The sequence below is a fragment of the Durio zibethinus genome, chromosome 11, assembly GCF_047325235.1.
Source record: "Durio zibethinus cultivar Kanyao isolate XHJ-2024 chromosome 11, ASM4732523v1, whole genome shotgun sequence".
Classification (NCBI taxonomy): domain Eukaryota; kingdom Viridiplantae; phylum Streptophyta; class Magnoliopsida; order Malvales; family Malvaceae; genus Durio; species Durio zibethinus.
Genome location: NC_143172.1, coordinates 6,330,945 through 6,574,737, shown reverse-complemented (window position 1 = coordinate 6,574,737; position 243,793 = coordinate 6,330,945). Strand labels below are relative to the sequence as shown.

At 31.6% G+C, this 243,793-nt stretch overlaps 20 protein-coding genes, 4 long non-coding RNA genes, 1 other non-coding gene and 1 pseudogene across 44 annotated transcripts; 11 read left to right on the top strand and 15 right to left on the bottom strand.

Annotated features, from left to right (window-relative positions):
* The first annotated feature begins 20,525 nt into the window (after nucleotides 1-20,525).
* LOC111289252 (mitogen-activated protein kinase kinase kinase YODA-like) lies at nucleotides 20,526-28,158 on the top strand. Of its 2 annotated transcripts, XM_022880127.2 has the most exons (12): nucleotides 20,526-20,826; nucleotides 21,697-22,463; nucleotides 22,621-23,361; nucleotides 23,660-23,747; nucleotides 23,879-23,941; nucleotides 24,254-24,414; nucleotides 24,536-24,611; nucleotides 24,797-24,856; nucleotides 25,015-25,122; nucleotides 25,262-25,501; nucleotides 26,674-26,759; nucleotides 26,887-28,158. In XM_022880127.2, exons 2-12 carry the CDS (start codon nucleotides 21,907-21,909, stop codon nucleotides 27,395-27,397), a joined length of 2,691 nt encoding a protein of 896 aa, XP_022735862.1. In that variant the 5' UTR covers nucleotides 20,526-20,826; nucleotides 21,697-21,906; the 3' UTR covers nucleotides 27,398-28,158. The 2 variants fall into 2 exon arrangements, with proteins under 2 accessions (XP_022735862.1, XP_089623993.1); XM_089767867.1 differs by lacking the exon at nucleotides 23,879-23,941.
* A 124-nt stretch (nucleotides 28,159-28,282) lies between these two features.
* LOC111289253 (short-chain dehydrogenase TIC 32, chloroplastic-like) lies at nucleotides 28,283-41,505 on the bottom strand. The gene is made up of 8 exons (XM_022880130.2): nucleotides 41,400-41,505; nucleotides 40,906-41,137; nucleotides 35,260-35,339; nucleotides 34,844-34,996; nucleotides 34,661-34,740; nucleotides 29,275-29,359; nucleotides 28,765-28,811; nucleotides 28,283-28,638 (listed from the first exon to the last, which is right to left on the bottom strand). Exons 1-8 carry the CDS (start codon nucleotides 41,503-41,505, stop codon nucleotides 28,459-28,461), a joined length of 963 nt encoding a protein of 320 aa, XP_022735865.2. The 3' UTR covers nucleotides 28,283-28,458.
* Nucleotides 41,506-41,918: 413 nt separating this feature from the next.
* LOC111289541 (cell division cycle 20.2, cofactor of APC complex-like) lies at nucleotides 41,919-44,846 on the bottom strand. Its single transcript, XM_022880663.2, has 4 exons — nucleotides 44,315-44,846; nucleotides 43,607-43,882; nucleotides 43,241-43,510; nucleotides 41,919-43,143 (listed from the first exon to the last, which is right to left on the bottom strand). The coding sequence occupies exons 1-4, from the start codon at nucleotides 44,411-44,413 to the stop codon at nucleotides 42,418-42,420; spliced, it is 1,371 nt and encodes a 456-aa protein (XP_022736398.1). The 5' UTR covers nucleotides 44,414-44,846; the 3' UTR covers nucleotides 41,919-42,417.
* Nucleotides 44,847-45,065: 219 nt separating this feature from the next.
* LOC111289542 (SKP1-like protein 21) lies at nucleotides 45,066-50,274 on the top strand (annotated as a pseudogene). Its single transcript, XR_016346277.1, has 10 exons — nucleotides 45,066-45,205; nucleotides 45,701-46,019; nucleotides 46,283-46,815; nucleotides 47,471-47,549; nucleotides 47,891-47,991; nucleotides 48,239-48,419; nucleotides 48,667-48,794; nucleotides 49,519-49,624; nucleotides 49,706-49,778; nucleotides 49,984-50,274. The product of XR_016346277.1 is annotated as an SKP1-like protein 21 (transcript).
* Nucleotides 50,275-50,394: 120 nt separating this feature from the next.
* LOC111290118 (uncharacterized) lies at nucleotides 50,395-51,531 on the bottom strand. Its single transcript, XM_089767872.1, has one exon. The coding sequence runs from the start codon at nucleotides 51,281-51,283 to the stop codon at nucleotides 50,543-50,545; it is 741 nt and encodes a 246-aa protein (XP_089623998.1). The 5' UTR covers nucleotides 51,284-51,531; the 3' UTR covers nucleotides 50,395-50,542.
* Nucleotides 51,532-54,058: 2,527 nt separating this feature from the next.
* On the bottom strand, nucleotides 54,059-60,579 carry LOC111291365 (uncharacterized). Of its 6 annotated transcripts, none has more exons than XM_089767871.1 (12): nucleotides 60,440-60,579; nucleotides 59,671-60,152; nucleotides 58,048-58,277; nucleotides 57,815-57,951; nucleotides 57,567-57,611; nucleotides 57,415-57,468; nucleotides 57,081-57,185; nucleotides 56,784-56,987; nucleotides 56,488-56,573; nucleotides 55,606-55,697; nucleotides 54,670-55,512; nucleotides 54,059-54,568 (listed from the first exon to the last, which is right to left on the bottom strand). In XM_089767871.1, exons 3-12 carry the CDS (start codon nucleotides 58,226-58,228, stop codon nucleotides 54,345-54,347), a joined length of 1,971 nt encoding a protein of 656 aa, XP_089623997.1. In that variant the 5' UTR covers nucleotides 58,229-58,277; nucleotides 59,671-60,152; nucleotides 60,440-60,579; the 3' UTR covers nucleotides 54,059-54,344. The 6 variants fall into 6 exon arrangements, with proteins under 6 accessions (XP_089623997.1, XP_022738779.2, XP_089623995.1 ...); XM_022883044.2 differs by having other exon boundaries at nucleotides 58,048-58,191; XM_089767869.1 differs by having other exon boundaries at nucleotides 54,670-55,697.
* Nucleotides 60,298-66,681, bottom strand: LOC111291364 (U-box domain-containing protein 32). The gene is made up of 10 exons (XM_022883042.2): nucleotides 66,186-66,681; nucleotides 65,396-65,517; nucleotides 65,049-65,170; nucleotides 64,685-64,789; nucleotides 64,201-64,325; nucleotides 63,949-64,076; nucleotides 63,427-63,576; nucleotides 62,675-63,202; nucleotides 61,321-62,082; nucleotides 60,298-60,922 (listed from the first exon to the last, which is right to left on the bottom strand). Exons 1-10 carry the CDS (start codon nucleotides 66,367-66,369, stop codon nucleotides 60,743-60,745), a joined length of 2,406 nt encoding a protein of 801 aa, XP_022738777.1. The 5' UTR covers nucleotides 66,370-66,681; the 3' UTR covers nucleotides 60,298-60,742.
* Nucleotides 66,682-70,201: 3,520 nt separating this feature from the next.
* Nucleotides 70,202-73,214, top strand: LOC111289955 (uncharacterized protein At3g49055). Its single transcript, XM_022881318.2, has 5 exons — nucleotides 70,202-71,288; nucleotides 71,670-71,746; nucleotides 72,003-72,114; nucleotides 72,246-72,362; nucleotides 72,776-73,214. Exons 1-5 carry the CDS (start codon nucleotides 70,302-70,304, stop codon nucleotides 73,127-73,129), a joined length of 1,647 nt encoding a protein of 548 aa, XP_022737053.2. The 5' UTR covers nucleotides 70,202-70,301; the 3' UTR covers nucleotides 73,130-73,214.
* Nucleotides 73,215-73,337: 123 nt separating this feature from the next.
* On the bottom strand, nucleotides 73,338-78,309 carry LOC111289957 (kinesin-like protein KIN-10C). Of its 2 annotated transcripts, XM_022881323.2 has the most exons (17): nucleotides 77,935-78,309; nucleotides 77,666-77,831; nucleotides 77,338-77,535; nucleotides 76,820-77,003; nucleotides 76,513-76,718; nucleotides 76,168-76,412; nucleotides 75,996-76,050; nucleotides 75,796-75,849; nucleotides 75,581-75,628; nucleotides 75,052-75,141; nucleotides 74,895-74,979; nucleotides 74,514-74,806; nucleotides 74,384-74,430; nucleotides 73,920-73,941; nucleotides 73,764-73,832; nucleotides 73,572-73,610; nucleotides 73,338-73,474 (listed from the first exon to the last, which is right to left on the bottom strand). In XM_022881323.2, the coding sequence occupies exons 1-17, from the start codon at nucleotides 78,102-78,104 to the stop codon at nucleotides 73,430-73,432; spliced, it is 2,016 nt and encodes a 671-aa protein (XP_022737058.1). In that variant the 5' UTR covers nucleotides 78,105-78,309; the 3' UTR covers nucleotides 73,338-73,429. The 2 variants fall into 2 exon arrangements, with proteins under 2 accessions (XP_022737058.1, XP_089623991.1); XM_089767865.1 differs by lacking the exon at nucleotides 75,796-75,849 and having other exon boundaries at nucleotides 77,935-78,205.
* A 731-nt stretch (nucleotides 78,310-79,040) lies between these two features.
* Nucleotides 79,041-82,872, bottom strand: LOC111289956 (Oxoglutarate/iron-dependent oxygenase). 3 transcript variants are annotated; one of them, XM_022881320.2, is made up of 7 exons: nucleotides 82,651-82,872; nucleotides 82,021-82,125; nucleotides 81,678-81,735; nucleotides 81,497-81,598; nucleotides 80,686-80,743; nucleotides 79,619-79,791; nucleotides 79,041-79,531 (listed from the first exon to the last, which is right to left on the bottom strand). In XM_022881320.2, exons 1-7 carry the CDS (start codon nucleotides 82,719-82,721, stop codon nucleotides 79,178-79,180), a joined length of 921 nt encoding a protein of 306 aa, XP_022737055.2. In that variant the 5' UTR covers nucleotides 82,722-82,872; the 3' UTR covers nucleotides 79,041-79,177. The 3 variants fall into 3 exon arrangements, with proteins under 3 accessions (XP_022737055.2, XP_022737054.2, XP_022737056.2); XM_022881319.2 differs by lacking the exon at nucleotides 80,686-80,743 and adding an exon at nucleotides 79,892-79,949; XM_022881321.2 differs by lacking the exon at nucleotides 80,686-80,743 and adding an exon at nucleotides 79,892-79,949 and having other exon boundaries at nucleotides 82,016-82,125; nucleotides 82,651-82,792.
* Nucleotides 82,873-85,298: 2,426 nt separating this feature from the next.
* On the bottom strand, nucleotides 85,299-90,035 carry LOC111290799 (alpha/beta-Hydrolases superfamily protein). 2 transcript variants are annotated; one of them, XM_089767864.1, is made up of 7 exons: nucleotides 89,829-90,035; nucleotides 89,539-89,628; nucleotides 88,252-88,969; nucleotides 86,968-87,026; nucleotides 86,567-86,695; nucleotides 86,071-86,206; nucleotides 85,299-85,841 (listed from the first exon to the last, which is right to left on the bottom strand). In XM_089767864.1, the coding sequence occupies exons 3-7, from the start codon at nucleotides 88,954-88,956 to the stop codon at nucleotides 85,509-85,511; spliced, it is 1,362 nt and encodes a 453-aa protein (XP_089623990.1). In that variant the 5' UTR covers nucleotides 88,957-88,969; nucleotides 89,539-89,628; nucleotides 89,829-90,035; the 3' UTR covers nucleotides 85,299-85,508. The 2 variants fall into 2 exon arrangements, with proteins under 2 accessions (XP_089623990.1, XP_089623989.1); XM_089767863.1 differs by having other exon boundaries at nucleotides 88,252-89,041; nucleotides 89,829-90,007.
* A 1,652-nt stretch (nucleotides 90,036-91,687) lies between these two features.
* Nucleotides 91,688-93,490, top strand: LOC111289323 (large ribosomal subunit protein eL36y-like). The gene is made up of 4 exons (XM_022880281.2): nucleotides 91,688-91,824; nucleotides 92,572-92,675; nucleotides 92,948-93,147; nucleotides 93,259-93,490. The coding sequence occupies exons 2-4, from the start codon at nucleotides 92,574-92,576 to the stop codon at nucleotides 93,290-93,292; spliced, it is 336 nt and encodes a 111-aa protein (XP_022736016.1). The 5' UTR covers nucleotides 91,688-91,824; nucleotides 92,572-92,573; the 3' UTR covers nucleotides 93,293-93,490.
* A 246-nt stretch (nucleotides 93,491-93,736) lies between these two features.
* LOC111289322 (uncharacterized) lies at nucleotides 93,737-99,108 on the bottom strand. Of its 5 annotated transcripts, none has more exons than XM_089767862.1 (11): nucleotides 98,523-99,108; nucleotides 97,885-97,982; nucleotides 96,962-97,726; nucleotides 96,702-96,790; nucleotides 96,511-96,599; nucleotides 96,287-96,390; nucleotides 96,103-96,193; nucleotides 95,643-95,718; nucleotides 95,426-95,540; nucleotides 94,804-95,335; nucleotides 93,737-94,421 (listed from the first exon to the last, which is right to left on the bottom strand). In XM_089767862.1, the coding sequence occupies exons 2-11, from the start codon at nucleotides 97,964-97,966 to the stop codon at nucleotides 93,929-93,931; spliced, it is 2,436 nt and encodes an 811-aa protein (XP_089623988.1). In that variant the 5' UTR covers nucleotides 97,967-97,982; nucleotides 98,523-99,108; the 3' UTR covers nucleotides 93,737-93,928. The 5 variants fall into 5 exon arrangements, with proteins under 5 accessions (XP_089623988.1, XP_022736010.2, XP_022736011.2 ...); XM_022880275.2 differs by having other exon boundaries at nucleotides 97,885-97,971; XM_022880276.2 differs by having other exon boundaries at nucleotides 96,702-97,726.
* Nucleotides 99,109-100,013: 905 nt separating this feature from the next.
* LOC111289423 (cleavage and polyadenylation specificity factor subunit 2-like) lies at nucleotides 100,014-106,581 on the bottom strand. Its single transcript, XM_022880459.2, has 18 exons — nucleotides 106,389-106,581; nucleotides 106,113-106,281; nucleotides 105,747-105,843; nucleotides 105,377-105,503; nucleotides 105,168-105,289; nucleotides 104,918-105,012; nucleotides 104,667-104,818; nucleotides 104,405-104,462; nucleotides 104,209-104,316; nucleotides 103,612-103,864; nucleotides 102,769-102,947; nucleotides 102,547-102,639; nucleotides 101,850-101,948; nucleotides 101,181-101,312; nucleotides 101,050-101,094; nucleotides 100,788-100,955; nucleotides 100,596-100,670; nucleotides 100,014-100,471 (listed from the first exon to the last, which is right to left on the bottom strand). The coding sequence occupies exons 1-18, from the start codon at nucleotides 106,535-106,537 to the stop codon at nucleotides 100,370-100,372; spliced, it is 2,223 nt and encodes a 740-aa protein (XP_022736194.2). The 5' UTR covers nucleotides 106,538-106,581; the 3' UTR covers nucleotides 100,014-100,369.
* A 739-nt stretch (nucleotides 106,582-107,320) lies between these two features.
* Nucleotides 107,321-110,726, bottom strand: LOC111289424 (signal peptide peptidase-like 1). Its single transcript, XM_022880460.2, has 4 exons — nucleotides 110,592-110,726; nucleotides 108,763-109,702; nucleotides 107,842-108,042; nucleotides 107,321-107,617 (listed from the first exon to the last, which is right to left on the bottom strand). The coding sequence occupies exons 2-4, from the start codon at nucleotides 109,558-109,560 to the stop codon at nucleotides 107,501-107,503; spliced, it is 1,116 nt and encodes a 371-aa protein (XP_022736195.1). The 5' UTR covers nucleotides 109,561-109,702; nucleotides 110,592-110,726; the 3' UTR covers nucleotides 107,321-107,500.
* A 6,168-nt stretch (nucleotides 110,727-116,894) lies between these two features.
* LOC111289774 (tripeptidyl-peptidase 2-like) lies at nucleotides 116,895-132,563 on the top strand. The gene is made up of 34 exons (XM_022881088.2): nucleotides 116,895-117,276; nucleotides 117,384-117,462; nucleotides 117,570-117,643; nucleotides 118,114-118,223; nucleotides 118,341-118,421; nucleotides 119,365-119,451; nucleotides 119,532-119,674; nucleotides 119,969-120,119; nucleotides 120,215-120,337; nucleotides 120,679-120,762; nucleotides 120,843-121,030; nucleotides 121,153-121,327; nucleotides 121,449-121,570; nucleotides 121,648-121,727; nucleotides 123,195-123,253; nucleotides 123,564-123,718; nucleotides 123,945-124,123; nucleotides 124,251-124,363; nucleotides 124,431-124,601; nucleotides 124,975-125,103; nucleotides 125,248-125,348; nucleotides 125,446-125,563; nucleotides 125,828-125,907; nucleotides 126,261-126,333; nucleotides 126,630-126,715; nucleotides 126,823-126,874; nucleotides 126,953-127,075; nucleotides 127,238-127,309; nucleotides 128,475-128,567; nucleotides 129,227-129,322; nucleotides 129,918-130,016; nucleotides 130,329-130,418; nucleotides 131,424-131,636; nucleotides 132,205-132,563. Exons 1-34 carry the CDS (start codon nucleotides 117,084-117,086, stop codon nucleotides 132,358-132,360), a joined length of 3,948 nt encoding a protein of 1,315 aa, XP_022736823.2. The 5' UTR covers nucleotides 116,895-117,083; the 3' UTR covers nucleotides 132,361-132,563.
* A 1,895-nt stretch (nucleotides 132,564-134,458) lies between these two features.
* On the bottom strand, nucleotides 134,459-137,756 carry LOC111290443 (cytokinin hydroxylase-like). The gene is made up of 4 exons (XM_022881747.2): nucleotides 137,396-137,756; nucleotides 137,042-137,271; nucleotides 135,810-136,418; nucleotides 134,459-135,122 (listed from the first exon to the last, which is right to left on the bottom strand). The coding sequence occupies exons 1-4, from the start codon at nucleotides 137,685-137,687 to the stop codon at nucleotides 134,694-134,696; spliced, it is 1,560 nt and encodes a 519-aa protein (XP_022737482.2). The 5' UTR covers nucleotides 137,688-137,756; the 3' UTR covers nucleotides 134,459-134,693.
* A 23,188-nt stretch (nucleotides 137,757-160,944) lies between these two features.
* Nucleotides 160,945-164,280, top strand: LOC111291162 (uncharacterized). Its single transcript, XM_022882780.2, has 3 exons — nucleotides 160,945-161,283; nucleotides 162,968-163,022; nucleotides 163,444-164,280. The coding sequence occupies exons 1-3, from the start codon at nucleotides 161,128-161,130 to the stop codon at nucleotides 163,809-163,811; spliced, it is 579 nt and encodes a 192-aa protein (XP_022738515.1). The 5' UTR covers nucleotides 160,945-161,127; the 3' UTR covers nucleotides 163,812-164,280.
* Nucleotides 164,281-165,119: 839 nt separating this feature from the next.
* Nucleotides 165,120-170,865, bottom strand: LOC111291066 (RNA polymerase III subunit RPC82 family protein). 4 transcript variants are annotated; one of them, XM_022882619.2, is made up of 15 exons: nucleotides 170,707-170,865; nucleotides 170,434-170,581; nucleotides 170,081-170,199; nucleotides 169,748-169,835; nucleotides 169,427-169,578; nucleotides 168,789-168,941; nucleotides 168,606-168,713; nucleotides 167,735-167,846; nucleotides 167,060-167,203; nucleotides 166,937-166,974; nucleotides 166,753-166,845; nucleotides 166,548-166,631; nucleotides 165,980-166,051; nucleotides 165,751-165,900; nucleotides 165,120-165,489 (listed from the first exon to the last, which is right to left on the bottom strand). In XM_022882619.2, the coding sequence occupies exons 1-15, from the start codon at nucleotides 170,773-170,775 to the stop codon at nucleotides 165,376-165,378; spliced, it is 1,644 nt and encodes a 547-aa protein (XP_022738354.2). In that variant the 5' UTR covers nucleotides 170,776-170,865; the 3' UTR covers nucleotides 165,120-165,375. The 4 variants fall into 4 exon arrangements, 3 of the variants coding, with proteins under 3 accessions (XP_022738354.2, XP_022738355.2, XP_022738356.2); XR_016346276.1 differs by lacking the exon at nucleotides 165,120-165,489 and adding an exon at nucleotides 166,119-166,147 and having other exon boundaries at nucleotides 165,760-165,900; XM_022882620.2 differs by lacking the exon at nucleotides 165,980-166,051.
* A 46-nt stretch (nucleotides 170,866-170,911) lies between these two features.
* On the top strand, nucleotides 170,912-170,983 carry TRNAC-GCA (transfer RNA cysteine (anticodon GCA)). The gene has a single exon. It is a non-coding gene; the product is annotated as a tRNA-Cys (tRNA).
* An 880-nt stretch (nucleotides 170,984-171,863) lies between these two features.
* On the top strand, nucleotides 171,864-174,186 carry LOC149516021 (uncharacterized). The gene is made up of 2 exons (XR_016346680.1): nucleotides 171,864-172,657; nucleotides 173,703-174,186. It is a non-coding gene; the product is annotated as an uncharacterized LOC149516021 (long non-coding RNA).
* Nucleotides 171,957-173,687, bottom strand: LOC149516022 (uncharacterized). Its single transcript, XR_016346679.1, has 2 exons — nucleotides 172,898-173,687; nucleotides 171,957-172,696 (listed from the first exon to the last, which is right to left on the bottom strand). It is a non-coding gene; the product is annotated as an uncharacterized LOC149516022 (long non-coding RNA).
* Nucleotides 174,187-200,455: 26,269 nt separating the features above from the next.
* On the top strand, nucleotides 200,456-203,632 carry LOC149516020 (uncharacterized). 2 transcript variants are annotated; one of them, XR_016346274.1, is made up of 6 exons: nucleotides 200,456-200,602; nucleotides 201,506-201,592; nucleotides 201,798-201,845; nucleotides 201,958-202,033; nucleotides 202,974-203,253; nucleotides 203,337-203,632. It is a non-coding gene; the product is annotated as an uncharacterized LOC149516020 (long non-coding RNA). The 2 variants fall into 2 exon arrangements; XR_016346273.1 differs by having other exon boundaries at nucleotides 200,457-200,602; nucleotides 201,506-201,567.
* A 15,964-nt stretch (nucleotides 203,633-219,596) lies between these two features.
* LOC149516019 (uncharacterized) lies at nucleotides 219,597-221,308 on the top strand. Its single transcript, XR_016346275.1, has 3 exons — nucleotides 219,597-220,467; nucleotides 220,580-220,669; nucleotides 220,752-221,308. It is a non-coding gene; the product is annotated as an uncharacterized LOC149516019 (long non-coding RNA).
* A 15,710-nt stretch (nucleotides 221,309-237,018) lies between these two features.
* On the top strand, nucleotides 237,019-238,266 carry LOC111291045 (uncharacterized). The gene is made up of 3 exons (XM_022882590.2): nucleotides 237,019-237,200; nucleotides 237,292-237,618; nucleotides 237,769-238,266. Exons 1-3 carry the CDS (start codon nucleotides 237,122-237,124, stop codon nucleotides 237,912-237,914), a joined length of 552 nt encoding a protein of 183 aa, XP_022738325.1. The 5' UTR covers nucleotides 237,019-237,121; the 3' UTR covers nucleotides 237,915-238,266.
* Nucleotides 238,267-239,832: 1,566 nt separating this feature from the next.
* LOC111291457 (tubulin beta-8 chain) lies at nucleotides 239,833-242,167 on the bottom strand. The gene is made up of 3 exons (XM_022883229.2): nucleotides 241,623-242,167; nucleotides 240,824-241,093; nucleotides 239,833-240,723 (listed from the first exon to the last, which is right to left on the bottom strand). The coding sequence occupies exons 1-3, from the start codon at nucleotides 242,014-242,016 to the stop codon at nucleotides 240,050-240,052; spliced, it is 1,338 nt and encodes a 445-aa protein (XP_022738964.1). The 5' UTR covers nucleotides 242,017-242,167; the 3' UTR covers nucleotides 239,833-240,049.
* Nucleotides 242,168-243,793: the final 1,626 nt, after the last annotated feature.

The window sequence follows — 243,793 nt, the reverse complement described above, 5'->3', positions numbered from 1 at the left end:
GCCAACTTAGAATTTTTTTGCCAAAATTTTTAGTTTTCAACGAGTTTTTCTAGATTTCGGTAGAACATTCAATCAGAATTTAAGTTTTTCTAGAGAGAAGGGAGAGAAAAGAGGAGAAGAGAAAGAGAGGGAAGGAAGGTATCTGAAGAAAATTGAAAGCTTTCACCATTTATACCTTCAAAAAATAATGTTGTTTTGGCCTTACTGATCCTAAAGGATCCGCGCGTTTTGTCATTGGACGTCATTTTAGCCTTACTAATCCCAGAGGATCCGCACGTTTTGCCATTGGGCGACCCCACCCTAGCGCTAACTCACTTTTGACCCACATCTGACTCACGTACCAGTTGACCCCTGGAACCGAGCCAAGTCGAACCGTGTTTTTGAGCCGTTTTTCTTCCTGGAGTCGAGCCGAATCCAAGTCGAGCCAAGCCGTTCCAAGGTTTTTTTTTAATATTTATTTTTTTATTATTATTATTGTTATTATTATTTCTAAATTAGAATTATTTGGTATTTCTTAATTTTTTTTAAAATCTTAATTTTATTTTATTTTTTTAATGATTTTTCTAAAATAAATTTTTTTTTTTAAATATTTTTAAGGAAAAGTTAAAAGCATCAATTTTCCTTGAAAATAAAATTTTTTAAAAAATATTTTTGAATAAAAGTTGAATGCGTCAATATCCTTTGAACATAAAAATAAAAAATAAGTTTTTGAGAGAAAGTTGAAAGTATCAATTTCTCTTGAAAATAAAAAGGTTAAAATATATATTTTTAGGAAAAAGTTGAAAGTATCAATTTTTCTCGAAATTAAAATTTAAAAAAAAATATTTTAAGAAAAAGTTGAAAGTATCAATTTTCTTTAAAATAAAAAAATTTTCAAACGCTTTAAGGAAAAGTTGAAAATATCAATTTTTTTTGTACAAAAGCAATGAGCTTTTAAATGAAAAGAAAATGATTTATATCAAAAGCTGAATCATTATTCCTTTCTTTTTGTTTTATTTTATTTTTTTCTTTTTCTTTCTTTTCTTGAAAATTTTTTTAATGTTAAATAATCTGACGACGGAGTCTCTACAAGTGAAACAATAGTTTTCTTGCATACTCTTAAGGTGAGGGAATGTTTTTAATTTTCTGTCAAAAGTATTTGAGTAAATTAAGGATAATTTTCAATAATTAATTACTTGATAAAATTTTTAAGGCTTATCGAATAACATAAAATTAAGCTGGTATCATCTTTCGATGGATGTTGTGAGGGTGCTATAACATTTCTGACTGTAACCGAACTCTCGAACCCTATTCTAGTTAATAAATCCGAATCTATTCTTTTAGGAACCCTTATGTCTAGGTGTTCTTTGAAATGATAGATTCCTTATGTGGTTAATCATACATAAATAAAAAAGATTGATGGCGACTCCTTAAGTTAATGTCTAGCGATAGATCCCTAGATTTAAACGTTATGACAGTTTGACGACTCTATTGGGGACTCACCGAGAGTTAAACCAGCAAATAAATTTGTGTTATCTAAAAGCCTAATAAAATTAAACTTTTTGTATAGATTTTTTATTCATTCATATTTATTTACTTTGTTAATTCTGTCATTCATATGCATGTGTAAAACATGAGCTCTATACCAAGCTCCGTCCCTCTAGGAGGGAGTAAAGTACATATTACTTTCGTGAGGTTTTAATGCCTCTGCAATGGCTAAAGAAATACTCTCACTCAAATTAAACATTTTTCCTTTGTAGCTTGTAATGGGTGAAGATTGAGGTACCTTACTAGTCTATATGGACAATGATGTAAGGAGCAATTTGGAACCTTTAGACTTTAACCTCGAACCACATATAGTGAACCTTAGAAGTGCCTAACCTATAGATAGAGCCATCTCCTTCCCTTTAGAATTGACCAAAAGTATAGGATTCACTTTTCTTATTGTGTGTGACATTTTAATTTCTTTAGTTATTTATTTATTTATTTCCTTTTATTTGATGTACTAATCTTTTTTTTATTCATGTTTGCATGACCATACTCATGTCACAAAGTTGCATAAAGAACATTTGCCTGAAAGATGGTCTTCAACAATGAGTTTTTCATGGACTCCACAAAATGACTAGTTTGCTCTTCGTCTGTATTAGCTCATTGTTAGTCATCCAATGAAGTAAAGGTCCAGTTAAAAAAGATTCAACTAAAGATTGGGAATTGTTTACCAATCGACCATGCTTCTACCTTGTCCGAAGAGACATCTATCCTTCTCAAACAAAACAATCTAAATGATTTGGTTGATATATGAAAGAAGATGAATCTATCAAGATAGAAGGTGTTTTTCCAGAGACATGGGCATATAGCACACCTTCTTGTAGTACATGTCGACAATCAACTAATTAGAACTGCAGCGTAATTCTGGGATCCTGCATACAAGTGTTTCATCTTCAATGAAGTTGATATGACACAAACCATTGAAGAATACTCGACTTTATTGAGCTTGCACCTTAAGGCTCCTAATAAGATATATGTCAAAAAACATAAGTTAAAATTTTGTAAAAATTTAGCCCATCTCATGGGGATAGTCTCATGGGGATAGACAAAGAGGTTGTAGATTCTCATACAAAGAAAAAACAAGAACAGATTTACCTACTTTGAAAGTTCTTTCATAATTTTCTAGTGCAACATGTCGAAAAAGAATGTGGGTTAGAAGTATTTGCCTTAGCCATAAACGAAATGATGATATTTTCAAAGGTTTTAGGTTATATTAAAATAGCAGTGATTGACTTCTTTGAAAGTGTGATCAATGGTTATAACCCTTTAATAGTAATATTAGCAGGGACTATTAGATCTTTAAGTTACTATCATCGGAATGGAAGACGTTTTATAGGCTGCATACAGTTATTGTACTTATGGATGAAAAATTACTTTGAGTGGAGAAAAAGTTCTTTCTAGAAACTTTATATCCGTAATCGAGCTTCGATCAAAGAATTCTATGAAATTGGGTGGTCAAAACAAAAATCTAAAAAAGAGTGAGTAGCTTTCTTACAAAAATTGACAAATATCGAAGTAAGATGGTTGGTCTTATGGATGAATCATGAACCTATGCTATATCAGTATAGAGATAACATTGTGGTCCCACTTCTAAGTTTATAGGGAGTAACAAGTTATGCGCCACTTCTAGTGAGAGGTAATTTGGGGTAAAACAGTTCATTTTTATGACGCATAAGCTTCATCAATCAGATTTTTCTTACAGTAAGCCAAAAGCTTTTCAAAGGATGAATGAGGTGATTAAAGCATGGAAAAACCCCCGTAGAGTGAGTCCGAGACCATTCACTGATAAGGTCACTTAGGGGTAATTAGTTTGAAGAGCAAGACGAAGATAAAAAATGGTATTCACTTATGAAAGCTTTCAACCACCAACAAGAGAAAAGCTTGAAGAGACACCATCAGAATTGAAGCTTGCGACAAAAAAATTTGAGTCTGAAAAAGATAGGCTAAAGTAAGAGATTCAAAAGCTTCAAGAGAAAAAATATCAGTGAAAAGATAGAGCTAAAAAATAGAAAGCTAAAGTTTACAAGATCATTAAAGAATGTGATACAGCTATTGAAGACCTAACAGAGTTGCACCAAGAACATAAAAAGGTTATATGTGAGGGTAAAGCCAAAGAGATAACAATCATTAAGCTGACAGATGAAAATAAATGATTGAATCAAGAATATGCTGAATTAGAGGAAAAAAGTACCCAAGTACAGATAAAAAATAACATGTTAAATAACTATTTAAGCAAGTTGAGACAAAGGTTGAATAAACAAAAAAACTACATTACTGCATTGGTTAGAGAGCATAGCGAGTTATCATACCATGTTTGATATGGTAAAAAGGAAAACCTAGGAAGACAGAAGTACACTGAGCACTTAACGACCCAAATTTGTAAAGGGGTATGTAAGGCAAGAAAGATGGTAAAAGAGGAAGAGGCATTTAAACAAGTGGTGGCCTCAGTATGAGAACATAAGCAGCGTCTATTAAACTTCATCAAAGAAGCCAGAGCCCAATATGAGTAGATCAAACAATTTTATGGTTATAACTCTAGGATAATAAATTCTATGTAAATAAAAGTTTTTTGAAATAAATGAAATCTTTTTGTTGAACACTATCTTAAGGTAAATGTTCTCTTCATGCATGTATTTTCATTCATTGCATTCTCATTCAATACATTTAATAAAATAACCATAAGATAGTTATATAAACTTACTAATTCTAAGATATGGTATTTAAGATTCAAGGATAGCTCCATCCAGTAAGAACTCTACCAACCGATATAACACAAGAGCTAGAGCTAGACAAATAGAGCAAGAAAACTCTCACAAATTTGAAAAATTAGAAAAAACACAATAAAAAATTGAGAATGAGTTGAGTAGGATTTTGGATGCTCTTAACAAGTTAAATAAGGAAAAAAGAATAGAAAAGAACACAAGCCAACATAGCTCTCCATCATAAGAAGTGGTTGATCCTTTATATCCTTTCAATTTTAGTTTACAATAAGCTCAGTCCACGCAAAAAATGCTGCCACAGCAGTTCACATATCCTGTATACCCTGAGATGCTATAAGCTTCAAACCCTGGGTATTACCATAGCTATATAAATTTAGTATTTACTGAAAAGGTAGTAAAACTAATCCAAGTGCCTGATTTGGATGACTTAAAAGAAAAAGAGAAAAAAAAAGATAAAGGTGATGGAATCTCAAGAAGATTTAAATATTAGTATGCTAGAACAAAGGCTACGGGTTGTAGAAGGAATTGAGTTTTATGGTTTTGTCAATACTGCTGGGCTGTGTTTAATCCAAGATGTAGTCATTCTACTAAAGTTTAAAGTACCAAAATTGAAAAAATATGATGGTACGAAATGCCCAAAGACTCATATAACCATGTATTGTTGGAAGATGGTAGCCTATACTCATAATGAAAAATTATTAATGCATATTTTTCAAGATAACCTTACAGGCTCTGCTGCTAGGTGGTATGTCCAGCTGGACAAAACTCGCATCCGTTCTTGAAGCAATATGGCCCATGATTTCATTAGTCAATATCGACATACTATAAATTTAGCTTCTAATCGTTTGTCTTTACAGAACATGAAAAAAAAGGCAAATGAGTCTTTTAAGGAATACACCCAGAGATAGAGGGATATAGCTTATCAAGTGTAACCTTTTCTAACAAAAAAAAAACTACAGTACTGTTCATCAATACTCTAAAATCTTTTTATTATGAAAAGATGATAGGAAATGCAATCAAAAATTTCATCAACATGATGATTTCAGGAGAAATTATTGAGAGTGCCATCAAGAATGGCAAGTTAGAATGAGAGAAGGCATCCACGAAAAGAACCTCAAAGAAAAAGAAGACTGAAGCTCAAGCTGTGAGCTTTGATAAGTAATAATTTAAGGGTTATTAACCCTACCCACCACAAGGATACCCTGCATATTATCTTGCTGTAAATAACATTTTCCCATACTAATCAATCCCACAGTCATTTTACCCTCAAACATATCAATCTTCTTTTAGGTCTTAAAATACCACATACAGTCCTAACATTCAACCTACCTCTAAACCTCAAACCCATTTAGCTAGAGCCCAATTAGTGGATCACAGGAATAATGAACTACTTGCAAAATGCCTGTATTCGATCCAATTATCATGACCTATACAGAGTTATATCGTGAGCTTTACAACAGTTATTTGATTGCTCCTAGCAAATTAGAGCCACTTAAGCCACCTTACCCTAAGTGGTATGATCTCATAGCCCATTGTAATTATCATTACAGGATTACTGGTCATTTCACTAAGAATTGCACTGTCCTAAAACATAAAGTGCAATGGCTGATTAAGGATGAAATGATTAACTTTGATACAAAAGGGATAACTGCACCAAACGTTAGTGGTAATCCTTTGTCTGATCATAATGTGAATGCTCAGAATAAGAAACATGAACGTAATTTGAAGAGAAAAATGGTGAATATTAACACACCTCTCAGTCAACTATTTGATGCTTTATGAAGAGCTAACATGATACAACCAGTGAGTTCGTACAATTATTGTGAGGCATATATAACAGGCACTAGTTGTAAATATCATAGTGGGATAATTGATCACTCTGTTGAAACTTGTGAGCAGTTTTACCAAGAGGTACAAAAGCTCTTGGATTCATACTAGATGAAAATCTATAAAGAAAAAAAAACTCAAAAAGCGTTGAAGTATCCATGACTGACAAGCCTACAAAATTGTTTCCAAAATCAGTAATAATTCACTATGAAAATAAACCAAAGTCAGTCATAAACAAACTCATTCCCAGGCCGATAACTTTTAAAGTTTTGACTCCATTCCCATATAAAGATGATAAAGTTATACCTTAAAAATATGGCTACGATACAGTAGTTTAAGGGTAAGAAGAGAATACCTTTAAGAATGATGCCTCCAATATAACTGGTGTAAGAGGTATTATCTAAGGTGAAAGATGCTACACTTTAAAAATATTAGAAAAGGTTAGAAAAGAGAAAGCTAAAATAGGAGAAGAACAAAATGACCTTGAAATGGAACCTAAAAAAAATCATTCGAAGCCAGTGTAAAAAAAGAGGTTTTTGAATTTTTAAAGCTAGTAAAACAGAGTGAATTTTCAATTGTTGAATAGTTGAACAAAATGCCAGCACGTATCTTATTATTATCATTATTGTTAAACTCAAAACCACATCGAAATACTTTGTTAAAGGTGTTAAACTAGGCATATATGACATATAATATGTCTGTTGAGTATGTGAACCATTTAGCTAAAAACTTGGTCATGCCAAATTATATATCATTCAATAATGATGAGATTTCTTCAGAAGAAAGAAGAAGCGCCAAGGCTTTACATATCACGATTAAGTGTAAGAGCCATATCATGGCTAAAATCTTTATTAATAATGGCTCCACTATCAACGCTATGCTTATGTCAACTCTGGCAAGGCTATCTATCAATTACTCTTATATGAAGGATAGTCAAATGGTCGTACGAGCTTTTGATGAGACCATATAAAAAGTCTTAAGAGATATTAAGATGCCCTTACAAATTGGGTCATGCACTTTTAATATGAAGTTTCAAGTGATGGTTATCTCTTTGTCTTATAGCTGTCTATTAAAAAGGTTATGGATTCACATGACAAGGGTTATTCCTTCAACCTTGCACTAAAAAATTAAGCTCAATGTGGAAGGCCAATTAATGGTAGTGTTTGGAGAAGAAGACATATTGGTAACCCAGTCATTGAATGCCCTATATGTGGAAACTGCTGAGGAAGTAATGGAATGCTCTTATCAATCTTTTGAGTTAGTCAACTCTGTGGGTGAAAGATTTAAAAATTAACCATTTTCAAATATAGTAGTGTGCCAAGTCATCAATAAAGACTGGTATCTAGGAGTAAGGCTGGATAAAAACTTACAGGGAATAAGAGAGTCCTTAACAGTGATGGACAATAGTGAAAGGCTAGGCCTGGGCTATGAAACAGAAGAATGAGAGATCAAGAGAAGACCAATAGTAAAACAACAAGACCAATGATCATCTCACACTTATACGAGACTTTCAGGCCTGGAATATTCATTTACCCAAATGTAGAAGAAAGTATGGAAGAGGCTTTCACCCAGTTAACCATTCATGCTATTGAAAATGAAACAGGGCTTGAACAAAAAAAGTGGGTTGGCCTTTTTTCGCCAGATTATGAGCTTAACAATTGGAGTACCGTTGAAATACCTTTTATCCTTGAGACTAATTCAATGTAATTATACATCCCAATAGCTATTACCCAAGGTATTATGGTGATCTTTCTTATTTGGGCCATTTATCTTTTATTATTTTAATAGAGATTAAGAATGATGCATTTTCATTGATTTCTTCTTATGCCTTTATTATTGCTATTTTTCCAAACATATCTTACCAACAGATCCCATTTCATTCAATTTCAGGTCTTTAAATGAACAAAAAGATAATTATGATAACGATCAAGAGGTTAATTTTGAAAATTTAATTAGCACTGATAAACTTAATAATGAGGATGATTCTAAAGAGTATGTTATATCTCTAGACCTAATAAGATTGATTGAATAAGAAAATAAGTCAATTGAGCCTCATTAAGAGATAACTAACTTAGTGAATCTAAGAGATAAGGAGAATAAGAAAGAGGTTAAAACTAACACTTTACTTTCATCGACAGATAGGTAACGTTTGAAAAATCTACTTCAAGAATTCATAGATATGTTTGCTTGGTCTTACCAAGATATGTCAAGACTGAATACAGAGATAGTAGAGCATAGAATGCCCTTAAAACCAGAATGTAAGCCAATCCAGCAGAAACTGAGGTGAATAAAGCTTGAAATGCTACTAAAGATAAAAAAAAAAGGTGAAAAAGTAGTTTGATGCAAGTTTTTTACAAGTGGCTAAGTATCCAAAATGGGTAGCAATATAGTACCAATTCTTAATAAAGATTAAAATGTATGAATATGTGTAGACTATCATGATTTGAATAGGGCTAGCCCAAAGGATAATTTTTTTTTACCTTATATCGACACATTGGTAGATAACACGGTTAAGCATTCAATATTCTCTTTTATAGATGGGTTCTCAAGGTATAATTAGATAAAAATGGCTGCAGATGATATGAAAAAGACCATTTTTATGATCATATGAAAAACTTTTTGTTACAAAGTCATGCCTTTTAGGTTAAAGAACATTAGGGCAACATACCAAGAACTATGGTGACACTCTTTCATGACATGATGCATAAAAAGATTGATGTGTATGTGGATGATGTGATTGTAAAATCTCATCAAAATGAAGATCATATCATCAACCTTAAAAAGTTATTTAAGAGATTGAAAAAAATTTAACTCAAGTTGAACCCAGCTAAGTGCACTTTTGGGGTAAAGTCAAGGAAGTTGCTAGGCTTTATGGTCAGTAAAAGAGGGATTAAAGTCGATCCAAACAAAATACAGGCCATTCAAAATTTGTCACCTCTGAGTACACTAAAAAAGTTTAAAGTTTTTTGAGAAGATTAAACTATATTTCACGGTTCATATATCAGCTTACTTATAAATGTGATCTTATTTTTAAGCTTCTCCATAATAATAACCTTAGAGAATGGAAAGAGGAATGTCAAGTGACTTTTGATAAAATTAAGCAATACTTATCAAATCTCCTAGTGTTGGTGTCACCTGTTTTAAGAAAACCCTTAATTTTATACCTGACAGTGTGTAAAAATTCAATGAGATGTGTGCTAGGGTAGCAAGATGAATATGGTAAAAAAGAGAGAGTTATTTATTATCTGTGTAAAAAATTTACTGAATATGAATCTAAGTATTTTTTTTTAAAGAAATGTGTTGTGCATTAGCTTGGACTATCAAAAGACTCAGATAATACATGCTCTATCACACCACTTAGCTTATAGCAAAATTGGATCCAATTAAATACATCTTCGAGAAGCCTTTTTTTTTTTAGAGAATTATTAGGTGGTAAGTAATGTTCTCAAAATATGATATCATATATGTAAGCCAAAAGGCAATAAAAGATAATACTATAGCTGAGCTTCTTGCAGATCATGCTACTGAAGAATATGAACTAATGAGATTAGAGTTTCTCAATGAAGATCTGATGGTTATTTCCTAATTAGAGAAGGGGGAGCATGAAGGAAAATGTTGGAAGATATATTTTGATGGAGCTGTCAATGCCTTGGGACATGGAATAAGGGTAATCTGATTTCTCCATAAGAACAATATTACCCTATAGTAGTGAGGTTAAATTTCAATTGCATAAATAACATCACTGAAAATGAGGTATGTGTCATGAGTTTACAAACTATTATAGATAAAAAAGTTAAAGTATTAAAAGTATTTGAGGACTCAACTCTAGTTATATATCAATTGAAAGGAGAATGAGAGACGATGGATTCAAAACTTGTTTTATATTATAAGTATATTTTAGAGTTGATAAAGCAGTTTGAAGATGTTCAGTTTGATCATTTACCTCGAGAGAAGAATTTGATTACCGATGCCTTGATTACTCTGACTGTAATGATTCGAATTAGTGAAAATACTGACGTTCAACCTATTAGGTTAGATGTTAAGGATATGTCGACTCATTGCTTCAATGTAGAAGAAGAGAAAGATCGAAAGCTCTGATTTTATGATATATTACAGTACATTAAAAACTAGCAATACCCAGTCCAAGCAATGAAGAATGATAAAAGGGTCATCCGAAGATTAACTATGAGCTTTTTTTTGGATGAAAAATATTTGTATAAAATGAGCCATGATCAAGTATTGTTAAGATGCATAAGTAAAGCTGAGGCAAGAAAAATCATTAAAGAAGTGCATGACGGAATATGTGGGGCACATGCCAATGGACACATGATGGCAAGACAGATCATGAGAGCATGATACTATTGGTTGATAATAGAGAGTGATTGCATTGATTATGCTTATAAATGTCATAAATGCCAAATATAGGTTGATAAAATCTATGCTCCATTATCTGCTTTACAGGTTTTGGCACCACCTTGACCATTCTCGATATAGGGCATGGATGTCATTGGTCCTATTATCCCAAATGTTTTTAATGGGCATAGCTTCATTTTCGTGATGATAGATTACTTCACGAAATGGGTAGAGGCAGCATCATTTACAAATGTAACACGATCTGTGATTTGCAAGTTCATAAAAAGAAAGATTATTTACAGATATAAACTTTCAAAAAGAATTATTTCAGACAATGCCAAGAATCTGAATAGTAAGATGATGCAAGAAATATGTATCCAATATAAGAACAAGCATCATAACTTGGTGCCATACCGTCCAAAAATGAATAGAACAGTTGAAGCAGCTAACAAAAATATAAAAAAATTCTTGAAAAGATGATTAAAACTTATAAAGTTGGCATGAGAAGTTACCATTTACACTGGATGCATATCGAATGTCAGTGCATACCTCTACTAAGGCAACATCATTTTCTTTGGTTTATGAGATAGAAGTTGTATTGCCATTAGAAGTAGAGATTCCATCCTTGAGGGTTCTGAAAGAAGTTAAATTGGAAGAGGTCAAATGGATTCGAAAGTATTATGAATAGTTAAATCTCATTGAGGAAAAGAGATTGACAACGTTGTGCCATGGTTAGCTATATCAAAAAAGAATGATGAAGGCTCATGACATAAAAGTTTGACCTCATTGTTTTCGAAAAGGAGAGTTAGTTTTGAAAAGAATTCTCTCAAGTCAACATGATAATAGAGAAAAATGGACTCTAAATTGAGAAGGACCATATGTGGTGAAATAGGCTTTCTCGGGTGGAACATTAATACTAGCTGAGATGGATGGAAGTGATTTGCCCAATCTTATAAATTCTGATGTTGTGAAAAAGTACTATGCTTGAAAAAAATGAAAAAAATAAAAAAATGAAAAAAAATAAAGAAAGAAAAATGAAAAATGATGACTCAAGGCAAAATCCCCAAGAGGGTGGTTTAAGTCAAATGGGAGTTTATCTAGGTTGAAAACCTGAAAAGGCAGCTTAGATAAGAAGAATACAACATCAAATCTGAAAATTCATTGGCATGGAGGCTAACATATTCTGAGGAGCTCTAAGTTGTTAAGTGCAGTGAATGGTTGAGTTTTTTGAAAAAGACTTCAAGATGTGTTATCATGATTGTCCAATTATTCATTGGGCATTGTTTCCCCATACCTATCTCTGTAATTCTTTCTTGGCCAAAGTTTGTCAGCATTTTTTGCTAATAAAAGACATTCTACTTCATTTTTTATGTGTCGCTTCTATTGACTATTTTTTAACCATTCTTATTTTTTTCTCCTTAATACCTTGCAATGGAAGAAATGTGTGAATGCATTCTTACTTTTTGAGATTGAAATAATGATTGATAAATGAATGATAGCATGAAAGATTTCTACATTACATTGAAAAAGTCGAGAGTGATAAGGGCAAATTTAATATGTTCAGTTTTTGATAAGAACATTAAATTTGGAAAGAGATTTTTTGTAGAAAAATGTAGGAATTAAATGAAAGAGATGATTGAGAGTTACATTGACTTGGTCTTTGAAGAATAAAGTGTTCGAGGCCCAAGAAAAGAGCTTAAGAAACTTGAGTAACATAACTGAATGAGAATTAATTAGCCAGTATTTGCATAGCATGCATTAAATTTCACATGCATTGCATTTCGCATAGCATATACTGCAATTAAAAAAAGTATAGTGCATAAAGTCAAAAAACATAGGTATTCCAAGATCCCACATGAAAAAGACAGATGTGAAGACTTTTTGATATAAAAGTTTTAAATTTGAAAAAAAGCTTGTGAAGTAAGTTTTTAATTCTTGAAAAAGGATATCTCTCGGTATTAGGATCGATTTGTAAGACCTTTGGGCATAATCTCCTGAAATTCCTTCAAACATGATTTTTGACTCCTCTAGACATGATTGTTAATGAGCCTTAGTTATTTTTTCAAAGTTCTATTACCTCTATTTAGAGAAGCCATTTATTTTTCAAATGTTATATTGCCTCTATTTAGAGGAGCTATTTATTTTTTCAAAGTTCTATTGCCTTTATTTAAAGGAGCTATTTATTCTCCCAAAGTTCTGTTACCTCCTTTTAGAAGAACTTTGTTCATTTCTGTTTAGAGGAACTTTTTTTATTTTTTCAAAATCGTTGAGCCTCTGATTAAAAGAGCTTTGCTTATTTTTCAAAAGTCGTTGAGCCTCTGTTTAGAGGAGTTTTATTTATTTTTCAAAGTTATAAGCCTCTGTTTATAAGAGCTTTGTTTATGTTTCTCAAAGTCGTTGAGCCTATGCTTAGAAGAACTTTGATCAAAATTTTTACAAAAAAAAGTAAAAAAAAAAATATATCGAGTTGAGTCTTGAATGGGTGTCTACGTCTTTGCACAATTCCTGTTTCACAAAAAATTTACAAAGAGAGACAGCTGTAGACACCCAATGTAGTTCAGGTCTGGATCAATTGGGCCTGGTCCAAATGGGGTCAAACAAACACAAAGATTTGGGTTTATATATATTTTGTGATTTATTAATTTATTGATTTGTTTTTTTTCTAGATTTTTTTCTTTTCTTTTTCTTTTACGGATTAATTTTTGGCTAGGAGATAATAATTAAAATAAAAATGGATTGTGCCATGGATAAGGGCAGTAGGGAATCATAATTGGATTAAACCATGTATAGGATAAATTCAATGATTAGAAAACCTAATCAGAAAGGAAATCTGAATTGTTCAGGGATTCTGAGATTGAATCCCTATAAATACACATAGATCATAAACACAGACAAGACAGAAGAAATCAAAAGCAAAAAAAAGGGTTCTAGGTAATAGAAATAGTTTTAGATTTTTTTTTAGGAATTTTTTTTGAATTTTTTGGCAATTATTTTTCTGAAAAATTTTTGGAAAATCCAAAATTCGACCAAAATTTTGATGAATTTTTCGGCTAACTTTGAATTTTTCAGCCAAATTTTTTAGTTTTCGACGGGTTTTTCCAAATTTTGGTAGAACATTCAACCAAAATCTGAGTTTTTCTAGAGAGAATGAAAGAAAAGAGGGGAAGAAAGAGAGAGAGAGGGAAGGAAGGCGTCTGAAGAAAATTGAAAGCTTTCACCTTTTATACCTTTAGAAAACGATGTCGTTTTCACCTTACTAATCCTAAAAGATCCACGCGTTTTGTCATCGGGTGACCCGACCCGAGCGCCAACCCGTTTTTAACCCGCGTCTGACCCGAGTGCCAGTCGACCCCTGAAATCGAGCCAAGTTGAGCCGCGCATTCCCGAGCAATATTTTCGAGCCTTTTTTCTTCCTGGAGCTGAGCCAAGCAATTCTAAGGTTTTTTTTAATATTTATTTATTTATTATTATTATTTCTAAATTAGAAGAGCTTTGTTTATTTTTTAAAAGTCGTTGAGCCTCTATTTAGAGGAGCTTTATTTATTTTTTAAAGTTGTTAAGCCTCTGTTTATAGGAGCTTTGTTTATGTTTCTCAAAGTCGTTGAGCCTCTGCTTAGAGGAGCTTTGATCAAAATTTTAACAAAAAAAAAGTAAAAAAAAAAAAGTGTCGAGTTGAGTCTTGAATGGGTATTTACGTCTTTGTACAATTCCTATTTCACAAAAAATGTGTAAAGAGGGATAGCTGTAGACACCCAATTTGGTCTAGGCCCAGATCAATTGGGCCTGGTCCAAATGAGGTCGAACAAACCCAAAGATTTGGGTTTATATATATATTTTGTGATTTATTAATTTATTGATTTGTTTTTTTTCTAGATTTTTTTTCCTTTTTAGATTAATTTTCGGTTAGGAGATAATAATTAAAATGAAAATAGATTTGTGTCGTGAATAACGGCAGTAGGGAATCATAATTGGATTAAACCATGTATAGGATAATTCAACGATTAGAAAACCTAATCAGAAAGGGAATTTGAATTGCTCAGAGACTCTGAGATTGAATCCCTATAAATACATATAGATCATAAACACAGACGAGACAGAAGAAATCAAAAGCAAAAAAGGGGGTTTTTGGTAATAGAAATAGTTTTAGATTTTTTTAGGAATTTTTTTTGAATTTTTTGGCAATTATTTTTCTAGAAAATTTTTAGAAAATTCAGAATTTGACCAATTTTTTTATGAAAATTTTGGCCAACTTTAAATTTTTCAGCTAAATTTTTCAGTTTTCGACGAGTTTTTCTAGATTTCGATAGAACATTCAACCGAAATCTGAGTTTTTTTAGAGATAGGTGAGAGAAAAGAGGGGAAGAAAGAGAGTGGGAAGGAAGGCGTCTGAAGAAAATCGAAAGCTTTCACCTTTTATACCTTCAGAAAACGATCTCATTTTGGCCTTACTAATCCTAGAAAATCCACGCGTTTTGCCATCAAACGATCCGACCTGAGCGCCAACCCACTTTTAACTCGTGTCTGACCCGAGTGCCAGCTGACCTCTGGAATCGAGTCGAGCTGAGCCGCGCACTCCCGAGTCGTTTTTCTTCCTGAAGTCGAGCCGAACAGTTTCAAGGTTTTTTTTTAATATTTATTATTTATTATTATTATTATTGTTATTATTATTTCTAAATTAGAATTATTTGGTATTCCTTAATTTTTTAAAATTTTAATTTAATTTTTCTTTTTAATGATTTTTTTAAAAATAAAATTTTAAAAAAATATATTTTTGAAGAAAAGTTGAAAGTATCAATTTTTCTTACAAATAAAATTTTAAAAAATGTTTTTGAAGGAAAGTTGAATGTGTCAATTTCATTTGAACGCAAAAATAAAAAATAGGTTTTTGGGAGAAAGTTGAAAGTATCAATTTTCATTGGAAATAAAAAGGTTAAAAAATATATTTTTAGGAAAAAGTTGAAAGTATTAATTTTTCTTAAAAACAAAAATTTTAAAATAAAATTTTCAAAAAATATTTTGAGAGAAAGTTGAAAGTATCAATTTCCTTTGAGAATAAAAAGGTTTTAAAAAATATTTTTAGGAAAAAGTTGAAAGTATCAATATTTCTCGAAATTAAAATTTCAGAAAAAAATATTTTAAAGAAAAGTTGAAAGTATCAATTTTCTTTAAAATAGAAAAATTTTCAAACGCTTTAAGAAAAAGTTGAAAGTATTAATTTTGGTTATACAAAAGCAATGAGCTTTTAAATGAAAAGAAAAATATTTATATCAAAAGCTGAATCATTGTTCCTTTCTTTTTATTTTATTTTATTTTTTTCTTTTTCTTTTTTTTCTTGAATTTTTTTTAATGTTAAATAATCTGACGACGGAGTCTTTACAAGTGAAACAGTAGTTTTCTTGCATACTCTTGAGGTAAGAGAATGTTTTTAATTTTCTGTCAAAAGTATTGGAGTTAATTAAAGATAATTTTTAATAATTATTTGGTAAAATTTTTAAGGTTTATCGGATAACATGAAATTAAGTTGGTACCATCTTTTGATGGGTGTTGTGAGGATGCTATAACATTTCTCACTCGTAACCAAATTCTCGAATCATGTTCTGATTAATAGACCTGAATCTATTCTTTTAGAGACCTTTAAGTCTATGTATTTTTTGAAAGGATAAATTTTTTAGATGATCAATCATATTTAAATAAAAAAAATTGATAGTCATTTTTTAAGTCAATATCTAACGATGAATTTTTAGAATTAAATGTTATGACAGTGATTTAACAAAAGATAAAAGAAAAAATAGAGAAGTGAATGATCACTCTATCTTTTGTCATTCTCGAGCCTTATTCCCATGGTTGACTTTTTTTAGTTTTTATTGAATAGGTGTAAGGCATGCTGTCTTCCCGTGTTTATGCTTCAAATATGTTTCTCTCCCAAATTTATCCATCAATTTCTATTTAAGACATTGCTAAGTTGTATGAATGCAGACAATTGGGATAGTTATTATATACAGGTATAGATATATATATATTATTTAAATTACCCTTTTTCAACTGAACATCACGTTGACATCTATCCATTATTAACTGATTGACATTTTTTTTAAACATAGCAATAGGAATAAAGCGTTTGACTTCCTTTTAGCCTTTCGGGTTTTACCTAAAACTTCTAACCTCCTTTTTGCTTTGGTTTTTTGCCAGTAAATCTATACAACACATAGATGGGAGTCTCTAGCAATTAAACTGTGAATTAACACGTTTAAGCTTAATTGCTTGACATGTTGGTTGTTTTTTTAGTTTATTGAAAAAAATTACTTGGACATGGATAAGGCTCAAAGAAGCTTCTGGATTTTTGTCATTACAATTGGACAAAAAGTTAAAACTGAAACTTTCAACTCAAGCATCTCGAAAGCTTCTCTAGGCAAACGGCATTAAAAAAAAAAAGAGTAGGAACCATAAGAGAGGGCATCGTAAGGGGGAAAGAATCACCGTAGACGAAAGCTGCGATCGGCGATGAAAGAACGAACGAAAAGGCAGCGAGAAAAAGAGATTCATTCTCTTGGGTTAAGTCTAAAATTTGCCTTATCACTCTCATGACTGAACCAACAGCGACCTTCCGTTGCCCTTGGCTCCCCATGGCCAAGATCCACCACGCAGCTTTTCAAGTAAAGCCACCGATAGTCTTCTTCTATTCCTCTATTCCAATTTAAGTATCTTATCAAGTGTTCTTTCAGTTTATTATTCTTGATAATTAGATTTGTCAATTAAAGATCGAGGTTTTATGTTATAAATGTTTCATTCTTGTTAATGATCTATAAGTCTCAATATATTTTCCTTTTTTGTTCTTTACCTTACGTTGTTTGAATTAGAACCATGAAGTTATTTTTCTTGCAACGAACAAATTCACTACAAGTTAAGTTATCGATTATTTATTTTCCTTTTATCAATATAATGGATTGGTAGAATTTTGAATAAAGCATGATAAAATTATAAATTATCCTCTATTAGTAATTTAAATGTCCTATAAGATTGATGAGCATGATAAAATATTAATTTAATATGTTTCCATAATGTACAGAACATTCTTAGCAAAATTTTTTTTTCCTGTTTTATATAACATTATGTTATATTACACAAAAAAAAAAAAAAGAGTTCATAATATAAGTATTTGTTCTTTAACCTTTAATATTTTTTAATTCGATCTTGCAATTTAATAGTTTTAGTAATGGCAAAATTTGTTGTTGATTTTGCCTTAAGTAATGACAACGGCACAAGTGTGCTTTCATTTTTTTACAGGTGCAAGACAATGAGAAAGGAATCAATCCTTCATTTTTTTTTTTAAATTATTTCAGGTATACTTCTGATTTTTAGTCTCGTAGAAATTGGCTTAATGTAACAAAGCAAAAGAATAACTTTACATTATGCTTAATGTTTGCAGCTTCTTTCTTTTTATTTTTAAGTGGCAAATAGAAGTTACATTTTTTTCTTTTCTTTAGGCAGTGACATTTGAGAATCTCTATTGCTGTCTATTTCATATGAATCCAATTGTCTTGCTTGACTAATTTATGGATGTATCTTCTTTTTTTTTCTTTGGGTTTATGTGGTTGTTTGGTTGCATACAAAATTGAGAGAGCAAAAGTAGAAAGGAGAGGTAAGAAACACGTGGAAAGGCTCGGACACTTAATTTAGAAATAGCATATTATGTTTTATGATTTTAAAATTTGACAGAATTAATTATCGGCTTGTGAGTATGAAACATAGCTCACTCGTTGTATGCCATTGTTGATTGTTAATAACTATGTTGTAACTGTTTAGATAGATGTCACAAGCTCGAGTTAACAGTATGAAAGCTTGATATAAGTTTTGCCTTTCATATTTGCAAATATCTTTCATATAATTTTTTATTAACCACCTTCAAAATATAAAATATCAACATTTATGGTCCAATTGAATTGTCAATTAAGGAATGCAAATACTAGGTATTTGCTCAACAATAACCGATGAAAAGAAGTGCTTGATTTCTTTTAAAGAATACAAATGGGAATTGAAATGACAAGGTGTATTGTTTAACAATAGCTAATTGAAAATATGCCTTTGCTATTCTATAAATGTATGTATGCATGCATCTATATATACGTATATATGTACACATATACATATATGTATATTTATGTATAAAGTGTATCTATGTGTGGAGCTATAGTCACTGGTCTATTAAAAGGACTGATGTATGCCTTTGTCAATTGCCTTCGTGAGTACTATGAAAAGTTTTTTCAAGTATTTCCAGCAAATGTTTATGTTTTATTAATAATTTTAACTATATTATGCATATCTAATTTTTTGTTTCTTTGATATTTTCAATCATGCATTAACTTGATTTAATACTTTGAGCTGGCTATAGTTATGGTTATGTATTATGGGGTTGATAGATATTTTATATTCAAAAATTGTACGTAGATTTAAAAAAAGTTTTAATTACTTCAAAACTAGCTTTGAACCGTCATTGTTTGTCATATCTTAAGACTATATGTTGTATATAGTAATTTTTTTGCTTTTTTTTTTTTTTTTTGGCATAGAGTGAAGATTGTGTTTTGCAAGTATTTTTTATTCAACTTTCTTTGATATTTGGTTTTTTCCCCTTTGTTGATTGCTGCATTCATTGTTTATCTATCAAAGTTGGACAAATGCATTTTTGTTTAAATCGTCATGAAAATGTAAGATATACTTGAGATTTTAACTTTCTTATATAATTTTGTATGATATTCATTGTTTAAATTTTAAATTTATAATAAATTATAGTTATTTAAGAAATAAATATATTATATATATTTTAAATAACTCTCGCCGCGGGTACGAATCTAGAATATATTATATAAAGGTTGATTTATGAAAAAAATTTTGAGTTCATCACTATCAAAGTATATGATTTGTGATAGATACGAAAATGTCTTTCCGGAGGAATAATTGAAGGCTTGGAATTATATGCCAAACCCATGTATCGTCACTGTAGTTTCGTCGCGGAAACGTGGAGATAAACAAGTACTATTATATACTAAAGTAGAAAAAAAAAATGATTGACCTTGGGAATCAAAATTATTTCTATTTTTTTAAAGAATGAAACTCGTTTAATACGTATATTATTCTTTTATAGTAACGAGACGTAAATTTTCCGCCCACCATTCCATAATTATATAGTTTATTTTCTTACAAAAGTTAATACATTTGTTTAAAGTTTTAATGAATATCAGACTGATTTTCCACACATGTAAATTTATTTTCCTCCGACAAAAATGAAATCAAGCCGTCTGTCTTTTCAATTTAAATTTTAATGAAAAAAATTCCAACTTGACATTTTATCATTTCAAAAAATCCAATTACTTAAATTTGACTTATCAAATTTTATGACTTAAGAATTCAAATTTGATTAAATGATAGTTAAGCTTTTGCAAAAAGACAATAGATTGAGTTTCATATTATAATATTTGTGGATGTAATTTTTAGTTTTGGAGAAGGAAAAGCTGAATAGAAGAAGTTGAGGTAGGGAGCGGTTCAAATTTGTTAAAAAAATAATTGAAGGCAAACAAAATCAATCAAATATATAAAAACGAGAGAAGCAAAGAATAAAAAGAGATGAAGAGAGAGACACAAAGGGAGAATAACGTAAAGAATAATACATATATTATTTAATTATTTTTGTATTCTTATTAAATAATAATATAATTATTTATCTTGAAATTATGTATAAATACGGATAGAATAACAAGATATTGCTTATATGATTATTAAAATATAATAATATTCAAAATAATTAATTAAGTAACAGTAAAATACAGGTAAAGAATTTACAAATTAAATTAATTTACACATTTTATAATTCGACTAAAGAATGAAGAAGAGGAAAGCTTCTAATTTCTAATTTATTTTTTCAAAAAAACCAAAATAACTTTTACACAAAAGAAAAAAAATGTTAAAAGACGGAATCAGATCAAGAGGAATATAAAAAATGACTGTACGTGGAAATTTACTGCTTCTCCTGCTTTTTAATTATTTTATTTATAATTAATAAATTTTATTTTATTAATATTCTAAAATCAACGTTCAGACAAACCCAAGTCTCAACTCAGGCGTCCTCTCTCTATTTCCATCAATCTCTCTTTGGTCTCTACACGATCCATTAACAGACTCACAATTTCTTAAAAGCTAAAAGAAAAAAAAAGAATTAAAAATTTTGAAATATATCTATCTATCAATTTAGATTTCTAGGTTTTTTTTTTTTAAATTTTGTTTTGGTTTTTGCTTCTTAGCTGGCGATATAAATCAGTGTGTTGGATGATTTAAATCAAATTCTCGCTCGATTTTCGTCAATTTATCAGTGTGTTGGAGCTCAGATTCGTAGCTCCAAGCATGTGAAGTAAGTTCTTTTTTTTTCTGTTTAATTTTTAGCAATATTTTTTAGCTATTGTTTTTAGTTAATTTCGGTGTTTGTTGCAGTTTGTTTGTAGATCTGTTGGTAGGAACTTACGTTCTTTTAGCAGTTTTGAGATCGTAGCTTTTGTTTGGTTTCGGAGAAAATTGGGGAGGGAAAAGAAAAAGTTAAGCATTATTTCATGGTCTAAACAATAAAAAGTTTGAGATTAACAACCATGTGTTTTTGGGTTGTAATATGGATTTTGGGAGATGTTTGTTTCAGATAGGGATTGAATTTGAGTTTGTTTATGGTTATAGACAAAATATGTTATTTTTTTACATTGGTGAAGTCAAATGTTGTGTCCTGTTTCGGTGTTTTCAATGAAGTGAAACGGTGAGAACCTGGTTCTTTGGGGACCTAAAAGGGTTATCTGAGAAACACTAAAAGCCGAAGGCAGTAGAAACTGAGGTTTAAGAAGGCTGGTTTAAGCTTTATAACAACATCTGTTCTGAATTTTTAATGGCGTGCATACCATGGAGTGGATTCCTTTAATCAAGAAATTTGAGATACCGTGGTTTCTTTGCGGCATGCTTTTAATATGTTGTTTCAATCTATGTGATGAAATTTATTGGTTTATAAGATAGACAAACATGCATTAACTGAAACAGATGCATTCGTTTTCCTAGATAAAGAAAAAAAGAAATGTTATATTTTCCTGTCCAAGTACCTGAAGTAGTTAATTTGTGTGTGGTATAGAGTATGGACTATGACCTTGATATTGTGATATTGCTGGTTGTTGAGCACGTATGCAAAGTTTTTTGAGGAAAACTAAGTATATGGTCTGTCCTCTGCACTTCTTTTTCTTGTCTGCAGATTCTAGCATTTGCTGTTGGTTGTGAGGCATATAGGATTCCAGCACACAATCCAGACATTTCCAAAGCTTCTCTATTGTGAATCAAGTGTTGGATTAGAGAACCAAATCCTTTATTGGTGTCAAGCTCAATAGGTTCAGTATGGTATTTGGAAATGGTTTGCCTTAGAAAAACTTGCCAACTAGTACTTTAGATCTTAGAAATTTGAAAAATGCCTTCATGGTGGGGAAAGTCATCGTCCAAAGACGTGAAGAAGAAAACAAGCAAGGAAAGTTTAATTGATACCTTACACCGAAAATTTAAGATTCCATTAGAAGGTAAACCAAACTGTAGGTCAGGCGTATCACAAATACGTTGCAATGACACAATTTCAGAAAAGGGATCTCAATCTCGAGCAGAATCTAGGTCTCCTTCACCTTCTAAACCGGGTTTTAGGTGTCAAAGTTTTACCGAAAGGCCTCTTGCTCATCCACTGCCACTTCCTGATCTGCACCCTGCAATTGTGGGTCGTACAGATTCTGGAATTGGCATATCATCAAAAGCAAGGCCAGAAAAAGGCTCCAAGTCATCATTATTTCCGCCTCTCCCAAGACCTGGATGCATACATCATAGCCCAAATCCTAATGACTTCGATGGAGATTATGTTACTGCTTCGGTTTCCAGTGAGAGCTCTGCTGAAAATGATGATCCCACTGACTTGCATCATCGTAGTCCCCGAGCAACTGATTATGAAAATGGGACTAGAACTGCTGCAAGCAGCTCTTCCAGGTGAGCCTGCCTGTTTCTTGTTAACCTTGGTGCTAGAATGAGGATTTATTCTTGTATAAACATGGTATTGTAGTATTTTATGTTTTACTTCTGGCTTCTCTTTTTTGTTTGCTGAAAACTCATCCTTTGACAAATTTTACTTATTTTCTGTCTGAAGTTTGATGCTCAAGGATCAATCCTCTACAGTCAGCCAAAGTAACTCCAGAGAGGCAAAAAAACAGGCTAACATTTCATTTGGTAATAGTATCTCTCCAAAATCACCTAAAAGGAGACCTTTAAGCAATCATGTGCCAAATCTACAGATCCCACATCATGGTGCTTTCAGCAATGCTCCGGACAGCTACATTTCAAGTCCTTCTAGAAGCCCAATGAGAGCTTTTGGCACAGAGCAAGTAATGAACTCTCCTTTCTGCACAGGAAAGACTTATACTGATGTCACTTTGCTTGGATCTGGCCATTGCTCCAGTCCTGGGTCAGGTCACAATTCTGGGCATAATTCAATGGGTGGAGATATTTCAGGACAGCTATTTTGGCAACAAAGTAGGGGCAGCCCTGAGTATTCTCCAATACCTAGTCCCAGGATGACCAGTGCTGGTCCCAGTTCTAGAATTCATAGTGGTGCTGTCACTCCTATTCATCCTAGATCAGCAGGCACAGTTACTGAGTCACATACTAGCTGGCATGATGATGGAAAACAACAAAGTCACAGGTTGCCCCTTCCTCCCGTAACAATTTCCAATTCTTCTCCTTTCTCCCATTCAAACTCAGTAGCAACATCTCCCTCCATGCCACGAAGTCCAGGAAGAGCAGAGAATCCTGTAAACCCTGGGTCACGCTGGAAAAAAGGAAAGCTTCTGGGTAGAGGCACATTTGGACATGTTTATGTTGGTTTTAACAGGTATAATAATCCAAAGAAATAGTTGTTTAACTTCCCAAGTCTTTTACACTGAGAAATTGACATCTATTGCCAAATGGTTTATGCCTTATGCTAGTCCTTCTTTGAGCCAAGTAATTGGGACTGATGTTTCAGTGTTTATTCTGTTTTATCTATTACATGTGCTTCTTGCAGTATCTTACATGATTGATTAAACTAGTGGGCATCTGGGGATTTATGCTTGCTTGCTCTTTTCAAATATTTGTCGGTTAATGGGTTTGTTACTTTGTCTATATGTGATTTTATTTTCAATATTCATCAGTGAAAGTGGTGAGATGTGTGCAATGAAGGAGGTTACGTTATTTTCTGATGATGCCAAGTCAAAAGAAAGCACTAAGCAGTTGATGCAGGTAAGCTGTTTTTCCATCATATTAAGAAGTCTAATTTGTCCAGATGATGCCAAAAGAAAATAATGTGTTCCTTGTTATGCTTTAACTTGGCTATAGCTATGAAAGAAATTTGTATTTCATTGCTCTGACAGGAAATTGCTTTATTGAGCCGCTTGTGGCATCCAAACATTGTGCAATACTATGGGTCCGAAAAGGTGTGTCCTATGTCTGACAATCTGTTGGCCTTGACATCTTATCTATTATGGTTATTTAAAATTGTTATTAATATATTAGGAAGTTCCATTGACCAATGGATTCTGTCAAAAGAGTTATTCTTTTATATATCAAGAAATTGTGAATCATATAATGTTAAGAAACTTTTGGGAACTATATTTATGGCCACTTGACTTGCCTAACTACAAAAGACTATAACTTGATAACCAATTTCTCAGAAAAATAAAAGAAAAAGATAGGGGCAAATTAATATTATGCTTCACTTACAGAACTTTGGGATAATTCTTGAACAGGTAGATGACAGACTATACATATACCTTGAGTATGTATCTGGTGGGTCTATTTATAAACTCCTCCAGGAGTATGGGCAGCTTGGTGAACTAGCAATTCGCAGTTATACTCAACAGATTTTGTCTGGCCTTGCCTACCTACATTCTAAGTCTACTGTCCATAGGTGAGTTAGGTTATCTATTCCTTATCTGATATTTTAGAACTATAACGTCATGGCATCTGTCTGCTAATATTTGCATCAAGGAAAATAACGTTCATCTTACCATCCTATATTTCTTGTACAGAGATATTAAAGGAGCAAACATACTGGTAGACCCTAATGGTCGTGTTAAGTTGGCAGACTTTGGGATGGCAAAGCATGTAAGTCTAGGCATAATCATTTTGTTTTAAATGAACTTAATCAGATTAAATTGGAGCTAGCCCAAGCTTGTGAAGATTAAGTTATGACGTATTTAATCTGCAGTATTATTCAATGATTAGACTTCTTCTGTGATGTTATATCCTACTTATATAATGTACGCCTTGCAATAATGTACGCCTTGCAGATTGCAGGGCAGTCATGTCCACTTTCGCTTAAAGGAAGCCCTTACTGGCTGGCCCCTGAGGTTAGACTTATTTTTCTCTTTGGTTTAAAGGTTTATTTCAAGTTCTTGTTTATCCATCACAAAGGGGAAAATGACATAGTTCACCTGGTTTGAGCTTTCTTCAATTGAGAAATCTTCTTTTTAATACATCTCAATTTTTTGTTCTATTATTTTCCCAGGTTATAAGGAACTCAAGCGGTTGCAACCTTGCTGTGGATATATGGAGTCTTGGATGCACTGTTTTGGAAATGGCTACAACAAAACCTCCTTGGAGTCAATATGAAGGGGTCAGTTAAAAGAATAGAAAGATTTTAAATTTCAAAGCTGTTTAATTTGTCTTTGATGATATCTTTTTTCAGACAAGCTTCCGATTACAAATTTTCAATTAAATTTGTTTCTCCTTATTGTATGATATTTGCATGTCAGGTTGCGGCTATGTTCAAGATTGGAAATAGCAAGGAACTTCCACCTATTCCAGATTACCTCTCAGATGAAGGAAAAGATTTTGTGCGGCAGTGTTTGCAACGCAACCCACTACATCGTCCTACAGCAGTTCAGCTTTTAGATCACCCATTTGTAAAGTATGCTGCACCTTTGGAAAGGCCTATTCTGGATCTTGAGCCCTCAGGTCCAACCCCTGTTGTGACAAATGGGGTGAAAGCTCTGGTATTTTTCTTATTCATATTGCTTTATCTAATCCATAATGGTTGTGAGCCTGCCCTATATTGTTGCATTCATTACCTTCAGCAGTTCCTTAAGGGGATGAAATAAATTTCTATATAAATGTTAAATGGGTCACATCTTCCTTTTTGTAATTTCCATACTTAAATAATACTGCACTAGTGCAGGGGAGGTTAGCCAGTCACTTAATTCAACTTGAGTAATTTATTCTGAATGCATGATAACTTTTCAAGTTTTCGTTCTGAATGGTGGATGAGAACTAACGGTATGACATGGTTTTGACATTCTTAGTGCACTTTTTCTTATTTCTTGTTTTTTGTTGTGGTGGGTGGAGAGGGGTGCAGAGGGGGGCAAAACCCAAAGAAAGAAATAATTACAAGGACTAAATCAAGGTCTTGCCATGCCTAGGCTACCAGGGTGTGGCATGGACCATTAGTACCCCACCTGTGGCTGTAAGTAAACAACCCATGATGACATAGAAAAGTGTAAATATGCCTAATTTGGTTCCCCAATATCCCTGTATGTAATTTTGGCTCACAACAGAGAAAAGGTTGGATGACATAGAAAAGTGTAGATATGCCTAATTTGGTTCCCCAATATCCCCGTATGTAATTTTGGCTCACAATAGAGAAAAGGGTTGGATGACACGGCCAACTTATTTCCTAGCTTTATACAATCAGCATTTTGCATGTGGATTTGTTAAGGATAAAAGTGATAAAAATGGGATAATTATTTTGAAACTCTTATGATGGAAAAGTTGCGTAAAAGGGGCTCATAAGCAAAATATCTGAGTACCCTAAAATTCTGAATAAGTTGTTCTGATAAGGCTTTGAGAACGAAAATGATTGCAGTGATGATGCAAACATGCTTATTAACTCGATAGAAAATGTTTTTAATTAGTATTGGTGCAAGCAATGCTGCTCGATCTGCTCCAAGTCTTAGTTACGTTGTGTCTTGTAACTATAATACTCAACAATTGGCAGAGACCAGTTTACTGACTGAGTAGTTTCTCATTTGATCTTTGCCTTGTTGAAGATTTTTAAGTGTTTTGTTATGCCTGTTTGTCTTTTTGGCCTAAGTTTGTTATGCATGTTTAATTCATGAATGTTCACATGTTACCAATCTTTAACTGTTGCTCTGGCTTGCTGGCATATCAGGGCATTGGGCAAGCAAGAAACTACTCCTCCTTGGATTCAGAGCAACTTGCTGTTCATTCATCCAGAGTTTCAAAACTGCAGGCTAGGTCTCTCTTTCTTTCTCTCTTACATACACACACACAGAGACACACGCACGCACAAATACAGACAGTAAAAATGGTAATTATCATTACAGTATGTTTCTGAGTCTCATTTTAATTCCCTGTTATGCAGTGATATCAATATTCCAAGGAATGTATCTTGCCCTGTTTCACCCATAGGAAGCCCTCTTTTGCATTCAAGGTCACCGCAACATCTGAATGGAAGAATGTCTCCTTCTCCCATATCTAGCCCGCGGACTACTTCAGGCTCATCTACACCTTTGACAGGTGGCAGTGGGGCTATACCTTTTGGTTATCTGAAACAATCAGCGTACATGCAAGAGGGTTTTGGAAGCATTCCAAAGCCCTCAAATGGTCTTTATGTCAGTGGCTCCTCTTATCACGATACAAATCTTGACATTTTTCGAGGATTGCAACCAGGTTCTCATATCTTTTCTGAACTGGTGCCATCAGAAAATGATGTTTTAGGAATTGGAAGATCGGTTCATGGGGAATCTTATGATGGACAGTCTGTATTAGCTGATCGTGTTTCTCGACAGCTTCTGAAGGATCATGCAATGATGAGCCCATCCCTGGATCTAAGTCCCAGCTCTCCTTCACCCAATTGGAGTGATATTATCTAAATGCAATTCTGAAGACTCACTGAGCAGAATGTCTTTCGGGTCTGATGGGATCAATTTGTATTCATCACTTTTACTGTCTAAGGAAGCAAATCGTTCAATATGGAACCAGAACAGAAATTTGAGGAATAAGGTTGAAGTGCAGGGTGGTGAGGTGGCTGTTGACTGATTGGTCATTTGCAATGGATCAGGGTTTAGGCTCAATGAGTTGTGATTGATAAAGCTATGGACAAATCGATTCCAGTTAGATGTTCAATAGACCATTTATTCAGGTGAAACTATTAGTGGAAAATAAGAATATTTCTGTTATAAGTGGTTATATAATTTGGCGCGGAATGAATCTGTACAGAGTTGAGTGTGTAAATCAACTAATGCTTGACTGAATTGTGGTGGTGAAAAGTTTGTTGGCGGGCTTCTGATTATATGATGTATTAAATTACTTGAGTATGGCCAAAAGTCTTGGCTGCAAGAATTTTATATTCTTTAAGCTCATCATAAAGGGGGAAGAGCTAAGTTGGCCAATCATTAGCTTTCTTGCAGTTATTTGGTCAGGTTTGACACAGTTGTACCGATGTTGAATAGCTGAATGGGAATTCCAAGTTTTGTTATGAAGCAGTGACAGGATTGCTGAGCATATGCCTAGCTTTAGTCGTGATGGTATATGCCACAGCTCTATTGTAATTGTTATGTTCTGCTCTACCTGATTTATTGTATGTACATTACCATTTTAGTAAATTGAAGAAATCTAATTCCGTGGTCCTGCATCTTAGATCTTTTGTGGTTATCTGGCATCAACTTGTTTTTGAATGAAATGTTGGAGTAAATGTTAAAAGAGATTCACAAATAATGTGTTCGAAGGCTTTAAATATTTTTAAATATTTTTGCAGGCTTTATTCAGGTTGGATTTCTGGCAATGAATCCTTGTGGATTCTCTATGAATTATGTAGATTTGAGAAGGGATTGGGATGCAGCAAATCATTAGTAATTAGACTTTCCTTTGTGAAATCTGTCCGAAAGGACAAGCAGCTATTAAATTGTTACAACGTCTTGGAGGAGCATGATTTTCATTGAACTCTATGAAGATAAATATTGACCAAACTCGAGCTAAAATCGCACAGCATCCTTGCCAACTCACTATCACTAACTTGTACGCTTGTTTCAGCTACATTTCTATCGACAAAATAGAGGCCAGTCTTTCCCTCAACTTGGGGATGCAATGCAACATAGCATGTAGTTGCTGCCCCCTGAAACCACCTCAATTGAACTATTAAGCGAACATAATCAAGACTCACTCTAGCTTTGTACCAAACATATGGTAATAATTTTGTGTAGAAATTCAACATGGGAGTAAAATCTGTAACAGTTTATACCTGCTCTACATTTTTATTGACGTATTTACCAAAAACACCAACAATACCTGCATCAGAACCAGAAAAAAGAATAATAGTCTCTTTTTCTTTGGTAATTGAACAAAAAAATTCATTAATCAAAATGCAGAGTACATGCTGATAAAACTGAAAGCATCTCAACTACAAGAAATACTAGCTTTGTCACTAAACTTCGAGGACTGGTCTCACCAGCAATACCAAACATTGTAGCATAGAACATAGTTCTTGATAACAAGCTCTTTGAGTATGCTTATACTGGAGTTCACCTTTCCAGTTTTGAGAAAAAGAAAAAAGAGTTGTGTTCCCTTGACAATCATTACCCTTAGCACATAATGATACAAGAGATGAAAAAGAGAGACCGTGGATGTAGAAAAGCATAGATGTTGTCCTATTATGAAAGTATTCATATCAAGCACATGGATTTTACAGATTTTAGTCATCTATTTTTATTATGGAAAATTCTAGAAGATAAACACACAAGTAATTCAATACCACTAATGAGGCTGTGATGGCAAAAAATGTTGGTTGCAATCGCACCAGGGTGAAGTGAATTTCCAGTTATGGTCACTTGATCTTCCTGTTTAGCGAAAATACCATCAAAATCAGTTAAAGTTAGCATGACTATCATAAGTTTCTATAATCAGTTCCATTGTTTGACATTCTTCTGCCTACATTGGCTAGTCAAAAGTGTGAGAAAGTCCTAGGTAGCTAATGAAATAACACTAATTTCTGGACCTCATTCAACCACCCCTAACTATTATAAGAAATTCATGATAATTTTATTTATGAATTCTTAAAAAATTTTCTAGAGTACAATAATATATGATAGATTTAAAACATTACCCTTATTAAAATAGTGTATAATCTAGAGTGCAATAGATTTAAAACATTAAATCTGACAAATTTTATGATATCCTAAAAAAAATAACAAATCACCTAAAAATCCTCTAACAATAAATGAAAATTATGGTCAATGAGCCAAATCTCTTTTATTTAGGAAACAATTAAAATACTAAATGAATGACACATAATCAAATTTGGTTAGGAATTAGTTTTCTACCCTCCCCCTCAAGTTTGGTGGTAGATATTAATCATACGCAACTTGGACTTCAAATTCTCAAAATTACCATGATGAAAAGCCTTGGTAAGGATGTCAGCTATCTGATGTTCTGTTAGAGTGTAGACTAATTATGTTACATGTTTCGTTTGATCATAATGAACAATGTTCTTGGCAATGTTAATAACTATTTTATTATCACAAAATAGTTTCATTAAATTCCTAGTTGACTTTTTCAGTTCCTATAGCATTCTCTCAAGCCAAATTCCTTCACAAATTCTCGTGAAACATAGCCCTAAATTCAGCTTCAGTACTACTTCTAACTACCACTACTTGTTTTTTGCTCTTACAGGTAACCAAGTTAGCTCACACATATGTACAATACCCTATAGTTGACGATCTGTCAAAGAACTAACCCAATCTGCATATGAGAAATTTTTTTTTTCTTTATTTAGTGTTTTTCTAAAGTGCAACCCTTTGCCCAAATTTTTTTTTCAAGTATTGAAAGATTCGATATACTGCCTCCATGTGTCTCTTTGTAGGATTATAAATATGCTTACCATACTTACAGAGAAGACAATGTCAAGTCTAGTATGCGCCAAATAAATTAATTTTCCATAAATCTCTAGTATTTATTATGGTTTGTAAGAGGACTTCCATCTCTAGTTCCCATCTTGACATTTGGGTCCATCAAAGTATCCATTGGTTTACACCCAAGCATTCTTGTCTCTTTGAGAAGATCAAGTACATATTTTCATTGTGAAACAAAAATACCATTTTCTTGATTAAGCTATTTCCATGCCAAGAAAAAATCAAAGCTGTCCTAAGTCCTTTATTTCAAACTCTTTAGCTAGAAGAGTCTTCAATCCAACTATTGCTTCTTTATAATCTCTTATGAAGACAATACCGTCAACATAAATAATCATAATAGCAATCTTGCTATTTGGTAAATATTTGACATAGTGTGGTCAGATTGGCATTATAAGAACCCATTCTTTTTAACAGTCTTAGTCAAATGATCAAACCAGGTGCGAGGAGATTGTTTGAGGCCATATAAGGATTTCTGAAGCTTACACTCTTTACCAATGTTGTTTGGTTGTCAAACCTTGGAGGAATTTTCATGTAGACCCTTTTTCACTATATCACCATTCATAAATGCATTTTTGATATCGAGTTGGTGAAGAGGCCAATCTAGGTTTGTAGCAAATGATAGTAACACATGGACAAAATTTAGTTTTACTTTGGGAGCTCTCTTCATAATCAATCTCGTAAGATTGAGTGAACCCCTTAACCACAAGACGAGCTTTGAATTTGTTTACACTTCTGTCTGTATTGTGTTTGATGGTAAAAATTCACTTACATTCCAATGGGCTCTTTCTTCCAAGAAGATTAGTAATTTTTCATGTGCCATTCTTTTCTAATGCTTGCATTTTTTCCATTATTGCAGCCTTCCACTTTGATTGTTCAAGCATTTCTTGGATGGTATTTAGTATATGAACATCAGTTAATGAAGTACCAGTGCTCAGTAAGTAGGAAACAACCCTTCAAAAAAAATAAAGCTACTAATAGGGTGCTAAGTACATGATCTCACACCTTTTCTTATAGTAATGGATTGATGAAAATCACTAGAAAAATCAATAGAGATAGGTTCAATAATTGTGTTACCTGTATGAATTTCAAAAATTCATGGATTTGGTTCAAAATCTTGGTTCTGTGTACTTCACTATGTCCTTTTGAGATTTCAATCTCTTTGAGTATACAATCATTTCCTTAGCTTTTGTCTCTTGCACGATTTTAGGAGATTTTGGAGAGTTGGGATCACTAGTTGACTAGGAAAAAGAAGAAGAAGAATTATTTGAAATGGGAATTTGAGTTGGCAAACAAGTAGAGGAAGGATCGGATGATGGCTCAATCTCTCAAAGTTGATTTTTTTAGAACTTTCCCTCTGAATATCGACTTTAGGATAGAATGGTAAATTCTCAAAAAAGGCAACATTCATAGAAGTGTAAAACTTTCTGGTAGTTGGTGAATAACATTTGTAGCCTTTTTAGTTAGGTGAGTAGCCAATAAATATACATCTGAATAATATAGGGTCTAGTTTACTACGTTATTGTTGGTGTATATGAACAAAGGTAGTACATCCAAACATTTTAACTGATATGGAAAAAATGATTTGGACATGAAGGTAGGTTTTGAGAAGTGTTTGATAGGGAGTTTGAAATTTTAATACTCGAAAAGGCATCATATTGATAAAAAAAGCTGCTATCAGGATTTTTTTTTCCTAGAAATGTTTTGAGACATGAGAGGCTAGCATAATAGATCTTGCAACTTCCATCAAATATCCATTTTTCCTAATGAATAATTCCTTGATCTAACAAATAAGATCTAAGAACTAAGTGATAGTATTCTCTCTCATTATCTATTTTAAGCATCTAAATTTTTGCTTAAAATTGAGTTTGCACCATCTTATTGAAATTTTGAAATATTGAACTAACCTTTGACTTGTTTTTCATGAGGAACAGCCATGTAACTTTGGTGTGATCATCAATGAAGGTAACAAACCATCTAGAGCCTATTATATTATTAACCTTCGATGGTCCCTAAACATCACTATGGATCATAGAAAAAGAATAAATTGATTTGTATGGTTGACTTGGATATGAATTACGAGTGTGTTTCACATTGATAAGACTCAAAACTTTTATTGAATAAATCAGGGAAAAATTTTTTTAGGTACAAAAAATTTGGATATCCTAAACGATAGTGCCATAACGTGATTGTATTTTCTTTACTCTTATTAGAAGATGAACCGAACAAGCACTCTTCCATGATTATCTCATAGATTCTTCATCTTTAAGGAAAAAGAGTCTAGCACACATCCTAGCATCGCCAATCTTCTTCCTCGAATCCAAGCCTTGAAATTCACAAATGTTAGAAAGAAATTTACTAACACGATTAAGATCTCTCGTAATTTTACTAATAGATAGAAGGTTTAATCTAAATTAGAAACATAAAGAAAAAAGTCAATTATTATGCCTTTTGAAATAATGACTAAACCTATCCTGGCTACCGAAGAAAATAACCCATATACTATTTGAACTATAAGGTTTTCAGAACATGAGCTGTATTTATGGAACACCGATGTATCACTAGTCATGTGGTTTGATATGCCTGAATCAACAATCTAATATCTTGATTTTTCACTTTACATAAGTAAAGCATTGAGAGAGTTGCCTTTTTGTGCAATAAATATTGTGCTTATAATCGATCCAATATTCTGAAAAGATTGCTGAACAATTTTTTGAAGGAGTTTCAACTGCTCTTTATTGAATGAGCTTGATTTCGGGGATGTTGGAGTTGTCTTGATGGTGGTAAAATTTTCATAACTCTATCGATTTTGAGTATAACGCAGTTTGTAGTCAGTAAGTTTCCTATGGATTTGCCAAAAATTTTTTCATGTGTGTCATGCCTTCTGACAATGGTCATGCCAATGTCTATTATCTTTCTTCTTTTAATTTTCACCACCTTGGTAACATTTTGATCCTCGTGCAGTAAGGGCTAAATTTTTTGTCACTTATGGATTGCATGTTGTCCATAGCATCACTTTTCTTCTACTCTATTCTTAGCAGACCTCAGAGAAAACTTCTCGAATGTTGGGTAATGGCTTGATGCTAAGAATTCTCCCTCAAACATTATCAAGGCTATTATTGTTTAGACCAAGTAGAAACTTATAAACTCAGTCCTTCTTCACTATTTTCTTGTATTATTGGTTATCATTAGGGCACTTCCATGCTATTTTTTTTAAAGATATCTAATTATTGCCAATAACGAGTAAAAGAATTAAAATATTCTGTGATAGAGAAGTCTACTTACAACAAATCATATAGAGTGCTTTGATCTCAAATAATACAAACATATTGTCTATATTGAAGTATGTTTCTTTTACTACATCTCAAATCTCTTTGACAGTTTTGTAGTTTGTGAAATTCTCACTAATCTCATTAGTCATAAAATTGATCAACCACAACATTACCATGCTAATCTTAAACTTTCAGGTTTAGTACTTCAGGTTCGCTAGGTGAAGCAACCATTCCCATGAGATAATCCTTATTGCCTTTTCCACAAACAAACATCATAACTGATTTAGACCATTGGATAAAGTTTTATCCATTAAGTTTATGATCAGTGATAGGTAAAGTATGGGGCTTGGACACACTTGTACTATTGGCCATGGTGTGAATAGAAAAGAAATATATATATATATAGATATATAGGTTTCGATAGTTCAAAATGAATACTCTGATACCATGAAGAAATTCATGAGAATTTTATTTATGAATTCTTAAGAAACTTTTTAGAGTACAAGATTGTATATATAGCTAAAACATCAAGTCTGGCAAATCGTATAATATTTTAGAGATAATAACAAATCACCTAAAAATTCTCTAATAATAAATGAAAACTACCAAGTAGGAATTTGGTTAATAAAACAAATTTCTTTTATTTAAGAAATAATTAAAATACTAAATGAATGACACCTAATCAAATCTGGTTAGGAATCGATTTTTCAGATTAAATTCCATTGCATAAGCACAATCATAACATCATTTTGGTTTGCAAGATCATTGTTTAAATGTAAAGATATGAATTGAGATAATCCCTTCTATAGGCCAAAAATGAACAAATGCCCCAAAAAGTAAAGCCAAATCATTTTAGTTGAGAAAGAATATAAAGATTTCAAATTAATAATTCCAAAAAAATTTGTTAAATTATTAAAAGATAGTTACTGATGTAATAAGCGTCTTTCAAAAAATAAGGCACCTTTAAACATCTTGCAAGTTCATTAGCATGCAAGATATTGGCAAGTTTTAACTGACTATATGTAGATAAACTATTGTACTATAAATGTCAAGTTCACAAAAAAGTAATTATGACAAACAAAAAAGCTTTCATTATGTAATTTAGTTATGATTTAATTATTAAATGCACACAAATGGTATTAACCTGATTGATCATTGATTTTGTCAAATCGAATCCCTTCGAGATATGAGAATTTGTGACGGTGGGATGAGACATTTACAATTCTTCCTTTTATCTTACTTTCATGTGCTGATTTCTTCATGGTTTCCAACAATAGATTTGTTAGGAGAAAGTGTGCTGCAAAAAGAAATAGACTCTTGTAAAAAATATAATCTTGGCTGAATGCCTACACAAAAAGATAACAATTTATATGCTCTTTCCATTCTCATTATAAGGGAAAATATTTTTCTTAACTCCTTTTTTTTTTTCACTTCTTTCCTTCTCTCTTGTTTATAGTTCAAATCATCTTTGTATAGCTTTTGAAATTTCAACAATCAAGTTGACATCTAAACATATCTTGTCTCTTTTCCTAAAACCTTACATAATCAATGTCATATTACCTATGTGATTTGTCACGAATTGTAATTTTATGCCATCTTTTGAAAGCATGAATGGCATAGCCATGATTCTTGCATTGTTACTTAAAAAGTAACTTTTTATCATAATAACAAATCATTTATTTCAAAGATACAAAACATTAGCATTTTGTCGTATAGCTAAAATATAAACAAAAGCAAGCTTTGAAGCAATGCATGTACATAAGTATACATGAAAGATGGGAGAGATATGTTAGGCCTGAAGCAATAAATACAACAATGCAAAAGCAATATATTGTAATAAACCTACAGTAATAGACAACAATTAACAATCAATAATGCAAGAAAAATAAAAGCACACTAAGATTTATATGAAAAACCCTCCAATATAGAGAGAAAAAAATCATGGACCAATAAAAAAATCTTCACTATCAAATAATGGATATACAAAGTTTTTCTCTAGCTAAAACTAAAGGTAATCAACAACTAGAAAGAGACAATTAGAGAAATCTCACCAAATAGGTGATTCAACAAATATACCTTGGCTTTGTTCCTAAAGAGTTTCAAACCCAATCTTCACTATTCAGAATGTAAAACTTTAAATCATAAACCTACTGATAAAATTTTAGCTCTATCAAACCGCGAATCAACTTTTGTTCAACCAACTCTCCCTTCTTTCTTTCTTTCTTTCTATTTTTTTGGCCTTTTTTTTCTTTCTTTTCTTGATTTGTGACATCACATTAAAACAGCTCTATCTCTTTTTATTAAAGGCTTTATGTAAAAAGAAAGACCAAGGACTATGGCCTTTGATTGGTCTAAAATCAATTACATGGGGTTGAACCTTATTTTTCTAACAATTTTCCCCTTTAGCTCTATTAGGAGGAGATTCATCACTATAGCAATTTCATTTGGAACTTACATTGGCCAAAGAACTCATTTTGACCAAGTTATTGTAGAGCTCAAGCTTTTTTTTGAAAAGTATCTTAGTCAACATATTTGCTACATTCTCATTAGTATAAACTTTCTTCAATAGCATTTGCTATTCTTCAGTCATTGAACGTAACCAGTGATATCTAACATCAATGTGCTTTGTTCAAGCATGTTACATGACATTTTTACTCAAATCTAAAGTACTTTGGCTATCACAAAACACTATATACTCTTTCTAATTCAACCTCAATTTAAGAAAAAGATGTTTCATCCAAAAGATTTTTTACCTGCTTTGATTGCTACAATATATTCAGCCTCTGTAGTTGACAAAATAATACACTTTAGTAACTTAAACTGCCAAGACATAGCTCTTTTTGTAAAAGTGAATAACTACCATGAAATAGATTTCTTACCATTAAGATTACCTACCATATCAGCATTAATGAACCCTTCTAGAACTGGTTGTAAAATTTTATAACTCAAGCATATTTTTTAGATGCATCTCAAATATCTAAAAATCTATTTCACTACTTTTCAATGAATCTTTTTCAAATTAAAAAGAAATCTACTTACTACACCAACTGCATGAGCAATGTCATACGTATACAAAATCATAAGATACATTAAAGAATCGATTATAGAAGAATAAGGAATACTAGACATAACTAATTACTCTTTCTTAAACATCGAATAAGATTTTTTACTTAGATGAAAATGATTGGTAAGTGGACTGTTAACTGATTTTGTATGTTGCATGTTGAATCTACTAAGCACCTGTTTAACATATTTTTCCTGTAACAACCATAGCTTTTCAGCTCTCTTATCCCAAATAATGTCTATACTAAGAATTTACTTTGTTGGACCTAAATTCTTCATGTCAAAAGACTTAGACAATTATTTTTTCAACCTGCAAACTATACCAGTATCTTATCCCACAATCAACATATCATCAACATATAATAAGAGAATAATGAAGTTACCATCAAAAAATTTTTTGATATACACACAAAGATCCGTTACCGTACTTTTATAGCTATGGTTTACTATAAAAGAATCAAACTTTTTGTACCACTATCGCAGAGTTGGTTTCAAGCCATACAACCTCTTTTTCAGTTTACAAACTAAATGCTCTTTCCCTTTCACTTCAAAACCCTCAAGCTAATTTATAAAAATGTCCTCTTGCAAGTCACCATGCAAGAATGCAATTTTGATATCAAGTGCTCAAGCTTAAGATGCAAACTAGCTGCTAAACCTAGTACCACTTGAATGGAACTCATATTCACAATTGAAGAAGAAATCTTATCAAAATCGATGTTTGATTTTTGAGAAAAATTTTTCATCACCAATCGAATTTTGTACCTCACTAGCTTGTCACCATTTTTTTAAAACTTGAACATCCATTTATTTTTCAACGACCATTTCTCTTTTAAAAGTTTAACAAGATTATAAATATCATTTTTTTGTAATGACTCCATCTCTTCTTTCATTGCTTTTAACTAGTGCTCTTTATCTGGAATAACCTGCATATCTTGAAAACTCTCTGGCTCCCTTTCGTTGGTAACTAAAATAAAATCTGAACTTGAATACCTGGTGGATGGCATACGCTCTCTAGTAGATCTCTTAGGCTGAGACTCTACATTACCTGATGCCGAAGATAGCTCTTATTATTCAACACTCTCTAATGGAGAAGATTGCTCTCCCTACTTAAAACTGATTGTATCTGGCTCATCACTAACTATGGCTAGCTTATTCATATCTCCAAGTTTTATTTTTTGCTCATTTTTACCATCTGTGGCTCTTTCCTGTGGAACCATTGTCAGTATTGAAACATCACACTCAACAGTATCCTATATAGTCTTCTCATTTTTTTTAAGGTCTGGTATAGTTTCTTTTTCATGAAAGATTACATTTCTATTTCTAATTGTCTTTCTTTTCACTGGATCACATGCCCTATAACCAAATTTTTCATCATCATATCCTACAAATACACACTGTGTAGCTTTATTATCAAGCTTTGACCTCTGTTCTTTCGGCACATGCATGAATACTTTACATTTGAAAACTTTCAATTAAGAATATGAAGCATATTTTCTTGTCCACACTTTTTCTGGAATGTCAAAGCCCAAAGGAACTAATGGTGATCTGTTAAGCAAATAACAAGCTGTATTGATTGCTTCACCCTAAAATGGCTTTGGTAATTTTGTCATCCTCAACATACATTTGACTTTTTTCACAATGGTGCAGTTCATCTTTTCAGCTACGCCATTATGCTATGGTGTTTCACGTTCTGTCATCTCATATTTGATCTCATGCTTTGAACAGTACTCTTCAAAGTATTTAGATCTATTTTCTCCACCATTATCAGTCCAAATACACTTTAAGGGTAACCCTATTATCCTTTCCACTATGCCATTAAATTTTAAAAAATATTGCAATACCTAACCTTTGTTTTTCAACATATACACCAAAGTCTTACATGAAACATTATTAATAAAAGTAATAAAATACATGCTATCACATAATGACTCAACCTCAATGGGATCACATACGTCAGAATAAATTAATTCTAATCTATTTTTTTTTCTCTAAAAACTCTTAAAAAAAACTCTATGATGCTTATTAAACAAATAATAATCATATGAATCGAGAGACATACATTTGGTCAAAGGAATGAGAGATTGTCTTGTCAAAACTTGTAACCCCTTCTCACTTATGTGTGCCAGCTTTTTGTGCCACAAGTTTGTTGAAGCATCATCCTCAACAATATTTATTTGGTTGCCATTCGATTACTTCCATATCTTATACATTATACAATATAGTTTTTCCTTTGCAACTACCATAGATCTTTTAAGAAGTTTTTACTGCCCATTCTTTTGTCGACTCTCATATCTTTCTTTATCAAGGACATTAATAGTAAGAAAATTTATTCTCATATTCGAAATATGTTTAACATCCCTTAAAGTCAACATGCAACATATATTAGTTTGTACAACAATATCACCAATCTCAACAATCTACGACACATTTTTGTTTTCCATCTTGGTGTAACCAAAATCTTTTGCTTTGTAAGTTGTAAACAACTCTCTCTTAAGAACACAATGATATGCCACTCCTATGTCAACTATCCATTCAATGTTGGGATCACTAACATGATTACAATCACCATGTGTACAAATCAAAGTAACTGAATCACTATATGAATTCACTGCTACAATATTGCCATTATTTGAACTCTTACCTTTCTCATCTTTTCACTCTTGCTTCAAGATTTTACAATGTTATTTTATATGACCTGATTTACTACAATAGAAACACTTCACTTTATCTCTGGACTTGGATCTATGTTTAGACTTACTACGACCTTTTGAGTTTTGATCTCTGTCGATATTTTTACCCCTATTCTCTGTGACCAGAGCTTGATTTTTAAGGTCTATATTTTTTCACCTTGTTTCTTTATTAAGCATACTATCATTTACTATCTCCTATATCACATTGTAATCTATAATTGAATTAAGAATAATCACAACTAGAGTATTCTAGCTGTATGGCAATGAACCCAAAAGAAACAATGCATTCATTTCATCGTTCATCTTAAGCTCTATAGTAGTCATTCGATTAAATATGTCTTGAAAATCACTCAAGTACTCTATAATCGATCTCCCATCCCTATGTTGTAAAGTTGTAAGCTTTTTAACAAAGATAACTTTATTCATACCTATTTTTCTCTTATACAATGCTACCAATTTTTTTCAAATAGTGTGAGCATCTGCCTCCTACGCTACATGATGGAACACGCTGATATCAACCTATTTTCTAATTGTAGCCAGCGTCTTTTTGCCTAGTTTCTTCTAGTTTTCATCTTTCATATTTACTGGTTTAGTCAAATCACCTAATATCGACTTATACAAATCTTTACAATATAAATGATCTTCTATTATAGGTTTCAAATTAAATAATTTGATATGTCAATTTTATCATGGAACCTATATCACCCTCCATGATCTCAAATAGAATTTACTTTTGTCTTAAGTTGCTTCTGTATCAATGTCTCAAAAATAATCCTTACTCTTATACCACTTGTTGGGCGTAAACCAATAAACACAACAATGCAAAAGCAATATATAGCAATAAATCCACAGTAATAGACAACAATCAACAATCAACAATCAACAAAGCAGAAAAAATAAAGCACATCAAGATTTACATAAAAAACCCTTAAGTGTGGAGGAAAAAATCACGGACCACCAGAAAAATCTCTACTATCAAATAATAGATATACAAAGTTCTTCTCTAGCTAAAACTATAGCTAATCAACAACTTGAGAGAAATAATTGAAAAAATCTTACCAAATAGGTGACTCAATAAATAAACTTTGATTTTGTTTCTAAAAAGCTTCAAACTCGATCTTCACCGTTCAAAATATAAAACTCTGAATCATAAATCTGTTGATAAAATTTCAGTTCAATCGGATTACGGATCGACTTCGTTCAACCAACATCCTTTCTCCATTTTTTTTCTATTTTTTTGGCTTTTCTTTTTTCTTTTCTTGGTTTGCGATACCACCTTAAAATAATTTTCTTTTTTTTATTAAGTAGTTAGGGTTTTATGTAAAAAAAAAAAATTAAGACCCATACCTTTTGATTGGTCTAAAACTAATTACATGAGGCTGAAACTATAATTACATGAGGCTGAAACTATTTTATTAATAAGATAGAGAGTCAGTTATCCTGTTACACTTACATGAGGATGTTCAGGGGAAGACCGGAGGACTTGAAATCAGCAGCAAATTTACTCACTGATGCCATTGAACTCAGGTCTACTTCCATTGCAGCAATTTTTGCAGTGGGGTTTTGCTTAACTAATGTTTGTTGAACTTCCCTGCCAGCAGTCAAGTTCCTGACCCCCATAACTACATGGACACCTCGCAGCGCAAGTACACGTGCAGTGTCAGTGCCAATACCACTTGAAGCCCCTGAAAACAACAACTGCCATATGAAAAAGCTTTGCAATTTTGTCTTTCTTTCACGTCCTTTTTCAGCGCAAATTTGCAATATTATGTCTTTATGTTGGTAACTATTTGCAAATATAGCATTAATACAGAAAATTTCTATACTGGGCATATTAACCAATTGGTTCATCATTACCCGGAATGCATAAAAAAATGAAAGTATTAAACCCATTTCCTATCAACTTCTGTTGTTTCTTTGGGTGAGATTAAAATAAAACAGAAAGACCTGTGACGATGGCGGTTAGGCCAGTGCCAACAATTCCTTGAGTAACTTCCTCAGCCGTAGAAGAAGCTGAGAACCCAGACGCTGCTTTCCTTCTAAACAGCCACATTTGCAGAAGCAGTTTCAACACAAAAATGAACCCTGCCCCTAAACCCTCTATACACTAACACCTAAACCTAAAGAAGATATGAAAATGGAGACTCTGAAATTTCAAGTCACAATGTAGAACCAAATACATTTTTTTTTCCTTCTTTTATGCTGCAAGCCTGATTTACTCCCAAACTCCCAAGTCGTCATTGTTTTTTTCCATTAATTATTAAGCAAAATAATTTTTATTAATTTTATCCCAATTAATTTCTCTAATCTTTAACTGTCTGTCCCTTTCTCTTTTTCTCTCAAAATATTATTTTACTCAAAATTATGTTGCTTCTTTAATCCCTTTCTCTTTTTCTCTGAAATATTTTGTAATTTTTTCTCAAAGGAAAATAGAACAATGGTTTTACAAACTTATTTGATATTTTCTTTTCAATGGGAAGCTTTCTTCTATGTTATTCGTAAATCTAATCAATTCTTATTGCTGAATAAACAAAATAAAAATAAATAAATAAATAAAAACGCAAAAAATTTATGTGGTTCAGCTTTTTAAGCCTACATCCACGGACGAAGGTGAGGAAACAATTTCACTACGAAGTTGAAATACTATACACAAGTTAGGAGATTGAACACTCTCAAAAAGTTTATCTACAACAACCCGTGATTCTGGAATGGATCAGAAGCAAAGATTATAAAAAAGTATCCACCCACTGTCTCCCTCAACCTCACCTGTTCAAAGCAAAACATGAACCATACGGCAGATTTGCTAGGGCAAAACACTTGAGTAGAATCATTAGTATGAATAGTTGAACACTAAACTACCTTGTGATAATTTGAAGCTTGTTTTGAAGAAACTACAACTGGACCAACTGGCAGAGTTAAAGACTCAAGGGACATTGACTACCACCTCCTAAAGTCTTTTTCTTTATCACCGGATTCGGTTCAAGTGAGAAAATGGCTCTGGGTTCACTTTTGGAGAAGGTTTAGCAGCCACTTCTGGGACGCCAAAAACATTCCAGAATCTTAGAGTTTCATCCCCCGCAGCTGACGCCACTGTGCAACCATCTGGGCTTTGAGCCATGTAAAGTACTCTAGATGTATGACCAGTTAGCTCCGCCATCTTTACCATTGATGGATATTTCCAAAGAATTAATTGATTCTGAGTAAATCCATGAGAGCTCAGAAGCTCCCTCTCATTCTTGTTCCACAGCAAAGCGCAAACCTGAGAGCCAGTATCCACTGAATTCAAGCATGCACCAGTATGTGTGTTCCAAAATTTTATGGTTCGATCACCTCCACCTCCACCAGATGCCAGCAAATTGCTCTGGAAAGGGCACCAGGCAAGGGCTTTGACGGCCGAAGTATGATCCTCCAACCTGTGTAACCATTGTGTTGGTGAATTTGAAGATGCCATGGACCTGTCCCATATGTGAACAAGATTATCATTGCCTCCACTGGCTAGTTGTTGTCCAGAAGCTGACCATTTTAGCCCGCAAACCTCTTGCTGGTGTCCTCTGTAGGTTTCAACAACATGGGATCTAATTCTTACATCATTGATAACTATCAGACCATCCATTCCTCCTGTTGTAAGAATGTGATTGTTCCATGCCATTGAACCCACTCTTGATCTGTGACAATCTCTCAGAGTACGCAACTACAGCAATAAAGTTAAAGAATTGTGTCATAATAAATGACGGGACAATGAAAGAGAAGAATATGCTAATATTTTAGAGATGTCTGGAACAACAAACCTGTCGGTTGGAACCAGAATCCCATAACTGTACTTCAGAATTGTTCAAGCCAATGGCAATATGCCGGCCATCAGGAGCCCAATTCACACTTGTTACTGGGCCATTTTCATCATCAACAGTAACAAGTTCTGAGGTAGAACTATCTGAAGCATCCCACAAATACACAGTGTTTCCAAGTGCTATTGCCAGAACATTGCTGCTGCCCCAATCCAACAAATTCAGGTAAAAGTCGTCCACAAGGTCAGGAGCATCCAATGTTCTCTCAGAGCTCTGAAGAACCACATGATAATCACTACATATTAGTGTCTATGGAACCAAAATTTAAGGTCTGAACTAGTCAGATTGCGCATAGCATTCTCTGCTTACCTGGGGAATGTGTCTCCGGGACTTTGCGGATTTGGTAGGGTGAACAGAAGAAGTTGAATGATCAGAAGGGAAGAGTTCAACAGGTGTTGGTGGCTTGTTCTTGAAAGCCAAGATTCGGGTCCTATTCATGTTCAAGGTCTCAGCCAGCTGCTTCCTGTAGGCCTCCCTGGCAGGTGAGCACACTGTCGGGTTCTCTTTGATCTTCCTCCCTTCGGTCAGCATGTAATGTGCATAATCAAAGTCCATTGCGGAACGATTTGGTATGAACCTATCCAGCTGCCAGTACCAAGAAAGCATCAAACTAAATGTCATTACAATGTCTAATTTATCAACCCTAAATTAAAAGCCTTCATTTAATCAAAGCTGTTTTCTAAATTCAATTTAAGACCAAGATTTGATTACTATTTACTAGTATCCCTTCGTCAAATTGAAAAACCTTATAAATCAAGGACAAGAAAACCCAGAATTGCTTCAAAAAAAAAAAAAAAACAGTTTTGGAATAATTAAAATTAAATTAAGTGTTTAATAATAAGTCTAAATTCAATTTAAGACCAAGATTTGATTACTATTTACTAGTATCCCTTCGTCAAATTGAAAAACCTTATAAATCAAGGACAAGAAAACCCAGAATTGCTTCAAAAAAAAAAAAAACAGTTTTGGAATAATTAAAATTAAATTAAGTGTTTAATAATAAGTTGAAATACTTACATTTTCTTTAGAATTCCTTCTCTGGAGAAGCTGCTCTTGAAGTGGGCATCTAGATTGCCCCTTCAAATTTGAAAAAGAATTCAAAGATCCTGCATCCATAATGTCAAGTATCCAGAAAACGAAACAAATATAATAAAAGAAAATTAAAAATTAAAAAAAAATAAAAAGACCCTGAAAGAAATAGGTTAGTAAAATCCAAAAGATTATTTATAGATACGAACCCAGAACCTGCAAAATTCAAATTAAAATTAGAAAATCAAACGAAAAAGAAAACGTTAGAGACAGAAAGAATAAAGAAATGCGAGAGGAAAGAAGCCTGGTTGTAGATGGTCGAGCGAGACTTGATTGAAGATGATTGGTAGAATCAACGAGTTTATATAACGATGGCGATGAGGAGAGTTATTCGTATTTGGTCTTTGGAGTACTGTTTTAATCTTCATTACGGAATATCTGGGCTTTATGGAAAGCGGCAACGGCTACTTTTTTGGCAAAGAGCCGTTGTAAATCAGGTTGACGAAAATACCCTTAGGTTTCCTTTTATGTTGAACAAGTGTATCTAGTCATGAACCCTAACAAATCTATCAGGTTGTAAAAAACGAAATTATCAAAGGGACGAAATCCCCACGACTCACACTTAAATTTTTTTGTTTTTGAGCTCTATTTCTCAGAAAAAAAAAAAAAAAGAAGAAAAAATTGTGTCCAAACCATAACGACCGCCATGCGCGATCGATGGCACCAAATTCCTAACACCAAAAAACAAACAGAAGACAGGAGCACTAGAAATTTTATTTTATTTTATTTTTATTTTCTTACAAAAACCCTCACAACTGTTCTTCCTTTGTCTTTGTTTCCCCTTTTTCATTTCCATATCTCACTCTCTTCCCTTCAAAGGTACACTCTTTATCTCTCTCTTTCAACTTTTATTAATTTCTTGAGTTTTTAACTTAAATTAATTATCTGATTAATCAAGTAGCTAATTTTGATTAAAATTTTTTCCAAAGCTTAGCAATTCCATAGCTTTTAGTTTAATTTGAGAACTTGTTGATTGATTTTTTCCACTTTAGGTTCATTTGTGGTTAAGCCCTTGAAAGATTAGAAACTGTAATTCTGAAGGTTAATTTTGAAACTATGTCATGTTCTATAGAAAATTTGAAGATGCAGAGAAAACAAAGAATGTTCCTTTGCAGTATCAAGAATTGTTGACAGTTCTTGTCAGTCAAACAATGCAATGGAATCCAGTAATAGTTAATGCTAATGAAGAAAAACTCACTTTGTTTCTACTTGTAGCAGTCTCTAGGAGCCTAAACCAATCAATTGTTTAAGTTTTCAACTTTTATTTATCTCTTAGTTATTGTCTGACGTTGTGATTTATCTGTCAAAATTCAGGCAGTGTTGGGTGGTGCATTGTCCATATTTTTATGCTTTTCATCTAATAAGACAACTGTGGAAGCTTTACTCAGAAGAATGCTGCTGCCAGTGTTACTAGGATTTCATGGTCTTTTAGATTGGGAAGCATTGATGAAGAGTTTGTACCCACCTAACAAAGTTAACCTTTTGAATAAGACAAAGCTATCATATTCTTTATCTTCTCCTTATTCTTGAATCTGGAGGTGCAAACATCTGAACTTGCATACTTCTTTTAGTAACTTATTTGTGGAATCATCATCAGATGCCAGAAGGCGTTATGGCAGTCTTCAAACCAGAGGTTTGTTTTATGATTGTTTTGGGATCTTTTAACCAATTATGATATTTCCCCATGTTTTAAATGGATTAAAGAGATGCCAGTTAGCTTACATGTTACTACTAATAAGTAATAACAGTTTTATTCCCATCAAATGGCAATTAGGAAGCCACTGTTATCATATATGTATTTATGCAGTTTTATATATGCATTCATTATTTTGTTGCAATTACCGTCTATACCATCTCCATTCTCACTTGCTTTTCTTTGTGATTCTTCTATTTAAGATAAAGTCCTACATTTGGCTACAACTACTGATGGTTCAATCCAGCAAGTGGAAGAGGAGGTTGCTAAGTTTCGCCCCATGATATGTAGAAAAATTCTTCAAATAGGCATGGGTTCTTCCAAAAACTATGCTATATCACTTCTGCAGTGAGTCAATCTTGCTGTCCTTGGCTTAAATCTTGATTATTGTTGGTTTCATCTAGTAGGTTTGATATGTATTTTTATGTCTTCCATTGGTTTCTCTTGCCTTTCAGATAAAAGTTCTGTCGTTGGTTAACTGAAAAATGAGCAATCTGAGCATCTGTGGACTTTATTTGTTTTCTTTTCCTCTTTTTATGTGTAGGAGCACAAAACTTTTGATGAGAAGTTTGTTAGAATGGATACAAAAAGATTGTGTGAGTTGACATCTGCAGCCAACAGCCTGCAATTGAAGCCTTTAGTTGATCTAACAAGTCGTGCACTTGCTTGAATAATTGAAGGAAAAACTCCTGAGGAGATGCGGGAGACATTTCATTTTCCTAGTGACCTCACAAAGGTGTGTGTGGCTAGCAAGAAATTAAAAAAAAAAAAAAACTGTTCAATGCTTGGTCTGTATTTGTTGTTCATGATGTAGATTTGGTCATCCTCAGGATGAAAAGTTAGAACCCCTCAAAAATTTTACTGATGATCCACATATCCGGCTTGTAAATTGATTGTATGCCAGAAAGAGGAAAGAATTAAAAGAGAGAGAGAGAGATGCGGGAGACATTTCATTTTCCTAGTGACCTCACAAAGGTGTGTGTGGCTAGCAAGAAATTAAAAAAAAAAAAAAACTGTTCAATGCTTGGTCTGTATTTGTTGTTCATGATGTAGATTTGGTCATCCTCAGGATGAAAAGTTAGAACCCCTCAAAAATTTTACTGATGATCCACATATCCGGCTTGTAAATTGATTGTATGCCAGAAAGAGGAAAGAATTAAAAGAGAGAGAGAGAGAGAAACTCAAGGTGGATACTTTTGCTAGTTTTTATTAGTTCTAATGTACACGTAGCTGCTGTTTTTTGAGTTTGTTGATGTATGCAATTTCAGATTGCATAGGAAAAAGGTAGAAAAAGATATTCTACAACTCATTCTGCAACTCTTTACTGTTTAAAAACTTGAACCTGCACATACATATTTGCAAGAGCAAATGGATGTTTTTGTATTTTTCAGATTGTTGAAGTTGAGGATGAGCATGTGGATGAACACTCAATAGATGATCTCTTGTATTTTATAAATGGAGGAGATCAAGGTATGCTTTAAAACTGTTCTCCTGCATCCATTTTTTGCAGCTGGGATAGAATTCTATTTGCCATCTATCTAATTGATTTTCAGTTTTCTTACACTTAGAAGCCATAACTGTTAAATTTCGTAATGTTACTTGCCTTTACAATCACCTTGATATTACAGACTTATAGTCATGGACCAGTGAATGTTACTTTGCCCTCTTTGAGCTTCTTTCTGTTCGCAAAATAATATATCTTTGAACATATGGTAACGATGGATGCTCCTTTAATTCCAGCTTCCAAGTTGTCTGTGCATGTGCTGTTAATTTTTTGTTGTACAACATTAACGATCTATTCTACTTTGCAGACTCGAAGGGAGTTGGGATTACCAAGAATAAAAAGAAAAATAGTATAAGAAAAGAGCAACTAAAGGACTCGTCAGATAGTATTGATGTAAACCATAATAAGGTTGGCACTCTGCCTTCCTTCCCCTCTGTGTGGTCTCATGTGAACATCCATGTGTATGTGCATCTGAAACATGCATGTCTTCATGCATTCAAGGCCTGCACTTGCATTCATCTGTGGGCTATAATCATAATCTCAATAAACAAATACATTTACTCTCTTATGGTTTTATCCTCAAAGAGAGAAACATGATGGTTTTTCTTCACTGATTTCTACTCTCTTTCTCTTTAAAACAATATATATGAATTAGGAGTTGGATGCTGCTTCTGCTGCCTGCAATCAAGGCAAAATTGACAACATTTTGGTGCCTACTCCTAGTAAAATTCAAAGTTGCAAGATTCTGCATCTGTCAGCTTTTCACCTAAGGTGGAGTTTGATGATGTTTATATTGATGATGATATAGATCCTGCAATGAAGGATCTACTTGACAGGTTTGTTTAATATTTTTATTTCTTTAAGATATTATTGAACTGAGAGTAGGTGCAATCATCTGTTGCCAGAGTACATTTTTGTTTCTTAATTTTGTGGATGAAGAATGAGGTTTATTGTTGAGCTTTAGTGAATATTGTAGCTTGTTCAGACAGCATCAGCATCTCCAGTGTAGGTTTTAATAGCTCTATATTTGTATCTATTTATTAATTTATCTAGGTATTCATTTGTTTTTTTTATTCCTTCTAGGGAAGTGGAGGACTTTGCTAGGAGGTTGAGTTCTGACTGGCCAGAAAGGATGCAAGAAATTGTCATCAGGCCATGAAAGATGACTTCTACTAATGTCAATAAATGGCAATGGTCCGATGAGTTTACAAGTGAGCATTATTCTATTCTTAATTTGCATTTGTTTGGGCATTTGTCAAAGTCTAGGCTCAACATTCAATAAAATGGGAATTTCTAGTGGTTGGTATGGGGGGTAGGCATCAATATGTGAAATACTATCTTTAAATATTAGGTATGAGCAGAGGGATTCGAAGCTTGGAAGTGAATCCTTCTTTGGATGCCTTGTTCACTGATCATTTCTGCCAATCCCTATTTCTTTCTGTTCAAAAAGTGTTAAAATGCTAGGAAATTTTCACCATTAAAATGTATCATTCTTTACATGAACACCTTGGGGGTATGGAGTGGCTTAAAATTCCAAACTGCCTGTTTAATGCACAAGTTATACAATGTCAGTCTGTATAAATAGGTTTGGGCAGGAGATAATAAACAAAAGATAAGTTTCTTATTTTCCAGAATGCACAGCAGCTCGAGTGGTTTAACAATGATGCCAGTACTGATTTGCTGCAGTTAGATTCTTACCAGGTTTAGGACAGGAGATAATACACATAAATTTATTATTTTCCAGAATGGTCAGCAGCTTGAGTGGTTTAACAATGATGCTAGCACCAATTTGCTGCAGTAAGATTCTCTGCTTTGTGCTTGGTATGGTCTGCATGTGAATGTATTTATTTGTTTTACCATCTCCAATATGTCTTTGTTCTGAGAATGTATGTTGGATTTTCTTCTTCTTATTGTTTATTTCTCTTCTGAAAACAGAAAAGGCAGTCTCAAATTTTGAGAAACTTGGTCTTTTTGTTTCCCTTGTTTGTGGCTTTCAGCCATTGTTATTTGCATATCATGTTCCAGTGCAAAATAGTACAACGTTAGTACCACAACCGTCTTCTTTGAATTGTGGATAGTGTTTTGTTTATAGCTTGAAGTTCTTATGTATTGTTTCTAGCAGGCCCCTCATTTGAGATTAATGCTGCAGATTGCTTTGTGATGGAAACAGAGTTCTGGGATCCAACATCCAAAGTGTAGGATATGAAACTGTGTACTTCAGTTATTTAATAGAATTTGAGCTTATAGGCCTGTGACTTTTGAGAAGCAAATCACGCTTTTATGTGATGAAATATTGAAATTTTCTTGGAATCAGGGTCCATTCAATATATCTTTTCTTAGTGATTTTAATTTTAAGTCTTGCTTCAGTCATTGCTTACCTATTTATTTTCATCTTGGCAGTGATTTAGAAGTTTATTTACTGAGACTTCATATCTCTTCCCCCCCGTGGACTATGGAGTATGGACACCGAGTGGCCATAGAAACAGGGGAAACGAAAACCCCGATGCTGGATTTTGAACAGAAGTCAAAGGAGGGGTCACTGTATGATAAACTTGAAAAATACTTATTTATACCAAGCATAAATCAAGTTTTGTGGGTGTTGTATCTCTCTTTCTCCGCTTGAATACGAGTGTTAAAGTCAGAACCTTTATTATTATTATGATTATTATTATTATTATTATTATTTTTTCATTTTGGAAATCTTTGGATTGCCAAAATTAGTATCTGCCACTGATCTTGTAACCAAAGGCAATTCCATTCAAACCCATTCCACACTTTTAGCAAGAAACAGTAGGTAAAAAGACATAAAAGGAACAAAAATGTTAGAAACCTCAATCATCATGAGATAAAATTTACAAAAACCAGACCACATTAATCTAGCGGTAAGGGACGAAAGGAAAACCTTTCATCTTTATTCCCTTCTTTGGGAGCTAAACTAAGATTAAGAAGGGATATCAGTTCAATCTTTCACCTTAGATTCGTAATACATCTTAAAAGCTTTGGGTAGATAAACAGGCAACAAGAACCCAAAGAGATTGAAGCACCAAAACGCCATATTAGCCACAGCAAGGACTCTTCCAACGTACAGCCTCCTAGCAGATCCTGCATAATAGTGATCCACCTTTGAAAACTCAGACCTCAGCCAGTCCACGAGGGTAAAAATCCTCCGCGTATTGTAAAACACCGGAACATAAACACGAACCGGAATTGAAAACCTGCCAGAGAAGGCCACTCCTTCCATGAAAACTTGACTAGCCAGAAGAAAAACATGCGGTGCTGCTGCCTTTATGCCTTCTTTATCACCCTCAAAAATCCCTTCAAAGATATAAGCCACAGGGAAATAGAGGCCGATGATAGCACCGATGGTGACATACAAGCGAAGAATCTTGTTTCTTGGATCAAAAACCAAGGAATCTTTTGGAGGAATTTTCCGAGGGAAGGCAACTTTTAAAAGCAAGTACATGTAGATGACAGAAAAAAACACAAAAGCCAAGTCTTCAGGGCTCACCATGCCACTTGCAGCGGTGATGATCATAACAGCAAGACAATTGAGTTGTCGTAGCGTGAGAAAGCGTGTCTTGGATGGATTCGCTGGGTTTGGAACGGGTTTAAGAGGATTGGGGTGGGAGTTTTCATGGGCCTGCACTTCTTCATTTGGCAGGCTAATGTCATTGCAGGTTGTACCAACCCCTCCTGACATTTTCTCTTCGTTTTCTGAGTTTTGCGGGACTTGGTCGTATTCTCACTTTTGATGAATAACACAAAAGAACTTACTTCCTTTTTTCTAGGGAATACTGTAGCAAACGAAGGTAAAATAGATGTCAAAACACATGAAGGGAGTTGGGTAGAGGAGGGGAGATAAGATTGAGCTTGAGGTGAATGGTGTGGACAGGTGGCAATTGGAGAGGAGTTTAAGGTGGAGAGAAAAAATAAACGTGGCTTGGAAAGAGAGATGGAAGTAAAGAGGGGTTGCGTCCTTTGTGGAGTGTGTGGTATTGATCTTGGTTTGGCGGTCGATAATTTATACATTTCCTATTTCTGGAGTCTTATACATTGGTTAACTATCCAAGAGGGCTTTGAAATATTATTAAAAGAATCCTCAAGTCTTAAATATTGGACAACTCTCCATTTTTGTGAGTTTGATCGGCTTTGATATGTGAAAATTTTGGGGTTATTTTTTAGGTTAGATTTTTATTTGAGAGGGTATATTACTGTTTATGTAAGCTATACGGAGTATCTTTTCTTTTTATTTTTGTTTTTTTTTACTTTTTTTTTTTGTAAATCTATAATTTATAATTTATAATCTATATATCAAAAGTATTTTTAAAAAATTAGTTGCTTGACACCTGCTAATATTTTAAATTTATTATCTTACTCATTAATAAACACTAAAAATCAACAAGAAAATAAAAATAAAGAATTTAGATTTGAAAATTTTTAAAAAATATTTTGATTTAAAAAATAAAAAAAAATCAGACAAAAATATATGAAATCATAAAACAATAAGAAACTTCCGTCGGCCAATGACCGATGGGGGTGATGGTGGTGACATTGAATTTTTTTTTTTATATAAAAATTGAAATTTTTAGTTAAAAAAATAGAATAAGGTAAAAGAGAATGTGAAAAAATGAGTTCACAACACAGATAGTGATAAAATACGATGACTTTTTAAACCGTTGGTCAGATGCCACGTCTTTAATAAATTCTAGAGAAAAGAGCGATTAGAAGAGAAAATAAGAAAAAATGTAAAATTAAGCTAATTTAATATATATATATATATATATTTTACATTCAAAAGGTAAATAAGACAAAAAAGGTGGGTAACTTGTTACTTTACCTAGATTTATCATGAGTTTCTCTGCCCAATAAAATGATATTTTATAATTAAAATAATAAAAGTAATTCTATATTACATATTAAATAATAAAATGATATTCTTGATTAGATTTGAGTTTTGACGTACAAATTTAACCAATAAATAATTTGTCTTGAAATGTGGGTAGAAAAAAATAAAGGAAATAAATTCTTATCCAAGTAAGATTTTTTTTTATTTTTCCCGATTGATAAGTGCTCAATTTTTTTTTTTTTAAAAAAGAGAATTAGATCATTTAAAATATATAATTTTTAATTTTAATTTTATTTTATTATTATTTATTATGTTTCATTGGATCTTATATTTTAAATTAAAATTTTATTAGATTTACTAAATAAAAGTGGAAATTAACAAAAAAGAATAACAATAATAAAATTATTGCTGAAAACTTCTCAATAATAAAATTTTTTTAAAAATTTATTGGGACATTTTTTAAAAAGAAATTAAAATGAGAAAAAATAGGATTGGAAGAGTCCTAAAAATTGTTCTAACACATTAGTCAATTTTAAAATATTAATAAAGAAAAATATAGAAAAAATAAAAATATTAAATATTAAATAAGATGAAATATACAAAAAAAAATAAAAGGACAATGATGCAAATGACATGAAATCATTTTAAAAAAATGCAAATGACAATTTTTTTTAAAATAAAATTTCTTTAGTTAAAAGATATTTAAAAATTTTTATTAGAGCGAATTTAAAATATTTTATTTTTGTTAAAAAAATCAACAAATATCAATGTACAAAATAAAGAGATAATAAAAAATAAATACAAATTATAAAAATAGTGTATTTAAATTTCAAATACTAATTATGATTATTGTATTTTATTTAATATTATATTACTTTTAATTAATTGTTGCTATATAAAGAAATTAATTCCGTGCGAAGCAGGACTTCTACACTAGTTGATGATTAAATGTGGCACCTTTCGATTTTGATTCGGTGTTTCTGCTCGTACAATGTACCATGTTTAAGTTGTGACAGTAGTGGCAGGTGTCCGCAGGCTAGGGAGCAACCAAAGCACCAGGGATTGACACTGCAAATTTCAGTCGATTTTTTTTCTTTCTTTTTTTTCCATTTAACCTAACAGATTAAAGTTAAAAAAAATTGTGAAAAAATCAAAATCAAATCAAATTTATTTTTGAAAACTATTCGAAGAAAAAAGAACGAATACGTGATTTGAATAATTTAAAAGAATTATCCTCGTTTTATAACTATAATTTAAGACTCCAGCCCGTGGATTAATTAGGATTAAATGAAACATATTAATAAAAATTAATTCTTCTAAAAAGAATAACATTCTTAATAATTAGTAAAACAGAATTGGAGTCCATGAATCATTAGTCTAGATAACAGTCTTTATAATTTCAAAAGCACGATTGGGCCTTTGGCAGAACCAATACGTTCCACGTAAGATTAAAAAAAATGAAGCAAAAATAACAAATTTGCAAAGATCCAAACGTTAGAAAGCTCAATATATCACAAGTTGCTTCTCCTAAAGCTGCTTTTCGGTTACTTTTTGCAGGAAGACGGGGGAAAACTCATTGTAAAATGTGCAAAAGATAGAAGTAAAAGAGAACAAACAATGAACTTCCACTTCGACTCCAAAAGACCTTAAGAACCCCCAATTTATTAAAACAAAAAGTTAGACAATTAAGCCAAAAAAATTAGCAGAACAAAATAAAAAAATCTTAAGACTAGTCAAACTTCTATACCACCTTAAGAAAAAGGGACGGAATGATAAAAATATTTTCCGGCAAAACCTTTCTTCAATTTTCCCACAGAAGACCAGTGGTAAAACTGGAACCTATGCTAAGAATATAATGACGATCCTCTAACCTGTGCATATCTCAAGAATAAATCTTCCCATATCTCTCCTACACTTAGGTGGCAGATCTTTGTTTAGGAATGTACTTTATTTTTGCACTCTTTTCAGGCCTCGTCCTGAACTTGCCTTTGGCAGCCCCACCGGTAGAAGCCTCAAAAGCACCCACCTTAACCATCCATTTTTCTGATGAATCAGTTTCAACCTCTGAGCACCCTGGAGGCTCAAGATTTGGGAAGAGAATCAATGTCACATGTTCCCCTGCGATAGCCTCCATCCACCCTACAAAGCCGATCAGAGAGTTTATCAGAGACAAGTTAATTCGGTAAAAATGGATCCACAGCAATAGAGCTAATACATATATATCAAACATCCTAACTTACTCTGAGCAAGAAAGGCCTTGGCAGCATGGCCGTCAAACTGCAATCTTCCTGGTTGCACACTTTCGTCAAGTGTTGAAAGATTCATACTTACTACACCATCACTACCATCTGTTGCATATGACCTTAGACAGCTTTCATTGGAGGAGGTCCGGATTCCATCCTTTTCAGCAATCACTTCTAGTTCAAATTCTCCAACACCATTTTGGACTGGCAGTGAACTTTTGCTTTCATGTACATTCACCGGCCTCCAAAACTTAATGGTTGATCGGTGAACAGGATCAAGTTTGCTGAACTTCTCCTGAACATTTTTATTCTTTTGTATTTGACACTCTGCCAGGCACCTGTCGTGGGCTTCAGCTAGATTGTTTCCCTCATGCTGGCTAAAATTTCCAAGTGTGACAGATATAGAGCCAATTAGAACCTCATGGTTCTTATTTTGATCCAGTTCATTTGCAGCTTGTTTCCCTGCTCTAATTTTCAAACTCTCTGCGTCATTAACTGCTTTAGGTTTCCGGCTCCACATTTTATTACTATTACCCATTGCAGCAACCCTTTCCCTGTTTGTTCCATGTTTATTCATGCCTCCAAGCTTAAATCCATAAGAATTCTTACTGACACAGAAACCATTAAGCGCCCCTCGCTGTGATTTAGGTGGAGTCTGCCATTGAGCAACTACTCGCTGACGTCCACCAACTTGCTCCATTCGTCCTTCAACACTCTGACTAGTTCCTGGATCGCAATATCCATTGCTAAACCCCATCTGAATTTCATAATCTACATCCTCCTCAAGGTTGGAAAAATGAATGGGTTCTAAAGATGGAAGAACTTGATCTGTTGATATGACTGGATTTTGTCCATCAGAATCAAAAGCGGTTAAAAGGGAGGATGTTTCATCAAGAATGCTAACCTCCAATGATTCATCCATATCCTGCTTACCTTCTTCCATCTCCCAGTGTCTTTGTTCTTTTGCTTTCTGCTCCTTCTGCCTAAGCTTCTTCTGCCTCTTTCTCTCAAGAAGCTCAACTTGCCTACAGTGGAGTATCAGGAAATAAATCAGCTAGTAAAATTTTCTTTGGTTTTGCCTTCTATAAGATGTTGAAGAACTGTTTCTGAAGAACCAAATGCAAGTCATTAATCAATAAACTAAACTTATGAGTTAGGACCTATCTATTACCACTGCCAAAACCTATCACATGAGTAGGATGTACCTAGGAACTAAAATGAGTAGGATGTACCTAGGAACTAAAATGCCCAAGTAAGGCCAAACTTTATAAAACTAGAATTGCATGACAAATGCTAACATTTTCCCTTTCCAATGCATGTTTTCTAAAGGTGTCGATTGTTGACATAGAAAAATGGTTTATGCAATTTTAATTTTTCATCCAGCACTTTTCCACCTTCAGATTATAATGATTCATTTCTTTTCAAGAAATACAAAATTATTTTATACCAGTACCTTCTTCCCCTTTTTTTTTCCTTTTGTATGAGTTGGGAAGGAAAAGTTTTCTGCATACATCTTCTGGAAGAAAAAGTAATTACATCACAAGCTGGGGTTTACTCTAAAGCTCACGGAAAAGAAGAAATTAGTCACTATGCTTTTCTGATCATTTTCCTCCTACTCCCTAGACATTACTCAAAGACAATTCATAGAGAATTACTTTCCCTTATGCTAGTCTGATGAGTTTTCACATAATGAGAGGAACTTTTGGAGAAAAAGGGGAAGGATATGATTTGAAAATGGTCCAACCTATTTGCAAAAGTCAAATATGAAAATTTTAAGAATAACTTTGTTAGACATGGAGAATCAGAGTTATGCACCTCTTCTGGGCAGCTTCTTCCTCTTCCACTAGCAACTTCTGGCACCTCAAAGCTTCAGCATCCTTATCTGCAAGCCATGCTTTAACCTGAACATAAAACAAAGACTAATTTGATCATGGAATGATAAAGGGAAAAATATACAAAGTTGACAAATTGATGTGCACACCTATCCTGCTATCCTATTGCTTGTCCCAATGTTAGGGATTTAGTATAATACTTGCCCACCAAATTATGTATAAGTGTGTGCATGAAAAATTTAAGTAGATCAACCCTAAGAACGGAAAAGAAAAGGGTACCAATTTCTGTTCCATCAAGAAGCTGGTACAAGCAACCAAGTTTTTGGTTTCAAGAACAATCTTTCCTGCTTCCCCGTCAAAAATGTATTTTTGCATTGAGACAGCTGTGCCACAAAGGAAAGTCCTTTCACTTGCATCATCTAGGATACTAAATAATTCTTGTGAAGATATTGGAAACCTTGAAGGGCTGGCTTGGACAAGGTCCTGCAAAGAATTAGGATATATCACAAGACTAGGATAAGAATGTATTACCATCTATAACACAACATTCAATGAACAAGAAAATATGTTCCTTACCAGAAGACCAGAACCTGCCTTCAAGCAAACTTGTGGCAAAGCAGAAAACCCTGGTCTCTTTACAAGTGTTGTCAATGATTTTATAACTGAAGATCCCGGAACTTCCTAGAAGGTATAGTTAGCAAGGAATCAATTGTTGAGGAGGAGACAAGAACAAACAAAATCAATAATCCATGCAATATGTGCATTATATCCTAGTGAGAAATAACCATTTGCATACAAGATAATGCTACAAAAGTAACAAGCACAATATGTAAACCAGATCAGGATGTCATTTGAATATTACTAAATGATGTAACAAGGATTAAGAAGGCGAGTAACATTAAACAATTACCTCCAATGATACATCCTTGAATGATATGACTTCCTTCGCCTCATCCTCTGACAGCTGTAAATAATATAAATGAGAATAACAAGAAAAGAGAAAGAGGAGAACCTAAAATGAATAAGCAAGAGAGGAAAGGGGGAAGAGAGATAAATAAATACCTTGTCCCAAAATGCCGCTAATAGGTCCCTGTTTTTAGCAGAATCCTACAATACATAGAACAACAAAGTTTAGAGGAGTCCTAAGAGATGTACAAAAAAATCAAAAGTAGCCAAGGAAAGACAAATCTCAAATTCCAAGCGGTTAGGACCTTAAAGAAGATCAGAAGAAAAAGAAATTGCGGGAGAAATTCTAAAAAAAAAAAATCCAACATAACCAACTAATCATGTTTTGAAGACAGTGAGTAAACCTTATCAAGTTTTTTCAATCTGTGGTGCACACGTATATGCCTTCTATGGTTAATAGGTGAACAAAATTCTCGCGTACACTTATCACATTTTTGCATCTGCACCTTCAGAGGAGTCAATAAAGGCCAGCCAGGGATATCTGTCAGAGATATAAGCAAGAAAATCAAGATATAATGTAGCATTAAATAGTATTTTCCTGGACAACGGTTTGAACCATCAAATGATTTTTAAGTACCTTGTAGATCTAATGCATGGAGCAATTGAATCCATTGGACTGGGCTGTCGCCGGCCCTCGAGAAGGAAAGGAAAGGTTCTTTTCCAATAGCCTGTCTGATGAAAGTGTCCGAAGAATCATTTGGCTCTTCCGATTTCATTACATCTGCAGAATTGGCAACCTTGAGTTTTGCAACTGGCATTTATACACACAAACAGAGCACAACCACTAACTCAAAGATACCACTGCAACTAAAAGGGGGTAAAGAGAAGAAATTAAGATCCTTAAAACAGTTTACATTACATAACTTACTCGTTATTGAATCACACTACTAGACAATGATTCAGGAAAAAATTCTACTTCAATCAATCTATTTAATAGCCAGCAAACGACTTAGATTGAAGGATGGTTTAATAACCGGATAATAGTACCACTCATTATCCAAAAAGGGAGATTTTACTCAGCATCTAGGTCATTTTACTGAATCTGGAACAATGAATAATGTTTTAAATTGATGCTACCCTACAAACCACCAGTCTACCTGGGAAAAAAAGATCTAAATATCATCATATCATCATGTGGCTCTCTATTGGACATCAATAGGTGTTCACACATTGATGCAACCAAAGATCCTGAAGGATCAAAATAATAGAGTTATATGCATCTGCCTGCTTCAAAAATCTTCAAAATAACAATTCAAGATGCGTCATCGATCATTATCTCACTCCAAAAATACTCAATATACATGTAAGTGCAGCGTGCTGTCATGATAAACCTAGAGGCAAATGCAATAACTTTATGGCCATGCTTACTATTTCTGAAATGTAAACCAAATGCTAAGATCAAATATAGAAATATCCTAGCTAAATTAAATTCATACAGAGAGAGTATCTATTCAATAGAACATTGAGGACTGAGGACTTCTGATTGTAACATGCACATCCAAATCTAAACCAAGCACCGCTACTGTCCAATAAAAAAGCGGACAACTTATGCCACCAATGCCAGCAAGCAAAAATTTCTACAACTAAAATACCAGCCATTTAGAAAAATAATTCATTAATCAATCCAACTACTCTCGTCCTATAATTCATTAATGGATCCGACTACTCTCGTCCTATAGAATATATTTTGCAGCAAAATATATTGGTAAGTTAACCTAAAAATAACATTAAAATCCATATGCATGTAGCTAATATGTAAATTTTAATTACAAGAAAAGATTAACCAAATCAAGACTCAATAACAATGATAATCAGAGATCGTAGAAGAACAGAGTCTTCTCAACTCTGTCTACATAAACAAAAATTTAACTTTTCGAACCTTCATTTCTCCATTAGCAGAAAAAGTAAACGCATTTTTGTTAAAATTTCTTCTACTGAGCCAAGCTATAACCATTTAACTTAGTTTTGGACATTTTTTATTCTTCACAGAACGTAAAATTCAAATTTCGACTTTCTAGTTCCATTTTTATCACAGCTTCCTAAATTCCATATGAAAAATAATAAATAAATAAAACAAAACAAACAAACAAAAAAAGCATTAGGGCTTCGAGACACGTGATCTACGATCAAGGCATGTTATTGAATGTAAAAACAAAAATAATATATAAGAAAGAGAAGGTGAAGTGATCGATTAACGTACCAATGAATGAGTAAGAGAGAGAAAGAGAGAGATCGGTTTGAGGAGTGCAAGAATCTTAAGCGATTGCAAGGATTTAGAGTCAAGGTGCAAGGGCCGGGGAGTGTTTGGCGGGACGGAAAACCAACGAGAAAAAAGCAAGGAAGTGACCGGCCGAGAAAATATTGAGGAAGAAAAAAAGAGCTTCCAGGGAGCGAATTACAAGAGAAATATGTGTAAAGGTAGAAACCGTAGCCTTCTACAGAAGGAAAATATTAAAATAATATAAAAAGTCGGAAAATTGAAAGTAAAAGTGATGACGCAAATGATTTTGACGTGGGAGATTTTCGTCGCAACGCGATATTGAGGGACGCGAACTTTGAAACGAAGCAGTCCAATGGCAAAGGCCCAAAACCTTACTCTTATTCCCTCTTTACAAAGAAGGGCCCCAAATCTACAATCTTGGCTATTGGCCTCTTCAGTCCAATTGCAAAGGCCCAAATGCTCTGCATAGTAATAGCCGTCATTATAAGGTTTTGCATGGTAATATTAACATTAATAACCATCACTTCATATAATATCGAGCAAATATATCCCATTCTCAAATGCTCATATGTGATTCGAGATGATGCCAAATTAACAATAGTCAAGTGTTAATAACTCCGATTGTATTGTAAATAAAGCATTTCTTAAATTATTTCCTTTTATACAAATATAAAAATAAAAAATAAATAAAAAAGGCCTATGCATCATTTGGGCAACACTCTAGTGTTACTTCTATATGAAGTTTCACCTGTGACTTTCAAAATAGTCCAACGGCGTTGAAGGTTAATTGGAGCACTCAAGTCCATCCTGTACTTCCCTCAACTGAGTGTCAAAATTGTACAAGCATCCCAGTCCTGGAGAAAACTGAAACATTTCTATGAGGAATAGGTGAAGTGAAACTTTTGATGCAATGACACTGAAATCCCTTGAGCTGTACATGAGACTATGAGTATGCTATACTTTTATTGATTCTGGTGGTTGAATAGGTATGAAGGTGTGACGGATAAGGTCATCGTATGTACAGGAAATGAAAACAAGATTATATATATCACTATTGTTGTTGCCACTCTTGAATTGCCTGATAAAGAGCATAATTAGGGACCAGATTGCAGTGTTCAAGCTTAAGATTTGTCATTGGTGATCTGTCATGGCCACTTTCTAACCATCCTCTAATAGCATCTGCCTCATATGTGAAGCCATCTGCGGCTATGAGTGGATCTTTCATCACGTCCTGCAAATTTAAATACAACCACCATGATAATAAGAAGCACCTTAAAACCTTTTTTTTTAGCCAAAATAAAACTATATTCGCTAGAAAAAGAGAGTAAAGGATCTTTCACACGTACTAAACACAAAACTTGATTACATGACCATTAAAATCAATAAAAAGAAAAAAGCTATGTCAACATATTGATTCACATGCTTAAGTCACACAAGGGATTCATTGAATCAAACACCAATTCCTACTACTACTGTTCCTTTATAAGTTTTATTGCAAATTGCAGGCACAAGTTCTACTACAAAGTAACGAAGTTGATCCTGACAACTGAATCAAAAGCACAAAACCATGTTGCCACTCTAATTGGCAATGCGCAAACATGCATACCAAGAAATGTACTTGATTATTACCTGAAAAATTGGGCAGACAAAGTGAGAAGGGATCCGACGAAGCTCCTTAGCTCTCAACAAGCATGATGCTGAGTTGATACATGAGTCCTTCATTGGCCCAAGCACACCCCATATTTCTGACACAAGGTCTGGTCGATTCAATGGCTGCTTGTCACAACACCTTAATGCCAAGTGAGCCAGCAGTTGGGTTTCTACAAATGGCCAGTCCCCAGCTGACCAGTCCAACACAGCGTTAAAGTTTTCTGTCTCTATTGCGCATTTTACATCTTTCAAGATCTGCAAAGCTGGTCTCCCAGTCAAAAGTTGTAACAATATCATCCCAAATGAGTACAAGTCAGATTCTCGAGTGACTTTTCCGTTCTCAAGATACTCTGGATCCATATAAACAGATGCAATCTCAGGGTTAGACTTAATACATGACCAGACAGAATTAGCTGTACTTGCACCATGTGGGATCAAGCGATACATGCCGCTGTCAGTGAGCTTCGACACAAAATTGGCATCAAGAAGGACTTTAGAGGGTTTTAAGTTCCCATGAGGGATACAAGGCTTATTAGAGTGAAGGAAGATAAGGGCAGAGCATATCTCAGAAGCAATGCGAGTTCGAGTTTGCCATGGAAGTGGTGGAGTGTTATTTTTGCAGGCAAGGCGGTCTTCTAGACTGCCATTTCTGAGGTACTCAAAGACAAGTGACCTAGACTCTGGGCAAGTTCCAATTATTGTTATCAGATTTGGATGTCTCAACCGACTTAATATCTCTACCTGAAACCCAACAATCAGAAAATATCTTTAGTTTCAAAGGTAACAGAAATCTAATTTGTCTCAGAAAAAAACATTTTTGAACCATAGAACAGGCAGCTTAAGAACATAATAACATAAGCAGTGCCACATCAAGATGTCAGACTACTTTCAAGAAGAACCCTCAGATTTCTTGGTCAATAAAAAGATCTGGAATCTGATAAGATATACATACAACAATGGATTGCTCTTTCAGAGGTTTTGTTATTCTCACCCTTGATTTTAGTCTGATATGAATGATACAGTCAAAACACATTTTGATGTTAAAGCAGCAAGTCAGTGATCAGTAGTACCATATTTCTATACGATTTACCAAGGTTAACCATAACAAAAACACTTCCAAGCGGATGATATAAGTAAGTGAATGACGCCAAAGAGTATTTCCTCCAGGGAAGAAGCTTTAACATTCATGTTCCCCAATATGACAATCCTAGTTTTAAAATCTAAGCCTCTAGTTTATCATATGTATCTTATTTTGATTATTCTAGCTGGAGACTTGAAAAAGATAAAAACTTGCAAAGCTGTAGAGATGTGAAGATCTTTGGATAACGTTTACCTCCTTCTCAAAATCTAAGAGACTTTGAGAGCCATACGAGGGCAACATTTTTATAGCAACATGCACATGGCGAAGGAGACCCTTATATACACTTCCATATTTTCCTTCTCCAATCTTCCAGGATGGATCAAAGTTGCGAGTGGCATTATTAATCTCCATGAAAGAAAATTCAAGGATTTGTGTCCCTGGAAAGCTTGTATCTTCACCATTTACCAATTGCCTTAAATCTTTCAATAGTCTTATGGCATTTCCATGCTCTATCTGCATGTCATCCCGCTTTTTCTTAAAACTAATCAAAAGTTCCACGGCTGAGATTATCTTCCCCTCCAACTCCTCCACTGTGCATTGGGACTCGGCAATTTGGCTCTCAAGTACTGCCCTCTGGTCTTTAACCATCTGCAGTTCTTTCTTAAATTCATCACGCTGATCCTTCATCTTTTGTACTTCTTGCTTTTCTCTTTCAAGAAATTCCTCCATCTCTTTTCTTCGGCTCATCTCCTTCAGATATAAGCCTTCTAAAGCCTTTGCCTGAAAAGAAAACATGATGAACAGGAATTTGTGGGGGCTAAAAATAAAATAAAAGGTCAATGGATAAGATTAATGAATGTATCGTGGTGCAAACAGTACCATTTACTTCATTTTAATTAATTTACTCAGGCAAGGTGTTTCAGAAGCTTCATTCAGCTTGAAATCAGAATTAAGGATCTTTTAAACCTAGCAGTAAATAAGGAAAAACAAAAGTGATTTTTCACCTTGCATGTAGCCTCCAAGGCATCATTTTCCTCATTCCATCGCTTCACTGTCTCTGCAAATACTTTCTGCTTTAAGTTATGATCATCCATAGCGGATAGTTCTAGTTGTTGAGCAGTTTCATTAGTCGCTTGTCCTTGATATTCTTCGACCTGAAAATCAGCAAATCATAGTAAAATAATCTGGGTGTTTAGTGTGATAACAATAGCTTCCAGACCAAGAAGAAATGAAGCAGATATATAACAAAATTTTCCAACTGGCAACATTGTTCTTTTCTCTAACAGAGAACTAAATTAATTATTTGTACACAATATGGCTCGATGGAATCCAGGCTCTGGTTCATAAAAGTTTCATGAATTCAATAGTAAAAACCAAGGTCTCTTGGATTTTCTTTTCATTTGTTTTCTAAATGCAAATTCGAACAGGCATGACTTGAACAGCTTACAATCTTGTACCTTAGCAGAAGATAATAAAAATTTATTGGAAATGCTACCAATAAATTAAAACTAATCATCTTCTCTCACCTCATCCATCTGCAACTGGATTGATCCATAAGTGTCAACCATTCTATTGCTAGACAAGTTTGGATGTTCTGAATACCAGGAAATAGGCCTTAATTTTCCTCCCCGTATGTCTGTATCTTCCTCTACATCTGCATAGCTCTACAACAAAGTTATTCCTTGGGGAAAACAACTGCTTGGTACTTTATACATGAAAGTCAAAGCCAAAGATCTTTCTAATCAAATGAGATCATGATCTGGGGCCACTAAGCTTACCTAGAGATCTCATCCTAAGTACAGATTCTGACAGCAAGAGCTTCGATTGCTCTGTTCTTTGGGGTGAATTCAGTGGTGGCGTAGGAGTTGCAATCTCTCTATTAGATCCATCTTTTCTCTCTATTCTGTTTCACATCAACTCCAAGTAGTAAAAACCATTAAAGTTTTCAGTGCAGGACTATACAAACTCAGAGAACCTGAAAATGCTAATCCAGTAGGTATAAAGCACGCCTAACACCAATGGTCAACCTAATTTATTCTAAGACACATAGCTAAAAGCTAAATTCCCATGAAGTAGTTGATGCAGAGAGGTGAAATTGAGATAGTAAGAAGGGAAAATATATCTTGTTAATTAACGAGGCCAGAGTTAAAATTTGACATTGCTGATCCAGTGGACCACAGATGCAGTGAAGGAGGACCCCAAGTTTCTTCCAACATAAAAGAATGTCAACCAACTAATAATTCTTATGATGTCAAGCATTACCTAGTATAGATGAGGCAACCCTTGCAAGTAAACCAGATATGACAAGAAACTGGTGCTTTTTGGCATACAAAGATTGCTTTCTTGGACTTTAGTTCTACTAGTTTCCTGCAATCTCAAACACAAATGACTGAATTCAGAAATTGAGTACCAAACAAACAAAAGTGCAAGGAGATTTTAAACTGGAGGCTCATAACACCACCAAAACCAGATAGCTAGGTTATGTTAAGAAGATTTCATAATACCAATAAACATTCTTGATGATGATACTTAGGTAAAACAGAAGCGTCAATCAAATCTCCATAAGCCTAAAAGTTGCACCATAATGATATTGAATGACAATTGGATTATGATACAAGATTCATACTTTGAATAATATTTATCAGCTGCTGCCCCCATCACAAGCCATCTAATACTATGCAGTGCTATAATTTCTACAATCCCCTTTTCAACACTGTCCATCTCTATCCATACCGTATCTGCCTGTACCTGTACATCATTATGTCATTAGCTAACAATAACATCAAATTAATAGCATCGCCCTGTCCTCAGAAAGAGCGCCAGTAGGTAGAAAGGAAATTGTTTAAACAGCAAAACAATTAGATAAATTTTAACTTGCATCATTCTTCCTCAGAATAAAAGCAACTCAAGAGTAGCGTAATGTTAGTCATATCAGTGATTGAATAAAATTGGAAAATAATGAAAAAATAATACCCCTGCATGGTGAAGAATAAGAAGATATTCGTCTAAGCGTTCTTGCATTTTTTGTCTTTCAAGTTTCTGGAATGCCTCAACTGCCTTCTGTTTCAACTTATTACGCGCAAGCTTTCCATCCGCTGTTAAAATTACCAAATTAAAGATATAAGAATAATCTTAAAACTTGTATGATATGGTTAAAGCAATCAAGCTACATATATGCACAATAATCAATAGCCATTAAGATAAAATTATGAGCATCCACTAAAGCGCAATATAAATTAGAATTTCTGATCAATAATTCCAAAATCTTTCTACTTTCAACCAAATCCACTATACCCTTAAATCAAATACCAAATACAAACAGTTTACTCTTCCACTCTATTTGTCCATATTGATATTAATTTACAGGATTCAATATCAGAAAGCAACCATTCCTTTTTTCTTAGGTGGAGTACATTATAAAATCCAATCCTTGTTCATTTCTCTATCTCGATTGTTGAATTCTATACTATATCAACTCATGAATTTTTATTGAAGAAAAAGAAGTAAAAAAAATAATAATAATAATAATAATTATTCAATTTTCCAATAAGCTATAATAAAACAGGAACAAACAAACAATTACTCTCTTTTCTTTAACGTATTATTTCTTTGAAAAAAAAGGAACAAGCGTAACGGGAAAACAACAAAAACAACTTCCAAATTTCTTCTTTTCCTTCCTTCAACTTTCTCAGCAACCAAACAGATTTCAACAACCACTAACAAACTCCAAAAAATTAAAATTCAACAAGTTCAAAAAACTCACTCAAGGCAAGTACATGAGTAGGTTGGTGAACGTGAAGCACGCATATCCTTTTCCCGGGAAAATTGTGAACCGCCCAAAAAAGCGTCGTTTTGCTCTTCTCCACACTCTTCCCCACCGCAACGAATACAGTTACCTCACCATTGTATTCTAGCTCGCGTTCAATCTCTTCCACCAGACTCCCCATCAATCCTCAGATTCTTCTTCTTCTTCTTTTTTCTTCTAAGAACATATGGTTCTATGGAAATCAGGATTAGAACCACCTTTAAATTGCCAAATTGACTCGGTGAGTTAGTCAAGGACCGAGTTGAAAAAGTTGGCCTTTTCTTCTTTTCAGCGTCAGATTTAGGACTTAGGTCTAACCTACCTTTTGAAAAAACAAAGAAACAGAGAGTTGCTTGAAACTAACGATGAGTTTGAAACTGCATATTAAAAAGTCTAGAGAGCTTGAATGGAAGCAAAAACAGATGACAGCGACGCGCACAAAAGGCCAAATGACAAGTGTGAAATAGAGAAAGCGCATAATAAAATCGACAGCAAGTTGGCGTTATATTCCCTTATTTTTTTAATTTAATTTTATAATAATTCATGCTAATGGAATAATTATTAGATTACTTTTTTTTTTCTATTTAAATAGACTACCCGTAAAGTTCTTTGCACCTGGCTTTACTTTGAATCGTCATGATTTTAATACTTTCTAAAACTTTAGATTTGGCCTTTGCTCTTTTATGTTGCTTTCTAATTTGATAAAAAAAAATTACTGACAATAATATTGTTTGAGTTTTGCCTAAATAATTTTTTTTAAATCTTATTCGGTATGCATTTTGATTTTAATATAATTATTTTTAATAAAAAATTTTATAAATTTTGTTTAAATAATTTCTTTTAAATATTTTTCTTCTAATTTATTTTCAAAAATCTATTTCAAAAATTCAAAAATTTCCCCTCTTTATGTTGATAATAGAGATCCATTTTTTACTACAATTTTTAATAGAAATAAAATTTTTACTAGAAATGGATGCTTGATGTTCCAATTAAATTTATTCATGAACTAAATCTAGATGAATTTCAATTTCAATTTCAATTTCATTACATTTTTAGTTTTGAAAGTTCACTTTTTAATCACTCAATTATCCAAACAATTTTAGCTATTTACCATTTATATTTCATATTTTTTTTTCTTTTATCACCTAATTATAACATATATTAAATAGATACATCTTTTTTTTATAATTTTAGGTTAAATTTACGTATAGTTACATAAATTAGTTATGATCCAAGTACTTTATTCAGTATACTTACTCAGATTAGCATAAATTTATGTGTTTTTCAGTCCTTCTAGACGATGACTTGTAATTAATTACAGAAAATATCAGAAGACCGGATTCCATGCTATTTTCAACTACCCACCGTTCTTGCATTCATACATCAAATCATTTTTTTTTTTTCTAATGAATAATTGAAAAGCACATATCCTAATATTTTTTTGGTGCGGTGGAGGTGAAGGGCCCGCGCAATTAGCCAGCAACAACAGGGGTGACTCAGCCCATTACGTTAGCGAGTAAAATAGTTGAAAGCCCTGTCCAGTCGGTGGGGAAGGGTGGATACAGAGTCTTCTCTCCTGTTTGAAGCTCCATTTGGCAATCCAATCTGCTGCGGAATTCTTCTGTCTTGAAATATGATTAAGTGACCAGTGCCAATTCCTGCTAAGGATCTCTTTTATTGCACAAACAATGGTGGGGGGGGGGGGGGGGGGGTGCAGTGGATGGGTGAGAGAGACACCATTTTTGGCAGCCAAGATAGTATAATTCGTGGAATCGGATTCAATTTCAATAAAATCCATTCCTTGCTGACAGGCATAGCTGACTCCGAAACAAAGCGCCCACATTTCAGCGACATCAATGCTAGAGCGTCCAAGTTGGCAGCAAAATCTAACAATTCAGTTGCCACCCTAGTCTCGAAACAGCCCTCCCGGTGCTGAGATATTCCTTGACTGGTCCCAACTGCCATCAGTGTTTAATTTCTTCCAGTGTAGGGCAGGCTTATCCCAACTTACGAATATTTTCGATCTCAAGGTAATGGGTTCACTCTTCTCTCGTATGATTTGCCATTTATTCATGGTCTTCCCAATATATTCAAGCTTTTTTATTGAGCGGGACAATGCAACGAGAGAAAACATCATTCCTTCATTTCCATACTGACCACAGCGCATTTGCGAAAAGACTTGGCCAACACCAGTCACCAATTCTGATGGCTTTATAATTAGCTAGATTGAGTGGCATCCATTCCACCAGGTTGTTCGCCCAAAAGTTGATTTGTTGTTCAGGGATAAGGAAAAGAGTCCATACACTTGCTGTACATAGGCAGTCTCTTACAATTTGCGGTGTTGTTTCCTGAGAATTTCCACATGCCTTGCAGCTTGTGTCGTCAGTAAGTTTTCTAACTTTTCTATAGGCATTGGAAAGAATCCTGTCGTTTAGCACCAGCGATAAGAATGTCTGCACCTTCGGTTGGATCTTAAGTTTCCATACGAATGTGGCACTTGAAGCATGAACTGAGTCCTCGTCAGCAATACTCCTGTAGACAGATTTTGTTGTGAACATATATACCAGACGGGGTTAGACCCCATATTCTTCTGTCAGGCAAATTGATAATAGGCTTGATGGGAATGCTCACGATGGTGTTTAACAATTTCCTGAGGGAGTTAGTCTCTCAATTTATCCTCATTGCACACATTCTCAATTTGTTCCATGTCTGTATTCAAGGCAAGTGCTAGAGACCCAGCAAGTGGTTGATCATTTGTACACTATTTACCATTCCAAAAGCTTATATTTCTACCATTTCCAACTCTCCATTTAAGTCCATTTTCAAGGATAGATTTCCTTCTAGAATGCTACGCCAAGTATAAGAAATGTTGCCAGTCCTGGAGGAGAAGTGAAAATCTCTATCCCTAAGATATTTGTTAATTAAGACCTGTTGCCAAAATCCTTGTTCTTCCACGAATCTCCAACCCATCTTGGCTGGGAAAGCCAGATTCATATGTCTGGAGTTCTTCAATCCAAGTCCCCCTCGATCTCCGGGTTTGCAAACAGTATCCCAGTTCATTAAGTGAATTCTCCTTTTAGCCGTGGAGCTACCCCATAGAAAGTTTCTGTTAAGTTTGTCAATTTGGTCGCACACAGTCAATGGGATCTTAGTAGTTTGCATGGTATAGTTTGGAATGGGAGAAGATGCAGATTGGGTGAGGGTGGATCTTCCCGCAAGTGAGACTTGATTAATTTTCCCGCAAGTCTGGCCTGAACTTTTTCAACAAGTGCCAGAATGTCTTCTTAGTCCTGGGATATTTACACCGACCGCTCAGGTCCCAATTAAATGAACAGAAAAGTTCAAATTTCCAACAGACAACATCCTACCACATATCATGTGATGTAATGTATCAATGAAAATATAGTTTACATTCGCTTCAAATTTTAAAATGAAAAATATCATAAAAAAACTCAAAATTTATTTATATTTTATTTTTATCAATACATTTTAAAAAATGAGTATGAAAAAAAAATTCAATTCAATTATTTACAAAAATGTATTAATCAATAAATTAGATGCATTTTTATTTACGCCTTAACATTTCAAAATTAACTTGTTAAAACTTAAAAATTAATTAATTTTAGACTTATATGATAGTATAACCTAATCAAATTGAAGTTACGGTCTTTTTAGTTTGCCCTGAAATTCAATCTTATTAATTCCTTTTACTTTTTAATTAATTTTTCAACTTATGATATAAACTTTAACTTTTTATTCATTAGGTCAATTATATATATATATATGAACATAAAAGCATCAACAAAATTAAAAAGTCGACATTTTATTATTGACCACATGATTATTGGTTGCATTACACTAATTTGTTATCAGTTATTGCTTAGCATTATTAATTAATGTTAAATATAATATCATATTTACGTTTTAGTCCCCGTCTATATATTCCCCTAGCCCACCTGACTTTCTTCCGTAGTCCGTTTGACTGGTAGCTTTAAAAAAACTCCTTTCCCTCCCTTACTCCATCTCCTTTCTCTCTATAGCCAGAGTCCTAAATCATTCTATACTCTATGGACCATGGAAACCACAGAAGATCCCTCGTCGGAAATCCCATTCAACGGTCCAGATTCTTCCATCGTTCTACCAAACTCCGATCATCATCTCCTTGCCCAACTTGAATCTATCCGCCAATCCTACCATGCTCTCCAATCAAAATCTTCATCCATGGAGGAGAATCTGCGTCTCCTCCAGCCCCAAAGAGACGAAGTAATTGATCAAAGCACCAAGTTAATGGAAAAGGTCCACGACTTGTCCCTCGAGCGGGACTTTCTCCGCCACCAAATCGAGGAATTCGAAGTAACTTTAAAAGAAAACGAAGAAGGTTTCGCGAAAAAGATCGATGAGGAATCAAAGGCAAAATTAGAACTCGAGAAAGAGCTGGAGGTTTCCAGAGGGAGAATCAAAGAGTTAGAATCCGGAAGGAAGGTTAGAAATGAGGTAATTGAGAAAAGCTCGGATTCAATCCGGTCAGTGAAGGACATTTTGGTCAAATTTATCGAAACTTTGGATGATGAAGAGGAAGTGATCGAGAATGTTGGTAGCGAAAGCGAGATATTGGAATTAGAAGAGGAAGAATTGAGGATTTTGCCTACAGAAATTACCACGGTTTTGAAACTTGCGGGTGAAGCTAACTCAAAACTAAATGAGTTCAAGGAAGGAAGAAAGAAGGAGAAAAGAGAACTGGAGAACAGCGTGGTGAGTTTAACGGAGGAGAATCGCGATATCAATAGCCTGTTGAGGATTGCTTTGGTAGAGAAAGAGGCAGTGGAGAGGAATTTGAATAAGTTAAAAGGGAACAATGAGCAAAAGAGAGTGGCATTGTTGCAGATTGCTGAGAGGGGGTTGCAGAGAGTCGGTTTTGGGTTTATGATGGGAAGTGGAACTAATGAACAAGCGATGGAGAGTTCAGGAGCTATTACTACTATTACTACTACTGCTGCTGCTGCTAGTACGACGGGGAGTAAATCGGATAGCAGTGAGTGTGAAGAGGAGGATGTTAGCCTGGTATGTTCAGGTTCACTTCTTCTTTTGCTTGAATTTTGAACTAGATTATCTTTGTTTCTTGTTTGCATCCACATATTAGCTTCATATGGATGCTTCAATTTTGTCGTTCAATTGGGTATCAATTGTGCTCTACCTAAACTGCATGTTGTTTAAGATCCCTTAACTAGTTTTTTTAGCTTGAATGCTTAATTTACATGTTTGTTCAAACTTACACGGGTGATGATACACACTGTTCACTAAAGGCTTTAGTGATAGTTGGAAATCCTTGCTGGTACGCAGAGCTTCATAATGTTGTCGATCAGTTTATACATCTGTACTAAACGTTGATGAATGTGCAAAACACAACGTGTCTTGCTTACATCCTAACTTTGTCTTCTACAGGCCTCGATGATGGAGAGGATAATGAAGAATTTAAGACTTGAAATTTCTCAATTACGAAGATCTTTGGACGAATCTAGGTATTTCATTAGTGCATTTCTGCTACTGCAATTCCTACATAGTATGTTGCTATTTGATGGCCATGGAGACATCCTTTGATTGCACTTGTAGTATATAGCTTTAACAGAGAGTGTATGAAACAGGGATAAAAGATTGATCAATATTATAACTCCTGTGGAAGATGCAAAGATTATGAATCTATGCTCTCCTGTTCTTAACTGTGTCAAATTTTTCTGCCAAATGGTTTGTGGTTATTGATTGTTGTTGCTATGCCAGGTCAGACACTGAGAGACTGCAGAGTCTTACAGAGAAACAAGCTCAAAAAATTGAAGAAAACACACTGTACATTAAAGAATTGGAAGACAGGGAGAGGATTTTAGCTCAAAATGTTAGTATCTGTCTTTTTCTGAGAAATCGAATGAACAGCCTTTCTGCATCTCTTGAAAGTGTTCTGTTATTTTCACTTCTAACCTCGTTTTTGTTCTTCATCTTCTCGTTTTTATTTTTAAACTCTCTAAGGTTGAGGATCTCCTGATGGAAATAAAAGAAACTGAAGCAGAGGTTGCTAGATGGAGGGAAGCATGTGAGTTGGAAGTAGAAGCTGGAAAAAAAGAGGTTGAAGAACGTGACAAAGTGGTACGAGCTTTATTCTGTCAATAGGAACCATCCTTGAGCTACTCTTATACCCCATCAAGCTTGTGTGCACTATGAATGAATGATAATCTTTACTAATTGGTATCTTAAATATATTTGTACAATCACATCACATTTAATGGGAATCGATTGAGATAAAATTTCAGATTACTTGAAGTAGAATGTTCCATATAATGTTATATCTCCATAGTTGTCACGACATTGCATTTGTTTACTGAGCCTAGAGATCTTAGTTGGCTGTGGTATCTAAATACTTAGATCCAAAAATCTGACTTCTGTTGCACCATATCTCAAATTATGTAAATGTTAATGTAGTGCTTTTGATTCCATTAGCTGCAGGAACACATTTTAGTCCACGAGTAGTCTGAAATCCTGATGCATTTCCTTTCAATTAGGTTGTCATTTTGAAGCAAGAGTTGGAGAAAACAAAGGCAACTCTGGAAATATCCAATGGCAAGCTAAAGATGAAAGAAGAACTTGCGGCTGCTGCTATGGCTGCCCAGGCAGCTGCAGAGAGATCTCTGCAGCTGGCTGACAGCAGGGCTGCAGGACTTCGTGAGCGAATTGAGGAGATGACAAAACAATTAGAAGAAGCAGAAAGCAGAGAGAGGAATCGACGTAAGGTGAGGCACATATGTTGGCCATGGCATGCCTTGAAAATGACTATCGCTACCAACACAAATAATAGAGTCCAGGATGTCAAACGAATGCTACCAGAAATGCAGGCCTTGCTTCCTCATAACATGTGATGTAGAGTTGTAGATGTACCATATACGAACTCTTCTCTTGAAGTCAAATGATTTACTTGTGATTTTTTTTTTATATAATTTCATTGTGGTTTAAAAAAAATTGAAATTCCATCAGTCTGCACTCTGTTAAACATCTAACTCCAATGTTAAACAATTCTGTGTAGTACAGCATTTTCAAGAAAGAAATCTAGAAGAAGAATCTCTGAAAACAATACATTTGGCAACTTCATGTTGCCTGTAGCAAGCTAACATATTTTCTCCTCTGATACAGATTCTTCAACATCTATCCTCTTTGAGAAGCTAATTGAAGAGCCCTCCAATTTCTTTTCTCATCATTCCTTTGATCTGAAGAAATGAAACAACCAAATTATAAATTCAAAGCACTGAGCGATAAACATCTAAAGCCACCTCATAACTTATAATATTGTAAAAACAAAGATACCTGCTTTGCTGAGAGTCCAATTTCCTTCAAATCATCAAGCTGTAAAAACAACTTTAGCTATTAGTCTAAGATCTGCCAAAGATAGTAAATACGTTGCAAAGCAGCTACTTGGAATATAAAAGATAACCGAAAGCCAGTCGATAAACTACTTAATAATATGGAAATTCTCTCCATGCCATTGATGGTGCTTACATTCTTAAAAGGTTCTGGCGATTCTTCACGAAGTTCAAGAATGTAAGTAGCTCTCTTCTCTCCAATTCCCTGAATAAAGACATATTATTTAGTTCACCTGTTATGACTTATGACAATAGGAAATCATACTGAGATTGTTATTTACATGCTTCTCACCTTTAATCTTTTTAAGTCTTCTCTGTTAGTAGGAAAACGAGGAAAAAAAAGAACATTAGTCCATCAATAGTATATATGAAGTTGAAGATGAAAGCCATAATGACTACTGCAAGGTCAAGATTCTGATGAAGGAAAAGAAAAATAAAGTTTCACAGATGCAAGGGTAAGGGAAAAAGCTTTACATGTATCATCCAATTCTACAACTCATGCATTTGCCTAGTTATTTATCTTGTTAGAATTGCATTTCCCAATATGCTGCTTGGTTATTAAGTACATCTTTCATTTTTCTCTTGTGAAAGGAACGGATTTTTAAATTAGATATCAAACCATTAATGCATCAAAACATGTTATTGTAAGAGTTTCCTTCAAATGGAAGTTCAAAGAATTACTAGTAGCTTGAAAACATGCACTGATTGGAAACACAGTCAGATATAGAAAGAAATTTGTGTCAAACATCTACTTACTTGCTAGCTGTATTTAAGAATCTGATATACTCATCAACAAGAGAGTTCTGCAATATGGAAAAAATGATCAACAAACCAGTCAAGTAATTAAATACAGAGGGAGATTTTAGTATGGTAGATTAGAATCAACCTTCATTTTAGAACTACATGCACTGAATGCTTTCCAAGGGGTGCAATTGACATCTGCCGTTTGCAATTTATCATTAAATGGCATACTGGGTTCAGGAGTTTTTGGCTCTAAAATTTGAGTGGAGACTTGACCATCAAATGAAACATCGGTCTTTGGTGGTGTCTGTACGCATGACGGAGTTGAAGAATAAAGCAATTTCAAATTGTTTGACAATTCATGTAATCGTGCACTGATTGGTGGTGATTCATTCTCGTTGACTGGGAAAAAGTTGTTCTCCTTATCCTTGGTTTGATCTGTTATAAAAAAAATAGAACAGCTCATTTATATTACATGTAGTATCTTGTCTACTACATCGGTTTTTCAATTTGACATGCCGCATACCTGCTTCAACAAAATAAAGTACTTTTGCATTGCTATTGATAGTTGGAGTAGCTTCATCATGATTATCCTCATGAGTCACAACAACCTTAAAAAGTAAATAGCAACTTCAATAAATTGAGCTCCTCACGTATATAAACACAAAGAGCAGGTAAATCACCTTTTCTGGCATCTTGGTTTCTTCTGTACTAAAAGCCTTAACTGGCATGTCAATTTCTTCTGCACTAAAGGCTTGCAATGGGGAAGATTCCTTGAAAAGGGAAAAAATGAAACCATTAAACATGAAAAATTAAAAGAATTTAAGTGGCATTGCTATTGAAATACAGCAGATATTATTGGACTATTGTACAATCATTACTGACTTCTTCCATTCTAAAATAGATGATATTTCTTCGGAGCCATCAGTGATGATGTGCAAGAAACAAGATTGGACCCTAGTAACAGTTTTGAACATTAAAGTCTAACAAACTAAAAGAGAGAGGGAGCATATCTCCCACAATAATTGTACTACAATTAACCAATCAGATTTTAGAGTTATGTAAAGTCTACCAAAATATTATATGGAGTCCATTCTTATAAGTGGTGGACCCTCACATAATTCTTGATTGTGATTGAACAATTATAGAATTTTTGTGAAAAGAATTGTAGCTGAAATGCTCCCGAGAGAGAGGGTTTAAAAAAGAGTTTACCTCTACAAGCGGTATTATTGCTTCTGAAATACCTGAAACGTTCTTTTCCTGTAGAAAATGATGGCAACTTCCCAATTATAAAAATTTCAGAAACTGATTTATAGTCTAAGATACATGTTCATTATTTACCAGAAATAATAGTACAATATCATCCTGTGCAAGGGAAAAAAACAAGAATAGTACGATACCACAACAAGTTTAACAAAAAAAGTTACCTCTTCCTGTATGGTATTTTCAATGGTTGAGACAATTTCTAATGAGAAGCTTTTCTGCACTAACATGTAGGAGTCGTATTATAGGATGAAACCATAATTCTTTTCATCATACTCAATGTATTATTTTCTTTAACTTTATGCAAATAGTTAAAACATTTCATTTATTCATACAAACTCATGAGCAAATAAAAACTGGATACCTCCTGAGATGCCTTCTTAGATTTGGTTGACTGACAAGCTTCATCAAAAAGTTTCCTTCGAGTTTAAAAGGAAAAAAAAATTATGGAACATTTAAATTACCATACGGAAAGAGCAATAACAATGATGAAAATGTTATATAGCTTGGCATTAATAGAAGCCATCACCAAGTACCTTCCTTTGATTGCCGAAGCCTTAACATTGGCTTTGCTGTCAGGAAATTGCACTCGTGTGCCAATCTGTTTTGCCACGGGGGCAGAAACGCTCCCAGGTATACGGCTTTTGCATGAAGAAAGCATCATTGGTCTGACCATGCTTTTGGTTTTCTTAGTGGAATTGGGTATAATCCTGTTGGTGCCTTTACAAGAACGAGAAGCTAAATTTGCCATGCACAAGGAATCTTGGCAAAAAGATGAATTCTACACTCAAATAAGTTAAACATCAACGTCAACTGAAATCAAACTTTGAAAAAAAAAAATCAAAAAATTCTTATGGGAAATCTGAGACCAAAAACCTCACCAAGCAAGTGACCATCAAAATCTTGTTTGTCCCTCCCAAGGAGTCGCGTAACATTCGAGTTAGCATACTTTCACGATAGGGTACATGACTTTCATTGGCATTTAAAGCATAAACGACTTTCTGTAAGGCGTATATGGACTTATTAATTTTATTATTCTCCAGGAAATTAGCACCATCAGCGCTTCTCCTTCTGGAATCCTCATAGCCTGGTAAATGCAAAAACAGCTTGGGGTAAAAATGGATGTTTTTTCAGCCATAACAGAAAAATACCGAAACAAAACAATTGACCATAATTAAAAATTGAAACCTGCCAAGTCAACAAAGTTCATCTTCCCAAGAGGAAGAGCATCCAAATTGTTGCCACGAAATACGTGAATGATTAAGCCTTTGTGGCTTCTATAATGATTTTCCACTATCTTCTGAGGTTGTTTATGTGAATTCAGACCGGAAAGATACAGTTTCTGAAATTCTTGAATAGACTTCACAGGAATCTATAAAAAAAAAAAACGAATCAAATCAATCAAAGAAACAAAAGGCCAGCTAAACACACTAAAGAAGCTTGTATTTTTAAACGAAATAGATTTAGACTTAGGGACTTTGTGTATTAGTGTGATATAAAATACTGAAATTTGAATACAGTGTTTTACACTGAAAATTATGTGTCAATCAATACAAAAACATAAAATACATTATTTTAATTTTGTTAAACCTTTATATAATTATTATTAAAATTTTAAGCCATGTTACTTTCCTATTTTCATACCATGTTTGTATCTTGTCTACATGTCTTTTTAGATTGCCAGGTCTAGATAGATTATAACTTGCCTGAGAAAGGCCTTTAAGTTGAACTTTGCCACGAGCCTCCCATACCAAAACTTCATGCCTTTCTGGATCTAAAACATCATAAGCATGGTCTCTCGAAATCTCATAACATGATATGGTAATTAACTTGCCAGTTTCCTCTCCCACAGAAAGGATTTCAGTCATGGCTAGAAGAGCTAAACCTGGTTCCTCCTCCGAACCCTTCAAAAAATTAAAATTTCTCCTCTTAATAATTACATTACACCTTTATTTTCTCAGGAAAAAAAAAATTCTATGAACTATTCAAGAGTTAAACTTAAATCCTAAAGAGAGAGAGAAAGATTTAACTGACCTGTATTAGAAAAGTCTTCCCGCTGCCTCTTGCGCCATAAGCAATGACAGTGGCATTATGACCAATAAAAACATCTTCAATCAGTGGCTTTACTTCTCTTGAAAAAATCAAAGCATTTCCCTCGTTTCGATCATAGCAATAATCCAATTCATATGACTCTTTACGACTGCAAATAATTTTTTGATTAAAAACAAAAGGTAAATAAGCTTTCTTTTCTACATTTCTTGAAAACAAGAAAGATAAATTAAAATAAATTTGTTCTTTATTACCTTGCGGATTGGTCTCCAAAAGAGACGGCGACGGTTTCAGAGTCATCTCCCTTAGGTTTGTGAACCGAAATCCAATTTCTGGAAGCTGCGTTGGCGGACTCCGGTTCCAGATCTTTGAACCCTTTGATTTTTGCTATCACTCGAGCCTTTCGAACCTGATTCGGCCCCATAACTGAAGATTTTCTTCCTCGCTGAAATTCCTTTTGTCTTTCCGAATTCGAATTCAATAACTGCAATCTAGAGTCAAATTTGTTTATTGAATTATTGAAAATTGTAGGGTTAAAGGGATGAAGTAGCCGTTACGTTTGATTTGGTTTTCAAATTTGGTTTTTCTGGCGCTCTTCTTATTCTTGGCTTTCCACGTACGCTTTCGTTATTGTTTAAACGATGCGTTGTGTCCTACTTTAACGGAGTCAGGTATACGTTGTCGTTTAGCATCTGAAAATAGAAAAGACAAAAGGACTGTCTTTACCCTTTTCTCTCTTACCTTTTTTTTTCATTTTTCTTTTCCATATTTTTCCTTTCCGCAGCATTCTTAGCGTCCAAACAAGAGATTTTGAGATGGACGAGAAAGGAGAGATTAATGGGGTGAAGAAGGTACAGTCGCCATGCGACGTTGAGGCTTTGAAGAAGTGTTTGGAAGAAAACAAAGGGGACTACGTGAAATGTCAATCTCAGGTAGAAGCTTTCAAGTCCTCTTGTTCTTTGAAGAAACCAGAGACTTCTGCGGATTCTACAAATACCACCCGAAGGATTTGATTTCTGATCTCATCAGAGGGGAATCCCATGCTTTTGACTGTAACCCATTTCCATAATTGCTTTATAGACTTCTCTTTTCAGCTTTCCTGCTCTCGTCTTGAGCTGTAGTTTTGCTCTGTAAGTCAAAAAATTTTGGAACTGGCCAATAATCTAGTTTGATACCGTCAGCCAAACTGATAAAATTTGCAATAAGAATCATTCTATTTGATTACGAGTTCCGATGCTTGCTTATTTGCTCATTTTTTTTCAAATTATTGAAGTGCTAGTGCGCAAGTTTGATTATGAAGATGAACCCTAAAATGATTTGGAATTAGTTTGTAAATCTTTCTAGTCGAGAGGAATAATAGTTCCTTAAAATTGATCAACTCTCTATTTTGAAGCAATCGAAATGATCCGGAGACAGATTACAAGTAATTACTAAGAAAAACTACATATACTGGTAATTATTAGAACAATAGAATCAAATCATATGTGAGTTTCCTTTTCAGCAAGCATTACAACTCTTCCTACATGTACCGTAGTAATCAGGAGAACCAACCATGAAAACAGGATTCCTCTGGCATTCCCCAAGAGCAGCCCACCGAGGACAACTAGCATCTTCATCGATACATTCATCTCCATCAGATTGAAATGAGACCTTTTCTCCATCAACAGCCCTGAGGTAGAAGAATTTGGTGGCGCACCACATTTCTCCTTCCAGAACAGGGCATCTGGCGTGTAAACTTCTAGCGTCAGGAGATGCATTGAGGCGAGTAGTGAAAAACAGAAGGGCATTTCCCTTAACAGGTTTTAGGATATTGCTGGTCTTTGTACAATCTGACCACATCTTGCTCTTTGGCTGCAACAGTCAGAAATCCATTTATTAAACACAGATAAATTTGAGCTCTGAATGTTAGACAAAGGTTTAAGATAGTTTCTCTCTCACCTCTGCGTGGGGGAAAAGAATCTCACCACCCATAGTAACATTTGAAAGATACAAAACCACAGTTGCCATCAAAGATTCGCTTAAAGCCAGTGTGGATTTATTGCCAAAATAATCCAAGTTTTGTTCAGTCTCCTCAAGTCCATAGCGCCAAACATCTAGAGGCTTAGCATTCTCTGAAGCACAATGAACATCAAGTTACAGTGAAATGAAAAGGTCCTTTATGAGAAAGACTGTCATTTAGGGAATATGAGGAACAGAGATGGTCAAGGATACCTTTAGGAAGGAATGTCCAAGCTGAAATTCTTTCCTCAATCATTGCAAGAACTCTATCCTAGAATGTACAAGCATATTTCAAAGTTATTTAATCATTCAGGAATCATGCTGCAGAACATCAATGCACTTTATTTACTTTTATCTTTTTTAATGACATTTAGTCAACTTCATTGAGTCAGTGTATAAGGCTTTTCAACCAAGAATCAACCGAACATTTCCAACTATTTTAAAGCTAGTTTACAAAAGATTTTAAAGTTCACTAATATTGGAATTTAAACACAACAGCTGAACGGCATATAGGGCTATATGAGTGTGGAAAGCAATACAAGGAAGAAAGTTATATCACTCTACCTGACATTCTAGAGGCTTAGCATTCTCTTAAGCACAATGAACATCAAGTTACAGTGAAATGAAAAGGAGCTTTATAAGAAAGACTGTTGTTTAGGGAATATGAGGAACAGGATGGTCAAGGATACCTTTAGGAAGGAATATCCAAGCTGAAATTCTTTCCTCAATCATTGCAAGAACTCTATCCTAGAATGTACAAGTATATTTCAAAGTTATTTAATCATTCAGGAACCATGCTGCAGAACATCAATGCACTTTATTTACTTTTATCTTTTTTAGAGACATTTAGTCAGCTTCATTGAGTCAGTGTATAAGGCTTCAACCAACTAAATCAGCTTAGCATTCTCTTAAGCACAATGAACATCAAGTTACAGTGAAATGAAAAGGTCCTTTATGAGAATGACTGTTGTTTAGGGAATATGAGGAACAGGGATGGTCAAGGATACCTTTAGGAAGGAACGTCCAAGCTGAAATTCTTTCCTCAATCATTGCAAGAACTCTATCCTAGAATGTACAGGTATATTTCAAAGTTATTTAATCATTCAGGAATCATGCTGCAGAACATCAATGCACTTTATTTACTTTTATCTTGTTTAGTGACATTTAGTCAACTTCACTGAGTCAGTGTATAAGGCTTCAACCAACTAAATCAACCGATCATTTCCAACTATTTTAAAGCTAGTTTACAAAAGATTTTAAAGTTCACTAATATTGGAATTTAAACACAACAGCTGAATGGCATATGGGGCTACATGAGTGTGAAAAGCAATACAAGGAAGAAAGTTATATCACTCTACCTGACATTCTATATCCAAATCAAGATGAAATGGGATGTAATAGCACAGTCATAGTTGGAAACTAAAGATAATTGGTAGAGGTTTTATGTTGAGTTCTCTTTCTACCTTTTCTGGTAGCAATATATGTACTAGTAGAGGATGATTTTAATTGTGAGATATTTGCAATACACCAAAAAGTCAGTAGATTGAGATAGATTTCCAAGCGAAAGCAAGGAGGAGAATGAAATACCAAGATTGGCTACATAATGGCTTAAACATTATTGAAGAGATATTACTAGCAAACTGCTTTACCATAAGCCTAACCGTCAACTTCAGATGCAAGAAAACAAATGTCAAGCATGGAATGTGTTCCTTGAGTTATGCAACAATTTATCATCAAACCATTAATTCAATAGGTTGTCAATAAGTAACACAACAGAGTATGTAGAAATTGCTAGCTTAGAAAAAAAACAGAACTCACTTCAGTATTCAGCAACATTTCTGAGCTTGTAAGCTGCCTATTTGTCCCTACACTAAGTTGATCATCATTGATCCTCAGAATTCCATCTTTTGCTCCATGACCCTAAGTCCCAGAAAAAGTATTTTAAACCAGTCTAGGCATATTCAATAGTAATATTGGACACAGTGGGGCAGAAATATACCAAAGAAATCAGGTGGTCACACTCCTCATCTGATAGAAAGCCACTATAGTGAAAGACCCTATTGGAAGTAATACAATGTCAGACTTTTAAAAGACAATTTTAAACATGCCAATGAAAGTACAAATTTCAACAAGCATATTTGCATAAACTACAGGTGTTTTTCTTCCAAAAGAATTCATTGAGAATGTCATAATTAAAGTTCATGTAAAACTTAATGCAATGCCATTGAAGAAATAGCCTCTTTGACTCTTTGGATGGAAAAGATATCTTGTGAAAACAAACAACTATTTTGTCTCAATGGGATCGCATGAGCTGGCAAACAAGAAGTCCATCACTACCTGACCTTGGCCGCCATAAAAGTTGTATAACTCGTGATGGGTCAATTGTGTTGGATTGAACCGAATGCCCCAATTCCCGGTGAACCTCTTTGTCCCTCAAGTCCTTCCGGCTACTCATGCAAGACAATACCAAATGGAAAAGGTTATAAAAGAAGGTTATCATAAAGAAGACGGCCCTTCCATCGGCTGAAGTAACTAAACATATTCTTAGAAAATAGTTCAAGATCATGAAGAATACATCATCATCCAAATAATTCAGAATCTATAGAACGCATGCTTACAATAGGTATATATAAAATACTTAATCATGGCACACAAATTTGTCTTCTTTTTGTTTAACGATAATCATTCAACAAAATCGTACTATAAACTAAAATCGTCATATCCACAAAATTTATTAAAAAATTATCCACGATAAACTTCCAATATATAATCACGAATGCATGACAATAAAAGATTTTAACAAAAACCCGGATGAAGAACACCATGTAATTGATCAATCCAGTACAGGAAATTGATTGATTACCTCATTCATTCAAAATTAAGGCAAACATTTTTATATGGATAAATTTCCGCTACCCATTTTCAAAATAAACAAGTATAGATTGAAAAAAATGAGATCGGGTTTCCTTTACCTTTCAGCAGAGAAGTTGGAGAGAGAACAGGTAAAAAGCATAAGTAGAAAAATTGAAGAAAGGAAATCCATGAGTGGATGCAACAGCGATTGTTAGAGACCAACAGGAAACTGAAGTTTGCAGCTCAGTTCAAATCCAAATGGGATTTCCAGGAAAACAGAGAGCCGAACATCCCATGCGATTTTAGAGCTCTGTTTTTAGCTTCGTTTTTACCCGTCGATAATGAATTGAGCGGTCCTAAATAGTACCTTGTTTTGGGCAGTCAGTACTATCCACCCTACCCGAGAGCCCAAGAGAGGACAGGACAGATTTTATCTTTTTGAGTAGGACTATTTGCATCCTCAAATACTATCAATTCACTTCACAAAATTAATCAAATAAAAAATTATTTAAATATTCATTAATTATTTTTTTTTTTTATCTTTTACATCTGTTATCGTGTGTTATCGAAAATAAATTTTTATAAATTTTTTAATGTACAAAAAATACATTTTCAAAAATTTTTTAATTATATCATAAATTTATTTTCAGAAAACATTATAATTATTTAAAAATACATTTTTAGAAATAATTTTTTACTTCAATTTTTTTATTGCTATTTCAAAACAGATTTGTAATAAATTTTTAAAAATATACTATATTTAATTTCGATAATAAAAATCTCTAATCTTTTAACCATTATTCATTCAATAATATTTGAAATATTTATTAATTTTAACAATCATGCATTTGAAAAAAATAACTAATTTTGAAAGACGTTCATGTAAGTGATTATTGCATCATGTGTGATGAGACACTCACGCTCTATTTCACATAATGCAACAATTAATTTGAATTAACATTTTTTCATACTTAGCAATTTCTCTCAAATGCACATCTGTAAAAATTATAAATTGTTATAAATGTGATTGAACGAATAGTGCCTATAGACCAAAAGATTAGAGGTTTCTATTGACAAATTTATCGGTCTACTAATGATATAATAAGATTAATTTTTGTGCATTGAAAAATTATTTTGTTTTTATTGGTAGCAGAAGTTTATCGTATATTAAAAAACTATTTTCAAAATTTTTCAAAATATTTTGAAAATAAATATTCGAAAATCATTGAAAATTTTTAAAAATATATTTTTTAGAAATTCTCAAAGGTTTTTGAAATTGGATTTTCAAAAAGAGATTTCAAAAATGAATTTTTAATATATTGAAAAAATTTTCAGATATTTATTTTCGAAAACCTTCAATGCATTTCAAAAACTCATTTTTGAAAGAATCGAATTTTCATTTCAAATTGTATCCCTAGCTTAAAATCTTAAATTTTTGAAAACTAAACACAAAATTAAACAAACAAACAACTTACCTATGATTTTAAGCTATTTAACATTAAAATCAAGGTTAGGGCTTGATTGAGGTTAAATCCCTAAAGAGTTTAAGGTTTCGGTGAAAAATAAGTAGTGATGGCGAAGGGTCGAGTCAAAGCGAATTTTTGCTCGCTCCAAACCCGATTCAATTTTACAATCATAAAATTCATACCCGACTCGACTCGAATTTTTTTTATTTTTTAATATTTGAACCCAACCCGACCTAAAATTAATAAAATATTATTTTTTATAATATAAAATATTATTTTTTAAATATAAATATATAATTATATAAAAAATTAAAAATTAAAAAATAATTTTTAATATAATATCGGGTCGAATTTGCTTAAAACCCGAACCCAACCCAACATTGATTTTTTTTTTTTAGTAATACCCGACCCGAAATTCGATTTTAAAAAAAAATCGATCTTATAAAGTCGGGTCAAATCGAAACCTGTCGGGTTCAAATCAGACTGTCAACCCTAAGAATAAGAGAGAAAGGCGTAAAGTGTTTAATTTTTTAAGAAATTAATATTTTAGTTTGGGATGCAAAGAGAATAAAAGATGGGTGTTAATAGTAATGAGGTGTAAAGAGAGAAAATAAGGGTATAAAAAGTTCGTTTTTATCTTTTTTTTTAAGTAACAAATAAAGATTTTTTTTATTCGTAATTTACCCATACCTTAAAACCTTTTATTCTATTATTTATCTGATTGAACAAAACATATTGTGCATAAACTCTTTCAAATTCATAATTTTCAAGTATCGACTCTTATGAGATACCAATTAATTCAAAAAATAATCGACAAATAATAAATCAAGATACTTCAAATTCATAATCTCCAAGAATCGAGATACCAACTAATTCAAAAAATAATCAACAAATAATAAATCAAGATAATATCAGAGTTTGCCACTTTAACTTGATACTACTATTTTTTATTATAATTTTATAATTATCAAATCTATTAAATCACATTATAAGTATTTCATAGATTTCATATAAAATTTTAATAAATTTTACATAATTTAAAATTATAATTAATTAATTATACTATAATAATTATAGATGAAATGCTTTATCTTTGATATATATTTTTTATAACAATTGAGTAGATTCGACAAATTTAAATACGATATGAAGATATTATACGAATAAAAATATAAAAATAATTTAATTTAAAATTTTAACAAAAATTATAAATAAATTTAATAAAATCGAATAAATATATTTTATATTTTTGTATTGACACAAACTGCGACATGCAATTTTAGTGTAAAAAACGAAATAAATATATAAATTTTTAATATTTTATACAATGCGAATTCATAAATTGAATGTTCTGGAGATTGTAGTAGGTTATTTTCCAATTGACCTGTGTTAAGCTCTCAGGTGAAAATTGTTATAGGAAGGAAATGATGAGTACAAATGAATCAATGAATGCTGTTTATCACACACATAATGTTTGATCTTCTATCCATGTTATCCCTGAAATTATATCGTCAATCATCCCTATGGGATTTCTTGAGCACCATGTGCCCAGATTCATCTTTCTCAAAAAGACGTTCGATCAATTCTTTCCAGCTTTCTTTGTTCCTGGTTTTCCCCGATGATCCAACAGATGACTGAACACTAGATTTATGGGAGTTTTCCCCATCCTCCGACTCATCAAAAGTTCCATATTGGGAAGGTGAATAAGCATGAGGCACTGACAATGTAACAGCCCTTTGGAGTGCGGCTTTGTACTCTTCACTGTGTTCCCTAGCCAAAGTCTCCTGCCGCTCCATTCTCTGTTTTGCTGGGATCTCCATGATCCGATCTTTCTCCAGCATTAACTACAGCAAAATTGAGAGACAACGGTGTGGAGGTTTAATTTCAAAAAGTAGTTTGGAGTACAAATTGCATAGGAAACCAATCAGCAGTGAGAGTCTCACATGATGTGTATTAGGAAAACTCTTGCCTAAATATTCTTTAAACCATCTACAACACTATATATGGATTTATTTCATCAACTGGCTGCTGGCTTAAACCATTACCATGGAAATAAAGTAGCTTTAAACTTACATCTATAGCTCTCTGTGCTTCTCTCTCTATCCATATTATAGCATGGTCTGAGGTGGCATTACAAGAGAGAACAATGTGCTCAAACCTCCCATCCACCGGCACTGCTGTCCTCACAACTGGGGGAAATCTTCCTAATCTGCAAGAGTGATGTTTAACGGACAGTCCGTCAAGAGGTCGAAATTTGTTATGCATTGTGGTGAATCTTTTTATTATGAAGCCCTGCTGTGTTATTTATTTTTAATTTAAGAACACCTAAGATACCAGATAGAAACATTAGACTTGAGGCCTGTCCATATTTCTCTATGCTAGATTATGACCACTACACCAAATGCAACAGAATTTAGACACCTGCCCAACATACAAGCCTGTACTAAATTCCAACCTTGCGAGGCATTCTCAACAATGACAGCACTTCAGTTAAGTAATAAATAACCAAACTCGGTAAGCAATAAGCAAATATATAGGAGAGAGCTATGCTCGTTATGCCTCCTTATACCTGAAAGGCTTTCGCTCAACAATGTGATAGAGGCGACCAGGTGCATACAGCCTCCTTGGATCTTTAAGCATCTTCTCCTCTGGTATACAAGTGTCCCTCATGCATCTCAGGCATAGTAGGCATGGCAAACTGTTTAAATGGTGAAAGAAAAAATTTGTCAATAGATTAAAAATAACATCAAAACTAAGCATATTTTGACTTGCAGGAATACTGGATCTATAACTTTCTTTTTCCTTTTTTGTGTTTTTCATGTGCCAATATCTGTTGTTTATTGGCAGAAACCAGAGGACCAGGTGGTACGACTAGCTTTGGAAAGGATGTTAGAACAGACTCCAGAAGCCTACTGGCTGTAAACAGAACTATAATTGAAATGGTGATAAAGACATAGAGTCCAACTATACCAGAAAAGTGACTTGAAAATGTCTTCCAAAGGCGTGGCTGTTCGTGGCAAGAAGTCATCCTAATTCAGAACTAACCACAATTAAATACAAAAGAAAAATAACAATAATAATATAATAACTGATAGATTGAAGATTTAAATTAATAAAAATCAATAAAATGTTGCAAACTTTTGACAGAAATCAATTGCTATGATTCACAAATTTGACATATCACCAACTAGTATAATATCAACCAGGTGCTTTCAACGTTTGGTGCCCCTATCAGTGCAAATGTGATAAGATCTTCTACCATGTACAAAGAACATGCACTTTAAGTTTTGCACAGCTACATGTACTCATATGAAACACACATTGCTATAAAGCAAAACACAATTCCTTTCAGCATCTATGCCACTGTATGAGACATCATCACATCTCAAAATGCACATTAGAGTTTCAATATCCATTGGACTACTCCAAGTTCTATTTTTCCCTTTTTTTGGTTCCCTTTCATTACTGTCTCTCAAATCTTGCTCTCGAAGGTAAATGTCAAGCACCTAACCTCCAAGGACAAGAGGAGAGCAAGTTACAGCAGGTTCTACTTACAGCAAGATTTCACTATGATGATTGATCTTCGAGTCACCTCCTAAATATTCCACTTTCAAATGGAGCATTTAAATCTTCTATTACACCTTATGAGAGATTCTGCAGAAGATAATTCCTCAAATCCTACAATGCTTCTTATCTCCCATCAGCTAGTTCATGTTCAACAGAAATCACGCATCTTGAGGTACATTTATACTAATCATTCTTCTTCCCTTGAAATTAGAACTGAAGTTAATGACCACCTAAGTCCCTTTCCAAAAATTCCCTCATTATCAAAATTCATAAACAAGTCTTATATAAGCATGAACCTTCCCCACTCATCAAGCTTGTGAAGAATTACAATTGGACATAAACTTTCAAGCGAATGAGGAAGTGGAATATAAAGTAATAAATTGAGCCCATTGTGTTAAAGAACTAATCTCCAGACTACGGCAACCATTCATACCTTTTCTCTCTAATAACATTCTTTTATCTTACTCAGAACAAAGACATCACATGGCTCATATCCCCTCTTTTTTAGTTAAATAATATGTAGTACAACACAATTTAATACTACAAATACTGCAATAATTACAATTCAGTTGATGGACTTCTGCAGATGCCAGTAACAACATTGTGTTTATATTGGGCCAACTGATAGTATCATTCCTAACACATAATAACGCCAAACAAACAATAAATGAAAAAAAATCAACTTGCCTGAAGAACCACAGAATTGATGACATCTGCATATCTGACAGCTAAATTTAGCGACATGCACCTTGCAGGAGCAATAGCATAGCACCTAATCCTCCTCCTGTCAACATTTCCCAGTTTATCCTGATGCTGAACAACCACTAACGCCAACAATGCTGCTACACCTGACCCAAGAGAATGTCCCGCAAATGTCAAAGTATAATTTGGATATTTCTCCACTAATTCCTTCAAAACCTCACACTCTGCATCCAAAACCCATCCAGCAGCCTTCAAGAGTCCATTATGAACATAGCCACCATCAAATTTCATTTTCCCCAGCTTATTATCCAAAAGCACTTGGTAGTCACTCTCCTTTGCCAAATTAAGACCTCTAATGGCAAGGACTATATCAGCATGATCATGATCAAGATATAATATATATGAAGGAGCCCGTCCCTGAGTGTCTTCATAAGTTTTTCCAAGAATCAACCAATCGGGGTTGATCCCATAGCCTCCAGGGGGTTCCCAAAGGGGGTGCCGAAGATCTTCTTCATAAACAGCTAGAATATAGCGGCATAGTCGAGCGACCGGCTCAAATTCTTCAGCAGTCGCAAGGCCCCATGTTTCACTGTCATGGCCAGCAGTATGGAGGCATCTTTTCCATACCCAGCGTGCACATGCCAGACAGTAAACACATTCAAGGAGAGGGAGGCCACATATGATTGACATTGACGCCTACCCTCTATGTATGACAATATAGATCATAAAACATGGATTTTGAATGTAAATGGCTAGAAACAAGGGAAATGGTCTCCTGATGTAGGAAATACCAGAAAGGAACTTAGAATATGGAACTTGATTAATGATTTGAGAATTGGATAAGATACCGAAATTCACATCTACTCAAGCAGCAGTGAATGTAGATTTTGGAGTCAAACCATGCAATTTGAAGAGGAGGAGATATAATTTTTTGAGGTTTTATTATATATATTTCAACTACAAACAAAGTATTCCAATTCAGTAAATGGATTGACATACAATATGTCAATAGACTAAGTGCAAAAAAAAGATTAAAAGTAGAAGAATTTGAACCGAAAAGTAGAATATAATGAATAGGACTCAAGAAAATGATCTCAGCTTCCCCCTATGATGCACTATCAACTGAACATAACAAAAGATATAAGAGTGGATTCCAAAGCAGACAAAACAGGAGCAAGGACAATAAATTGGAATTGCTGTTAACAGCACAAATTGGAGGATCAGTGAGAAGTATGCTTCCACACCATGTGAAGGGTCAAAGACAGCACTCACCAGAGACAAAATATGATGGCTACAGTTGCAACTCCAGGTGGCTCTTAAATTGATAGCTGCAGCAGGAAACCGATCTGGGTCTTTCTACCACTTCAATGTCATAAATGCTACTGATCACAATTTTATCACTAAAATAATCAAAGAAAGATCATAGTACAGCTAGAAGAGAAAATAAGAAAGACCCAAGGCACCGGATTTCTGTCTGATCAAGAACAAAAACTTAAAGCAAAAAAGAAAAAAAAAAAAAGAATTCTTAATCTAGAACAAACGGGATTCCAATATTCTAGTACCGTGAACTTTGATTTTCCTCATATGGAAATCTTCATTGATAAGAAAATGATTAAAGACATGGTCCTTAATTGGTGAAGGGATGTTCTGAGTCTGGGTTAATGCTGAGTTGTTATTACAAGCATTTAAACTGACAGGGAAAGGAAATTAGAACACGACGAGGGCGAAAATTTAGAGGGCTACCGCCTACCGACAAGTCAAAGTCCAGTTTAGAAGTTTGGGTTTAGGAGGAAGAAAGGCATGTGCAATGCCACAGCAGTTAACGTGAAGGGAAGGCTCATCATTTGTCTGTTTTTAACTGGTAGATGGTTAATGTGTAAATAAGTTGAGAGTTGTAGTGGCATATTGTTTTTATCGGACAAATAAATCATTTTTATCATGAGAGCTTCTATATTCGCTGCTAAAAATACTTACTGGAAAAGAAGTAAATTTTTTAAATTTTTTAAAAAATTACATTTATTATTTTATCTTTAATTTAAGATTTTATGAGATTTTATTTTTTTAAAATTAAAACAGTAAAATCAACTTTTATTTTATTAATTTTAAATTTTATAATTTTTTACAATAATAGTTTTTTATTATAGTAATTAATAAAATTTTTTAATAAAACTATCTTTTTGTAATTTTTTATAAAATTTTTTAAACATTAATTACAGATTTCAAAATCTAATAAGTTATGTAATTTAACATATATATATATATATATATGTGAATCTGATAAATTATTTTATTTATCAGATTTTTATATTCAATAAAATTTATAATTTATCAAATACAAATATTTAAAAAAATTTTAAAAAATAAATAACTTTATTTAAAAATAATTTAAAAAAAATAAAAGAGTGGAGAACAAAAACCTAGTGCAGATAGAGCCCCTCTTCTATCGGTTGCCTAATCGTTCATTTGCTGAAACCGTTTACTTCTTAAGTTATAAGAAAGTTTAAAACATTTTCTTCGTATCGATTAAAAAATAATAATAATAAATTCCAAAACATAGATTTGCTAGTGATGATAACGGGTAAGTAGGATTAATTTTTGTTCGTGCTAAACTTAATTTTATAAAATAAATATTTAAATTTGATATGATTTGGTATTAAAATATTATATATTTATATTTGATTTGATTTGGATATGTATAGAATCATAATTAATTTTATTTTAAATTAATTTAATAATTTTAATTTAATATAATATTTATAAATATTATTTTTAATATAAATATATATTAATTATACATAAATTAATATTTTTATTCAATTAATATTTATAATTAAAATATTACATAATAATTTTATTAATATTACATATATAAATATAAAATTAAATAAATAATAAAATATATTTTATATATATATTGGATTGGATCATAATAGATTTATCTAAAATTGACTCCAATTTAATTTAAAAAAAATCCAATTCAACTAAAAACTTGATTTTAAAAAAATCGATGTTATAAAATTAAATTAAATCAAAATTCAAAATATTCGTGTATTATTGTGACCCTAATTTTTACTTTTGATTTCTTCTTTTTTATTTTTTTTATCAAAATTTGAAACAAACTTGATATGATAAGAAAAAAATGGTTGGAAGCCAAATAATGTAATTAGTTTTTTTATTAAGGCAATAGTTGAGATTTAATCTCATTACTATTTGTTTAAAATTTTTAAACAAATTTAAAGAGGAAAATAGCAAAAAAATCTTGTCTAAAAAAATCTCTGACCTTTTAGGTTGAAATCGGTTTTGGGTCTCTAAAGACTTCTCAATCTGGTTCTCTCCGAGAGAAATTGAGCGAAAAAGAAATTGGGCCCAAAAATGTGATTTTGGGTCGGATCATGGAAATAATCCATAAATTTTCTCGTCATTTTCTGTTCTTTTCTTTTGTTCTTGTAACCCAAAACCCAGCCATAAGAAGGAAGCCAACTGGCACTCATATATATATATATATGACGAACCCAAAACCCTAACTCCTTGACACCGCCGAGATCTCCGTCTCCACAGGTAAATCTACATTATTCTCTCTAAGCCCCTTTGTTTCTTCTTTACACTTCTGAATAATGGTCTCTATTTGATTGCTTGGGAAACGAAGTACAAGCTGAAAAGCCAAATCTTTTGTGTCAGATTGCTTTAGTTCTTAGAAAAAAAAAATGAAAGACTAAGCTCAAATATTGAGTAGCTTTAGCTGGTTTCATCGAGTGCACAGGATTTAAGTTGTGCTTATTAACTGCTGTGCTTTGATTGGTGGGTTTTTTAGATGAGGTGATATTGGCTGTTCAGATTTTATTTGTACTACAATCTTTGATTTAGCTATGTTATATATGTATATTTAATGTTTGGCTATGCATATATTTGTTTTTCTTTTTTTTTCTTAAATTCCATTTTGTAGGCTTATGCTTTAAGTTGTTAAGCCTATTTTTCATTTCACTTGCAGTAAAAATGTCAAGTTATATAACCATAGATCTTGGTCTTCACTTTGAGATATTTGGAGATTAATATGCACCCGTTTTTTTGTCCTTGATTAGCTGTTGATGCAAATATATATTGTGAATTTTGAGAGTTTTATGAGGAAAAGAACAATGAATTAATGGTTGAGTCCAAAGTTAAAATCATTTAGATATGTACTCCTTTTGGAAGCAGGACTTGAAATCAGAATGATTGGTACTTTTGATTTGAAAGATTACTGAATGCCGCTCGAATGTTGGGTATTTTTTTTTATTTATATATGTGATTTTGTTGTTACTTAAGCAGACATGGCTACCAAGCAGCCAAATACTGGCCTCTTTGTAGGACTGAACAAGGGTCACGTTGTAACCAAGAAGGAGCTGGCTCCACGTCCCTCTAATAGAAAAGGAGTAAGTGCATCCTATGCTGATTAAGTTTGATGTAGAATAATAGTAATTGATTATAAGTAAATAGTTTTTATTGAAAGAGAAAGGGAAAACTGCATGGGAAAAAAGTAGCACTACCTTTAAATTGCCATATTATATCTGTTCTTATCCTTTGTACTTATCTTTTGGAAGGGCTTGTTTCAGCCTGGTTTTTATAGTTAATTACATATTGTTTTATATTATACTTGGTGTTTTCTTAGTGCAAGTCACAGGCCTGATTTCTATATTTTATTCAGAAAACTAGCAAAAGAGTCCATTTTGTGAGGAACTTGATCAGGGAAGTTGCTGGTTTTGCCCCATATGAGAAGAGGATCACTGAGCTTCTGAAAGTTGGTAAGGACAAGCGAGCTCTCAAGGTAGCTAAAAGAAAGTTGGGAACTCACAAAAGGGCCAAGAAGAAGCGTGAGGAGATGTCTAGCGTTCTCCGCAAGATGAGGTAATATCTTATATCTAAGGACAAGCAATTAATTTTAGTCTTATGTTTTGAGGCGGTTTTTGCTATCTGAAAATGGTAATAAATCTTTTCCTTGGTGTAATATCCTTGCAGGGCCCACACTGGAGGTGGAGAAAAGAAGAAGTGAATCATATTTTCTTGATTTGCTCTCTGATGACAAAGCTCGACGCCCCCATTTAGTAGCTCTTAGTGAAGTTTGTTTAGCACATGTTTTTAATATTTTGTTTGAGACGGAGAACTATGCTCTGAAACTTGTTTTACTTGAATTAGAGATGAGAAAATTGGAAGAATTATCATCATTAAAATTTGTGTTTGTTGTTATGTATCATCGTTGCTGCATGTAAGGTTTTGCGTAATTTGTTGCATGGATCTTTTGGCCAAACAGCCGAGCTTGGTTTTCTTAGCCCTAGGCTGTTAGAGTTTATCATTGAGTCGTTGGCAATAGGCGTGCAGTTAAAACTTAAAAGAGGAAAGAATTTATTCTTCCGTCAACAACTCAATTAATGTTCTTCATTAACACATTTGCAAGTTAAATTTTGATAACATTCAATGAAACTGGAACCTTGGGCGGTTAAGGACAGAGAGCAGTAGCAACTTCATTATCTATTAGTGCAACTTTCTTTTACACCCATCATTGAATGGATAACATGGTACTTTCTAATGTAAAATGACCACAGATCAGGTGAATTTTAAATACTTTTCAACTGCAAAATTTGTTTATTCCGTGCCCAAGAAAGGGAAAAACGTAAATCACGGGGGAGGGTTATGTTCTGAACCTCTGAGTGAGTTTCTCTACTCCTTCTCGACAGTCTCCTGCCACCCGTTTTGCACCTTCTTTAAGGGATGAACTAAATCCTGTCGTGCTTTGCTGCAACTCTTGTACTGATCCCCTTGCCTTCGACACAGCCCCGTCTTTCAATTCTTCCGCCTTTGCACCTGCCTTGGAGGCCCACTCCTTCAACACCAAAATCAAATACAGGATCCTCTGGACAATCTCATTGATGAACTCTCCGGATCTCCCTTTTACTTCACTCGCTAATGCCTTGAGCTTGCGCACCAAAGTTTCACTCCTGCTTATAGTTTCTTCAACTTCAACTTGCTTCTCTACGTTTACCCACGTAACTCCTGCAACACTCTCTTCACGGAGGTCATTGTCAACAACCACCTTGATGCCATGCTTCTCCCAGCGATCTCTAGCCTCCTCCAGGGCTTTTGCCTCTGCTCTTGCTCTTTTTGCCTCATCCTCAGCCCAAGCCCTGAATTATTAGAAAGTTTTGTAACATAAATAAGGAATAATCAATTTTAAAAATCTAATGAGAACTGCACATTGTAAAACACATCTCTCAGAAAAAACTAAAGCGGTAGATGACAGACAAAATAAAGACAGAAAAACAAAAAGGCCATAATTAAATTTCCAAATGGATATTACACTAACCCAAAAGTATTCATGATTATTCTTCAATAAAAATAGATAAGGAATGCAGGGGAAATATTAATTGGACCACCATATAGGAGAAATATGTTATCCTGCAAATAAAGCATCTAATATATATATTTGAAGAAATTTCAGTTATTCCCCCCAGTTAGGTTGTTGCAGTATCGATTTTAAAAACTTAATAACAAAGTTCACTTCCTTACCTGGCCATAGATAAGGCTTTTCTCTCCACCTCCAGCTCATGTTGTAGCCTGACAATCTCCTGGCTTTCATCCTCTGTTTCTTTGCGTAGTTTGCAAATCCTTTCCTTCTCATATGATATCTCGACCTTGTTACTCATCAGGCTTTCCAACTGCTCCTCCACTTCACGCCTTAACCTTGAAAGGACTTCCATTTCTGAATCAATAGCAGCACGGTCCTTCATTAAGGCAATATTCTCTTCCTCTCTCTCAGCTCTTAACCTTTCCAGTTCCTGCTTTGCCTCTTGGGCCATTTTTTCCACTGCATCGATCTTTTCCCTTTTCATTGACAGCTCTTTCTCAAAACTAGCATTAACATCTTTCTCAACTTGAGCAACTAAAGCATTATGAGCAGATACTGCATTTTCTGCCATAGATTCTGCTTCGATTCGTGCAAGCTCCTCACTTACTAGGTCAGAAGCTTCACCAGTTGCAAGAGCAACAGCAGCTTGGGCTTTTGTCACAGGCTTATTTGGCTGGAACAGTCTCGTACAACCTTTAGGGATAATGAAAACAACAAAGGCACATCAATCATCAAAATCAAGATGAAATTTGGCGAAAGTAATTATAAATCAACATGACTTACCAAAAGCAAGTGCTATTATTCCTTGTTCTCCAGCAGACAAATCAGCCACAAGTGCAGGCCATGCATCTGGATTTATCTTATCAATGTCTATAAAACCAGAAATTTGGTAGAGTATCTATACATGACCACAAAGGTAAAATTAATACCGATATACTCACTACTACATGCAACGAAGAAGATTGAAATGGACAAATAAACAAACTCAAACATAAGCAACCTTTCTGTCAGCTTCTGGGAGTTGTCTTTTCTCTAGGGCCATTTTCCAACTTACAAGATCCTGGCGTGATAGAGGACTGGAGCATAAAAATGAGAAAAAAGAGGAAATGAGAAGCCAATCAGAAAGCCAGAAGTAAAGCAGCCTTGTATCCTAAAATAAAGCGAAACTAACTGTTAAAAAAATGCAATGCAATTTTCATTCACTATTTTAGGTTTTATTCAGGCTATGTCAGAGAGTTATACATCAGGCTTTTATGTACATGTTCTATGAGCATTTTACAGATAAATTAAAACGAAAATGTGACTTCGAGAAAATTGAGAATTATTTTTTCAATATAGAAAAAGAAGGCCCACCAGATGTTTAGGGCAATAAAATAATGGGAAGATTTGTATTGGAGATGACAATAACCCAGCTAAATAGGAAGACTATATGGCCAGTTCAATGTGTGAACAGTAATAACCTTTCAGGAGAAAAGTAAAATGGGCCAAGATCATCATTAAGCAGATCTTGATTTGAAAGCTTGCTTGAGATAAGTCCAGCCTCTGCTAAGCCTGAATCTCCAACTCCGTTAGCAAGAATGATTAGAACAAAAAGAAAGTTACTCTACAAAAATTATGGCCAAGAATATGAAATCCTATTCTCACCTTGAATGGATGAAAAATCAGGGTCTTCAGGTGTGATGTCATCAAATGCAAGTTCAGTAACATTCTCAATATACATTGCAGGATAAACTTTTGACACTGTATTCCTGCGGCAATAAAAAGGCATTGCAAGTATAAACTTTCCTATTTTATATTGCTAATTAGATACTAATTTCCTAATGCCCAAATACTGCCATACATAGGAGTAATAAGAAAGGCACCTATACCTCGAAAGAACACTGCTTGCAGACAATAACCACCGAGCATACTCACGACGTGTACATAGATCGCTAGGTTGAGCATCAGCCTCAATAACCTGGAAAAGATTCAGATATTTGAGCAATAGGTTGCAAGTCCTCATCTTATCTACAGGGGCTTATACTGTAATTGTTCCACCATATCAGCAAGAATGAAATACCTTCAAAACTTGAAGGGCTGCAAGTGCCTGCCCCTGAACCTGATCAACAACTGCAGGAACCAGAACCTTCCCTGGACGCACCTGTAGAGCTGCAGAAACTACAGATGGAGCAGGTATACCAGCAGGGTAGGAGGAACTCCTAGGAATTGGAGGTTCAAAAACTGGTTTGCTATCATTTATCTCTTTATAATCAATTTTGCTTTGCTTATTTGTTAATGGATGCACTGGTGCTGACACAAAGATTTTTTCAGAAGACTCACTTTCATTTAAGTTGTTCACTTCCAGAGATGAATTCTTTATTTCAACAGAGAACCGCAAACTTTTGCTACTCTCAAGGTTTTCCTCAGTTGGAGATGATTCTATGGTTTCCAGATTGTCTTTGGGTACAGACTGAGGTTCTAAAATTGGTTCTAACTCTGAACTAACCGAGAAGCTCACAATCACTGGCTCATTGGTTGAACTGGAACTAGAAGAGGAATCCACTGAGATATTGCAATTCTTTCCTCCTTCTGACCGAAGCTTTCCCTCGTTGATATCATTGTCTAGGTTTATTGGGTCAGACAAGTTAGTATCAATGGTTTCTCTGACATTAATCAATTTGTCTTCAATTTCTAAAGTTGCTTCAGGTGAACCAATATCAAGGTTGCAGTCTGATTCTCTAAGGCTTGGTGCAACAGAAGAGCCATCAACAACTTCAGATTCAGGCAATTTAGGTGATATTGGAGTTATGTCCGTGCCAACTGAAATTCCATCCAAAACTGAAACATTTTGCAAGTCTTCTTGAATTGGAGCAGTGTTAGTGGCACTATTGCCGTTGGATGTGTAACTTTCTACTAAGCAGGTCCCATTATCATTATCAAGTTTATTATCAGTAGAAGTGACATCAAATTCTGAAGGTGATGAAAGATCCTTAGTTATACCTTTCTCGCTTTCATTCTCCTCTACTTTATCACTTTCATTATCAGAGGCCAATGAAATTGAAACTTCCTCTTGAGCTGTTAATGGTTCCATCTGCTGTTTGGGCCCTAAAGTCAACAAATTACAATTTTCTATCACCAGCGTTCGTATCAATATCATTTAAATTAAGTCTAATAAACACAGAAAGCAAAAAAAGTACCAGCATATAAAGATATAGAAGACCATGATAAAATAGAACGTGATGCAATAAAAAAAGACCACTTACTGGAAGTGCTTCGATTACTTAGTGACATTGTTGCAAAGGAAAGCCCTGCTACCAGAACAAGTCCAGCTGATCCAGCTCCCATAATTCCTGAAAGCAAACTACTTACGGATTGTTATTAGTCCAAAATATGAAGACCAACTATTTTAATTTAAACCCCTTTAAGCATGATTAGAACACCCCCACCCCTACTCATAGCCCAAAAATTCTTGACAACCCTGAAAAAAGAAGAGATTACACAATTGTCAAATTCTACCCCTCATTATCATATGATGCATATCTGCTTCAATTCTAAGGAAAACCATTGATTGACGGATGCTAAATAATAACTTAGTGTAAGAACAACATAATTCAAAAACTTAATGAGTCAATTATGGTTGGATAAATTCTATCGGTCATAAGTAAACAAAGAAAACCACAAAAGGAAAAACAAGCGCAACACACCATACTTTGATATTTTAAACCCAGATTCAAATTATATTACATAATTTTCATCCCTTTTGCCTTTGAACCAACAAAGATGTAAGATGAAACTTTTTTTTTTCTCTTCCACTAACTCTTGAAAACAACATAGACGCACAATATTCGATCAAGAAAAGTATTAACAACATTTCTTTGCGCAAAGTATAACAAATTAATACCTCCAAACAATCCGTTCCTTTTCGAGTCAACGGAATCTTCAACATGATCCGAATCAGACCATCCGGAAAAAGTATCCGCCCCTGCTCCAGCTGTGGAGTCCGCCACAATCCGCGAAGCACCATTACGACGCCGTTCCACTCCCTTACTCCTGCTTCGTGAAACAGAGAGCAGGCGAAGACGACAACAATCGAGCTTCCTCGTCCGCGCCCCAACGAGAACCGCACGCGATTCCACGCAATTCCCGCAACGCAAAGCCAAGCGTAGCTGGGGAGAGCTCGGCGACAACGTGGCGGCCGTAGAAGCCATCACGAAAAAATAAAAACTCCGCCCTAACTGAAAATGCTGAACTGAATTGAAATGGAAGCGGGAGAGGAGGGAGAAGAAGATTGAAGGTGAAGGGTGATTTCTTCTAGGGTTTTTGTAAGTTTTATTTGTCTGTTTTTGGTATAAAAGAAGAGACAAGCGACAAACGGAGATGTGAGGATTTTTTTTTTTTTAATTATCTTCCTTTTATCTATCTATCTATCTATATGATTATGAAGCGACGATAATGAAGATGTAAGAATTGTTTAAAACATTTTCTACAGGGTAGGGGGCTTGCAAGGCAACTGCTTAAAAAACGAAGACCGACTACCGGAATTTCAAGTGCGGGAACCTACCGAAGTTTTACTAACCGGTCTTTACGCTAATAATTCCTTTTTTTTTTTCCTATTTTTTTTATTTATCTTCAAAAAAAAAACCTGTCTTAACAAATTGGGAATCAAGTCTGTAAGAGAGAAAGTTCAATTTTAAACAATTAAAAAAGTTAATATTAATTGTATTTTTTTCACAGAATTTGTTATAATTACATTTTACAATTCAAGAATCACTCAAAATTTATATTTTCCCTTTAATGTTAAATAATAAAAGAATTCTATGATAATTTACCCAAGTTGCTTTTCAGTTCATCAAATACCATGACCGATTTCATTCTTTTTTTTTATATCTATAGAACTTATAATCTTCGCATTTTCCATATTTATTCTAGTTATAACTGTTTGATGTCGCCAATTAAGTAACACCAGCTCTCTGGTAAAATGATAAAAAAAAAATTCAACGTTGAAAAATATAAAGGTAAAAAACCCATACTAAAAAATATAAAATAAATAATATAAGTCACTTCAACTCAATCAATTTGAAAATACAACTGAGGCTTTTTTTTATATAGAAAAGCTGAAAAAGAGGTAAAAATAAAATTTTCAGTAATTTAATAATTAAATTACAAAGTAACAAAATAATTATGAATTTTTATTATTAAATTAACAAAATTTTTATTTCATTTCTTTTCCTCCTTCCTTATAAACAAAACCTAAAAGATACTTTTGCAAGGAAATTTTCCTTTTAATAAATTTTCTTTTTCTCCTAAACCAACAAGTAGGGGGTGTGTCATAATTGAGGCTTAACCGCAAGTAATGTTGCTTTGCGGTAATATTTCTTTGAAACTAACAAAAAAAAAAAAAAATTGTTTGCATTGAAGTGATACGATTTGACTACAAGTCTTTGAACAACCCCTGCCTCTAGCACTGGTAGTGCAACTACCACTCCACTTCCGAAAAAAGTGAAATGAATTGCCACATACTAACCTAAAATCTTGCACTTTTCTTGGATAAAATAAATTGTACATTCAAGCATTAAATCTAAACAACAGAGAAACAAACTATAATTAATTTCTGATCCTCTCCTATTCCCAGATCACCAACTTTGCCTTCCGTACTCTATAAGCCCAAAAGAAACCGTGGTTCAATATCAGAACCAATGAAAGGCGAAGAACATGCGAAAACCATTCATTGCACATTTCATCTACTACCTAGAGTAAATAAAACTGGGAATATAGATAATCGCGTATCTTGTAATATTCCTCACACAAAGGGCCTTCAATAATAATTTGCTGAGTACCAGAACCCCCACCCTACAGAAACAACAAAGAAATTAATAAAACATGTAAAAAAACATATCATGAATGATAGAAATTTGCAAAGGATACTAGTCTCCTCAGCCTGCCGGACAGCAAGTTAAATTGCCAAATTGCTCACCTTGAGGCTAGCTAACCCAACCTTGCGTAATGTCACATATTCACCACATCGCAATGCCCCACCAGCAAATTCTACCTGTACAGAAACACCTTTGGGTAACAAAAGGGGGCAAAATTTTTCAAGAATCTGGGCTCTAGATAGGAAGTTCATTTATTTTTTGTGACACATTGAAACAAATATGAAAAGCAGTACCTTGACACCCTTACTGGCAAGAAACTGCTTGAAATCTGCCATTTTTAGATCACCTACGACAACGGATTTATGAGGTGGAGCAGGGGTCGAGATGGGTAGTAAAGAGAGCATGTCATTTTCTGTCTTCCCTACTTCAGCATCCACCCAAGCTATTTCGTAGTCTCCAAACTGAAGTTGCAGTTATGTTAGACAAAGAGATGGAGATTGAATATAACTCAATTATGGTCATCATCAACATCATAAGATAAATTCAATTAGTTACCTTTTTAAAGAGAACATTGCTCATCAGCTTCTCAGATAATTGTACCTATATTAGACACAAGGTCACAATATGACTTCTGACTTCTGAAATGATTGGCTCACCTTAAGCAAATACGTATTCTTGAATTATACCTTATAAGCACATAAATCAGATGTGACATCAATTGTTTCTTCAATTTGGGGGGCATAAACATGAGGACAAACGTGTTTCAAGCAGTGTTGCTTCAAATGCTCTGTCGCCTCAGCTGATCCATGCACCAAAACCTGCAAGTGACAAAATATTTTTTTTAATACAAGAAGTTAGTCACCCACATAAAATAGATATGACCAAAAAAAAAACCACTAGATAGAAAAATGAGATAGCATTTGAATTGCCAACAGCTGTGTGGCATGTTGTGTGGCATGTTGGTAGAGTGTTGGACTCTTAGTTCGGCAGCCTTAAGTACCAAAAAAAAGAGATAGCATTTGAATATGGGTTAAACAACAAAGAAATATATATAAGTTGATAAATTTAGGGAAAAGCAGTCTGCTATTATTCTACAGCTATCAATGCTTTTAATCTACTTTAATGCATGCTCCAACTCACAGGATTAATATCTAACCGTCCAGGGAAAAGATGGCACATCCACATACAATAGCATGGTAATGTCATAAATGCACAACAAGTAATAACATGCTGTGCAAGGAAAACGAATGGTTGCTCAAATAATATGAGCAACATTTATACTGACATCCCATAAAGATGATAAGCCAAATCTATAACTAAGAATTCTATGAAGTTGCCTTGAGAAATATTCTTACAAGCTTCAATGGAGTCACATGAGCAAGGATTGATTTGACAGACCGACCATCAGAACGCCCCTCATAATCCATGTAAATAAGTGAAGACTTTACTAGCACCTGATCATTATCATAGAACATTGTTCAGCAAATGACAAAATTCAGTATTTGCAGCTTGACTGGTTTGATGGTGTCAAGCCAATGAAATTATGAAATCACAATTTAGAATACCTTAAATGCTCAGACACTCTCACAACCAAATCCAAGTTCAGAAATAAAACAATGAACGAAGAAGAAACATTGATGTCATTACAACATATAAATTGAAACTAAAATGATGCCATGAAAGGACATGTATTCCTGAAAAAAATTGAGAATAATAAGGAAAAAAGGAAAAGATGTGGACATGGAAGAAAAATATAAAACTCAAACCCTAACATTATTGAAGTTTAAAGGCATCCTGAAAGGACCAGACGTGTTAAAATGAAAAGATGAATCCTCTGTATAATCCTAGACCCTAGTATATCCATTTTCCAGGCTTCAAACTACCTTATAATGAAAGTAAATGAAATTTATTCAAATGATAATATGGGTGCTTTCATGTACATTGTCAAACAAAACAAACAGAATCTCAGTAAGACCTAAGATGCCAGTAACTTCATGTTGAGAAGTCTAAGCAAACTGATTATACCATGACTTGAGAAAGAATTCAACTTACAGTCAACTCGTTAGATATGACTTTTGAAGGTGTTGTGTCAAGTATCAAACTAGCAGAGCCTTCATCAAGTTTTCCATCCATATCCCCACCAATCTGAGATAAATATAAAGTAATTCATTATTCAAACCACAACAGTACTATAAACCCAAATATCAATAGATTTTAGGATGATATACATCTAAAGTAATCAAGTTCAGATGGCACAAAGAAGCAGGCACTTACATGCATAGCTGCTTGGTCCATATCTTCATCCTTAATTACATAATCATCAGGATTTATGACCTCACCAAAATCATCCCAATCAGAAGTATTTTCATAGAAGGGAAACATTGGAGCAACACTAGTGGATGGGGGCACAAATCCATCAATCAGAAAATCACGGTATCCACTCCCATGTTGACCTAACCCAGGACAGTACAAGCAGATAAAAGATATCAGTTGAGGATACACGATAATTTAAAAGTTGTATCAAACTGTCAATAACGCATCATGAATATCCCACACAAACCTATTCCTCATCAGGGTGGGGAGAAACTTTTCAAGCAGACAAATTGATAAATAGAAATTATAACTATCATGATATGAAAAAGTACTGGAATTTTTTGCCTTTTTAAATAAACATAAATCACCAAGAATCAATGAAAATAAACAAAACCCCACCACTAGTTTTATCACAAAAAAGGAATGAACTCCTACGTCCAATGACAAGGGAATCATCACATAACCATTCAAAGAAATGCATTTATTAGTTGACACTACTGCAGGAATGCACATGAAGAATGGATACACAAAGGTATAATTCATCTAAATGCATTTTAGAAATTTAGGAGATCCTCTAATCTTTTAGAATCAACTAATATATGTCAAAATATCTCCTAGTAATGAAACCCCAAAAAAACCCACTCCCTCCTAATTTAAAGAGGAAATAACCATTCAAATGCAAATAATGAAAACATGTATCACAAAAGCATTAAGAATTGGTTGAATGCTCAAAACCTGAACATGTGTTTCAGTTCTCAAAAGAAAATTACATTGATAAGCTTTTAGGAAACAGAAGAAGAATACCATCCAGTGAAGGATGCTTATTATTAGCGTCAATGACCATTGGATCACTTGAATTGATATTAGGCACATGAGAAGCTTTAGATTCCTCCTCTTTGATGAGACTAGCTTTTAGAGCTTCTTCTTTTTTCAACCGGTTTTGTTCTTCTTCATAAGCAATCAACTCCTCCCCAACCAAAGGAACCCTCCTAGACATCATAACTTTAACAGCTTTTGGAGGTGGATCTGCCTGGAGCATACGAGATAATGTGCCAAACTACATATACAGGTCAAAGTATAAGCAACTATATATTATGAGGCAGAAGAGATACTGTAGTCATTTGATAAAACAAAATAGTAATTACATGCTAGGTACACAATTTTAACTAATTGTTACTGTATAAACCTGAAGCCCAAAAAAAAAAAAAAAAGAAATAGGCAACCATGAAACACAGTATAATTCCTGACCACAAGTTGAAAAGGACAAAGAGCTTAAAACCTTTGTCATCAAGCAAATAAACCTTTATTTTTCACATATCAGATGCTTGTCCACATCTAACTCTGCATGAATTGAATTAACAAAAATAATCAATCTAAAGCCTTATGTCCTAAAGAACTCACCTGGCCCCTTTCAGTAAATAGCACGAGATTCTTGACATCTGCAGCCCACTCAACAAAAATATCATGAGAAAAACCTGCTTCCAAGCTGGCCATGGATGCTAGTACAACCTAAATAGAAACATAAGCTAACAGTCAAATATATTAGGCTGAGAAAGATCATGGTGATCTGTTCCTTATCAATGGTGTAATCAACTACCTTAGGACCATCTGGCACTTTGTCAAGTTCACTCTTGCTGATTAAAAGTGTGACATGCCTGCAATGTTGGCATAAATACCTTGTACATAATTCTCCTCTAAATAAATATGGATATACATAATTTATAGCCCATTCATATCAGTTACATTTTACTAAGCACATATAAATGATACAAACTTAGGAATAAAGATAAGTAGTGCAAAACTGATAATAACAGAATTCTAACAAGTACCCATAACTTCAAAAGAAAGAGGCTACTTACTTCAGAAGAAATGCGTTGTCACGTGAAGTTTCAAAGGATTTAGCTATAGCATCACTCATCCACTCAAGGAAACTCTTGACATAATCAATTGTGCTTGACGAAACATATGTCAGAAAAAAGATGGGGAAGTTCAAAGACTTCAATGACCAGTGCTGTTTATACCATGATTTGAACTTTCTGATCAATAATATAGCTAACCAAAAGAATAATAAAAAAATCCACCTCTTTATTACTCAAGCATCCCAACTGACCTCTTCTAAAACCAAGAGAAGTTCCAACACACGACCAGCAGTATCAACAGGTAGTAACACATTTCCACCAGCTTCTAGAGTCTTTGAGATGATATCTGCAGAAATTATCTCAATTAAGTTTGGCATATGACCGTAAATGCAGGCAATCAGGCATTGCAGTGCATTAGAGTAGAAAGGATTATAGGATGGATGAAAGAAAGTTGACTTATATAATGACTTAATAATATTCAACACCAGAAATATAAATTACCAACAAAATCTCTGTCCCTTTCCCTTTGCTGTTTAGGAGGTTGATTGTTCAAAGCATTGTAGGCATCAGTTATCAGAACAGCAGGCCGAACAAAAGATTCTAGAACAGTTCCATTCAAATGCCTGATAAAACCCACTCATCTGAGTATATAGAGTTAATGCATAAAATAGAACAGCAATTTCAGATCAGATACAAGGTAGCACACATACTTTTCTTTGCGTCGGTTAAAGTCTACAGCATATATGACATCTTCCCCATCCTTTGTTATCTTCCAAACAGTACCACCCAAAAGATGTCCAGCAACATGAGGAGCAATCACAATACCCTCACCTTTTCCTATGAAGATTGTAATGGAAACAAAAACAATACAATAAGCAAGTAAAATCTTAACCAAAGGGAACTAAGGGGTTGTGCAATAACATCAATCCAAACATACAGTCTCCACCCACATATAGTACCAAGTCATGCAACACATAATTCCCTTGAGCTTTCACTGCTAAATTAACGTTGGCCTCATGATTACTATAGTTCCAAATTAGATAATGTAGAAATTGAAATCATTACTAGCAAAAAGCTTACCAGATAAATGATAATTCTGGGAGTAGGTTAGCCGAGTCACACTCTGGAAAGCAGAATCAATGTCATCCAGGGAGAACAAATCGAACTCTGATACTTGCTGCAGTAGAGATATAGCATAGCATGTCAACATCAAACTTTTAAGTACAAAACATAATCAATTAGTACTACAAACAGAGAAGTTTAACTTCAGGATTTAGGTGTAATGACCTAGTGGCAAACACAACAAATTCATGGACATGCCATCAATTTTACAAAGTGATAGCCCCTATTTCAACACTCTATAGCTAAATAAATGTGTATTGGAATCAAACTATAAGTCAATAAGCTTAGAAAATCAACGAATAAAGAATCGGAGAAAACTTTTACCTTACGAGAGAGATACTGATCGTACATAGTGAGAAGGCCTAATCTGTAAACCGGTTCCGTGGAATAAACGGGAGCCGAGAGTCCAAACTGTTTCATAGCGTAAGGGAGTGCGCCAAGGTGAAGCGTGTCTGGATGCGACAGTAACACCGCGTGTATCGTCGAAGCTACCCTGCAAAAACCAGCCACAGTAGGTTTTTTTTTCTCCAAAGACTATAAGTGATTAATTAATGGACATTTTGAAAGTGGAAGAAGAAGAAGAAGAAGAAGAAGAAGAACCTAGAGAGGGGTTGAAGAAGCGAGGGGTCAAAAAGGTCATTCCAGCCACAGTCGATTAAGAAGTTGAAGCCGTCGATTGAGACTAAGTAGGACAGAGGATTCTCGTTGTATACTCCACAGAGTGGGGTTACCTGAACCGACGTTCCCATTCTCCCTCCCTCGGTTTAGAGGTGAAAGCAAATGATTCAGACCCAACAAATTTCAGTTTCAGACAGGGTTTTACCGTTTCAGGGAGAACTGAAGCCTGAATAAGAAGAAGAAAGATCGCTTAAACGGTGTCGCTTGGTTTGTACTGACACGTGTCTGTTTCTCACCGAGATATGGACAAAAGAGGAAAACGAAAAAAAAAAATGTTCTAGGAGATACGGCGTCGTCCGCTTAAATAAAAAACATGGGAACTTTTTATTTTTTATTTTATTTTTGGAAAAGTACGAAAATTTAAAGGAAAAAAAAAAAGCAACGGCCTCGCTGAGTTTAATCAATTTATCAATTTAATAGGAGCAAAATACGAGAAAAGCCCCTTAATAGTATTTAAAATTGATCTGTAGAGGATGAAAGTGAAGGTGTAACTTAGTATCGCCATTTAAACAGATTGTTGGCCTTCATAAAGGAGTTGGTACACTTTACCATCAGTCAAGGCATCTTATGTTCATTCCATTTCTTCAACTGATGCATCAACCATCGGAACACGTCTGTGATGTTGAACTCTAAACCAAATACCATGGAGTTGCCCTCTACCAAGGGAGTGTACAAGAGCATTGGTCTGTTGCTTCTGGATTTAGCCTATGTTGGTTGATTGAGCATGGCAATCCAGCCAAATAGTACATAAATAACACTATGATACCTTTTCAAGCAAAAATGGAAGACCAGAAAGCATCTTTAGAGCAAATCATTAGTCTTGTGATATGCAACTTGTTAAAGACACACTTGGCTCACCAAGTTTGCTTTCTGCCTTCCATTAGGTAAATATATCATTCGCAAAGTTAATGCCATAATGTAAAACATCGTATTGCTCTACTTTTCAGTGACAGAAAACATCCAAAGGAATATACAACCAAAAGGCTCCACATGCCCTGATGTGGCCTAGCGTTGGTACCACATAAAGAAATGGCTCAGACTTCAATTTGTCTAGCCTTGTCATTGAGATTTGGCGTGCTTCCTTCCCATAATTCAGCTAGTTCCTTCCTTAACCAGGAGATGAAAATTACGGGTCCCAACGTTGAAGGTACCTACGAGTAAATATATAACTTAAAAAGGTTACGGAGGTGCACAGACATCTGATGAACCCAAAAAACTATAAAACTAGTTAACAGCTGAAAGTAAACCTAGTCAACTTTTGATCAAGTAAGCAAAGAGAATAGAGATGATCAGAATGACTACATCATATTTACAAAAATTCATGATAAATATAAAGAGAACCAATAAACTTCAATAAACTGTGATAACAAAATACCAGATAAAGAAGAGCAGGCTGAGGTGAGTGAGTCAAAATGCCAGCTGCAAGAGCAGTCACCAGTCCAATAGCATACCCAGGTAGGGCATACCATATATATTTGTGCCCCTTTGAGGAATGTAAATCTAAAAGATTTACTGTTTCCCTACTCTTTCGATGATCAAAACAGAGGACTAATGCTAGAAGCATGGCAGGAATAGCCTGCATGAACATAAAAAATTTATAAAGATAAGAAAAGAGATGACACTAGCCAGTGAAGTAATGTAGAACTGGTAAACAACACTACAATTTTATTCTCAATAAGTCACATGCATAAGTTGGAGTGCTTGTCTCTATAAATGCACGAATTGCAAATAGCATATGGTTGGTACACAAGTACAGAACACTGATATTCCCTGTGCCAGCTCATCTGCACACCGGAATTATTGGAGAGGACCTGTTTGTTTGTTCATTTAATAGCAATCATGCCACAAACAAGGGCAATAAGAATAAACTTTTCAAGCTTGCAACAGAAATGAAGATTTAAGGACCTGCACCTTGATAAATACTAATAAATATTGGTCCAGTAATAAAGCATGACAACATGCAAATATTCAAGAGCACTGGATCATATATAGCACGGGCATTTAAAAAGAGAAGAATGAACTTAACGCATTCAACTCTAAACATTAAATTCACCATGTAGGAAATCTTTCAAAAGAAAAGGAAAAAAGTAGTATTGCACCCAATAAAGTTGCCCATGTAATTACTGCTCAAGCAGCAATAGCAGGCACAGATCTGATTCATTTACATGCTCATTCATGAAAAACTGCACTCAAAATCATATGAGATGGAATGATTACTGCTAATTTCATCAAATAAGACACCTCCAAAAGTTGACAAAAACTACTTTTTTCATACTTAAGATAAGGGCTTTCATACCATGTCACCGAGACCGAGCATCATGAAATCTGCTGTACTTCCACCAGGGGATGCACCACCCAACAAATTCCTTGGAAAAACAATCTTTACAGGCAACTCTATCTTTTTTGTTATCAATTGTAAGCCAGGAAGACTCAAACTATTAGCTACCGTGTGAACAGGGTTTGATGCTTGTTGTGTTGCCACCGATACCATGACATTAGCCCCGAAAAATCTTTCAGAGAAGAAAACCCAGAATATGTCATACACAAACAAACATACAAGAAGCATTGCACATATTTTGATGTTTGGAAGGCGCACATGACTGACAAATGCAATACATATGGAGATACCCAACAAATTGTTCAAAATCCAATGCCCTGAAACAAGCCAAGCTGCAACTGTGAGGATGCACGCCAACAACAATAACCCTTGTATTCTGGTAAACGACTTTGAACAGCACCGAGACACAAATGGGTCAGCCAAACCAAATTGTGATTTCAAATGGGCAACATGAGGGGATAGACAGAAGAAAAGGGATGAAACAGAGGCAATAGCCGTGAATGCAGTCAGGAGTTGTGAGACAGAAGAAAAAAGGTAAAACATCAAAAGCAAACTGCAGGAGCTCATTATTGGGATCATTAGTGCTTGAGACCTATCTAAAGTTATAGATGCTCCTGACAAGTCATGGTTCCGCTCCATTTCTTTCCCATAATTCAGAGCACGAAATGCAGATCCAAATGTAACAGCCACTGCTGTAACTACGAGAGTAACAGGGGCAGGCTCAAGTAAAAATAAAAGCTTCCACAAAGATTCCATAACTAAGCACACAACTCTTTTGGATCAATTATCTGAAGTACGTCTTTTATGCAAATAAATAAAAAACAACACAAGATGAACCTAGAAACTAAAGTTGCAATATTTCTCTAATGAACACTTTAAGCAAAGAAATCCATGCAACCTGCAAAACAATGCCAAGCAAGAACTATTAAAACACATAGAAAAAACAGGAGAAGCATGAGTTGCTAGATCAAGGAAAAGTGATGCAGCCCTAGCCCCAAGATATAATAATTCATTGTCTCCTAAAAACTAACAAATGAAAGAAAAAATAAAAAAGTTTCGATTTCATTTTGAAGTCATACTTTCAAAATCAAAGTTCTCTAATGTGGCACTTTTAATTTAAATATATAAAAAGATATTGAACAAAGTGAGCTAGAAATTTGAAAAATGAGCTATCCATTTCTGCAGTCTGTGTAATCCTAGTATCTCATCTTCTATTTAATCCTTTTTGGCAACGTTTTTTCCTTGAATTTGCATAGAAAATCTCAAAAGCCAAACAGAAACACAAAGGAAAATATTCTGCCTAAAACAAACTAAAGTTCAAAAAGAAAAAAACTAAGTACCTATCTTAAAGATGTAAAGCTAAAAAAAGTTAATTTTAATTCAACAGTTTTCTAATTATACAAAGCCGCAAGTCCACTAGGTATAACCCAATTACTTAGCACAGTTGCATTCAACTAATAATCCATTCCCTTCCAGAAACAAAACAGAAAAAAAAAAATTAAACTTACATTTCATGCCTCTTTTTCGTCAATGTACATGAAATTACCTAAAATTTTTAATTTCATATAAATCAAAATCGCAGAAAACAAAGAGGAAGCAAAGATGAGATGCAAAATTTTCATTGCGTTCGCAACTCAAAGCACTCAAAGAATAATAACTCCAGAAAAGAGCTAAATCAAATCTACATAAAGGCGATCAGTGAAGATCAGAAGCAAAAAGAGAAGTGGAAGTAGATAAATTAGGATTACGAAAGAGGTAAATTATGGAGGCAGGGGAGGAGGACTAACCTTGGACTTATTGCAGTTTGAGAGACCTTTTTGCTCTGATGATGATGAATAAGGCCTCTTTTTTCTCGTGGGAGGCGAAGGAGACGAGATTTTTAAGTTAATTTACAGAAAGGCCCCAGGATTTGCATTTTTTTGTATTTTAGCTTTTTTAGATAAACAACATTTTAAAAAATCCCTGCTTTGACTTTTTCAGTTCAGCCGTGGTGCTCTCTGGGCTGGGCTGTAGGCCTGATGGATCAGGAAACATGCCCACAGTGTTTTCAACAGCCACGGGGCTGCTATTTGATTAATGTAACATTCTTTGTTGCTATTGAAATGCACTAGCAGATTCAATCGAAGATACGATGATTTGCATGTTCTTCTCATGCTAAAATTCTAATTATCATGCAAAAAATGAAAATGATGCTTACTATGATAACCTTATGTTTAACTGGTTGATGACCAACACAAATGTCAAAATAAATCTCACTTTGGTAAAGAATTACACATAAACTACAACCATGAATTACTATATAATTTCACTCATGAATAAAATTGAATGATCCATGCATTTAAAATATCCATTAACAAATTTTTTATTATGTTGTATATATAGAATATTTCAGCTTCTTTTCATAAGCATTTCCCAAATCAACATACTTTAATCACCCTACTTATTTCTTGAAGAAAGCAAATTTTGTACTATCCATTATAATGCTAAATAAAAGTTATTTACAGAAGGATAAAAAAAATTCATGACTAATAATTACTTGAAGGTTGGTGATTATTATCTTTTTGGCATGATTAGAACCAATACTTTCAAAACCGTTATTTATCTTAATTATGAATAATCTTTTTCATTATTATATTGTAAACTTTAACTTTAACTTCTATCTTATGGTCATGACTTGAGCAATATCTTCTTTATGATTAAGTTGTAAACTATAACTCTTATCATTTTAACAATTTTAAACAAGCCCGCGGCATAGCGTGAGCATCTCACCTAGTTGGATTTAAAAATGTTAAGAGTATTTTTATGAAAAATACAAAGACGATTCAAATTTTATTTTTGTTTGGATATATTTATTATTAAATATAAAAATCAAAATATTAAAAATATAAATACTTTATTTTGGTTTCAGGGTATGTCTAATTTCAAATATATATAATTCATACAGATCCACAGTAACTTTATCTATGATCTTCTTTCTTATTTGTAGTATGTAATTAATTTGAAGTTTTATTTTCTTGAAAAAATGATGCATTTTATTTAAGTCCACACAATAAAGATACACTTACAGTAACACTTGGATTATTCTTACAGAATTCTTTATAAGAATCTGTATTACTGGGAACAATATCACATAAGAAACTATTATATGCTGGCTAGAAAAAAAGAAAAATCTCACATCCTATCAGATCACTTATGTAATACCACCTATCAAGGTTGTGATATAATTGCCTTTATCTATGGAGTATCTACATATTTATGCTACATCTTTTATGATTTTTAAAATGGCTTAAATAATGCTTCTATGGTTGATTGAATAGTTGCAAAAGTTTATTTCATAATTGCTTGTGTGTTATCAAACTATAATAATTGATTTGAATATTTTACCTTGGGAAATTTGTGAAGATCTTGGAAAGTTTAGGGGCAAAATCCACCATTACGAAGAGGTGGGTTTTATGAAAAGAAGTTTTGATATGAAAAAATTAATGCCTTTCTTGAGTCTGTATAAGAAAGAGTCTTGTTGAAATTTGTCCTTTTTTGTTTTGTTTTATGCTTTGTTGCAATGTAACAATTAGGGGTATTTTAATGTCTAAAGAGCAACATGGACTTTTTTCCCTTTAGTATGCGTCAGTTTACAACTAAGGGTATTTTAATTATTTTGATCGAGCTAACATGTTAGGCCGATCTAAATTCACAAGATTACTCAGCTTAATTATCTCAACAGTCTACACACTAGTGGCCTAAGATACTAAATTGTCATGCCCTAAGTTGACAGTTAATAACTAGCTCAGTTTGGGCTTACGAGACTAGAGCTAACCAGAGACAGCCTAAGCCCAGAATCATTCATCTTATAAATATAAATAGCACCATCTAAGTACTTTAATCCACTTACATTTTTTTTAACCTTAAGTGCTATCTCCTTTCTATTCACCTTTTAAACCAATATTTGACTTAAGTATCGAAACACAAATGTTGGGACCATTCACATGTTGTTAACTGCTCTCTTCTTCTTTCTTGTATTTTTAGGGTTTTACCTTTTCAAGATAGTTTGCACAAATATTTGGTGGGCTAGGTAGAGGTACTTTTATATAGCCAAGCTAAAATGCCACTTATAAAGAGAGTTGCTAAGTAAAAAAAAAACCGCTAATGTTGGAACAAACACCTAGCTCAGCCAGTCTAATCCTAATAGACCTACAATAGCAAACCCAACCATGGAACAATTCCAAACACTCATCCAATAACTTTAATCCCTCAAAGAAATGATTCAAAATTTAGGCAAATGATTTATTAAATAGGCTGTTATAACAAAGCAACCAACCTAATATCGAGTTGGTAACTTAGTATTAAACATCTTTATTAAGTCCAACTTAGTAATGTTTGTGTTTTCGTTCTGTAAAGCCATTTTGCTCTACAATTTTAGAATAGGCAAGTTAATGTTGAATTCCAAGGTCCTTTAAAAGATTCCAAAAAAGATTTGTTTATAAACTCTTCACCTTCATCAGTTTGAAAGATCTTAATTTGTTTACTAAACTGTCATTCAACAAATCTTTGAAAATGAATAAAGCACATTAGAAAATCAAAATTTTTTTTCATTGGATAAAACCAAGTAAATCTAATAAAACCATTTATAAAGATAACATAGTAATGATATTTATCAACTTACTTAATACTTAATAGGAGCTGGTCTGCAAATCACAATGAACCTTCATAAATAAGTTATAACAATGATCATTAATTCTTTCAAAAAGAAGCCTGCATGGTTTTTCTAATTGACAACATTTACAAACTACTTCAGAATTAAACATGTTATTAAACTCAACAAAACCATTACGAGAAAAAAAATCAATTATTTGATAGTAAAGATTTCTAAGACATTGATGCCATCTTTTTTTATTTGTCCTTCTAAAATAATTTAAAAAAAAAGGCTGCATGTTTTTCGCCTATCCCATAAAGCATATAAATTTCATCGTCTTTCTTTAAGAGCTATCACTTGTTTGCTGCTTTTTTCCCTAATTTCAAAGCCATTATCATAGAAGACAAAATCCTAAATAAAATCATTAGTGAGTTAACTAAAAGAGAACAAATCTTTTTTAATTTTTGAAACCAACAAAACATTTGTCAAAGTAATAGTTTTAGCTCCATAAATAATTTTTGCATCATTAAAATGTGTAACATCCAAAGAGTGACAATTTCCAACCACGACTCCATCATTGCTAAAGAAAGTTGTAGACTTTGTAACTTATAAGGATCATTAGTCATATAAGCTGTAGCTCTAGTGTTAGCAAACCATTTATCTTCATTTCTTTCTGTAACTGCAAGTGATACCAAAGCTTCTGGTACATTATCAGCTTGATAAGAATGATTGAAACGGTTGAAGCACTTAAGGGTGTATGATTGTTCTTTCCACAAATTTAACAAATAACAAGCTTTTCTTTTGTGGTATTTGCAACTAATGTTTGAGCTTGATTTTAAAAGTTTGACTTTGTTTTTGGAAACTATTGACTGTTTTGCTTATTTCCTTCATAAAATTGAGCACCAATTCCACCTTTATTGCTATTAAAACCATATCCTTGAAAAAACCTCTTTCCTTTTGAGTTAAACCTATTAAATCCAATTCCTTATTTTTTTATTTTATCCACTATTATTCCTTTGTTTAAAGAAAATCATTTATGTAGATTCACATCCTTCAGATCCATGAAGTTGATTTTATGCTTCATGGCTTTAAAAAAGTGGGACAATATCTTAGTATAAAGTATTTGAGGTTTTAGCATTGTGGTGACAAAAGTTTCATATCTGGGTCTAAGACCATTAAGTAAACAATATACTTTTGTTTTGTTAGGCACATTTTTTTTTCAATTGCAACAAGATCATCACAATGACCTTTAAATCTCAAAATATACTAATTTAAAAATTCATTACCTTTGCGAATCATTGATAGTTGTTACATGAGATGAAACTCTCTTTCTTGAGAGTTTTGTGTAAAAGAGTTTTCTAATGTTTTCCACATATCAATGGAAGAATCAAGGCCAACAACAAGACCTAAAACTTTCTTAGACAAGGTGTTGGTAATCCAACCACATAGAAGATGATCAAACTTTTTCAAAAGATAAAAGCTGTATTTGAAGAAAATTATGAAGTATCTTTTGATCCAATGGAATCAATCCCTTCAGATGAAGTAAGATGAGATTTCGACATAAGATATTCACCATTTAAAAAGTTGATCATGTCTTGACTTTCTACAAGTGCAAGGATTTGTGTATGTCATAACAAATAATATTTTTGGTTGAGACATGAAGAGACAAAGTTTGCAACATTATGTTTGTAGGGTAAGGGTATGTTTTTATTAAAGCCATGAACACTTGAAAACTTTCTTTTACTTTCTTATCGATGGCTTTGATACCATAAAAAAACTTATAAACCAATGAATTAAAAGTTAAAACACTCTACTTAAGGTGAGAGAGTGAGAGTATGCTTGTTCTTTTTATAGTATAAATTTGTACAAGTATACCCCATAAGTAATGGGAATTTAATTGAAAAGGAAATATATCTCATAGATGATGAGATAAGAATGATCTAAGCTATAAAAGATTTATACAACACTATCCTGTAGATAATGGGATACATTAAAGGGAAAGATATCAACTCCTTGGCTGTTGGTTTTCTTGGGTTGTTTGACACTCATTGAGTCACGTAAATTACACTGAGTTGGATGCATGGCTTTTGCATGGAGACTGAGTTGACTGGGTTGCTTCATGGCTTTGGAAACTGTGAGTGAGTTGATATTGTGACTGAGTTGATTGGGTTGCTGCATGGCTTGCATGGGGACTGAGTTAACTCGTTGCATGGCACTCTGCTGATTTTCATGGACATTGGAATCGTTGCAAGCTTAATCCAGCTGCACGCAATGAATGTATTGCAAGGTTGGTCTTTGTTATCCTCGTGTTTGCTAGTTTATCTCTTCAAGATCATTTTTACGTGGTTAGTTCTTATCTACGCTAACAATTGCAGAGGAATATTGGGAGCTATGATTTCTTATAATCAAATATAAAATAAATCGGTATATACAATTAATTGATATTAAGATCGTAATATTTTTCAAGGTTTGAGGCATGATATGCTAATAGCTCTTAACTCTTTCTAGAAAAATTCAAGAAGAGGGGGATGTCTATAAATTCATGCTTTGCTCATTGCCAAAGTGAGTCACAGGACACATGGTTTGCTCTTGATTCTCCAAGAATACACAATAAGATAACTAAGAGGAGGAAACATGAAAATGTTATTACGGAGCGTTGCAGAGGCAGTTGGGGATTGGTACTTTGGCAGAACAGTAACCAAAGAGATTGATTGCCCATAACCTTGCGATACCAGTTGCCGCAACGGTATACCGTCACCTCAGGTAATGCCTCATATGCCTAAAGTGTGTTCTACAGGGTTACTATTTGATTAAAGTAACATTCTTTGTTGCTATTGAAAGGGCATTTGCAGGTTTAATTAAGATAAGATGAATCTTTGGTCATGACAAATTATTCTTGTTCGCTATCCTATGAAGCTAATCGCGATAGCTTTTTATCAAAAGAAAGGCTGCCGATGCCGAAAGGAAGTATAGATAGAATTTTTTTTTTTAATCTTTTCCTTTTTTGCATTATACTTTGTCTTAGAATATGATCCTTGAAACAGGACAAGAGAACATGTTCCTTGTATTATATCAGTATGACTTCTGACCTTATTTGGTCAGTTAAAAATTTTTTATGTTTCATAATTGGGAATATTAAGCTAATTATTTATTCTTTCCATTTAAAAGAAATCATGGAATTTAACGGTTATTTCCACATGCATTAAGAATTTGGAATTAGATAATTGGATGTTGTTTGGTTGCAATATAAGGAGAAAATTGATAATTCCACCCCACCCAAAGCTCGTTTAATCAAATCCACTGAAAAACGACCGTACTCACTGATAAACAGGTGGTGTGCTAAATCCATAACGGCTTTTTTCCCACAGTCAGAGTCACCAGAATTCCCAAAACACCCCTCTCTTAACCCCAGATCAAAGAAACGTTTTTAAAAAGAAAAAGCATGCAAAACCCGATATTTGATTTTTGAAGGGCTGGCTAAAAAAAGCTGGGCCAAACCCCATTACCGTTTCACACCCTGCCTACTCTACTGGTCATAGGACCCTAAAGAAAGCTAAAGGCAACGGTAACAATTTGAAGAAAAGAAGCAAAAAGGAGTGGAATCATTATCGAAGCGGAAGCGGAATTCGCGGTGGTAAAATATAGGCCGATGCTAGAGTCTAGCAACATCACTTGTGGTGGTGGTGGCGGCGGAGGTGAAGGGAATGTGCGTCTTCGCAATTTCAAATTGAACGAGTCCACTTTCTTAGCTTCGCTGATGCCGAAGAAGGAGATTGGCGCCGATCGCTTCATTGAAGCTCATCCTCATTACGACGGTCGCGGCGCCCTCATCGCAATCTTTGGTACTTTTTTTTTTTACTTTGTTATTTAAGAAAAAAAAAAAAACTCTGGAATCGAGTGGAAAGAAGGCGAGATTTTGATTCTTGTTTTTTTTTTTTTCTCCTTTCAGATTCTGGTGTTGACCCGGCTGCTGCTGGCTTGCAACTGACTTCAGATGGGAAGCCAAAGATCTTAGATGTTATTGACTGGTACTTACTCCTTAACCCGCTGCACTATCTGTTCGTTAAATTGGTTCTTTACTTCCTTTATTATTATTATTATTATTAGTTACTTGAGAATCTATTTATTTTTTTAGTACTGGAAGTGGAGATGTTGATACCTCAAAAGTGGTGCAAGCTGATGGAGATGGTCGAATTCGTGGAGCTTCAGGTTGTATTATTGTGAAATATTTGATTAACCTATATGATCATGGAAGTGTGCATGGAATTCTGAATTTGTTTTAAACAGCATAAAACATCTAGGGTTCTTTCTTGTTCCTTAAGGCTTCTTCAACTCTTCATTGGAATGGTAGCTAAAACTTTACCTGTATTAAATTATAGGTGATAGGTTATTCCTGTATCAACTAATTAGTTGAGTCTTCAAGTAGTTCTTCGATATTTTTCATTCTTTCTATAACTTTTGCATTGTTAAGAAAATGTGTGATCTTCAAAAGCATAGACCATAGTAGTTTACCCTCTAGCACTTATATGAAAGTATTTAGCTTCTTGATAATGTTCCGTGTTATTCTCTTTTTGTATATATACCATGTGGCATCATCAGCAGCATATCTATTTTAATTCTGAGTTGACTTCTATTTTTCTAATCCCATGTTCTCTATTTTGTTAAAAAATGAAATGTAGGGGCTTCATTGGTTGTCAATTCTTCATGGAAAAACCCTTCTGGTGAGTGGCATGTGGGCTATAAATTGGTTTACGAGCTCTTTACGGATACTTTGACTTCACGTCTAAAGGTAACAGTTGTTTTTCTGTTTATTTCATCAGAGTTTTTCAACTGTTGGTATTGACCCATGATAAATTTACGACCAACTATTTTTTTGACATTCTCTACTTCATTATTCACATTTCAGAAAGAAAGAAAGAAAAAATGGGATGAAAAAAACCAGGAGGAGATTGCGAAGGCTGTAATGCATCTTGATGAATTTGATCAGGTAGTTGAAAATTCTACTTTGTAACCTCTTCTTGGTTGCTGTCTGCTTCTTCTTTGCATAAGCATGGGCATGTCATTAATCTTTGCTCCTTATTTATGGTCCTGTGGGTGGAATGTGGATTTTGAAATTGTATTTTTCTCTTTTACGGTTATCTTTGATGGAATCTGTATTAGGATTCGTAATTTTGCTTATTCTTGGGTATAGTATCTAGCTGCTTGGGAGGTTTTTTTTCATTGTTCACCATCAGGTGATCCTTGTTGTTTTATTTGGGTTTGTCTGGAAATCTGAATTTCCTCTTTCTTAGCTACAGATAGTTTTGTAACTTTAAGGTTGCTTTAATAAATTTTCGCTTAGGAAAAAAAAAAGATTTTCATATTTCAAATCCATTTTTCTTTAAAGTTTTAATAAATATATTTTCAAATTGTCAAATTATATTTTATACATTTTTGCATCCGTTATGTGAAAGTGACACTAGTTTTTCAATTTTTTTTTTTAATTTTTCTGTTGGGCTGTGTAGCTAATGCCTAAGTGATATCTTATTCATTTGGCTAGATTAATCTTCTTTCTAATTTGCACATGCTATGAAGGGTGTTATTTGATTGAAATATATTGAGCACTTTGAGATGCATAGACTCTTTCTTTAGCTTACAACAGAAATATTACATGCTTTCTTTATATACTGTTATTGTTCTTTTTGGTTATAAGCGGCATTTATATCATCCTTCTTTATTGTACTCTTACTTATGCATATGCTTCAAAATACAATGATTTCTTCCGTGATAAAAGTATTCTCTAGGGACAAATGGAAAAGTCCAATGCATCTTATGGTTTCTGTATTGCTGATAGCATTTTACTGGTTGGTAGTCTCATATAATCATACTTGTGCGGTATACTATTTATTACCATTACTGTGTATAATATGTTATTATGTCCATCTATATAGAAACATACAAAGGTGGAGGATCCAAAATTGAAAAGGACTCGTGAAGATCTCCAGAATAGAATAGACATCTTAAGAAATCAGGCTGATGTAAGTGCCAAAGATTTTATTAAGTTTCTTTTTTACCAAAATTTATATTGCTCTGACCTTTTCATATGTTCATGTATTAGAGCTATGATGACGAAGGACCTGTTATAGATGCTGTTGTATGGCATGATGGAGAAGTATGGAGGGTTGCTCTTGACACACACAGTCTTGAGAATGATCGTAAATGTGGGAAACTTGCTGACTTTATGCCCCTAACCAATTACAGGTCTGCATCTTGTTCATTTATCTTATCTCCCTGTTGACTAATCTTTCTTTGCTAGACATTTATACAAAGGCAATGTAATGTTTTTTTAGTGATGGAAGAATGTTAAAATTAATGCAGTTCCATGTTAAACTTGGATTTGGGTGCTTGGCTTGTGGCTTTCTATTTGTATATTGTTTCATATTGTTAAGCACGTGTTTTAAAAAATTTTGTGTCCCACTTTGATTTTCTGTTCTAGATTTTCTAAAACAAACATAATACATTTGTTAGCTAACTCAGCTAAAGCCATCCTTGCAGGATTGAACGAAAATATGGTGTATTTAGCAAATTAGATGCTTGTACATTTGTTGTTAATGTGTATGAAGAGGGAAATATCTTAAGTATTGTTACAGATAGCTCTCCTCATGGAACTCATGTTGCTGGTATTGCTACGGCTTTGCACCCACAGGTGTTGCCATTTAAACTTAATTAATCGGTTTGCAGCATTTTTCTTTTCAGAGTTTGAATAAATATTGTCTTCTGACTTGCATGATGGTTGAAAAGGAGCCCTTGTTAAATGGTGTTGCACCTGGAGCACAGTTAATATCATGTAAAATTGGAGACTCACGCTTGGGTTCGATGGAGACAGGAACTGGCTTGATGCGGGCACTGATAGCTGCCGTGGAGGTGGGTCAATGTGCATTTTTTTTTATGATTATTAACTTCTGTGTTGTTGTCATCCATCCTTAGGCATTTATTATGTATTTGTCTAAATATCCTTGTTTATTTATAACCTTCTGGCTTATATCTAGACCTTGTTCAATGTAAATGCAGAACTCATATTCATATATCTTTTTTATGTATTTATGCATTTATTGTTAATGGTTAGCTATCATGGCATGTTGTCTTAGGTTCTGCAAGTGATATTGGGCTGTCTCTTTATGTGTCAGCTTGCCATATCACTGACTTAGATATGTTGCATTTTAATGATAATCATTTGGCTTTTTTACCCCCTTTTCCTTTGGCAGCATAAATGTGATTTGATCAACATGAGCTATGGAGAACCTACATTATTACCAGACTATGGACGATTTGTCGATCTTGTTAATGAAGTAACAACTCTGAACCTTTCCTATAGGCATAATTATAGCCATACCTTTCCTTATGGGTGTCATCTTTGGGTTTAATTTAGGTGGTGAATAAACATCGTTTGATATTCGTGAGTAGTGCCGGTAACAGTGGGCCGGCATTGAGCACTGTTGGTGCTCCAGGTGGTACCTCTTCAAGCATCATAGGAGTTGGTGCATATGTCTCTCCTGCAATGGCTGCAGGTGCTCATTCTGTAGTTGAACCTCCACCTGAAGGGCTTGAGTACACTTGGTAAGTTAACTTCAATTCTTCCGTGTTTGGCCTTGAAACATGAAGTCCCACACTCTTCCACCTGTAGATCCTTGTCCTTGTTTGCATCTAACCCATTGAAAAATCGGTTGCAATGGATGCAGGTCCAGTCGAGGACCAACAGCTGATGGAGATCTTGGAGTCTGTATAAGTGCTCCTGGAGGGGCTGTTTCCCCTGTTCCTACTTGGACTCTCCAAGGGCGCATGCTCATGAATGGAACATCAATGGCATCTCCATCTGCTTGTGGGGGAATTGCATTGCTTATTAGTGCCATGAAGGTCTTTCTATGAATTATTCGAGTTTTTTAGTTTTTGATTGTTTCCTTGCCCTCTCATTTTCCCTCATGTTAAGGTGCTATTCTGTGTGCATCTAAAGGCAGATTATTAATGTTGGCTGCAGGCTGAAGGAATTCCTGTGAGCCCATATAGTGTAAGGAAAGCTCTTGAGAATACATCTGCTTGTATAGGTGGTTTGCCAGAAGATAAGCTAACCACTGGACAAGGGCTTATGCAAGTTGACAAGTAATAAAATTTGCCCTTAGCCTTTACTTCTTTATATATTTATTTCAGAACTTCATGTCGACCCTTGCGTTTCGCAGAGCATATGAATATATACAGAAGTCTCGAGCTTTTCCATCTGTTTGGTATCAAATAAAGATTAATCAATCTGGAAAATCAAGTAAGTTTAGATTGGTATGCAGACAAATACAATCCAGTGTTCCATGTGTTTGGTACTATTATCCTTATCTGCCCATCAAATTTGTCCATTTATAAGAGTTTTTTGTTTGGGTTGGGTAAATTATAGAACCAACCCAACCCGACTAGTATGGGTCGGGTTGGGCTTGATAAAATTTCAATATGGGTCAGATTGGATTGCTTTTCACGAATCAACAATGAGTTGGGTCAGGTCATGGGTTTTATCATAGGTTAGCTGATCCGACCCACATTCAAAAATAACATATATGCTTTTTGTTTAAAAATAAACATTACCAATGATTAAATTTGGCCTTCTCCAAAGTTTTCTTTCTTTATTTATTTATACTAATAATTATTATATTATAATATGAATTAAACCCAAATGAAATAATATTCATAATAGATATACATTTATATATATATACTTTAGTGATTTTTTTTTGCGTAATTAAAATTTTAAGTTCCAGTAAAGTTATATTCTATTCGCAAATCAAAAAGAAAAAAAAATCCATTTTCAAAGTTCAATTGAATCATCAACCACACCACTTTCCATCACAATCAAGTTTCATCTTTTATTATTGGTTTCAATCAACGTCAAGTGAGAAGTTGATCTTTTTGTTTTGTTTGCCTTCTATAATAGTAAGTAGTTTTTTTATTCCTCTTTGGATCTGGAAATACAAGGAAACATCATTGTTTGTAGTCAAAATCTTTTCATTTTGGAACTCAATTGTATTCTCCTTGCTTGAATTGAATTTGAATTCAAATATAGAAATGATTTGGGTGTTGAAGAAAGTAAAGAAGCAAATTCTTTTTAGAGTTTCCAAACACCAATAATTTTTCTGGTGATTCCAGATTCATAACCCTTCTCTTTGATGCACTTGAGTTGTTGGTTTAGAGATTGAACGTTATATAGCTTTTGCAACTCTGTTATCTCTCTCAGACCGAAATGGTGCAATAGCATAATGAAGTTTGAGTCAATGTCAATATTAAAACACTCTTTAAAGTTGAAATTGAAATTGGTAAATGTATTTAAATGCTTACCTTTTGAACAAACATAATGAAGTTTGAGTATTAGTCAACATTAAAATATGTTTTTAAAATAAAGAAAAAAAAGTGACATGTGATCCAATCCGATCCTATAGTTGGGGTTGGGTTCAAATGGAGATCAGGTCCAGATCCAATCCAAGTTGCACCCCTACCTAGTGCCAAGAGCAACTGATGATATACTTTTTATATCTTTTATCTAACTTTTTGATTACTTGAATTGGTATTGGGAGTCAGCTTTTGCTGATTTTTATATAATATCCTGTTTGTTATGGGCATTTCATCTGTCAATACTTAAGCAGTTATTCACAAATGAGGCCACTTGGAAACTTGAATACTCTCAGTGGAGTTTGGATTAATTTTGATATGGAGCTTAACTTTAGGTCATGATGTATTTCACTTGCAGCTCCTACATCACGAGGTATCTACCTAAGAGAGGCTATTGCTTGCCAACAATCTACTGAGGTGCACCTATTGATAGACTTGATAAATTTTTAATTCATGACTTTTTTTCTCAAAACTCTTAAAAACAGTATTTTTTTTTTCCCTGTTCTTTGCATTTCATGTATTAGTAAATTATGCAATCACTTGCATGAAATTCTATCAAGATTTCATTTTCAAAAAGCAAAAAATTTAATTATTTTACTTTCTTATCTCGCTGTTCATTTCAGATTCAAAATAAAGAAATAGTTTTGAAGATTTTTCCCCCTTCTGCTTCATGTTTTCAGTTTATCCCTGAGTTTTACAGCTGCTAAAGTTATAGTTTGTTAAATAGTGGGCAGTGCAAGTTGAACCAAAGTTTCATGAAGATTCAAGTGAATTAGAAGAATTGGTTCCCTTTGAGGAGTGTATTGAGCTACATTCTAGTGATAATGCAGTTGTGAGAGCTCCTGAGTATCTTCTTCTCACTCACAATGGGCGCACCTTCAAGTTAGTAAACACTATTTCACTATCCATATGAAAGTGCTTAATCTAATCATTATGTGCAGTCTGGTTATCAATTCCTTTTATTTTCTTTCTTTTTTATTTACTTCTATTTGCTAAAATCTATTTATTTTGTCATCCTCTTTTCAAATATCTATATTTTCCAAACTAAGTTTGTAATCATGGAAGATTACTTGTTTGATAATGGTGAATTATTTTCTCTTCTTTTCAGTATAGTTGTTGATCCTACCAATCTTAGTGATGGTCTGCACTATTATGAAGTCTATGGAATTGATTGCAAAGCCTCATGGCGTGGTCCTCTTTTCAGAATCCCAATTACTATAACAAAGCCGAAGGCTGTAATTAATCGGCCTCCATTAATTTCATTTTCAAGGATATCATTCCTTCCAGGTTCTTTTGGCACAGGATTGATCCCAATTTATATTTTATACATTAAAGAATCCTTTCATGCTATGATTTTTCTGTGGGTTAATTCCCCTTTTTTTTTTCCTCTTTTGTAATTGTCCTGTTTAAATAGGCCACATAGAACGGAGGTATATAGAGGTACCACTTGGCGCTAGTTGGGTTGAGGCAACAATGCGGACATCTGGGTTTGATACGACTAGAAGATTTTTTGTTGACACTGTCCAGGTATAGTTGCACTGAGAATCCATACCAGATTGACCTAAGCCTTGCTTGACATGTTTGTAATATGCAGATTTGTCCATTGAGAAGGCCTATCAAGTGGGAGAGTGTTGTAACATTTTCTTCTCCCACTGCCGAAAGCTTCAACTTTCCTGTTGTAGGTGGTCAAACAATGGAACTAGCAATAGCTCAGTTTTGGTCAAGCGGCATGGGAAGCCATGAGACAACTATTGTAGATTTTGAGGTAAATTTCTGTCTAATAAAAATCTTGAAACTTTCTTCATTAGTGAATATTTGTTGCTCTAAAACGTTTTGTTAAAATGATACACGGATGATCTACTTTTCTTTTTCAATTTTCTTGATTTTCTGCTTTCTTTTGCTGATGGGCCTCCCCAACCTGGGGGTAAGGCTATGTCAAGGAGACTTCATCCTGAATAATTTTATTTTAATTTTGTCTTGTGAGAACCTTACTGAGTAAGTATTTATTATATTTACTGTTGCATATTCTGTGAGTTGTGTTATCTCAATGGAGCAAATGCTGGAATACTGTTTTAAGTGTTAATAAAATTGTCTCTTATTTAAGAACCTTACATGCGGATATTTTATAAAATATTCAGATCATCTTTCATGGAATTGGAGTAAACAGAAAAGAGGTAGTTTTTGATGGAAGTGAAGCACCCATCAGAATTGAGGCTGAAGCACCATTGGCATCAGAAAAACTTGCCCCAACTGCTGTTTTAAACAAGGTAAAGCAGGCTATCCTGTACGGTGTAATGTGTGTCCTTTATTCTTTCTCTTTCTCTTGTTTACTTGTTACTTCATATGTGCTTGCTTAGATTTAATAAAGCGCCTTTCTTTGAATTTCCTGATTCTTTGTGTTAAATATGCAGATAAGGGTTCCATATCGGCCTACTGAGGCAAAACTTTGTACTCTTCCAACCAGTCGTGACAAATTACCATCAGGGAAACAAATACTTGCATTGACATTAATGTGCGTTTGTCTTCCGTTTCTTAAAAAATGTCTTTATATGTGCAATCATTCATTTCAATGCGTATGTATGGTTTTTTTTTTCTTTTTGCTTCTACAGCTACAAGTTTAAATTGGAAGATGGAGCTGAAGTTAAACCTCATATTCCGTTGCTCAATAATCGCATATATGACACTAAATTCGAGTCTCAATTTTACATGATTTCTGACACAAACAAGGTATATTTTCTTTTTGCTATTGTCAATCACTTTGGAAGAATCCATTACCAAAAATCTGTGGTTCTGGTGAATTGGCTTTGAATGGAGACAATTACGCTTTATTTCATATGAAGTAGAATCCACATTTTACGTGTGTAGTGTTTTACGCATAGGTCAAAATTTATATCCTACAATACTTAAATGAATTTTTAATGAGCATCTACTTTCTTCTTGTGCTACAATTCTGCTAACCTGCCAAAATTCCTTGACTCTTATCAATTATAGCGTGTATATGCAATGGGTGATTGCTATCCAAATTCTTCAAAACTTACAAAGGGCGAATATACTTTGCAACTGTATTTAAGGTACATTACGATATGCTCTTCACTAAACATTCCATGTAATGCAGACTTAGTTTTGCTATCTAAATGAGGAATTTTGGATGCTGGTGGGATTCTTTCTCCCCTGTCCCAAACAAAAACTCCTCCATAGGCCCTGTCGTTTTATCTAATTAATGAAATTCCTGAAAAACATGACGTATCTTGTAACTGGAGAACTGTCCTTTTCTTAAATTCCTTAATTTTCTTGTTTTTGGAGGTTAAGATATATGTCTTGTAGTAGGATGGCTGCAAAACAGGAAAATTCATCCTATGAATCTTTCTAATGAGGTGTTTCAATCCTAGTTTGCTTTCACTTACAGTTATTTATCATGTTTCAGACATGACAATGTGCACTACTTAGAAAAAATGAAGCAATTAGTTCTATTTCTGGAAAGGAATTTGGAGGAAAAGGTAAACATTGTGCCTTTTGTTTTTTTTATTCATGTTATAAATGGCTCTTATATTTAAAGCACTTCATAATGCTGCTTATAAATTATGAGGTATGTATTGAAAATATGGTTTAGCTATTGCCTTTCTGGCCATGTCATTTTGATATTGGAGAAGGGCATCTAATAGATGTGTTGTCAAATTGCTTTTAAATTATTGACATCTTCTTTAGTTATTGACTTATTGTCATCTTCCATGGTTGTTTGAAAAAGGTTAATGGTGTACGCTCATTACTCTCCTTGTGGTTATTTTGAAACCAGGATGTTGTTCGATTGAACTTTTTCTCTGAACCAGATGGCCCTGTGATGGGAAATGGTACCTTTAAATCCTCTGTTTTGGTTCCAGGGTATGTTTAATTTCAAAGATATATAATTCATGCAGACTCACAGCAACTCTATCTATGTTGTTTTTCTTATTTGTAGTACGTAATTAACTCGAAGTATTATTTTCCAGGAAAAAGGAAGCATTTTATTTAAGTCCACCAAACAAAGATAAGCTTCCAAAGGTATTACAGTTATTGATGTCTCTTTTACTTTATTAATAGCATAGAAGATGTACAGCAACACTTGGATTGTTCCTGCAGAACTCCTCACATGGATCTGTATTGCTGGGAACAATATCATATGGGAAGCTATCAAATGCTGGGCAGGAAGAGGGAAAAAATCCTGTGTCTTATCAGATCACTTATGTGATACCACCCAACAAGGTTGTGATATAATTGCCTTTGTCTATGGAGTATCTACATATTTCTACTGCATTTTGTATGGTTTTTGGAATGGCCTAGATAATGCTTCTATGGTTAAGTGATGCATCTGTGAGCTTTAGTTTCATGTTTCTTCTGCCATGGCTAATGGCATTTCCTTGACAGACTGATGAGGACAAAGGCAAAGGTTATGCGTCAGCTTGCACTAAACCTATAGCTGAACGTTTAGAAGAAGAGGTACTTGAGCAACTGTATATGTTAAACTTGCTATCTATTGATTGAATAGTTGCAAAAGTCTATTTCATCATCGTTTTTGTGGTATCTAACTATAATAATTTCTTAGATATCCTTTTTAACTTAATGAATTTTTTCTGACATCCATCTATTCATGATTACTTATTGTATTTATTGCTTTGAATAGTTTATTTTATTTATTCTTTTTCAAGATTTTTACTATTGTATAGTATCCAATTAAGATAACAGAAGCAAGTTTCCTCAAGATTAATTAGCTTTTCCACAATTCAGTGAAAATTCTATAATGTAGGAGTTATTTAAGTCTGTTATCATGCTTGTATTTTTATGGTCGTAAAACTATTATATCTTGTGAAAATGCCCATTTAAGGTTTCAACCAAGCACCAGGTTTGTAAATTTTCAATTTTAATGGTATCTTACACATTCCAATTTGCAGGAGGTTTTCTAATGTAAGGGAAGTATATAAATGCTGTTCTTTTCTTAATACTAAAGAAAGGAGATTTGTTCATTTATTTGTTATGTGTGGATTTGGATAAGACAATAAAAATACTAGAGCCTGTTTCCTTAATAGCTAAAAATGTTAGACCTGACATGTATTCTGATGCTTTAGTGTGAAAATAGAAGGTGTCACACCATTCATTACAGTTACAAACTTACAATTGTGGGTGTAAGATGTATATTGCTTAAAAGGTTTTGGAATCTGACAGCTGATTTCTGTTTGAGTCCTTTCATTTCTTTGGAATCCTGTTACTTCGTACTGAAGTCTCTGTTGCCAGCGTGTTTGATACATTAGGCATCTTCATTGTTTCCATGGGGGCTGGTTTAGAAGGCAACTGTAAATTGCCTTGAGTTGGAACCTGTAAAACATATCATTGTACCATTGTACTTCTTTTTGACTGTGGTGATATGATTCTATATTACATTTATAACAAATTAAAATAGCTGTATGGCTGACTGTAATGACCACATATTTTCTTTCCTTTTCTTTTTCCTCCTGAATAATAAATAAATTTACATGTTCTATTGTTGTGACCTCTCTCATACCTCTGTCTTGCTTGGGATAAGTCCTTACTTTTTTTTTTCCTTTTAAAACATTTGTTTTCTCTGGTGTTAACATATGGAATAATGCTCGCTTAACTCTTCAATTAGGTTCGAGATGCAAAAATAAAGGTTTTGGGAAGTCTGAAGCAAGAAACTGATGGAGATCGCTCAGAATGGAAAAAGTTAGCTCAATCACTCAAGGTTAGAACTCTCTCTTAACGTTTAATTCAGGTATATTCTATCCAAAGAGTTGAAGAAAGATGCATCTCTTTATGAGGAATCATCCCCTCTCTGACCAAGCATTGCCTGAAGAGTTAGTTTTCTTACACTGTGTCAAAGGGTCACTGGTTTTGTTACACTTTTTCAAAGAGTCACGGGGTTAGTATCATAATCCAAGTCTAGCATATATCAGGTTGAATGTTCTGTTTTTTTCTTTTCAGAACAGTGGTATACTTGTAGCAATATAATAGATAGGAATAAGTTTTGTGAAAAATTTACCTACAAGTTACTCAAAAAAATTATTTGTAGCACCTAAGTTTATTAGGTCTTCAAGTACAAGCTGAATATTTTCTTATAACTGTCTAAAAGGCTGTCAAACATGGTGGGAAAGTTTTGGGCCGTCCAGTGTTGCGTTTAGTTTTGTTTAACTTGGCATATAATTCCTGAAACTAGATGAAAAGCCTTCTTCTTTTTTTTTTCCTTTTTTTATGACATCTAGATCTAAAGGTGGATATTGCCATGCCATTATTCTTACTTTAAGAACAGATGGTGTCTTTCTTTTAGTAATTTGAAACTGCTTGTCTTAGGCGGTTATTAGTCCTTGGAATCAATTTTAATATGGATTATGTGTTCTTTGGCAGGCTGAGTACCCTAAATACACTCCATTGCTTGTGAAGATCTTGGAAAGTTTGCTTTCCCGGGGCGATATTGGGGACAAAATCCACCATTATGAGGAGGTGAGTTTTATGAAAAGCAGATTTTGGTATGAAACATTGATGGAGGTTTGTTCCTCTTTGTTTTGTTTTATGCTTTGCTGCAATGTAACTCTTCCCCTTTGTTCGGTTGTTGCTAATTAACTAGCTTTAGAGACATAATATGGTGAAACACACAAGTTACTTCCAAGTGGATTTTAACACATTTCACAATAGACTCTTAAAAATGATGTATATGCATACTTTAAATAGGATTTTTCGTTTTTCTGTTAGAGTTATATTGAGTGGAAAGTTTGCCTTTTTAAAGTTGTTAGCCTCCATATTCTTTTATTCATTTATGTATTTTTAAGCATAGCAGCATTTAAGTTTCTTCTTAGCCCCAAGGAAGCCTAAATTTTTGAACTCACTCTTGGTTGTTCTCGAAGCCTTAGGCCTTTGCATGAGACTTCTTCTGACTTTATAAACTGTAGCTATTGAAGAAGGTTGAAGTTTATGTGTTTAGCAAAACATACTGGCTAGAATATCAGTGGTTGTCAGTTCAACTTTACAATACTCAAAACTGAAAGGGGAAGATCTGAAATATAATATTTTCCTTAACTAATTTAATTCAACTTTGCAGGTTATCATTGCAGCAAATGAGGTGGTTGATAGTATAGACAGAGAAGAACTGGCAAAATTCTTTTCACCTAAAAGTGATCCAGAGGATGAGGAGGCAGAGGTATTTATTTAAATTGTCAATTTGCCCTTCCTCCTTCCCTTAACCGTGCTGGCCAAGTCCTCTTTTGGAATTCAGCAAAGTATATTATCAGAATTAAAGTTGCTAAACATATTATTTTCTTAATTTTTATTTTTCAAGAGTTCTGATGGTCTCTACTTTCTACTCTCCAATGTGTTGTCCACACTGCTATCTCATCTCTTTGTGATACATTCTTTTTTTTTGTTGTCCCCTCTAGTGCATCACTGGATGTTTAGTATTTGTGGTTTACATACAAGATTGTGGCCTTTCCTTTTATATTTTTTATTTATTCAGAAAATTAAGAAGATGGAGACAATTTGTGATCAATTAGCAGAGGCACTGTACCAAAAAGGACTGGCACTGGCTGAGATTGAATCTGTAAAGGTAGTGACTGGTATATGTATCACCTGGTTATGTTTTAATTTAAATCAACTTATATTCTAACTGATAGTGGTTACAACCAAATAATTCTTTTATTTTTTTTAACAAAGAGGGAAGAAATTTAAACACATATATTCACAAACAAAAGTGAACTTTACAAGTTCAATGCAGAGACGAGGACTTGAAATAATAATGGCATGTAAATAAAATCCATGACCACTCTCGAAAGGCTAGACTTTTGATAGAGCTGAGGGACTAACATGTTTCTAACATATCTCCCTCCTATGTGGGACTCTACTCAGCAGCATAGATAATTCAAAGATTTGCGGCATTTGCCTCTTTTGAACAAAAAAAAAAAAAGTGTGTCCAGGCACGCATACCTAAAAGGCCAAACTTTTGAGAGAGTTGAAGGATTTAAATACCACATCTCTAACTAGTCTCTCTAACTACTGACATGCTTTTTCTGTTTATGTGGAAATTTATGTGCCTCATTACTACTTTTATAACTGTCTTGTAAAGGAATCTTGTTTCTGCCCCATCACTAGTTTCTACAATCCCAACTTAGGAATGCTTAGCTTGTTTTCTGCCTGAAACTCCAAGGCTTAGATTTATATAATGCATAAGACAAATAGCTTTCTTCACATCATGTGAACTAACGAAAACATTAATATACAAGCACAACAGTTTCTGATTGCCATTGTTGTCCCTTCTGCTTTCCGCTTTATTTTCCTTTTTAGGGGAGTGGGCCTGTTAATTTTAATCAAAGATTTCTACTGCCATAACTCCTGCACAAATCCTCCTGTATCATAGTCTACAACTTAATGGACTTAATGGGAATACTTCTCTTGTAGTTCTTTTTATAGCTTCTCCATTTGCTGAGATTGATTATTTTCTTTTATTGAAAAATGGGCTGATATCTGCAATTATATGATACTTGTACCAACAAAATCAGTTATGGTAGTTTATCATCTTCATTGGAATTAAAATTTGTTGCCATCACCATTATAGGGTGAGAAAGCTTCAAACTTGGCTGCTACTGAAAGCACAAAAGACTTGGACCAAACTGGTGGCCAATCTGCTGTCTCTTCTGATATCCAGTCAGATTTATTTGAGGAGAACTTTAAAGAACTGACGAAATGGGTAGATCTCAAGTCCTCTAAATATGGTACCCTCTCTGTACTGTGTGAGAGACGGTGTGGAAGACTTGGAACTGCTCTAAAGGTATTTCTCTCATGATAATCCAAGTAGCACTGTCTAGTTTTCTTTAAAAAAGACAGAAAAGACAGTAACATTGTCTAGTTATTGTTTTATTTGTTTATTAGGTTATTTTTTGTGTATTTACTGTTTATTTCAAATTTAGGGAGGGGGATTTGAACATGGATATTGAAATTGCCCCGCCTTTTCAATAAAAGCCACTAACCCACCAATAAGGGAAAGAAAAAATGGGAGGATGGGAAAGGACTAAGGAGTGTGAGAAACCTGAATTGTTGAAATTTTAAATGTAACTGATGCTTTATTTAACTTGTCAGCCTGCATAAAAAATTTATGAAACATATTTGAGTCAAGAAAGGTGTGGCATATGTTCTATCCCTGATGTTTTCTAGGCAAATGATAATTAGTGCCTTGGGCTGTTGATAAGGTTTTCACATTAATGCATTAGTTGACTGTAAATGTGGTAATTTCCCCTGTACTGGATGGGGAGAATTCTTCAAATGAAAGCCTAAACAAGTGCCCTCAGGGCACTCATGGCAGGACCCTTTTTTTTGAGTTAAATAATCTGCTGTCGCAGGTACTAAATGACATGATTCAGGATGGAGAGCCTCCAAAGAAGAAACTCTATGAATTGAAGCTCTCTTTGCTTGATGATATTGGATGGAGCCATTTATCAACATACGAAAGACAATGGATGCATGTTCGGTTCCCTCCAAGCTTGCCCCTGTTTTAAGGTTGCTCAATTTTATAGACCCGGTATCCGATAATGATTAACCAGGTTAGGTGCCAGTTCCAGTTGGATATAAAAGATTGAACATTGTTAGGATCTTCTTGTTGTTGTTTTTAATTATTGTTATTATTTATTTTTATTTGTGGGGATAAATCATAATAACAGTAGTTTATGTCATAATAAAGTGCAATTCGCTGCTTCTCAAATTCGTGTTTGTGGAAAACTGAGGTTATCTTGTGATCCATTGGATTGGACTGCCCCCTACACTGTATAAAATATAAATGTAGCTGCAACTTGATGTTGGCAAACACCATGATTAGCATGAGGGGTTCTTTTTCCTTGTTTTCTTTTCTCCTCTCCCCAGGGTGCTGTGGTTATTGGCAGACCGGAAAATTACGCGAAGAAATTAAGCAGAAAAAGTGGACTTGACTCCAGTTTTCATCTTAAACAGTTGTTCCTTCTAAGAGTAGGATTTGTAGGATGTCAGTGTCGCCGTGTAATTGTGGATGACGATTTGACATTTGAAGTAGACAAAGGAGAATTGAGGAGGTGGCCTATTGGTGATCAAGAAGGCGTAAGTCCCTTGTTATGGATACAGAGGAAACTCTTGAGCTTTGCTGCAGTTGATCAAGCAGGAAATATCCACTTCCAAGCCAGGCAAAATACGGGAATAAAAGAAGTTACAACTACTCCTACTACTTGAAATATATCCACTATAGATCCCATGTTTTAGCCATTTTCTTTCTACCCAAACTAATAATAGTAAGACCCACAGAATTCCCCAAATTAATAAAACCGTTTGGGCATTGGAAATAACTCCTAAATTCCAGTAAAAACTTAATATATTATGAATGCAAAGAGCTTTGATGTTAGTTCCTAATCAAATTGATAGAGAAAGCAGCACCATCCTGACGTGATCTAAAATCCTTTAAACTTAATTATGTTGCTTGAATAATTTAGTGTCTCATTGTCATGATTTCGCGAGACTTAGTCTGATAAGATTCAAAAGAACACATAATGAGCTTTCATGTTTTGTTGACGAAGAGCTGGAAATGAACATGTTGACGGTCTTTTCAGAGCTTCCGGTCAAGACCGGCACTAGAATTATATCTATTAATTTCTGTATGATCATTCAAGTAGGGATGGTGAAGCTTAGTTCTGTCTAACACTTTTTTGATAAATATTATTGGAGAATTAAGCTGAAAATTAATCCCTGTCCACATATTTCTTCGGTAGGCTGATGATCACTAGGTCAGGAAATTAATGATGTTTTACCACTTGAAATTCTTTGTCTGTGTTGAGATGGCTTCAATCAGTCTGCTCGTTTCTGTGGTAGTTAAAATATCATGATTATGATGTTATATTTTTTTTTTGTAAGTTTAAGAATCGTAGTTAAAGATCCATTTTTGATTCGTGGGTCCTCCATTTCAATTCATTCTCTCTATGTTCAAATACAAAAATTAAACAATATTACCATACAAGGCGTACATATACGATCATACGCATCTTGATTGTAGAAAAAAAATGATACTACTGTATATGACTGTATATTATAAGATAAGATAAAGGGGTGGTTATAACAGACACTTGAAAAGAAGATAATACTGAAAACTAGTGGAGAAGGCGGCACAAGAGGCCGGAGAAGAGCAGAACATGAGTTCTCTGAGAGAAGCAAGATGCTTCAGAGCTGAGTCCAGTACTCCAGTCTTTTAGGTTTTTGCTCTTGAGTAAAGCAGAAGATAATGTCTTAGACAAACGAGTCATAATGAAGGTGACGGAAGGTATTTTGACTTTTGATCATGATCATGAATGAAAATTAATTAGATTTCGTTTGATTAATTTGGTTGATACTTTTGTTATTAACATCTTCTCATCAAATCATCTCGCGTAAATTAATCGAGGCGGACAGGGCCAATTAGATTCCGAAGCGGAAATTTTTTTCTTGTACAAACAGTTCACTGCAAGTCAGTGTCCCATGTAATTGCTAGGTATACAAAAGTATCAAATAGACAATATGAAGAAGATATCATATATTTGAGCTATATATTCACAGTAATAGACAGAAATATGGATGATGTAATCGAAAAAAGCAGATCATGAATTCCGAGAAGTTGAATTATACTTTTATTAATTTCCATTTACTATAATACATATAACACCTGAACGCCTTGTATATGCATGGCATATATATGAGAAACGAAGAGAATATATGAACTTGGTCTACAAACTCGATTTCATTTTAGTAACTATTTATATAATTAAGGTATAAGAATCAACTTCATCCTCCTAATCTAATCTGATTATACCATAGGAAAAAAAAGGGAAGAAAAAAGAGCCTAGAGGGGTTGAACTATGAGGGGCAGCCCATATCTAGGCCTCAGCGAAAGCAAGATAGTAGGTGAATGGCGATAATTTGGAGAGAGGGAGAAGGAAAACCTAGTGAGCATAAGGGTTAAGACAACTTTGTATTCCATCATCGTTAAATTCCTTCCAACACACATCCTCCCTCCAAACCCGAAAGGCAAGAACCCCATCTTGTGCTTGCACCCGCCGTATAGATGATCATCCTTAAACCTCTCCGGCCGGAATTCATTAACATCATCACCCCATATTGCTGGATCATGGTGCATGGCTACAACGTCGATCCACATGTTGGTTCCATTAGGGATAACTAGATCATCCACCTTTATATCTTCTCTTGCTTGCCTTTGTGCATTTGGTGCTGGTGAGTATAGTCTTAGCACCTCATTCATCACCCATCCCATCTGCAAGCAATAGCCACACAATTATATATTACCCAAATTGAACAAAAAAAAAAAAAAGAAAAGGGAAAAACTCATATCAAATAAGAAAAGAAATAATTCCACGTGAAATTAATTCGTTAAATACGTAACCATAGGAAGATAGTTTTATCAATCCATGACACTTGTACACGTAATAAAAACAAAATCAATGAAATGGGTAGAACTTAAGAAGACTCCAAGACCAAGTTGGCCGGTTGGGACTCGGGACCCTAACCAACCAAACTAGAATCATCAGGTTTTTGAAGTGTCGCTTTGCACACGGTCAAATTGAACTTCTCTTTTGGGTTTTTTTTTGGTGGTGGGAGAAGTCCAAACTATTGGGGAGTTGCCAAAGTGTCAAAAGGAGCAGTTTGTTTCTACATATCATGCTGATGACACGTCACCGATTGGTCCAACTTTGACCTTTGACATGGAATATATTGTTGAACATTCTACTCAACACGGATCGAGATTTTGAGTTTCAGGATATTGGAAAATTCTCAGTCTATGACTCAAGAAACATAAAAAAAAAAAAAAAAAAAAAAAAAAGACTAGGGCAACATATGTGTACGTGAATATCAAGTAATAAAATGGATATTAAAGTTTCTTCTAATTAATAATCAAGGAAAATAAAAAGGAAAAAAAACACTGATCTAAATCAAGAATTACCTTCTTTAAGCCAGCAAGCCTGGTGAAATCGATCTCTTCATCACCAATCACTTCTCTAATTTCCTCCCTTAATTGGTTTTGCCAATGTGGATGCATGGCCAAATGTAACAATGTCCAGGTGAGTGCCAATGCGGTGGTTTCGTGGCCACCAAAGAAGAAAGTCTTGCACTCATCAACAAGCTCCCTTGCATTTAAGCTCTTACCTACCCGTCCGTCGACATGGTTCCCTTCCATCAAAAACCCAAGCAAGTCCCGCTGAGGGGATCCATCCCAAGACTTCTTACGAGCGTCTATGATGGATAAAAGGAGCTGGTCAATTTCTCTGCCCAGTTTCTTGGCTTCTAGGTTTTTCTTAGGGCACATCAATTTGCTAAAAGGAACACCCACATAGCGGTTTGAGTTGAAAAGTGTGATTTGCATGGCTCTCAATTTCTCAAACACTTTACTCCCGTTTTGGTAGCTCAACCCAAAGCTTGTCCTTGCAATGATCTCCCCTGCCGTTATTGTGATTTCCCTTTCAACATCGATTTCAGGTTTACCAGAATTTATTAGGGTAGCCCACCTGTCTATCATCTTTGCGGCCGGTTCCACCATCAAGCTTGCCATAGCCTACATATTATCAAAAAAATTTATAAATTCTTCTTTGTCTTTACCATTTTTAATACTATTATTTTAATTAATGTGAGGAAAACAAGAGTCAGTTAATTTTGGATATGGTACACCCATTAACTTTTGTCTTTTTTTTTTTTTTTTCTCTTGGTACATATACATTTGAGAAACTCAAAAAAGACAATGATTTCAAACCTAAGTTGTTATCCTTTAACTTATTCATTTATCCAAAAAAGAAAAAGAAAACAACACAAAAATCACTATTATATATAAGTTTTAAGACGTAATTATAAGTGTACATTCAATTTGTAAAGATGTTTTAATGGCAATACCAAAAAAAGATGTTTTATATTTTTTTCTTTTTAGGTCATAAATTCGTCTTTTGCCATTTAAATTTAAAGTCAGTATATTAGTAATTGTTTAGTAACCTTCAGGTTAACAGATTAGACTTTTACACTTCAGAGACGCTGTCACTTGTTGAAAATGCATTTTTGTGAACAAAATTAAGGTACCTTTTTCCACCACCGAAAGCGTATAGGATGGAGCCTTAGATTAGTGTTTCTTTTTTATTATTATTTTTAATTAGTTTGAGAAAATTATATAGAAGAGAATTTAAGAAAGACCTTCAAGTTAGCTGGAGAGAATGCGGGAGTAATAACATGGCGATGACGAACCCAATCATCTCCTTCAACCATGACTAAACCACTTCCGAACATAGGCTTTCTATCATGTTTAAACACATTAGGTTTTCCCCAGCTCTTTCCCAGGACTCCTGATGACATTTTCTTAAGGAACTCTGGCTCTGCAATATATAAAAATGGCTCCGTTCCCAGCCAGTAGATGAACACTTTTCCTGCAAGACAAACACAAACGCTAACTCAACCAAAAGAAAACATACGTAGTTCTTTTAACAAATTAAGGATTTTCATTCTTTTTTCTTAGAGGTGTTAATCATATGACAAGAAACAAAGACTTACCATGAGATTTTTGCCACCGAGCAAAGTATGGAAACACAGTGGAGTGTATATCATGGGAAATACCAGAGGATTGAAGTGAAGAATCATTAATGTTTTTACTATTGTTTTTCATCTCTCCGATATTTCCCAGTGGAAAACTAGGAGTTGGACCTCCAAACCCATTCCGCTTAATCTTGCGGTAAGCTCGAATGGGCAGAATCCAGCAAGAGAATAACAATCTCAAGAACAAAAAGAGAAGAAAACCCAGCGTGGCTAAGCTGAAAAAAGCTTGGGATAGCTTGAAAAACCCCATTTATTTATATATGTATCTGATCTCTCGATAAATATATATATCTCTAGCTCTTTGTATGTAAGCACCTTAAGATATCAGCTGAATTTGATAATTGAAGAAGAGAATGAAGTGGTATTTATAGTAGAGAAAGAGAGGGGATGGAGTTCAAGAATGTTGGAGTTGTTGAGTATTGCCCCACCAATTTTTTGGGGTTTGAACGTTTTTCAAGTCTTTCCTGTTGAACCTTCTTAAAAATAAATCTTCTTTTTTTTGGTAAGAAATCTGCTTTTTTATTGTTTTTGTTTTGTTGTCTAATTTGTATTAGAATATATGAAAGTTGATTTTGTCAACCAAACCTAATTGTCTTTGTCAAATCTTTGGTCCCCTTTACGGCAAACCCTTTAACACACATGGTCGGATATATATATCTGCTCTGCTGTGGACGACCACCCGTACTTTCTTCAGCTTCTGTCCAATTGATTTCCTCCACGTCAGATAATTCTTTTTGCTCTACAGCTGTTTTCCACACGTGGACTTTTGGATACCTGGTGAATTTCTGGGAAGCTTAATCTCTCCAATTTAAGCATATTGTTTTTTTTTTTTAATTAGTACAATTTAAAAATGATTAATTTTAAAAGCTAAATATTTATCTTTATAAAAAAAAAAGAATGAATATTACAAAAATATTTTCTGACCAAAAAGTACTAAAATATTTTAAATAAATTATATTATATGTGACCATAATGCCTTAGCTTTGGCCACCATCATAGAAATTATAGCTTAACCCTTTTCATTCCATGGTTTGGACTGTGGAACAATGAAATTTTATTTAGATTCTTTGAGGAATATTATACGGTGTTAATATTTTATTATTTCATGTCATGATTTATAAGTTTAAGTCATTGACTGGACAGCGTTTCCACTGTTTGGAACATATCATATGAGAAAGGTCAAACCCAGTCAAATTGAAGTATTTATTACTGTAATATTAATTAATTAATTAATGATCTCATTTATAATTTATTATCTATGAAAAATTTTATTTTTATAAACAAATCAATTATCATATATTTTTTATTTAATTAATTTTTAATATAATTTTTTAAAAAAAATCTTATTTTATCTGTTCTATTTGTGAAATCTAAATATTTTATTGATAATAAATAAGATAATTTCTTTTCAATTAACACTATGTGAAAACAAAATAGCATACCCATTACTGGATAATATTAATATTAATATTTATACATTTATGAAGCCTAATTAATTTGTAAACTTTCATACTCACTATCTGTCCCAAATACTCTGTACAAAGATTTTGAACACACTCTTTCTCAATGTGTGAAAAGGTTATCTTATAATTAAAGGTGGCTTTTGCCTTTAGGCATGAAAAAAGAACTTTTCTAATTAAATCGAATTTAATCTCTCATTTCCCCTATATAAAAGTTTCTACCTCCATACTATATATAGTATACACATACATAAATAATTTTTTAAATTTATAATTATAATATTTTTCGTAATCATTTAAAGAGATATAGTAATATGTTTAAATTCCCTTTATACAAACATCATAAGACAATCTAAAAAATATTAACCACCTATTGTAAGTCCAAATTGATGCATGTTTCTCTTGAAATGTATGATTTTTTTTTATTTTTTAGTAAATTATTAAAATACATATGAAATTTGAATTTTAAAAATGGATTCTTAAGCAAAATTAATGGTATGCAATGCATATATATATAATTCAAATTTCAAAATTATTAGATAATATTTTTTAAAGATGATTATATAAATTAACTAAGATCATATTTAGATTAAAATTTTAACGTATTTGTTTTTTTATAATCTCTTATAATATAAATATATATCATTTTACTTTTAATTAGGTTGAATAAATTAAGATTTCAATTTTAAGTCATGATACACCTCTTTTCTTTTTAAAAATTTAAAATGAAGTTAAATTGCTACTACCTATTATAGCATTATTAATTGCAACAATTATTTACTATATAAAAAGGTGTAAAGCCACTTAATTATTATTTATTAAACTCCATTATCATAGTTAACTAGATCTTATACATGAGGGAGGTATGGTTTGAAAGGAATTAAGATTTCTGCCAACAATCCATCCCTCGAGCTTCATGCATGTATAGAGATTTTCAACCAGAGGACGTACCATTGCTACAATATTCAATGGTCCAAATCTATTTTGATTTTTTGAAAGCCAGAAAACTCCCAAAGGCCAAAAAGCTTTGCTAATTAGGACTTGAAGAATGTAGAGCCATGAAAATAAAACATTAATATAGTACTTGGTCCTTACCAACTCACCATTAAATGTTGGGTTGGTGAACATTTATCTTTGGTAATCTTGCAATAAATCTTTCTTATCTAGCTTTTAATTAGTAATTTCAAGACTACAACAATTTCAAAAACCACTCTTTTATACTAATTCTAAATAATTATTCCTTGGTTTTAAGATTATATTAATAATTTTCAATTACAAGTGGTGGGAATGACTTTTTTTTCGAAGTTATCCATTAAATCTTCAAATTTTAGTCAAAAAGCGAATTGTATCATTATTAAAGGGAATTGAATTTTTAATTTCAATTATCAAAATTTAATCTATAACAATTTTAAATATATACAAAATGGTGTAACTATTCATGCATTTCGTGAATATATCTTTCATCCAATGAATAATGTTATTTATATATGCTGTACTTCAATATCAGAGATTTTGTACGGCTGTACCTTGTATCATTTATATTTTCTGTGTTAAAATTTTTACACATGAAACACATTAATCAGAGAAATATTAACAAACTATAATAATTATAGAACCGAGAAAAAAAAATCGAAGAGTCAATTTTAGGGCTTAAGAAAAAAAAGAAAACTGGAAATCATCATGCTTTGAGTCTAAGATCAAATATTGAAAATTGTAAGTCAAAGATAAATGTGTCATTTTCTTTTTAGGTGAAAAATCAAAGGTCGCTACGTTCTTAATTCCAAAGCAGGGAGGATTATTGGCAGCATTTTGATACAATGGCCACGAGCTTCTCACACCTTTCCTCAAATCTGCAAGTTTGTCATTTGCTCCTTTCAACAGGATACGTGAGGTTCGTGTTTGACAAAAAATGCCTACATGACTTTTTTTTTTTAAAATACAAATGCTTACATGACTTAATTATTAATTAAAAAATCAATGATATCAGCTCAAATGGTAAGAAGTTTTTTTGTTCTTTTGAACTCAATTGTATAAAAATAATTTTTCATCAATTCGTTAAGTTCAATATAGAAAAATTTATTTAAATTTATTAAAAAATATTGAGTGAAGATTAAAAACTAATGCTAGGAAAAAAAAAAAGACCTTGTTTTGTTTATTAGATAAAGGATAGGGGAAGTGGATGATGGGATTTGAACTCCCATATTATATGTTTTTCTAAAACTTATTAGATCAAAAACCTTGTGATTAACATGTTTTTTAAGATTAATTTCTTAGCCAATAAACCAAAAACTTTCCGATTAATGCAAATCCTCCTGCAAGTGTGTACATAATTAAATCCCATTTAATAATTAACCAATTATGGCAGACAAGTACGAAATGTTCCCAAAAAAAAAAAAAAAAAAAAAGGTTAGACCAAAACATGTTTTATCACAGCAAGAGATATCAAGGGAAACGAGTATTAATTAGTACAGGACATGTAGGGTCACATAACAAGCTATCAAAGCTTGAAAACATAAACCATAGTTGACATTCACAGAAAAACTCAAGCCTCTGGGAATACTAATAATATAAACCAATTTGCTTGAATGTAAAAAGTCAATTTGATCGTGCATCACCTTTTTTATACTATACAATGCTTACATTTAAAAAAAAAAAAAATCAATGGTTAAGGTATTATTTTATAAATTTTCTTCATTTAATAGATTATCTTTTAATCAAATTAAAATATGTATGCATTAATTTTAATTTTTTTTCCTATAAATATTAAATTAATATGTGTTTATAAACACCCACTAACATTTCCCTTCACTATAATAAGGTTTCTATAATCAAATTAAATTAACATCAAGTGTATATATACCCCAATTTAATTAGGTCAGTTTCCATTACGATGCTGTGGAAGTAGATTTAATGGCCGGTGAAATAAAAGGAGACATGAATTATCCCAAAAAAAAAAAAAAAAAGAAGAAAGGAATAAAAGGTGACATGCATGCAGAAAGTGTGTATTTATGTAGCTGTATTTCAATATATATATTAACTCCATTCGTATTTGTAGACCTTGAATTCCACGAAATAGCAGGAAAATTCAACCCAACAACAAGAATGTTACAAAATAAAAAGGAAAAACAAGCAAAACGCATCGCCGTCCAACCAAATAAATCTGAAAGCTACTTGTCCAAAATTTTTATTTCATTTGAAATTATATGATATATATGGTTACGTCAAAGTGACGTGTTGCCATTTCCTAATAGCATACATCTTTTTGCTACATACAACAAGAAAGTTTCGTGGGACTCAATAAATAATATTACTTGTAGCTTAATTAGCCATCTTAGAAGAACTTATCAACATTTCAAACACTAATTTACTAATTAAAGCAAGGAGTAACACGTGCGAATCCTAAAAATAAAAATAGTGAACGAGATATATATTATTGATAATTTATTAAATTAATTATTGTCTTTTAATTATGATTTTTTTATTAAATTAAAATATTGATTAATTTTTATTTATTTTTTTATTGACATGGAAATCTTTATTAAATAAACTTTTCGTAATTTTATTATTAAATTAAATATTGATTACTTTTTATTTATCTATTTCTCTATTAACCTTAAACTTTATTGAAGTAAATTGTTTTTAATAAAATTTAAATTTATCTATTTAAAATAATTAGAATATTTATTCTAATAAATCACTAAAATTTTAGATAATTATGAGATTTATTTAGCTAATAAGTTCTAAAAACTTCTAATTAAGTCCAACTAATTAATTAGTTTGACATGAAAATAATTATATTAATTGAAGAACTTTTTAAGAATTGGTGTCATTATATTTTAAGATCATTTTAAGAATTAGTGTTATTATAGCTTTTTAAATTTATATAGGTAGCGATTTTTAAATTTATCACCTAACCATTTCACTATTTAAATTTTGAATTTTGTGTGATATTAAAACCATAAATATATATATATATATATATTCACGAGTCGAACTGATTTATCAACTAATTTTTTTTCCCAACAAGGAGTTTAAATACTAACATTGTTTAATATTTCAAGTTTTCATGAAATTAAAGGATAGACTTTCCTCATATCTCTTATAAGAGACTCTTAGTTTTTGTTTGTCTCGCTTTTATATATATATATATATATATATATATTTATGTATGCATGCATGTTGACATGCTTACTCAACCTCAACCTCAACCGTGACACATTCTAGTTGGTTGCCCATTTTAATTGGTTTCCCTTTTCGTCACTCTGATAAACCTACAAAGAGTATATCATATAAAGAATGCGTTGGATATTGTGTAAAAAAAATAAAAAAGCAAAGTGTAAATATATCTTGTAACCACAAAATCAAGAGTAAAGAAAATGCTAAAGAGACGAATCTTGGTGGCCAGTGTCCGACCAAAACTATATATCTTTAAATTTTAGTAAATTAACTATGGTCGGCTTTTAGTCACTCTAAATTAATCTCTAACTAACCAATAAAAAGAATCGATAGATTAAGAAAGTGTAAAGGAAGGAAGAAATCATGGTGTATCTTGGTCCGTATATATATACATATACCATTCGAGAAAACAACTAATTCAATTAAAGGATTAGGAGCTAGAATATCGGAAATAATGTAAAAAAATGAAATTGAAGGCCAGAATGGTATTACTAGAGATACAAATTAAATTTCCTTAAAATTTAATTTAATTACTTTTTATGTAAAACTTTGAATCTCATATTAAATTTATTATGATATATATATATATATTTGATTCACTTATGAAACATTTTTCTTGAATAAAATTGTAAAATTTTTGGATTTAAGTAAATAATATCTTATACCTGAAGGTAGGAGCTTTTAATCTTATATTAAAAATTTTATGAATGAAATTATGAGATTTTTGAATTAAAATATAAAATATTTTACAATTAAATATATGTCTTAAAAGAATAAATAATCAGATTGTCATCAAATTAAAATTTTCTTGAATAGAAAATTTCTACAATATATTCCCATCCTATAAAATTTATATATACTTTAATCATGAGTTGGCAACATTTTTACCCAAGTCAAATAGCTGATTACAACATAGGACAAATTAAACGTGTGATCGTGATCTGTCCAAGTGTGTAATCTCCCCCCCACCACTAAAACATGGGTTGAAAGCTGAAACCTACACCGTTGAAAAAATATTGCGGGCGATGGCTCTCATTTATGAATTATGATCAGCTACTCTAATTTAGGATATATTTGCAAACTGAAGTCAACGCTCAAATCGTCAAAGCCGATTCCGGCTCCGGAGGCCATGGCTTTTGAAGCAATAATAATAATAATAATAACAATAAAAAACTATCAAGTGCAGTAGCTAGCTATAGCTAAGTACCCTTTTCCCATTTATAATCGCATCAAACCTACAGAATTGCGAAATTCTACAATTTTTTTTATGATGTATTAGCAGTATAATAAAATCTTGGCTTCGGCTGGTCGGTCATGGAAAGTAGTGGACACCGTGCGTTTAACGACATTAATTCAACTGCTATTAACTGTTATCAAATCTTTGATTTCAGCCTTTATCTTAAAGTCAAAACTCAAAATTGCGGTGGTGGTTGACTCCAACTAAATGGGATTTTTTTTTTTAAGGTCAACGGACGGAAATAACAAAGTGTAAAAGCTAAAAAGAAATAACTTTCATCCTGCTAACGAGCTATTTGCATATCCAATTAATTATCCATTTTTCTTGCAAGAACTGAGAAAAAAAATTTCAAGTACTCTAACTAAATTAAAAAATAAAAGTACTTAAAGATGTACTTATTAAGGTGATATTTATAAAAACCATATTAAATTGTTCAATGTGTGTGACACAATTATGCCCACCTGAGCTTCATTTCTGTGTTACTGTTTCATTAATTTGTTGATTTAATCAAAACTGTAATTACTAATTAATAATTATGTAGTTTTCAAAAGGGTGGCCGGTATGGTAGCGAAACAAGCTATTTTAATTAAATGGAGAATTGGAGATTCAAGTAATTAGAATTTAGTACACGTTTTTCATTTCCTCTTGAAAGCAAGCTTTTTGATCCAAAGTGGCTTTTAGATTAAGATAAATGTGGAACTCCTATAGCATATGTCAAAGGGATAAAAAAGTGTAACTATAGCTATAAACCCATGTGAAGAACAACATTAATGGCCAATACCTAACTCATATGGAGATAATGTTCCTCACTCGTTTGCTAGCTCCTCAGTCCTCATCCTGAAAAGAAGAAAATTTGATTATAACATTCAGCTGATTTATTTGAAGCAACTTTGTCTTCTTTCTTTCCTAATATATATGATGTCGAATTGTCAAACTCTACATTTCCTAATTTAACCATATGGAAAATAATCTTATAATTCGATAATTAGAAGCTGAGCAGGGTTGATTAAGGACTTTAGCATGTGAAAATATTTAAACTCGAACACAAATCAATGAGTAATCACTCTAAACATTGTCAAGTTCTTGTAAATTTATAAATTCTTACACTACAAGGTTAACAGTAGTTCATTAATGAACATCTTTATTGCTTGAAATTGAGCAACATCTATATAGCCAGGTACAAGACATGAACAAGGTTATAGTAAAAAACTTCAAAAACTGTTGAAGGCGGATAGGAGTATGATTCAATGCTATATACATATATATATAATGATTTAATTTTTGTGGAGAATACTCTAAAAAATAAAATAATGATTGATGTGACGTAAGAGAGTATGATTTTAATGTATTACTTGAGGAAAAAAATTAAGCTCAAGTAAAATTGGAAAATATGTTGAACCGTTCTATTGAAAAAAGTGTGACAGTACTATATATCATGAAATAACATACAATTCCTCAGGCAATCATTTAATTGAGGTGAAGTAAGGGTTAGTTTTTTTTTTTTTATTGAAAAAGAAAAAAAAAAGGTTAGTGCTGGAGTTGCCACTCGGTACATTTTCAAATAATTGTGAAAATTGTGACATTTCCAAACGATAGAGATAGTTCAGTTGGGGGGAGGGGGGCCAGTGTTAAAAAAGAAGTGTAAAATCAGATAGAAACCAATCATGGTAATGGAATTTTTTGAAAATGGTAAGCCAAATACATAAATATATATATTTATGTATATATACACACACAATAAAATAGTGAGCAAAGCTAGGTTGGTTAACCGGCATTGGGACACCGGGATAAGGAAGAGTTGGGTGAGAAGCAGGGTTCAATCCCATGGCAACACGGCAGTCTTTTTAGGCTGCATGACGGGAAGAACTATACCCATAAATATGCACATATAAATCACATTTTTTTATTTTCTACCCCAAATCCAATGTGTGCTTGGACCAAAGCGCGGTCTGTGCACTTGAAGCTCGTTCCGGCCGCAATATTTTACCCAACTACGTATCAAACACTACATAATAGCTAACAGTCTAACACTTTACTTGCTGCCGCTCTAGCAACTTCATATTTTCAAGTAAACCCATGATTTTGTTATGTTTCTATTGCTTATATTACTAAATTAAGGAGAAAAATATGTAGTTTTTTCTAGCAGATTACTGCTTCTTGGATAATGAACATAATACTTATCAAAAAAAAAAAAATTAAAGAGAAAAATTTTAACACATTTTAAAAGTCTTTCCATGTAATTAAGATATGAGTTTATATGTGATATAATATTAGTGTAACATACAATCACATTTCATAAAAAAATGTTAATTACTGTTTTCTAGTTGATTGATGATCTGAACAAAATTTTAAATAAATTCAAGATGTCAGTTTGTCATAAAAAATTATTCATTGTTATTAATAATTTTTTCTTTGATTTTGGAATTAGGATAACCTATTGATTTCAATTCTTTTTTTTTTTATGATATTAATTTCAATTCTTCAAAAAATTGTATATTATATGCAGTCTAACATATATATGTTAGTAGTAATAAGGTTTGCAATTATGGTCAATACTACTTCTCTAATCAAGACTAATTACGGACCTAGCTAGAACAAAACTCAACATTTTAAGGTTTGGTTTTGTAGTTGAGTTGGAACTTTGACATATCATAGTTGGATTGAAACTTGAAACTAGGAATAACACTTAGAAATGATTAGTAGGGTTTGGGTATTTCCTAGATAAGTTTATATGGGTTTTGAGTTCCAAAATCACTATTCGTTTTGGGTTTTTGGGAAATGGTTAACCTATTGGCCAAATTACTTGATTTTGGGAATACCATGTGGTTATGATTCTATCCCAAAATTCTAGAAAAACTATCCCACAATTGCAACAACATATATTTTTTTAAATCAATATATGTGGGTTTTTTTTTAAAGGAAATTAAAGGAAGAACAAGTCGAATCATACTTTCCTAACTCGGGTTGGAATAGACTAGTCATAGTCTCGTAAATACAACCTATTGTATTTGAATGAAAAGGTCTCCTAATTAATTAGGATTTGGGATGCAACATATGAAATAATTGATGAATTTATTATTTTATCCTTCTTTGAACAGTAAAAGCTCTTACTAAACGTCCTTGAAAATTATATCATGTGACTACTAATTATGATGATTTAATATATAGTGATTAAATCATCATGTTTGATAAAAATTCTGTGATCCTATATGGAATGATCTTAGATTATTGAAAGTACTTATATTATTGTCTAAGAGATTGATCTAATTCTCAACAACAAAAAAAAGTAAAATAAATTTTATCACCATGGTGAAATATGTATAAATTTAAGTAAGATCAATATAACCCATTTAATGTGCTAATTAAAACCTTATTTTCTTTCAAAAGTATAATTATTTTATGTTATAAATTTTTATTTTTTAAAAAATAATTTTTATTACAAATTAAACATAAATTGTGTTTTCTGTTGATTTTGTATATATAACCTATTTTTTTCTCTTATTATAATTTTAATAGATTTAGTTTTAGTTGCTAATTCAATTATTTTTTATGAAATTTTTATTATAAAATTTAATTTACCTATCAACAAATATATTTGTTAATTTAATAACTTAGTTATACATTATTATGAAATAAATGGAACATTGTTGATATTTTACAAATTGTTATCCTTAAATAATTTTAAAATTATTATTTATGTAATTAGTACAATATGACTATTTTCATACTTTTAACAAAATAATATTTAATTTTGAATAATACCAATCATAATAATTTTTAAGTCTTAAAAATTAATTACTATTAATCAAACAAAGTAATTTCATATCACAAGTGATAAAATTATCATAATAATAAATTATTTTAATGATTAAATTATTATGATAATTTTTAAATCAATATTAAAATGATATAATAATAATCTTTAAAATGATACTAAGTAACACTATTTTAAAATATACGAAATAATATTGGACCTGAAGCTGAAACAAACTTTTTAAAAGTCCAATGGGTGAACGAAATTCCGGTTCATGTTGATATACCAAAGCAACTAATTTACCCCACGGTCCAATCAAAATTCATAGTGGGTTTTGCCACCTTAAGGCCCCAGCCTGTCGTTTTATCATTTATTATAGATTCGATAATTCGTGTTACTGTATAAAATATTATATTTATATTATATTTTATAAAAAAAAATTAAATATTAAAATTTATGTCAATATGAAAATATAAAATATAATATTTTAATTTTATTAAACTTATTTATAATTTTTTTAAATTTAAGTTATATTATTTTTATATTTTTTATTCGTATTATTTTTATATCTTATATCGTATTTTAAATTATCAAATTCACTTATACAGGGATAAAAAAAATTAGAAAATAAAATCTTCGCCTTATATTTTATTGGTCCTGGTCCTTTTGGATTTATGATTTACTAGCTTGAAAAAAACCATAAAGGCTTTCATGCTTTATCAATTATCAATGAAATACTATATCAATTGATGTTGGGTTATTAAATCATTTAATTACAAAATTTTTACCTGTAAATTTGATTTTTGATAATAATTAAAAAAATCATCAAATAAAATGAAATATATACATCATTTACTAAAAACAAGATTAAACTTTTTTTTTTGGCCAAACAGGATTAGAACTTGATACATATATTTTAAGAAATATATTAAAAAAATAATAATATAAAATAATATTTTTTAATTTCTAGTGTCACTCGTGGAGTAGGAATAGTTTGGAGAGTATATAAAATAATAATCAACAATTTATTTATAAAATATTGAATTCTTAATATCAATATATCAGGTAAATAATAATAATAATAATACTTAAAAATAAAAGGCATTACTATACAAAATCAGAATCAAATGTAAAAGGTCATTAATTTTATTATACTAACCATTAACAGTTAATCTTATTGTTTGACCTAGAAAGTTAAAAAAAAATTTTAGATTCGTAAAAATTAAAGTTTAAATCAATTATAAATAATGATGATAATAAATAGTAAATAAATGAATATTTATTATTATCTGTTTTGTTTATATTGGACTCGTATAGTTATAACGGATAATTAATAGATTCGATAAAAAATTTATTACTTATGATAAATTTAAATAAGATACATATAATGTTTTTTGGATATCCAATATCTAAATTTGTTTAAATTTTAATAAATAATAACGAATATCTGAATCAATTACTCGTTTGAGTTTGTTTATAGTAAAGTCATAATATATTGATCTTATTCTAAAATTATGATGTATCATAATATCTCATGATATATCATGATAAATTGTAAAAATAATATAACTTAAAAAAAAAAAAAAAGAAAAACATGTTAACAAATAAACATTATGAAAAGTATATCTAATTTTATTTAATTTAACAAATAAAAAATAATATTTTTTTAATTTTATAATATCAATTTATTGTATAAAATCAACTTAATTAATTATTAATAATATATTTTTATATTTTTTTATCATTACATTTAGAATTATTAAAACTTTTTTTGAGATTAAAAATATCAAATCCATATTTCATCTAATGATATGAATTTTATGATTATTTTTATTTTTTTTACGTTAGTAATTTTTTATTTAGAATTTTTTAATTTAAAAATATCAATTCTTTTACATTGTTAAGTTAATTTTTTACTTTAATTTTTTGTTACACTTATTCTTACTTTCTTTTTTCATTTAGAATTATCATAATTCTTTCTTAAAGTATTCGATATCAAATAATATTAATTTTATAATTTTTTTTATTTTTTTATTTTTTTACGTTAACACTTATTTTTTAATGTGGAATTACTTTTTATTTATAATAATAATTTTTACGTTACTAATTTAATTATTTACGTTATAATAATATGTTTTTACACTTGTTCTTATCTTTTATTACGTTTAGAATTATCATAACTTTTTTCTTAAATTGTTACAGCACTTCTAATAAACTTTATGTCAAATGATATAAATTTTACAATTATTCTCACATTTTTACATAAACTTTTATTTTTTGATTGAATTATTTTTTATTTATAATAATAATTTTTTATGCTATTAACCTAATTATTTACGTTAAAATAATATTTTTTTACACTTGTTTTTATGTTTTATTACGTTTAAAATTATAACAACTCTTCTTTAGGGTATTACAATAATTCTAACCTATTTTACACCAAATTATAATAATTTTATGACTGTTTTCACATTTTTATGTTATGATATTTTTAACACATTTTATGTTAAATTATATCAATTTTAATAGTATTCTCATTTTTTACGTTAATAGTTAAGTTTAGATTTAGAATTATTTTATTGTTTATAATAATAATTTTTTATGTTGTCAATTTAATTATTTATGTTGCAACAAAATCTATTATGCTTGTTATTGCATTTTATTATATTTATAATTATCATAATTTTTTCTTAAGTATTACAACATTTCAAATATATTTTATGTCAAATTATATCAATTTTACGATTATTTTCTTCTTTTTTGATTTAGAATTATTTTTATTTAAAATATTAATTTGTTTACGTTACAAATTTATTTCATTTCAATAATTTTTTTTACGTTTGTTGTTACTTTTCATTACATTTAAAATTATTACAATTTTTTTGGTTAAGGTATAACAATATTTCCAACTATTTTATGTAAAATAATACCAATTTTATGATTATTTTCACCGTTTTATGTTAAATCTTATTTTTTGTTTAAAATTATTTTTTATTTGTAATAATAATTTTTTTTTACATTACTAACTTAATTATTTACGTTATAATAATATCTTTTTACACTTGTTATATTTCATTACGTTTATGATTATCATAATTTTTTTTCTAAAAGTGTTACAACACTTCTAACTATTTTATGCCAAATGATATCAATTTTATGATTACTCTCATATTTTTTATACTAACATTTATTTTTTGGTTAAGAATTATTATTTATTTGTAATAATAATTCTTTTATGTTGCCAAAAATATTATTTATATTACAATGATTTTTTTTATATTTATTCCAGTTTTTTATTACGATTATAATTATTACAACTTTTTGTTAAGGTGTTATGACACTTATAATCCAATTTATGTCAAATAACACCAATTTTGTAACTATTTTTATCCTTTTACCATTATGACATTGTAACATATTTTACATTAAATGATTCTAAATTTTCAGTTATTCTTACCTTTTTATGTGAACATGTATTTTTTAGTTTAGAATTATTTTTTATTTATAATAATAATTTTTTATGATGTCAACTTATATTTATGTTACAATAGAAATCTTTTACGTTTGTTCTTACCTTTTATTATGTTTAGAATTATCACAAATTTTTCTTAAGGTATACGATACTTTTAATATATTTTCCATCAAATGATACCAATTTTATAATTATTCTCACTTTTTTATGTTAACACTTATTTTTTGATTGAATTATTTTTTATTTATAATATTGATTTTTTACGTTACCAATTTATTATGTTTCAATAATTTTTTTTTAATGTTTGTTGTTACTTTTTATTACGTTTAGAATTATTATAAATTTTTTCTTAAGGTATAACAATACTTCTTACTATTTTACGTTAGATAATACTAATTTTATGATTATTCTCACCGTTTTATGTTAATTCTTAACTTTTTACTTAAAATTATTTTTTTATTTGTAGTAATAGTTCTTTTATATCGTCAACTTAATTATTTATATTTTAATATATCTTTTTACGCCTATTGTTACTTTTCATTACGTTTAAAAGTATTACAACTTTTTTCTTAAAGGTTTTACGACATTTCTAACCATCTTATACCACATAATACTAATTTTATAATTACTCTCACCTTTTTTTTTTTATACTAACACTTATTTTTTGGTTTAGAATTATTAATTATTTGTAACAATAACTCTTTTATGTTGCCAAAAATATTATTTATGTCACAATAATTTTTTTACACTTGTTCTTACTTTTATTACATTTAAATTTATTACAACTTTTTGTTAGGGTGTTACGATAATTCTAAATAACACCAATTTTAGAACTATTCTTACATTTTTATGTTACAATACTTTTAACACATTTTACGTCAAATGATTTTAATTTTACAATTACTCTCACTTTTTTACGTTAATGCTTTGTTTTGTTTAAAATTATTTTTATTTATAATAATAAAATTTTTTATGTTGTCAACTTAATTATTTACATTATAATAATATCTTTTTACGCTTATTGTTATCTTTCATTTCATTTAGGATTATCATAACTTTTTCTTAAAGGTGTTACGACATTTTTAACTATTTTATGCAAAAAAAATATCAATTTTATGATTATTCTTATCTTTTTACATTAACATCTATTTTTTGGTGTGAGATTATTTTTTATTTATAATACTAATTTTTTTTTACATTATTAATTTAATTGTTTACATTTTAATAATATTTTTACACTTGTTACTTTTTGTTACATTTAGAATTATTACAATGTTTTTATTAAGGTGTAACGATACTTGTAACCATTTTACATCAAATAATATTAATTTTACGATTATTCTCACTTTTTTACATTAACTTTTATTTTTTGGTTTAAAATTATTTTTTTATTTGTAATATTATTTCTTTTACATTACTAACTTAACTATTTTTGTATCAATAATATCTTTTTATGTTTGTTGTTACTTTTAATTAAAGTTGAGAAAAAAATAGAGAAAACTAAAAAATCGATTCGAATCGAGTGATTCAGATTGAGTGATTCGAAAATGTTCAGTTTCGATTTTCTTAAATTTGGTTCGGATTTGAATAAATGATGTCATCAAAATCGCTTAAATTCGAATTAGATCGATTTATTTTGATTGGATTCTAAAAACTCGAATTAACCTGAATTAAAAAACTCAAAATATTAAAATTAAAATAAAACCTAAATTTCCAATTCTTTTTTAAGCCCATTTCTTTACCCAGTCCAGTGACTACTTTCCCATTTACTTAATTTATTAATGATTTCATTCATTTAAGACATTTACTCTTTCTTTACTGACAGTACGACATAATCCCTAAATCAACCACACAATCCCTAAAATTTCAAAGTTTCATTCATTATCCCAATCTGCATCGAAGCTCAATAGCTTATTATCCTTCCATTTCACTGTCATTTTTCAAGTTCTTTACCATTCCATTTCATCGTCGTTTTTAATTCTCTCACCTACATTCAACAATGCATCCCCATCGTTCCTCTTGCATTCTAACCTTCTTCCTTGAAAGGAACACACGAATCTTCAAGGTAAATCCAATTTTTAGTATTAATAAACTTAGTTGTAGCTACCATATGGGTTTCAAATCAAGTGGTTAGAGATGTGGTTTAAGATTTTTTATTTTTGATAAAATTTAAAACCTTACACTACTATCACATATTTGTTTTTAAGATAGGCATAATATGTTATCTAACATGTTATATTTAACCCTTATCTAGATAGTTGGATGGATTCAACAGTATCAAGCAATCCACCTAATAGTAATGCTAATGAGTCACTTACCACTAAAAACTTGCCACAAATGATTTGAAACTTATATTTTTGGAGCAACCACAATAGCAAATGATCCAAAAAATGCCACTACTTATGTCCCATCGATGCTAAAAGACCAAGTGGCAAATTGGGATGCTTAATATCTATGGTATGTGATCATTTTACCAAGTTGCCTTATAATAATAAAGCTAAGCAAAAAGCCTCATGCAATTATTATGATAAAACCATAAAGTGTCCTAATATAAATACAACTACTATCTTATGTAACCACATAAATAGACACCCAAAAAACCCTCTGAACAAAGTTGATAAGAATAAAAAAACCCTAATGTTTAAGCTCTATTTGGGGATGATATAGGGAATAGTAGTGGTTCATCACTTGCTACATAAAAATTTGATCAAGAAACTTGTAGAAAATATTATGCTAAGATGATCATTTTGGATGAGTTACCTTTTAGGATTGTCAAACATAAGGAATTTCATGAGTTTTGTAATGTTATGGAACCTCGATTTCAAGTTCCTCCAAGGTTCACTACAACTAAGGATTGTTATGATCTTTTTGTGAGTGAGAAAGAGAAACTTTTCATTTACTTAAAAAAAAAAATTAAAGCTAAGAGTTTGTCTTACTACTGATATTTGGACTTCTAGGCAAAATTTTAGTTATATGTGCCTTATAGTTCATTTTGTTGATCAAGAGTGGAAATTGCATAAATGAAATTTGAGTTTCACTCCAATTCCTAATCATTCGAATGATGTTATTGAAAAATACATTAAATAATATTTGCTTGAATGGAGAATAGATAAAGTTTTCACTATTATTGTAGATAATACAAGTAGTAATGATCTTGGTATCCAATATGTACAAAAAAAAGATTTAATAATTGGTAGGGTAGTATTTTAAATAGTTAACATTTGCATATGAGGTGTTATGCACATATTTTTAGTTTTACTGTGAAAGAGGATTTGAAAGATTTGGATAATTCAGTCTTTCGAATCTATTCTACTGTGAGATATGTGAGGTCATCCCCTGCAAGATTACAAAGATTCAAGATTTGTGTGAAGCAAGAAAAAATAACAAGTAAAAGCCTTGTTTGTTTAGATGTGGAGACTAGGTGGATTTTAACTTTCTTAATGTTGGAAGCTATTTTGAAGTTTCAAAAAGCTTTTGATAGGTTAGAGGAACAAGATGACAAATATAAAGCCGAGCTTAGGGCAGAAAAAAATTAAGGACTTACCTATTAAAGATGATTGAAATTATGTTTATAGGTTGTTGTCTTTTTTGAAAAGCTTTTATGATTCCACTTTGCGTGTCTCTGATTTTTTGTATGTCAATAGTAATAATTACTTTCATGTGTTGTTTGGTGTTATAATGCAAATTAATGATAAATTGCATGATCCAAATTCATGTATTCAATTAATGGCTTCTAAAATGAAACAGAAGTTTGAGAAATATTGGGAAAATGTAAAAAACCTCAATCCTTTGTTATTTATTATTATTATTTTAGATCCTAGATGCAAGATGTATTATGCTATGTTTGTTATTGATGAGGTTTATAAAGAAAAAAAAAGCTATGGGGTTGGCTAATAGGGTGAAGGCAACTTTAAATGCATTATTTAAGCATTATGCTTCAGTTGTTGGTGGCTCTATTGGAGGAACACGTTTTGGTTCTCAAGGACCACTGAAGTTGGAGGAAAATTTTGATGTTAATGATGCAGAAACGTATGCTTTGTCAAAATACGAAAGGAAAAAGACAGAGTCACAATGTAAAGAAAGAAAGTTAGAATTGGAAAGGTAATTTGAGGATATATATGAGCAAAGATATAAGAACTTTGACATTTTACTTTCGTGAAAGGTAAATGGTTACAAATATCCAATAATTGTTGCAATGGCACGAAATGTATTAGCCATTCCTGTATCTATTGTACCTTTTGAATATATTTTTAGCACTAGAGGATATGTTCTTGATCCGTACCATAGTTCTTTAACTCCAAAGATGGTTGAGGCCCTTATTTTCACATAGAATTGGCTAAAATCTACACTTGTGCTAGTTGAAAATAAGGACAAATTGGATGTTTGGTAAGACATTAATTGCAATAAGTATTTATAACTTAATTAGATATATTTAATATTTATGTTGTTTTGTTCATCATTGATCATTCCTTTAGTAATTTAATGATTTTATACATACTTTTTTTTTTTTTATAGATTTTAAGGATTTGATCTTTAATGAAACAAAGATGGTCATCGATGATTGACTTAAAGATAAAAAGGTATTGGTTTGCTTTCATTTTCAATTCTTTTCATTGCAAGTTAATTTTTTTCTCTTTTATTATGGATTTTTTTAATTCTATTTTCAGGAAATTGAAGATGGAAGGGATTTCTCAACAACAATTCCACTAAATATGAAACTATGTTTTGTAACTTATTGTTCTTAGTTTCATATCATGGAGTGTTGTGATTATGCTTTCAGATAGTTATTTTATTTTGAACTTGTTTTCTACTAGGTTGATATGGTTTGGCAATTTGACTCCTATGGAATGGAGCCTATTTGGTGATTTGGTGTAATTATTTGTACTTGTTCCATTGTGTTTTGTTGTCTTGTTTGGAAACTTTTTAATCTATTGTGTTTGTGGATGATTTAAATGTTTATTGTGAAATTATTTGTGATGTTTATTAACATTGTTGGTTTGCTTCTTGAATTATTTGTTTATAATGGTGTATTGCTCATAGCTATAATGGTGTAATGGTGAATTATTCATCAATTGAAGTTGTTGTTTTGCTCATAGCTACAATTTTGTCTTGCCTTATTTTACACGAGGGGAAGAAAAACATGAACAAGGTATGAGATCAGTTTTTTAGAGTTTGGCTAATCTTTTGCATTTAGTAGCTTGCTTGACATGCTTATTTTCTTTAATTAATAGCAGAACAATTACATCATTCTTTAATTTCTTTCAATTAGTTGAGTAGAGTTCATACAATTATTCTTCTTGAAGAACTTGAACTATAATAAGGTTTTGTTTAATTTTTGGCTTTACGGTGATTTCACCCAATAAATCTTGTGAGGGTGAAATGACAATAGTAGTGCTGGCTGGTTCTGTTTTAAGTATATAAGTTTGTGCATTTCAATTAAAGATACTTGTCCTTTCAAAGTTATAAATGCATTGTTATTAATGAATTAGGTTGTTCCTTTCATTCCAAGTGCTGGTGTTATTGAATGGGTTGATGGCACTCTTCTTCCTCTTAAAGAATATCTTATATGAAGGTTAGTTAACTTATAATTACAGTCTTATTGCATTACCAGTTAATTGTGAGATATTACATTGAACTTTAATGACTCGATATCATCAATTTTCAGCAATAGAAATGAAGGTGCACATGGTCGCTATGGAATGGAGATGGGTCATTTCTAAAATGCCGATAACACATGTAAAATGCAAGTTGCCTTTTCCTTTTTTTATTGCATAACAAAGAGTATTTTAATATCTGTTAGCTGTAAATTTTCTTATTTGCTTAGAATACGTGCTTAACCCTTCTTCCTCTGCTGGGCAAAAGGAAGATGACATAGACTATGCCATTTATTCAAAAGAGCCATCACAGCTTATGAAAGAGCAGCTTGGAAATGACTAATTATTTTAAGGTACTAACCAACCGAGCCGCAGAGAGCCCTTTTTCAATGTTGGCGGAATAAGACCTGTTGGTGGTTTAAATGGCATTATATTAGGATATGGAATAAATACGACTTTGGTTCCAGAGATAGCGATTCTGTTTAGTGAAAATAGAACTAAAGAAAATAGGTTCAACTTATCCCAATCCTCGCTCTGGACCAAGGTCTCTTTCGGGATGATCAGTGGTTTTATTTTCGTTAACTGTAAGCCTTCTCCATTGAGATAGGTGATGAAAAAGAAAATCTACTTGATATTATTTTTATCTGTTGATAAGAAAACATGATAGTGTGATGTGATCCAAATGTATCTTAAATAATTGCTTGAAATTGATATTTTGAGTTCATAATGGAAGCTTATTTCATGTGTCTATATTTCTTCTGTTTACAAGTTCATTGTTTTTGATTGGCGGTGATCCTGGTGTAGGAAAGAGTACCCTACTTTTGCAGGCACAAGTTTGTAGCATTTAATGGTGTTCATGGTTCTTCTATTATCTTGTTCTGGTTTTTTTTCTTGTTTGTTTGAAAAGGAAACTCTTCTGTCATAGTAGTGCCTGTTTTACGATGACTATGCCAGCATTAATTCGAGTTAACTTCATTTCTGGCTTCCTCATGGCAGAGTGTTGAACAAATTAGAAGTAGAGCTAACCGTATGAAGATTGGAGCAAACGAACTTTACCTATTCTCTAGTACTAATATCAAGGTAAATGGTTCTAAAGAAATGCTTACAATTGAGAAATCTTTTTCTTTAATGCCACCTCTTAGCTGTTCTGTCCACTTTTCATCCAAATTGAAAGAGTATTGCTGGTTTACCATATTGGAAATGAAATCTATGATTTTCCTTGTAGAGAGAATCAGGTGGTGAATCCTAAACTAATTGGTGGATTTGCTGCCATTCAGGACATATTGGTAAAAAATTCAGCCCCGCTCACCACGGGCTGTAATTGTTGATTCAATTCAGATGGTTTATCTGAAGGAAGTTACTGGAACTGCTACAGGTCTCTCACAGGTTGGAATATTTTTGCACCATGACCTTTATGGACTCTTTTTATCCTTACCCTTTGGCATAACTTATGGAATGACTTAGTTATGAGACTTATAAATTAAAGTTATTAGCACTACTTACTATTTTAAACCATTTCCCTTGGTAATGTTTTGTTCTTCCCCAAGTAATCTTGTTTTTAACATAAAGTTTAACTAGCAATATATCAAGTCTTGTAGAGCAGAAAAGATAAGCACAAAGTCTTCCAGGAAGTTTGTGAGAACTTCAGGTTTACATTTCAAAATTTAAGATGATTAATGTTTAATTGTTGATGTTTTTCAAATCCTACTGTACTTGAGACCTTATGCAGACCTGTCATGCTTTAGTTTTTTCTGGAAAAATTTCTGCAACTAACTGACTGGTTTGAGAAGAGACTAGCTTAATCACGAAGTGTAACAGCTACTTCAATGGTAGGCATGCTCTGCTCTGTATTATTATTAGAGTCCTATTAATGTTAAAGCTAAGAATTCATCCACCGTGAAAAATTGAAAATCTTTTTCGCGTCTCTATGCATGTCTCAAACTAGAACCAACATCGACCATTTCCCAAGAATGCCACCAATACTTCTCGGATAGCTGCACTCAAATAATCTTCCTTCATTTTGTTATATGAACTTGTTCAGCCCAGCATCTGCAGAGACTATTGTTTTCTCGCCAAACAAATTTGATTTGTAGATATTTCGATACATGCATGTTAATTGAAACATACATAAGTAAGATTTTACTCTACTTTTCATTTTCTTGTCTAATGGGAAAATTTTAATTTTACCTTGATATGTGATTATTTACTGCTGCATGAATTCCCCTATTGATATAGCAGAGTTACGCTTCAAGTAACCGATTGTTTCACCAACAAAAGGCCACCATGAATTCCCCTTCCACCATGAAAATCCTTTAAAGTTGATTGAATTCTTATTTCTTATATCTGCCACTCATCTCTACATCTTTTATTTGAATTACTTATGGGAGCATATTTTCTGGATCTTTTGTTGGTATTAGAAAATTACTAGATGGAAAATATTTTCATGATGAAAAGGGCATTAATATTCTAGCAACAATATTCCGAACATTGCTAGTGATGCAATGGAGTCTCCAAAGAGGAGATGGAGCAAAAATTGAAGGAATTAATGGGTTGATTATTCTGAAATGGGTGTTTGCCTATATTGCAACTGCAAAAGCCAAATAAATTATTTCTTATATGTATATTTTTTAAATTATTATTTTTTTCAATTATATATTGTAATTTTGTTTAATTAATTTATAAGCCCAAAGTTTTATTTAAATCAAATGTCCAAATTTGAAGCTGAATTAAAGCTTAAATGTGTTTAAATTAAAAATCCGAATTATTAATATGATCTTATTCGAATTTATCCAGATCGATTTTATCTAGATATTTTATTTGTATAAATCAAATACATATCACAAAAATACAAAATCTGAATAGGTCAAATTATATAAAAAAAATTAAAAATTTAAATTAATCCGATCCGATATTACGCCTACTTTTCATTACGTTTATAGTTATCATAACTCTAATTAGAGTATTACAATACTTCTAATTTATTTTACGTTAAATGATATTAATTTTATGATTATTCTATATTTTTTTTTTTAATACTTATTCATTGGTTTAAAATTATTCTTTGGGTTTAAGGTAATAATTTTTTTATATTATCAACTTAATTATTTACGTTACAATAATATCTTTTTATTCTTGTTCTTACTTTCATTACATTTATAATTATCATAACTCTCTCTTAAGATATTATGATATTTCTAACACATTTTATATCAAATGATATTAATTTTACAATAATTATTTCCTTTTTACGTTAACCAATTTTTGATTAATTTTTTAAAAATATTATATTATCTTGTTCTCTTTTTTAAGAATTTTAAATTAAATTGTATTTATCTGTTAAATTTTTTTTTTTTATTTAATAAATAATATTTAATGTAATTAATTAAAATTAGATTAACAGGTTAATAAATAATTAATTATTTTTATAATTAAAAAATTTAATGATTTATATTAATTTTTTATATTTACTAGTTATTCAATAACTATACAATAAAATTAAAAATTTTAAATTTATTGTCGAAGTTTCCTTATTTATATACGTAAAATATATAAAATTTTGTATTGATGAAAAGTTTTAAACCTTAATAAATAATTTTTATTTATTATTAATTAAGAATGAACTTAAATTTTAACTTAAATTCACGTTTATTTTCTATTTTGATAAAATTTAAATCAATGAATAGTTTAATAAATTTTTATATTTAAATGGGTTTAGATTTAAATAATAATATTAATCTTAAATGAATATTTAACTAAATTCAAATATTATAAATAATAAATAAATACAAATACAAATTCTTAAAAAAAACCAGTATTCACTCCTTTATTATCTCTAGTTACAAGGAACACTAACGATCTCTACTATCTCTAGTTATTCGATCCGTTACCGTCTCTTGTTATACGGTACACTTTACCAAGGCTATCGTATAGGTATTAGCACAAGCCATAGACCAAAACATAGAAAAAGGAAAAATCAATCCACTGTTACTAGAAAACAATGGAAGACGCGAGAAACAACCCACCAAGCGAGACTCACGTAAAAGAGACATCCAACAATAAGAGAAAGCTCTCAGTCTCCCACAATGAGGATTTGCAGAACTCCTACTACAAAATCCGTGTTCTTGTCCGACAGCTTCGACCACATTTTATTCAGGTAATCATATATACTTACATCATCTTTCGCGGTTGAACCGACTTTCTTGTTGGATTTGGTTCTTCTGTTTCGAGTTTTATACATGCTTGATGGTTTTTTTTTTTATTGGAGTTTAATGATAGTTTTAAGTAGTTTCAGTGGATTTTCATAGTTTTTTTTGTTTTCTTTTATGGGTTTATTTTGTTTAGGGGTCGCTTTTATCTTTCTCTTTGTTGTTTCTTGTTGAGTAAGCCGGAATCTAAGAGTGCCTCTTGAAGGGTCAATTTATATTTATATTTTAGATACTAATACAAAAAATGATACAGGACTATGAACGATAATGTGGGTCCCGAGCATACTCCAAACAAGTCATATGATATACCATGAAAGCTTTTTAAGTTGAGCCAAGTGAGACAGAACCAAAAGTGCCATTTTTACTAGAGTTGATCATATGCAAAGTGTTTTAGTGTTCCTTGATAGCATGAAATGGGGTTAATAAGCAGTGCTATTTGTCCATATTTTTTACTTGTTCCTGGAAACATATTTTTGAAATCCAAATAGTTACATCCCAGGATTCAATTTGGAGAGGCCAACTATTGATTCTTAGTTTAGTTTCAATCCTCACATGATGATTTTTGTTTCATATTTGACGGAAGTGCTAAATGTGTTGCAGCATAACGAAGCTCTTTTTAGTAGCTTAGAAAAGGGAATCTTGCCTTAATTGAAACTAATAAGCAGCAGGTTATATGTAAAGGCGTAATTGATCGAGTTCGAGCTGATACAATATTAAACTTGAGCTCAAACTTAATTATAAATTCGAGTCTCGAAACTTAGCTCGTGCTCAATCGAGTTTTATTATTTTAGCTCGAATTCGACTTGAGGTAAAAATCGAACTATTGAAGGTCACTCGATTAACATAAAAAAATAAGTTCAATTCTTATATTCGACAAAAACTTGATTATTTGTGCTGAAGTTTGAGTTCGAGATATTTTATTAATTAAAATAATTAAAATATATTAAAATATAAAAGTTTGATTAGGCTTGTGAATTACTCAAGTTAGGTACAAAAGTACTTTAACTCGATTCGATCTATAAGTTGAGCTACTCGAACTCAAACTTGATTTAATAATAATTGAGTTAAATTTAAGTTTATTTGAGTCGAATTCAAATAGCTTGCGAGTACTAATGTATTATTTACACTCCTAGTTATATGCACATCTTCACCTTGTGGTCGCTTGATTAAAAGATCTTAATCAGATATACTAATTAGAACAATTAAAAACAAGGAGAAAAAAAGGTCATATTGTTCATCTTCAGAGCCAGCCCAATGATCCTTGAGACAGATTATTACTATTAGTATTAACTGCATTGGATAAGTTGGCATCCCCTGCTTTAGTTTTCCTTTCTTCTTCATATGGAGCAGACTTCCCTGGAGGTTTATTATCTACATCCTTATATCCTCTTTATATATTCTCATAGTTATTGCATGAAAAATTTACCAATTTGCTACTGTTAAATCAAATATAGTTTTCAGTTGCTGGCAACATTATGGCAGCTCTAAATACCTAGTACTTTATGCGGTCAACTCTTTATTTTAGTGACTAAAGAGCTTGTCATATATTTTCTGTCAAGTGATGACTAAATTGAATATGATATAATGAAGAGAAGCACTGACTTGTTAATTCGTTTACCATTTTCTATGTAGGTTCTTCAGACACCTGACTTCAGAAATTGCAATGCAGCTCATGAAATTAAAAAAAGTGAGTTCTTAAAGTTATATTAAATTTGGTTTAGTATGGCACTTAAAACACCATTTTATTTTTACGGGCAACTTTCTTCTAGGTGTATATTCTTGCCTGTGTTTAGTTTGTAGCCTGCTTTCCATAGGCTTAACGTGACTTAATTTTGTCAAAAATTTTGGAAATACCTTCCGAGGGTTCTGCTATAGACAAATTATATTTTTGTTAAGCTAGTTGGAACCTGAGGATCTGTGTGGCAAATAAAAGCTGCTAGCAGCTGAGCATCGTACTCATATTGTTCTGATTTTGAACTAAAAATTGGAGATCTGTAAGATTACTGATATACTTACACCCAAGCTTCTCTCATGGTAAGACATGAGAAGTTTAGTGAACGGTTTCAAATGTATACATGGTAATACTACATCCAATTTGTCCTTTGCAGACTTGAAACTTGTTTTGGATTTATACAAACAGATGATAGCGGAGACGGACCCACCTGTGAATGTTGTGACAGAACCGCAAACTTTATCTGGTGAAAATGTTTTTGAAGAACAAGACCCTGACAAAGTCCAAGAGGGAAAAGAAGCAGAGCTGCTTAAAACTGAAGATTGTGCAGAAAAATCAACAGATATAAAGCATCCAATGCCTTGTTCTAGCTCAGAGTGGAAGCTTAATGATGACCAATTTCGTGGTAGCTATATTGTGGGCGGATCAGTCTTTGGTTGGAATTTCATCACTTATGGAGGCAGTAAACCAGTTTACTATGGGCTAACAAAGGAGTCATATCTAAATAGGCAGATGAAGTCGTAATGATGGCTTGTGCTTTTGACACCAATCCGTCCTGATAATAAGAAGTCACCTTTTGTGGTGTACAACAAAAATTTTGCAATGAGATAGCCATGTTGGAGTGGCCATGAAAAATCAAGAAAGGGTCCTCTGCCCGGTACATTTTTTGAAATTTTGATTACAAACTGAACAGATTGGTCATTGGTGCTTTATGGTTTACCTAGATGAACGGAAATTTTGTTACTATAGATTTCATTTCGATCGGAGCTTCTCTGTGTCATTTTGCCTATCAAACGGTTTATGTCTTTTACAGTTTACAATCCCCCTTTTCGTTTCCCACCGTTACCGATATGTAAGGGTTAAATATGGCTTATGAACCATCATGAACCTGGTTTATTAGAAGGATTTGATTTGCTGTTAAATTTCCACTTTTATTTCACTAGGTTGTCTATATTTCACATATTTTAATGTTTTTTTTATATCACTGCTGTTCATTATTAATATTTGTAATTAGGGGTATAAATGAACATAGCTTTTGATGAATTATTCATGATCATGTTCAGTTTTTGTTCGTTTATTAAGTTTAACAAATGATTTTAAACAATAATTTTATATTTATTTATTATATAAATTGAATATGAATAGAGGTCTATGTGGTTCATTTATGTTCGTGAATAAATTCATTTAAAGTTCGTTCGTTTATTATTTTGTTTATAATAATATTAATAAAATTATATTTTTATCTTTTACTGTAATTTTTAAAAAAATTTATTTATGTTTATTTGAATTTTTTTATATTCATTTAAGGTTTATTTGTTTAATTTTGTTTAGTTATAATTTATTTATTATTCATGAATATATTCATTTATATATTTTCATAAACATATTCGTTTAATATTAATAAATGAATTCATTTAACTTAATTAAACTGAAACATGAATCAAATACAAATAACTTATTATTTAGATTAATCAAAACTGAACGAATAAAATAATTTTTTTAACATGCACAAATGTTTTTTAAAAGTAAACAAATAAATCACATACACATGTTTGTTTATTCGATTCTACTCATATTCAATTTTGTCTCAGCCTTATCTTCAATCTCTCTCCCACTCCACTTGTAATCATAACTCTTCACCATATTCAGTTTCTAACGAAAACTGATTCTTCAATATGGTTTACAACCAAAGTTTGTGGCACTTTTGACATTATTGTTTAGCAAGTTACTTGTCACGTGTTTGATTGCCTCTTTCTTTTTTTGTTTCCTTTTCCTTGGGTTGGGGCAGAAGATGTATGCAAAACCAATGTGATTTCTGTTGGATAACATGGATTAATGAAAGAACAACGATATTTATAAACCATTGCAGATTCCAGTTGAGTTGATTCAATCGAAAGTACACACGGACTCATTCTTTAAATTAAAGGAAATATATATATATATATATATATATATATCTCTGTCCTGAACACTTAGAATCCCTACAGGACCAAATGAAACGACAAAATTGTTAAGACTGATACATGGTGGAACAGCACATCCCTCCATTACTCAAGGAAATGGCAGCAGCGAAGCTTGCTTAAGTAACTCAGAAGTCATGGAAAAGCATGATAGCATCGTCAAGCTTCATATGTGATGATTCCAAGAGTAACCTGACTTTTCTTAGTCGGTTAACACGTTTATCTTGCGGGATATTCAAAAGCTGGAAAATTCACCATAGTAATATATATTATTAGTATGAGAATAGTAATATATATTATTAGTAAGAGACAGTATAGAACTTTTTCTTTTGTTAATTACACTCCAAGGCAAGGCAAGGCAAGGCAAAAATTAACAACACATGAATGAGGCTATTGAAAATCTCAACACTTCCAACATTAAGAATATGCTAAAGCAAAGAAGGTATAATGATATGTTTCTGCAAAAGAAAGACACACAAGAAGATTAATTGTGCATAACAAACCTCCTTTTCTTGTTCCAACTCATGAGCCACTCGTAGGCTCAAATTTAAGGCAGCATGGAACATCTCATCTAGTACATGCTCCTGGAGAGTGTTCTTATTCACTTTCCACAACAGGAACTGTGATTGTCTAACTCCTGTTAGTTGTAATTTCTGCAGGAAGAAATAAGCATTATCGTGAAAATGAATTTAGACTGTTTAAACCATTGTCCACTCAATATGGCAAACTTACATAGTAAACTGCTTTTTTTCCCCCTTTTTCCTGGATGACTAGCACAATACCAAAGTTCATAACCAATTGATACTGTAAAGACATTTAACTTCCACAATTAACTATGTAATTTCTTTATTGCAAAAAATTACACATATACCTTATGCATAGCCCAAGATAAACATCAATCTGTGAAAAACATAGCTTCAATCCTATTAGTACATAAACATCTGAGTATCTTGCAAATAAAGGCTCTTTTTCAATTGCATTTATTGATTCTATTGTTTGCAATCACTTAAGATGGATTCCAATTCATTTAGTTTTAAATTGTGGAATATTAAAACAATTATAAATTCTGATGAAAGCCTGTCAGACTTGAAATTGACTTCATTAAGTTGACCTTTTTATTAGTTTTGAATTTCAGTTAAATGTGTATAATATTTATTTATTCCAAACAACAAACTTAATTTAACGGAATCCAACATAACCTCGTTAAAGCAATTTGTCGCAAAAGTTAAGAGGTGTCAGAAAACATACATAGTTATTTTGCTATGCTTATTCGTAGGACACACAAAGAAAAGGTTTGTACCTCCATATGCAAATAATCATCCTTCCACAGTTTATAAAGAATTTTTGGCGTGTCCTTCTTTTCAACAAAAGTGGTATCTGCAATCTACAAGATTAAGAAAAACAACAATTCCAGTGCACTAATAAGATTCTTAAAACCACAGACTATATATCTTGAATAGCAACAGCAAAAGTCTACAGGGTTATCTCCATCAAAGGATTGATACCTTATCAGTCTCAAGCAGGCGACCACTGTTTAAAAGTAACCGGAACATTCTATATGCATCCCTTCCATATCTTTTCAACACAATAGATTCCACCTGCAATATAAGATATGTTACTGGCCATCCATCTAGCTGAATGGAGCATGAGCAACTCAAATATTTTAATCAACACTAAAATCAAAAAGACCTCCTCATTCTGAGCTAGTTCAATTATTTTCTTGAAATCTGTACAAGAAACAGTAATGTGTCACCAGAAATATAAAACAAATTAATCAGCCAAAACAAAGATAGAGTGAGAAAAAAGGCATACCAATACTGTATGACTCATTGACTGCTTTTACAAAGGGTGGACAACTCAACTGAACAAGGGACGCTCTAACACGATCAAAGGTTATATTACGACCTTCTTCACTCTTTATCACCTCTTCATATATGGAATTCAGTGACAGTGGAACTGTAAAATGCAGTTTTATCAATAATACAAGCAACAATCAACAAAGTTGCACAAACCAAAGGCACAAAACCCCTTCCCCCTTTTTTCTTTCCTTTTTGCTGAAACTTAGTCGATTCTTTTGCCAAAACAGAATTCCTGGCTTCTTAAATTTGCAACCCTAGCCTAATTAATCCAAAGTAGCTACCTAAAGTGGCTTCTGTGTAGCCTATATTGTTTAGTCAACATAGCCAAAGCATCTTGCACCTCCTCTGTATAAAAGGCTTTTCACATATTAATTAAGATTATTTCAAAAACACACTTGTGGACACATTAGTACTTTTTTAAAGTAAAAAAAGAATCTAGGACTATAACTGCAAGTTATAATTTCGATAAATGACAGAATAACTCCAATTCTTGCACTGATACTGTATTAGATCCATATTTGCATTATAGAAATTGAAAAATATATCCGAATATGATTTTGGCAGCAAAATAAATACATAATTGTAGGTGTTCAAAGGTAATTAGCAACCATATCGAAGATTAGCTAACCTGAATTCTCTGTTTTAACTTTCTTCTCTGCACCTCTAGTTGCTTCCAGCATAGCACCCAAGACAATAATAGCTCCATCATCCAGGTGCGCCCTCACATTCTCGATGCAAGCCTAGAAATTACACAGAACTTCACATTCATTCAATAATAACAGGTAGGAAAATAATTTAAGTCTTACATAATTGAAGGGACTGTCTAGTGAACCCTTGAGGTTTAGATGATTTCTTCACCACCTTGAGCTTCTCTATTTTTCTAAGGAGCCCAAGAAAAAAGAAAAAAAGAAGAAAGAAAAGAATAAAGCAAATAAGGAACAGCATGCTTTCTTTTCTTTTTGTTCAGCAAAAGGCCATGGCATGCTAATTTACAAACTTTATACAGATTAATGAGATCTCTAAAAATCAGATGATTTATATCTAACATTTTTTGTTAATTTTTGTGAGCATATTGTTAGTGGTTTTTATATGGGGACACAAAGTATACTACATCTAAAGACAATTTTCTCTCAAAGAATTTTAACCTGTAAGAAACTAGAAAGGGCAAAAATACCCTAAATGCAACAAGAAGAAAACACGGAAAATCACTTAAGTCAAATGAAATTCATCAAAGACTTAAATGCTGAAATTTCCCAACAGCATGATTCTCTGGAATAAGGCAATACAGCTAGTATATCTTTCATGAATATGCGTGAAATGCAATACTTAGCAACCTTTGGCTAATTCATATTATCACCACTTCATAACTTACAATAGGATTACACATGAATAGAATGAAGCATATTATTTCTAGAGTGATCAACAAAATGCTTTTGTTTCTACTTTCTTTAAACATATTCAAAGTATAATTCAGATGACGAATCATAAGGTAAACCAACCTTATGCCTAAGACGCCGTATAAATTCCTCGAAATTAGCACGCCAAAGAACAACTTGGTCATCTGTAGTCCCACATTCTGTCTCTGACTCTAAAGCATCACGCTTGCGCTATAAAAGATGGAGAAATTTCAAATTAGCATATGAATAAACCTAGTCAGTTCAAATGATATGTTTTATGCCAACCTTCTCGCCAGGTGCCATGCCAGAGGAATTGCTCTCATCCTTCCCTCCATCAGCAGCACATTCGGTTTGTGTTACAATCAAAAATCTTAAGGCTTCAGGAGGTGCAGCAGCTTCCAAAACACGTTGCTCTAACGTTTCTTTTTCTTCAAGTATCTGCAGTATAAATTTTAGAAAGTTTCCAACAAAGTCATATTTATTCAGGATAAAAGTTAGATGGTGCAAGCTGATATCAAGAGGCAATTTACAGTAATTAGAATATGAATGACTGCAGTACTCCAATTATATAATTTAATGCCTGCCTAGTTAATGTGACAACAGCTTTCTGTAAATCCACATGGACATAACAGAAAATTTTACTCACAAATTAGCAAAACCAAAGTAGCTAAAATCTAATTAAGGATGCATTACACATCAGCATCTAGGGACCAAAACACTTCAGGAAGATGATCTTTATTATGAATTACCGTTTCGTAAGTATGTTTCAAAAGCAGTCCTGAAGGATAGAACTCTGCTGTAATAGACTTTGATTCCAATAACAATCCTCTAGTGATATTTCTACCACCAGAGAAAACCACTTGCCTAGTCCAAGTTTTGCACGAAAGCAATCTCCAACTAGTATGACATTAATCAACAAATACCTTGGCAGACTTAGGACCTCGCTTCCTTGCAGAAGCTTCTTCTTCAGTTGGTTTTGTGAGAACTGGCTCAGAGGCAGGGCATCGTTCAATAAAATGAGCATTCAGTAACTTAATAAAGGCTTCTCGTACAGCATCTAAAATTGCATCATCTCCTGGAAAATATATAACATTTATTAAATGGACGTGAATAAATTCCCCTATGGGTGTATCACTTAGCTCAGATGCACTATCTAATCAATCCCCAGTTCCTTTCAACCAAAAGAGTAATGTTTGCCAATATCCAAGAAAGAGAAAGAAAACAGGTAATTCTGAAAGAGCTGCCTTCATTTTGACCCGATTTTGCTCGATCAGACATTTGTTTGAGGGTAAGCCTTCCATGGAGAAGCAAAGCCTCCAGAAGTTCAACACACTACAAAAACCAATGCACAAAATGTAATAAAGTTAAAAAAAGAAAAAAGAAAAAATCTATATTTATTTAGGCCCCATTTGATTGATGCTTCTGCTATTTGCCTTTTGTTTTCTATTTTTTAATTTTTTTTCTTTTTGCTTTATATTATTTAAAAAAAAAAAAAAACAAAAAACAAATAGCAAAAGCATCAACTGAATGGAGCTTTAGTCTTATTCTCACATTGTTAGTAGAAATGAAGAGTTTACTTGTTTATCAAGTTTCTGGGAGACGATAGTCAAGAATTTGGGAAATCTCCAACGATGGATTATGTTATTGAACAGCGTTATGTACTGAGTATTAAGTTTTGCTCCATCTCCATGATCACCTGCATGTTCCATTGCAAATTATTTCAAACAATCAAATTCTAACAAAGGAAGCAGATTAACGAATTCAATTCCATGTTGAGCATTAAAAGTAACTGCAATACCCATTGCCCACTTAATCCAGCCAAAGCGAATTAAACCTTAACCCTCTTTTTCCCATATTCTTAGTAGTCAAACAGAGAATAAACAATTAAGAAAAAAAAGTATAAATTTGAAATGAAGAAAGATGGAAGAACCAGGTTGTTCGAGAACGAACGCTTGAACGCAATTGTGTTGAATTAAGACAAGTAAGCTGTTCTTGACTTGAGAAGAAGTGAGCTCCGTAAACCGGACTATGGCTTGGAGATTTAACGGTCCTTTCCGGAGAAGACACTCACAAACTTTCTGTACAAACAAAGCAACGAAATTAAACTTAATACTATTATTACCGTATAAATAATTAAATATTCATAAATCTATATAATTATAGGTATAAATTGAATGTTAAGGATAGAAGTAGATTTATTTACGGCGACGAGATCGCCGAAGTGAGTGGTGATTAGATTGACGGCGTATTTGATTCCGTACTGAGTCACCATCTGACGCCGGTTTCTTTGGTTTGCTTCTACTAGGAGATTGAGAAATAGAAAAGGCACGCGAGACGGGAAGGTTGCGAGGGTTTCAACTTAATGATAATGAATATGTATAATGACTCTTGCTACGCCAAATGAAAAAGGGTCTATAGCTCAGTGGTAGAGCATTTGACTGCAGATCAAGAGGTCACCGGTTCGAACCCGGTTGGGCCCTTTTATATGTTGAATTTCATTTAACAGCTATTGTATTTTGGGCTAAGTGTTCTTTTGGGCTTTCAACTAAAATCAGTATCTATATGGGCCACGTTCATTGTTATTTAACAGCTATTATATTTTGGGCTAACAAATTTTATGATGTTTGCAACTAAGTTCCGTATCTATATGGGCTACAAACTGGGCTCTCAGCCTCAGGCCATAACCGTGCTTACAGAAGAAAAAAAGGAAGTTTCTTTATTATTGCTTAAATCTTTAGTATTTATAAAGTGTGCAATTGAGTTTGGGTTTGTTGTTATCAAAGTAACATTAACAAGTGAAATTGAAATTTTCAAACAAGTGACAAAATGAAACAACCTTCAATTTGAAACAACTTTAATTCATTAGGTTTTCTAGAATTCCATAAATTCATTTTTTTTTTTTTCAAATCCTCAATTTTCTATTGCCAAAAAGCAAAAGTTAAATTTCAACATCAAATAAAGATAGACTGTTAACAATAAATGAAATGCAGGCAAGCAAAACAGAAAAGAGAATACCTTTCTTTTAAGGTAGATTTTGGTATCTTAGAAAAATCATCATGGTAGTATAATTATAAAATAATTTTATTATCAAAGTAATCCTAACACTTATAATTTGAAATTACTTTATTTAGTTAATAATTATTAATTCTTAAAAATTAAAGATTACTGTATTTGATATTATTAAAAATCAAACATTGTATATTATAATAGTTATATATATTAATAATTTTAATATTGTTGAAAGATAATATTAGTAATATTTATTTATTTTATAATAAAATGTAATTAAATTATTATATTAATAAACATATTTATTGATAGGTAAATTAATTTTTATAATATAAATTATGTAAAAAAAATATTTGAATTAGAAAATAAAACCAATTTATTAAATTTATAATAAAAGAAAAATAAAAAATTATATTTTATATAAAATATTAAAAAAATAAAAAATATGATAAAGGTTTCTCATCCTTTTGTATAGAAGTTACATCACCTTTCAAAATAATAATTTGATTACTTTTGAAGATTCATGATTAGTTTCAGTGTTTTAAAATCACCACCACATAGGCTCAACATAGGATCACAGAGCGCTTAACAAATATAGTGATCTAATCTTCATGCTTTTTGGATTGACCACTCCATGACAAACACGAGAAGTTGAGTTGATAGAAACGCCTCCGCCTCCGCCTCCGCCTCTGCCTCTCACCTTCGGTCTCCAAAGTCCGAACCCCAGCCAATTCAATCAGATCTAATATCAAACCCTACCTGCTTCTACTATTAAATACAAGAGTCAATCGAGACGAATGGCCTTTATTATTATTATTTTTTGGGCCGAGCCTTAGCTTTAGCCTAATTTGTGAGAGCAGACGTCCATCAGCCCGATGAAACTTGAAACCCTAATTTACATTACACTAAGCTACTTATAAATTAGGAAGTATACTTCGTTCTCATGCCACCGACGTTGATGCTGACGTAGCTTCTGCTTTGTCAATGATAGAGATGCGTTATCGGGCGTGGCGGTCACAGAGGTCTTGAGGGACGTTCACGAGGTAGGATCATTGGGGAAGACAGATGAAACAGGCTACAGCAGGAGCCTTACAGTCTAGGATAGCGACGGAAGCCTCGCGGGAAGGACAAGCATTACTACCCTCGTGAGCCATCTCTGATTAGAGTTTTCTTTTCCTTGATTTCTGATTGATTTGTTTCAAATAACACAAGAAAAAAAAAATCATAAAACTACCCAAAAACCAAAAACGAAAATGAAAACAAACCCTAATATTACCCAAACAAGAAGGAAATAAAAAAACTTCATACTGTTTTTGTCACCTTTCATACTGTCCATCTAAACAAAGATTTTGGTCATGTTTATGTTCTTAATAAAGATACTTAACTGTGTTATTTGCTTCTTAGCTTGGTGGTCAAGGAGGCTTTAAAGAGAGCATGAGATCCTGCGTCGTTCGAATTAAGTTTGGTCTTAATCAAAATTATATACAGCTTTTTTTTTTCAAATCTGAAAATAAAGATAAGAGAACTGAAATTTTCACTTTTTTTTTTTACTTAAGATTATAAAAAATTAAATATGAATCATTAAAATTAAAATTTTAATATTTTATTAACTTATAAAACTAATGTTTACATCACTTATTCTTTCACCTAAATAGTAAAGTAAAATTAATTTGTAATGTCAAAACAATTGGGCACTCTTAATAACATATATATAGAATTTAATTAAGTTGCAAATAAAATTAAAACTCAACAGGTTCTATTATATGTGAGTGGTTAACAGCTTTCAGCCTTAAAATTAGGAAAACAAAGAATTTTGATTTGGGGAGATGGTATCAGGAGGACTAAATCTAATATTGGCGTTCAAACTTTCCAGTCTCCAAAGCATCGCTATGGCAGAAACTGTATGTAGCTCCGTGGTCCAATATTTCAGCTTTGACTCGGCAAGCAGAGACTGAGACTAGTATTTGATTTCTCTCCTCTCAGGTGTAAGCCAGAGTTACAAAAACTGATCATCACCACTGATTTTTTTTATTCCTTTCTCACACAAACAATGGAAGCCGATATCATTATTACCAATAAGAAATGTGAAATAGAAGGAAATAAAAAAGAAGTTTGATAATCAAAGTGGACAAACTACTAAAGTCGGGAGGAGAAAAATAGAAAAATGATTAGGAACTTTTGCTATTTCAGTTGTAAAGAAGGAGAACAAAGAGACCCCACAGGTAACGGATCGAGGGAACATTTCGATGCAAGTGCATCAGAGGGAGATCATGCGGGGCATGTGCGAGTGGTGTGGGGTGTGACTGTGAGTGTGAGTGTGATGTGCCCTCAAATATCGCTTTGATAGCTTTGAGTCTTTGACCTGATCACCACCACCACCACCACCGTCATCAGCAAGCAGTCCAGCAGCACATAAGGCTTTCATTTTGTGTGCGTGTGGAACTCTTCTTTGTTACCCTGAAGAAGAACCTGTTCACTGTATTGGGCTGAGACAAGAAATCAGTTTGATGAGCTTCTGCACTGCCCAATTTCTTTCAAATCATTGGACTAACGAATTTCTTCTCCATTCTGCTTGTGATGGGAAATGGAACTACTTTCCTTTTTCCTGCTTTTTTCTTAGTGGCCGCACCTTTCATTTACTAGTGATTCTAACTAATTAAGTATATTTTCCTTAGGGACAACATCGCAACCAGTCACCAAATTACTTGTCAATTTTATTCATCGATTATAAAATCTCTATAACGAATAGCTGTAATACACCGAGAATATATAACTAGCAAGTATGCTAGTGAATGAAATAAATAAATGGTGTCCCCAAGCCTTTAGCCTAGTGGTTAAAGGCGCTTGAGGAGATATTAAACCAAGTCCCCCTTCCCTTTCCTTGTACTAGGTTTTTATCTTTCGATGAACTAAAAAAAGATAAATAAATAAATGATGGGTGGGTCGGAGAGGTTCAATGCACTTTCTTCAATTTCTTTCTTTATGTTATGGTTTATTCCTAGCAAATACTAATACGTTTTATATGCATGATCCGAGACTACAACTGTTTAATCCATTCCCGTGACTCTTGACGAGAAATCTTGGGTAAATTATAGAATCGACTTGCCTAGCCTATCTTTTTCTTTTTGGTTAGCACTTAGCTGGTATACCATACAATTCTTTTTAGAATTTGGAAGAGAAGTCCCATACTCCCTCCTAGAACAGTTTCTTATTAACTTAATGGAAACTTTCTAACGATATGATTGAGAATGGAAGTCTATATCCACTCTGAAATGTTTTTAGAAGTTTTTAGAGGCTCGCGCAAGGGGTCGCGTAGGGAGAGTCACGCAGGAGGGGAGGGTCGCATAGAGGAGGAGGGAATTTTACTGACCAAAACTATTGACGGAATTTCATTGATAATTATGTCAAAACTTTAAAAAAAATTCTAAATTTACAATTTTCACAAAAAAATTATCAATAAATGGGATTTTTTCTACGGCAAATTTTCATCAATATAACTTATTTCTCCCATTTCTCTTGTAGTGTTAGGAACCCTTAGTTGGTATCGAATAAGACTCTAAAAAGTTGTAGTATTATAAGGATGATAAAACTGATCCAATCATGTTTCCATCGCTTGAAAAAGAAAAAGGGATTGGACAATAAATAAGAAATTAAATCCGAAGCATATTTCTAGGGGAAAGTTGCTATCGTATTGATGGACCCCAATTGCCCAACTGATGAGGCCAAACTGGTAAAATGAAATTTGAAGATCAGCTGAGATTTCATTTCAATGAGCAATCTCGCAATTGTGTACGGCCTTGAATACATGTCGACTCCGCATTTATGGCTGAAAAATGGATAAAGATAAACAACAATAAAGAAGAGAACGGAAAAGGGATTGTGTCTTTTTCTCGAGGACTTGGTGTTCAGTTTCTACCCAACAACATTAGCTGTTTGATTGTAACTCTTACCTGCCTTAAAACCTTATTGAATCTCGTTATCTTTTCTGTCCTCAATATCACTCGCAGGCCCTTATTTATAATTAGCTTGCGCATGTGTCCTGATCTAATTGTCATGACAATAAAATTAATATGGAAGTGAAAAAGATTATATAAACTACAAAAGAAAAGAGAGAGAGGATGTGGTGTTTTGACAGAAACATGTAAAAGCAACGTGTGTTTGCTGCCTCTTCGTTGATTGCCAGCCTCTTACATTGGGAGCCAACGCTACGTTACTTGTCCTACATTTATTTGTGTGCTTGGAATTAAAATAAACTAAACTTTTTTTTAAATAAATATAATTTCAACTTTATGATTATTGAATGAATAAATAACCAAATAAATAATAAAAAAGTTAGGTAAAATCTACATATGTATAATGATTTAATTAATAATTAAAGAAAAATCAATAAACAAACGAAATAAAATCAATATAAAATTAGATTGAATCAAGGTATGTAGAATGAAACATAAAATTTTGAGTTCAATAATCTCCTATTTAACTTTGAAACAAAACTTCATCCAACATTGAGAAGCGCATGTATAAGTTGCAATTTTTTTTTTTAAACCATGTGTGTTTATTGAATTAATTAATAAATAATAGAATGTAAAATTTTAACTTGAAAAACTTTTAAATTCTAATAATTGAGATATATGCACCGAAAACAACCAGTAAGTATTTATATCTAGCAATATTCAAAATGACAGAATTTTTTTTTGTGTTTTTTAAATGTATGAATGCCAGTACGTTAAAATGCCTTTTCTACAGAAACAATAGTTTGACAAGTCCATTGATCATCGAGACAGAACGTTTTACCAAGATTGGACAGCAAACCTGTCGTGGGTTAGAAAGCGACTGCATCAACCCCCTAACCCTTCCAGTTCCAGATTAATTAATTGTTTGGCGCATTGTGCACATGCAGTGTAAACGTTTAAAGCTATTTTCAAAAATACTACTCTAATTGCTTTTTTGGCAAGACATCGATCCATAAAGAGATTTATGAATTGAAAATTTTTAGATTTATAGATTGTTTGCCAACAAAAGATTATAAAAGTTCAAACTTGGATACTTTGCATACAGATCCTAAATTTTAACCACTTGCATCAACCCTTAGTGATAAACTTTAGTTGTTTTTTCTTGCATATTTTTGTAGGTTTACCACTAAATATACTGGAAAAAAATGCTGTTATTTGCATTGCATTGAGTCATGCACATATGATACAACTACAAGCAATTTGTTGCCTAACTAGCTATATGATTCATTGTTGCTAGTTTGGTTTTATTATTAACTGTATCGGTCGATATGCTCCAGTTATATTAAAATACAGTATATTTAAGGCTAATCTTTCATAACAAATTTGATATCATGTAATAACAATTATTTTAGTTTGCTTTAGGTGGTTTTAGAGAATGATGTTGGGAATTGAAGTTTGAAATGTGGAAATTAACTACAAACAGAAAAACTCATAAAGAAAATAACTCACAAGGATTTGAATAATGATAAAATATAATTATTAGATTAAAAAGGATAAAAGTTAACCACCAAAACTAGACATTAAAGGATACAGAAATACTACCCTAAGGAATCTAATCAAGGATACAGAACAATAAAAGTTCACCATTATAAAAAATCTACCTAAGAGATACAAAACTTGAAGAATAATCTAAATAATTGTTTAAAGATAAAAAAAAAACTCTATTCTGCCTTTTACTAAAGAATAATAGAAAATATATAAGCTAGGAACATCCCTCCAAGCATGAAAACTTTTAGATTGCATTGCTAGAATAGTGCCTAAAATCTTGAGATTTGCATGTGAACATAATCTGCCTATTTACTCCTACAGATTACATGATAATGAACCTGACCATAATCTCATCTATATTCATGCTCTTCTTTTTCAACCAGTGTGAATGCAATTTTTATATTTCAGCCCACCTTATTTTTGTATTTATTTAGTAGATTTAGACCAAGGATAGGCCAATCTTATTCTTGGATAAGTCTACCTTAGTATTAGTCCAAATTGTATGATGTGCAAATACTTTGGTGTCAATCTCCTCTAGTTGGCAAAGACTTGTCCTCAAGTCTGAACTAGTATTCTAGTCATAATAGGATGATAAATCAGCAACATTGAAGATGAAAGATACCTCATATCAGCCCATCTTATTTTTGTATTTATTTAGTAGATTTAGACCAAGGATAGGCCCATCTTATTCTTGGATAAGACTGCCTTAGTATTAGCCTAAGTTGTATGATGTGTAAATCCTTCGGTGTCAATCTCTTCTAGTTGGCAAAGACTTGTCCTCAAGTCTAAACTAGTATTCTAGTCATAATAGGATGATAAATCAGCAACATTGAAGATGAAAGATACTTCATAAGTGTCAGGAAGCTCTATTTTGTAAGCATTCTCTCTAATGCGTTAAAGAATTTTAAATGGACCATTTACCTTAGGTTGTAATTGTTAAACTTCCTTGGAGAAAATCTCTCTTTGCGTAAGTTAATCTACACTCAATCATATTCTTATTTTACATGTTTTCGATGCATGATTATTACTTTTTTATATTTCTCATTTTGCTGTAAAATCTAAGCTTTCACTTGTTAATGCAATCGTTTGATACCCTTAGCTATTTCTTTTGTATCTCCACTAAATTGTTGATTAGTAAGGAAAGGAACTAAATTTAGAAGATTGATTAGATTCTTACCATATACCACCTTAAAAGGATTACAACCAGTGGTTTGGTTTGGTTTGGCGAACGGTTGTAGGCAAACTCTATTTGAGGTAAAATAAGATCTCACTGCTTAATATTCTTTTCTATGAAAAAAAAAATCAAACACCTTTTACTAAATTTGATTTCATTCTCTTTTTGTAGCCAACTCAACTTTTATGGTTTGGAGTGATCCACTGCCTTGAAGTCTAATTTCTGCATCATAAAAGTAGAAATAATATTTTCAAAACTACCGTTATCAATCATAGCATCACATACCTTATCATGAACAATGCTTTTAGTGTAGAATTTATTCTTATGCAACCAATCTTTGTCCTCTACATACATATCACTCATACTGTATTGTATAATAAGTGAGAATTCAAGATCATTATAGGTCTCCTTAACACCTTGTTCAAGATCCAGGGGTGCTTCAATAGGTTTTCTTTTAGCATTTTCAAGATCTTCATTTCAACCAACGTAACTCTCTTGATATTTAGACATTCAAAATGTATATGTCCAACTCATTGGCTCTTAAAGTCTTTTTGGGTTTGAGTGTTGACAATACTAGATTGTGTTTTATAAGAAATGACTCTTTCTTTTTTTAGGGGTAAATTTGAAGGGAGTTTGATAGAAACACTGGTCTTAGATGTGCTTTCTTTGTTAATGTATTCTTTCACTGAAAGATTCTTTTGCTTTAAGTTATGGAGCCCAAGGAAGATGTTTTGCTAAAAGTTATCTAAGAGATACTTTCTTTTCAACTCTCGTTTCATCTTTTCTCAAGTTGTAATTTTTCTCTTACCTTCTCTTTCTCTTTGTTTCTTCAAATTTTTCCACTAAAAAAATGCATGCTTTTTGAGTTTAATGGCCACTAGCTTCACCTTGCAATGTTCAGGGGTATCATGGTATTCAAATATACGTTTCACTATATGTAGCCAATTTAAAATTTTTTTTCAAACTCAAGAATCTCTATCTTCGGATTGAATATGCTAGGTTGAAGTTGATTTCTGCATAGATAGTCTCTGACTTACCATGGGTGAGATAGGATGCTATCATCAGAATCGTTATTGTTTTTATGGTATGAATTGGTTTCTCCTTCACCTTTTTTGTTCTTTCTTTATTGCCTTCTTATCTCCTCAATCTCTTCTTGGATATACAGCTGATGTTTTAGTTGAAGGATCTATTACCATATCTCTCATATGAAGGCATCATTTGGGTCAACATTGGTAGTTGCTGCAACGTTGGTGTTAGCTTCAACCTCTTCTGCTGGTGCTTGATGATGACAACCTGCCATAGCTCTGATATCAATTTGATGTCGAGAATTAAAGTTTGAGATGTGAAAATTAAATGCAAACAGAAAAACTCACAAAAAAATAACTCACAAGGATTTGACTAATAGTAGAATATGATTATTAGATTAAAAGGAATAAAAGTTCACCACCAAAACTAGACACTAAAGGATACAAAAACATCACCTTAAGAAATTTAATTAAGGATGCAAAATAATAGAAGTTCACCACTCTAAAAAATTGACCTATGAGATACAAAACTTGAAGAACAATTTAGATGATTACTTAAGGATAAAGAAAACTCTATTCTACCTTCTACTAAAGGATAATGAAAAATATATAGGCTAGAAATATCCCTTCAAGCGTAGAAACTTTTAGATTGCATTCCTAGAATAATGCCTAAAGTCATGAGATTTGCATGTAAACATAATAAACATATTTACTTCTATAGATTACATGATAATGAACCTGACCACAATCCCATCTATATTCATGATCTTCTTTTCCAGCTAATGTGAACACAATCTCCATATTTCAGCCCACTTTATTTTTGTATTTATTTAGTAGATTTGGACCAAGAATATGCCCATCTTATTCTTAGATAAGTCTACTTTAGTCTCAGCCCAAGTTGTATGATGTGTAGATACTTTGGTGTCAGTGAATTTTGGTGGAATAGCTTGTTTTCACCAGTAAGTGAATGTAAAATATGTTTTATGATTTTTACCTTGTATTCTGTTATTTAGCTATTTTTAACCTAATAAAAATAAAACTAATAAACAAAATAACTCTTAAAAGTTAGGTTTTTTATTTTTTACTACAATTTATTTTTTAAAATTTTATTTTTTCAAACCAAATTTTATAAGTATTTCAAAAGCAATTGTGCTCCCTCTTTAAAATTTAAGAATCCTGAAGTCAAAATTAATTTTTTTTCGTCTTTATGATTTTATCTTAATATATTTTTTCATGAAAAAGAATACTTATTTAATGTCAATAAGATTAAGTGTTTAAAAATATTATGATAAATTGATGATATTAGTTGTTATACTTTTAAACTTATTTATTTAGTTTTTTAAGATATTATATATTTATTTTGTATATTATTAGTAGTATTATTTTGTATAAATTCATGTATATTTATAAATATATTTGTATTAAACTAAAAATTCAAAATAATATGTCAAAATAACTGGTATCGACATATACATTTAAAAAACATGAAACATTGTACGATATAATATTAACAACCTTAATATGATCACAAATTACACACTAAATTGTAGGGTCAAAAATAAATTTTGCTTTATATAGTCATTAAAATAAAAATATAATTAAATTTGTATGATAATATAAAATTTAAAAGTTTCAATTTAATAAGTTGTATACTATTTATTGAAATCATTATCTAAGTAATCTATCATTTTTATCTTTCATTGAAGTTTGAATCAAATAAGTTTTATATGCTAATACCATTACTAATATAAAGAGTGTTTCACTATGCATTAGTATTTTCTATAGTATAAATTCTTTTTCAAAAAATTATCTTTTTTTAATTATCGTATAATATTAAATTTTTTATTTTACTAATAATTAAGTTGTTATTGTAAAATCTAAAATTATTTGCTTTTATAATCTACAAATTTATAGTGTTATCATTCATTACAATATTATGATTTTTGCAAAAAGTAAATTAATTCTTTAATTTCTCTTTTTTTTATTTTACTAATTATGTTTTGTAGGGTTTTTAATAAAATTAAAGATCCAGATGTTTATTCTTGGACTATGTTGTTATCTTAGTGCACTAAATATCTATTTGGATGAGTAGTGGGATTGAAAATAGCAGTGGAAGTGAAATTAATTACTGTAACGATAAAATTAAAATCAACAATGAGATATATATTTGGATGCAATAATAACAATGGTGTTGAGATGAATTATAATGAGAAAAAAATGACCATTAAGGATATTGACTAAAAATTATATATAATAAAATTTTAAGTTATTTAATATTTATTAAATTATTTTTAAATTGACTAATAATTTTGTTAATAAATAATTAAAATTTATTTATTAGTTTATTATATAATTAATAAATTTTATTTATAGTTAATTTATTATGAAAAAATACAATTTATTTTATATTAAAATAACAAAATTAATTTATAATTTTTAAATAAAAAATTAAAATTAAAAATTAAAAAAAAGTTGAAAATTATTAACTTGAAGGAGATAAATGGAAAACAAAAATGAAGAAACTATGGCGATGATGGACTGAAGCTTCATATTCTAGTGAATCATCAGGCAAAAATCTCATCGCACTGCATTATTGTTAGGATCTCACAATTTATGTTGACACAATTTTTCATAACAATTGCATCGTAATGGGGGCTGCGAGAGATTTTAAAGTTTAAATGAAGAAAAATTCTATACACATGAATTGTTTGATAGGATGCCTAAAAAAAGTGATAGTTTAGAACACAATAATTATCAGGTGTGTGAAAAATAGTATGAACATTTTAGTTTAGTTTGTTTAAGTATATGCATTCTCAACATAAATTATTTAACAAATGTTAAAATAATTAACATGTAATATCACTTGCAATGTATCCAACAAAAATGATTAGTTTTTTTATCCATTAGATAGAGGATAGAGAATGGAGATAGTAGGGTTCGAACTCACATCTTACAAAAATGATTAATTTAAATAATAAATGTGTGTGTATATACATGTGTGTGTGTGTAATTAACATATAATATCACATGTTATGAAGGTGACAAAAATGACTAGTTCAAACAATAACTGCGTATGGATATATATATATATATATACACACACACACACACACACAAGATAGCAACCCATGCGTTGTTGCGATTTATCATTTTATTATTTAATATATAGTGTAATAATAAAATTGGAAAAAGAAAAAAACATACATACATTGTAAGAGAGATTGCAAATAACCTGAATAAAAAATAGGTAGTTAGATAATTTTTAAACAAATTCTAAATTTGACAAATCCTTCTAAGACATTGGTTTTTTTTTTTTTGGTCAAATAAATTCTTCAAATTAGGGGAAAATTGTTTTGTTTCTGGGTTTCAATAGAAAAAGGGAGAAATTTCTTTTCAAAAACAAATGCAAGAAACAAAAATGAATTTGGGAGAAATAGGAAATAAAGAGTTATGACCTAGAATTTGGCAACCAATATCCATTTGAGAGATCATTTTTATAGATGAATGTACCCAGTAAACTTTCTAATATAGAGAACAAATTTTTTTAAAAAAATTAAGTGAAAAAAAATATTTATACTTATAATTAAAGGTCAGACAAATGGGGTTTTTTTTTTTTTTAGAATGAAAATTGAAAACAATAAATAGATAATAATGAGTTGGGGAGACAATTGGTTACTTACATGAAAAAATTGAATAGTACAAATTCATCTCCTCTAAGCTATAAAAAAGATTCATCAGCTCTTGAATAATGAAATAGAATAATTTTTTTTGAAATAAATGAAAGTGGAATACAGATACTGAGGAACTAGTAGATCAAGAATGGAAGATGAAACATTATTAGTTTTAAACCCTGAAAGAAGAAAGACATAAAAGAAGGACAATTAAGGTTGAATTACTTGACAACTTAAAATGGATATGGCAACTTAATTGTCCTACATGGCAAATGAAGACTGCGTATGTGACAATCCACATGTCATAATTCTAGGCAATAGAGGATGAAAATATATGTATGTTAGGTATATATAAATATACATATATATGCGAGCGTGACATTAATATATAAATTTAGTTGAAAATTTTGTGTCAAATTGTATGGATGCTCCCTATACTTTATTGAAATGGTGGAATTATTCTGTCCACTAAAAACTATTGAAATTAGATCCTTATACAATAACAAGTTGTATAATTTAGTAAAATTGATAACGGGGGTCATTGTTGCTGTTACTGTAGCTAATGTGGAGGTTGATTTTTTTTATGTGATAGTTGACTTTGTATATGTGACAATTTTTTTTGTTACTTGGACATTTAATGCTAATGTGGTAATTTTTTTTGTCTATCTCAACATTTAATGTTGACGTGGTAACTTTTTTTGTCCATTCACATAAAGCAACTGATTTAGCATTTTTGTTGTACAGGTGGTAAATTTTTTAGTGCCACATCACTATTTTTTTTCACCATGGCTATTCTCTCTCTCATCTCTTTATGCCCAGTCGTTCAATTTTCTAAACCTTAAAATCTCATTAACCTTAAAATTTTTCTTCCCCATTTGCTTTCCATAATTTTTAAACCCTAAAATCTCTTTTTTCTTTCCAACTATGATTTTCTAATTTCATCTTTAACTAATCTTACGTATGATTGAGGTCCAAGCATTGAGTAGTTGATGGGTTTTGAGGATTGCTAGAGTATAATATCATATTGAAATTTGGGTTGCTAAGGAGATATGATTGAGGTTTGGACAACTATAAGACCTCGTTAAGATCGATTGAAATATGAAAAACTGAAATATGAAAATGTTAATTACAAAAAACAGGTTTGGTAAGTTTGAAAATTTTCATTAATTTTTGTTTACAGTAATTAAAATATCAAAAAAAGGTATGATTCATAATCAAATGAACCCAGCAATTATAAATATGAATAATAGTTACTAATTTGTTAATAATTTCATTCTACTCAATATATGTTAGGACATGCAAGTTTCACCTATGATTATGAAGGCGATCCTGGGTACTATGATTATGGACTTAAAGCCCCATTAGTGACATCAACCAATGATGACAACCCCGAAGAAGATTTTTGGTTGCAAAAACTATCAAGTAATTGATTTTGCAATAATGGATGGCATGGTATTTGATTTTGGTATTATAAATGGAATGGACGATTCTTTTATGATAAACATTTAAGAAAGCTTAAGATTTGTTTGATTAATTTGAATGAGGTATTATAAGGACAACTTAAGGTATCTTTAATTAAATTGAATGAATGCTATTTGATTATGCTATTTTGTTTGTTAGGATAGCTTTGGTTTTAGTTTGGTTTGGTTGTGTTACATTTCAAGACAATTTAGGATAACTTATGGATAGATTTTGTTGGTTGTATGCAAGTTAAACATTATGGAACTTTTTTCTTTGGCATGATGTGGAATTACATGAAAAACATGTAAAAGTAGTTATAATTGAGTTAAGAAATGCCAATAAAAGGTTGAAATAAGAGAATTCTAAATTGATAGAGGATAACAAAGCATTGAAAGCTGAGCTGAATAGTGAAAATGGATGTGTAAGGAAGAATATGTCTTTTAGAATCAACACTAAAAACTTGATGGATAAAATTACTACATTAAAAGCTAAAATTGAGGTTCTCTAAAGAGGTTTGAGGAATGCCAAGGTTGATAGAAGAAGGAAAGAAAAAAGGAAAAATTCTTATAAATATGTTTTGATATTTAGTTGGGCAATATTGTTTTCTTTAGTAATAGGACATGGTAGTGATGATATAATCCAAAATGATTTGTTAGACTTGCCATGGTGGTTTAGGTATTTGAGCAAAAATGTAGTAGCTTAATATACCTTGTTTGTTTCTAAGCTATATCATGGTTATGCTTAATATACCCTGTTTTTAGAATTTACACTCAAACAATACAAAGCATAATTTCATACTTTGGAAACATCATAAAGCATACTATCACATGTTTGGAAATGTATACTTTCATTTCATTTTAAAAATGTCAGAAATTGCTTACATGTTATATACAAAAAATTCTATCAGTTATCATTCCAAAACTTATACTATTAGTAAATATTACATACAAAAAATGATGGTAACAGATGTTAGATACACAAAAATTTTATCACCAATAGCAAATTACCAAAAACATTACCCCATTCCTAACAACATTTATCTATCATTCTTGAACTTTTTCTTTTCCTTTCTTAAATGTAGTGGCAACACTTTCTTATGTAGAAATTGTAGACAACCCTAAAACTCCTATGGAAACCTCCATGGATTCCTTTTGTCTTGACCTTTCTGTCTGCTTCTGATTCCTTTATGCCTAATAGTAGACAAATCAAAATATAATATTACCAATGTAAACAACAATATTGAATGAAAATAACTGGTGTGTATTAAATTGGTTACCAATAATTGATTTCTGGTAATGCATAAAACAAGTTTTCTTATTCACCTTTCTATAATTATCTCATTAAGTCTTCTAAGTTTTATGAATATAATGGCATCAGTTACCAATATCACATTGTTATAGGCTTTATAAATAAAAATAGGATTAAAATATTACTTACATTGAGAATAGATAATCCACTATCAGGGTCTAGGTCTACTTGTTTCATTTTTTTTTAGCCATTTTTTGAAGGATCAATAATTTGTTTAAAGTATATGGTAGCATATTATTTTGCTATTAATAATTAGTCTAACTATGATAGACTAAATTTTAATACAAACTGAAAAATACCTTTTTATTAGTGGTTGTAGATTCTTCATTTGTTTTCTTTACACTAAGTCGAGAACCTTAACCATAACCCTACAATATTAACCAATAAATTCAACTAAACCACTAGTCTAAGGTTAAACATAAACTAAAACAATAATATAATAAAGAAATTAGTACATTCCCTGTTCAATTTTTTTGAGGCTTAGCATTTTTAGTTTAGGCCTACAAATTAGCAATAAAGAAAATGTTAAAAATATAACTATCATTTAGTTTATTATATATTTGTTGGCAAAAAGGAAAATTTCTTACAAATTTTGTTTTTCTTGGACATCCTAGTTTGTTATGGCCCTCATCATGGAAATAATTGTATGTCATCATCATGGAAATAATTGTATGTCATCACACTTTCAACCCTGAAAAGTTTACTTTTGATCTTACCTTTAAGTGGATCATGCTTTCTTTTCTTAATTGACCTACCAGGTATTTTTTTTACCAAATAAGCTAACAGTAGTCCTTCATTGCACTTACAGCATGCTAATAAGGGATTCCACATGTTCTTTTAAGTAGAAAAATAAGTTGCTTTCTTGAACCATGATGATAAATAATTCATGGAGTTTGAACTATCATACAAAATAGTACTTATAGCATGCTAACAAGCGGCTCTACTAATGTATTATTTCCTATATGAGCATGAATGTAGCTGTAACATTACTGTATAACTCTCCCTTTCATGTTTCATCAAATCATCCTAGTAAACCTTATGTCTACCACTTCTGTTCCATTCAACCTCTTACTTTGCACTAAGTTTTCTTGCCTTATCAAGCTTTTCAATTATTCAAAGCCCATAATCAATTTTTCATTAACTAATAATATGCCTTTTCAAAACCAATATCTTCGTCACATACAATCTAATATCCTAAAGTATACTTATTATAGGCTTGCACCTAGCTTCTAAGATTACCCCATTAAATGTTTCACACATATTGTTGTCAATAAAATTACACTATTATTTCAAAGAAAAAAGCCTGACACCAATTCTTTACAAGCCATTTTCAAACAAATCTTCTTTTATACTAAGTCTTCTAAGAATGTTTGCCAACTCATTTACATGTTTGTTCAGCTCAAGCTGATTAGAAAACCTAGAATAATTCTAAAACTGCAATTGTTGGTCTTTACCCCTATATGTCTTCCCTCATCTAGTATAAATATGCTTAACACACATCCTTTAATCAGCTAAAGGCAACAACTCCCTAACAAATCTTATTAGAACCTATGCAAACAAATATATTGTGTAACTATAAATTAAATACACTTTTAAAAGGTAAACAAATTAAACTGTCAATTTACAATGAAGCAAACATAAAACATACCTTTTGCATGTTAAAAATCACTGACCATCCAAGCCCATCTTCAATGCCCAAATCAGAACATGGTTGATAAACCATGTCCATTTCTTAATATTCTCTATTTCTACCACTACCTATGTAATTGAAAACATTTTATTGTTCTCATCCCTCTTTATTGCCACCAGTAATTGACCTTTAACCAATCCTTTCAAAAAAATCCATCCAAACCAATAATGTGTTTACAACCATTCAAAAAATTATCTTTGATAGCTCTCAAACACACATACATCTTTTGAAAAACAAGTAATGAATTTGGTGTTGGTTTTTAAAAAATAATAATTACAGTGCTTTTAAGGTTATACACTTTAGTTCATCTACGTAATCATTTAAAACTTTAAATTTTTCTTTATATGTCTCTTTTATTTTTTAATAACTAGTCCCTTTACTGCTCTGCACACACTAAAAGTCACAAGCACACCCAGATCTTTGCTGAGTAATGCTCTCAAATGCCTATGTTTAATGAATGGGATAGCACTAATCACATCTCCATATTTTCTTTCTATAATAGAAAATGTCACCCTTTCGTTATTAGTTGTAGGCAGGCAACTATGCATAAAATCGTATGATTTCACAATGAAAGTCTTTTTATCATTGCACCATGAGCGCAAGATCAATAAATTACAACCTAATGCAGAACATTTAGCTTTCACCTTTAGCTTATCATTATTTAAGTACTCAAATTTAAACCTTTTTTTAGTTGAAAAGTCAACAAGTACATTTTTAAAGGTCTTTAAATCACTAAACCTAAGTCCTAAAAATAAATCATCTAAAGAAACATTAGGATTATAATAGTTATTACTAGATCTCACTCTTTGTGCATCATCTTCATCAAACCTATCATCAGTATCCATAAAACTCCCTTGGTCAGATGAATCAAAATATTCATTTTCATATTCATCAACATTTACACCATCATATTCATAAGCATTATCATTATTATCATTTTCATCAGCATCATCATCATCATTATCATATCCATTAGCAAAATATCATGGAAATCAGAATCACTATCATTAATACGTAACTTTTTTTTTCTTATCAATGTATTTACTTAAATTATTTCTAACAACTTCTAATTCATCATCAGTATCTGAATCATCAATAGCCTATGATACATCTACCAATATTTTTTCATAATTTTTACTACCAAAATCATTGGCTTGCTATTCATTACCATATACATTACCAACATCACTGGCATGCTGTTCATTACCATCTACATTACCAATATCACTGGCATGTTGTTTACTACCATTTTCCATATTTTGTTTACCACTTTCTAAACTCACTTCTTTATTCTGCTCACCATTTTCTAAATTAACTTCCCCATTCTACTCACCATTTCTCAAACTCACTTTTTCGTTTTGTTCACCATTATATTAGCATCTACATTATCATTTTTTTTTCATTTTGCTGACCATCGACATTACCATTATGCTCATCATTATCACAACCTCACCTAATTCCTTCTTATGCTACCACTATAGCTACCAAATTTCTCTTTATTCTCATCACTATTATGTTTCTCATTCTGCTCATTATCACTATAAAAGTCCTTTAAGGTTGGTGTACGAAGTCTAGGTGATTGAAGGAGTTGTTCACTATCATTAATTGCCTTAACACTCACAACATTAAAATCATCATCATCATTTATACTTTTTGGCTCCAAAAGGGTTTCTAGCATGTAATTCTCATTATCACAATTCAAATGCTCTACATATAAATCAATGTGTCTGTTCTTCTTTAATTGCTCTATCATTTCTAGCACACTATTGTCATCACTTAACAACTTCAACCTTACATTTAATGTTTTGTCATCTTCAATATAATATACTTTAATTACCTTATTTAGGTCATAACCTAATGCCTTTACAGCACGTATTATAGTCTAATAACAAATTTTATCAGGATTTTTTTCAAATTCAACTACAATACCATTTACATATCTAGTATTATGTCTGGTTCTTAACAATGTCCTCCCATGATGGTACATTGCTATATAGACTTGCCACATAGACATACTAACATGTGAAAAAAGATAAAATGAAAAAAAATTACAAAGATGTTTCGATAATAAAAAAAGTATTATTATAGTCAGACAAAAAAACAAACTAAAAAATAATGTTTCAATGGCAGACAAATAAAAATCATAAGGTCCACACAAACACCACTATCGAAGCATAACACCACCAACAACACAACCATAAAATCAAAAAACAACCTTAAACCATACAAAAATTTAGGCAAAACAAACCTTCCACAAAGTTGTTGAGAATTTGTAAGTAGAATCTCTCATTTCGAAATCTTTATTCCATGATTTTGATGATTTTCCCTCGTTTTTTCTTCAACGAACTCTTCATCTTCAATGATCTTTCCTTGCTTCAACGAACTCTTCATCTTCCAATAATGTTTCAAAATTGCATTGAAAAGGAATTAAAAATTTTAAAAAATAATTTTGGGTTAATGAGATTTTAGGGTTTAGGAAATTAAATGATTAGGCATAGAGAGAGAAAAGAGGGAATAGCCACAATGGAAAAAAATGGTGATATGGAGTTGAAAATGTTACCAGTTGTATAAAAAATGTTAAATCAGTTGTTTTATGTGAATGGAAAAAAAAAGTTACCATAACAGCATTTAATGCCCATATGGACAAAAAATTGCCACATCATCATTAAATACCCAAGTGGACAAAAACGTTTGCTATATATACAAAGTCAACTATCATGTCAAAAAAGTCAACCTCCATGTCAGCTACAGTAATAGCAATAGTGACTCTCATCATCAATTTTACTAAATTATGCAGTTTGTTACTGTATAAAGATCCAATTTTGATAGTTTTTAGTATAAGAACTAATTTCACCATTTCAATAAAATATAAGGAGCATCCGTACAATTTAACTGTGGTCACTGATCAACATTTTGATTGTCAAGTTATCATTTATCAAGTGCAAAATAAGGCAATCAACCAAATTAACACTAGTTGTTCGTTAAACAAGTGACTAATGCTTAGTCAACAACAAATCAACTACCAACAACCACGTCAATCAGCTACCCATTAACCAAGTACTATCATCCATTGTATAAAAGATAAGATTCACAAATATCCTAGTCAAACTCTTATACTCACTCTCACTAACTTTTACCTTCCTCTTATTTTCTCTCTAGCTTCCTTACCTCATTTTTTTCACTTGCTGAATTGAACAACGAATTGAGCCCCAAAATCCTATCTCCAATGTCTTTGATCATTCTCTATCTTGCAAGTGACTTTTATCTCTAGTAAACCTCTAACGAAACACCTAGTCATCATATCTAAAAAACCATCAATAGTTTTCAAATTTTTATTTATTATTACTTTCCAAGATAATAATCTATAGAATAATTGCATATATATATAATATTGCAATTTTAGTATAAAAGAATGAATTATAAGTATTGAAAATTTTAAATTTTATACCTTTTGAATGACATCTTTTAAGTAGTATTTGGTATTATTTTCAAGATTAACGTGGTAGTCTAATCATTATGGTAATAAGATTACCATGGTAATCTAATCACTATGGTGATAAGATCACCAAGATGATTTGATCACCAATGATCTTAAATTATTATGTTTGATGCAATATTGTAAATCAATATCAATTTCAAATCATTATGTTTGGTATTATATGAAAAATAAGTCATAGCACACAAAATATCCAAAATAGCCTTAGAAAAAGAAAAGCAAAAATTAAATATTTATTGAATCAATAATTTATAAAATAATTAAATGTTATTTTACAAAAATAATACCAATTATAAATAATTTTGATTAAAATAATTTTTAAAAAATTATTAACAAAAATTCATTATATTTTTTAATCAATAAACATTTATTCAATTGTAATAAAAAAATTTTTTTTTTTAAATAAGTGATTAGAAAATTAAGTTTTTAAAAATTTTTACTAACCAACTTCTTGGGATAATGTTCCTAAACTTTTTGTCAAGGTAAATTAGTCAAAAATAATAATGAAAATCACTTTCTTATAGTGATAAAACTTTCTTGTAAATCAAATTACTTCCCAAAACAATAATCTTATTACCATAGTAATTTAAAATCACTGTCATGTAAAATTTTTAAATTGCTACCAAATAAAATGATATAATTATCAAATGCAAATTATTTTGAATTTTAGATTGATTATCTCATATCAAATACTCTTTTAAAAGTGACTAAATAAATCAACTAAATTCAGTGTATGTGTGTATATATATATATATCATGATCATTAAGTAGTTAAACACTCAATTTGCAATAAATTAACTACCGCTCTAATTATCAGAAATATTGATTCATAGTCTGGAGTTGTTATCCCATATTGTTTGTTTGTCTGGACATTGATGTTTGACGAAGGATTTTTTTTTTTTCTTTTACAGGTCAAAAAATATTAAAAGTGAGGGATGTTAATCTTACCCATATTCAATGGGAAACTCGATTTTTTACTAGAATAGATATGGGAATGAGTATTACACTATGTGTATGGGGATGGAGATATATATGATTTTTAATTATTATTGTGTATGGGGATGAAGATGAGTAATATAGTACATGTCCCATACTCGTATCCTATCATACATATATATTTATATATATTTAGTATATATATTTTTTATTAAATAATATAAATTATTATTTTAGATTAATTAAAATTAATATATTTTTATTAAAAATATATATTAATATATTTATAAAAAATTTACTTAAATATATAAGATAAAAATTAAAAAAAGCTAAAAAAAAATTAGATTTTAGTTTTTTTTTTTTAAGTTATGGGTATAGTAATTACCCATATTTATTAAATATTTTTTAGAATAAAAATAGAGATAAATTTAAAATATTCATTGAGTATGAATATATGAATGAATATAATATAAAAATTTGGAGACGAGAAACAATTGACATCCCCGTTAACAATGGTGTCATCACAAATGTAGCAGTCAAAGTGAAACTAATGTCTTCCCCACTCTTTCGAGACTAATAATTCTGTGGAGCTACTTTAGTAATTTCACTTGTAAGAAAAGATTATATTTCAAGCCGCCTAACTTCCCATCACGCCAAATGCGTGAACACTGAACGATAACGGGCGTTGTTTAACAGTGGGCGTAGACCTGCACCCAACCCTTTTATTCCTCTATAAAATCAACGGAAACAAGAAAAACCCAGCTTCAGATTTTACCATATGTTTCAAAGAAAAGCCGGTTCTCAATCCCAGTTCCCAAGCCTACTACAACAACAACAAAAAAAAGGGTCTATTATTCTTAGTGCAGGTGGAGAGCTCCAAAGGGATCGCATTGATCTAATGTTCATGTGGATTCCCGAATTAATTCATTACTTGGGTTAATTATTATAAACTTTTGTTGATTCAGTTCACTCATTGGATCATGCGATCCCTTCGGAATTTTCCATCAGTAGCTCTAAATTTTCATCAATCCTTCTGCTCCTGGTAAGCTCTTCCATGTTTCTACATTTTTTTTCTTGTGAAAAAGCATGGATTATTTTAAGGGTTTTTTTTTCCCTTTTTCTCTATGTGCTTTTAAAGTATATACATACATCCTATTGTACGCCAGTAACTCATCCAAGATATATAGTGTGGATTCTGCTATACGGCCTTTGACCAAAGTGCTAATTTCTGATTTGTTGATATGAGGGTTCAAGGCAGTACTACTTAAACTATTGTTATATATATGCTTTGCAATCACGGCATGAAAAACGATGAAAATTTTCTGACTGTGATTCAAATATAGGGAAGATATATACTCTACCAAATATACTAGTAATACTTTTCATATATATAGCCAGCCCTTTTGGCTGTAACAGCAGGAGCCTGTTCCTGGCTACTGAACTTACTTCAAAATAACTATCTATCTGTCTATCTATCTATCTATCTATCTATCTATCTATCTATCTATCTATCTATCTATATATATATATATATGTATATATATATATATATATATATATATATGCTTGTGTTTTAATTATTCGGCAGATAATCGGTATAGTCCTATATGTTAACACTAGCTAGCTTTGCCTTGAATTGCTGGATTAATTTCTGTTGATCCAACGGATCATCTAACTTAATTGATACCTACCAACTTATTAAAATCTTGATAATTTTGACGAAAAGCTCAAAGATTCAAACTTAATTTGAATTTCTAAAACAGTTAATTCAATTAAGTAATTAACTTAAAAATCTCATACCTATTCAGACAAATGATCTGTGCTTACTGTTACTGGTACTTACATACATAGGTGTTGGTAAACTACTAAACTTGTACAAGTTAGTTAAATTTTACGTGCTTTCTATGTATGTTAAGGTTTTCGCTGTAAATCTATGATATTCCTGCTTTGACGTTTAAATCCGAAAGAAAAAGCTTTCTTGGTATGGTGCTGTTATCTATATCCAGCCACTTGCTCTGATGCAATTATCATTTCGATCCATCTTATTAATTAATACTTTGGTTTGGTGTACATTCATTTTTTTAGCCTGAATAAGATTTTGGTTTTCTTGTCTATCGTAGACATATATATCAGCTTACTACCGCCGGAAATGTCCTGTAGAACCACAGATGATGAGGGTTTGAGATTTTTATCCGACAACATTTGGCAGAAACCCAAGATGAATTCCCACAATGAAAAACCTGTCAATCATCCTTGTTGGAGTTTTCCTTTTCCATGGTCATGTGATTGTTAAATTGTTGTGTTACTGGTTTGTCTTTATTAATATACCAATCGACATTGCAACTGTGAAACACGAGTGAATAATAATTCATCTACAAAGCATAGTCTTCAATAATTATGCATTAAATTAAATAATATACATAAGAGGTTGGCTAATCATATCTTGTATTTTATGCCACTGCAAATTACTCATAAGGGCTAAAAGTTGAATGATCATAAAACCCTATTTTCCTTCTCTACATGGTACTGATTTACTCATTTAAGACTTTGTTATTCGAATAAAGCCTTCATCTATTGGTCTGATCAATATGCTTTACCTGTTTGATTAAATTAAACTTGTTGATATATCTTTCATTTCACTGTATCAAAGTATGAGCACTAAAACAGTCAGTCCTTCATTTTTCATTTGAACTTTTTCCTAACTGAAATAATCGAGTTTGCGAGTTTTTTAAGTTTATCATGCAGATTGCACAACTCAAAGGTGGTCCTGGCTTCTCATTTCCACCGGATTCTAGTTCTTCACCTCTTTTAAATCACATCTGGTATGGACCATATTTCTTTCCTTCTATTGCTAATTTTAGTGAAATGCTTCAATCCACTGCTGATAATTACAAGGGTTAAGAAATTAATATATATTTATATAAAGATCATACAGATTAGATTTCAGTTTTACTGTATGCACAGTTGTTTGAACCCAATAGCCCACATGTTCTTGCTCAAAATTGTTTTCCAGAAGCAAAAGTAACTCGGTACAGGGCCTAAATATTAACTTCTATCTATTATACATTGATTAGAATTTTCACCAATGCAAATTAGGAATCCAGAAACTATATTCTCGTGATTCTATTTTCATTCATCGTTAACAATCCAAAGGGGATTCATAAAGAAAAAAAGGCATGTGAAAAAGTTGCATTCCACTCAAAAAAAAAAAAAAAAAAAAAAACCAATGAGCCACTTGGTTCTCAGGCCAACTTAGTCAAATTGTACGCACAGAATTTGGGTGATGATCAAGATGAACTACTCTTTTTTTGCGGGTCCACGGTTTTGGTGTGGCATCAAATGATTGGCCATTTTGGTCTGCAACTGAGGTGGGATTAATGCCTTTTGAGCTGCAAATATCTCTATATTTTAGGGTCTTGTCATGTCGATTCTTGTCAGTACCTCCATGAATTTTGAAAATGGTAAGTGGTAAGGTACAATACTATTGTTCCGACCCACAAACAAAAAGAAAAAGTCGTTTCCAGTGCTTGTTTTCAATAATCCATCAGCGCACTGTCCACTGATATTTCTTTCATTGCAATATTGACCTGCCGGGCATTTCCTGAAACATGCTTCATTTCCACTTGGAAAAAACAAAAGACAAATGACAGCCTAGATGAAGAAAGCGTTAAAACGCTTAAAATGAAAAATATGAGGTTAAAAACTAAAAAATATATATTGATAAATTAGTTTATATGATTATTTTTAAAATATGATATTTAACACATTTTAAGTTTAAATTTTAACACTTACAATTTTTTTATTTTGAATTATGGATTTTTTTTACCCAAAATTAAAATATAGATCAAATTATGCCAAATGTTTTTATATTTTGTGAAAATTTAGAATTTCGTCTCCATTTTGTCATTCATATAAATTTAATTTATGTACTATTTTATTTGATAATTTTAGTTTAATTACTAATTCCATTAATTTTTTATTGTAAAAAATATTAACATGGTCGATGACTTTGTTGATGTAGCATTGACTTGTTGATGTCGTGATTGAAATTGATAAAATCAATTATAAATTTATGCAAATAATCCTTATACTTATACAAAATTAAAATTTAGTCTATATACTCGCACAAATTTTGAAATTTACTTTTTCTTACTTTCTTTTTCTAGTTTGAAGTCAAGTCCTTATTCTATTCCTTCCCTTAAGGGGACATATAGGAATAGAGCACTTGGGACTAAAAAAGGCCGGCTTCTATCATATTCCCTTTCGAAAATATGGAAGTTGCTTCCTTTAGGCTTTTTTTATCTTCTTCTTTCTAACTTCTCTAGTTGTCTTTAGAAGGTCTCTCTTTATGGAATCGTAGTAAGGATACCTTAGAAAACTAAGAAAACTATTGAATAAACAAACCAAAATCCCTTTTAGAATACCAAAAATATTTTAAATATTTAGAAATTTTTTAGTATTTTAAAATTTTAAAAATTACCACAATGCTCTTAGAATATTCAATCACAATATTGAAAAATCTATCACAATATTTTGTTACAATTTTCATATATTGCTACTAAATCTATTACAATTTTTTATCACTAATGTGAAATACTATTATTAGTTTTATCACTATCTCTTATTACCACCACAAAATATTATTCATATATTCACACTTGGTTATACTGATGGTCAAGTTTCATCAATAAAAGAGATTTTTACTGATAGATTTTTAATACCATCAAAATATACGATACTTATACCAATACTTTATTTAACTGTCGGTATAAATATTTTTTTTTAATGGTGTATGATTATCCGTGAATATAAATATGTTATATATTGACGGTTATTAATGTAACTGTTAGTATAAGCTCAAAACAAAAAAATTACTGGCTTACAAAAAATTGAATGGGATTATTAAAGGCATTTTTGACCAAAAATGCCTTAATAATCCATTTAAAAAATTTTGAAAAGGGATTATTGAAGGTGTTAAGACGTTTTTGATAAAAAACGCCTTTAATAATCTATACAAAAATTTTTTTTTATGGATTATTTATCGACGATTAAATTATGTTAGTAAAAGAGACTTTTAATGATAGTTTTTTAATACCGTCAAAATATACCATACTTATACCAATACTTTATTTAACCGTCAGTATAAATAAATTTTTTTTAACGGTATATGGCTATCTATCAGTATAAATATATTATATACTATAGTTATTAACGTAACCGTCAGTATAAGTTCAAAACAAAAAAAACTATTGGCTTATAAAAACTTGAATGGGATTATTGAAAATATTTTTTGGTCAAAAACGCATTCAAAAAATTTAGAAAGGATTACTAAAGACATTTTTTGTCAAAAACGTCTTTAATAATCCCCCTAACAAAATTTGGAATGAATTATTAAAGATGTTTTTGGTCAAAAATGCTTTTAATAATCCCCTAAAAAAATTTGAAATGGATTATTGAAGGTATTTTTGACCAAAAATGCCTTCAATAATCCCTTGAAAAAATTTGAAAGGTATTATTGAAGGCATTTTTGGCCCCTAATAAAATTTGGAATGGATTATTAAAGGTGTTTTGGCCAAAAAAATACCTTCAATAATCCCTTAAAAAATTTTAGAATTGATTATTGAATGTATTTTTTGGTTAGAAATACCTTAAATAAAACGCCTTTAATAATCTTTCATAAAAATTTATTGAAAGGATTATTAAAAGGAATTATTGAAGGCTTTTTTAGCTAAAAATGCTTTTAATAATCTCTCATAAAAATATATTGATAGGATTATTCAAGGCTTTTTTAGTCCAAAACGCCTTGAATAACCCCATTGAATTTTTTGTAAGAAGAGATTATTTAAGGTGTTTCTGACAAAAAATGTATTGAATAATCTAAAAAAAATGGCGAGCTTATGAATTTAAATAATTTTCTTTACCTCCACCTTCCATTGACATTACATACTTAATCTCCACCTCTCACCAACTTTCTCCACCTCTCATCGACTCTACAAACTTAAACCCATCGGCACTCATTTTGTTTTAGAGCTAAATCAAAGTTGAAGCATTAAGACTTTTTTCATTTCTCAAAGGTATTTTTTATTTTCTGCATTTTAATTTTATGTCATAGAGATACCTTTTTTTTGTATTTTTTTGTTGTATTGGATGAATCTAGGCTCAGTTTTTATCACCTCAAAAAATAGAAAAAGGCCTGAAAATATTATTAGCAACATTGTTTTTGTTAATAGAAGAACTTTAATAGGAAAAACAAATGAAAACTTCATCTGTTCTATTGTGGATTTGTGGTTTCTTGATAAATGTGACTATGGAACATGTAGCTGGGGAAGAGCTTCTCTTCTTAATCTAGTAAGTAGCTTATCTTTAGCCTCTCGGATAAAAACATCACAAAAAAAAATCTTTTTTTTTTGAAATTTTAATGCCCACTTCGCTTTTGTAAAAATTTATTAAATAACAATATGGCTGATCAAAAAATGAATTGTGTGGCTTTGGCATTGGAACAATAGTTGCAGCAAAGCAATATACATCTAATGTGAACAATCTTTAAAACATTGTTCAAAATATATATAGAGGGTTTAAGGTTCAATCATTAGTAATAGCACTAGGAGGATTTTTTGATGCAAACTTTGAACACCATGTTAATTGACATTTAATCATAGATATTAATGTTCATTTTTTATTTTTTTTGGATTCGATACACTGATGTTAGCTCTTGACTTATTTTAAATTTTTGGATTATAAAACAATTTGGTTGTTGTTTTATTTCAAATGTTATTAAATATTTTTACTTTTTATGTATTTTTACTTTATATGAAATCGTATCATATTATGATTATAAATAAATTAATATTTATAATTCAAAATATAATTCAAAAAAAATTTTACCAATGCCTTAAATTTTATACCGACGTTTTAAAATATAAGAATCTATACTAATGAGCTTTAACCGTTAATATAGGCAAAAAAAAAATTAAAACATACAAGTCTATACTAACGGGTGTTAGCTATTGATAAAATATATAATGGTGGAACACATAACAGATACTATACCAACAGGTATACATTGACTGACAGTCTTGAACTATATGTATATCTCTGTAAGCTATTCTGACACTTTAAAAATCATCAGTATAGGTCTATACCGACAGGGGATATGCTGACGATTAAAAATTTATCAGAATACATATTTTGATTGTTGGTATAATGTTCATGGTTTTATACTGATGGATTTTGGGGTTTTAACAATGCTTTTTTGAGCATCACTATATATCAGATTGCTTGTAGTATACATTCCGTCACAAAATATAAATCTGTTACTAATTTTTTCATACTTTTTCTATCACAATTGTAATAAATTCTGGTCATATGAAAAAAATATTACATCTATATATTAAAATCTATTGCAAATTTGTCAACTTATAATACAAATTTGTCACTATCTAATTTTAATAAAACTATTATTTTTTTATTAATTTATTAAATGACTTAGAATTATAATTACATCCTATAATTAATGATAAAATTATCTATAAAACAATTTTGTATTGTTTTAAATTAAATCCTATTCAAATGATTTTTTATAATCAAATCTAGGTTAAAGATTGTAAATACATTAAAGTAATTTACTAAACTTAATGTGCATTGATTTGAAAATTAATCTTATTATTTAATTTCACATAATTATTTTGATAAGCTTTTTTTGTAAAGACCCAAAAAATTGAAAATTCTCATTATAATACAAAATATTAATATTTTAGTTTATCAAATAAATCATTTATTTCTTTCACTTTGTTAGGATTCAAAGTTCATCCTTTAAATGGACAAGAGCTCGTTCGTCGTCATAAGAATCTAAGTTTAAATTTTTTATTTTATTTGATTGGATGGAATGGTCATTTCATTCATGGTCTATTTCGGATTCATTACAAATACAAATCTATTTAATAGTTTAGTTCACTATAAATTTTGTTATATGATATATTTAAACTAATTAAAATAATATTTAACTTTGATATATTAATTTAAATTATTAATATTGTAATTGATTAATATAAATGATAATAATATTCTTAATATGATATTATTAATAATTAATTATATATAATAAAAACTAATATATTTCAAAAAAAATATTTTTATATTAGATGAACTAAAATATTTTTAAAATTTAATATTTTTAAAAACTAAAAAAATAAAAATATTTTGTATATTAAAAGAACTAAATTTCAAATTGTGTGAAAATACAGGGATTAAATTTTAAATTTTATGCGAGTACAAAGGCTAAATTTCAAAATTCGTATGAATAAATCAATCATTTACATAATTTAACAACTAATTTTATTCATTCAAGTTGTCATACAAGTAAATTAATACCACATCAATAAAATCAACACCCACATCATCAAGTTAATAGCTACTTTAGTATTTTTATTGGCAAAAAAATCAATGGAATTTGTGATTGAACTCAAATTATAAAATCAAAATAATACTAAGATTAAATTTGTATGAATTATAACACAATGACTAAATTCTAAATTTTCATAAAATATAGGACCTCTAACATAATTTGTCCTAATTATATATATATATATATGTATATATATATAAATACTACTCTGTATAAAAAAGATGATCATTGCATTGACATGTGTCTTTTTTTTTTTTCTTTTTTAAATGTTGTATATCGGACGTTTTGGTCTTTTTGTTTTGGAAGTTTATTTTCCACTTACATTTTACACTCTACTTTCCAAGTTTCTTTTCTGCTTTGTTTTATGACTGGTATTAAAGATGGTTTCAAAGAGAGGAATCTTGGCGTGAAACACGAAGAGCTGGTATGTGTTTTAATTTTGCTCTTCTGGTTTTCGTTTTTTATTGCATTTTTGGGTAAATTTTTTTCTTTTTTTCGCTCTTTAATTGATTGTGAGTTTTCTTTTTTCTTTTTTTTTTCTTGGATGATTTTAGTGTTACAGACTTCAATCTTGTTTGATGGAGTTGGATTGTTGGATGGAGTTTGGGTTTTTCCGATTTTTTATTTTATTTTTTGTTATTGAATTATTTTTTTCAATGTTATTTTTTTCTTTAGTTTGTCTAAAACCTTTGTTGTGAGGTTTGCATGTTATTCTTTTATTTATCTACAATATTTGTTGCATGTTGCATAGATGATAATCAGATTAGGTTTTTTTATAGATTGGTTTGTTTTCTTTGTTTAATTACTATTTTTTTTGCACAAATATTGTTGAAGGTTAGTGGTTTTTTATTTTTGTGACTGTCTTTGTGTGTGTTTAAGTTGAATAGGATATTGTACAAGATTGAGGGATCTAACAGAACAGAAGTTGAAAGAGGATTTTTTTTTTTATTTTACTCGTTTCTAATTTCACAGCTCCAAAATACTACAAAAAAAAACATATTTTCTTATCTTTCATTTTTTTTTTTTAATTTTAGATGCTTATTTTTTCATCATCTCATTTTTCAATATGTTTTGAGTATGATTATGTAAAATGTTTAACTTTTGGTTAAGTAAATCAAATTTAAATTTGAATAGGTATAGAGAAGGACATTGATATATTTCTTAAAATCAAACTAAAAATCCTTAAATCTTTGAATTCCCATTAAAAATGTGCTTACATTGTATGATTGATAATGGAGAAGACAACCAAAATAAAAGTTTGATTTGTTAATCTGTAAAATCAATAGTTTTGTTGATTAACATTTGTAAATTGTACCATTATTTGCAGTTTGTCCGACTTCCTTCAGTGGATAGATTAACATCACTTCCTCTCATGACCGCAGGCAACTAGTATGATTCATTATCTTTCAAAAAAGTAATGGTGCTTTTCTAATGAGTGGCAATTACCTGTTAATTTATTTTGCTAATAACAAATCTTCGATTTTGCATGAAATACTAGGCTGCTTATTTTTTGTGTTCGGGTTGTACCTGGCCATTTTAAATAAACTTTTGTTATGTTAATCTTTCTGTGCTTTCTATTTATTTCATGTCATCAGCTCAGTTACTCTTTCTGTTTACAGCAATTGACTTTGACAGCATTGATGTTGCCTGGAAAAAATATGATTCAAGTAAGGATTTTCTTGCAGTAGTACAATCTATCATTGATTGATTAATTGTTACTTCCATTGATGAATCAAAGATGAATTTTTCAAGTGCCTTATTCAGAGGTTTTACTGGCAGTTATTGCAAGGGAGCTTTTAAATAGTCTGGATGCTCAGAGAGGCTCATCAGGATATTTTTTGGTCCATTACTTCAAGTAGGTTTGTTTGCTCCAGTTGTGCAACGTAGTACTGCAGCAACCCCAGGAATGCTATATTATTTAATTCTTACACACCAAGTTTGATTGTTTAAATTCCTCTCTGGAAATGTTTTAACCTCTGCAAAAGGATTCAAATTACTATGTCACATGTGTGTTTAACCCCAAATTACTATGTCAAATGTTTTAACCTCTAGAAATGTTTTATTATGTCAATGTTTTTTGTTTTTGAAATTTGCATTTCCAAAATGGATATATGGTAAAAAGTTATAATCTTTGTCTAAAGTATTTTGGAGAAACAAATTTAGGAAAAATTATGTTTCTTAATTAAAAAAAAAAAAAAAAAACCTTGCAAGAAGATCAAAAGATGAAAAATCCTTTTTTTTTTTTTTTTGCAAGTATAGTTGAAGGTATTAGATTATTTAAGTTTGAGGTAAATTTTATGTTGAACTTTTGGCTTTTGTATTATTGTTATCTTTCTGCGTTTTTCTGTTTTTTCTTCAATTGTGTGTGATTTTGCTTATGTGTAATGGTTGATTAGGAATGTAGTATGAAATGATGCTTTTTGGTTTTAGGTTGGTTGTTGTTTATTGTTTATGCATTGATTTGGTTTTAGTGTTTAATTGTTAGTTGTATTTATGGATCCTATTAGTAAAAGATGTTTTGTGTATATATTGGTTGAGGATTGCATGTGTTAAGTTGTCATTTTTGGGGATGGATTCTGTTAGTAGAGGAAGAGAACAGAATTAGAATATTACAAAAGTTACAGTTTAAAATATTGAGCAGTTCATAAAATTGTTGCAACACAGTTAGGAAGAAGACAGTCAACTTTTGATTTTTTTTTTTTTTTTTGGCTTTTTTATGTTTTGTTTTGTGTTTAATATTTGACGAAATTGAAAGTATTAAGGAGTTTTGGGTTTTTTGTTTGATTTTGCAAAAGACAAATGGACCTAAGACTTGATTTTCTAAAGGCGACCAAGTCTTTGAACTCAGTCCAAGAGGATATCAAGATCGAAATTGTAGAGGTTTTGTATGGATTTATGAAGCAATCACAAAGCTCCAAGAAGGAAGATAGTGCTGAAAATCCTTTGTCGAATCTTAAATCTGAAGATGTAAATGGTTTCTCTATTGATAGCAAGCCCTCTGTTTCACCTCCGATTCCAAGCTCTACACAGAGTCAATCCCAAACAACAGTTTTGCATGATCCATTGGTTCAGTTGGTGGGTATTTTAAGCATTCAATATTTTTGGTATTAAGGTTTGCTCTTTTTATTTATTTATTTTTTTTATATTGGCATTTGCAGCATCATAGAAAAAGAAAGTGGAAGCTGAAGATTCTCCAACTCCAGTGAAAGTTGAGAATATGCAACGAGCAAAAATGAAAATCTGTTCACCAAAACAAGGACAAATATCAGGACTTAATGAGTTCGTAGTTCGTTTCTGATTTTAATCTTGATAAGGATGCTTTTAAATTTGAACTTGTTGCCATTTCTGATTTTAATCCGTCATGGATGTACTATTGCCAGATCCTCTAACTTTTGGCTTTAGGCTTGCTAGAAATGGTTCTGAAAATGCTGCAAAACTTGATTTACCAAAACAATATGACACAAGTATTCGACCTTCTGCTTCAAAGAATTTTGTAATTGTACATGATATGATTCCTATGGAAGTTCTAATTAGGAATAACACGAAGAAAACCATCAAGATGAATCTTAGTGTTACATGCAGAGATGTAGCTAAAAAGAATTGTGTTGAGGGCACAAAGACTACTATCTTGTGGGTTGGTCATCATCATAACGTATAGATTTGTTAATTTATTACTAAATATAAATCTAAGAAGTCGTCAATAATTTTTTTTGTTTAGTTATAATTTGTCATCTGACAAAATTTGTTTTATTTAAACATGAGTCACAAAATTGATTTAGGTATCTTTAAATAATACATTTTCATTCATGAAACTAGATTTAAGGTTCAAGAATACAATTACGAGTGAAAAAAAGTTATAGCACCCATCCAAAAAATGGCACTAGTTTAATTTCAAATTATCTAAGTCTTAATCATATTCATGGTTTACCAAAAATATTTTATATTAAAAATTGATCTTAAAATTACTTCAATAGTTTGATAACGATTTAAGATAATTCTCTCACTTCGGGAGTATTCATGGAGATTAATATTTTATCCTGAAGAGATTCCGTCATCGAATTCATTAATATATTTTTATTCAAGAAAATAATTAGTAAAATCTTTCAATAGTTTGGTAAGATTTACTTTGATGCAATTTTCCTAATAGTATGGTGAGATTTTTTTGTAAATTTATTTTTTAAAAATATATTAAATCTTTCAATAATTTAGTAAGATTTAATTTAAAATGTAAATTCTCCAATAGTTTGGTATGATCAAAATAAAATATTTTATTAATAATAAATTATTTATAAAAGTCGATTTATGAAATTCTTTAATAGTTTGACAGAATTTATAAAAGTTTAAATTCACAAAAAATTATCTAATAGTTTGGTAGGATTTATGAATTTATTTTTAAAATTCTTTTTTGGCCTTTTTTTAATAAATAAATAAAATGAAATTCATAAAGGTATTTCAAAAATAATAAATTGGTCCATTTAAAATAAGTAAAATAATAGTTAAAAATAAAACAATAACAACAACAACAATAATAATAATAAAATCTAAAAATAAAATAAATAAAAATGCAAACAAAAAATTAAAAAAAATGAAAATAAAAAACCTGCAATCGACTCAGATCTGGAACACAGGTCAACACACGGGTCTAAGTGCTTCAAAAACAGTGTCGTTTTGGCTTGCATAAAAGGATAAAAACTTGGTTTTTTCTCATATTGCTTTACCCCTTTCTCTATCTACCTGACTTTTACTTTTGCTTCTCTCTAAAAACAACACAGATTCAATTATTGAAAATTGGGTTTAATCATCGATTTCTAGAAATTTTGTTGGATTTCGATCACAAACTGCAAGTTTGACCGAAAAATTCAACCGAAAAGTTTAAATGTTCTTCTCAAACCCAGATTTCTAGATTTTTTCAAAATTTTTATCTTTCCAAATCCAATTTGATCCAAAACCCCAAAATAATAGAAAAATCATACTGATGCTAAAAAATACACTTCTCAAAAACAATTTCCCCACGCAAACAAACCAATAAAAAGGAGATTTCTAGGATGAAAAAAAACCCTCTTTATTTGTGAACTTGAGTTTCATTTATAGGGTTTGTTGTCACAAAAATTTTAGGGATTTCTTTCAGTCAAATCCCTCAAATTCATTTTTTGGCTTGATTGATTAAAATCTATCAGAATAAATCTGAGTTTTTTTTTTAAAAAAATCAAATCTAGCATATTTGATTTTCGATCATAGCATGCCTATGCTTTAATCTTGCTAGATTAAAGTCAAATTTCCATTTTAATCAACCCCAATCAAATCGAATTCCAAGAAATCTAATGACTTTCCTTTCCCCTTTTCGATTATTCCCTTTTTAGTAAAATAAATAATAATAATAATAATAATAATAATAATAATAATAATAATAATAATAATAATAATAATAATAATAATAATAATAATACGATAATAATTAGGCCAAAGCCCACATCCAACCAACTATCAACAAGCTCGAAGCCCATACAAAGTAAAATGTAAAAAGCTTGAATATGAACTCCTCCGAGGCCCAACGATCCTGAAGAAACTTGAATTAAGAAATTGATCATACCCTTGACAAAAATGGGTATCCACAACTGCTCTTCTTTGCATATCCCTGTGAAACAAGAATAATGTAAAGATCTAGATAATCGTTTTGTCTAGGCCTAAAAACTGAAGTCAAATCAGGATATAAGAATAGTTGAGCTGTGTCAAAGTCAAAAGTAATCAAGGTATGTCAAAAATATATAAATGAAAATGATCAAGATTAAGCCAAGAGTCAAAAAATTAAGTGGTTTGAATTGAATAAGATAAGAAGTGATTGACAGGGATTGATCAGCAAGTTGAAAAATAAAAATGATTAGGACCGGTTGAGGTTGAAAGTAAGTGACCTTCGAATTGCGACTTAGAAAAATAAAATGATCTGGATTGAATAAGATAATAAGTGATTGACCAATATTGATTCACAAGTCAAAAATAAAAATAACCTGCACTGAGTCGATGTTGAAAATGAGTGATCGGGATTAAACTGCGAGTCAAAAGAATAAAATGATCTGGATCAAGCCAAGATTGGAAGCAAGTGACCGCGAACGAATTGCTAGTCAGAAAAATAAAATCATATAGATTGAACCAAGATAAAAAATGAGTAACGGGATTGAATATCGAATCGAAAAGATAAAATGATCTGGACCTAGTCGAGATTGGAAGTGGGTGATATGAATGAATCATAAGTCAAAAAAAATAAAATGATCTAGATCGAGCCAAGATAAAAAATGAGTGATTGAGAATGAACCACGAGTTAGAAAAATAAAATGATTTAAACTGAGCCGAGATTGAAACTTTGTATGAACGATGCAAATGACTCAAATATGCATGTCATATCTAATATGCAAATGCATACCAAATGCAATTTTGATTGTGGTACTAAAGTTTTCAAGACTTTTTCTTTTGCATTCTAAACTCTACATATTTTTTCACAAGAAAAATCAAAACCATATTTTGTCACTCAAAATGGACCATCGTCTTCCTCTTTTAAGGGAATTTTCAAAACCAATATCTTTGAAAATTTTATTTTTTACCTTCGTCCATTTAAACTTTCCCAAAGTAATACACAATCTCTTATTACATTATTCAATTATTAACCATGATCCCAATTTTAAAATATAAGATGCAAATTATACATTTTTTCTATTCATGGCAAATATCATTTATTTAGAGAAAAAATAGGTTACAACTGATGGTAATGGGATAAGATAAAGGCATATAGAGATGGCTATTTAGGATAACAATATCCCAAGATAAACAATCAAAAAATCATGACAACATATTTCAAAATTTTCAAAAACCCTACCATATGAAAGCCTTTTAAAATATACCAATTTTGGGTTTTGGTGAGCTTTACAGATGATGCCATATCCTCCTTATCCAAGTTACCTTCACAGGTTTTCAACTTAGATAAGCCTCTATTTAGTTCAACATGTCCTTTCAGATTTTTGACTTGAACTTTTCTTTTCCTTTTTTTTTAAGCAAAGTATTTCTTCACGACATCAAAATTTTTAGGATTGGGAAAGTCATCTTCATCATTCTTTGCTAAAACTATGGTTCTTCCCAACAAAGCCCTTTTTACAACATATGACATTTTCCAATTTGGAGTTCATTTTCCTCTATCATCATGTTAGCTCAGGAGAATTCTTTTTAACACCAACTCTCATTCTCAAAATCAATGAGATTGGACCTTTTTGTCATGAGCTCTCATCATCCTTTTTTTGGTATAATTGACCATGATAAAACACTATTATTCTCTTCTCTTCAATGAAGTTTAATTGATAATAACGCTCATGAATCCATTTAGCTTCTTTTAATCCCACTTCTCTTAAAACTCTCAAGGATAAGATTTTTACTTTCATTGGCAATACAGCCTCTATCTCGTAAATCAAAGAAAATGAAATTTCCTTAGTAGAGGTGTATACTGACATTCGATAGGCATGCAATGCAAAAGGTAATTTCTCATGCCAATCTTTATATGTCTCAACTATCTTTTTCAGAATCTTTTTGATATTCTTATTTGTAGCTTCTACTGTCTCATTCATTTTTAGGCGGTATGGAGCTGAATTATGATGCTTAATCTTGAACTAAGTATATACTTCTTATATCATCTTGTGATTTAAATTGTGTATTATCTAAAATGATCTTCTTTAGGAGTCTATATCTATAAATTATTTTTCTCTTAATAAACTTACAAACTATTGATCGAGTTACATTTGTAAAAGAAGTTGCTTCAACCCATTTGTGAAGTAATCAATTATCATAAAAATAAATCTATTCCTGTTTGATGCTTCTGGGTAATGAAACCAAAAACATCTATCCCTTACATAGAAAATGGCCAAGGTGGTGCCAAAACATGTAAAGTAGTGGGTAGAGCATGAATTTTTGTCAGCGTAAATCTGACATTTGTGACATTTTTTAGTATAGTCAATGCAATCACTCTCCATTGTTACCCAGTAGTATTCAGCTCTTATAATCTATCTTGCTATTATATGTCCATTTGCATATGTTTCATATACACCATCATGTACCTCCATAATAATTTTTTTTGTCTCAGAGGCATGTACACAATGCAATAACGTTTGATCTCTACTTTTCTTATACAAAACTTCCCCATCTAAGAATAATCCTAAAGTTAATCTCTTTATGACTCTCTTATTATTCTCTATTGCCTAATTTGGGTACTACTGATTCCTTAGGTATCGTAGAATATCATAATACCAAGGATTTCTATTTATTTCCTCCTCCACATTGATGTAATGTACTAGCATATCCTTGACACCTAACCTGACAAGCTGAATCTCAACACTATTATCAATTCATATCATTGTAGCCAAAATGGTCAATGTATCTGCAATATGATTTTCTTCATAAGGTAAATGTTCAAACTTGATTATTTTGAACTGCTTGCATAACTATGAAATGTATTTATGATATGGGATAAGTTTTGAGTTTTTTGTTTCTCATTCTCCTTTCAATTGATAGATAACCAAAGTTATATCCCCAAACACCTTTAATGCTTTAATTTTTTTATCCAAAGTAGCTTATAATCTCATGATGCATGACTCATATTCAATCACATTATTGATGTAATTGAAGTTCAATTTTGCTGTAACGGGATAATAGCACCTTTTTGGAGATATTAGAATTGCTCTAATTTCGTACCTCATGGCATTTGTAGCCTCATCAAAATACATTCTCCATAACTTTCCATCATCATTTTCTTCCATTAATTCTGATATGGCTATTAATTCTTCATCTAAAAAATCGAGTTTTATGGGCTCATAACTTTCAGTGGCACGGTCTATAAGAAATTTAGTAATGACACTTTCTTTGATTACTTTTTGGCTCACGTATACTATATCATCCTTTAAAAGCATTACTTATCATATTGCGATTCTCTGTAATAATGATGACTTCTCAATGATGTACTTGATTGGGTCAAGTTTAGCTATAAGTCAAGTGATGTAATAAAGCATATACTACTTGAGTCTTTTAACCTTCCAAGGTAAAACGTAACACATTTTCTCTAATGATGAATATTTGGACTCATACTTCATAAATTCCTTACTCAAGTAGCAAATAGCTTTTTCTTTTTTGCTGGATTCATTCTACTGTCCTAGCACACATCCCATTAACTTCTTATGCACCACTATATATAGAATTAATGGTTTTTCCAAAATTGATGGTACTAATATTAGAGGTTTTGACAAGTATTGCTTAACCTTGTCAAAAGCTTCCTAACATTCTTCATTCTATTCACTAGGGTTATTTTTTCGGATGAGCTTAAATATGATATCGCATTTGAAGTTAAGTTGAGAAATGAACCAAGAAATGTAATTTAATCTACCTAAAAACCCTTACACTTCCTTCGATATACCTAGTGGAGATAGGTTCTAAATGGTTCATAACTTGTCTGAGTCAATTTCAATTCCCCTTTCACTAACCATGAAACCCAACAATTTTTTTGACTTGGTTTTGAATGTGCATTTGGATGAATTTAGTTTAAGCTGAAATTTCCTTAACCTCTCAAACAATTTTTTAAGGTTAGCTACATAGTCTTTTCTTTTTTGAGATTTTGTGATCATATCATCTACATATACCTCAATCTCTTTGTGCTTCATATCATAGAAGAATGTCACCATAACCATTTAATAAGTTACCCTAGCATTTTTTAATCAAAAGGCATAAGCTTATAACAAAAAGCTCCCCCCATAGTTACAAAGGTAGTTTTTTTCATATCATCTTGGGCCATCTTTGTCTAATTATAATCATAAAATCCATCCATAAAAGAGAAAACTGCATGTCAAGCCATATTATCCAACAATATATCAAAATGAGGTAAAATAAAGTTGTTCTTTAGTCCAGCCTTATTCAGATCACAATAGTCTATACACATTCATACCTTTTCAATTTTTTTTAGGGATAAACACTATATTGGCCACCTATTCAAGATATTTGACCACTTATAGAAAGCCTGTATCAAACTAATTTTTTACCTTTTCTTTAATCTTCAACAGTATTTCAGGTTTCATTCTTTTCAACTTTTGTTGAACTGGCTTACATTCAAGCTTCAGGGGTAGCCTATGTTCCACTATTTCAATGCTAAGTTCAAGCATATCTTGATAAGACCAAGCAAATACATGTAAAAATTTTTAAAATAGATCCTCTAATCATTATTTATCAACCACTAGAAGTGAAGTGCAAACTTTAACCTCTTTTTTGTTCTCATTGTTCCCTAAATTGATCATCTCAATAACTTTCTAATGAGGTTCAATAGATTTATTCTCCTGTTCAATTAATCTCATTGAATTTAAAGGCAAAGTATATTTTTCAAAGTCCTCTTCAATGTCGAGTTCATTAGCATTAATTGAATTTTTAAAATTAAATCCCTGATCGTTATCATGATTATCTTCATATTCGTTTAAGGATATGAAATTAAATGAATTAAAAAGTATTGGTGAAATGTTTTGATGAGAAAATAGATTGAATAGAAGAGATGAATAAAGTACTTGCTCTTATTTTTTTATTAAAATAATAGATAATAAGAGCCCATACATAAAAGATCATCCCAATGCTTTAGACATAAGTGATCAAAAGTTGTAATTACATTGATAAAGTATCAAGGATAGCAAGCATCTAGATGACACTTCAGTTTTTCAATTCAAAATTTGATGGGCATGGATTAACCAACACTTCTTTCTTTCGAATATCTTCATTTATCATTTGGATGGACAGTTCAATGAAATCTTCTTTCATGCTTAATTCCTCTTCAACCTTTTCCATAGCTCTTGAGTACATATATCCTTCAAGATTAAATGTTTTGCATAAATGGGGGACAACCATTGGCATATTTCTCATCATTTTTTTTTCTTTTGTCATATCATATTCTTTTTACTTCACATCGCAGGCTTAATTTTCCACTATTGTTTGCAATTATTGGTGGTTGACTTTTGCCAAACCTAACTCAATATTTCAACATTTATTAATCATCTGACTAATCATGATTTTACTAAACTTTGGTTGGTACAAGTTAGGTCTTCCACCCATAGCATTAACAAGTTCAAAGGATTGATAAGAGAATTATAATGATTCGTTTGCAACTTTTACATATAAAACATTCATAGGCTGAGTCACTAGCAAGTCTCTTTTTCCATTAATATTCACCAATTGATCTTTCATATTGAATTTGACTTTTTGATCTAAAGAGGAAAGCACATGCCATGTGAATCCACGATCTACCTAATAAACAATTATAAGATGGAGAAATGTCCATGATGTGAAATTTTATATTAAATACACAAGATTCTATTTGTATAGGCATTTCAATATCTTATAATACTTCACGCATAGTTTCATCAATTACTCAGACCATCATATGACTGCTATTGATGTTTGATGTATCAATAAGCAGTCTTGCCAGAGCAGACATAGACATAACATTAATAGCTAAACCATTGTTAATAAGGACTTTGACTATAATGTGACTCTTATATTTAATAATGATATGTAAAGCTTTTGTATTTTCTTTTTCTTCAGGTAAAATCTCATCGTCACTCAAGGTTATATAGTGTGATACCACTAAGTTCCCTACCAAATGGTTCACAAACTCCACAGATACATTATGTACCACATAAGCCTAATTTAACACCTTTAACAAGGTATTATGATGTGATTTTGAATTTAATAGCAATGACAACAAAGAGATTCTAGCTAGCATCTTATTCAATTACTTAACCACAGAATACTCGCTATGGCACAAACTTTGGGATCAATTCTGGTTCAATCTATTTTTTCATCACCATCATTTTCCCCTTTGTTGCTTTCTCTTGCACCTCTAGAGTATAGCATCTTCCACTTCTGATCATACCACTTACACTAGTTATATTGGTAGAATCAGATTTAGGCATGATTTTTTCTTACCTTTGGACTGTCACTTTACAACTATACTTTCATGGCATAGCCTTTTTATCCTTGTAGGGGAATGGACTTGAGACTTTGAAAGTCATTGGCCTAGGAATAAGTTTATCTATGACCAATCTCGGCTTCTCACCATAATATATGGTGATTGGCTTTGACACACACTTATCAGTCATAACTACTTCAGCACTTTTTGAAGATTATGTTTCTTCCTACAACTCGATTTGGTAGGAATCCATTAGCCTCTATACCTCATCATAAAGTTGTTTGCACGTTTCAATAAAGTATCTCAGAGCTCTACTGTGATACTTTCATTTTTTATTTGGGAAACATCTCTTATGTAAGTGTATAGGTCTACTAGTTGTATCATTTCAACCTCATATAAAGTCTCGTATAATTGAATGAACAACATTTTGATCTCTTCTACCATTCTTTTCATATGCTCTTTGTCCTCGTTCAAAACATTGATTGTATGATTGGGCAATAGGTTATCGCTGACATTGAGTATTATTTTTCTACTAGTATCAAACTTTATCAACCCTTCTTTAATCAAACTTTGCACCCTGTGTTTTAAAGAGATGTAATTTTTAGTGGAATAGCCAACTATTCCATAATGATAGTCACAGTGGGCAATGGAATCATACTATTTAGGATAAGGAGGTTAAAGTGGTTTTGTAAGTATGGGAACAATCAAAAGATTTTTATAGAGTTTTTGGTACAACTCTGCATAGCTCATAAGAATAGGGTCGAATGTGGGTTTTTCTTAGTTATTTCATGGCTCTCGAGTATCACTCATTGGGTTGGCTAAACGAACAGAGAGCCTTGCTACGGTCGAGAAGTTTGGTTATAGGTATGGGCAGATGGTCTAAATATGAGTTGGTAAATGGATAGATAAGAAGATCATGAAGCTAGTTAGTAAGGGGAAGCTAAAACATGATTTATGATAGGATAATATATGGGATAAATCGATTGAGGGTAGTTTCTAAATTACTACCCATCGAAACTCACAATTTGAGTCTCAATCTCTTTTTTCTTTGTCATCCTCTTAGCAATAGAGGGCTCTTCCTTTTCAAGTTTATCATTTTTATGGCATTTTCAATGATCTCTCCTAAGATCAACATGTCAGTAAAATTTTTAGTCACATTTCCTATCATTTTTTCATAGTAAATGAATTAAGAGTACTTATATATAGCACTATTGTTTTTTTTTTTTTTTTGTTATTGGTGGTTGAACTTGAGTGGTTATATCCCACCACTTTTAGGCATACTCTTTAAAAGACTCAGTCAATTTCTTCTTCATATCTTGCAATGAAAGATGATCAAGAGCAATATCTATAATATTACATTATTGATTAATGAAAGATTAAGTCAAATCCTTTGAAAATCATATGCGAGCCTTATCTCACTAAACTATCTTACAGTAAACCCAGTTAAACTATCCTAGAACACATGCATGAGTAATTTTTCATTACTAGCTTGAGTTGTCATTTTACAACAATACATCATGACATGTGTGATAGGACATTTGATACCATCATACTTTTCAAACTCTAGTATTTTAAACTTTGAGAGTATTACCACATCTGATACCAGACAAAGCCTTGCGACATTCATGAAACTATAAAAGTTGATACCTTCTATAGTTCATAGTCTCTTATCAATCATATTCATCATGTGATCAGTTTTGGGGTCCTCTAAGGACTCAACAACTTTCAACTTTAATTTTTCCTTTGCCTTATCCAAATTAAAGATTTGGATCAATTTAACTACCTTTTTAATGAAGATAGGATTAATGTAACTGTGAATATTTCTTTGATGACTAAGTGCATAAGGCATTCCCAGGTAGTTATAACTTGGGAATGCAGATTGTTGTGGTGAAAAATTTTGAATGGATTGGGTTTAATGTAGACCGTAACCCAAACGGTATAGTGGCTCAATGACTTCATGTGCAACATCTTCCTCTATTGCTTTTTCTTTGTTTATCTTATCCAAAACTTTAAAGATCTTACTCAATTTTCCTTTGATTTTCTCTCGAGCCTTTTTTAACTTTTCAACATGGCTCGTGTTGTCTTACTCTATTTTTTTAGCTTGAGCCCAAGTGTTATATAGATGTTGAGTTATCTTGAACCTTATGTACCATAGTCTAAAATTAGTGAGCTTGTTATAATTTGACATGAGTAAGAAATGATTGTGAATAAATACATTACAATACATGGAAAATAAAGAAAAATATTTGCCCTTTTAAAGATTTTAACAAAAGTGAACTTTTATTTATTCCACAAAATTTATTTTACATCAAGTCTAATACTCTCCACTTGTAAAAATGCTTGATTTGCTCATACTTATCGTTAGCCTCCTCAATGAAATTCAATAGCCATTACTCATGCTTTTCTACTGGTATAACCAAAGTTTTCAATGTTTCTACCTCTTCCACCATTTTTCTTATCTTAATTACTGCCTTGCTTATCTGAGTTGCAAGATGTTCTTGTACCTTTGCCTTTCCAACCTTTCTTTTTTGTCAAACCATACTTAATATGATAATTCCTAATGCTTCTCTGTGAGTGCCATGATATGATTCCTTTGCTCATATAATTTCTGCTTTAATGTCTGAATATACCTTCTAAGCATCTTATTTTCTTGTTGAGCTTTCATATAATTATCTTCCATTTAGAAACATTCTTTTTTTAGTTTTTCATTCTCACAAGTCAAATCAGTGATATTTTTAATTTTTTAACCTTCACTTGAATGCGTAATTTTTTGTACTCTTACTGTAGCTCTATTAATTCCATAAAGGCATTGTCACGCTCTCTAATAACCTTTTGAGTCCTGCACTCAACCTCTAATCTCTTATGTTGTTGATGAAGTTTAGCTAAATCCTTAACTACCGTATCATGTTCCTTGAAATCTCATAGACTTAGACTTTTAAATTTTTTGCTTTATTTTTCCACTGCCCTTTCTCTTCCTAAAGCCTTAGAATTTCTTATTTCATATTATCTTTTTCAACTTCAAATTTTTTTTTTTTGTAAATTCCAACTGTAAAGGTACCTTGTCTAACTTCTAATTCACTTACTAGCAATGATACTTGAATGTAAACACAACCTTCTTGCCCTTATTGGCTCTTCACATCAAATATTCATAAGTGATTTTATCAATAAATGATCTAAGGCTCTCTCTTTTGGATGTCTTTCAAGCTTTAATCATACTGTCAATTTTTTAAAATATTTTAGGTTCTTCATATAAGCAGTCGAATTTAAAGGTGTAAATGATACATTAGTACTCGCAAGCTACTCGGGTTCGATTTAAATAAAAATCAAATTTGGCTCAATTATTATCGAGTCGAGCTTGAGTTTGAGTAGCTTGATTTATTGATCAAGCCAAGTTCGAGCATTCTTATACCTGGCTTGAGTTGTTCGTGAGCCTAGTCGAGCTTTTATATTTTGATATATTTTAATTATTTTAACTGATAAAATATCTTAAACTCGAATTCAAGCTTGATCACCAATGATCGAGCTTTTGTTGAGTATAAGAATCAAGCTTATTTTTACATGTTAATCGAACCTAATTGAGCAAGCTCGAGTAGCTCAATTTCTTTCTCGAGTTAAGCTTAAGCTAAAAAAATAAAACTCAATTGAGTTCGAGCTGAGGTTTGAGCTAAATTTTGAGCTTCAAATTTATAATTGAGCTCGAGCTCAAGCTCAAGCTTAGTACTATATCGACTCAAATTCGATCGATTACACCTCTAGTTGAATTGGTTGAGCTTGTGTGTCATAGGAACGAACTATTAAACTCTATACTATCTCCTCACCCTCAGCGATGTATAACCTGTTAACCCCCATAAGCTTAAATGTGGAACCCTTATCTCATCTTTATATTAATATAGCATAGGTTCTCTATTCATTCAGGGAACTACCCATTTCACCTAACAAACTATGAGCTTCTATTGTAAATACTCTTATGTTTTAGGTCTTTATTTTTGGCTATTCACTCTCACAAAATTCTTTAACTGAATTTTGATTGCAGAAATAAAGTTTAAAAAAAGCACTCTTCTTGCATTCAAAATGACTTTTCATCCATAAATACAATGATGGTGTGCAACCCAAAAAATATGCTTTATCATTTTGTCTACAAAATTTAAAAATTTGATAATTTCTGCCAATATTGCTAGTGAATGATTGCATTATCTTTCAATTTGTTTTAATAAATCCATCACTTTTATCTCAATATAACCTAAGACTCTATGGTAGATCACCATCCCATATATTGCTAGAGCAAACACATTCATTCTTTGATCATCATCAGGGTATTTAACAATGAAATCTCAAAGAAACTCTCATAAAATACCTCTATGTCCCCTTTTCTCCTAAACATGTGAATCTATGAGCTCTTTTTCTATCACCAAAATATGGGCTCACTTTTTACAATATCCTGATTTTTATTTCTTCATATATACTCTATTTGAATACTGAAGATGCATACCCATCAGAATCGAATACTCCTCTATAGTTGGCATAAAATAAATTTCATTGAAAATGAAACAATGGTAGGAAGGGTCCCAAAACTATATCATCACCTTAAAGAATAAGTTTCTAACTTTCACTGATACGAGATATGCAACATGCTCAAACTTCTGACAAAAAGCTTATTATTTTAAAAGAACCATGTTATTCTATATGTCTGCCAGGTCTTTCAAATCATTTTGTTTAAGGAGTAGTTGAACTTATTTAGGTAAGGTAGAGACATAACCAGACGGTAAACAATCTCTTTCTTATCGCTATCTTCTTTTTGACTCTATCTTTACATCAGTGGGTAACTCACATTTGAAGAATATAAATGAGACGCAAACTTGACATTCTATGGATTCCATGAAAGCTTTTGTTGAAGATATCTTTAGGACATGAATAATGTGCAATCTACATGTATGTTTATGAATATGCACGAAAAGAAAACCAAACAAGAAATTGATTAGTTATCTCAATATAAAATAAAGAATAAACATAAAAAAACAAGTAAAATGCAATAACAACATAACTCTAAATTTTGGATTAACTATAAAGGGTAAAAGAAACATGGCTCTACCTATGGGTTAAGCTTATAAGGTTAACTATATGTAGCTTGGGTCATTTCTAAAAGGTTTTCAAATTGTTCATTACATCATCATCTATCACAGACTAGTAAGGCACCTTAATCCATGCACATTATAGGCTACAAATGGAAAGGGTTCAATTTAAGCGAGAATATTTCACTAGCCCATGCAAAGGTATAAAATCTCATGAAAGTGTAGGTACTTGACTCTTCTTAAAGGATAGAACTCAGGTGTAGAGCTCATGTTATGCATATGCAAATGAATGATAAATATAAGACGAATAAATTAACAAATAAATAAAATACAAGGAAGAAAGAAAAGAAGAAAAAAATGTTAAACTTATAAGGTTAGGTAAAAAATTATTTATTGGCTTGACTCTCGTTGTCCCAGTGGAGTTGCCAAACTATCGTAACATATAGATTTATGGACCTATTGCTAAACATAAACTTAATAAGTCACAACTCATCTTTTTTGTTGAAGAGTGATTGGCCACTTGACAAAATCTGTCCCATTTAAAAATGAGTCCCATAATTGACTTAGGTATCTTTAAATACTAGATTTTGATCCACGAAATAAGATTTAAGATTTGAGAGTACAATTATGCATGAAAAAATATTATAGCACCCTCACAGCGTCATCCAAAAGATGGTAGCAGTTTAATTTTAAATTATCCATACCTTAACCATATTTATGATTTACCAAAAATATTTAATATTGAAAATTGATCTTAAAATTACTCCAATAGTTTGGTAGCAAATTAAGATAATTCTCTAATCTCGAGAGTATTCATGAAGACTAATGTCTCAACCTGAAAAGACTCTGTCGTCAAATTCATTAATATATTTTTATTTAAGAAAATAATTTGTAAAATCTTTTAATGGTTTGGTAAGATTTATTTTGATACAGATCTCTAAATAATTTGGTGAGATTTCCTTGTAAAAATATTTTTGGAAAAAGTATTAAATCTTCTAATATTTAAATTAATATGCAAATTCTCCAATAGTTAGGTATGATTAAAATAAAATATTTTATTAATAATAAATTTTTTATAAAAATCGATTTATAAAATTCTCTAATAGTTTGGTAGAATTCGTAAAAGTTTAAATTCATGAAAATTTTTTCAATAATTTGATAGAATTTATGAATTTATTTTAGAAACATTTAAAGATAAAACAACAACAATAACAACAACAACAATAATAATAAAAGAAAATCTAAAAATAAAATGAATAAAAAATAAAAGATAAAATGAAAAAAGAAAACATGCGATCGGGTTAGATCTAGAGCGCGGGTCAATGGATCAGCGTGCGAGTCTAAGGTTTTCAAAATAATGTCATTTTGGCTTGGTATAAAAGGATAAAAACTTGGTTTTTCCTTAGATTGCTTTGCCCCTTTATCTTGCTATTTGATTTTTGCTTTGGCTTATCTCTTAAAACAACCTAGATTAAGTTGCTAGAATAATTGCCGGTTTTCTGAGAAACTCACCAGATTTCGACCAAAAACTGCAAGTTTGGCCAAAAAATTCAATTGAAGAGTTTAAATGTTCTTTTCAAACCCATGTTTCCAAATTTTTTTAGATTTTTTATCTTTTCATATCCAATTTGTTCCAAAACCCAAAAATAATAGAAAAATCAGATTGATGCTGAAAAACACACTTCCCATAAATCATTTTTCCACGCAAACAAACCAACCAAAAAAAAAAAAGATTTCCAAGATAAAAAAAACCTCCCCTCTGTTTGTGAACTTGAATTTCATTTATAGGGTTCATTTTCACAGTTATTTTAGGGATTTCCTTTGATCAAATCCCTCAAATTAATTTTTTGGCTTGATTGATCCCATGCTTTAATATTGCTAGATTAAAGTCAAATTTCCATTTTAATCAACCCTAATTGAATCAGATTCTAAGAAATCTGATGACTTTCCTTTCCCTTTTTCAATTATTTCCTTTTTAATAATAATAATAATAATAATAATAATAATAATAATAATAATACGATAATAATTAGTCCAAAGCCCACATCCAACCAACTATTAATGGGTCTGAAGCCCAAGCGAAATAAAATGTAAGAAGCCTAAACATGAACTCCTTCGAGGCTCAATGATCTCAAAAAGACCTAAATCGAGAATTGATCACACCTCGGACAAACACTGATATCCACAATTAGTTCCTTTAATTTTATGTTATCATTATGTGGCATATTTATATTTCAATTTCAATAATATCATCTTTTAGTCATTAACTCTAATCTATGTGATACATTGATTTTCCTTTTAGTTTGCCAGAAAAATCACAAAGAGCATTTTTTTTGTCTTAAAACAGGCCAACTAATGTGTGGATCCTGCCTTTTTATGTAAATTTCTCAATTGTAATTATTATGATAATGAGGTCCCTAGGCTGAAATCAGTATTACTTTCCACATTTTTTCATGTTGTAAATTGTAGCTGATGAGTTTGTTTATGTTTTGTTTATCAAGTGTTCTAAGTGGAATCACCATGGAGTTTCCTCCACTTGAAGAAGGCAAACATTGTGAGTACATTATGGTTGCACTGTTGTAATTGAGGATGGTAATGATGTTTTAAGAGGTAGAGCAAAAAGCGAATCTCCTGATGAGCCTGTTTTCTGTAAAAGACCTCCATTTAATGTGCGTGTCGATGGGACTGCGTGATGATTTTCCTTCCACATAGCTATAGTGTATTAAAGTGCTTCTCAAAGTCGACTATGATGCTAGCTAGCATTTTTGTACAATGTAAATAGTTACACATCCTTTAACTGTTTCCCAGACCACCATCTCTTCCTTCGCACCAAAAATACTATTCTATCTTTGAAAGCTTATCTGCTTCTCAAAATCCATTTACTGCAGAAATTAGGGATTTATTGGAGTCACGGGAGAATGTGGTGATGATTAAGCATGGAGATTCAAAACCATCCATTGAAATAGAAACAAATCCGTAGAAGGAACTATGACCAAGGAAAAGTTTGTTTCGACCGAAAAGGAATCCGCTAAATTGGATGTTGATTTTCAAGATTCGACAATGACCAAGGCATGAGCATCAAAGAATCTTGCTTTCTTTCTTTCTTTTTTCCCCTTTGATTAATACTTTCCTGATATCAAAATTGTTATTTATTTATTTATTTATTTTGTTGTTGGTGTGGGATATCACAGAATATCAACGGTGTCAAAAGTGGAGATCCAACATGAGGAGAAGTTCAAGATCGATTTGATGGTAAGAATCTCCTTCTGTCAAAAATTCCACTTAGATTTCTTCTATTGGTATTTTGCTGTCCAAATTTTTGAAGAGAAAGAGTAATGAGAAATGCCCCCTTCCTTCCCAACAGGCTCCTCCTCTTATAGCATCATCTCCCGAAAGGGATAGCCTTGTGAATATCACATCAGATCCAATATACAAGGTTTTGGATACAGAGTCGGTAGGCACCTTTGAACTCTACTGATTTCTTTTTCTTTTTTTTGTGGATTAAAATTTTTTACTTCTCTTTTTTCATGCAAAAGATAGAGACTTTGGCTATGGATGAAACAAAGGTTGTGAAGAAAGAAATGATAGTAAAAGCTGGTAAAAACAAGAAAATGGATACAATTAGGGAGAAGCGAGATTCATTGAACCTTGATTTGGAGAAGCTGCGTCAAGATAGTGGTAGTGATTATTGTAAATTTGAACAACATGGTCAAAAACAATAGCTATCTAAAGTTGGCATTCGTAAAATGGAGAAAACCGATAATTTTTTTATTATGTTTCAGCTTTGACTAAATTTGCAGCTCAATTATTTTTCTTTGTTTCTTTTTAACTCTACTTGAATTATGATGTGATTGAATTTATTGATAGATCTTCTTCTCTTATTCAGCAATAGCTACTTCGAAAACTCTTTCCCTCAACTTCTTCAATTTGTCTGTTCAATTCGTCTACAATTAGTAATTATTATTTAAAGTTAACAATTTTACATTACTAATTAATTTATGTTAATTACACATATTACTCTAAGTTTAAATTCAATCAAATACCAATTAAATAAACTACTAAAAATTTTCTCAACAAATAGGACGAAGCCGGGTGACCCACACTAGTATCTATATCATTGCCATGGTATAGAAAACAATAGAGCATAAGGGCCAACTTGCCCCAAGCGAGAGGGATAAAGTTCTGCCTGCCCTGACAAAAAGCCCACTCCGGCCCAAAACCATGCTATATATTTTCAATATCTTAAAAAAAAAAAAAAAAACACAAATTTGTTACTATATATCTAGAAAGATGAAAATGGTAGAGAAATACGAGAAACAAGAAAGTTGATGTCATAAAAAAAATCTGCATTACACGCCAATATCTATAATTGTTAAAAATAATGTATGAGATTCCTACAATACTTTTAATAAATATCCATAATTATTCTCAATTTGTCAAATTTGTAAATTAAAAAACAGTTTTGAAGAGAATTTTCTTAATAATAATATGACTCTTATATTATTTTAATATAATATAAGATTTTAATTTGCACTTTGTTTATTAAATATTTTATTAAATTTTTAAATGAACATAAATAAAAATTAAAAAAATGAAAATGAGTTTAAAAATATAATTTAAATGGGTTGTAAAAGATTATTGGGCTTGATCCAATTAAGGGGTTACTAGCTAGGATTAGGTTTGGTTAGATCCGGCCCATTTCCATTTTTAATTTTTCCTATCATTTAATACTATGTTGTTTTTGCACCTTTAAAAATATAACCTAAAACCCTATGTATAAAAGATTTTTTTTTTCTTCTTCATCTACTCTCTCTAGATTTAATAAAAAAAAAAAGTGAAGGAAAGGAAATAAATTATTTTTTAAGGGAAAGGGAAAGATAGATGTAATAAAAGAATCATAACAATCATTATTTGGTGAAAAGTGAAAGTGAAAGAAAAAGATTTATTATAATATTTTTTTCAATTATAATCTTCTTTCATAAAATAATATCAAACTAATATTTTTGGGTAAAATATCAAACATAAATGTAAAATAATGTACTATTTTTTAATTGTGAAATACTAAATATTTTCTAAAAACTTGTTATAAAATTTTGAAATAAAAGATCTCAAATCTTTACTTGATATATGTGTTTAAATTAATCTTATGGATATATTACTTGACTAGACAAATGACAAAGCAAACAATATTGATTATGTGACTTAAGACGCCAATATAATTTTTTTTAATTGGTACATTAGTTTTTTTATTATATTTATTTATTCATGTACTAAAATGATAACTGAAATTAAATCATTTTCATTTTTGTTTTTTAAAGGTTTGCTTTATAACAAGGCAATATCCTTTTTTTCAAATATATATTTTTTAAAATTTTCAATTCATGAAAAGTTGTTAGAAGATTTGATAATAATTAGATTTGAAAATTAATAAAAGTTTTATTTGAAATATAAAAACAATAAAGCTACAATTGTCATTTCAAGTTTTAAAAGTTTTATATTTTTTCTTTTCCTTCCTTTTCTCTAATTTGAAGTAATTAAAAATAAATAATAATAATAATATAAATAAAAAAAATTAATAATATATAAATAATATAATATAATTAATAAAAATAATATAAAAATAAAAAAATATAAATAAAAATAAAAAATAATAATAAATATAAAATATAAAAATATAAAATAATAAATAAAAATAATAGTAAATAAAAAAATATATATAAAATAATAAATTAATTAAATAAAATTAAATATAATAATAAAATAATATAATTATTAAATAAAAATAATAAAAATTAAATATAAAATAAAAAAAATAATATATAAAATATAAAAAATAATATAATAAATATAATTAAATAAAATAAAATATAATATAAATAAAATAAAAAATAAATAAATATAAATAAATATAAAAAAATAAATAATATAAAAATAATAAATAAATAAATATAAAAAAATAAAATATAAAATAAAATATAAAATAATAAAAAATATATAAATAATATAAAATATAAATATATAAAAATATTAAAAAATAATATAATATAATAAATAAAATAAAAAAATAAAATATAAAATATAAATTAAAATAATATTAAATAATAAATTAATAATAATAAAATATAAAATAAAATAATTAAATAATAAAAAAAATGTGAAGGAAAGAAGGGGGCTAAGCAACCTTCTCTTCCCCCTATTTTAATTTATATGATATCTAAACAAAGAAAAGGTAAAGAAAGATTTTTTTCATTACCTTTTCTATCCTTTTCTTTCATTACCTTTCACTTACTCCAATATGAATAGAGGCTAAGCCCATCCTATTTTTTTTTTTCTAAAATTTGATTGAGTCAGTTTTCGATTTTTTATTGTTACTGTTAAGAATGTAAATAATACATTAGTATTCGTAAATTATTCGGGTTCTATTCGCAAATTATTCGGGTTCGATTTCGAATAAAATTTAAATTCAGTTCGATTATTATCAAGTCGAACTCGAGCTCGAGTAACTCATGAGCCTAATCGAGTTTTTAAATTTAAATTTTTTTATTATTTTAATTAATAAAATATTTCGAATTCGAGCTCGAACTCGAGCACAAATAATCGAGCTCTTGTCAAGTATAAAAATCAAGCTTATTTTTACATATTTTCGAGCTTAATCGAGCGAGTTTGAATAGCTCAAATTCGATTACGAATTGAATTCGAGCTAGAAAAATAAAAATTGATCGAGTTCGAGCTGAGTATCGAGCCGCGAGTTAAGAGTCGAGCTCAAGCTCGAGTTTCTCACTGTATCGACTTGACTCGACTCGATTACATCCCTAATTACTGCCATCACTGATTGTCATTTATAGTTCTCTTTTAACCTAAAAATCCCTCTCTTCTTCCTCTTGACCTCTTCTTATCAATTATATAATTACAATCTTTAACTTTTTCTTTTTAATGAAAAACTTAGATCTATGATTGTCCGCCATCAATCTACACTTAAAATTGTCCTTTTCTTCTTCCTTTCCTCACCCACTTCTTTTCTCACATATTGGTTTTCTCAAAAGTCCACCAAAACATTAAGATATGAAAACTCTAAAATAATTTTCCTTTTTACTTTTTGTTTCTTTTTTTTTTTCCTTCATTTTTTTTCTTGTTTGTTGTTTGTATTAAGATTGTTGAGAGGGGATTTAAGCTCCTTCGTTCCATGGAAATTAGATCCCTCAAGCAGATCCAATTTTAATGGCCTTGTTTTTTTTTTTTGTATTCTGTTAATCTTGAATTGATATTTATTTTGAAATGAAAAAATATTAGATTCAAAATAAATATTAAATTAAATAGCTTAATTAAGTTTTTTAAAAGGTTTATTTAATACAAATATTTTCAAGCTTTAGGATTGTATTAAGGATCGTTCTCTAGACTTTTGTATTAAGGATTGATCCCTAGACCGCTGACAACAACCAATGAGCAGAAAATCTCTAAATCAAGGGCTCTAAATGATCTCCAATTAATGGAATCCTAATATTTGTTATTTTTTCAAGAGTTAAATGTATTATTTAAACTAATAAGGGTAAGTTTATTTTCAATAAAATGTCATGGATGATAATTCTATTTTCTTTCTTTTCTCTTTTTTTCCCTCCCCCTTTTTTTTTTGTTTTAATCAACTCCTTTTTTTAATTAATGGTATTTAATTTATTTTGGATAAATAGTTTAATAAATTCATCTCAAAGTTAATATATAATTAAATTTAAAATATTAAACATGTTCTTGAATTAGATTATAACTTAATTAAAATTTAATTTCACAATAACTGTAGATAATTTTAAAACTAATTAAATTCTTATATTTTGTAGCTAAAAAAAAGTATTGAGTAAAAGAAAGGGAAAAGAAAAAACAAAAAATAAATTATTAATAATTAAGAAAGAGTATATCTATTTTTCAGTTAAAATTAACCTAGTAATTAACACGAGTGTATTACTTTTATTAAATTTCAAAAGGAGAAGAGGATATTTTTCAAACTAAAAGGGGCGTGTATATACTTTTCCAATTTACTTTTAATAAGGGAAGCATATGCGACGGATTTTCTCAGCGCACATGTCATTGATCTAAATTTGTATTGAATTTTGTTGGACATAAAAGAGCTAAACGCAGTTACAAGTCAAATAAAACATGTTGAGTGTTTCAATGAAATGAACTTAAACCTAATTTTATTTTATTTTTCCAAAAGTTTGGGAACCAACTTTTGTTTGATTTTGCATTTTTGGTCAAAATTAAATAAAATTAAGAGCATAAGCGCATTGTTTAGTCCATAATCGTGGGAAGTGCCAAAGTCCAAAAGAAAGGTCTAATCTCAAAGGTACTAACAGACTCTACGCCATTCTAAGCGCTAAAGAGAAATATACGTACAAGTTTGGCCTTTCAAATTTTGATTATTACACCTTAAATGACGCCATGTCATGGAAAAGTAAGACCTTGTTAGAAAAGTCTTCCTTCCACCACAATCAAATAATTAATTCTATCCATTTCGATCGTTAATCAATTTAGGTTCCAATATTAAAATCTCTATATTCCGAAACAGTGGAGGCCAACTAAGGCTATAACAACTTCAACTTAGTTACATGATGCAGAAGGGAGGAATTAACAGAAAGTACCCAACCACCAACAAATTTACTAATGTTGCACCATAATTCCCCTTTTTTGACCTTTACTAGAGTTCGGTTTGATAGTGGCCTTCGCCACTGCTTTCTTCCCTTTCGAAGCGGCGGAATTAATGTGCTAAATATAATGTTAATGAGTGAAAAAGCACGCTGATATTTTCAAAAGGAAGAGTAGTTTTTTGCCATACTTGTCATAGACTATGGAGATCTAATTGTTTTTGTGCAGGTTGAATGGCTAATCTGTTGGAACAACATGATTTGAGTTTTCCTGTTTTTTCCAATCCCTTCTTTTGTGGTATCTAATGGTTCCTTCCCTTTGATATCTTTGATGCATAACTAAAAGAAGAAAATAAATAGAAAAATCATCCTTCCACCATGTAAAAGCCTGAGTCTTCTGCAAAGACCAAGCTAGCTAAATTCCTAAATCCCATGGGATAAACACAATTCTCTAATTCTTGGAATCATTAATTATTGGAAACTAGATGACTTGAAACCCTGCAATTGACGACAAAATCTTTAGTGACTTGCACACGAGTCTGGATATGAATGAAGCCTTGTTGGGACGTAAACCAGCAATAATAAGGTTTTCGGTTTCAAACCAGCTTTGCCACCCGAAACTTTCATAATCACAAGAAAAAATATTTGCCTCTAAATCTAATTTAAGCTTAAGCTACTAAGAGCCATTATCATTCCATTTTCCCATCGGCTTACGAACAGAGATGAAGCATGTTTTACTCCCGAACCTTTTATGAATAAGGATACTTAGAATAGGGCAATTAGTGTCTATTCTTAAAGTTTGTTTGGTTCAAGATCAGCCCCCCAATTGCAGATTAAATTAAATGGCAAAGAATCTGGAAACTGAGGATTAATTATTCATAATGGCAAAAGAATTATTTCTCTGCATGCTATTAATTTTATTGGACTCAGAGAAAAACAAGAAGAAAACAACTAATAGCAAAACAAGTTATCCTAACAATTATTGGCATGTTTGATGCATAAAATTATTAATAAGATAGGATATGATAATATTATAAATATGATTAAATCAAATAATATTATCATATCTTGTATTTGACATATGTAAAAAATTAGAATATGATAATTTTATTTCTTAGTTAAATTTTGTATAATTTAAATTATTAATATAATTTTTAAGAATATAATATATTAAGAATAGTAACTCAAATCTCATAAGAGATTTATTAAAGTTTTTTTCATAATAGATTAGGTATTACTTGATAGATAAGAAAACTTATAAAAAAAATTCAAGAGAAAAAGAATTCTTAATAGGGGAGTTACTATGCTTATAAATAGTGATCGTCTCTATAAAATTAAATATGAGAAAAAAATATAAGATACTTGTAATATTTTATAGAATAGTCACTCCATGGACTAAAGAATATTGAGAACGACCTAATGGGTGGGTATATTTGGGTGGATTAAAGGACATTGAGATGATTTACATATATATGATGAGCTATATGAGTATGTGTTTATTTGGGTTGAAACTACTCCATAAAACTAAAGTAAAATGAGAGTGTTCATAGGTATTAATTGTGAATGAGTGTTTGATTTGATATTTGTTTGTAATTTTCTACAATTAGTAAATTTTTTTCTCATCCGTGAACGTAGGTCGATTGAGTTAAACTACATTAAATTGCTATATCTTATATAATTGATTGATTATTTTGTTATACTTTTGTTGGCTTGGACATTTAATTGATTAGGGTTTTTTGCCCAACAACTGAAATCAGAGCTATTGTGATCCTAACAACTATATCAAAACCATGTTCAAAGCTTATAGATAGGATTCCTAATAACTTGTATCAAAGCAAAGGTTAAAATGTAAAAAGGCAAGCCTAGAAGAACTCAATTCAATGGAGGAATTCGATTTAATATTTTGAGAAATCGATTTATGTGAAATGTGAAGATATATAAAGAAAATTATTATGAGACTTATATTGCAATAGAGCCAAGCATATTTAGCATAAAAATTATAATTTGATAAAATTTGAGTTAATATAGAGATTGTTGAGAATAGTAACTCAAATCTCATAAACAATTTATTAGAAATATAGAGATTGTTAAAAATAGTAACTCAAATCTCATAAAAAATTTATTAGAGTATTTTTAGGATAGATTAAACATTACTTGATGAATAAAAAAACTTACAAAAGAAGAATTTTAAGAGAAAATGGATTCTTGATAATAAAGTTAGTATACTTATAAATAGTGGGAGTCTTTATATATTAGAAAAAGATGTAACAAATACTACAAAAAAATTTTCAAATACTGACACTTGGTTGTACTGACTGTTAAATTTTGTCAGTAAAAGAGAATTTTACTGATGGATTTTTAATACCATCAGAATAAACCATACTTATACCGACACTTTATTTAACTATCGGCATAAATAAACTTTTTTTGATGTTATATTACTATCCATTAGTATAAATATATTATATACTGACAATTAATAATGTAACCGTCAGTATAGGCTCAAAACAAAAAAAACTTTTGGCTTACAAAAAACTGAATGTGATTATTGAAAACATTTTTGACCTAAATGCCTTTAATAATCCATTAAAAAATTTTAAAAAAGGATTATTAAAGCTATTTTCGACCAAAAAACACTTTTAATAATCTATACATAAAACTTTTTGCATGGATTATTTACCGACAGTTAAATTTTCTTCAGTAAAAGAAATTTTTACTAACGGATTTTTAATACCGTTAGAATATACCATACTTATACCAACACTTTATTTAATCATTGGTATACTAAACTTTTTCTGACAATATATTATTATCTATTAATATAAATATATTATATATTGACGGTTATTAACGTAACTATCAGTGTAAATATGTTACATATTGATTGTTATTAACATAACCATCAATATAGGCTAAAAAAAAAAATTATTGGCTAATAAAAAATTGTATGGCATTATTGAAGACGTTTTTGGTCAAAAATACCTTTAATAATCCATTCAAAAATTTTTGGAGAAGGATTATTAAATGCGTTTTTGATAAAAAAAATACCTTCAATAATCCATACAAAAAAAAATTTATGGGATTATTAAAGGCATTTTTGGCTATAAATACCTTCAATAATCCCTCATAAAAATTTATTAAGAGGATTATTGAATGCGTTTTTAGCCAAAAACGCCTTTAATAATCCATACAAAAACTTTTGAAGGAGATTATTAAAGGTATTTTTATCCATAAATACCTTCAATAATCCATATAAAAAATTTTGTTGAGGGGATTATTAAAGATGTTTTTGACCAAAAACGCCTTGAATACTTCACAAACTATGAGTGTGACTCATAGCAGTTGGCCTATTATATTGATATCTTATAACTTACCTCATAGATGCACATGAAACAGTAAAACTTTATTCTTTCCCTACTTATTCTTGATCCAAAAGGTCCTGAAAACAATATAGATATATACCTACAACCTTTGGTAGAAAAGTTACAAGAACTTTAAGAAGTTGGTGTTCAGACTTTTGATGCCTCAAAAAATCAAAACTTTCAACTGCATGCAGCATTAATTTTAACCATTAATGACTTTTCTACACATGTTAATTTGTCTAGGTGGAGTACTAGATGAGAGTGTGCATATCTTTGCTATGGATTTGATGCTGCATCTAAGTGGTTGCAATATGGTAGAAAGTATTGTTACATATGCCATCATAGGTGGTTGAAACCTAATCATAGGTTTCAAAATAATAAAAACTCATTTGATGGGACTTAAAAATTTAGAATTGCTCATTCACCATCATCTAGGAATGAAGTGTTGAGACAGTTAAAATAATGGAATGGTAATAAAGATGGGCCATGAAAGAAGAAGAGTATTTTGTTCACATTACTTTATTGGAAACATCTTCTATTACGTTACAATCTTGATGTGATACATATAGAAAAGAATATTTGTGATAAAATTCATATTACATTGATTGGGCAAAAAGAGAAGTCAATGGATAACTACAAAGTGCAACTTGACCTTGTAGAAATAGGTATAAGGAGTGTTCTTCATCCAAAGACTCATCCTAGCACTAATACCCAATACTTACCTCAAACTTTATATCAAATGAGTTTAATTGAAAAAAATTCTTTTTTAAAGTATCTCACGTTATATGTAACTTAAACAATGGAAGGTAATAGGGCTTAAAAGTTATGACTGTCATCTTTTAATGCAAGCTTTCTTTCCTATAGCAATATGATGGTCTTTAGCTGAAAAGGTGTGCTTGGTTCTTATTGATTTATGTACCTTTTTTAAAGAACTTTGTTCTAAAATTCTCGAAAAACATAAGCTTGAATTACTTGAATCTTGGACTGTATCAATTTTATGTGAAATGAAAAAGATTTTTCCTCTATTTGTTTTCACAATAATGGTATATTTAGTTATCCATTTGACAAATGAAGCAAAATTACTAGTCTAGTCATTTATCGATAGATGTATCCTATTAAGAGGTATATCTTAAACTGTTGTAGATTTTTTTCTTAAAATTCAACTAGGATGTTTGCTAATGATCTTTTCTATTAAACTTCCATTTATATAGGTTTCTTCTTACCTTAAATCATATGTGCGTAATAGAGCTTGTCGTAAAAGTTCAATTATAGAAGGGTACTTAGCAAATGAATGCATAACTTTTTGTTCACGAAACTTTGATGGGATGGAAACTATTTTTAATCGACCTATTAGAAATAAAGACAAGAATCCCTTTGTAGAGGAAGAAATACCCATTCTTTCTACTATAGGAAGATCATTGGGAACACTAAAACGTAAAAGTTTTAATGTTAACAAGCGTAAAAGGGTCTCACAAATTGTACTTGATGCTATAACTTTGGTTCAAGCACATCGATATGTGCTATTTAATTTTGCTCAGATTGCTCCTCCTTTTATAAAGTAAGATCACTTATCTACATGCATATTAAACTTCATAATTTTTTTATAGTATATTATATAGTCTTCTAAGAATTTTTTTCATATAGAAAACATAAGTAATTTATTAAGAGGCGTAATCGATCTCATCGGCCTACCTCATATGAGATACAAAAGTTGTAAAGTAAAGCTTTTCATGATTAATTTTGTGATCATGTAAGTCATACATCATGATTTGAAATATGTAATTAAAATTTTTATAGTTAGATTATTATTTTAACCAAATATGAACTTGAATAGTTACCAATTTGGATCAATAAGGAGATGAAAATATCACAGATCAACTTAAATGGCTTACTTATGGTTCAACTAATATTGTTAGGAAATACACTGGTTATATCATTAATGGTTTTAGATTTCATACTAAGGCATGTGAGAGATACTTGAAAACTCAAAATAATAGGGTTGTTGTAACAACCAAGATGATGAGTTATGTAAGTACAAAAGATACACAACCTATTGAAGGAAAAGTTAACTATTATGGGATTTTAAAAAATATTATTCAATTGGGTTATACTGGTAGAATAAAAGTTATGTTATTTAAATATGATCGGATTGATATAAACAGAGGTTGTAAGAATGATAAATTTGGTTTTAGTCTTGTGAATTTTTCACATCTAGCTCATAGTGAACTAATTTGATTCATGATCCTTTAATCTTGGCAACACAAGCTAAGAAAGTTTTCTATGTAAAAGATGAAAGACATAATGGTTAGGCTATTGTCAATAATGCAAAACTTAGAGATGTATTTGATATGAGTGATGAATCATCCTTACATAGAGAGCAAGAAAATGAAGAAATCCATTTTGAATTTGATGACACACAAGGTACTTCAAATTGGGTTAGAAGTGAAGTTGATGATGAAGGAATTGAGATGAAAAATGAGCATGTAGAAGAAGATCCCATAGATGAACATAATGGGGAGGATATTTTTTAATTCTTTGTAATAGTTTAAATTGTTGTTAAGGTTTTGCAATGTAAAACATATTTCGTTAATATTTTATTTTTGTGTAACTAGCTTAAATTACTTAATTTTTTATGCTCATGTAATATATTAAATTGTACTTTATGCTTTATATAGTTTACCACTATAAAGTTCTTTGTTATATTGTATTTAGTATATTTTATGTATTATTATACTTGAAATGGTAAAACGTAGATGATTAGTTATCACTGGGGCATATCGTGCCTCTACTTCTCAGCTACAAACACAATCTAAAAAGCAATATGTGCTTGTAGATCCAGAAGATTCATAACATGATCCTTTATAAAAATCTTAAGAGCTAATTTTTCAATCTACAAATAATGAAGATCAAGATGAACAAGTTAAACATAATTCATGTATAAAAACACTAAATTCTATTAGTACAAAACTTTATGCATTATAATGTTATACTTGTTTAATTTTTTAATGAATTTAATTACTTTCTTTACGTGTAATTTTTTTATGTAGGAAATTTTTAACATAAAAAAGCTTGAGATCCTACACGTATGGCTAATATTTGAGATTTGGAATAAATAGAGCATGTTATAGTTAAGGTTAATGATGATGCTATACCTATCGATGATGAATCTTACTCTTTAACTCGATTCATTAGTAGCATAGTGAGAATGCCTAGCTTTGCACCAATTAATAATACCAATTGGCATGAAATGTTGGATTCTAAGAAGGAAGAAATGTGAAAAATATTAGAGGTATCAATACGATAATGTTTTATTGCTAGCTAATGTATGACAATAATCTTTTAGTTTCTAGTTAATAGCAGCAATTCATAAAATATATATTAACATTTTCTTTCTAATTGCCTCTTTCAAATTGTAGTCAAAGTTTGAATTTCATAAATCTGATTTTGATGAGCTCGTTGATGAAAAAATAATTCAAAGAATTAAGGCTTGGGCACTAAGAAACATGGGTACTAAGTGGAGGTAATAGAAAAATGAATTGAAGTCTAAATTTTATGATGAACACAAGACACCGAATGAAATGGCAAAGGTTGATGATTTTCAAGTAGATAAAAGTCAATTCATGTTTTTTATTGCACATTGATTAACTAATAAAGTGAAGATAAATGTTTACAAAATATACTATTTATTTTGTTTGAATGCTGTGATAATAATTACAAAGTTATTATAATATATCTTTTCTTATTCATTTGTTTAGAGGAACAAAGTGAGACAAACAAAATAAACCACTCAAAATTAGATTAGTCTCATTGCACAAGAATAAAATCATTCTCGAGAATCATTCAAACCTTGATACATATATCAATTTTTCCTGTCATACTTAGATAAATGAATATGAAGTTTATTTTTTATATATTCGATTTTGTCATTACAATAATTAATTTTGTACCTTTGAATAAACAAGAACCTAATGGAATTCCACCCTCACGTGATGAGGTGTACATTCTTTCTCGTACATATAAAGATGAAAGTGTTGTGAATGATAAGATAGATGAAATTGTGGTATTTAATTTAGTTATTACTTGCTTTTACTTATGTTTACTTTCTTTATATTAAAATGTTTGTTTACAATTTTAGGAACTCATGAAATAAGGCTTGAGGGAAACTAATGCTTAGAATTTTAAAGGGAGTTCATGAAAAAATTATGTTTATTCAAAAGTTAAAAGACCAAAAAGGAAAAGGCATGTTCATTGCATGGGTATAGTATCTACTTCATCTAAACAATATGGTCTTTCATTTTCTAAATTGCTTTAGCATAAGAAAGAGGTACAAGAGTTGAAGGTTGAAATTAAAATCTTGAAAGAAACTTTAAGTATTGTCTTATCAGTACTTAAAAGATAATTTTCTAAAGAGAATATGGATATCTTGCATACTATTACTCACATGGTGAATAAAGATATCTATATAACATCTATTTTTGTTTATATATATGTAAATTGTCATCTTGTTCATGAATCTTAAACCTTATTAAATTTTTTTTGAATTAATTTTAGGTTCCTAATGTTACTAGTGCTATAGAAATCTCACTTGAAAACTATCATTTTTCAAATTTAAGTCATCAACCTAATGAAAATAAAAATGGTAAACTCGTCATCACATGATATATATATGTGAAAATGCTTTGCTTGATACTTGTTTCTTAGATAGAACATGAAAATCAATTTTGAATCTAGGTTTTGAATCATGTAATTGTGATCTTCAAATAGTACCCATCATTATTGCTATAATCATTAAATTACGCTATGATTTAAAGCTTGCTTTTTTCCCTTGAGAAGGCTTTCTTGTCTTTTTTTTTTTTTTTTCCTTTAAAAAGGTTTTCTTATAATATAAGTATGCTTTGTAGTTGTAGACTTAAATGTTATAGTGAAAATATTTTTTTAATAATAGTTCTGTTGACTAAAATAATCTTAGTTTGGTTTCATAAAGTTATTATTTCGAATTAAACTAAAAGAATAAGGAGATTACACATGTAAATTAGGCTATTTCTTGTTCATTTATGCATTACACTAATGAATAAGATGTTTATAAAATTATTTTTATTGATATATAAATAGATGATTACCTTTTGTATATATAAATGAATAAGATGTTTATAAAATTATTTTTACTAGTATATGAATGGATGATTACCTTCTTACCTTCTTACTTTTTGTATATATAAGATAATTTACAAGAATTTTAATTGGATTTTTTTATACTATGTAGTGCTTCTTTGTAAAAATCTATAATGGGATCATTTATTTGAGGAAGTTGCTTATTTACTCGAAGTATTATATTTGTAGGGGATTTGGTTTTATTTTAGATGTTATGCAGTTTGTTGAAATAAGGTTGTTATGTTTTGTGATACTTGATTAGTATATTGAATACTATTAGTGAGCTGGGTTCATTGAGGTTGTTAGTTATATGATGTAGCTACATTTATTGACTTTTTCAAGACTTGTGATATTTTGTATGAATTAAAATATTTTAATTTTGGAAAGGGCTTCTTATAGGTGCGTGTATGTCTTTTCTTCTTGACGTGGTTTTGCAATTGTTTTTTCGTTTATAGATTTTTTAAGATTATCTTGTTCAGAGTTCTTTTAAAATTTTAAAGTGATCAAAAGGTTTTTAAGTATCTGATAGTGCAAACTTATGATTGTGTTTTTTAGGGTAAAGTGGTGTCACCTTGACCTATATTTGTTTTATCGATGTTTGTTTTGTCAAACTTGGTACATTGACTTTAGTTTTTCATTTATACTAAGTTTGTGAATTATAAATAATTTAATTATAGTTTTAATGTTATTAAATATCTTTTACTTTTTTTTGTTTATATGAAAACATATTATATTATAATTATAAATAAATTAATATTAATAATTAAAAATATAATTTTTATAAAAATTTATCAACGTCTTAACATTTATACCGACACACTTGATCGTTGAAATATTTCAAGCAATACTAATAATAATCAAAATATAATAAAAAATTAATACATATAAGTCTATACTAACAAACTCAAACCATCAGTAAAGGTAAAAAAATTAAAGCATACAATTCTATACTGACATCTCTAACTGTCGGTATAAGTAAAAAAATTAAAAAATATAAATCTATAATTATAGATGCTAACCATCGGTATAGGTAAGAAAAATTACAAGTCTATATTGACAGACATTAACCGTCTGTATAGGTTAGAAAAATTAAAACATATAAATCTATACTGACAAGCACTAGCCATCGGTATAGGTAAGAAAATTAAAATATACAAATCTATACTAATGGGCTTTAAGCGTCAATACATGTAAAGTCTATACCAACGATCATTAACCATTGGTATCGGCAAGAAAAATTAAAACATACAAGTCTAGACTGATGGATGTTAACTGTCACTAAAAGATATAATAATGGAACACACAATAGATATTATACCAACATATATACATTTACTGACGGTTTTGAACAGTTGGTGTATCTCTGTAAGCTATTCTGACGCCTTAAAAACTGTCAGTATAGGTCTATACAAACAAGAGATATACCAACAATTAAAAATTCATCGGAATATACTTTTTGACTATTAGTATAGGATTTATGGTACTATATTGACGGATTTTCGAGTTTTACGAATGCTTTTTAAGCGTCACTATATGTTACATTTCCTGTAGTGAAAATATTAAGGTTTTGTGGGTTAGATACCTCATAGAATTAAAAGAGATTGAGATTGTTCATATGAATATGTCTATTTGAGTAGACTAAAGGAGATTGAGATGATTTACATATATATGGTGAGCGATATTGATATGTTTTTATTTGGATTGAAAATACTTCATAAGACTAAAGGAGAATGAAAAAGTTCATGAATATTGATTGTGAGTGAGTGTTTGATTTGATAATTATTTATAATTATCTATAACTAGTGAATCTTTTTTTTTATTCGTGGGTATAGGCTAATTAGATTGAATCACGTTAAATTGTTATTTCTTATGTGATTAATTGATTGTTTAATTAAATTTTCTCTTATTTGAATGTTTAATTGATTAGAGTTTTTATCTAACAACTAAAATCAAAACTATCGTGATCCTAACAAATGGTACCAAAATCCTATTCAAAACTTTTAGATGAGATTCGTAACATAATAGGACATGTAAGTTTAGCTCATGAATTAAAATAACCTTTTTTTTTTTTTTCGAAAAGATTGAATTATCATATATCAAGAAAATGACTAATTTTCTTTACAATCATATTTTTCTCTTTAAGTATAAACTAAACACAATATAATATAATTATCATTATATCATATCCATCATCCAAATATAACCTATTTAGAGTATATAAATTCTAAGGAATAAAAAAGGCATTTTCCTAGCAAATGGTTTTGTGCCAAACCTATGTGATGAGCGTCAAAACAGTTAGATTTTAATTAAATATACTTCGTAGTTCTTAGCAAAATAATCATAGCTATAGTTTCACTTCTCATTGAAAATGTTCCAATTTTAAATGAACGAGAATCCTTTATTTCCAGCTAGACCATATCGAAAATATTGGTTTTAATTAGAAGCACAGCATCGTGATTAACGTGGCATTCTCTCCCCGTTGATAGCGGCAGTAATTGGACGGCCACTCTGGGGTCCAATAACGACCATTTCTGTCACTAAAATCTAAAGTAAGGTTCGTGTCGCTTTCTGACTTGAAAATCCTTTATGCCTTGGGTTGATTTTTCAAGTCGCAATGTCAAGCAGAAACCAACTATAAAGTGCCCCTTTCCTGCCACACCAATCTTCACTACACATTCCTCAAAGAACAAAGCACACAGTTGTTAAAAGAGTAAAAGCCTTTGATACCCAACAAATCTTGGCTTTTTCTGTCCGTTAGAACCGATGGCTTCCAACTTTAGCGTGAAGACTTTATCTGTCTTAGCTCTTGCATTGTTTGCCTTCTGCTTGCAAGCCACCCTAGGTTCTCAAATCTAATACTTAGAACATGCAACTTTTTTTTTTTTAACAAAACTTTATTAGGTTGTACATTAAAAGTCATTGCTTGTTTGCAGGAGAAATAATATGTGAACACCTTGACCAGGACACCTGCGCCTACGCGGTATCGTCCACAGGCAAGCGCTGTGTGCTAGAGAAGCACGTAAAGAGGAGCGGAGAGGAAGAATACACTTGCGGCACATCTGAAATAGAAGCTGATAAGATCAAGAACTGGATTGAAACTGACCAGTGTGTCAAAGCATGCGGGCTTGACAGAAAATCCTTCGGCATCTCATCCGATTCCCTCCTCGAGTCTCGCTTCACAGAAATGCTTTGCTCCCCTCAATGCCACAATAGCTGCCCCAACGTCGTCGACCTTTACTTCAACCTGGCCGCAGGAGAAGGTAATATATAGTGCAACAATACTATTACTTCATACCTATTAGAGACTAGAGAGAGAGAGCAAGAATTAGTATATATAAGTTAAGCTCTATTATAAAACCAAGAACAACTGCAAATAATTTTATTTAACTAGCTACTTGTTGCCTTGACAGGTGTTTTTCTTCCAAAATTATGTGAGGCACAAGAAGCACATGCACGCAGAGGAATGGCCGAGATCCTAAGCTCTGGTTTGGTTGCACCAGGACCCGCCAGCGGTGCGAAGTTATTGGGAGTCGCCCCAGCAATGGCGCCATTCTAAATGTTGATTGACGTACTGGAATTTTTACAAAATTTTACTACTCCCTTTTGCACCAATAAAAAAGTTGCACTAGTTAGTAGGTTTTAGAAGAAAGGCTCAAGTGCATCAATGACCATCATGATTTGGTGTGTGCATGCGTGCCATGAGCTTGGTGTGTTCAGTCCAATAAGGTGCTACTTTCTAGATAGATTTGCTATACGTTACGCGGTTGTGTTTTGTGTGCATGGTACCATACCCAGCTTACTCGTTTGCTTATTGTAATGGGCATGATGTATGTAACATATATATATATATATATTGTAATGGGTATGATATATGTAACATATATAAGTATATATATATGAAGTATAGATTTATGAAAAAAAATTTATGTGATTAATTCCGATCTTCGTCGTATAATTACTATCATTGGATGAAGAACGATCGAAAGAAAAGGAAAAATAATAAACTCAAATGGTGACAAATATATTTCCATTAAATTGAAAAAGGAAACCTAAGGTGGGCATAGTTTTATCCCATGATGAACTTGTGAGAACTTCTTTTTGTTTGAAAAAAAAGAATTATGTAGAACAAATGTGTACTCGAAGATCAATTCCGTTTGTAATTTATAACATATTAAACTTTTAATTTCGATAATAAAATTCAATTCATAATCTCAAATATAAAAAAATGATAAATCTAAAACTTCTAGCAAGACTACATCAACCAGGCAAATATACGTTCTTAATATTTGCAATTTTTATTGCTATTTTTTATTAAAAATTAATAACATATATATTAGATACTTCCCTAAATATAATAGTAATAATAATAATAAATTAATAAGCATACGGAAGGTGATCCATATTTCATGTCCATATATAATAAATTAATAAACAATATAAGGCAGGATTCAAATTTGGGTGGTTCCATACCCGAGATCTTGGGTATTTTGATTCGAATGGATATTTTTACCTTGTGGGTTGGATCAAGGAGTTCACTAATCCTGGATGTAAACTTTCAATTTTGGTTTATTGACCACGATGATTGAGTGAAATTACTAGAATATCAACCACGAACATGGTATTGTCATGGTTATTATGGTCATAAATGGTCTTTCTCTTTACTTTATTAGTTCAAATTGAAATATATATATATATATATATATAATTAGTTGCGAATGTAAACCCACAATTTTAAGTTAGTCTTTTTTTTTTTTTTAACAAAATAAGCAGAGTCTAGCATAAGGGATTACAAATGTTAAATTTTAAATTTCATATTTATTAAATATTATTTTTTAAAAAACAGTTTTATTAATCAATTAAACTAAAATTGGGATTCTAAGCCAATCTTTTAGATAATTTGAAAATTTTATAGTGCAATCTTTAATTTTCTTATTGTTTCAGGTAAGAAAAAATCACCAGTCCAAGTTGATGCTGTCCTTTTGTCTCATCTAGATATTGCACAAACTGGAGTCCCTGACCCTGAAGACAAATATGGTGAGGAGGTAAGAATCGCCAAACACACTTTTTCTCATTTCTCATTTCTCATCCGAACACATGAATCCACTTTGCAGGCTTCAGGATTAACGAGGTGAATAGGTATCTGTGCGAGAAAGCACGACCATAACTTAAAAGTGGAAAAAAAAGGCCCTACATGTTTTTTGTGGTCAAATTGGATCCAATTACGAGACTCCTATGATGAATTTTCGAAAAAAATAAATGCATACATCCATTTTTCATAGTGATACTTTTATTTTCCAATTGCCAAAGTGCCAACGAGTTTTGTCAGTGAGTTTGAGAAGGCCTGAACGATAAGGCATGTTCGCACGTCAGAAAACTAATAGAAATTGGGTGCCAAATGAGAGAACTTATTCTCTCCAACCAAGGTTGATTAACATTTACCGAAAAGCAACATGCCATACAAACACTGTGAAGAATAAAGGCGAAAATTCATATGCTTTCATTAATTACTGATGTAGAGATGTTCATAAACAAAGCTCTGTAAAGTATTACCATAAGAAAACAAAAACCATAGTCCAAGAAACCAGCCATATAACCACAATCCAAACACCCAAACAAGGTATTCAGGTGTAAAAAAAAAAAAATTTAACTCCAGAACATTAAGGCAGAAAACAGAAAGGCACAAACACACTACTATTCCTGGAGTTCCTCCTCTTCCTCCTCATAATCATACTCCTCATCAGCTGTTGCATCTTGATATTGTTGGTACTCAGAAACCAGATCATTCATGTTGCTCTCAGCCTCAGTAAACTCCATCTCATCCATTCCCTCACCGGTGTACCAGTGCAAGAAAGCCTTCCTACGGAACATAGCTGTGAACTGCTCACTTACTCTCCGGAACATTTCCTGAATAGATGTTGAGTTTCCAACAAATGTTGCGGCCAATTTCAAGCCAATTGGAGGAATATCACAAACACTAGACTTCACATTATTGGGGATCCACTCCACAAAGTAGGATGAATTTTTATTCTGCACATTAATCATCTGTTCATCAACCTCCTTTGTGCTCATCTTCCCTCGGAACATGGCTGAAGCAGTCAGGTATCGCCCATGACGAGGATCAGCAGCACACATCATGTTTTTGGCATCCCACATCTGTTGAGTGAGTTCTGGCACAGTAAGAGCCCTGTATTGCTGTGACCCTCGAGACGTAAGTGGAGCAAAGCCAACCATGAAGAAATGCAGCCGAGGGAATGGAATGAGATTAACAGCAAGCTTGCGCAGATCTGAGTTGAGTTGACCAGGGAAACGAAGGCAGCAAGTTACGCCACTCATTGTAGCAGAAATCAGGTGGTTCAAGTCTCCAACTGCAGTCAAACAGGTCCACCAATGAGATCAACAGAATTTTCACAACCAATAGTGGAAGCATCAGCAATAACAACAGAGTGAAAAGTTATATTGACTTACAGCTTGGAGTGGTGAGCTTGAGAGTACGGAAGCAAATATCATACAAAGCTTCATTATCCAAAACCATACATTCATCTGCATTCTCAACAAGCTGGTGAACAGAAAGAGTGGCATTGTAAGGTTCGACAACAGTGTCAGACACCTTAGGGGATGGGAACACAGAGAAAGTGAGCATCATTCGGTCTGGGTATTCTTCCCTGATCTTGGAAATCAGAAGTGTTCCCATGCCCGACCCAGTTCCACCTCCCAATGAGTGGCATACTTGAAATCCTGAAGATCAGAAAAATGATTACCAAATCAAAGATCAACAAGAGTACATGCCAGGTGATAGACGAAAGCAAATTCCAATCCAAAGCAAGATGACAGTTCTACAACATTTTAAATCACCATTGCATGTTTTTATGAACCATCTTACTCTATATTGGAATAGACCATCTAAAAAGCATAATAACAGGTTTTCAAGAATAATATTCAAAACAATTATCATTTAATATCAATTATTTGAGCAACCAAACAGATAACCTTCATTATGAATCTTGATATTAAGTTGTAATATCAGATTAAACATGCCAATAAAACCCTAAAACCTCCTTAAATTGTCAGATCCGTGCTCGAAAGTAATAGCAAAAACAATGTAAAACCAACCAATTCAAGGAATGAAACCACCTAATCCTTCTTCTACGAGCTAATCATTTTTCCACACTCAAATCCAAACAACGAAACCAAAAAAAAAAAAAAAAAAGAAGTACGCTTAAAAATATACAACACAAATTACTTAAAAATATAAAACACAAATTACCCTGCAAGCAGTCACAGTTCTCGGCTTCTTTCCTCACCACATCAAGCACTGAGTCAATCAACTCAGCCCCTTCCGTGTAATGACCCTTGGCCCAGTTATTACCCGCACCAGACTGCCCGAAAACAAAGTTGTCGGGCCTGAAAATCTGCCCGTATGGCCCGGATCTAACACTATCCATAGTGCCAGGCTCCAGATCCATAAGGACGGCGCGTGGAACTAGCCTCCCGCAACTCGCTTCATTGTAGTAAACGTTCACGCGCTCCAGTTGCAAATCATTGTCTCCTTGGTACCGTCCTGTGGAATCTATTCCGTGCTCGGCGCAAACCACCTCCCAAAACTTGGCGCCGATCTGGTTGCCGCACTGACCTCCCTGAACGTGCAGAATCTCACGCATTTTTTGAAAGACTGAGAGGTTTAGGAGAATAAAGAAAAAAAAAACAGTAAAATTGTTGAGTGAGGGATTTGTTTTGGAAATGAAGACAGAAAAACGAGGGATTATATAGGAAGGAGATGACGGAAAGTGGTGCTTGCCGTTAGCGTCAAGGGAAGTGGGTGATGACTGACGACAGCGTTTGGCATAAAGGGGGAATTTCAAATTTTGAATTTTTCGGGAAAAGGAAAAAACCCTGAGGTTTGGGTTTAACTGGAAGCTGGATTTTTACGCGCACTTGATGGGATTGAATTGACGCTTTGGTAACATAACGCGCATGAGAGGAACTGTTCCGTGTTCGTCCTCAGTTGTTCTATACGTGCGTGAGCATGGGAGTGGATTGTGAAGGCACGTGACTTTAGCAGGAACATGTGACTAGCGCTTTAGCTAAAAGATACGGATTTACTGGCAAGGTCGTGTTGCGTTTGCTATTTTTGCAAGATTATTATGGGAGTTGTAATTTTTGAAACAATTTTATTATTGGTAATTTAAAATCATTTTATTTAATTATAAATATTAATTTTTAGAATTTGAAGATAATTATCGAGTATTTTTTAAAATTAAATAATATTTTGTTTAAAACTATAAAAATAATCATGTATATTATAATAATTACATAAATTAATAATTTTAATATTGTTTAAAGATTATAATTTATCAAATATTAGTAATATTTTATTTATTTTATAATAAAATATAATTAAATTAATAAATATGTTAATTAATAGGTAAATTAATTTTATAATATAAATTATATAAAAATATTTGAATTATAAAATGAATATAATCTATTAAATTCTTAATAAAAGAAAAATAAACAATTAGATTATATATAACTATTAAAAAATTAAAAAAATACAATTTATTTTTGAACTTGATACTTTAAATATTAATTTAAAAATATAAAAATTTATAATATAAACTAATTATAATTTTAAGAGTAAGCAAATTTTTAATTTACATATTAAATTAGTAATATTAATTATTATTAATTTTATATATCATTTCATTTTAATGATAAAAACTTTTGATCTTTTTACATAAAAATTAGATCATACTCCAAGATAATAATATGAACTCTCTTAATGATTTAAAATTATCGTCACATAAGATCAATGAATGCTTATCCAATATAAAAGTCTAATCACATTTATAGATCAACATGATTTTTTAAATAATCATCCAATGCCAAACATAATTTATGTGAAGTGATAATAAATTATCTGCTTCTATAATGATTCAGTATCTTTTACTCAACGTATTTAATTATAATTTTTTTTAATTAAAATCAAATGCATACAAGTTAATGATAATTTATGAAAGTTATAAATATATTTTTTTTAAATGTAACAATTTAAGATACTAGAAAATATTACAAATATTATAATTTGAATCTCAAACTTTTTAGATGTTATTTTTTTTAATATTTATATAAATAAACTGAATTAAACTTCACATTCAAAAATTATATTTTCTTTTATAAAAAATAAGTGCTATTATTGTTTATCACACTTTTTAATGTAGTGAGTATGATCATAATTAACTAAGAAATATAAATATTTATGATTATTTTGTAGTGGAATAGAATGGTTTGTGCGTCGCAACTTGCAATTTATGTACTAAATAGATAGGGGGCAGCTAAATAATTTAAGTGCAACTTATGCAAGGCCAATTCTTTTATTAATCTCAAAATTTTAAGAAAGTTTTAGCATCACTTCTGAGATTTTGAGTTTTTGACACA

Excerpts from the sequence above, each read along its gene's own strand:
- LOC111291162 (XM_022882780.2), top strand. The coding sequence starts at position 161,128 with ATGGAAGACGCGAGAAACAACCCACCAAGCGAGACTCACGTAAAAGAG. Across the intron at positions 161,284-162,967 it reads TTCGACCACATTTTATTCAG|GTTCTTCAGACACCTGACTT; the intron begins GTAATCATATAT and ends TTTTCTATGTAG. Across the intron at positions 163,023-163,443 it reads AGCTCATGAAATTAAAAAAA|ACTTGAAACTTGTTTTGGAT; the intron begins GTGAGTTCTTAA and ends TGTCCTTTGCAG.
- LOC111289955 (XM_022881318.2), top strand. The coding sequence starts at position 70,302 with ATGGAAACCACAGAAGATCCCTCGTCGGAAATCCCATTCAACGGTCCA. Across the intron at positions 71,747-72,002 it reads AGATCTTTGGACGAATCTAG|GTCAGACACTGAGAGACTGC; the intron begins GTATTTCATTAG and ends TTGCTATGCCAG. Across the intron at positions 72,115-72,245 it reads AGAGGATTTTAGCTCAAAAT|GTTGAGGATCTCCTGATGGA; the intron begins GTTAGTATCTGT and ends AAACTCTCTAAG.
- LOC111291045 (XM_022882590.2), top strand. The coding sequence starts at position 237,122 with ATGGCTTCCAACTTTAGCGTGAAGACTTTATCTGTCTTAGCTCTTGCA. Across the intron at positions 237,201-237,291 it reads CTGCTTGCAAGCCACCCTAG|GAGAAATAATATGTGAACAC; the intron begins GTTCTCAAATCT and ends GCTTGTTTGCAG. Across the intron at positions 237,619-237,768 it reads CAACCTGGCCGCAGGAGAAG|GTGTTTTTCTTCCAAAATTA; the intron begins GTAATATATAGT and ends TTGCCTTGACAG.
- LOC111289252 (XM_022880127.2), top strand. The coding sequence starts at position 21,907 with ATGCCTTCATGGTGGGGAAAGTCATCGTCCAAAGACGTGAAGAAGAAA. Across the intron at positions 24,415-24,535 it reads TCTAAGTCTACTGTCCATAG|AGATATTAAAGGAGCAAACA; the intron begins GTGAGTTAGGTT and ends TTTCTTGTACAG. Across the intron at positions 25,123-25,261 it reads CTTGGAGTCAATATGAAGGG|GTTGCGGCTATGTTCAAGAT; the intron begins GTCAGTTAAAAG and ends TTTGCATGTCAG.
- LOC111289957 (XM_022881323.2), bottom strand. The coding sequence starts at position 78,104 with ATGGGGCCGAATCAGGTTCGAAAGGCTCGAGTGATAGCAAAAATCAAA. Across the intron at positions 77,536-77,665 it reads GGAAGACTTTTCTAATACAG|GGTTCGGAGGAGGAACCAGG; the intron begins GTCAGTTAAATC and ends AATTTTTTGAAG. Across the intron at positions 75,142-75,580 it reads CAATAATACCGCTTGTAGAG|GAATCTTCCCCATTGCAAGC; the intron begins GTAAACTCTTTT and ends TCCCTTTTCAAG.
- LOC111289541 (XM_022880663.2), bottom strand. The coding sequence starts at position 44,413 with ATGGATGCAGGATCTTTGAATTCTTTTTCAAATTTGAAGGGGCAATCT. Across the intron at positions 43,511-43,606 it reads CCCGGAGACACATTCCCCAG|AGCTCTGAGAGAACATTGGA; the intron begins GTAAGCAGAGAA and ends GTGGTTCTTCAG. Across the intron at positions 43,144-43,240 it reads ATTCTGGTTCCAACCGACAG|TTGCGTACTCTGAGAGATTG; the intron begins GTTTGTTGTTCC and ends TTATTGCTGTAG.
- LOC111290443 (XM_022881747.2), bottom strand. The coding sequence starts at position 137,687 with ATGGGGTTTTTCAAGCTATCCCAAGCTTTTTTCAGCTTAGCCACGCTG. Across the intron at positions 136,419-137,041 it reads TCTCTCCAGCTAACTTGAAG|GCTATGGCAAGCTTGATGGT; the intron begins GTCTTTCTTAAA and ends GATAATATGTAG. Across the intron at positions 135,123-135,809 it reads GGCTTGCTGGCTTAAAGAAG|ATGGGATGGGTGATGAATGA; the intron begins GTAATTCTTGAT and ends TATTGCTTGCAG.
- LOC111290799 (XM_089767864.1), bottom strand. The coding sequence starts at position 88,956 with ATGTCAATCATATGTGGCCTCCCTCTCCTTGAATGTGTTTACTGTCTG. Across the intron at positions 86,207-86,566 it reads GTTGAGCGAAAGCCTTTCAG|ATTAGGAAGATTTCCCCCAG; the intron begins GTATAAGGAGGC and ends TCACTCTTGCAG. Across the intron at positions 85,842-86,070 it reads AAGCACAGAGAGCTATAGAT|TTAATGCTGGAGAAAGATCG; the intron begins GTAAGTTTAAAG and ends ATTTTGCTGTAG.
- LOC111289956 (XM_022881320.2), bottom strand. The coding sequence starts at position 82,721 with ATGGATTTCCTTTCTTCAATTTTTCTACTTATGCTTTTTACCTGTTCT. Across the intron at positions 82,126-82,650 it reads TCCAACTTCTCTGCTGAAAG|CCGGAAGGACTTGAGGGACA; the intron begins GTAAAGGAAACC and ends TTGCATGAGTAG. Across the intron at positions 79,532-79,618 it reads TTCTTTTCCCCCACGCAGAG|CCAAAGAGCAAGATGTGGTC; the intron begins GTGAGAGAGAAA and ends TGACTGTTGCAG.
- LOC111289322 (XM_022880273.2), bottom strand. The coding sequence starts at position 98,829 with ATGGCTTCTACGGCCGCCACGTTGTCGCCGAGCTCTCCCCAGCTACGC. Across the intron at positions 97,727-97,884 it reads AAGTAATCGAAGCACTTCCA|GGCCCAAACAGCAGATGGAA; the intron begins GTAAGTGGTCTT and ends TGTTGACTTTAG. Across the intron at positions 96,391-96,510 it reads GCAAGCAGTGTTCTTTCGAG|GAATACAGTGTCAAAAGTTT; the intron begins GTATAGGTGCCT and ends TTATTGCCGCAG.
- LOC111289423 (XM_022880459.2), bottom strand. The coding sequence starts at position 106,537 with ATGGGAACGTCGGTTCAGGTAACCCCACTCTGTGGAGTATACAACGAG. Across the intron at positions 105,844-106,112 it reads ATCAGTATCTCTCTCGTAAG|CAAGTATCAGAGTTCGATTT; the intron begins GTAAAAGTTTTC and ends TCTCTACTGCAG. Across the intron at positions 101,949-102,546 it reads TCATATCTAACGAGTTGACT|GTGCTAGTAAAGTCTTCACT; the intron begins GTAAGTTGAATT and ends GATAATGATCAG.
- LOC111290118 (XM_089767872.1), bottom strand. The coding sequence starts at position 51,283 with ATGTCAGGAGGGGTTGGTACAACCTGCAATGACATTAGCCTGCCAAAT.
- LOC111291066 (XM_022882619.2), bottom strand. The coding sequence starts at position 170,775 with ATGGTGACTCAGTACGGAATCAAATACGCCGTCAATCTAATCACCACT. Across the intron at positions 170,582-170,706 it reads ACTTCGGCGATCTCGTCGCC|AAAGTTTGTGAGTGTCTTCT; the intron begins GTAAATAAATCT and ends TTGTTTGTACAG. Across the intron at positions 169,579-169,747 it reads AAAATCGGGTCAAAATGAAG|GAGATGATGCAATTTTAGAT; the intron begins GCAGCTCTTTCA and ends TATATTTTCCAG.
- LOC111291365 (XM_089767868.1), bottom strand. The coding sequence starts at position 60,497 with ATGGACTTGAGTGCTCCAATTAACCTTCAACGCCGTTGGACTATTTTG. Across the intron at positions 57,186-57,414 it reads TCAAGGATGTATCATTGGAG|GAAGTTCCGGGATCTTCAGT; the intron begins GTAATTGTTTAA and ends TATACCTTCTAG. Across the intron at positions 55,698-56,487 it reads GAAGAAGCTGCCCAGAAGAG|GCAAGTTGAGCTTCTTGAGA; the intron begins GTGCATAACTCT and ends ACTCCACTGTAG.
- LOC111289323 (XM_022880281.2), top strand. The coding sequence starts at position 92,574 with ATGGCTACCAAGCAGCCAAATACTGGCCTCTTTGTAGGACTGAACAAG. Across the intron at positions 92,676-92,947 it reads GTCCCTCTAATAGAAAAGGA|AAAACTAGCAAAAGAGTCCA; the intron begins GTAAGTGCATCC and ends TATTTTATTCAG. Across the intron at positions 93,148-93,258 it reads AGCGTTCTCCGCAAGATGAG|GGCCCACACTGGAGGTGGAG; the intron begins GTAATATCTTAT and ends ATATCCTTGCAG.
- LOC111291364 (XM_022883042.2), bottom strand. The coding sequence starts at position 66,369 with ATGGGGAGTCTGGTGGAAGAGATTGAACGCGAGCTAGAATACAATGGT. Across the intron at positions 65,171-65,395 it reads TTATTCTTCACCATGCAGGG|GTACAGGCAGATACGGTATG; the intron begins GTATTATTTTTT and ends AATGATGTACAG. Across the intron at positions 63,577-63,948 it reads TCCAGTTGCAGATGGATGAG|GTCGAAGAATATCAAGGACA; the intron begins GTGAGAGAAGAT and ends GCTGATTTTCAG.
- LOC111289424 (XM_022880460.2), bottom strand. The coding sequence starts at position 109,560 with ATGGAATCTTTGTGGAAGCTTTTATTTTTACTTGAGCCTGCCCCTGTT. Across the intron at positions 108,043-108,762 it reads TGCTCGGTCTCGGTGACATG|GCTATTCCTGCCATGCTTCT; the intron begins GTATGAAAGCCC and ends ATGTTCATGCAG. Across the intron at positions 107,618-107,841 it reads AGCCTGCTCTTCTTTATCTG|GTACCTTCAACGTTGGGACC; the intron begins GTATTTTGTTAT and ends ATTTACTCGTAG.
- LOC111291457 (XM_022883229.2), bottom strand. The coding sequence starts at position 242,016 with ATGCGTGAGATTCTGCACGTTCAGGGAGGTCAGTGCGGCAACCAGATC. Across the intron at positions 241,094-241,622 it reads GAACTGTGACTGCTTGCAGG|GATTTCAAGTATGCCACTCA; the intron begins GTAATTTGTGTT and ends TCTGATCTTCAG. Across the intron at positions 240,724-240,823 it reads CAAGCTCACCACTCCAAGCT|TTGGAGACTTGAACCACCTG; the intron begins GTAAGTCAATAT and ends GTTTGACTGCAG.
- LOC111289774 (XM_022881088.2), top strand. The coding sequence starts at position 117,084 with ATGCTAGAGTCTAGCAACATCACTTGTGGTGGTGGTGGCGGCGGAGGT. Across the intron at positions 121,328-121,448 it reads TGCTTATTAGTGCCATGAAG|GCTGAAGGAATTCCTGTGAG; the intron begins GTCTTTCTATGA and ends TGTTGGCTGCAG. Across the intron at positions 124,602-124,974 it reads CAACTATTGTAGATTTTGAG|ATCATCTTTCATGGAATTGG; the intron begins GTAAATTTCTGT and ends TAAAATATTCAG.
- LOC111289253 (XM_022880130.2), bottom strand. The coding sequence starts at position 41,505 with ATGTGGCTGTTTAGAAGGAAAGCAGCGTCTGGGTTCTCAGCTTCTTCT. Across the intron at positions 35,340-40,905 it reads CTTCCCCTGAACATCCTCAT|TAACAATGCAAGAATCATGG; the intron begins GTAAGTGTAACA and ends TTACTTTTTAAG. Across the intron at positions 28,639-28,764 it reads TCAATAAAAATGTAGAGCAG|GGGGCAGCAACTACATGCTA; the intron begins GTATAAACTGTT and ends AGGTGGTTTCAG.